This window comes from Rhipicephalus sanguineus, chromosome 5 (assembly GCF_013339695.2).
Source record: "Rhipicephalus sanguineus isolate Rsan-2018 chromosome 5, BIME_Rsan_1.4, whole genome shotgun sequence".
Classification (NCBI taxonomy): Eukaryota; Metazoa; Arthropoda; class Arachnida; order Ixodida; family Ixodidae; genus Rhipicephalus; species Rhipicephalus sanguineus.
Genome location: NC_051180.1, coordinates 58679310 through 58967667, shown reverse-complemented (window position 1 = coordinate 58967667; position 288358 = coordinate 58679310). Strand labels below are relative to the sequence as shown.

The following is a 288358-nucleotide window of genomic DNA, read 5'->3' as shown; positions in this document are numbered from 1 at the left end:
AGCATAGGAGAAAGCAAGGCCTCCGTGCGGAGCAAGCGCCTGCGCTAAATGCCGAAAGAGCTGCGCGCGTATATAGCGGAGTCGAGACATTCCAAAACAACTTGCATGTTGCTCAGTGGCACGTGTGACAAACAACCTTATGAAGATGGAAGAAAGAAAAAGCTACATTTATATAGCTGATTATGATACGTTATCTCTTTTTTTCGTAGGAGACCCTCTGACACAGCAAAAAAAGTAAATATATTGACATCTCGTGTCCTTCGGGATCGTTTACAGAATGACATCTCTCCAATTATCATAACTGTCTTGATGATGGTAGTAACTTCAGTCATACATACACAACACCGTGACCAATAGCCGAAGGTGAAGGAGGAATTTCGCTCGAGCCAAAATTCAGACGAGGAAACCTGTCTTCGTCAGGTGCAGCATCGTGTCTATGCAGCGAAGATGAAACGAAGATGAAGATTTGTATAAGAAAGAAAGAAAGAAAATTACGCAGATCCCGACAATGTGACGCACTAGACAAACGCAAAGCAGATTTTAATAATGAATGCGTCTACCAGCCATCGCGGTAAACATTGCACAGGTTGTGGTAGATCTGTTCAACATTAAAATGCGTTGAATCACAAAATACGACATTTACGCTTGATTTTTTTTTTAGAAACGCGCCGCAAAGCGAGCTGCATCGATATACGACGACGCTTCTTACAGAACTCCATAACCTCTTGATCCAGAACTTGACTATCAACAAGTTGCGCTTCGTGTGGTGTGTTGTTCGTGTCTCTGCTTCGTCTTCATTTTTTTCCGCGCTCTACGCTGGACCAAAATGTTTTAACCAACTAGCCAACAAGTTCACCGTATTAGCCCATAACATCGCTCAACATCATACGAGGAAATGTCGTCAGTCAAGCGCTGGTGTGTCTTTTCTGTTCGCTTTATATTTGTACAATACATGCGGTCCAATGCTCCCAGTGTTTCCAAGAACGTACTGCCGTCCCGAGCGGCTGCATATCTCCTCAGGTAAGGGCGAAAACGTGGCCCTCGGAGTCTGAAGAGTGAGCTCAGTTGAGCCCCGGGTCTCCCCTTCTTCCTTCCCTCGCAGCCTCGCCTCAGCATCCATCATACGAGAGCCGAGCGGGAGCGCCTGACACTTTTCATTAGGACAGCACGCTGCCGCCGCCACGCCGCGCTCATGCTGACATTAATATAGGCGCCAACAATGGGGATCGCGCCGCCGCGAAGGGATTTGGCGGGCGCGCGATCCCATCCCGTAGCAGACACCGCTGAGCCAGCAGCCAATATAAACGTCCGTCCGGGGATCGCGAGGCGTTGACACAACACCGTACGCGCCAGACACCTTGAGCTTCACTCTCCTCAACACCACACCGTCCTGGATTCCTGTATAGCTTCCTTCGAGACATCTCTTCAACGCAAGAAACAGCTTCTATTTTATCTCTCTCTCTCTTTCTCTCTCGCTCCCCACGCTTTCCGCTTTCGTTTATTTTTGATGATAAAGTCGGCTTCTTCTACGTGCACGCAAGCTTTACAGAAAAAACAAAACAAGGTACCGTAACAGCGACAGAAGTTTAGTCTTTCTTTAGCCTCGCTGAAACTGTGCAGCCTTCTTGATGGCTTGAACAGGCCTCGGCTGTTTAGAAACAACAAAACAACAACAGAGGGTGTCACAAGCAAGAAACGGGGTGTTGAAAAGCACGAAAACGGCTTCGTGATTGGCCGCACCGCACGGGTGCGCCCATCGCGGCGCAGCTGTTGCTAACGGTTTTGTATACATTCAGTCCCCAACCCTGCCAACATCGACGATATCGTCCGCAAGGCTGCACGCATTCAGTGCCGCAGCGTTTTCTGTTTACGTGACGCGTGCCCATGACTGAGAAGATAGAGCTTTCCTTCTTGTTCTTGACCTTTTATTCCTTCTTTTTATTTATTTCAAAGAAAGGGGAGATTCTTACCGTTTCCCTGTAGCTATAGCGGTCTCGGGAGAAGCTGTAAAGAAGACTCGGGGAGCCTTCAAACCGAAATTGAGTTTCAGGCCCGTGCTAGCGGCGTGCAAGGCGCCGAGTCCTTTGTGGCCTTTGAAGGTTTTGCGGATATATTGGCTGCGCAGGCGGCTGCGTCTCGGGGATTCGGTGTATACGGCCTCACACACGAAGCTCGGAAGATGCAACCGAACGGCGAGTAAAGTCGCCCGCTCGTTGGCTGCGCAGAAATTGACGTCATTGCCTGTCGTCGGGGACGTTATAGCCGGCGCTTCGAGAAAGGCGAACTACACCGCGCATTCTCTCATTCGGGTGCTTCAACCGTCTCCTTCCTTTATTATTTCGCCCTCCCCTTATTGCAACCGCGAAGAAGTTATCACTCAGAGTTATAAATGTCATCTGTCGTAAGCTTCCTTGGTTCGTTTGTTTGGCGTTTCTGGATTCGTTACCTGGGCGTTTGGGTGTCGAGCACGGTCGGTTTTCCTTGTCCGTGGAAGGCCAGATGTCATGGATGCGTCACAGACACGCGTTGAAAGTAAAGGCGAATGTGTTCGACCAGTAGCTCAGCAGAAAAACTGGACCCGCATTCACAAGAAAAGTACTTATAAACAAAACTATAATTTTTGCAAGACCACACGCCAACCAGGCAGCCTGTTCGCGATATTTCGCTGACCATGCCACGTGACTTCGGTTCGTCATCCAATGAGGAGAGCGCAATAGCGCCATTGCTGCAAATGGGCCGAGCAGTTAAATAGAAAGAGAAGAGAAAACCATCACAGTTTCGCCGCAAGGGCAAAGCAATGCAAGCGATAGCGACAAATTAGAATTTTATACTCCCCCATTCTTTTGCCCAGTGTGCAGGGTAGCAAACCGGCCCTTCTAGACTGGTTAACATCCCTGTCTTTCCTTTCTCTCCTGTTCCTTCCTTCCTTCCATGTACGAAGTAAAGCTAGCAGTTCCTTCCTTTAGGAAAAGCGGCCGCTGCAGCGAGCGAAGTGACATTCATGCTGCGTATGGCTTCAACACAAATTTTGCGATGAGAGTACAACATGCATCAAGGTATGAGGCATCTGCCGATCTTCTCTGAATACCCGCGCACGACCTCGGGCGACCCAGCCCGATCAGTCAAAGTACGCATTTCCTGCCTGACCCGCGCAGCCTCACCCCCGGCTCCTACCTCCGTGCGCCTTTCGCGCCACGGAGACTGCAGGATCGTGTCATCTCCAGCTGCTTCTGCGGCGTTCGTCGGCAGCGTTAGCGTGCTTTCAATCGCACATACATAGAACATACGACGCGCGGCGCTATATTATCGATTCGGATTTTATACGGGACATGACGGCGATGGTTGAAATGCGTCTGGAATGTCCATGTAATTGCTGTCGCAGGAAAACGTAAGCTGGGGCTCGTCACGTCATGACACGCTCCATCTACTACGGTACTTGGGGAGAAGGCAAGGGAGCTACGCCGCTTCGCTTGGGGCCGTTAGCAAAAGCACGGCCGCTCGTGGCAAAAGCAAAGGAGCAGAGTTGCAGGTTTTGGGCGTAGCGCTGCGTACGAAAATGGTAAGAAAGAAGATGACAGGAAAGCTATAGACATTTTCGTACGCGGCGCTACACCCGAAACCTGCAATGAAATACCAACTATAGCCTGCATTGACACCCTCGTTCAGGAGCAGAGTGTCGCTCTGGCAACGAAGCTTGCCTTGTAGAGATATGGTGATGGGACAGTTCAATTTCTTCTACCATGCCTAACAGTTAAAACGATTTGTAAAATTCCTTTGGTTACCCCCTCCCCCCCCCCCCCCCCCCCCCATACTGTCAGGGATCAGCCAAAAGTTGCTACGGCACCCGTTGAGGGGCCTTTTAAACTCAGCGTGTTCCCATGTAATTTCCGTCATTGTGATATTTCCCAACTCAAACTTTTCTTTCTTCCTTAATCTGTACTGTAGCTCCTTGTATAAACCTTTTTAACGTCGAGAAGGCTCCCCTCCTTTCTGAGCTGTTGCACGGGAGTACAAAAGCTGACGTCACAGCCTCGGCAGTGCATTTTTGGGGGGTCATGCACGTTAACCACAGCCAGAGAGGCTTATGGCGGCTCCCAGGGAGCTTTCGGTTGACAAGGTCTATACCTGCCAATACTTCTCGAGGTCTTTGGCAACTTCCTATATTTGTCATTTATGTACGCTCGAGCTTGTGCAGAATGGACACGTCATAATAAAATAGTTAATGAATAAGAACACACCACCATGTTATCAATAGACATCACCGCCGGTGATGTCTATTGATAACATCAACGTCACCGCCGGTATACACATGCTTACATGAGGTGCGAGGGTTCTGCCTTCATCTTGTTTTTTATACAAAATTTTTGTCACAACGCCATATACCATCCTCAAGCGACGCAAGGAAGACACGCGAAGCCAATATTACACAATTTAAATAAACTTGGTAACTTTTATAAAGGTGCCCATTTTCATAATTTCGTATGCAGGAGGGAGCACCTGTCAGCAACGGAAGAGGCGCGCGCGGGCTCTGATGCTTCAGTTGGGTTAGGTTATGTTACGTTAGGCTAGCTTAAATCTTTTGGGGACGTCGACGTTATTAAAATTCGTAGGGGCAATAGACGCTGAAATAGAGTGTAAGACATCACGTTTTACATTTACAGACACGCGTACAAAAAGGTCAGATGTTGCGAATCGGTTGCGACGGATGACACCGAGTGTCAGATGATCAAGCTATGAACATATGAAAGGCGACAATACTCTTGGAACTACATATACGACAAGCTCAAAGATCAACTCTCAGCTATGCATTGTCGTGCTCTGAGCAGCATTACTGGTTCGTTGAACAGCTGCGTCATTTTATTTAGAAATTTATATGAGATGTCCGTTTGGTGCCGACGTGGCAAAGCTGCGCAGAAGTGTTGATTGGTCAGAACTCCTCATGAACATAAAATAAGCAATTGACAAACATAATTTCGGTCACGAAATTTACGACAGTTAACACTGTTCACTTTACCTCCCGGTCTGATTTCGATAAAATCAACAGAAGCCATGCAAACAGAACAAAGAAATTTAGTCACAGAATATTTATAATTAGGCCATAGTTGCCGTACATTTTATTCGGTGCCGCATAAATGAAAAAAAAAATTCAGTCTTTTTTTCTCTTCATAGATCTTTTACAAGTGTATACATGAAGACTCTCTATCAACAGCCGTTGCACAGCGAGGCGCTTCGTCAAGGTCAATTCGTTGCACCGCGAAGCTCGAGGGCGCGGGTTCGATTGCTGCCTCCACGGCGGCTGCATTCCGAAGGTAACGAAACGCAAAAAACACCACGTGCACGTCAAAGGAGCCCAGCTGGTCAAAATTAACTCCAAGTCCCCATGGGACGGCGTACCTCAGAATGATATGACAGTGGTCTTGGGACTCTTGGCATGTAAAACCTTCAAATTTACATAATTTGAAGCGACTATAGAGTTAGTTGTACATGTTTTGACGTCGTGACTGAAGTTATAGACAATTATACGGGGCGCCACTACCTTGAGCTATTAAACGAATGTTTTTTTTTTTTTGTATATCGCGACATGAATGAATAACGTTATAAAACGTCGAATGCATCAACCCAACCACTTTCATGCACCGTGCCGCAGGCCCGTATCCAGGATTTTTTTCGGGGGGGGGGGGGGGCACTTGCTGAAAGCCTTCACTATTTGAGAAAAACGCCTATTTTCATTATTTATTTTCGGTAAAACACCATGTATCATAAAAATTTCGGGGGGGGGGGGGGGGGGGGCTGGCTACGGGCCTGGTCTATCGTAGCACGCTTCGTTTAATTGTTCGATATACAAAACGGCAAGGCTACATCCCAATATGGCGGCACCGAAACCCATCCGTAAAATAGTCTATGGATATGGCGTATTAAAGGAGTGCCTGCAGAAAAACAAGGTGGTGTTGCCACCCCCTCGGGGCTGTGTAAGGAAATATTTAGTTATTCTAGACGGGGGGGGGGGGGGGGGGGGTTCTCGCAAGGAGTGCAGTTGCACGTAGGTACAACACTTTGCTCCAAAGCTGTGCTGTGAAATCACTATTCGCGCGCACAGGAGCCATGCTTGGCACGCTGGTACAAGCGTACCTGCTTCGTGCGTTCGTAAGGCTCCGCTACACCTGGCATCTAGCAGAGCGGTATAACACGACCTCCATAGTTTCGCACGGGCCGAACCTCCGAGGCACAGATGTCGCGACGTGCCTTCGATAGTATACACTGTACCGTCACGCCGTAGTTGGCTTCCCAGCGACGCGGTGGAACATTTGACGTCACCCTGTACCACGTGATGACGTTCACGAGCAGCAGTGCTAGGACAGCAAGGAGAAAATATAGGCGCAACTCTGTGCTGTTGCCATTCACGATACGCCCATCTCCGGCAACCCGGTAATTTAAGAACAGTAAGATTATAGGGACGCGCCAATGGCTTCTAATGTCATGCACTGTATCAAAGGACGAATTGCCAATTTATGGAAGTTGGTCGAAAAACTGGAGCCTTGGCTTTTATAAGCAACTCGTTGATAATTGGTGACACGACTGAAGCACGCAAAAGACAAGAAACGGAAGAAGAAACGACAGACAGCGCCTGCATGCATGCTTTCAGCAACCTCGTGACCACATTCTGGTGTCGCACACACTTTATACCCATTCAAGTTAATTCAATTGAATTGAACGTTACTAAATGTAGAGTTGACTGCTGAATATTTCTGTTTAGTATGTTGATCAGTCAAACGACCTACGAACAAGCACACGTCGCCATACCCTCGTAACTAGCGTTGAAAGTTGGGCGAATCGGTACGGGATCATCTTCTAACTGCAGTGTAGCAGGACTAGGACACAGCAGGACAGAACAGGACAAACTAAGTTGTGAGTCTGTGCTGGTCTGTCTCTTCTTTCTTTGTGTCCTGTCCTACTGCGCAGTTGTTAGGAGATGAAACCCTCGTAAGCCATTAAACTCTTGAAAAGTACTATTGAACACAACATGAATATATGAAGTACATGAAGTACTACGTGAACAGTCGTGACAACGCTGGTCGTGAAGGTCACACACGCGAAGTCGGCACTCCAAACGCAGGCAAAGGTAAGCACACAACTTGCGTTCACGTTTATTTCCAGGGCAATCGGTATCCCGGACGCAGGTCGCGTAGGCTCCGCAGGCAACGAAATCCGCGCCGGGTGCTCACGCAGAAGGTGCCTCGAGGGCAAGTTCCCAACGAACACTCGGGCACAGCTGCGAGGAATTCATATATTGCCATTCATAAGTTGATAAATTGATCCATCGTTTAAGATGACTATTTAAAGGCTATAAATTCAGCAGGCAATAGTAACGAGGAGCATTAGCTGTACATCAGAAGCAAATTGTTATAACGTGAGAACCATAAGGTTTGATTGATTTCCGCTGTTTTTTTCTACCTCCGCGGCCATTATGATGTATACTATGGCCGGCGCGGAGCCGTAAATTCCCTTGCAGTACATTTTATATGGTCTGTATTTGAGGGTATACGTTCGTTCCTACCCGAACCTAAGTTATATAGAGGCAAAATTGCAGTAGATTTGAAAAGAAATGTCAGTTTGCATTCGCGAATCCCTGTATACGTCGCACCTTAAACTATGAGAGAGTGTCATGTAAAGTGATAGTGCGTAGTAAACAACAAAACGGAAAGTCGGGCTAGTTGGTCTTGATTCATAGAGTATGGAATTGCACAGCGCGGAATACAGGACGAAACACTTGGAGAAGCACACACGGCACAGCGATGACTCTCAACTGAGGCTCACTGCATACGACACTGTGCGCAAAGAAAATAATTATGAGCAAAAGAAAGGAAAAACAAGAAGAACCTCAATCTGTTTACCGTCTGTGCGTGACTTTCAGGAATTGAACTTCTTTATCAACTTAAAGGTGATAGAAGGGTGGCTGATGCACTGCTCTATATATCTGTTAATGTGGCACGTCTATAGGATAAGTCTTTTTGTTCATGTTCTGTGCCTATATATCTATCACTTCCGTCTTGTTAAACAGTGGCTCGCATTGATGCTGTGTGCAATGAGCAACCAAGTTTGATAATCGGTCATTCTTTTCGCATTTCCTCTGGTGCTCCCGTAATCTAACATTTGTGCACCTACCAGCGTGACTAACTTAACTACTGCCGCATGACGGAGGAATCTTGCACACTACTTCTGTAGCACAAGGAATGAATGTGCTTCTGTGTTTCAAATCGCATTCACCTTTCTTTTTGGCCTTCTGCCCTGCGCGCTGCCGCCCAGATACTTGGGAGCCGTAAAAACCACCTTCACATCATATCTGGATGCTACATTCTTAAGGTTATGCGCCGTATTGTGAACGTAGGGCAGCGGGGCGATGCGACTTTCATTAACTTTATCTCGGTCTTCGCGTTTACTGCATGGATTGTTTGATCCATCTCGCCACCTTCTCACAGGTTCTAGTTACCGCATAATCCGGGAAACCTACTTTTTGCAACCTCTGGATCTGAGCATGAACACTGCTCTGCACCGTGTTGGACACGGCCGCCCGTACCAAAGATGCAGCCAACACATCTTTAACCCTTTCAGCCCTGGATTTTTTATTTTGGTCGAAGACATCTTTTTTTTTGTGCGTGTTTTCCTAATAGTTATGGCCTCAGAAGACCACAAACGAAAAATTGAGCTTAATCACTTTGGAATGAGCTGATGTGTAAGTCAATAGAGGTTTTCAGGCCTGGAAGGCAGCGCTCGACGAAGAAGCACAGCCTCGTTCCTGGAAGATAACGACATAACTTGCTATCAAACTTTTAATTAATTAGTAAAGCAGTTACAATAATCGGATTGCACTTTTTCTTCAGTTACATATTTTGGTTATATGCTTCGATTACATAGTTCTAGCCGTAAAAGGCAGTGGCGTGCGACCAGCCGCTGCCGCTCAACCCCCGATCTTCTTGCCACACCCTGGTTCGTGACGTAGCTGCCCAGTGTTCTGAGACGATGATCCGCGTTAGACCAGATGACGGCGAAGGGCACAGTTTCGTTTTCAGAACTTGGGGCAGCGGATGAGCAGCACAAGAGGCTTTTGCGACCTGGGCGCGTACTGCCAGCACACATGCTCCGGGTAAAATGTTAGCCTTAGGTTTAAATGCTGAAGATTTGATTCCTGTGGCAGTTCTGTCGTAAAGTTAAGTACACTTCCGCTCTCTTTAAACACTAAAATCAAAGCTAAACTGGCAAAACGCAGTGGTTAAGAAGATAGAGAGATAATAATGTATTTAAATACTAGTCCGAAGTCTATAAAGCGGATAGCCAGCTATAGATATACATGAAAACGGTTCCCGATATTATTCTTGCATTCGCAAGCTTATATACAGACTCAGTTTATAGTGCGTTGCATGTGAAGCATCGTATGAAGCTACTTAGGAAGATAGGAGTGATATTATAGGAACTGCGTCATCACGTGTGAGTGCTAGAACAGTACCTTGCCCCGCCGGGGTTTTACGTTTGTAAATACTAAGCTCGATAATTGTTCATTGAATGGCCCTTTAGAAAAAAGAGCGCTGATATTTCGGAGCTAACCTACACTCAACGCTGTGGTTCTATGAGAAGAAACAGCGTGTTTAGAAGGAACAAGTGCGCGCCTGTATACCTGTTTCGCAGAGTCGACCCCTGAATCCAATCTTGCAGTAGCATACGTCTGTGAGGTCATCGCGGGTGACGCAGGTGCCACCGTTCAGGCAGGGGGCTTCCTCGCAAGACACCTCGCCTGCATCGCACGCATAAACGCGGTATATATATAACCATGTGTGCATGCGAAAGAATCGCGCACTTACATATTTGCGCATGATTGACGTTGAGCTTGTCGAGTTAGTTCTATAGCTAACGGCGTGCGAATATGCGAAAACTTAAAAAAAAGTCACAGTTTCGCCGCAAGGGCGCAGCAGTGAATGCGATAGCAAGAAAAGCGGCCCGTGATGGACGCGCTGCTACGCTGCAGAAATATCTGCTCCCAGCAGCAACTACCGCGCGAGCAGACAGCGGAAGGGCAAGGTTCTCCCTGCGCAAATATTAGAAGAAGCGAGCGAGCTGGCCGACGACTTTTAAATGCGCCCGTTGCGCTCCTCGCGCCATCTCGCTGGTAATGACGAAACGCTTATAAGCGCCTGCCGTCTTTGATTCCTGCCAGCGGTAAAGGGTGTGCATATAAAGCTCGCTGTTAGCTACCTGAAGGAACAGCGTTTTGTGGCGTTGTGGTTAGCGCCACGCGCTGCGAAGCGAGAGGGCGCTGGTTCAAATCCGCGCTTCGGAAGCACTTATCTGAATTATTTTTCTTTGGAACTTTTATATATATATATATATATATATATATATATATATATATATATATATATATATATATATACGGTGCATGACGGCGGCGGCACAAACCAGCCGAAACTGTCCATATAATTGCTATCGCAATAAAATCGCATAGTCCCAGTCCACATTACAGAAAATCACGCACGCGAGATAATCGAAGCCCAAAGATGTATTTGTTGCCCCAAGTTCCAACAAAGCAAACCGACTATGCTCCGTTCCATACATCATGGCGCAACGTTGTGCAAGTCCGCGCGTCTCACGCATGGATTTCGTCGTTGTAAATCTGGCCTCCGCGATCAGTTCCGGTAGCGGATGCGCGCTACCGGAACATATGTGATCGCGGAGACCCCGATACTAAAACAAAGAGACGCTAGGCGATCCACAACAACCTATACTCACAACCGTATAAATAACGGGGTTTGTTTATTTCTAAGCCGCAAAGTATCTTGATTTATTACTGAGTCTATAAAAACGAAAAAAAAAAAGATCACGTCAGGCGTGGTAAAATTGTTGAATGCATCTACTGCAAGAAGTCTCGATAGCTTCCATATATAGCGTTGCACCTGACGGAGTATACAGGAAAACCATTCTTGATGCTACAAATACCATAGTTACTGAAAAAGTTGAAAGAAGGCACGTGTCTTTTGAAACGTGTAGTTAGCACGTGTATTTAAGAAACGACCCGCATTTAATTCAACACAGGATTCATTCATGCAGCCCAAAATAATGAATAACGCGAAGCCGCCGCAAGGCCAATGGGAGCAAGGACACCTGAAAGACTCCGCAAGGCTGCACATGCACGCGTGCTTACAGTATTATACAGGTATTTCACAAACGACCCCCATAGTACACGCCCTTCGACACGCAATTCATTCATGCGTATGCAACCGACAACGTAAACGAAGCTGAACGCAGTGCGCGTACACATACACTAAACAAAGCGACGAAGTTTATATATAATGACTGAATTGCGATCCGCAATGCTTGCTACCGGGTTATGCGTCAATTTTCTTCGACACTTTACATTTCATAGATGAATAAAAGGTTTAATAGTCACAATCATGTTCCGTCGCTTGGACACACTGACATGTTAATATATAGGGTAGCGAAATATTGAGCGCTGTAATTACAAAGCAATTTAAATTCATGCAACTGACAGCACCTCTTGCAACTATAGCGCTATCTCTCGATAGCGCGACAAAGACAACTCTTTCCACCGATTTCGATATCTCATATGCGCCATATCTCCTCTATTACCCCACTACATGGAGCCCCGCTATTGCCGCTATCACTCTGCCCTCTATTTCGTCGACGATGCAGGCCAGAATCGTCGCCCTCGTCGCGTAGACTTTCTTCGATTGTTTGGCGTTAAAACTGTGTTTAAGTGCTGGCCACAGGTTGAAAGATGAGCCTTGGATTCGTTTATCTGTCACCACATCAACGAAAATGCTTTTGGTGCGGTGACAGCCGACTCAGCTGTGTACGCGCCGGGGTGTCTGAACGGAACGAAAACCGAAAACAAAAAACGAAAAAAAAAACGATATTTTTGACCGGAACGATAACGTAACCGAAACTTTATATACTATTTCGTTCCGGAGTGAAACCGAATTTTTTTCAATCGTTTTTCGGTTCACGAGAAAACTTTGCGATCCGGAACAACTGAGCTGGTGCAATGTGAGCATATCTCAGGGTACAGTATGAGCGCGTACCTCAGGCAGGAATTCCAAAGCAAAAATATGTAGAAATTGTGCGAAATACGAAAACAGTGGCAACCAGAGATGTTTATATTAACGCCTGTCACGCAGGCTAAAGTGGAGAGGGCATTGTCAGTGCTGAAGTTTGTTACAGCGAAAGCTGTTATGAGATCACAACAGCTGATTTTGGCGCCATAGTTGTCCGCCGCCGCCGGTGTCCGTGACCGCTATCGCGTGAAATAAAAAAAATTGAATGAGAAACAAATTTCTAGGGTCGGATGGGATTTTAACCCGCGCCCTCTACGTGGCAGCCGGGTCTTTCACCACAGTGCCACGCTGGTGCTTGTAACTCTTTGGCAAAAATACTCTATACAGGCGTCATGTCCGGCAAGGAACCGTGCTAACATATGTAATGTAGCGTGGCAGAAGAGTAAAATAACAACCAGTCATCACACAATGCTAATAGCGCAAAGTGTGTGGTTTAATGCTTCCCACCAGTGTTGCGGAGTTGCCACTCCAGAAGTGAAACGGCTCCGAAATCGTTCCACACTTTCGCGACCCCGGAATGGAATGGGGACAACGCTTGGAGAAATGGAATAGGAGTGGAATTAAGCGCCTTTTGCACGCAATGGAATGGGAATGTAATTACGTCTTTTTCCCAAAATAGAGCACGTTTTCGACTACGTGCTGTTTTTCAAACTTAAAACATTAGTAAGTCCTCGAATTAGTACTTGCTCGAATTTAACAATAAAGCAGTATTTTTAAAATGGCTTGTCTGGTTACAAGCACGGTACATTTATAAGCAGCGCGCCTACTACAAACCGAGGCGTAAGTTAGTGTACAAACAAATGCATTATCCCAGCAGGTACTGAAGGGAGAAACTGCGTTGGTTCCCATTGATACCCCCACACGAAAATGGCGAATACTCTATGCACAGTCTGGCCTTTATCTCACGAGCAGTTTAGTACCTGACACACGTAAATAACCTTTGTGACAAGGAAGACATTGCACACCTGCGCACAGGCGAACACACAAAGTTCTCCTCACCCCCATGCTTGCGAGGCGCGCTTGACAAGCGGGAGTGCTGACGAGCAGTGCGGCCCAGTGTTCTGTATTCGATGCAAAGGCACAAGGTGACCGAACGGTGCACTGTTCCAACTAATACCAGCAGACCTAGAGGGTTTTGTTCCCTATTTTCTCCATATTCACGACCGCTCCAGACGCGTGGTAAAACTGCTTAGTCTTCTTGAACACTACTTTTGTCAGCATAAAAATACGCTATGTCGTCATTTTAGCATTAACACATTTAAGCTTAAACAATATTAAAACATCACTATTCCTTCAAATATGCTGACCATGCAAATACTATAGGAGCGGAAGAACTGCCCCTATGGGAATTAGTACGGTGGTTGTACTGCACAGGATGTCACCAAGCTACTATCCCTCGACCTTGGTAACGTGTTTGCGTACTTTAGCAGTTCTTAATGCATCTGATGGCATCAGCTTTATGGGGCGTTCATTCTTAACTCGATAAAACTATCAAGGTGTCTTTCCTACCTTGAGGAATTACAGGAATGGAATTGAACTGCCCGGTCATTCCCGGAGTGGGAATGGGATAAGTTTTTTCATTCCGAGGAATTGAAAGGAATGGAATTGTGGCAAGTCTTAACTACCCGGAATGGAACTGGAATGGTATGGAGGCTCCCATTCCGCAACACTGCTTCCTACCCACTGCAAAGTGCTCAGCCATAAATCCTCATCGTCATCAACCACAGCACAAAGTGCACTGCCTTACAGATGTTTAGCGAGTACCACGTTTCTCCAAAAAAATGACAAAAATTGCATAGTGGGAACTTCGCTACTTGAGAAAAATTACGATGATTTATGGCGTAGTGGGTACCTTGCACGTATACTTGTATTCGTTGCCCCAAGAGAATGTACAACGGGCTCTATAAAGTCCGCTCTTCCAGTTTTCGCTGTGACTGTGCTGCGTGTTCCGCGCAGGCCTGGTGATCCTTTTATCAGAACAGCGGTCTCGGACATCAGAGAGTACACTCAGTGACGTGCTGTTTCTGAGATCGTGCTCACTCCCTTGACACAAAGCAGTGAGTCCACTAAAAAAAAAAAAAAATTCGTATTTGTCTTTTGAGAAAATAAATACTGTGACTGAAATTAATACTGCTTTGTGCAAGTTGGTAGGAATTCGTGGTAGAGTTGCTTCCGCTCCTCTGAAGAACGTGCTTTACCCTTGTCCCACTTTCCAAAGAGGAGGGCAAGTAACTACATCACAAATCCCATGTTCTTTTATGACTACCTTAACTTCAAATTTTTGCGTAAAAAAACCGTTACGAACCGTTACGGAACATTTTTTTTTCGTTCCGGGACAAAACGGAACGTAACTTTTTGCGGTGGAACGAAACTAAAACCGAAACGAAAAACATTTCGTTCCGATACCCTGGTACGCGCTCGTACTCATGGATTGAAGCGCGACAATTTGTAGGGATCAGTAATACACCGACTTTTGTTTCCACTGCCTTCAGTTCGTGTCACATCGGCGTGATTTCGACTCGAATGTTGACGCCGGAGCCAACCTTATTTTTTGCGGTCAGCTTTGTGGCGACATGACGCGGCGATCTTGAGCGACTGCGCATACCAGTCATTATGTCGAAAATTTTGACGTCACGTTTCAATCCGTGGGGACTGTACATTTTTCCGCGGGTCGTGAGAAGAATCAAGACAAGATGACCTCGCACCGTAGACGACGTTCTTTTGTGAGCGATCAGAGTACAGGGAAACCTCGGTGATACGAATCTCACGGGACCACCAAAAATATTCGTCTCATCCGAAATTCGTATCACCAGAGAGGATGGAAAATTAGCATGCAACAAAAGAAAGCTGGCGTACATTTTCATTTATTGTTTTTCAGGGCCGCAGGAACGTCAGGAAAAATCCTGAATGATTGTCAGTTAAGTTTTTAGATGTCGGCAATCATACCAGCACTCGTAAATATACGGCCCGTACGCGCGTATTTAATTAATGGACCAGGTGCGTTGTGACCCGCGACAGCAGTAGCCCCTTCCAAATTGTAGTATGCTTTTTGGCATGACACCGGAATACTGCAGCGAAAGTAACAAACGAAGCGCTTTGACGCGATGGATCAAGGCCACAAAACTACAGAACCACGGTCCTGTGTTATGATTTTGTTATCGCGTAGGTGTTGGGGATGTTTTTTCGGAAGATCTACGGCGGTGCCCGCACAAGTGCGATCTCAACGGTCGCGCATGTTGACGTTGTGAGGCCTGACCCCTTCGCCAAGACCGTCGTCGCCTTCTTTCGATCCTCGTCCACCTTTCATAGGATGCCTGATGCACGAGGCAGGCACGTGTAAACACAGTACAACGACAGCAGCCCACGTTGACGCGTTAGAAAAAAAAAGCATGCCGCTAATGTCCTCCCTAATCTAAACGCGAAGACACACGGAGGCACATAAGAGCCTCAAAGATTCGCGCACACAATCTCGGAGGCCGTGAAGCGTTTCTGAAGGTTTATTCCGACCGTAAGAAAAGTGTTTTTCTTACACCGTGATTCTGGCGATTTGGCGGCGGGGCGCGCATGCCCACGCTAGCGTTCCCGCGCTCGCACATGCTTGGCGCTAGAGTCACTGGACTTGGCGCGTCCTCCGCGACTCCGCGGACAGAACCTCTTCGTACCTTGGCGGTAGCGTGCGTTCGTATCAAACGTCGCTGGGTGAAAATCGGTTCGCAACAACCGTACACTATTACATTGCAGGCCAATGGGCCTTGGCCGGGACCAACGAAAAATTCGTATCACCCCGAAATTCGTATGAGCTGTGATCGTATCACCGAGGTTTCACTGTAATTGCTCTTGGCATCGCAGCAGTTCAGTTACACGAGCCGGGATGAAATTATAGAGCTACATCGTGATATCCACTGAAATGACCACAACCCATATTTCGTGTACTAGAATATTTTAGAACGCTCTAGCCGCACTACTTTGCTGCAGTTTACACGGTCTTCTCTTGTCATGTCAACTAGCGGCCACTGTGCGGCAACTGTGTTGTTATCGCTGTTGCATTGGTTGCTATTGTTTTGTATTTGGCGCGCTGTTTTCATGAAGGTGAGTGCGAGTTGGTGCACAGCTGTTACTTCTATAGGGTGTATTTTGGGTTTGATACAAGGACCATTCCACCGATCCCTATTAGCTTTCGTGCATGAATTCAACTTATTTATTTGCATGTGACCCGCCTCTAGTGATACGATGTATATATGTTATGCCAAAGGGCAGTCTTTCGAATAAAAAGAAAGTGGTGTTTCACGAACCAAAGCAGGATCTTGCGTACTAGAGATACGTACTACAAGCGTGAATAATTCCTTCCCGCTTCTGATGATGCCACACGCAATTGAAAACGCATGCGATTGATGAGAGCGGCTAAATCTAGAAAAGTCATCGGTTTATTTTTGAGAAATATGCAATTATGATACACTTTAACGTTTCTGATGATTGAAGTGCAGTCTGGGAAGTAAACGCTGTGTGAACCTTTGTTGCCCGGCCATTTTGCCTTATGCATTGAGCAGCTGCATCACGCTTGTCAAAACGTTAAAAAAAAAAGTTAGGTTTGATTTTTCTTAAAATTGATTGTTGTATAGATGAGTAATATAAGTGTCGTGTAAAACTAAAAAAAAAGTGTGCATTTGCCAAGAATGGTGAAACCGTAGCGGACAATAACCTTGATGTACAACCTTAAACCATGCATAGACAGTAGTACATTAAAGGGACACTAAAGAGCAAAACGATTTTTATCGCATTAGTAAAGTAGTCTTCCACGATACCAAAAACACCACGCTTGCTGCGAGAAGACGCTTAATAAGCGAGAAAACGCGCAAAAAGAAAATACAGGTGGCGACGCCACCTTGGAATTCCCGCACCATTTGCCGTGACGTCACATATTTTTGACGGCGCCTGCTTGGGCCTACGTAGTTTCTAATCGGTTAAATCGAAGTACATTGTCCTCTGAGGGGGCCGGAGACTTTACATAACGAGTTTGTGGAAATTTCGTCGAGCCAGTGCGCCAAAATACGTTAAATGCTCTTGGAAATCTTTTACGTCATGAATTACAAAGTTCGGCGCGAAATTTAAAAATGAAACTTTGAACTTGGTTTTCTCCTCTAATAATAAACCTATGGTGGTGAAATAAACTACACAAGAGTTCTCCGAGCACACTTTATCAATCTAAACCAATTCATTGTTTCTCTTTAGTGTCCCTTTAAGGTTGTGCTGTCTAAGGTATACGGGCCTCAAACACATGGTCCGCGGGCCGCATGCGGCTCGCGGGCCTTTTTATAGCGGCCTGGCCTGCACATCCCTGTATTCGTCCCATATATATTTTTTTGTGTGTGAACTTTCTGAATATGTACGTTCAGTAGCTACGTAGGCATGACTGGTTTCAAACACCCCATGCCCGGCTATCACGTGTTGAAACATGACCGTGAAATAAAAACTCTATATTTCAGAATAGAAATCCGGATTTTAGTGATTTTGGGGATAGGTATTGATATGTTGTTCCAATTCTGTTGCCAAATCCCCTTGACAAATGACCCATGCATAAGATATGGGAAAGGCCGCCTTAAAAATGGGAATGGTATCTGACATTTCTAAAAAATACCCCCCCCCCCACCCCAACCCCGCTCTTCTGCATTGTCCCGCGGCCTTTGAGGGACTGTGGGCTAAACAACAAAACGTTTTTTTCTTCGACCGCGTCCTCACCTTACGTGAGGCCTCCTTACAGCCAAGTACCGACGGAGGAAGCAAGCGTACTCTGAAACCTCCCTTCACCCGTCCTCGCGGGAGGAATGGTTGCCGCGCTCCTGCGTTCGAGATTATCGAATATAAGCTTTGCTCACAAGCGTTTATTCTGTAAAAAAAAAGTTGGCTCACCACATCACTTCCAAAGTGAAGTGTTAATAGAGAGACGCGTGTGCGCTTTCTCTTCCAACTGCGATTACTAAATGTGAAAAGCCACCGTAGTCGAGCGCAAAACGTGGTGCGTTCTAGCAACACTGAAACGCCCGCCTCTTTAATCGCTGTCAGTCTAAACAAGGAAGTATTTTAACCTCCTTGGTCTAAACGCGCTTTAGCGTGCACGCACGCTCGCGTCTCCCCGCAGAGGTGGGGTGGGAGGGTTGCCTCAGAAACAAGCATCACGTAGGCTAGCTGTGAGGTGAAGCGCTCGTTCAGGGCCAGGAGCGGACCTAAGGGCGCACGAAGGTAGACCCAAAGCAACCTTAAGCTGAGGAAGCGACAAGGAACCCTTCCCCGAGGGCTAGCTTTCAGAGTGACATAAGGCGGCCTCACCAAAATGAAGGCTTCTTTACTGAGCAAAGGAACGTTTCGTTGTTTGGCCCTAAATTTAGTGACTGCGGACCGCTAGCTGAGGTGAGTTTGAGACCTTTGGTCTAAGGTGTCCAGTAAAACAAGACGACCGTTCTGTATTCAAGCAGAGCCTTGTTTCGTCGCCCCACTTCGCACAGGCAGACCCCCCCCCCCCCCTCTCGGAAAAATCCTATATCCGCCCCTGCTCATCACGACCTCCGAGCGTATATCAAGCCGTAAAAATACACAAGAAGCGCAACAAACTTCTGTTAACGTGCTTGCGCATCACTTGCCGTTTGATCTCAACTGCCACACGGTTTTCGTCCTTGACGATGTGAGGCGAGGCGTCATGCGTATCTACGTACAATGCCGCTGCAGCGAGGTCAGCTTATATGCACGCGCGGCCGAGAGCTACGAGAGAGATACACGCTGGAAACTGCCTAGCGGACTCACGAGGCCACAGCGTTCCTCGTCGCACTCGCTGATAAGATACGTGCCCGTCCACTATAAGAGGGGGACAGAGCCGAGCAGAAATCAAAACGCGCAAGACGAACTCGCGCACCGCTGCAGGTGAAGTCCTAATGAAATTTTCAATAGAAAAACTAGCAGCTTATCAATTCATTAACTGTGATAGGCGCTGTTAGCATAGAAGATACATACATATATATATATATATATATATATATATATATATATATATATATATATATATATATATATATATATATATGAGATGCATGACACTGCCAATATGAAGAAGACTTGGTTTTTTCTTAGTGCACTTATAAGCTCGCGGCAATGCAAAATACATGGGTGTACTGAGAAGTGCGAAATTTCGACGTCTACAGGCTTTACAAAGACATGATAAAATGTCCCTTCATATCGATACGTTGGTAAATGCACTTTGAGGTCGTAATGAACTGTGCATGAACGCTATTCGCGACGGAAAGTCCATCGCCGCTGTATACGCACATGCTCGCTCTCCAAACATATCAATGAATCAGAGGCTGGGTCCGAGATAGTTTGTACACTGACATTATGAAACCGTTAAGCGCACAAAGACGGCAACAAGAAGACGACACAGAGAGCGCACTGTGTGTCGTCTTCTTGTTCCCGTCTTTGTGTGCTTTACGGTTTCATAAAACATATCAATCTTTTCTGCGCGTCGCATCTATGCTTTGTGCGTACGCTCAACAACACGCTTTTTTCTTCTTCTTCTTCTTTTCCCCCTTCTTCACGCCGCTCGTCACACCACCGAGACAAGAGTCCTTATCCACGCCTTCCTAAGTGAGCGCGACAGAGGTGTCAGTGACATTCCCTGTGTGTATGTAGATGCACATTCAACGAGGCAACGACCCTGAAAAAGGAAACGAAGCTAGGTTCACGTTTTACACAGTTCTCAAGAAACAAATTGGAGAAGGTTTCAAGCCAGAACCTTCCGATAAGCTTAGTCAAAGCGAGCTGCAAGCCCTGGAAGCAGCAACACGAAGACATGGCACACATCTCATGGAAATGCACAGAGATCAGAAAAATATGCAGAGACGACAACATATATAACCGGACCTTCTCGATGACTCTGATCTACACGATCAACTGTGGGCAATCCAGCGGGCCAGGGCAGTAGTGGAAAACATAGGCGTGTGCACGAGGGGGGCGCCAAGTCTCCCCCATACCTCTGCTCAGTAGTACGTGCCCGTAATTGTTCAATGTGTAGTTATGGCCATGCCGGCTTTTGACGATACCGGTGGCCGAGGAACCCTGATGTTGCATTCCGAGAGATGTTTACTGGCCATCTTCAGCCCCGGAAAGCCGGGGACCAAAGGCAGGCCGTTGTGGGAGGCACGTCACCACTTGACTTTCCTTTATGCATCCATTGTGACTATTTCTCTAGCACTCGACCAATCGGGAGGGGGGAGGGATGCGGTAACACCCCCCCCCCCCCCCCCATTCCCCCTAAACGAGAACACTGCGCCCGCCTGTGGTAGTGAACGCGCTATACTCACGGACGCAGAGGTCTGCCTGCAGCTGGAATCCGGGCATGCAGTCGCAGCGGAAGGATCCGTACAGATTGGTGCATACACTGAAGCGACCGCACGGCCTTCGAAGCAGGCACTCATCAACGTCATGCAGGCACGCCGGACCCGAGAAGGCGGCGGGACAGAGACACTCCGTGGAGCCTGCGCCATATAGTTAGTTGACGCGTCCGCACGCCGCAATTAAATGCTGCGGGTTCGCCATATGCCACCACCCCCCCCCCCCCCCCCCCCCCCCCCCAAAGAAAAAACAAAACAAAAAAAAACGGAGGGAACCCGGTGTTACTACACTTTCGTTAAAACTCCTTTCATAAACTGAAGTAGGATGGTCGACTTGGCGAGTTGGTACATGAAATGTATGGTATACTTGCAAAAGACGGGATCAAGAAAGACAAGATACATACAACGCTGTTTAGGAGCGTTGTATGTGTCTTCTCTTTCTTGGTCGCGTCTTCGCGCTGTTGTTGACGTGCCGCTTTGATAAGCTTCAGCAACCACCTATGATGAGCCAAATACAACCTTTATTGACATTCTTGTTTTTGTTTTTTATCGCGTGCCACTGCATATATAATCGCCCCTTCGCAACCTTTCCGTCGCCTGTAGAAGAGAGCACGTCCACAAAGTTATAGCACAGACGAAAAAAAAATAATTACAATGTGTGTTATTGTTTAGAATAACAGAGAGTTGAGCTAGTTGACCGGTAAGTATTCATTCTAAAAAGACAGGGCGTGCAAACACGGACACAAGAAAGAGGTCAAGAAGTGGTGTCCTGACTTCTTTCTTGTGTCCGTGTTTGCACGCCCTGTCTTTAGAATGTCTTAGTGTCGTATGTATACGAAGGTAGGGGAATTGTCCGAGCGGCTCGCTTTTTTTTTTTCTCTGTATTATACACAACTAATGAAACCGACAGACAATTAAGCCGAGGAAAGCATGGGACATATTGGAAGAAGTTAAAGTGGACGAAAAATCACCTTTTGCGTCGGTGAGATTCGAACCAGCAACCTTCGAATTGGAACCTTGGCTTAACTGTCTGTCGGTTTCATTAGTTAGTGTCATATGTGTGTATCGTGGACGTTGAACCGTGAAAGGTTAACCTCTCATGTAGCCTCTCGTTTGCAATAAGTCTCTCTCTCTCTCATGATCTATCTTGAATTATGCAGGCACCGGGCATAAATATGCATTGCGGAGGACCGTGCATGAGGCGAGTACATTCTACAAAGAAAGCCTCGCGGTTAAATGTATATGCCCTCAGCCCGCTATGTATGTAAGTAATTAATCATGCCATTCGGCGCACACAAAGCATGGTGCGCTACGAAGTTTAAAAGCAATTACACATTATCGCAGCTATATATATTACCGTTTTCCCCGTGAACGCAGGTGCCGCCGTTAGCGCAGCAGTCGGCTGGAGTTGGCCAGGTGTTCATGTAGGGAGCAATGAACTTCATCGCCTCCAGAGGAATCTCACCCTCGCGCACTGGAATGCCTGCATCGCGCAGTATTCGAGGCGCGCGCACATATATAAAACCGCCACACGGGCATGCGTGTACGCCGGAACAGATATTGAAATATTATGCCCGCTTAGTTACGAGCGCCTGTTATATAGGAACCATGGGCTAATGTAGAATTTTTCCGAGGGACGGGGGACCGGAAGGGGGGGGGGGGATACAACCGGAGATTTAACATGTACGATAATTAGAAAACACGAAGAAGCAACACAAATATACAGAGCACTGAAAAGTAGAAAACAAGTGTTTGAGTAACGTATGCACTAATACACAGTAATGTTGAGTAGTAACATATTCAAGAAAACAAACCAAACAGGCAAGAAAAAAAAAACACACTTTTGGTAGCGACAGCTCATTGAACAATACGATTTCACACCGCAAAATACGAAGAGTAAAATTACAGAACGAGCGCGCCATAATTTGGCTATCTAAAAGCATTATTTAACGTGTAATTACACATAACTAATGAAAAATGCAATGAAGATCAATATGCGATACATTAGATTATGCGCTGTTACAACAAGCCAGAAATTTTCTAGGTCATTTTTGGAAGTTATGGTGTTAGGAAGGTCGTTCAAAACGCGAATGGCCCGAAGGGCAGCACAGTTAAATTAATATGTCTTCCTGTATATATAGGCGCACATAAAATTGGATTAATTATATAACTGTCGGGACATATATATAATGAGCAGCTTTAAGCTGAAAAATTGACGGCGCTGTGTTACAAATGTATTTACGGAATAACGATAGCATTGGTGACATCCCGACGACCATGTGAAAACTGAAGTGAGAGGTCTAGTTTAATTTCTGTTATGCTTTTCTTATAGTCGTAGTAACGTGAAATATAACGTGCAGCCCCATTTTGAAGTGATTCCAGTTTTCCTGTTAAACATTTCTGATGGGGAGACCAGGTACACATGAAGCATATAATAAAACTGACGTCGAACGAACGTTATAGATAAGCAAGTTTACGAATATCGTTAGTAGAATTATGTAACTTATACATACAAAAGGTGCTTCAAAGAGTATGCATGGGGTTTGCACTGAGAAGGTACTGGAACCTCCAGAAGATATGCCGCTATTTTAAATTAGAGTCACTGTGACTCTATTTGAAATGACCGTAAAGCGCCTCATGTGGCGGTGGTTGTACGTTTTGCGCCTGACAAATGGAGTGACCTTTGATTGCGAGAAAGTTGGAAACTTTGTTTCCGTTCGGTCACGTCACAATGCCCACCCAGTCAGCGATCTCAAAAATATACCGCGCGGTTGCAGAGACGTGGATGCATCATCGCTGTGAAGATAAACGCCACGCACATGACAGTGTTCCATAACTGCACACTCGCGACACATTGCAAACACTTTCAATCCCACGTATTTTAATAATAATAATTGTTGGGGTTTTACGTCCCAAAACCACGATACGATTATGATAAACGCCGTAGTGGAAGGCTCCGGAAATTGTGACCATCTGGTGTTCTTTAACTGACACCTAAATCTAAGTACACGGGCCTCTATAGCATTTCGCCTCCATCGAAATGTGACCGCCGAAGCCGGGATTAGATACCGCGACCTTCGGGTCGGCAGTCGAGCACCATAACCACTATACCTCCGGGACGGGTGCCACGTATTTTCTCCTTGCCTGGGTGTCATTGTGTTGTGGCGCAAATCCAACCTGAGGGATCCCCGGCGGACTCTGCGCCCATGATTAGGGGTGCACCCCCCCCCCCCCCCCCGTCCACGCCAACCCACTGCCCACATCCCAATTAACAAACACGAACCTCGAACCATATTCCTGGCTACGCCAGAGCGCGTATACATACATAGACCACTGTAACGATGGAAACAAGATAACGGGAACAAATGCCGATTCACAACAAAAACGTACTCGATAATTACCGAGTGTTCTCTTGGGAATTCGCGTGCTTTGTTTGGTAGTCGCATTCAACGACGCTGTGCAAGGCAAGGCCAAGACTCCAACAAAGAAAAGGTGCACTGAAATATGACGAGAACACAAATGTTAAGACCTTTATTCGCAGCAATATGCAATTACAGAGCTGCGATGAATACCGTATTATTTTATTCTGCGCCACATCTTATGGCCGGGACACGGACCCAGTTTCCACACTTACAAAAATAAGTAGAAATGCTAGAATACAGATTTTCATGGTAAGACAAGGGTGTCGCTCTCCAGTGTTGTCAAGAGATAACGATAAACTTACGGCGCCCACGTGAACAGCTTAAATATTAGCATGAGAGAATTCAGCTGGGAGGCGAGATACGGACACCATGCAATTACCTATTTAATTTCTGATTTCACGTCCAGTCCTAACGCGCACACCTTATTTTAGGAACTTTTTTCCGGAAATAGTGTACGCTAAAACCGAGTAATTGTAGCAATACAGGAAATGACAAGGCGTACTCCATACACGACTTGCTCTAGCTAGCTATATATAATGTTCCATATTTTCCTCCTATTGAAATTAAATGGCGTCAGTTAAAGGGGCACTAAAGAGCAAAACGATTTTTCTCGTATTAGTAAACTACCCTTTCACGATACCAAAAACACCACGCTTGCTGTGAGAAGACGCTTAGTAAGCGAAAAATCGCGAAAAAGAAAATGTTGGTGGTGACGCCACCTTGAAGTTTTCGCACCATTCGCCGTGACGTCAGATATTTTGATGGCGCCTACTAGGGCCTACGTAGTTCTTAAACGGTAAAAATGAAGTACACTGTCCTCTCAGGGGACCATAGAGTTAACATACCAAGTTTGAGGAAATTCTGTTGAGCCAATGGCGCCAAAAACGATAAGTACACTTTGAAATCCGTGACGTTACGCGTGGAGATTATGGCACGAAATTTAAAATTGAAACTTTGAACTCCATTTTTTCCTTTATTAATACACCTATGATGGTGAAATTAACGACATTATAGTTCCGAAAGCACATTTTATCAATCTAAACAGATTCATTGTTTCTCTTTAGTGTCTCTTTAACGAGTTAACGGCCTTGTAGGAAGACAACTGTGAAATAAAAGAAAAAAAAAAGGAACGCGGACACACATCATACTAATTGTGCAACCCTGCAGAAATTACAGTTCGATTTCGAGCGAGTTGATTCGCGAATGTTTCGCCTGTAAGTAAAGGAATAAACGTATATAACGTTTGTAAACGCGCAGTAACTAATGCCCACATAGGCTGCCCTTTGCACACGCAAATCAGAAATACAGCTACAATGTCGCGGGATCAAATCCAGACAGCGGCGGGCGCATCTCAGTAACGGCGAAATGGAGGGAGGGGAATATATATATATATACATATATATATATATATACATATATATATATATATATATATATATATATATATATATATATATATATATATATATATATATATATATATATATACATATATATATACATATATATATATATATATATATATATATATATTGAAAATTTTCAGTAGGGTTCATGCTATTAATTCTGCAGCCTTTATTTTAAATGACAGTTTTTGGGGGCTACTAACATGCAATGACATGATACTTGTACTGGCGCTCTTTGGCCTCAGATGCCCTTGCTCCAATAAAGTATAATGTGTAATAATAAGGGGGGGGGGTCGACCCCCCCCCCCCCTTCGCTCTAATTTGGCTACTCCAGTGATGCAATACATACGTCTGTGATCGATCGTTGCGAGACTGAAACAACCAACGAAGCTGAGGAATTTAAGTACAGCTAAATATACACCGGTCATTGTGCCTGTACTGCCTGTTCCTCGGTTAAAATGAATTTTTTTTAACCTTGACTGGGCTTCGCAGACTCTTATTGATTGCGGCGATTGGTAGCCACCATAGCTAAGGTGAATTCGGTCCGTTGTTGAACTCGTTCAACATTATGGTCAGCTCCGATCGCAAAAAAAGAACGCCATAGGCTATAGCGCTGTGCGTCACGCTGACGCGTCCAACGGCGTTATTTCGTCATCCGCATTTCAGCAAAGGGGCGATCGGAGATCTGTTCGTTCCGCTTGTTCGTTCTCCTGGGGGAGAACAAGCGCGCTGATTGGCTGAAGCCGGACAACTCACGCCATTCTAAGGGGCGTGGCCATTTCTTTTTTTTTCTTGATGTTTTCTTTTTTTGGTGACGTCATGCCGCGTCATAACGAGCATGTCGTCTGCTAAAAGTGAACGGAGAGCGAGCCCGTTCGCTCGCGTTCTCTCGAGCGAACAATGGCGTCGCACGGCATGTATTTCGAGTGATGCGGCGGTTGCGGCTGCCGCAACAGCTGATTTTGAGAAAATTGCGCTTGCAACGGCGCTTCCTTGCTACGTTGGCGTTTCTCGAAGCAGATGCAGAATGGTAGGAGGTGCGAAATGCGTTTGAAGAGATGAGCGTGTGTGAATTCCGGCGTCGCTTTCGTTTCTCGAAACGTACTGTACCTTGGTTGTGCGACGATCTCGGCCCCGTCATCGGGTGCCAACGAACCAGTGGGATTTAAACAGAGCGGAAGGCGTTGTGCGCGCTGAGATTTTTGCGATCGGATGCTTCCAGCGCGCTGTCGGCTGCGAGAAATTCAGCGGCCTGTCGCAGTCGTCCGTCAGGAACACGCCATTACTGTCGTTCGCGGGCAAAAACGGTGGGTGGCCTTTTCCGGAGACCACAGACGCGAAGAGCGAACAAAGGCGGCGTTCGCGCGGCTCGGGCAGATTCCCGTTGTGGTCGGGTGCGTGGATGGTACGCTCATCGCAATCCCGAAGCCCCATGGCCTGAGCTCCGCGGACACGACGCATTACATGTCGGGGAAGGGACTCTACGCATTCAACACCACGATCGTGAGTATTATTCATGCATTGTATGCGTAGCGAATTGTTTCATTTATATCGCTTAAACTTTCCGCTTTACTGAGGCTGTTGCAACTGAGTATAAGTGGGAGCGGTATTTTTGATCTATCCAGAACGGGAATTGGTTCGTTTCAGGGCACTTCGCTTAGGATAAGCGATGAAATCATGTGACGCGGAGTACACTTTGGCTCAGCGGCCTGCACAGTGCATAATATTACTGTTGCTCGTTCGCCGTGTGTACCCGAAGCTTGATTCTCGATTTGTGTTTGTTGAGATTAGCGCTCCCAGAATGTGCCGTAGTATGTCCTTATTGTTCATTGTCGTGATGGACGTTACATGGATCAATATATGGATGGATGAATAAACTTTATTTCGGTCCCTCGGAACGCGCCCTAGCACGTACATTAAATACGCATGGTTTCATAACCCTTTTTTCAGTCGAAGTTTTTCGTGTTGTATATATTTTGTGATACATTGCCTTAAACATACAGCAGTAATTTGGTTAAAAGGCTTTGGTGGCTGAAAGATGGGTTGTTCCAAGCAGTAAACATGCAGACTACCCTTTGACACTGCATTGTCCTCGTGTTAGAACTTATGGTACAAGTCCTACCCTGTCGATGATTTGTCCATAGCTATGTTTCAACAGTCAGTAACAGTGAAGACAGATGTAGTTACATTAACATAATACCCAACATTGTACCCAAGGTCATTTATGGGTACAATTTTGACTGAATTGAATTCTGCAGACATGTGATGCCGACCTCTGGATGTCAGTCCATGTTTCCTGGGGTCATGTCATCACTAGTGGGTATGGCGGGGGAGCCCTCTCCGTCAGCACCTGGAAGCAAAACTTCGGCTTGCTTGGTAAGTGCTGTCAATGCTTGCCACATTCAAGACGTTATCACTACAGCTGTCATGCCGACCTCGTGCAGGAGACTCGAGCTATACATTAGAACCGTGGTTCCCGACACCAGTGCCCGGACGACCAGCTCGTGGCACCCCTGATAACCACTACAACAAGGCCCACACCGCCATGCGCAATGTTGTGGAGTGGTGCATCGCTGTAAGCTTGTGCACAGCTGCTCAAGCATCATTGCTGCTTGTGCAGCTCTGCACGACATTGCGTTGGCGGCACATGAGCCTGTTCTCGAAGGAAACGACGACACCGACGATGCTGACTGCTGCCAGCAGCAGCTGAGCTACCACCACCACCACAACGGGAGCCAGCAGCAGCGCAACCGTGTAGTGAACCTGTTTCGAGAACTACAGGGCCTGCATGCTTGAGCACCTGCGCAGAGTACGCCGCCGCCTGCAACGACCTCGGCAGCATTGCGTGGTGCGTGTTTGTCTTTGTTCATTGTGTTTGTCACTGTGTTTTTTTTACTACACTTCAAATGTTTGCTACACATATCAACGAAACAGCGTTCTCCTATCAATGAATAACCCCCTTGAATAGGTTGGCAAAAAATGTGAAGCTCACCCTGACTCACTCGTGAAATATATTTTGCTCTTGGGGCTCACTCAAACTCACTCACCAAAATTTTCCTCAAGCGAATTCACTCGGACTCAGGCTCACTAAAATGTTTTCACCCGGACTCGAACTCACCAATGTATTACTCACTTGGACTCACAGCTCGATCTGAATCTGAGTGAGTCGACTCATGAGTGATTTTGCCGACCTATGCCCCCTTGTCACACAACGCCATGCTGATGAAATGCTTCGACCAGGTTGTAAAATATGGCGCTTCACACTAAGCACAAGTGAGAGCTCAACTGTGAATGGCACATGGTACCATTCACAGCCAAAGTGGTAACCGGAAAAGGCTGTTTGAATCAGGACAGCAAGATGCGGTAGCTTTAGTGCAACAAGAATCGTGCTTGTAAATGAAGTGAACAACAAGGGTGGTGTCAGAATTGAAATTTTATTACAAGTATCACGAGCAATGCACATAAAAAGCAAAATAAATAAATATCCTTTAAATTTAATGCCAAGGAAAAGAATATAAAAGTAGCTTCCTTTTATAATATACAAATGGAGTTATTACAAAGTGCCTGCTGCTCCTCTGCAACAACACACGCGTCTCGCAGCACGAAAGTCATTGTATTACATGAAAACAAGGCACAGTCGAACCGGTATTAATTGAACTCGCTAAAAAATGCAAGTTGTTGGTTGCTGATATGTCTTCCTCTATTATTGATTTCTGTTTGTACCCAATCCTGTTATCTAAACACTTCTAAGCAACACAACACGTATTCGTCAACTATTTTTTGGTCTTGCAATATTTCAAAATTGTTGTGCAACCTAGACCTTTCACAAACGCTGTTCTTTTTTTCTAGGATGTGTAAAAATCGATAGAAAACGTACAGTGTGCCACAATATTCTACACGTATACACTATAAACATAAGGATACACTACAGTGCACTATGTGCATATACTACAAAATTGCTCAATGCATGACTTTGTATAATGAGATTTTAAAAAATGACATGGCAAAACATGATTTATAAATGAAACCACACTGTGCTATGCACATGTACTACAAAACTGCTGAATGCATCACCTCGCACGATGAGATTAAAAAGAAATGACATCGCAGGACACGATTTACCATTGATCTACACGTTACTTTGTACAATGAAACAGCACATCAGTGCTTCTGATATGCAGAAAAAGAAAATTAACTGAAAGAAAATTACAGGGCACCATTGAAGCAAACCAGCGTATCATAGCTCGTGATGTGAACAAAAATAAATCTACATATATGTACAACTAGTCTTTACAAATCACTGTGCAGGTGCCTTCCGCTGCAATGAGGGCCCGGGCGAGGGTACCAACGTCTTGCAATTTGTGGACCGCGTCACCGAGAAGTTGAACCTGACGCAGCTTTCCAATGATGCCTGGCCCTGCCGCCTGGTGTTTGCGGCTAGTAACTCCAGCGCCTCGGCCTGCCGGTTGCCCCCATCTCGCAGCTGCGGCATGAGCTGGAAACCAAGAAATGTGTTGCCATTATCATCTATAAATTTCCTGCTACCGACTCTTCGCTGGAAGCTTCTGTTCGTGAAGAGTTTTAGTGTGTGCAACAATTTCCTCTCTGTTGAAAATCCAGTGACCCAACGGCATCCATGAATGGTGCTTGGTTCACCGCACAACCAACGCACTTCGTTTGGACAGACCAAAGCGGTGCCGGAATTCATTTTCGCTCATCTCATCAAACGCATCTCACGCCTCTAACCACCTCTGCATGAGAAGCAACCAAACAGCCCTTTTCAGGGCTACACAATCGTTTGCCCGGCTTTACGCGATGACTGACACAATCTCCTTCCGAAACCCTAGCTGCTGCAGTATGCAAAACATACAGCAAGCAGGTGTAACACAGGTGCAAACATGTGCATTTGTGTATGATGGCTATGTGAAAAAGTTATATAACGAGCTTGCTTTTTGAACAGTATATTTAGCAATAGAACATTTTCAGTTTCACTTTTGAAGCAATTGACAAAATAGAGAAACATTTCAAGATGTTGAACATTTTTGCAATGCTACCTTTTTGCTACATCTGCAAGGCAGGACACCTGTTTATTCCATCTGACAGTTATGCATACAACTAGCTCCTGCAACCGTTTGCCAAATTTTTTTTGTGCAGCCTTTTGTCTTTATGCCCACAGATGTCATCTCTTCACAAACATATGCCTGCACGCATGAGCATCACCTGTGAGCATGTAACACCATCTACAGTTAATCAAAAACATCAGCGAAACTTACGAGCTGGGGCACGGGAAAGATCCTGGGCCACATCCTCTTCAGCCACACCAGTAGCAGCTGGAGCAGGGCTCACCTGTTATAGTAAGAAGTTTCTTGATTGACACACTGAGTGCAATAAGAAGTATGGAGTGGAAGTGGACAATAGCAATGTTTTTTTAGAATGTTTCAACAGCGGCATGCTATGACACATAGACTTCGGAGAGAGGGGTGGAGGGAGGCAAGCCTACTGGCTACGCACCTCACTCGACTCGAGGGTCTGAGAAATGGGTTGGAACACGTAGGGTGCTCTAATGAGCTTCGAAATATAGTTCGCGGCTGTTCTTTCGTCATCACCGCAAATGTGGCTGTTTCGCATTCTGTTCTGGGCGGCGCAACGTGTTAGCACCTCAGCTAACGCGGCGGCCGGGTGATCCACTCGATATTGTTTGAAAAAGTAAAACTAACAGCGCGTAATGGCTCGAAGCAAACGAGCCCACTTGTTCGCAGCATACAAGTAACAATGATATTCTAAGCCAGTGCTTACCGATTCAGACCACCCGAACTATGGGCCTCGCACACTCGTCCCTGTCAAGCACGACGCGGCCGCGGTAATCCGAAATCTGGCCGCCTCGGGTGCCGCTGTAAAGCACAAGCGGGACGTGTAAGATGACCGACCACAATACAATTGTGCTCGCACTCACCTCTGCTGCCCTCGGAGTTTGGCAAGACCCTGCTGCGAATAGTAGCGCTCATTCCTCCATCGGGCCTGCCACTGGGCCCTGGTGTTACGCGCAGGGACTTCTTCGTTCAAAAGCGCTACTAGCTCCTGCCACATGTCGTCCCGGTCCTCCCTCGTGAACGACGGCTCCAGCGGGCACGACAGCGTCGCGATCTGTGGGTGCTCTTTCACAAAAGCCAGCAGAAGCTCCTTTTGACGATCCGACACCCGAGAACCAACGCAGACGTTGCGATCGGACGACATTTTGGAACTACGTCAGCCGCTACTTTTCTCTTTTTTTTTTTTTCGCGTGCGCGACACCATCTAGCGACGACGTCAAAAAAAACTAACATTATTAAATATCATCACTCAAAGCTGTTGCTGTTTGAAAAAGTGTTTGAGCTTGAGAAGCAAAAAAAATAATTTTCTGTAAAGGAGTTATATTTATTAAAAGGCGAGAAACGCTTCACGGTCCCTGTGCCGACGTCACAGGATGCGCGTCTACTTCCGGAAAGCTGTCCGCTTCACGATTGGCTGTTCTCTTCCTCTCGGCGGTTCTAGGCGGGAGCGCTGCGCCTCCTCTCACTTCTGTGACGTAGGCACCGCAGAACGAACGCGGAACGAACAGATCTCCGATCGCTCCAAAATAGAGCGAGGATGACGCGAAGGAGGATATCTACCACGTGACCTTGCCACTCCTCCACAAGCGTTCCACAAGCGAGTACGGCGAGTATTTCGGCCGTCTCCACAACTCCGTATGTAGAGTCTAGAGGGCGCTACGTGTCCTTTCGCCGTCCCTTTCTCGAGCCGTGCCCGTACAACGTACTTGTGCACGTCGTTGTCTTCCGTGGCAAAATGAAGTTACACGACTGTAACCACAATTTCTACGGCATCAAAACAGCGATATTCGTCGAGATTACCGGTGAATCTGTACCGACAGTGATTGCCAGCCTCAAAGGTAAGCAAAATGCGCCGCCGCGTATCGCTTGTCTGTGACCCGCGAATACGCTGACCTAGTTGTTCATCAAAAAGCGCGCCTAGCATTGTAAACGAACGCAGCCTGACTAATTTTTGAACAGGCTACGTAAATATAGTCACCAAGACGTACCACCGTATAGTTCCAATCGGTGGATCACTCGGCAGAACTGACGCTGAGAAGTGATGTAACGTTAGACTCATTCATTCATTTCCTTGACACGTGCAACGCTCGTATTTAACTCGTGTAACAGCAAACATAGCTGTTTGTCTCAAACGTACTCACGAGGCCTCATTTATGAAGAAATTCGTCCTCACTGGCGGCACCCGGAGCAGTTTCGCTTACGCTTTGAAGTTTTCCTCTCAAGCTGCAACGTAGCATCCCGTTATGCCTGTCCACGCGAGCTGCCAAGAAAAGGAAGACGTGAGCCGGTAGCCTTTCTTTTTGTTTTAGCAACTATTCCACTGTGTGATAAGGTACAAATGTATGTATACGCAGATGACATTGCGTTTTTCGCATCTGATTATGACATCCATTTACTCCATTCAACGTTGCAATCATATTTAGCAACATTAGACTCCTGGTTTGAAGATATTCGAATGCAACTAAACGTTACCAAAAGTGCCATAATTGTTTTTCCTTTACATATGCCTGTTAATATTTCTCTTCACTATCGGCAAGAAAGAATTCCCCAAGTGGACTGTATTAAATATCTGGGAGTAATATATGATGAAAAACTGAGCTGGCGTAGCCACATTAAACATGTTAAAGCTAAGGCTACACGCGCTGTCGGAATGATAACTAAACTTGGTCGGCTCCGTTCTGGGCTACGCAGAGATACTCTGATCATGATTTACCGTATGTACGTTCGCCCGATTCTTGAATTTGGATGCGTGCTTTTTTCTGGTGGGCCAGCATACAAGATTATTCCTTTGGTTCTCTTAGAGCGCCAAGCTCTTCGGAGTTGTCTTGGTGTTCCTAAATTTACAGCTAATAGCGTGTTGTATCAAGAAGCTCGGGTACCCGCTCTTGCTTGCAGATTCCGTATTTTGACAGTTAAAACATATTTAAAATTATATGCAGCTACTCCAAGACGGTTGCAATTCGTATTTTTTGCTGAATCGAGTGCTTTTTTCAATGAGCACTGGTCCCGTCTTCATAAACCTCAGATTTTGTTTGTTCAAACATTGCTGGGACCCCTAAATGTTAATATCTCCGAAATCATCCCATTAGATAAATCCATATCCAATGTAAAAATAGAATTCGACGACATATTCCCAGCAAATGCGAAACTCTTGCCCTCTAAGTATTTAAATGGCGTATTCGAAGATCACCTCTTACAATTAGGAATTAATAATGTAATTGCAACAGATGCATCCATGAATGATAAGAGAGCAGGTGTGGGTATCTTCTCCCAATCATTATCCTGGTCATATTCATTACGCCTTCCAGATTATACTCCTATCTCTGAAGCGGAGTTAATGGCAGTTATTTTAGCCCTTCAAAAACTTCCCGCAAATCATTCGACAGCTGTTATAGTGACCGATTCATTATCTGTGTGTTCGTCCCTCACTACAACTTCGGAGTCAGTTATTCTAAACACATTCAGGTCATTAATCCCCATAAACATTCGCCTAGTGAGGCTCATATGGGTTCCAGGTCATCGTGGAATATTTGTAAACGAGATGGCTGACTCACTCGCCAGAGTATCCCTTGAAGGCACAGTTTTGTCAGTTATGCCTCCTACAGCTTATGTCACAGCGGCGAGGTTCAGAAAATTTTCTCTTATTGAAGATTCAGAAAAGATTAAAATACCGAATTCAGAATATTCACACTTGCAATTTGCGTGGGATAATAAATGGTGTCCCACGCGTAAATTGGAAGTATCCATCACTAAATTAAGATGTCGTATTCCACCGCTTAACTTCTACTTAAACAGGTCTGGTCTGGTCCCATCCCCTTTGTGTCCCAACTGTAACGAAACCGAAAATATTGACCATTATCTACTAAGATGCCACCGTTTTAAAAACCAAAGGAAAAAATGCTTTGAAATTTTATTTTAAAAATTAGGAATACCACTAAGTACTCTAAATATCATCTCCTTTGGGGCTGCTTCATTGGAATTCAGTAAAAGGAATGTCTGCGGGGCCCTCTGCGAATTCCTGATTGACACGATGAGATTACCTTGCTAATCCTTTGTTTATCAATTTATTGTTTCCCATCCCCTTTCCCCGAAAACAAAATCTTATTTATTTCGTTATTTCCTTTTCTCTTTCATCACGAGAATCGCCTTATTCTACTTGAAAAATGCCACCTTTCCCTTTCCCTGATTTTCTTTTTTAACTCAATGTTCTAATTGACTGTAACCGCCGGCTTCTTGGCCAATCCCTCGATGTGGGTGTGAGTCAAATGCAAGGAACAAGCAAGCAAGCAAACTACACCAAGTGTTCTACAGCAACAACTGCGGCCGACAAGGGTACAGCGAAAGTAAATGAAGTTAATTGCATCTTTAATTGAACGCTACACGCCGGCATTTATTCGATTCCTTAATGAGTTCCGTTTTTGTTGCCTTTCGTACTGCCTGATTTTCGACCTGTCATTCAAAACTGGGCCACTTTATTGCGGGGATTATCTAGTAAACTGATCGTAAGTCATGATTTTATTGCAGACAAAGTCGCGCCTTACCTCACCCGTCCAAAGCTCCCTGTGCTAAGGCTTGAAGATGGTACTACGTTATTCAATGCGAATGCCATATGCAGGTATTTGTTTCCGGCCAGACCCCGAGTTTCTCAATAGCGTTATGTGCGAAGGAAGGCGATAAATGTTTCCGGTGCCTACTTCCAGGTTTCTGTGGGAGAAGTCTGGGAAAAATTCAGTTCTGATTGAAGACGAAGAATGGTGCGAATGGGAAGCCGTGAAACTACAGGTAGTGCTTTTTTTTTTTTTTGCGTATAACACGAGATATTCGTAAACCACGAGCCTACTGTAATGTTCATTTCCATTTGTTTGCAGCCTGCCGTAGCAACAGCTCTCTTAGAGCATATACAACATGGAAAGGTCAACGGCGATGTACAGGCCGCACTGAAAGCACTCCTGAGGCACCTAGATTGTCTCATTTCGCAACATTCCACGTTAAGTAAGAATGCGCAAGTAAGTTTCTTTTCTCAATAATTTAGCTTGCTCAAGTTGGTCCTCATAATACATGAGGATTTTTCCGAATTGGGGGGGTAAGCTTATGGGAGGTCTGGTACCTAAAGCTGAGTATGGGGAGTCAACACTTTACTCAGCTTATGCGTTAAAAAATTCAGGGGGAGGGGGGGGGGGGGGGCTCAGAACATCCAGGCCCCGTGTTCACTGAGAAATATGACGATGCAGTACAACTTGTAGCAGTTTGATGTAAACACTTAGCTACTCAGGTACACATTTAAGTAATTTTTTTAAACTGTTGCATGGGTAAGTGGTGCAGCTTGTACATCTTCAGTATTTACAGTGTGCCTTGTGCTCTTGCAGTACATGCCCATGAAAAATTATTTCTTGTGATTCATGTGCAGGGTCTTGGCTTTGCTGACGTCATTGTTTGGTCTTCCATACTGCCACTTAGAACTGTCGACAGCTTATTTACAGGTAACCCAAGAGAGAACATACGACACATTATTTTCTTTAATTGTGTGCTCAGAGGTTCTTATATGTGTTGTTGTCATATTGGTGCAGGTCTAGTAGTTCCTTGCAAGGCTCTGTGTAAATGGTTCACTCATTTAGAAGACAACGCAAGTCTTCAAAAAGCACTGAAGTTGGTTCTTCCAAAGGAAGGCTGCAAGGAATTCAAGGTCAGTTGTTCATCTTTGGATTGATATTGCGGCATTGGCTTCTTGTTACCTCTTCATAATAAAATTTAGTCTTTTAACTTCAATGAAACAGTGCTTGACCAGCAGCTTCTGTCATCTTCATTGCAATACTCCTGATCGATACTTGTATGAGGTACACCACGTACATTCTTAAAACAAGGGTGCTGTTCCCATCATATCATCAGTAATTGTAATGACAATGTAGTGAAATACATGTGGGCTGCTATCAACTGTGTCTGCATGACACAGGTAGTTGATAGCACATAATCTTAATTATGCAAATAATGACACATCATCTTAATTATGCGACCAACCATTTTGTAGTAGTGTTCAAGAGGATTTATTGAAAGCTTTGTTAATTTGTGGTAAGGTCCTAGTTAATTCTCACCTTCTTTCATGTATTGGTTGATCGAAGGTTAAATTCCATCCAGCTTGAAAATCGAAGTTTTGTTCATGGCACCCCTAGTGCAGGCATAGCAAGCTAAAGTCCTATTTTGTGTCTGTAATTGTTCTTGTAGGTTTTACAGCTCCCTTTGCACTACTAGTACTTCTTACTCTTCTAACCATTCATTCCACTACTGTGCCAAATTTATAGAAAAACTATTATTCTCCTTCTTTCAGGAATCCCTTTCAGCATTTGCACCACAGTGTTCTCCAACTGCGGCACCAAAGGCAGCCGACACAGCCCCCCTGAGGCCAAGTGTCAGTTGCTCCCAAACATCAGTGGTCTGTAGCATTTTTACTGGAATAGTTTTACTTAAAGTGTATCCTTTGGTGCTTGAATTGCAATGTGTACTTCACTTTGTGACCTTTCAGGAAGAGAGGGAACACACATTAAGTGCGGAAGAAATCGACAGGGCCTTTCAAATATGGACAGATCCTCGGAACAAGGCCGCAGAACTAAAGAAGCGGACCGTACCTGTGTATGTGGCTGTTTCAAGTTTGCAGATTTTGCAGGCTGCACGACTGTGTCGCGCTTCAGTGCAGTTCTTATGCAACACCGTTAAGCAAACTGAAAAAGATATGATCGCTGTGACTGCAGATTGTTGTACATATTTACATAGCTTCCAGATATAATATGGACACCTGCTGCACTTTAAATGCGTAAGGAGTTATGCCACTGAACACAAGGTCGCAGGTTCGAGCCCCAGCATCAGTATTCTTGCTCTTATGGGCACCAAAATGCGGAAATCATGCACTATGGTTTGGGAGCACCTTAAAGAATTTCAGATGGTCAAAGTTAAGTGAATAAATTGAAAATCCAAAATCACTTGAGCTCAAAGAATCCTTTTGTTAGGTGTCTGCCATTGTTTCTTCGTGTGCTTGAAGCAATTGGGAGTTGGTCTTCCCATGCGTTTCTCGGCCTGTGTCGCTTTTGATTTGCTGCTACCATTGTGTTGTATGCCGTTAGCAAAGATGTATGCAGCATTTAAAAATGCACAGATATACTACTAAATGCTGTTATATGTTTCAGGCAAATGTTGCTTATACATCCAGAGCTGTATGTGTGAAAAAGGATCTCATTTTTTTTTTTTAATCACTGTTCTAGACTCCCCAAGAAGGGCGAGAAAAATGTCCTCATCACAAGTGCGTTGCCATATGTCAACAATGTACCACACCTGGGGAACATTGTTGGGTCTGTATTGAGTGCTGACGTGTTTGCGAGGTAAGAAATTTCCAACCAAATGTTCCTACCTTCTGCTCCGTACTCCAGAAGGTAATGCGACTGTTTTTTTCGTGCATTAGGTATTGTCGGATAAGAGACTGGAACACATTGTATGTGTGCGGCACTGACGAGTACGGCACGGCCACAGAGACCAAGGCGTTGGAGCTGGGAATCACCCCTCGTGAGATCTGCGACCGGTTTAACAAGATCCACAGTGACATCTACCAGTGGTTCAACATCTCCTTTGATCATTTTGGAAGGACGACAACCGAGCAGCAGACAAAGTAAGATCATTAAGCGACACCACCGCTACTGCATTCATTGACTTTTGGCTCGGAGTGTTGCCTCGCAATGGCACGTGTGGAAGGTCATGTCAGTGCCAAGACTTCAGTAGGCCTTGGTGCCCTTTGATGGTAATCGCAGCATCAGGTTTAGGCCAAAGCTAGCTGCAACAGAGACATACCAGACACCTGAGCGCATTTTTGCTTGAACTTTGTCCTCTCCGAAAATATCGGAAAGAGTGTATGTGATATTGTTTATGTGCTAGAGTCACTCTACAAACAGGCATTTGAAAGACAACCTTCTCCCCTCTTTTCATTGCTGAAGTAAGGCTTACTTTTATTGGTTTGTGAAGTAAGAGGTGTGACAAGAGTTGCAAATATTTTACTCAAAAAAGTGGGACTAAACTAGAGCTGTGCACGGGCCGTATTTCCGAGCCCGAGCCCGGCCCGGGCCCGCTGACTTTGTCGAAGGCCCGCCCGAGCCCGACGGCACAGGGCTGCGAGCCCGCCCGGCCCGGCCCGACGTACGAAAACACAATCCCGGGCTCGGCCCGGCCCGGCTCGGCTTTTTGAAGGTTCGCTGCGAAAACAAAACATCGTTTTCCGGTAATTTGGCGTTTTATTGAGCATGTCAAATATGATCAAGCGAATCACGACGAACAGTCTCTATTGCACAGATTACAAATTGTCGTGTGAAAACAGCAAGCAGTCCAACAATTCCGGCTTCAACGAAGTGCGGCGCTTTTGACCATGCATGCGTCAGCTTGCACGAAGGCGATCTACGTCGGGTCGCTCGTCGCAGTCGTGTGCATTTTCACTCATATGGGATTTGGCCTTAAATCTGACGCGAACAGTCGCATGGCGCCGTCACTAGCTCAGGTGGTGTTACTTCTCTGTTTGTCGGAGTGCAACAGAGGCAGTGCTTTACCTGCTCCCCTTTTGTTTAAAGTAGCGAATGTAAAGGAAAAGCGGTAGAGGGCCTTCGCGGAAAAGGCGCTGTATGCGTGCTGGAAAACAATTCCCGCTCATTCGATATATTTCGGGCTTCAGTCGGGCTTTGCGCCGGGCCCGAGCCCGGCCCGATAAAACTCCAAGTAGCCCGAGTCCGGCCCGAGCCCGAGGTGAATATACGTTGGCCCGCCCGAGCCCGGCCTGCGGGCCGGGTCGGGCTCGGGCTTTCGGGCTACCCGGAGCCCGTGCACACCTTTAGACTAAACCAAGAAAGTTCACTGCAGTTGAATGGATTTCAGGCAGTGCAATGTGCAGTTGCTCAATTCTGTTATGTGTTCTTACCACTGCTTACGTCACTGGCACTTGTGTTGTTTCAGAATTGCACAGCAAATCTTCCTAGAACTTCACCAGAATGGATATCTGCGTGAAGAAGTGGTGGAGCAGCTCTACTGCAGCCATTGTGACAGGTAAGCTTTGTCACATTCCTATGGAAAGATTCCAAAATGACGGTTGATATCTATTGCAAGTTATGCGTACTACAGTAGCAGTTGAGCTTAGAATGTGTGTTGTGGCACGTAGTCAGTGCTTATGTAAAACTTTGTCACTGACAATCTAGGTTTTGGCCGTCATAGAGCCTTAGTTTTGTAGTCGCATTCTGTTGTGGTGTCAGGTCATCACCAGATGCCTAGTCCTCGTGGACTGAAAAGTGACAATTTAGGGCTAAGTAATGCTCGTGCTTTTGTTTCCACCGTCTTCAGCTTGTGTCATATTGGGGTAATACCGACTCAAACGTTTATGTTGGATACAACCTTACCTTTAGCAGCCAGTTTGCCTAGCGACATGACGCGGTTATCTTGAGCAATTGCACACACTAATTGTAACACTGAAAGTTTTGATCTGTGAGCACTGTCCCCAGTGGCGGGCTTCAGATATTACAAGTGCCCATTTTTTAAACAAGGAATGGTTTTCGAATCTGTGAGCACTGTCCCCAGTGGCGGGCTTTAGATATTACAAGTGCCCATTTTTTAAACAAGGAATGGTTTTCGTTTAATGCTATTTTTGAATTCCCTTTGATTTTGCTGCACTGGAGCAAGGCTGAGCAGTATAAAGCTTTAATAAATTCATAACATTCATGAGTGCTATGACTTGCTGTCATGGCTTGCTGTTGCTCATTCTCCTAATTAATTTTAATAATTTATATAGTACTTTCAAACATTATTATGAGGAAACCACATCAGTCATGAAGATACCTTCATTATAATTGGTATTGATTACAACCTGATCTTACGATGAAAACTTTTAGATTTATTTTCTTGTACCTGATAACTATGTACATTCTTCGAGGTTTGATTGTGTGATGTATGCTTATAAACACCTTTGTCTCAAATATTACTTAATTTGTGTTCAAAATAAACCTCCAGTTTGATTGTCTGTTGACCATCTTGACCATCGGTCTACAGGTTTCTTGCAGACAGGTTTGTCGAAGGCACCTGCCCATTCTGCGGCTACGAGGATGCACGGGGAGACCAGTGCGACCTCTGCTCAAAGCTAATCAATCCAACAGAGCTCAAAGAAGCACGCTGCAAATTGTGCAAAGAGCATCCGGTGCTGAAGACATCGGGACACCTTTTCATTGACCTCCCTAAGGTACAAAGATTACACTCATTATGAGTCATTGCACTGGCTATTCTGCTGCGTGTTTTCTAATGTGGTGTCACACATGTGAATGAGGTTCTTCTTCTTGTTTCTACTTTTGCGCTGAGCTTTATTGTAGGCTTTCCATTCCATATGAACACCTGGTTCCATGCCTTAAAAGGTAGTAGTACTGTATGTATTCTTGCAGTATGTATCTTTTCAAATGTATCTTTGCAATCTTGGAGCATTTTGCACATTCACATTTTGTTCCTTAGGCTGCAGTCTCTTATCACTTGTTTTTCACCCTCTAGGGCAGGCACGTAGGCAAGGGGGGGGCCTGGGGGGCCCGGGCCCCCCCCTTCTAACCTTCGTCCAACCTTCTATATTTCCGGGCAACTTTTTCTTCTTTTTGCCATGGAAAGACTTTCTTTCGAACAATTAGGCCTCGGGCCCCCCCCCCCCCCCCCCCCCGAAAAAAAATTCTGGCTACGTGCCTGCTCTAGGGCATAATCTGTTCTTAGTGATCATAATCATTTGGGCTTTGGTTCCTTATATATGTTCTGCAGAACAGCTTAAGTGCAGCTGTGGGCGCTAGATATTCATAATTATCACTACAGTCAAACCCCTCAATAGCGAAATCGCCGGGGAAGCGATTTTTGTTCGTTGTCGCCAAAATAGAAAAATACACACATCTGTTACTTCGCACAACAAAAATTTTTCAAAGAAGTCGCTGATCTTATGCTGTCTTTTGATTTGAGAATCGTAGGCAGCGAGCTGCACGGGATGCCGAACCTCTCTGGAATATTCGCCTTTTTTCTGTTTTTCGTAGCTTCAGCGTTGATCCTAGACTTCTGAAGAGTCAAAAACTTACTCTTTTTTAATAGGAGGCGCGGCGGCATCTTTCCGAAAGGTCAAACAACACTGCACGTAAGCAAAGTGCGGGAGATCTCGGCGTGCACATGGAAAGACGCGCAGCAACAAACAGTTCGGCAGTCTTCAGAACGTCTATTGGCATGATGTCACTTCCATGGGTGTGGTCACTTGAAACATCATGTGCCGACGTAGTTGCCAGCAGGGGCGTTAGCAAAATACTGTTTTCAGTGAAAAAAAGAAGTCTTGTTGCTATATTATCATCATCCGACTGAATGTAAATGGCCATGGCCGCACCGATGCTTGTTGGCAGAAACATTTGTGCCCGACTTGTCCATTGAGCGGTGCTGCAATTTTCGAACTTCTGGGTTCTCAATTAGCTCATGGGTTGAAAAAAATGTTGCGTATTACTAACTGAAACTTTCGCTGTTGTGGGAGTGCTTTTTAAAATCTCTTCACTGTAGAGAGCAAATGCATTGAACTCTGTGGACGTTCGCCGGAGACGCCAGATTTCTTCGTCGCCGCAAGAATTTCGTTCTTGAGGGCTTTTGTTATTGAGGGGTCCAACTGTAGTTGAGTATCAGGGATTGCACTCTGACCGTTAGGCGTTATCTGTCATTTTGCTTTGATAAACACATAGCAACTCGAGTGATCTTAGCAGCAAAATGTAGAGCTTTTCATTCTATGAACAAGAGTGTTGCCTTTTTAATTCCTTCATAGATTGAACCTGTTTTTATGGAGTGGTTCAAGAAAAAGACTTCAGAGGACCAGTGGACGCAGACAGCCAAAGTGATAGCGAGTGCCTGGCTCAGGGATGGCCTAAAGCCTCGATGCATCACGAGAGATCTGAAGTGGGGCACACCTGTTCCGCTGCAGAATTACAAGGACAAGGTAAGTGTAGTGCAGTAAACGTTTGCTTACATTTCCTCCACCATGACAATAGGATAGAAGTCTCAAGCATACATGCTTTACAGAGAAGCGCTACATCTCGGCAAGGTTGTCTACGTGGCTGTAGGAAAAAGGGGACTCATAAAGATGATCCTAAACTTTAGCTAGAGGGGTGCATTATGTTCCCAGAAGTATAGGGGCCTCTGTTCTCTTACAAGCTGTTATGTAGCTGCAGAGAGAATTGCAGTTGGTTACAGAAAGTCAACTAGTCATCCATGTGGCATGTTTGTTGCACATGGCCTCAGAGAGTGGCACAGGAATTCTGCAGTATGCCAACCATCTCAGAGCTTCATGTTCTGCCACTCTTTTTCAATCAGTCTGTGCCATTAAGAGATTAAGAGAGCATCATATGCATGAAATTCTATGAACAAAGCTATTGTTTGCTTTTAATTAGGGGTGTGCGAATATTCGAAAGTTTCGAATATTCGTCGAATATTACATTCGAAATATTCGTATTCGATTCGAAAATCGTGTATTCGAAAAGTTTCGAATATTCGATAACTTCGAATATTCGAGAAATTCGAATATGCGATTCGATTATCATGCATGAAATAACTCGTCTTCCACATTTCTGCTGCGTTCGTATCGCTAAAAACGTTGCCGAGAGGAGCGATAAATATCCTAAGTACACGTAGGCACGATATCTGCCTGCGACGAGCGCCCCAATACGTATGATTTATTGATGGTGCATCTCCGACGTGCAGCGCTGTTGGCGATCATGTAACCGTACATTTTCAATATTATGCGGCCGTAACGTGCCGCACTACCACTCGTTCACTATGCGGGACCTCTTCTGAAGAAAGACAGTGACCCACGTGACTGGTGGCGGACTGTTCAGATACCCCAGTCTGGCAAAGCTTTGGCCCATGTAACTCCCTATACCAGCCACTTCTGTTCTAAGCGAGCGTGCCTTTTCAGTGGCGAGGGGGGGGGGGTTGTCTCTGTTACAAGGGAGCGCCTGCTGCCTGATCATGTGGAGGAACTCATATTTCTTCATGATAACATGTAGTCATCATTAGTTTCATTGTGCCGTGATATTTGCTTGTGTTGTGATGTGCGTTGTCCTAGCCTGGACATTGTGTTCTGGAGATAGCAGTGTATGTTGTGTTGCCAGTCAAGCTGTTAATGTTTTTTTTTTTCAAATAACTACATGTTAAATAAAATATTGTTACTGTGGAGGCATTCTTGCTTTGATATTCGATATTCGATTCGATATTCGAAGGTGGATATTCGTATTCGATTCGTATTCGAAAAATTTGATATTCGCACACCCCTACTTTTAATCCGTTATTTTGAAGGTATCGGAAAGGCATTTGTGTGAAACTTACAATCGTAGATTTTGGAAGAACAACACAGGCGTTTTGGCTCACAGTATCCCAGGTCTGTATGTATAAATGACTAGACTGCAGTGCTTGTACCAGCACCTTTTAGTGTTTTGAACTGCTCTGTTAATTGATATAGCTTGGGCCACAAAATGGCAATGAGAGTGAATGTTAGCAAATACTGAGCAGTAGTTACGTCTATTATGAATGGTTAGTCTTGTGTTACTAACGTTGTTCACAAGTGTTGCCCTTGTGTGCATTTTATTTTACAGGTGTTCTATGTGTGGTTTGATGCTCCTATTGGCTACCTCTCCATTACGGCCAACTACACTAGTGAATGGGAGCTCTGGTGGAAGCAGCCTGACCAAGTGAAGTTGTACCAGTTCATGGCTAAGGACAATGTACCATTTCATGCTATTGTGTTCCCCATGACACAGCTGGGCACACACCAAAGCTATACATCGGTTGACCATCTCATGGCCGTAGGTGAGTCTGTGGTTTCCTGATACCAGAAGCATACTTCAAATTCGATGATCACTCGCTTTAGCCACAATGTAAGATTGATGACGATTCTGTCATTTTCTTGCTTTTCTCCGCTGTCCTTGAGAACAGTTATTGCTACCATAATGACTTGTGGTGACCATTGAAAGGAATGATGAGAGTAGAAATGGGGGCAAGGCTGTTCTTTACTGGGTAGCACATTGTATCACTGCGCATTCTTCCATGTCTTCTAAGACTAGAAAATGAGGAAGTTCCTGATCAGGTATTTTCACTTGTAAACCTAAGGTTTCTGTTAACACTTGTAGGGCAGCTTTGTACTGAAGGTGTTATTGCAAAGGTGTTATCCACTTTTACAATAATGTTATTGTAAACTTAAAGTACAGTAAGTTCCACTGCCAAGTATTCTGACAGCAGTGGTTGCAAAGCTTCTGTGCTCCCCAACTTCTTCGTGTATATTTTTGTGACCATTGTTCTGTGAACAGCATGCTGGAACTCTCGCATAGGTGTACCACTGTTGTACCTCACTATGCCTCCTTTTTTTTTCTTTTGATGAAGCGAGATGTTTGATTTTTCTGTGCTTTCTTTTCTTGGCCAGAGTACCTAAATTATGAAGATGCCAAGTTCTCAAAGAGTAGAGGAGTTGGTGTATTTGGGAATGATGCCCAGGATACCGGTATCCCTGCTGATGTTTGGAGGTTCTATCTCATGTACCAGCGTCCTGAAAACCAGGTACTGCTTTACTCCTCTGCGACCCATTATAAGCTAATGGCCCTTCTAGTAGAAGTATAGCAGCTCAATAAACATTGACTTCTTGGCTCTGCCTTTTGAAGTAAAGGCAAACATTGGTGTAACAAACCACAGTGCAATGAATTATTTCATTTCCCCATCTGGGTTCCATTGAAAACCACTTTTTGTAGTTGTAGTTGTTGCTGTTTTCACTATTTAATGAAATGACTTTGTGCCATGGTTTCAGCGTGAACGAAATCCTCGCACAGTATGTAGCACACACTCATTCCTTTTACGACAAATGAAAGATCGGTAAACACTGAGTGCTGGAGAGTAACCCTTTCACTGGTGCACTTTTACATGGAAACGTTGCATGCTGGAACGAAATGCGACACCTTGAAGATGCTGTATGATCATGCTAAACAAGCTTGCAGCTCAGTGAGGGCTGGGCTTCACTGCTGTTACAACTGGGGTGTGTACTTGTGGGAAATCTTTTTGTGAGTTGTGTAGAGTATAATATTGAGTTGTGTGCACCCGCATGTGTTGTATTGACTGTCGTGCATGCATTTATTTGTACACAGATCACAGGTAAATGTGTTTGCCGATGAGTGCATTAAGCGTTGCAGCTTATCACAGTGAGAATTATACGGATGCTCAGAGTGCAAAAATGCCCTCTTTGCTATTGTAGTGCTCTAATGTTCAAAGGTGCACACAGTAATGTTTCTTGCCAATGGTCTACGAGGTCATTCTTCATTTGCAGTCTAGAACTTCATTCTGCATGCATTAAGAATTTGCTGTGCATGTTTACGTTCTAGGAGTAAAATTTGAGTGATTCACTCATTGATTTCTGTACTCGCATTGTTTCTTAACGCAGGACACGAGTTTCTGCTGGAGTGACTTGCAGCTGAAGAACAACTCTGAGCTGTTGAACAACCTTGGAAACTTCGTGAACAGGGCACTAACATTTCTGTTCAATAACTTTGGTGGCGTGGTACCTGAACTCAACATTCTCGAAGAAGACAAAGTGGTCATTGCTAAGCTGTCAGCACAACTGGGACACTACATCAATTTCATGGACAAAGTCAGGTATGGGCAAGACTCCTTTGACTGCTTGCCTTCAATGCTCTAGTCGGTAGAAAATGATTTTCCTGAAAGTCGGTCATTGAGCAATGGTCACTGGACCTGCGCATTTCTGCAGCTAATGTTGTTTGTTTTCTTCATTCTAGGCTTCGTGACTCGATTCGGTGCATATTGAGCATCAGCCGAATAGGCAACCAGTACATCCAGTTCCACAAACCTTGGGAACTTGTGAAAGGCACACCAGAGCAAAAGTAAGTTCCTGTTTGATATTTTGTATCAAACAGTATCATTACCCGAGTCTTTATTCTGACTTTGCCTGTAGTTGTGATAAGCCTACCCTGAACAGTCCCCTGCAGTATATTGCGCCTTTTGCTCTTTCTATGTTCTATTTTTTTCCTTGCTTACTGAGATGCCATGTCTCTTCAGGCATCTAGATTATAAGTTTTGAACCCAAGTTGTAAAAAGAAGTTGAATTTTAGCATTTTATGTGCCAATACCATAACCATAAGCACAATACGATTATGAGGTACGCCGTGATGGAAGGCTACATATTAATTATGCCCACGTGGGGTTATTTAATGTGCACTTATATCTAAGTACATGAGTGATTTGAAACAGGGAAGCAGAGAGGAGTGACTGGCAGCTGTGCAGTTGTGTTTTCGAACCCTTAAAAATGCAAAAAAAAATGTTATACCTCATAAGAAGCCTCATTTAAGATAGTGTATAGAGGACCCTTCGTGCAAAATTTTGTTAGAAATACGAGTGGGAGCGCCGGGGGAAAGCTAGCAAAGAAATACAGTAAAATCTCTAGGTCCGACCCTCGTTAAACAGGAAAATCTGATAATTTGGTCCAAGCATGTGCATTACTTAAGGCATCAAACTTGTAACTTTGGATATACCCAACCACACCCCGTTTAACTCAGATGATCCTCAGTGCGCGCCGAGTGTGAAGTGTCGCAAATGTGCATTGTCAAAAAGCGAAAGAAGTGCCAATGTCCAATCTAAACGTCTTGTCTGCATTCATTATCATCAGCTCGAATTATACGGTAAATACAGGAAAACTGCAATGCTTCATGTATCGCATCTTAACGAATGTGTGTGACACATGGCTTCACAACTGTGTGATTTCTATCTATGAGCACATGCAGCGACCTAAGTTTTGTCTGTAGCGGCTGTTGCAGACAGTAGTATTGTTTTGACTTGGTAGGCTGGGCATGTAAGCCGCATGCATGCTTTAAAAAAGGTGTGAATGCTATCTGTGATTGCAACGCTGACTACAGTTTTTTCCACAGTGGAGGTAACGCTCAGTAGTTTCGTTTTGACTTGGTGCAGTTGGCATGCACTGTCAAACATGGGCGAAGCTGTTGAGGATAAAGAGCAATTCTACAACAGCCCGCATGATGGCACCACAATGTATGGATAATCTGCTGGTGGCCAGGCCACTGGCTAACAAAATTATCATGTGTGTGTGCTGGGAGTGAAAAGTGTGACACGTCCTGTATGAAGATACGGGTCTTATGCGGTGTATTGTGAAGGAAGCAGCGAGATGACAAGAAATGCATCTTGCACACTGCTTTCATACAAAAGATTTGTGGATTCATTCAGTAAACGTGTTTAAATGTAATAGGCATTTGCGTAACATTTTCTTGGTACCCACGATAACTTGACATACAGTTTATTCAAACATTTTTCATTTTCATGGTCCTGTGACATCTGAATTAATGAGATTTTACTATAGTTTTTGATACAGAAACTTTAAGCAATGCTCTGATTACCGTTTGCCAAATGCGACGTATGACAAGAGCATAACCTGGAACGTGTGATTCCTTGGCATGGCCTCGGAGATAAGAAGATGGTACAGCTAGCCTTTAAATATCGAGATGTGTGGTGGTTCTTATGTGGCTGTTTTTGCTGGATGTTGGAGTAAAGTGATGCTGTTACTGCAGGCTGCGGTCGGCAAGCATCATGGCACTGTGTGCCAATGTGGCGTGCCTGCTGGCTGGGCTGCTGCAGCCGTTCATGCCTGAAACCAGCGAAGCCCTGAGACAGCAGCTGAATGTGCCCGTGTTAAAGCTGGAAGCTCACTTTGCACCACTCTTGAAGGCTGGCCATAAGATGAACAAGGTGGGTGTGTGCTACCTTTATGCCACCTCTGTCATCAGCAGAAGTTTGTGGAGCATTCAAGCGCGGAGAAGATCGATGTTAGTCACCAGTGTGGCAACTCATGTTCACATAAGTGCGAATGTTAAGTCGACGTGGACTGTTAATATACCATTCCAAAAACCTGGCAGCTTTTTTTTTTTTTTTTGTGCCGTAACAATGTTTGAGCAAGCCACATTTCAGGAGTCTGCGTACCCATAGCACAATCCAAATCGCCCGCCTCCTCATTGAGGAGTTGTGATGGTGTACACACCATTAGTGTCCTTTACACTATGGTTTTGTGTGTAAAACGCGCCATGAATGAAATTGCATGGGCACAGCATTTCCTCTTGCTGCAGCTGGAGTTAGTTCACAAGCCTGCAAAGCCAGGGCAGACTACACGAGTCATTTTATTTAAGAAAAAAATTAGTGCACTCATACAATGTAACACGGAGTGTAGTGTTGCAGTAAAGTTTTGAAGTATGCACCTTTTGACTGGGACCGTATGTTACCCACATAACATATTCTTGACAACTAAGACAAGCCTTGCAGTTCATTCTGCTAGTGTCTGCAGTGCTCCCTAGGTATTTCTCAGCCTCAACTTCTGCCCAAGAACACTGGCAAAATATACAGTAGACTCTCAGTAAACGGAAATCTTTTAAACAGAAGTGCTGCTTAAACGGAACAACTGCATCTAACACGATTGGTTTCATACTTGGATTCTGTCCCCTTGTTCATCTCTCAGTAAACGGAACTCCTGTTAAACGGAATACATTTTCCTGGTCCCTTCAGGTTCCGTTTACTGAGAGTCTGCTGTAGCTCATTGATGCAGTATTTGCTGTAGAGTATGTTCCATCTACACTTGCATTCCCTGCAAACTTGTGCCATGCACACTAATGTCCTGTGTTGTACCAAATGACTGAAAGTTCCTTCTCTTCTTCAGCCTCTGCCTCTTTTCAAGAAGATTGAGCAGGAGACAATCGATACCCTGAAGAAACGGTTTGAAGGCAAGACGCCAAGTCCAGCAAAGGTATAGTTGAACTTTGCGTAACAGTGGAAAATGTCGTTGCAAGCCCCCCCCCCCCCCCCCCCCCCCTCCTCCCTCCCTCCCTCCGAGTATGCTGTAGGGCATGCTCATTTTCCATGTATGCATTATAGTAGTAGTAAATATGCCACTATAGAACTCAAGAGAAATTTTGTATAAATACACCAGTCAATTACATTTGCCTTAATTTTGTGACCTTATGTTAGATGCAAACGTGTTTTTGCGGTTGGTCTCAGGAATTGCATCTTGTAGTGTGGAGGCAGATAGGTTAAACTGCAATGCGGTTTTCTTTCTTTCCTTTGCCTTTCTCTCTGCATGGAAACTTGTATTGAATTGTTATTGAGTTCATTTGGAAGCATCGCCAGTGCAAAAAAAAAAGGTGCATAAGAAAGGAAATTTGCTATAGCAATATTTAAAACTTTCTGGGGTGAATGTTTTGGTTTGGCAAAAAACAATGTGCATCTACCGTCTTCAGGTTGTGAATGGCCACAAGGACAGCACTGTCAATTCTGTGAATAGCCATGCCTCCGGTGACACTAGCTCGAATGCAGAAGAGCTCACACACCAAGTGCAAGTTCAGGTAAGCACTGCTGACCCAACTGCACTGAAGGTAACCCAAAAGAGTGTCTTTCCAAAAATTAACAAGCGTCTGGCTAATGCAACTACTACATTCTATCATTAAAAAGGGATTATTATTTTGTGAATACATGTAGCATAACATTGACGTTTAATGAAGCTAGCAACACACAAACCATTCTTACTTATTCAATCATCCATGTAGTATACTACTTTCAAACTCTTGTGAAATTGAGCTACCCAAAAAGTGCTTATTATTTTGTGAATATGTGTAGCATAACATTGACTTTCTATGAAGCTAGTAACACACAAACCATTCTTATTTATTAATTCAATCATCCATATAGCATACTACTTTCAAATTCTTGTGAAATTGAGCTGCCTATTCAGGTGGCACCAGCAATCGTGTCCAAAGTTGCTCTCGTGATAGCAGTGCTTGGAAAATCAATTTGCCCTCACGGTGCTAGTGGTCGAGCGCCAGCTGACAAAATTATGATAGAGCTAAAATAAACCTGCTGAACCTGAATACATGGCACAGAGCAGCTTCTTTAACTGCTTTATATTACCAAAACAAGGAATGCACGCTGCGATTATCGGGTAGAGCTGGTTCCACAGTGCACATGTTGCGGCCTAAGGAATGAATTGTTGGGCTAGTTGGCTCTGCATTACTGAAGCTGTAAATTAGCGCCACGAAAGACAGCCGACACAAGCAAGGGAGACAAGTGCTTGTCCTTGTCTCCTTGCCTTGTGTTAGTTGTCTTTTGTTGCACCAACTTACTGCTTCAGTATTGCAGCTTTATGTACAGAAGGGTCCACTGTTAAAGGGAACACTTGCGTGCAGGACATGTTTGGATATTGCTGTCTTGCAAAAACTTTGTGGCTTAGATTTCCATAAAACTACTGGTGGTTGACAGTTCAGCCTCTTTTTGACAGACTCGTGCAGTGTATGAACAATGTTTCCCTGTCCACTTTCTGTTAGAGGGCCAGCAAAATGAAAGGTGCTCATTGGAGTGTTCCCTTTAACAGAGGACTGTACTGTACACTCGTGAGCAAAAGTATACGGACCTTTGCAGTCTGCACCGTCTAGTGCTGAGCCGTCTGCTGTCTAGAGCATTTCTCTGACAAATTCTGTCAGCGTAATGCTCTCGACAGTTATTCCGTCAAAGCAATGCTCTTGACAGCAGACAGCTCGTGACTAAACGGCGTAGAACCAACTGTGTCGTACAGTAAGCCCATCGCAAATAAGGAAGCAGTAAAAAGAGACAAGTGCGCAGCTATCAAAGCTTTATTTTCCTTTCTTAAATCCGTGCATTTTACAGCGGCAGTGTTTCCTTTGCAACTGTAGGGCAACAAGGTCAGGGAACTCAAGGCCGCCAAGGCAGACAAGGCAGCCATCGACAAGGAAGTTGCACGCCTCTTGGACCTCAAGAAGCAACTTGCGGCAGTCTTGGGCGAGGAACTGCTGCCACCCTCAAACCAGAAACGCGGCGGCCAGAAAAAGAAGAAATGACCAAGCATTCGGCAGGGATACGAGCCACTTATTTATTTAATAAATAACAAAAGCACACAATCGACAAAGAGTGCAAGTTCTCAGTTATTGATGTGATTGTGGGGTGTGAGGGGACCTAATGTTTCAGTTTCACAAAGGCATTTGTGTGCAATAATGGTTCATCAAATGGAAGTTCTGCTCCCATTTACACAAGCCCCTGCCAGTGACAAGACAATTTTTACAGGTTGAAAAGTCCCAAGTTTCTAGAGTGCATGGGATTGTGTCCTTGATTACAGCCACCTTCCGAGATATCCTTGACAAGTTTACTTGGTGTGGAATAACTGGCTGTGTCACACTTTCTTACACCTCTATTTTTGTTCATGTTGCTGGCTGCGAGAACAGCAAGGAAGAACAAGGTCAAAACCACAATCCATTACAAACAAAGCTTGCAGTAAAATCTATCCTTCTGTGCCAAGCATGTTACGAGGCAACTTCTGGTAGCATATTTTTGGAGTGACAAACATGCCTTCTGAAGTAGGGAGCATGCCTAGAGTGCATCTACAGGCATTTTCCGGCACCTAGTGTGGCAAAATTTATTTATAGTCTGATAAATTTCAAAGCAGCAGTGTTCCCATGCAAGACTCTTGCATACTGGTTTACTCTGTTAAGTAGAGCAAGCTGGCATTCTTCCCCAGAGCATCCATTAAGCGGTAAAAAGGTAAGTGTACACCCAGTCAAATCCCTTTTCCAATTTATATTGTAACCCACCTTTATGTGGTGTTGTTCTCATCCAGTCGAACCAATTTGCATGACGGATTAAGAATGAATCGTAATAAAATTTAAGGGTTCTAAATGCCAAAACAAGAACATGATTATGAAATCCATATAAGACAGAAGTTCAGGGGAAGATGCAGGCTTGAAGTGATGAGAAAAATCCTTAAAAATGTTGCTGGAGCCAATGTTTCAACATTCCCTGTTCAGGGATTTTTTCATCAATATGATTGAGGCATGTGGAGGTGGGAGACACTGCTTAAAATTTGGCCACCTGGTAGTTTACGTGCACCTAAATAGGACTATACAGGTGTTTGTACAGACCCCCCCCCTCCATATCGAATGCAGTTGTGGTGGCCTTGCATCAAACCCACATCCTCGAACTTATCTGTTCAACACCCTAGTTGCCAAGCTGGCAAAAAATAAGCTTGTACTCTGGCGACCACCACAGATCAATTAATGCACCGCCAAGTTAAACGTGCGTCATTGCCTCGGCAAATTAATTACAATACTATTGCGAGGTGCCCACATTGAGGTACCTATAAGTGCTGTTACTCCCCCTCGCGCTTTCTTGTTGAAGCTTTTGTATGTTGTTGAGGGCAGCGGTGCAAAAACCTTGCCATTTAAAGAGGCCCTGCAACACTTTTTCAGCACGGTCAGAAAATGCTGCCGATCGGTAGTCGAGGCTCCCGAGAACACGTGTGCCAACCATTATAGCGCAGCATGCGGCCTGGGATTTACAATAAATTTTCAGCCAGCTAAAAAGTGCTTCCTCTTCTCTTGACAAAAATGATGCTTACGGCGTCACTGCCACTGGCTGATTTGAACATGGTGCGCTCGGTAGTTACTGCGGCCACCGCAAGAGGCCGTCACTTGCCCACGTGTGCGATCGCACTGAAAGTACATTGTGCGTCCGAAGAAAAAAGAAAAGGTTCTCAAGGTCTCGAGGTGCTCGTGACGTAGCTTCTTCCCCCGTGCCACCCCTCCATGCTTAGCTTCCAGCACTTTCGTCAGGATGAGAGAAGAGAGAATGCAATTACAGCCAGTGTGCGACAAATCTTTGTAACTCCGCTCGTACTGGACGGATTCCAAAAATTTTTGCGGTGGTCGATTCGTGAGGAAATAAGCTCTTTTAATGAAGCCATTCCATGGCTACTTGGAAAAGTGTTGCAGGGCCCCTTTAAGGCTGGGGATTGTGTTGGCAATGGAACTGTCTCGAGCTGCAGTAATAATAATTGTTGGGGTTTAATGCTCCAAAACCACGATATGATTGTGAGACACGCTGTAGTAGAGAGCCCCGGAAATTTCGACGACCTGGGGTTCTTTAACGTGCACCTAAATCTAAGTACACGGGCCTCAAGCATTCTCGCCTCTATCGAAAATGTGGCCACCGTGGCCTCAAGCTGCTGTCTTGTGCCTAACCATACTACTACAAAAGCAACTACCCCTGGTACCTTTCTCTGTAAGTGCGTAAGCCATTAATGAACATTCTTCTTTAGTGCAGAAGGAGAGACACAAAGTGACATCTTTCTGAATGAAGCATCTTTGCAAGTGGCTATAGTTCCCATCACTGCAGTTGTAACAAAGAAAAGTGAAAACTGTCACTGAAATAGTTTAAGCGAGGATGAAATGCTAAAGTGCAAGAGGAATAAGTGCACTAACAAATGAATATGAGCGCATAATTGTCACATGTGTTTTATTTTTCTATAAACTATTCACAACTTGTTCACTTTTAGCATAAAAGGAGTTTGGTGCACAGCTAGTGAACAGACACGATAAAGGCGCAGCTTGAAAAAGTAGAAAATGTTTGATAATGCAGGTCATTGGCTACGATGGCTTATTATGAGCCTCTCGCGGGGGCAATGCATTGCTCAGCTACCTTTAACATGCACATGTCAAGTTTATTGTAGATAAGCACTGAACATAGTAATATCATTGCAGCATGTCAAATTTACAATGCACTGAAGACCACATTGCAAGTGTCAGAAGACAGTTTTTCATCGTTGGGTAGAGCACAAACGAACAAGACACTGAGGAAGAAGACAGGACAAGCGCTGGTCCAGTTGTTAGACCAGCGCTTGTCCCGTCTTCTTCCTTCGTGTCTTGTTTGTTTGTGCGCTACCCAATGATGGATAGGTTCCAACTCCCCACCTTTCCGTCCCAAGACAGTTTTTGGTCTTTCAGAGCAAGCTGTACTGCCGGATGTCAAAACTGCATTGTAAAAGGGATGGCACACAATAGCGTCTGTAAGTTTTCGTATACAAAGCCCTAGCAAGACAATGCTACTTTGCATGCAAAGAGGCGGGTGGATTCGATATACAGTCGCTAATTGTGGCTTGCTTTCAGGTGCTCCGCTGAACACCATTTCTTAGGCTTGCGTGAATAGTAAATTTTAAGTTCGAAGCGAATTTGAAGCGAATAATGATTTGGTCGAATAATTTCGAATGGGATTCGAATAGTATATATCACACATTATAATAAGAAAATTAGCATATTTGTCATGACCCAACTAATCTGCACAATATTTTTAGTTCAAACCAGGCATATGCAAATGTCATTCCTTTTGATTCAAAGAGAAGTGGAAGCAACCTTGAACAGCAGCAGGATTTGAACTTTCTGTAGAATGCAAGTGATAACCTGTAAAATATGCTACATTTAAACACTTACTTAGAGCATATAAGCTGGTATAACGAGCTTTCAAACTAAAAAAAAATGATGAATCGACGTGAGGGTACAGCAGCCCTGCACTGCAGTGAAACCACCTTTACAGGGGGTTACATGCGGTTTATATATGCCTATTTGTTCATTTCGAATACTTCGAAGTTTAGAACAATTTAAATTCGTTTCGAAGCAAATTCGAATATTCGCACAAGCCTACCATTTCTAGAGAAATGTTGCTCTGAGGGGCCTTAGAATACTTTCTAAAGACTTCTTTTTGTGTCATGCGGCATGTATGCACATGGCAGTGCGAACTACTAAAGGAGCCTTTTCACACTCTTGTAGCAACGGCCCGTAGACAACTTTCAGCAGATCACGAGAAACTGACAAAAAGACGTATCGAGGCAAAGCTTTGCGGACGCCAAGCAGACTTGGTCTACAGATTCGTCAGACCACTAAGGAGTGTGGCAAGGGTTACTAAAATTTCTAACAGAATGTACCTAGGCCACTGGAGGCTTGAGAATGTAAAAACTGCATGTACAAATCATTCTAAGCCTGGAATGTTTCCCTAGATCTGCTCATGCCTTTTGTAAACTGGCACAACTTGTTCCTGACCAATAAATGAATTGAACTCCTAATAGCCTAAGTTTGTTTTTTTGCAGTGCTAGTAATGACCATTTGGCTCCAGGGCTTAGAAAATGTAGTATTCGCTGCGAGATCGGGCTACAGGTGGCAGCACCGTCGCTGCGCTAGTGTGGATAGGTGGTTGTCGGCGTGTATACAAACGTGCACAACAGCGCTTCGTTGTGAGCGATGTCACCCGATTTCCGGCAAACAAAATGCGTTGAATGCAGCTTTGTGGTAATATGTGCGCTCTTCATTCCTGAATTAATGCACGAAGCGCGCCGAACGTTAAAATTACTTGTGAGAGAAGCGCATTCTGCCAACGAACGGGTTGCTCGCCTTCGGCGATAGTCGGTGTTTTCGCAATGGGTGACGTTTTCTTGTTGTTTTATTTGTACATGTTTAGCTTGTGTTCCACCCACTACGCACTTCTGTATTGCGTGACTGAATTAAGTATTTACTTCTTGTTCATTTGGATGCCCTCAACAAAACTAAAGCCCGTATTCCTGCACCATGAGTTGAAATAGCACTTTGTGCACTGCGTGCTCAAATATTCATTCGCATTTCTTATTCAGTTCTCCATTAAATGTAGGACAGTTTATAGGTTTACTGAGGAAAGCTACGTGGCTGACAGCGCTTTAGCGCTACGGAGACGTTTAACACGCACACACTTGTTTTTATTCCAGTTACATTACACAAAGGTAACTGTACAGCACGGAAATTTCTTCGATTGATTACTTGCACGACAGTAATGGAACAAAGGTCCGATTATTTCACGGGACCAAAGTACGCTTTTTCACACGAATAATGTCCACTGCCTTCCGTCAATCTAAACAACGCAACACAAACTCTCAAGATAATGTAAAGAAAAAAGGATGTGGCTTCGCGTAAAATTACTACGACATAAATGTAAACTACGCCGTTTGGATTAATTTTGACCATCAGCGCTCTTTAACGCGCAGCTTAATCTAAGTACACGGGTGTTTTTGTATAAATTTCGCCACAAGTTAAATTGCGCAAGGCAACTCAATTTTGCAATTTCGTGTCATTTCATTTTCTGTTCTTTTTAGGGGACAATTTAAGTACCGAAGTGACAGACGTGAGTTAACAGAAGTATTTCTCTCTAGTGAAACCAGGATCGTACACAACTAAAGCTCGTCGCGTAACGTATAAACAACACCTAACCACAACGCTCAAGTACAAGCGAGCCTTTTTTTTACCACCGCGCCGCTAAAAGGCTATATTCACATGAGATTTAATACTTCTCATCTTTAAGGCAACGCCAAGTGCACTTTGCAATGCGCTTGAACCACCGAGCGGCACCTACACTGATATGACTCACGTGAACGGAGGGTACGACGACCACACACAGCACTCTCGACAAGTGCACTCTCTGATCTTATTACAGTACATATACAGCCGATCAAGGCCAGGTGCTTCTTTACATCGTATTAGGCATACGTACGAGCGGTTAAAGTTGCACTAATGCAACGGAACAAACCGCCTTTTGAGGATCTGCATGACGTACGCGCACATGCAAACACAACGAAGCTAGCAGACGACGCATGGAGCAATCCACACTAGGCGCGGTTCAGCCAGAAGCCGCTAGGCGGCGACTCCGCTCGATCTCGCAGCCAATACAGGGCATTTTTTTAGAAAGCGCAGATTTTTTATCAAAATGCTATGACAGGCCCCTGTCTTCTTTGCAAGTGAACTCTATGCCGAGGCGGAAAAACTTCACCGCACCTAACGTTACATTCAGATGAGTAATTAATAAAAGCTCATCAATTAACTTTTTAATTATTAACTTGAAGGCCATTTATATGGAAGAGTTGTAGGACGCAACAATTTATGGCATGCCCATTTTTTAAAAGTTGCAAAAAATGCATCTAATTTGCGATAAAAATTGAAATTCAAGACCCCACTCTAGGTGATACCGAAACTGAGTGCACCGGGCGCGCAGCAAATCTGTCAGCTGTGTTAAGTCAGACCAGAAGCTTGCGTAAAGAAGTTTGAAAAAAGTTTCTCATGCTTTTTTTTGCTTCCTGTATCACCGTCAGTACAGGCTCTTGCGCATAGTACTAGTACTTGTTCCAGAGAGTGGGAAAGACAGGTTATACGAATAGGCCTACTTCACCAGACTGATGCCAAAGGTTTGGAGAAGCACAAATAGCGAACCATTAAAGAAGTTCTACAAATTTTGACAATGCTTCGAAAAAATGTGGATTGCTTATTTTGGTATACGGCTAATGCTGATCAATATACCTCCTAACTCATTTCCTGGATGTGATCTTATGAATAAAAAAGAAAATGACCTCTTAGTAGCAAAATGCAGGTGTAGACCTGTAATTTCCATTAAAGCACACAAGTATGCATGTGTCTTGTTTGGAGGCACGATTTGTATTGACAAATTTTTTAGATTCAGTTGTCCACAAACGTACATAGCAAGACACCAAAGTTGCACTAAGAAAAGCACACAAGAGCCTTAAACTAAGAGATGGCTTCCTAATGTTTGTGAAGCCTCATATTTAATTGTTATTAAACAAACTATTAAAGTATAACAAAATCACAGTAACACGTCACAGCTTCATTAAGCAGTGGCTCTGGTAAGAAAGAAAGAAAGAAAGAAAGAAAGAAAGAAAGAAAGAAAGAAAGAAAGAAAGAAAGAGCGGTTGAAAACAAGCTCGCATATCTTTGAAAGTGCACCGGCATTTACAAAAGCATACGCATGTTGCAGTGCCAAGTCTTCCTGAGATTATGCAACTTACTATTAAATAAGAACAAGAAAAAGAAAAACTGAGCATTAACAATCACAACCCCTTGTTACCAATGCTTGCAACCAATAAGACAGCTGGTATGGGGAAACACTGGCCTGTCCTTCCCCTTTGACATGTCAGTGCATGCTTCAAACAGAGGCAAGTATCGCCAGTACCTTCCAGTTTAAAATTAACTGCTGCACTAACTCACGTTGGAAAAAAAGGATAAAACTAAAATGAAGTGACAAAATTTCTCATTGAGCACATGCCAGCTTGCAAATGTTACTTGAAGCAAACTGACAAAATTATGACTTGCAAGTGGTGTGTTTGTTTCCTTTGTAAATGAGAGCTACCATACTCTCCAGGGTTTGAGCTAAAGTTTGCCAAAACACAAGCCCGAAGTAACTGACACTGTAACTCAGTGGTGATTAAGTAGGTAGTAATAGCAAAATGTGCGTTGTACACTGAAGTAATCTCTGAATAAAAAACAACAAAAAAAGAAAGGCGATCACCCAACCACTTAACAGCCATCTCGCACCAACTCGAAGTTTGCACACTATTACATTATGAAGAGAGTTTTTGGGTCCTTGTAGATGCGGAAGACGCAATCGCATTTCATGCTGCTGGATCGCCCCCTTTGACGAAACACTCCACCGAGAATTCATCACACATTATGCGATGCACAGTCGTGCAAGGTACCACGTTGTGAAGCGAGGTAACAGTTGTGTGCATTCACCGTCTGGGCTACTGAAATTATTGTCTTAAGTCTTTCACAACTTGCATGGCGCTGCCCCAGATCGCAAGACGATAATGCATAGAGAGGTGAGATAAGCAGGCTTACAGAAAACTGCATTTTGTATTCTCAAAAACAAACAAAAAAAAATTTATGGAAAAGCTATTAGGAGATTTCTCACGGTCGTAAAGAAGTCCTCTAAGATGCTACTGGATCCACAGTGGCCTTCATCAGTGTCTGTATGATTATCGCTTTCGCATTTCTCTTGAACAGCTGCATGCTTAATCATCTCTGAAAGGTTCAAGAGTGCCACAAACACAGGTTGAGACACACATCATGGTCTACTAATCACACTGTATCCACCTAGCGCTCTTGGAATGACTTGCTTCAGCAGTTGCGCATGTCCCCGTCACATGGCAATGTCAAACAGGCGTTTAATGCTGTCTTACGCAGGAATTACTGGATAGTAACTTGACATTAATATCTACAAAAGCAGTCAATCTATTAACCAATGAACTGATGGAGGTAAATTCCCGCTAATTATACTAAACTTCAAATGTTCATATGATATATTGTCTTGTTCTTGTGATGTCCAGTCGTTAGTACTGGCCAATAAAAGCTAGCAATACTTTGACGTAATCTGCACTCGTTCATGCAGTCTTCAGAAGTTACAATGCTGAACTGCATACAGCCATCCCCACACACAGCTTACAAATAAAATTATTGATGTACACCACCAGTTGTCTTTGAAGCAATGCAAATATTGTGACCACCTAGATTAGTTTCATTGATTAATTCTTAAGCTGCTGTGAAAGAATACTGTTACATTAGCAGAAAACTAAATTTTACCAAAGAAGAATTAAGCAATCTAAGCAATCTGCAAGTATTAGCTCCGGAAAGCTATCCCATCATTTCCCATCCCATAATTTTTGTGGTTGTTGGCAGAATTACACTACCATGTTGCCTCTAAAATGTGCACAAGTAACTAAAGCCCGTATGTTTGTTTGGGGATGGCCTCTTTCAAGGACAGCATTCCAATTCAATGCTTACATGCAATCTTTAACAATTTAAGGGACACACGAGCTAAAAACCACCAGTAGACTGGATGTCTGAAATACCAGATAAGAGATTTCCAAAAAGAAAGGGAAAGGGTGAGGCTTTCAACGACAGGATAGGATACATCAGAAGACACTAATCATAGTTTGATTGGTTAAGGCTCATTAGCTCAAGTTTTTAGCGTTCTGACCAGAAATACACTTGCCAAAGACAAGTCCTGTTCATTCAAGCCGTGAATCCTTCCGCTCCGTTTGCTCGTAAAGCACTTGTGTGGGTCAGATCCCACAAAATAGCACAATACTCCTCTGCATGCTCGTCCATACTGTTTGGCACTATCCCTTAGCTATTAAATGCTGATGCCATAAACAGAAATAACTGACACACATATACAGAGGATGCAGCCTTTCAAGAGCATCTTTTTTTTTTAATTTAAAATTTGAATTGCATTTCTTGAACTTCGAATCGGTCTACTAACCACAAAAATATGGTAGTATTAAAGACAGAGAACATCCACAGTTCTTGATGAAAGAATCTTCGTGTTAAAGTTATTTGTTTACTTACAAGAATGATTATACAAAATAAAAGTACTCACGCTTACAAGGAACATAAAATTTCCTTAGAAAAAAAGAGACTAAAAAAAAGATGCGATGAATTTCATGATAGATTATCCATTCATATCATAAATTATAAGGAGAGTTTGATGAGCATTTCCTCTTTTTATAGGCAATCCCTTTTTTCCAGAAGAGTTTGAAAATACGAAGAGAGTTATCATCGCAACACTCCAACCTTTAGTGTTCCCTTCAGTGTCTAATTAATGTTCCTTTTAGTGTTCCCTTTAGTGTCTAATTAGTGTTCCCTTTAGTGTCTAATTAATGTTCCCTTTAGTGTCTATTTACTGTTAATTCTTGAGCATGCAAGCCATGCCAAGCTAATAAATATAAAGTACAATCCTTCAGTATGGCTTGCAAGGTTGCCGAGATGCCATAAATAGCAGCCATGTGACGGGGACGTCGTGAAAAAAAATATATCACATACCACCCTGTCAAGAAAAGGCTGTCACCAGCATTGTGCGAGTATCTTGAACACACACACAAAAAACAAGTAGATACTCCTTGATAAATAAGCACGCGTGCATCATTAAAAACACCACTGACAAAATGAGAAACTCGTACAAAAGTTAGCTGCATGCACAAATGCAGAATCTAGAGCAAACCATGTCTGGCTCGCATAGCAAGGACACACTTTGGCATGAAGGACTGACTTCCAGGTCTGTTCTTACTAGCAATCATCTGCAGTAGGTAGCACACGTCATGGATCTCATTTGTTTGTGAAGCTCGTTGGTGTAAAAATAGTGTTTGATTAATATAGTGTAACGCAAGTGTAAAAAATAAATAGATCACATAGACATCTTTCACACTAGATAATTAAACAAAAACAAGTAAAATCGAGGGAAAGGAGATTGTGATGCATGTTACATACAAGGCAAAAAAAATGCAGTGGAAGGGAATGTCATTACATAATGCAGTGCAAACAGAGTTCTCGAAAATCGAAAATTAAAACCGCACTCAGGTAGCCTAAGCCTGTTTATACCACTACCGACAACAGTATATATATGTGCGAATACAGTATGATGATTATGCACAAGTTCTGCTAGGAGAAGTTGCAAAAGGCAATTTACAGCAGGGCCTTTCACCTTGCATTCACGCAGCACCATTCGCGGTGTCTGTAATTAGAGGATGCCAACTAACGTGCGATGCTACGACCTTCATTGGCACATGAAGCTATCAAATCACAAATCGTACCAGCGAATTTGTTCAAAAGCGAGGGCAGTTGCATCGTAGTAATGAACACACATTTCTAAACAGAACGATTAAATCAAACTACTTCCACACAAATTTCTACATTAAGGATTTCAGTTAGTTGGCATGGTACTGCTTCAATCGATCCCATTTCGCACATGACAGAGTTAACTCCACTACTGATATTTCCAAGACCCAGACATATGAAGTCCGCAGAACCTGTGAATCATACACATACACGTACTTTGTAAGTAGACGCCATGACCACCACCTCCGAACTCCCAGCGACATAGATCAATAAATAAGTGACAATAGCTACCTCCACTTCGACGCTTTTCTTAAGTGGCACAGCGTTACGAGTGCGCGGTGTGGAATTTACATCAAAATGCAGCTTGCGCGAGATGCAAGGCGCTCAAAGCACGGATCCTAACCATCCATCTCTTCCATCCTGCAGTGAATAGCCGTCTCCACAACCTCCAGGCTGGCATAGTCGAGCTCTTTGATGAGGCACAGCACGGCCGAAAGTATGTTTGCATTCTGTGCGGACAAAATAAGGAATGTTTAATAAATGGCAGAAATAGTAGTCATGAAGAAATAAGCATCTCAACAAAAGCAATCCCATAGGTACACCATTTAATTCATGTCGTAACGCACCACACTATACTCCATTTTACGCATCAGGTGCAACATTGTGGAAGCTATGAAAGTTTGGTCAGCAAAAAGTTTAACTCCGCGCGTCCCGTGGTCAGCTTCTGTCGTTGTAAACGCTTGCGTGAGCTGAGGACGAGCCTGCGCGTGACGTGACGGGCCACAAATGAAATATATACTGAAAAACGAAAGCAACAGGAAGCTAATAGGTCCAGCTACATAATAACACAGGTATAACGGCGTTTGTTTATCTGTAAGGCATGGAACATCTTCAATTACTACTCACTGTAATAACGAAACAAGAAATCACAGCATATCCACGGGTGAATGATGAAGAGCTTGGGCGAAGCTCCTGAAGCAATCATGGTTACACCGTGAAATCTTCAGTGGTTTCGCCCAGCAGTAATCAAAGCGATAGCCCAGTACATCATCAAAGACGTGACAAACACTGTATATATTTATACAAGAAATTTTATTAATCGTAAGTGGTAGCTAGACGTGGCTTCCGTTCCCCCTTCATTATAACATCTTGATGGTCGGTGAAATGATGGATCGATGATGGGTCGTAGTGGGATGTTTGCAAAGACGAAGTAGTGGGCAGTTGGCAAAGGTGGCTTCCGTTCCCCCATCATTATAACGGCTTTATGGTCGGTGAAGTAATGGATCGCTGATGGATTGTAGTGGGATGCTTGCAAAGACGAAGTAGTGGGCAGTTTGCAAAGGATCGGTGATGGGTCGTAGTTGGATGTTTGCAAAGACGAAGGAGTGGGCAGTTTGCAAAGGTGGTTACGCCGGACAACGGAGACGTGACAAGGTTAGACTAAGAGGAGCTTCACCCCTAAAAGAAAAATCCGTTCTGGGTGGTAGGAATATTGAACTATTTCTTAATGCGAACAAATCTACTGCAAAAAGGCTCGCTAGCCTCCACAGTGTTGTACCTGATGTATGAAACGGAGTATAGAGGCACCAACCTGTTTGTGGCCACACGTTCAATAAGTTGCATCCCTATACAACATGCTGGCAAGCAGGAGCTATAAGCATACAATGTAATGTCACACAGCCCGCACAGGAGTTAATTGCCATTAGCCTGTGGCCTCTATTTTTCACCTAATGTTGATCCCTACAAGGCCATCTTCCTATCAGCCTCCATCCTATTAGAGTGTGAAGTTTATTTCTTTCTTTCTCATACAGAAAGAGGAGCAAGAGCTGAAGGCTGTGTAGCCTGACAGAGAATCTTACTTATATGTGCGTTCAGCATGGACGTCCATGATTTACAATACAAGAAAAAGCAACAGAGGTAAACACTATACAAACACTTCATGAATATAGTATACTTGTATAAATAATATTATTATGCACATTCAAATTGCAGAACCAAAAACATACAATGCGATGAACATCGCAATGTTTGTGCGATGACATTTATTCGTAAGTTATCCTAGAATGAAAGAGAAAGCTTTTGATACATTGTTTAAAATGAGGTGCATAAAAATCTTCATCATCAGGCTTGCAATATTGGTTTTGCATCACACTCTAGTTTCTATTATGCTCTGCACAAAACAAACGGGTGCTGCATCCGAATGTGAAATTGAAGGAAATGCATTAGGAAGTGCCACCTCAACCTGAAAATGTGTTAATGAGCAAAACGGTTTACTGAGAAAATCCATTCATGCCTGGCTCGATTATTTAAGCGACACGTGTATACTGTAGTACATTGTTACAAATCTACGCACTGCACTCAGAATTCCAAAAAAATTCAGAATTCCAAAACCGTCCCACAATGTTACAGAAACAATTGATAGCACTGACCCTGTTTTTGCCCCCCTTGGGCAGCAGGCGAGTCGGAGAGCCTTTCTCAGCCTTGTGTGACCTGTGCACCTCGGCATACATCGCAGCGCCACCTCGTACATTGCCATCGACCGGCGGTGGGGACATCAGTGCATCAGACTCCAAGGAGTGCGTGTGTAGGTATTCCACAGATGAAAACCTTTTCAGCCAGACATTTTATGGTTGTTGGCAGTAAGAGTGAGGCAAGAAAAGATATCCCATTTTCAAAACACGACAAAAACAACAGCGATGTCACACTTTAACAACGGGACCACATTCCTAACTTTTGGCAGTACTCTACGTTACATTTATGTGATGTAACATTCAGCTATGTGCTTTGTGGCAGTGATATGCATCAATAGAGCATCAGAATTTATCAAAACACGTCACTACAGCGAGGTATCGAAGTATATGCTCAAAGTATACTCGTACCCAAAATACTTGGTACCACATATGCTGTTGCAGCCAGTAGATATGCAGTGGACGTGACACCCATATAGAAAATTGATCGATGGCCATACCTAAAGACTGAGGCAATGCTAAGACAGCCTGGTCTTAAAGGTGTACAGTTACAAGCACTGAATAAGCAACACAGAACTAAAAGAAAAATGAATGTCAGCAGGGTGTTGGCTTGGGTCTGTTGGTTAGGTTACATACTACTAACAACACAAAAGTCCAGTGGTAAAGACATCAGTGCCTGCTGTACTGTATCAGTGGATCCGACTCCAAGAATGTCAGGAAGTCAGTTAAGGGGGGACACTGCTCTTAAAAGTTTTTTCTCATTTCTTGATCGATTTTGATGATACTTTGTGAGTTTATGTATATTTGTGTGCTGATTTCAAATATGCAATTATTTTTTCTAGTATAACCGGTAGTTTTTAAATTACAAAATATTTCATGTGCCTTTTGGGGAGGAATATTTTTTTTTTACAGAGATTGTTACAAAGTACAAAGTGAGTGCAATGCAACAAAATGGATGTTTTAAGCCCATTAGAACAAAAGTTATGGGATGTTGAACATTTGCAAAGGAAGTCCCAGCTTGAAATTCATGCACTCGTGAATGTTCAACATGTTGTAACTTTTGTTCTAATGGGCTTAGAACATCCATTTTTGTTGCATTGCACCCAGTTCTGTTTACAGGTTATTGTGATATGGTGATTTACTTTGTAACTCTCTCTGTTCAAAAAAAAAAATCTTCCTCCCCAAAAGGCACATGAAATATTTTGTATTTTAAAAACTATCGGTTATACAAGAAAAATAATTGCATATTTGAAATCTACACACAAATATACATAAACTCACCAAGTATCATCAAAATCGATCAAGAAATGAGAAAAAAATTTTAAGAGCAGTGTCCCCCCTTAAAAAACAGTCGGCGTTTGTGTTGTCTCTTTCTTTTCTCCTGTGCATGTGTTTCCATGCCCACCTTCTTACCAAATAGCTCAATTTTATGTCGGTCTGGGTACAAACATGCCCTTTTCACATCTGCCCATTTCTTTTGCCCCTTTTCTAGCATGCAAGAGGCTGCAACACATTTCGCAAAAATTTTGGCTATGCCTCTTGAGGTGTTCTTGATGCTGCTTCAGTTTCGGAGAAATAATTGCATGCACATATTTCGGGAAAAAGAGGGAAGGAGGGGGAGGAGGTGAAAGGCAGGAAAAGTCTTACCGTCGAGTGTCGCCCAGCTGAGCATTGGCCTGTCTAGCAGCTGCAGGGTCGTCGCCTTCAAAAAGTGCCACTGGATCGCAGGTGATTTCTGCACTCTTGCGGAGCCTGTACAAAAACGAACGTCCTGCGTACACCATCCTAATGTCGCAGAGAGTTTGCGCACGCTTTGTACACACATGGCTTGTTCAGCATTCGCTCAGCATTTACGTGGCCTTATTAGCACATATGGCATTCGAAGACGTTCGAATGACAATATTCAGACTTACCCAAGCTTTCTCTAACCTAGCGGTGCAATCTACATTCAGCGTCATACGTGGTATTTCTCACCTTAAATTTAAGCATGCATATGATACCTGAAGAAAGTTCTACGAAAAATTCTCAATAGTCATTGTACGGCATACGCGTTCTGCTGCCAAAATCTATGATACTAGAGTTAAAGAAGCAGGGCACAAGACAACGTTAATTAGTATTATAAAAAATGACTAACTAGTTTAGTCTAGCAATAACAGAGTCTATTTGAACTCCCTGAGTGTCGCAGTTGCTTCAAAATGTGCATTGTAGCTTTTACCAATATGAACTAACTGTAATCTTACTCTTTACCCATAGAGGCGTACCTATTATATGCCACATTTGCACCACCCACATGTACTAAAGCATTCAATATTAGTTCAAGCTTTCGTAGTGTAGTTTTCCAGCATTTTTTTTTACTGCGCCAAATCCGAAAACAGACTTTACTAATGTCAGCATAGTCTTTTTTGAAGTTGTGGAATCTGACTGAGTTGCGCTCAGTAATGGTGGCTGTAGGAAATGAGATTGGAAATGAATGCATGATCCTGCCCTGTGAACAAACTCACATAACAGAAGCTGAAAGCAGCTGCTTCTTATGCAGTTATAGCGCAGCTATGTGCTTTGTTCTGAGGATGCCCTCATTTTAATGTGTAAGCATTATATGGCTAGCTACCCAGAAAACCAGTCTGCATGTCCATCCAAGAGAACTCCTCATACGGTCAGCCCATACCGGTGGCAGTGAAGTTTGGAGCTAATACAGGTTTGGTGTTTTAATAGAAGCATGCAGGCACATGAAAACAATATGCTAAGAGTCACATCAGCAATATTGTACAACAAAATATTTAGTCAGTTAATGTTGGCGACAAAAGAACTGTGCGCGAACTCACACGGAAGTTGTGGCATAGTGTAAGCATTCACACTATTCAGTCCGCACAAGAACAAAATACTGCTTTAATAACTACCAACCACCCCACCCCCAACCCCACAAATGCACATTCACAGATATGCTATGCATTATGCCTACATTACATGCCACAACTTGCATGTGAGCTTGCATGCAATTTTTGCTTCTTTTTCTTAATCCTAAAAACCAGCACAACCACTGCGAGAGCTTAACTGTAGCTTGCATCTTCAACGGCCATGTGAAAATTCGCGACACACATGATGACCTCAACAATAATTAGAACTGCCTAAAAAGGTTGTTAAGGGTGCCTTTATAATTACCTACATCTAATGCCAACTAAATCCTTGTAGCTGAGCAGTGTGACTGACCTTCGGCCTGAGTGATCCATCAGTGTCTGGACCCGTGCGTGAAATGCATGCTGCTCGCAGGCGACATGCCCTGGCACGAGGCGTGGCCGTCCTGAGGCATGTTGGGGAGCACAGGAGAGCAGGCGGCTTCGGCAAGCCTGGGGGGATCTTTACATGGTGTGCTGCACATACAGAGCGTAATCACATGTACCAACAACCACGGATACAGCTAGGGGTGGGGTTGTTGGGTGGGTTCAACCTCTTTCCGCCCAATTTTCTTTCGACACATTGTACAGAGCTCAAACATGCTTATCTGGAATGCTCAAGTGCATGGTCTGGACTGTGTAGGCGACATCTACCAACTGCGCCTGGATTGACATAGCCCGCATATTTCATGCATCATTGTGGCAGCGCCATGTTAAATTTGGGCTACCTTAACACGGTTCCCAGTAGATGAACCAGTCTGGCTCGCATAGCAAGCCCACTGTTGGCATGAAGGACTGACTTCCAGGTCTGTTCTTACTAGCAATCACTCTGCAGTAGGTAGCACACGTCATGGATCTCATTGTTTGTGAAGCTCGTTGGTGTAAAAATAGTGTTTGATTAATATAGTGTAACGCAAGTGTAAAAATAAATAGATCACATAGACATCTTTCACACTAGATAATTAAACAAAAACAAGTAAAATCGAGGGAAAGGAGATTGTGAGCATGTTACATACCAAGGCAAAAAAAATGCAGTGGAAGGGAATGTCATTACATAATGCAGTGCAAACAGAGTTCTCGAAAATCGAAAATTAAAACCGCACTCAGGTAGCTAAGCCTGTTATACCACTACGACAACAGTATATATATGTGCGGAATACAGTATGATGATTATGCACAAGTTCTGCTAGGAGAAGTTGCAAAAGGCAATTTACAGCAGGGCCTTTCACCTTGCATTCACGCAGCACCATTCGCGGTGTCTGTAATTAGAGGATGCCAACTAACGTGCGATGCTACGACCTTCATTGGCACATGAAGCTATCAAATCACAAATCGTACAGCGAATTTGTTCAAAAGCGAGGGCAGTTGCATCGTAGTAATGAACAACATTTAACAGAACGAATTTAAATCAAACTACTTCACACAAATTTCTAATAAGGATTTCAGTTAGTTGGCATGAGTACTGCTTCACTCGATCCCATTTAGCACATGACAGAGTTAACTCCATACTGATATTTCCAAGACCCAGACATATGAAGTCCGCAGAACCTGTGAATCAACACATACACGTACTTTGTAAGTAGACGCCACTGACCACCACCTCCGAACTCCCAGCGACATAGATCAATAAATAAGGACAATAGCTACCCTCCACTTCGACGCTTTTCTTAATTGGCACAGCGTTACGAGTGCGCGGTGTGTAATTTACATCAAAATGCAGCTTGCGCGAGATGCAAGGCGCTCAAAGCACGGATCATAAACCATCCATCTCTTCAATCCTGCAGTGAATAGCCGTCTCCACAACCCTCAGGTGGCATAGTCGAGCTCTTTGATGAGGCACAGCACGGCCGAAAGTATGTTTGCATTCTGTGCGGACAAAATAAGGAATGTTTAATAAATGGCAGAAATAGTAGTCATGAAGAAATAAGCATCTCAACAAAAGCAATCCCATAGGTACACCATTTAATTCATGTCGTAACGCACCACACTATACTCCATTTTACCGCATCAGGTGCAACATTGTGGAAGCTATGAAAGTTTTGGTCAGCAAAAAGTTTAACTCCGCGCGTCCCGTGGTCAGCTTCTGTCGTTGTAAACGCTTGCGTGAGCTGAGGACGAGCCTGCGCGTGACGTGACGTGGCCACAATGAAATATATACTGAAAAACGAAGCAACAGGAAGCTAATAGGTCCAGCTACATAATAAACAGGTATAACGGCGTTTGTTTATCTGTAAGGCATGGAACATCTTCAATTACTACTCACTGTAATAACGAAACAAGAATCACAGCATATCCACGGGTGAATGATGAAGAGCTTGGGCGAAGCTCCTGAAGCAATCATGGTTACACCGTGAAATCTTCAGTGGTTTCGCCCAGCAGTAATCAAAGCGATAGCCCAGTACATCATCAAAGACGTGACAAACACTGTATATATTTATACAAGAAATTTTATTAATCGTAAGTGGTAGCTAGACGTGGCTTCCGTTCCCCCTTCATTATAACATCTTGATGGTCGGTGAAATGCTGGATCGATGATGGGTCGTAGTGGGATGTTTGCAAAGACGAAGTAGTGGGCAGTTGGCAAAGGTGGCTTCCGTTCCCCCATCATTATAACGGCTTTATGGTCGGTGAAGTAATGGATCGCTGATGGATTGTAGTGGGATGCTTGCAAAGACGAAGTAGTGGGCAGTTTGCAAAGGATCGGTGATGGGTCGTAGTTGGATGTTTGCAAAGACGAAGGAGTGGGCAGTTTGCAAAGGTGGTTACGCCGGACAACGGAGACGTGACAAGGTTAGACTAAGAGGAGCTTCACCCCCTAAAAGAAAAATCCGTTCTGGGTGGTAGGAATATTGAACTATTTCTTAATGCGAACAAATCTACTGCAAAAAGGCTCGCTAGCCTCCACAGTGTTGTACCTGATGTATGAAACGAGTATAGAGGCACCAACCTGTTTGTGGCCACACGTTCAATAAGTTGCATCCCTATACAACATGCTGGCAAGCAGGAGCTATAAGCATACAATGTAATGTCACACAGCCCGCACAGGAGTTAATTGCCATTAGCCTGTGGCCTCTATTTTTCACCTAATGTTGATCCCTACAAGGCCATCTTCCTATCAGCCTCCATCCTATTAGAGTGTGAAGTTTATTTCTTTCTTTCTCATACAGAAAGAGGAGCAAGAGCTGAAGGCTGTGTAGCCTGACAGAGAATCTTACTTATATGTGCGTTCAGCATGGACGTCCATGATTTACAATACAAGAAAAAGCAACAGAGGTAAACACTATACAAACACTTCATGAATATAGTATACTTGTATAAATAATATTATTATGCACATTCAAATTGCAGAACCAAAAACATACAATGCGATGAACATCGCAATGTTGTGCGATGACATTTATTCGTAAGTTATCCTAGAATGAAAGAGGAAAGCTTTTGATACATTGTTTAAAATGAGGTGCATAAAAATCTTCATCATCAGGCTTGCAATATTGGTTTTGCATCACACTCTAGTTTCTATTATGCTCTGCACAAAACAAACGGGTGCTGCATCCGAATGTGAAATTGAAGGAAATGCATTAGGAAGTGCCACCTCAACCTGAAAATGTGTTAATGAGCAAAACGGTTTACTGAGAAAATCCATTCATGCCTGGCTCGATTATTTAAGCGACACGTGTATACTGTAGTACATTGTTACAAATCTACGCACTGCACTCAGAATTCCAAAAAATTCAGAATTCCAAAACCGTCCCACAATGTTACAGAAACAATTGATAGCACTGACCCTGTTTTTGCCCCCCTTGGGCAGCAGGCGAGTCGGAGAGCCTTTCTCAGCCTTGTGTGACCTGTGCACCTCGGCATACATCGCAGCGCCACCTCGTACATTGCCATCGACCGGCGGTGGGGACATCAGTGCATCAGACTCCAAGGAGTGCGTGTGTAGGTATTCCACAGATGAAAACCTTTTCAGCCAGACATTTTATGGTTGTTGGCAGTAAGAGTGAGGCAAGAAAAGATATCCCATTTTCAAAACACGACAAAAACAACAGCGATGTCACACTTTAACAACGGGACCACATTCCTAACTTTTGGCAGTACTCTACGTTACATTTATGTGATGTAACATTCAGCTATGTGCTTTGTGGCAGTGATATGCATCAATAGAGCATCAGAATTTATCAAAACACGTCACTACAGCGAGGTATCGAAGTATATGCTCAAAGTATACTCGTACCCAAAATACTTGGTACCACATATGCTGTTGCAGCCAGTAGATATGCAGTGGACGTGACACCCATATAGAAATTGATCGATGGCCATACCTAAAGACTGAGGCAATGCTAAGACAGCCTGGTCTTAAAGGTGTACAGTTACAAGCACTGAATAAGCAACACAGAACTAAAAGAAAAATGAATGTCAGCAGGGTGTTGGCTTGGGTCTGTTGGTTAGGTTACATACTACTAACAACACAAAAGTCCAGTGGTAAAGACATCAGTGCCTGCTGTACTGTATCAGTGGATCCGACTCCAAGAATGTCAGGAAGTCAGTTAAGGGGGGACACTGCTCTTAAAAGTTTTTTCTCATTTCTTGATCGATTTTGATGATACTTTGTGAGTTTATGTATATTTGTGTGCTGATTTCAAATATGCAATTATTTTTTCTAGTATAACCGGTAGTTTTTAAATTACAAAATATTTCATGTGCCTTTTGGGGAGGAATATTTTTTTTTACAGAGATGTTACAAAGTACAAAGTGAGTGCAATGCAACAAAATGGATGTTTTAAGCCCATTAGAACAAAAGTTATGGGATGTTGAACATTTGCAAAGGAAGTCCCAGCTTGAAATTCATGCACTCGTGAATGTTCAACATGTTGTAACTTTTGTTCTAATGGGCTTAGAACATCCATTTTTGTTGCATTGCACCCAGTTCTGTTTACAGGTTATTGTGATATGGTGATTACTTTGTAACTCTCTCTGTTCAAAAAAAAAAATCTTCCTCCCCCAAAAGGCACATGAAATATTTTGTATTTTAAAAACTATCGGTTATACAAGAAAAATAATTGCATATTTGAAATCTACACACAAATATACATAAACTCACCAAGTATCATCAAAATCGATCAAGAAATGAGAAAAAAATTTTAAGAGCAGTGTCCCCCCTTAAAAACAGTCGGCGTTTGTGTTGTCTCTTTCTTTTCTCCTGTGCATGTGTTTCCATGCCCACCTTCTTACCAAATAGCTCAATTTTATGTCGGTCTGGGTACAAACATGCCCTTTTCACATCTGCCCATTTCTTTTGCCCCTTTTCTAGCATGCAAGAGGCTGCAACACATTTCGCAAAAATTTTGGCTATGCCTCTTGAGGTGTTCTTGATGCTGCTTCAGTTTCGGAGAAATAATTGCATGCACATATTTCGGGAAAAAGAGGGAAGGAGGGGGAGGAGGTGAAAGGCAGGAAAAGTCTTACCGTCGAGTGTCGCCCAGCTGAGCATTGGCCTGTCTAGCAGCTGCAGGGTCGTCGCCTTCAAAAAGTGCCACTGGATCGCAGGTGATTTCTGCACTCTTGCGGAGCCTGTACAAAAACGAACGTCCTGCGTACACCATCCTAATGTCGCAGAGAGTTTGCGCACGCTTTGTACACACATGGCTTGTTCAGCATTCGCTCAGCATTTACGTGGCCTTATTAGCACATATGGCATTCGAAGACGTTCGAATGACAATATTCAGACTTACCCAAGCTTTCTCTAACCTAGCGGTGCAATCTACATTCAGCGTCATACGTGGTATTTCTCACCTTAAATTTAAGCATGCATATGATACCTGAAGAAAGTTCTACGAAAAATTCTCAATAGTCATTGTACGGCATACGCGTTCTGCTGCCAAAATCTATGATACTAGAGTTAAAGAAGCAGGGCACAAGACAACGTTAATTAGTATTATAAAAAATGACTAACTAGTTTAGTCTAGCAATAACAGAGTCTATTTGAACTCCCTGAGTGTCGCAGTTGCTTCAAAATGTGCATTGTAGCTTTTACCAATATGAACTAACTGTAATCTTACTCTTTACCCATAGAGGCGTACCTATTATATGCCACATTTGCACCACCCACATGTACTAAAGCATTCAATATTAGTTCAAGCTTTCGTAGTGTAGTTTTCCAGCATTTTTTTTTACTGCGCCAAATCCGAAAACAGACTTTACTAATGTCAGCATAGTCTTTTTTGAAGTTGTGGAATCTGACTGAGTTGCGCTCAGTAATGGTGGCTGTAGGAAATGAGATTGGAAATGAATGCATGATCCTGCCCTGTGAACAAACTCACATAACAGAAGCTGAAAGCAGCTGCTTCTTATGCAGTTATAGCGCAGCTATGTGCTTTGTTCTGAGGATGCCCTCATTTTAATGTGTAAGCATTATATGGCTAGCTACCCAGAAAACCAGTCTGCATGTCCATCCAAGAGAACTCCTCATACGGTCAGCCATACCGGTGGCAGTGAAGTTTGGAGCTAATACAGGTTTGGTGTTTTAATAGAAGCATGCAGGCACATGAAAACAATATGCTAAGAGTCACATCAGCAATATTGTACAACAAAATATTTAGTCAGTTAATGTTGGCGACAAAAGAACTGTGCGCGAACTCACACGGAAGTTGTGGCATAGTGTAAGCATTCACACTATTCAGTCCGCACAAGAACAAAATACTGCTTTAATAACTACCAACCACCCCACCCCCAACCCCCACAAATGCACATTCACAGATATGCTATGCATTATGCCTACATTACATGCCACAACTTGCATGTGAGCTTGCATGCAATTTTTGCTTCTTTTTCTTAATCCTAAAAACCAGCACAACCACTGCGAGAGCTTAACTGTAGCTTGCATCTTCAACGGCCATGTGAAAATTCGCGACACACATGATGACCTCAACAATAATTAGAACTGCCTAAAAAGGTTGTTAAGGGTGCCTTTATAATTACCTACATCTAATGCCAACTAAATCCTTGTAGCTGAGCAGTGTGACTGACCTTCGGCCTGAGTGATCCATCAGTGTCTGGACCCGTGCGTGAAATGCATGCTGCTCGGCAGGCGACATGCCCTGGCACGAGGCGTGGCCGTCCTGAGGCATGTTGGGGAGCACAGGAGAGCAGGCGGCTTCGGCAAGCCTGGGGGGATCTTTACATGGTGTGCTGCACAATACAGAGCGTAATCACATGTACCAACAACCACGGATACAGCTAGGGGTGGGGTTGTTGGGTGGTTCAACCCCTCTTTCCGCCCAATTTTCTTTTCGACATCCATTGTACAGAGCTCAACATGCTTATCTGGAATGCTCAAGTGGCATGGTCTGGACTGTGTAGGCGACATCTACCAACTGCGCCTGGATTGACATAGCCCGCATATTATCATGCATCATTGGTGGCAGCGCCCATGTAAATTTGGGCTACCTTAAACCACGCGTTCCCAGTAGATGCCATTTATGCAGCCTGGAATGCGCCGTTCCAGCATTATAGAGAAGCGTGTTGAGCTCTGAGCATATATGTATTACATATGCACTTGTGTGGGACTAGAATACCCACCCGTCAAAATGAAACCCTGGCTACACTTCTGAATACGTACGAGTATACTTAGCATAGAGACACAACTAAACAATTAATGTATTTGGGATCATTGAAAGGTTCCACCTCCCCAGCCCCAATTTTTCCCGCCCAAATACGGTACACATACCCCAATTTCTCGCATATAACCCGCACCCTTACCTTTAGCTTTACAAAAAGAAAAAAAGAATGCATATAACCCCTGCATATACCCCTCCTCCCCACTTTTTAAGCACACTTTTACATCTTTTGGTGCGAGTTATATGTGAGAAAATACGGTATTATAGGCACACAAACACACACAGGTGTGCGGGGTGTACAGTGCCAACACTGCAGGCCGCTCCAAAGTAGGAGATAATGTATAAACCACACCTCTGTCTATGAAAAACAAAAGCCATTAAATGTCTGCAATGTGTAAGCATAGCATGATCTGCGCAACACTTTTTCCTATATAAACAAAAACTTACGTTAACTACAGTTGCACATTTCCTTACAGCATGTGCACTGCTGCGGGACTGTGTGCCACAATGAAACGGTGATTACACATCTTTAAATGCACAACTGACGCCCCCAGGCAGCCGATAAGATTACAAAGGGGGGGAGGGGGCAAAGAGATAATGAAATGCCTACCATCACATCTTTTGCACATTCAAAACGTACTTCATTCTAATCTGAAAAAGTATGAATGACGAATGCTAGCGTATATATACTGCAATAACATTTCTAAGCCATTTCTTTGCTTGTAAAACGACATGTGATGTCTGATACGACATTGCACTGAAGTGGTCTTCACAGCACTGCATTCCTTGTAATGTTCAAATTCAGGTAAGTGGTTCTGTTCCAATATGCTTCTATGTACTAGCAGATTAGGAACTACATCTAGTTATACCTGATTACTGGAGGGCTCTGGAAGGCAGTCGCCCTGTTTGGCACATTGACTTCTGTGGCCGGCGCTTCCACTTCAAGCTCCCTCGGCCGTGGAACATTGCTGTACTTGTGGTGTACTTCCTCGGAGCCATTCTGACGCGCCTGCGGTGGACTGAACCTGGCCGATGGCTGGCTGCCACTGGACTGTTGACGGTTGTTGTGATTACTGCTAGGTGCTGTCTGCGGCGCCTTCTCTTCGGTAGCAGTAGTGTCGAGGGTTGGAAGAATAAGCACGGCCCCTTGCACTTGGGCTCTCTCCACCTCGTGGCTCTGAACAGCTGGCAAACGAGCAGACAGACGAACGAGAAGTGAATCAACAAAATGTATAGGTAGGCGTAGCTGCTTTGTGCGAGAATACCCTACAAGAAGATGTGCAACTCATTATTCACGTCTTACTCAGTATGAAGGCTCAACATACGCTACTAGGAGTGACGCTTCTGACCTACTCGCATACTCAGCAAGCTATGTAGATTCACTGGTGTACTCTAACATAATAAATTGATATCAAAATCAGTCGCTCATAAATGTTAGTAGGAAGTGTGTCTTTGCAGTCGTTCGGCTGGTTTTTGACTGGCGGGACAAGTTTCTCAAATGTGAACAGTCAGCAGTTCAAACTACTAACACAACAATGATGAATATTCAGCAACCACATAAAGTAATTACCATTTCATACCAGCTGCAAAATATCAGCACTAAACCAGCCACAGGGCAACTAACTGCTCCTTAAAACTGGAGTCATAACTCATGAATGAGCTGCTGGAATCAGACTCAGATATGCATTCTCATGAACAATATGCAGCTGTGACCATTCCAGGAGCGAGGGAGAACTTATTCTGCTCATGGGCATTTAACAGTCTAATAGAGGGACGCGCAGACAACTTCCTTGGATTTCTTTATGTCGGAACCATATTCTAGTTGAACGCCTAGTATTAGTGCTTCAGTGAAGTAATTTGTAAACCTGCCACAGCTCTTGGGCTGAAGTAGCGTTTTATGCGGCGAGTAAAAGTGTTACCTATCAGTTATAGGTTATATGCCCACTGCTGAGCTTTTTCTATCTACGCACTCCAAACACTACAAGCACAATCGTGCTAATGGATTTTAATAAAAGTGTCATATTCCATGTATAATTTGAATATAAAAAATCTCAGGCAACTGTTGCGGATAATTTTACACTGCCCTAATAATGTGTGAGCAGATTAAAAAGTGCACAGCTGAAATGCTCTCCGTCCAAATTTTTATATTAGTTTACATGTTCCATTTGTGAGTATGACGATTCTTTTTTTCTAGGATGGAGGGAAGAGTGGAAAAATTTTGCACGATCCTGTCTCACTAATGCCACACTCAGAGGCCTAACAAAAGCACAATTGATGAACCATATATATGAGGATGAACTAAGTGGATATAATATTATACATTGCATACCAAACGGGAGTATTGTTTTTGAAATGTATCATGCGCCTCATATATAGATGAATGACCTTTATGACATAGGTCAGAGCAATGACAGATAAGAGAAGTGATGTGCGCTGGCCCTACATTCTTCCTATGAATCCCTTATGTATATGTCCAGTTCTACAAATAAAGTCTAACACGCGGTTTTCCGTTGATCAGCTCACTGACACAAGAACATTCATGAAAATTACGTATATGCAATATATATGTGCATCTGTTTCAGCTAGCATAAATATTCAGGTGAAAGGGCGAAATGACTCACTCTGATTGTCCAGTTTCTGCAAATTTGGCAGATGCCTCAACACCGTCATCCTGTAGTTGTCACTTTCCGCACATGGGTTGTCGGCCAGCCAAAGATTTTTAAGTTTAGGAAGATCTTTTAAGTAGAGAACCTCGTTCAAGTCTCCAATGTTATTCTTTCGTATATAAAGTTCCTGGAGATTCTTACAGTGCGCGAAGTCTGCCAGTGTGCTGATATTGTTGACGCTGGAATAAAAGAAATAAATAACAGGCGAAATGAGAGCACGGTAAGCCGACGACATTAAACTGGGACATACAAGCCCCACTTTCTGTTCCGTTTTCTTCAAGGAAACGCACCTTAATGAAAGGACTTCGACGTGAGACATCTTTCGCACGATGCTGACATCCTCCAGCTCGCTCCCCCTAAAAACCGACGGTTCAGAAGTTAGACGAACACACATCACGTACTTGACAGATCGAACTTACCAGCAGTTTAGTTTCCGAACGCTCTTCAGATCCTGAGCTCGCGTTCGCGACAGAACGCAATTTTCCGTGAGCACACTCATTGCCGTTTTTTCCCCGTGGTTCCTATAAGCACCGTTAAAAGGACACAGCTTCACGAAAGGTAAAACAAGCGCGCGAAAGCCGTAACGACAAATCTCTCACCTTCTAGATCATCAACAGGTCTCGGAGATCCGCGACTACTTTCACGCTGACGACCGAAGGCACACGATACGCCACCCAATGCACGGCACCACTACACGAGTAGGCGCCGAATAATGTCCGCTGGTCCAACGGCGAGGCGATTTTCGATTAAAGGCCTTGTGTATACCATGTTAGGCAATGAACACGGACACGGTGAACGACTGGCAGTCATCGCACGAAGGTATACCACACCGTCGAACAATTTCACGCGCTTATCGCGGTGACAATGTTCATTAGGAATTTAGTCCGCGTTGCTCGGGTGAAGATAAACACAGCGCGGTTCTCCTGCATTGCCTTGACAACACGGCCACATCGCGAAATGTCTACCGTGTCTACTACATCGGTGCGGCACACGTAAACACCGCTTCGCCATTTACGGCGTACACTTGTCAGAGAGCGCGGACTGCGCACACCCGCAAGTACCCAAACACTTCCGCGATGTCATAACGCACATGTGCGCGTGTAACTAGCAGCTGTAGTTTTACTGTCGCCATGAAGTCTCGTTTAGTTGCTTCTCTGTCAAACAATGAAAAACATAAGCAATGTCAACGAGCTATGATCTACAACCACTGTGCCAACGCGGAGGAGCACAACCAGTCATGAAGTGAGTGGTAGACTGTACCGTTACTGCCGTTACCACCGGCCTCACTCTAACATGACTGCTTTAGGTTTTGGTTCTGTTTCGCGTACCACCACGCTACTGTACCGCTTTATCACAGTAGCGGTGGCAGCAGAGTTAGTAGTAGTTATAAGTAGCCTACTGTACCGTGACCTTAGCACGCTCTCTCCGTTTCTCAAGTTTCGGACACCCAACTCGAGCGGCTTCATATCTGCATCAAATATCGCTATGCGCGTTCGGTGCGCGAAACGGCAATAACGTGAATTTAAAGAGACTGAAATCATGCATGCTTGCGTACTAGCTTGTAGTCTGCATATGCTCCAAGACAATTGGAAGTGTCCGGATATCGAATTACTGCTTCGCATCCGTTACCGAAAACATTTGTCAATCGATAACAGGGTCAACAGTCCTGGTGTTCGTTGCCAAATGAGGCGACGGCCCATTTTCTTTTCACCAGCTGTTGAAAACACGGTTTGATAGGGTCGCTATTTCAGGCAGAATGTTATTTAACTAACCTAATTTTGGTACCGCCAATCTAGGGCATAATAAAATTAACTGGTTCTTTTGAAAGTAGCTCAAGAACAGACGCAACACCAAAAAACTGCGGGTTCTCCCAAAAAAACGAACAAGTGTCCCTGCGCAGCGAAATAGTGCAGTTAGCTTTCCTGTCACTGAAGTTCTTACGTCTGCTAAACATTAGGCATGTTTCTTGATCATGTCCTAGAACATATATATGTGACGAACCACACGAGAACGGTGTGGTGCGGTAGTGGTGAGAGGAAGACGAAGTGTTTAATAAACATGGAGCAACGCAAAATCTTCAGAAGGCCGGAGTGGACATTTTCTCCCAGCAGCTCAATTGGTCTTTTGCTCTCAGACTACCTGACTTCACCCCAATATTTCTTGCCAAATTTATGGCAATCACACTGGCTGTTAGAAAACTAAATTCTCAAAAATCGAAAGTTATTATTATTACAGATGCCTTATCGGTTTGTATGCATTTAACGTCCGCAAAACAATCACAGCTCCTTGGAATCTTTTCGAGCCTTGTATCATGTAGCATATCAGAGGTTCGGTTAGTATGGGTCCCCGGGCATGTTGGAATCCCTCTAAATGAAGCAGCTGACGCACTCGCCACGGCATCTTTAGATGGTCCAGTGTTAAATGTCGTACCCCTGTTCTCTTTCATTACCGGAGAGAGATTCAAACGACTGTTATACTTAAAAAACACCGAAACAGCTCTCGTACAATCAGAGGAATACTGGCACTTACAGTTCCCATGGAACACCACCAAATGTCTTTCACGTCAATGCGAGGTGACTCACAAGCTTTCGCTGTAGAGTTCCCCGGTTAAATTATTACCTGCATAAATCTGGCTTTTCCTTAACAAATCTCTGTGCAGTTTACAATGAACCAGAAACAATAGATCACTTTTTTCTATCATGCCGCTGTTTCACCTCACTCCGTAGAATGTTTCTGGAAATGCCGACTGGTAGGCTTGCTTTACAATTTACTACTTCTAGCCTGTTGTCATTTGGAGCGAATCAGTTTGGGGCAAGCCACAGTGCTATTATAATTGCGCTACACAAGTTCATTCAAGCAACAGGAAGAATACGCTGCTAGTGATACCGACCACGGAAACCAATTTTTTTTCCCTTTATTATTATTATATATATTTTTTTTCAATCTTTATCCTATGGCTTTGTTAACTTCTTAACTCTCATTTTTATTTACATCGCGTTTCGTGCTCTATTTTTTTTTTTGAAGTTTCATAGGGTTTACATTTCCCTATGTAATTGTAAGTGTGGCCAATCCCCCTCGTGGGTATGAGCCAGTCTCCTTACGGCACAAACAAACAAACCTTCGTACAGCCATCATGTCTCCTGCGTTACATATATATAATTCCATTGTTTGCAAGTTGTCACAGGTGGTCTCGTGCCAAGCACCACGATGTTGATCTGCAAGACCTTGTTTGTTGCTCACCTCAAGTGCTTTCTTGTTTGAAACACTACCAGCTGTGCCACTAATGCTAATGACATCAGAACTAATAATCACTGCTGGGGGTTTTATGTCCCAAAACCATTATATGATTATGAGGGCCACCATAGGGGTGGGCTCCAGAAATTTTGGCCATCTGGTGTTCTTTAACGTGCACCTAAATCTAAGTACACGGGCCTCTAACATTTTGCCTCCATCAAAATGCAGCCAGGATTCAATCCCATGACCTGCAGGTCAACGGTAGACCACCGTGGCGGATGGCATCAGAACTGAAAACTGAGCTAGCAGGTATTTGTTCATTTAGTTTGTGCAGCACTCCATATATAGCCGGACAGTTATATGGAGCAAGCATGTTTAGTTGCAAGAAACGTTGAAAAGCAATTGGTATGTTTCCTGTCATTGTATGAAGTGTACTAGCTAGTACTTTGACACACAGAAGGCGCACACACACACACACACACACTGAATATGTTTCACCAAGGCCAGAAATCTACGCTTGCTATATTTACTCATTCCATCCTATAATTTATCAAATCCATGTTTGTAATAAGCAAAGGCACTTCTGCATGCATTAGTAACATTGCCTCAAGTAGAAAGCTTTCAAGCTTAATTAATACAATAATGCATTCTGAAGCTGCATACAAAAATGTATAGATGCTTCATTTCTGTATGTAATTTGCAACAATATTTTGTATGCATCTCGATAGAAAAATTACAAAAATGTGGAATAAAACAGAACACCTGCGTAAAAATGCACTCGCATAATTCTTTATTATGCCTGTATAGCACAATAAAATTACGTGTCACGAGGTAAAAACAGAAAATGAGCAGACCTGGTACATTTTAGAATTCACAAGGGGTCACACATTCGTTGTACTTGAAAGCAGTAAAAGAGTTGCATGCAATATATAAAACAAAAATATTGCAGCAGCCTCATTAGGTTCCTTTAAATTTCCACAGCTGAGAATCATCTATTTCGACTGATAACATTTACAGTCGTGGAAATATGGCATGTTAGAAATGGCACCATTCAATACACATTTTCCTAAGTGGCAGTCATACATAACAAAATCACTGCAAAACTAAAGTGATCAAAAGAAAGAATGATAGTTTTAAAGTCAATAACAACAAAAAGCACATGAGAATGCTTTTGTCAATAAATAAGCCCTAGAAAAAAAATATCACCAGTGGAAAGCGAATTCCCAACCTTTGCTTGAAGGTCTGGCAAACCTAAAGACAAACCTCATGTTCTCACTCTCCCCAAAAGAATCTTAATAAGTATAGAAATCAGTTTAGAGTCTAAATGTTTGAAACGCTGCAAGCAGGACTCCAACACATCCAACCACGCTAGCTATAAAGCCCACAGCATATTGTCGAGGAAGAAGAATAGGTGGAGAAGTCGACAGTTATTTCACATATAACATCGGAAAAAATAGACTTAGGGTCAGTATTGTTTGCTTTATTTAACACATCCAGCAAAGTCACGTGGCTCCAATCGCAGCACAAAGTGTCTTCACGATTTTTGTTTGCCGACATATTTTACCGCTCCTTGCACAATGGAAAAGTATACTCTTCAAAGTAACTACGAAAAAACTGAAATGTACGCTAGCAGAGGCTTTGCATTGGTGCAATAAAAAAAGTGGCAGCGCGAAGCAAGTGCTCTTACAAGCCAAGCCCTCGTGAGATCAGAATTTTACACAATGACTACAAGCTGCTTAGCCAAAATTCGTAGTGCTGACTCGCACGAGACAAGGACAAAGAGACTGCCTACTATCATGGCGTTCAGTCTTGTTCAGTGACTGTGGTATTTACACAAACTTGCGTTCTAGCACTGTACACACACACACAACAAGCTTTTATTTTGCAAGTGGAAAATGCACTAGGATCAAAGAACACTTTTGCTCTGTACAGGTAGTCCGTAAACAACAGGAGCAGCACCAACGAGATACTGCAGTCTGCAGCTCTTCCTGGCGAGCCGGACGGCGGTGGTGATATCCGAGATGTGGTTCTCTGAGCCCAGCTGGGGAATCCAGTGCCTGAGAAATGTCTCGGTGAATCTGTCTATGTCTTTGTCAGTGACGTCCCAGAGGTTGGCCACTATGGAGGGGCTGGAAGGAGAGTGGCAAGAGGTGCGTCATCCAGTTAAACTTAACCCTTTCCCTACTAAGTTTTCTGCCAAAACGACACAAAAATACTAATTTTTTAAATTGCATATTTGATTCGATGTGTCTTGAAACAACTAAAAAAAAATATTTAAAGGTCCTTTATTCGCAACATGCCACCAAAATACTTTTTTTTGAAAATATGCAAAGTGGCTTCACTGCACTGCACCAAGCAAAATGCCCTAACTTGTCCAGTCTTCGATGCAGAAGATATCTCTCAAATTTCAAAAATAATGCGCAGGGACAAGGGAGCCCTGCGTGAGAAAAAAAATCCACAGCATATCCACGGGGTGAATGATGATGAGTGGGGCGAAGCTCCGGAGGGAATCATAGGTAAACCGCGAATACTCCGAGTAATTCGCCTAGTATATGATCAAGTAAACACGTGAGAAACACCGTGTATATATTAAACATCAAACTTTTATTGTACTGTTGGTTTACGTGGTCCCTTCATTACAACGGTCCCCCTAGCATACGTCGCCGCACTAAATCGAACGATTGCCTTCCACCAATGACACGCGCCATGTGTGAATCTTCCGTGAATTCTGCCCAGTACATCGTCAACGACGTGAGATCGGGCGTGTTTATACTAAAGGGTCGATGAGAATCATGGCAATTTGCAGCTCACTTTAATTTTACATGTACACTGTGAATTTTTATTGTTTAATCACGTACAGGAGAAATCTCACACAGGCAGTACCTTGGAGGTAAAAATCCAGTGCCTATATATACGGGGTGGTCAGTGAACGGTTGTGCAGCGCGAGCAGTCTGTTTTTTCAATCAGGAAACTCGCTAGCAGACACTGCCTGCGTTGGCCTCGCGAGGCGAGAGAGAGGGGGGGGGACTAGAGCACGCATCTGCAACGCAGCAAGCGCCTCCGCGCCATCTAGTGAACACTCCAAGAACTAGAGGTGGTTACCTACTACTACTACTACATCATACTACAGAGGAGGGACAGACCCACAACCTAAGGAGCTTCGCCTCTAAAAGCATTGGACACGCCGTTGGGGGACTTTACATCTATCGCCTTCCACTGCTGATACGTTTACATGCGGTCATCGTCCGAATCCGACAAAAAAATATGCTGCTTTGTGCGGTCGCAGTCACACTCGCAGGAGAACTGGAATTCTTCATTCCACAAAACTTTGGCATACAGGCGCTTTTTCTTTTTTTGCTGAACAGAGCTGTTGCCGGCACGCGCACAGATGAGGGTGCCATTTTCTGATCTGTGGTATCAGAGTCCAGTCCTTTCTCGACCAAAATGCATATATATATATTTTTTACTGTGCCATTTGTCCAAGCCAAAGAGAACTCTGCAAAATGAATCAGGGTAGCTTAATTGCGGCCCCGCCAAACGCTTCTTTCAGCGTGGACGAGCTCAGCTAGTCTTCGGTAGGGAAAGGGTTAATCTTGCAGTTTCATGTGCTAAAACGATGACTCGATTATGAGGCATGCCGCAGTGGAGAACTCCAGATTAATTTTGACCGGCTGGTGTTCTCTCAAGGGACACTAAAGGAAAATACAAAGTCAACATGGATTGTTGAAATAGCGTTCCAGAAACCTCGTAGTGCTTGCTTAGTGCCAAGGAAATGCTTAGTCTGAAAGAAAGTTAGTGCTCTGCATACCGCTGGCGCACTTCGAATTGCCCACCTCTGAACAGGTTTGAGACTTAGCATTCACCATGTGCACCCTTTAGTGCCTGACATCCTGCACCGCCGTTTCTGGCAGCTGGTTTCTTCTTTGCTACAGCTGCCAGTGGTCAAGCAGCATACACTAATAGGCATCCGACAACATCACATGGATGCGGCATTTTGTCGAACTTGCAGTCAGAGCGAGCAAAGCGCACGCAGCAGTAGTACATGGTAATGGAACTACCATCGAGACGCGACCGCAACAGTGAAGCACATCCCGATGAAAACTGAACTTTTTGATCATCCAGTGTTCAAGGGTAATGTCAAGGAGTTATTTTTTTTTTCCCATGAATCAAACAGAAATGGACAAGCTGCATTTTATTCTGTCTTGTAATGCACTGCAATGATTTATTTTTATCATGGGTAGTTTGAGTACTAGTGATTAATTGTACTGAGGGCCTACTAAATTATCGAGCTAGTAGTACCAGAATGTGCCGGTTGTGGCACAAGTCCTGTCCTACATTTACCTTAATTTCTTGATTACTGAAGTGCTGCTGAGCATAATACTAGTGATGTTTTAGACATTTTAAAGCACTGACCTTTCACTGTGACATACGTTGTAATTTGCCTTTAGTGTCCCTTTAACATGCACCTAAATTTAAGTACACAGGCATTTATGCACTTTGCGCTCATCGAGATGCAGCCAATGTGGCCAGAAATTGATCCTGCGCATTTGAGCTAAGCAGCATGATGCCATAGTCTCAAAGCCACCACAGTGGGTGGCATTTAGGAATGACCTAAGTGTACTTTGAGACATGTATTTATAAGCAAAAGTTGCAAATGCCATTTTGTGTGGCCTTATACAGACCTGCCTCCGATCCAATACTGGAAGACCACTCCAAAGGGCTCAATTTTTTGTCCGAACACCTTGAGACGACCACTGCCACAACCCATCAGGATTGGGCAGGCATGACAGCGCATCTGCTCAATCACATCACTCATGAGGTACTCGCGCCCCGATCCGTGGCCGCAGTAGCTGCGATAGCACAGTCAATCAATGAATACCGTAGGTACAGCACAACAAAGGTAGGCAGCAAAAAGACAGGAAAGAGCGCCAACTTTCAACTGAATTTATTTTAGGTACTCCGGACGCTTTTATACAAGGTGCAAGATCCGTGCGCATGCACGACAAGAAGTGTGCGATTATGCAGAACATTGTTAAGTGAGGAATGAAAACTATCAGATAGGAGAAGTGAAGGTGTACTGAAGCATCGATCCGCGGCCCTCTTGATAATAAACTCTGCTATAATCTTTCTTCATTTTAGCTTTCTTCAAAAACCTTGTCTTGTAGTCGATGAAACGCTCCTCACAAAGACCACGATGAAAGTGAATTATAGGTGCCCCAGACATACATATACACACCATATTCCCGACATCATTGCTGCTGAAAAGACTTGCGTCTACCTGAAATACAAATCAGCTAGAAGTGGCACCCAGTGACAGCACGATTATTGTCATCTTTTGTGCCAATGGCTTGTAAGCGCTCTTCTAGTAGGCAATTATGTCTTTCAGTGAATGGCAACTGGGTGAAGAAAAAGCTTTGAATATGCATACCACACTTGCTGAAATAGATAACAAAAAAAAAAAAGTTTTTTTTTTACGTTGTCCAAATACTACCACTCTGAGAAAGCTCCCTGCATCATACTACTATTTTGAATTACACATGCGCCAGTATTACGAGTGTTTGGTATGCAGGAATCCACATTCCAGATTTATATTCCTCTGCTTTAATTTTATGTCATTGATAGTAGAGCAGCAAACTTTACACATTGTGTGGTTGGCAATTACATTTCTGACATTCTGAGCAGAGGAGAACTGTATATATATACTTAACGTTGTACAGTTCACTCAACAGATTAGGCAAGTAAGAGTACTGAGGAATAGTATCTAGATTTACAGAATGCTGCGGCAACTTACACTGATTCATGGCCACCGATTACATTAGCAGAGTTCAAAGCAGGCATGTGTGATGAGAGCATTTCACTTTTTTTTTTTCAGTTTATAAATTCAAAACAGTGCAAGAATAAAAAAGACGAAACGAACTCGCTTACACAATGAGATCCTTGCCAACGAGGGCTGCCTGAAATTCTTCCTTACTAGGGGGCTTGCCTGTCACTCCCTGCCACCCCAAGCTGGAAAAAGAAAAAAGTATTGGAAATAGGTTAATCACGAAGAACATAAAGGGAAATAAAGGCCTAGCTATGTCAGCGCAAGGCAGGAGTTCTCAAAATCTCTGGCCGAGTGGAACCCCAACAGCTTCTCCAGAGTGCCACAGAACCCTTAACTTTCCCCTTAACGTTGATGTGCATTTAGCATAACGGAAATGAAGAGTGGGGGTGAGAACATTCCTAGATGTATGTAACCTGGTACTGCATTGGCCTGTTATCTTTAATCTCAGAAGCCATTACTGTCAATGTGGAACTTGCAATAATACATAGACTTGTAATCACTGCAAAAACACAACCCTTTTTTGAGGAGAGAGTATGCTTCTAGAAATCTGAGAAGGCTTGCCAACTTTATGTTACTTCGAGCATCCAAGTGGAGAACATACCGGCACATAAGTGAGACAAAGAATTACTATCAATATCATTTTTTGGGGCAAATTCATGTCTGCTATACCATTATCTTCCTATTAACAATATGCCTAACATTTTTTGTTCCATAGTCTGTTACACGGTCCTTAACTACTCAAGTTTCTTTTCTTAACCTGAAGTTACTGCCCTATACCATACCACTTTCGAGGATCTATGGAACAGGTACTCGCCCTGTAAAGATGCCCTGGAACTGGGCCTGTGTCCTTGGTATGTCATTTGTGGGATTCAGAACGTAGTACGTCTTGGTGGTGTCTACATGCTGCGTGTAGACATTCTCAACCGCGTAGTGGTATTGCAGAAGCTGGGCACGCAGGTAGTTGAGCGATGGCACCCTGCTCACGGAGTTCTTCAGCAGGATTGGCGTGCTCTCCCAGGGCAGCGCTTGCACAGCCTGCATTGCGTACCAACAGTAGCCGAGTGGTAGTCAGGTTGTACATAAGAGCAAATGCGTGAATATATCAGTGAGTTTATACATCGATAATGAATAAAAGAGCGGGGACTGATCAAGGGTGACACTCTACACTGTAGCGCATTGGATGCGTTATCCAAAGGTTGTAGGTTTGGTCCCTACCTGTGGATTTTTCATCTACTAATTCCTTCCCATTTATGTCATAATTACTCTACACGCAAAACATACAAGTAATGTCCCCTTATACCTCTTTAGCTTCAGTGTGTGCTGGTTTCATTAGGTTGTGTCTATACAGTCGAACCCGGGTATATTGAATTCGCCAAAAAACGTTTATTAGTTCGATATATGGCATAATTCGATATAGGCCCGCTATAGTATTTTGACACAAAGGCACGTAACAATAAGAAAAGTACTTTATTAATATGGTGGCTTACTTGCGTGCCCTACTTTGGAACAAAATAGTCCTGGATTTTCTTCTGTGTCAACGACTTCGCTGCCTGTGACAGCACGCACGCCTCCACGTTGTCCAACGAGTCGGAGCAGCCTTCCACATTCACGCAATAGCGCCGGACCAACGCAAGTGCACTAATCACTTCGGAGGATGTAGGCAATGGGCCATCGTCAATTTCCTTATTGCTGTCGCTTTGGCTCGTGGTCGGCACGACGTGTGCAACGTAGCCCTCATCTTGTAGCTCACCCATGATGGCGACATCATCGTCCGCACTGATGAACTCGTCGAATGTCGATCCGTCGATAGCTCCCGGGAACTCAAGGTGCTCCTTGGAATTTTGTACGCGGCGGCGACGTCGGACTTCTTTTCACCGCGCTTGACCCGATTTATGATTTCGAGTTTCGCGGCGAACGGCAAATTCTGCCTCTTTGCACAAGCCATGACGACAGCGCGCCAATAAAGTTCACAGAGCACCAACAGGCAACACCACCAGCACGGACCACGCTGAATGAGGACTCGAGGAAAACAGGCAGCAGCAGGCACACAAGCATAAAGAAAGAAAAAATGGCGCTCACTTCTACCGCCTCCGCGCCTCGGAGAAAGCACGACGGCCTCTGATTGGCTGTAAGCGCTGCGAGCGGGCCAGGATCATTTCTTGCAGGGGGGTGTTCGCCCGTGCACAACCGGGTCTAAACCACTTTTTCTAGGGTGGCGCCGGCAGTTTTCCCTGCCACCGCGAGGGAAAGCCAACTTGCTGGGGCACTTTTGAGGCACATGGAGTTTGATATATCGGTTTTCGTTGCTATTTTCGTTCAATGTAACAGTAACTTTTGCTATATATTCTCAATGTAAATTTACCGTGTTTAGAAATTGTTCGATATACGGGATTATTTGATATAAACGGGTTCGATATAGTCGGGCTCGACTGTACATAGATAATGACAGATGAGTTCTGAGGAAGCCTGCAAAATGAATGTTCATGAAAGGGAAAAGTGACGAACACCCGTCTTTAGCACGAAGCTAAAAGAAAACTCTGATGGATTTCTAGAAACTAAGCTTCACAGTTGAACAAAAAGTCGCGCTGGTTCGGAATTTGAACCTGGGACCAATTCCTTTTCGATGTAGTTGCTCTATCTGATATAATTAGGAGGCTAATCTGGAACTACAGCTATAACGTACAGTCAATCGACAACTCCAAATGAACATGGGTGTTTTTTTAATCATGCCTCTATTTAAATGTGGCCATTGCAGTTGGGAATCAAATTCTGGCCCAAATCACAGCAGGTGCTTTTAATGAAGGCACTATCGTCTCCTGATGTGACTGCATTACCAAACGAGATTCGATGGGACTTTTCATTATATTTAATCCAACTGCAGTGATCAGTAAGATGACTGCAGAGGGTAACAAAGCTTGCCTTGTCCAAGACGAGGATAACTGGGTGCCGCGGAATGTCCGGGCTTGCTTTGGACTTGATGAGGTTGCAGAGAACATTGTGAGCAGCGTGTGAACTGCGGATCCCAAACAGCTGGCACACTGCGACAGACAGCTGGTAGTCCGACAGGTCTGCGGCCGAGTCGATCACGGCCTGCGTAGAATTTAAACTTGTGAACAATGACATGGTGACAGCGCAAACAGTAGTACCCAGTTACTTTGATTAATTGAAGCCATCCACTGTGTTGAAAATAAAAAAGTGGGGCGTGGGCTCGGGGAGAGGCGCGAGAGACAGTAAGGAAAGAGAAGAACGAAGTGGGATTCGGAGCGAGCCCTTGCACAGTAAAGACGTCTATGACCACGGGTCCTCGTTATTTACATTTTGGTGCCGAAACCCGGGAGTGGTCAGTCCGGGACTACCATGACTTCAGCCGAGCATCTTCAGAAGGTGCGTGGAACTGTCAGGGCCAGCGTCTCACGGGCCAGATTGCTTAATGCTCGGTGCTGTTACAAGTGCGGAATGCGCAATCATGTCGCACGGTTTTGCAGAGTCTCCCTGAACCTTACGTGCAACAAGTGCCAACGCCGACACCTAACGGTCCTTTACGAGCTGTCACGAGCCGTCACCACGACCGCTGCTCCTGCACCAACAGTACCGAGCGGCTCGTCCGGCTCTACCTCACCGACGGTAACTACGGCGTCAACTGGTGCTACAGAAGCCAAGTCGGTGCTGCTTCAGACGGGCCGTGTTTGGGCTGAAAGCGGACCGCGACAGCTCCTGGTGCGTGTGATGCTTGACAGCGTTCATTCATCCGCACCGACGTGGCCAAGAGATTGCAGTGTAAAGTCATTGGCACGGAAGAGCTCTCACTGGTAACGTTTGGAAATGCCAAGCCACGGAATCATTTACGTTGTCGACGCGTCTCTGTCACGCTGCGTGGACGATTTAACGGCAGCACCGTCACATTGAAGCACTGGAAGTCCCCGAAGTGTGCACCGTGACAAGTCCACCGCTGAACATTGAAGTGCTCGAGCTGTTGAGCGCCCGGAGGTATGATGCTCCGGACATGTTTGACCCGGAAACTTGGCGCCCAGAGGACGTCAGCATATTAATTGGCTCGGACGCTTATTGGAAGGTCGCCACTGGAAAGATTGATCGCCTCAACGAGCAACTCACTGCCGTGGAAACGTCGTTCGGGTGGACTGTGCAGGGCAGTAGCTCGCACTACGAAGCTACAGCAACTAGTGCCCTTTTCTTATCGGCTGGTGGTTCTCATCAAGAATGCAATGAATCGGCTATGTGGTGCCTCGACACTATTGGTAGTGAGAACCGGTGGTCAAGTACGGTAAAAGACAACCCTGACCTCGTTATTTACACACTGCATTTCAGCCTATATAATATGTTTTCTCTGCATTTAAATAAAACTGCTTAATCCACATGACATGGCTAGTCCAAACTGATCAAAGTAGCAGTGAAATTAATGCTGCTTCAGAGAACAAAGAACAAAATATTAATAATAACACTACTAATAATAATCAGGGGTGTGCGAATATTCGAAATTTCGAATATTTCTCGAATAGTGCTTGCTATTCGATTCGATTTGCACTGGAATTTTACTATTCGAACAATTCGAACTTCCCAAAGACAAATACAGTCTATGTCCGATTGGAAGTGGTCCCTATATTTTCAATATGCTTCACCTCATTACATTCTCGTATTGCAGCAAAGCTGCCTTTCAAGCTCCAATACGGTCGAACTTTGTCAAGACACAGTCAACGTTCGATTGAAAGTGATCCCTAGATGTTCAATATGCTTCACCTCATCACACCCAAATATTGTGGCAAAGCTGCCTTTCAAGCTCCGCTCGCAATTGTACTAATTCAAGAAAACGCTGGTTCCAACATAGAGATGAAAGATGTGGCAGAAATGGGGGCTCAATTAATGCTGTTCTGGACCTGAAATTTGGGCAGGAAGTCCGAAAAATCGGACGCCGAAGCATTTTAGCATCCAAAATTTCAGATGTTCTTATGTATCGACGTCTACGAGACAGATTTGGAACTCCGGACTTGAACGGAGCACACCCTTGTCCGCCACATCAGTTGGCCTTCCACAGCAGTTGAAAGAGGAGGAGAGGCTGAGGAAATGGCATCTCTGCCTTTCACGTGTAAAGTGTTGTCGGCAACACTTTGGTTGCATCAAATCATGTACATAAATATAATTCGGCCTCTACACTGCCTGATTCTTAAATAGACAACTATTAAACACCACCCCGCCAGCGCCTCATCAACCTAGCGAAAAGAAACACTTTCATGTTGCTATCTCATAAGAATATGCTTAGGAATCCTCTCCAACTTCTTTTTCTGCAATTTCGCTTCGAAGTATTCGGAAAATATTCTAGAAACATTCGAGAAATATTAGAAAAATATTCAATTCGCTTCGCACTCATACTTCAATATTCGAATTCGCCTTGCACTCAAAATTTTGCTATTCACACAGCTCTGATAATAATAATAATAATAATAATAATAATAATAATATAATAATAATAATAATAATAATAATAATAATAATAATAATAATAATAATACAAAATGTATCTGTGGGGTGGAGGGGGCAAGGGGGTGGCATTTGCATAGCCTAAATAATTTGATTTGCTGACGGCATCTCATTATGTGCATAAAAAACTGATCAGACACGTTTTACATATAGCTGTAATGAGCAGGCATAAGCAGTTTTGTGGTAGCATATAATCTCCAATGTGATGACTGTGACTCTACCATGATGCTATTATCATTTGCGGAAGCCATGCGCATGAGTTCATTGCATACTGCCATTTTCAGAGGCCATGAAATCCCTCGGTCTTTTCTTTGGTAAACACAAGAACAGAGTTCTCTGCACAGGATGCATACAATTTTGGTCACTACCAGTGTTGGCGGTAGCAGGTTACAAGTAACGACGTTATTGATAACGTGCTACCTTTTTCGGTAATGTGAGGTGTCACGTTAGTCGTTACTTCTTGGTTTTCAGTTGTCCCGGGAGTTTTACACAAAATTTCTTCATCTCATAGGCGGACTGCTGCCGGCCTGCCAGACGTTAAGAGTACCATCCAATGCATCCCTCGAGTGCCTATTTAGTGTAAATGCAGACGTATTCATTAAGAAGTGAGGCAATCTTTCCAATGACAGCTTTGAAATGCAGCTGTTGCTTAAACTCTACGACGAGTTGCAAAGTCAAGAAGGAAGCCGATAGATGGATACACAGAGAAGTTGAGCGAACAGGAGAAAGTGCCTCAGACAGGCTGGCCGACGTTTCGGTAGGGGACCTATCTTTGTCAAACGCGCCTTGTCATCCTTGGCGTGTTAGTTTTAAGGGGTTAGTGATGACGTCACGTCCAGCGGTAGCGCGTCTGTTGCTGTTGGTAACAGCTGCCTGGAAAGAGAAAAACTAGAAAGCAGAGGAGTGTAGCCCCTGCCACATTTCAAGAAAGTTTGCAACCACACTCAGGCCTCCCATCTCAGAGTTAAAGGGAGCTGCAAAGAAAGAAAAAAAAAAGAAAAAATGTGTGGGGGGAAGGGGGGGTACAACAAAGCGAGAGGGCGAGTCCAGCCATCACAAAGAGCTGCAGAAGATGGTGGGGAAGGCAACTACAGACGGGGAAAAACCGGGTGGCGTATGTTTAAAGGTCCACATGCCTGCTTTAAGGGGGGACGTGGCAATGGGAATGGTAAATTTGATCAAAATGTTCAATTTTTCAATTTATTTTTTTCTGCAATCCTCAGACCATGCTTTACGTCATGGTGAAATATTAGACCAAAATAAGCAGTAGAAGTTAAAAAAAAAAAAAGCATTTTACTAGTGTGCTGTCATCAAAAACGATGAGAAAATTGGGCTTTAGAAAATGAAAATCTGCTGTTTTCCCTTGACGCAATGCCACTATATTGGCGTCATCATAAAGAGGACAGATAGAGCTCAAAATAGCCACAAAGCTGCATTTCTCCAATGAAAAATAAAACCAGCTTCCTTCCGAGTTCCACTTTCTTAGCTTCTAGCTCCATTTTCTTGGAGCTCCATTCTCTCAGCTTTCATTTTTTGAACAGTTGCTATCAATCATCCCTGTGCCATTTCTCAACAAATAAAGATATAACCATTCCGTTTTCTGCACCTAGATCCTGAGACATTGGTGAGTGCCGTAAAGCTGTCCATATTTGTCTGCACGCCATACAGATTTTTATAATTGGCTTTTTGTAAAAGTTGTTAGTAAGACAATGAGTACAGGAAATTTCAAAATTTTTTTTGTGTGCTTATTTGAATACTAAAAAATAAACCAATAGCTTGACGGCAGAGAACAGGCCCTTGTGAATATGCTTATGCAAAAATCGTGACGAACTTATGTCTAATTCATTACTTAATTTTCGGATGACAGTGAGAGTCTATGAAGTGTTGTAACTCAAAAACTACAACAGATAGCCCAAAACTGATTTCAGTTATGATATCAGCACAACATATCACATCTGCATGCCAAATTTTATCACTTTATCTCCATAAATAACCAAGATAGTTTTCATTGCCATGTCCCCCCTAAAAGAGGCAACTTAGGGTGGTAACGTGTTCCTTTTTTGTTAGCGTAAAGAGTATTGTATTTAGTTACTTCTTTCCTGTAACGCCTACAACACTGGTCGCTACCAACAGCGCTCTGTTTTGTAGGTGTGAGCCTGTGCAATTATCACTTAGCTCAGTTAGTGTTCCCGCATGTTGGTCCTTTGTCTGCACACTGTCACAGCTGTTTAATCAGTTTCCTTCTGAATTTTTACATTAACTTGCAATGTGCTGTGGTCTGAAGCAGAGTGCCTTAACCACTTGTGAGAGTTTAGAGAGAGCGGAGCGCAAACAAAGGATGGCAAAATAGAGACTTATTGGCCACATCAGCTGGTGGCAGGAACACCAGCACACCCTAGCACTACCATATGCAAGCTCAGGCCTGCCTGCCATGACCGTGCTACAGCCACTACACATTAAAGGAGAGACAAAGGCAGCAAAAACGGCTGCGAGCTCACTTCGAGTAGTCGGCTGTTGGAGCATTCCAACTTGTGCTTCGTGGCCTTGGAGACCACCTGGACTACAGCATCTCTCAGGTCCTTGTATGCACTGGCATCGACAATCTTGCCATGGAATACTCCCTTCCAGCAGCCCATCCAGACGTTCTCGATGCTATTCAGTATGTCCTGTTCAGCATTACAAGAAACGCTCTGTTATGCAATGCACCAACAAAAATGAACCCGAAGACTGTGTTATAATCCTTGTTTGATCTAGTTGGTGGTGAGTGATGCTCAATGAAATTCACAAGCAAACTATAAGCAACGAACACAACGCAATGCAAACAGTCACACTCATGCAATAGCTTGAAAAACTTTTGCGAAGGTTTAGTTTTTGTAAGAGCTCACAGTAGCCTTAAATTTCCAATAAAAACGTACAGATTAGGTATTGCCACGTGCGTTTCTTTATCACTTTTGCTGTATTCGGTTTTCGGCCACAAAGACTGTCAGCAACGCTCAGCGCGAACCGCGCCTCATTGTTCGAGAAGCTTCGCGATCATTGTAGATCGTTTTGTGAAGATTGCGCGCAAGACACGCACACTCGAGCTTATTCTAGAATTTGCACGACAGCCAGCGATAACGCTGGAATATTCGATGGCACATGTTTAAATGCCGACGCGCTTCACCGCTTGTCAGTTGATCGACGGTTGACGCTCTGTTCGACGCTCTCAAGGTATTGCTGTAGTTTGACTTTCAGTTTCCCAGCCACAAGTTCGGCCAAATAAACAGTTTCATCTCGGACGTGCTGACTGCTGTCTTCGTCGATGTCACGACCACGTGACAGTATTTTAAGAATTGCACATTTCGTGAGGGCATTATTTTGACCACATATTTCATGTTGGGGGAACAAGATGTTGAAGTCCCTTTGGACTATGTAAAAAACCACTAATTTGCCATAAAAGTCTGTTACGTTGTACGAGTGAAGTGTGATAGCCATTGTGAAAATGGCTTTGAAGAGAGAACGAGACCATTGCGTTAACGTTAATACATGGAAATATAGCTTTTCTCCTGCGTCAAGTGCATTCTTCAAAGCTGAAAAAAAAAAAATGGGAGAGGGGGTCATGCCACAAGAGTATAAGAGGTTTACCTTCATTCTCTTGTCTAAGGCACGTCGCACAGACCACCATAAGGGTGGCTCTGTCATTTTCATGGTGGCTGTGCTTTCATCCAAGATTCCCTTGAATTCCTTGAAAAGTACCGTGTGGAACTGCACAGAGAAGAAAAGTTCACAAGTGCGGCTGCACTGACATTTGTCAGCAGTTCAAGTGTGCAATTACATGCAGCTTTGATTGCTCCATAAGTACAGTAGAACCCCACTGTTAAGATCCTCCCTGTTGTGTTTTCCTGGCTGTTACGTCGTTGATTAGCTGCATGAGAGGCACAAGTGACAGGTACTTTCGGTTGTCGCAAGCAAAAGCATAGCATTTGAGAACCGTATTGCAAAGATGGCGTCTATCACATAGTTGCTCGCGAAAGTAAGGCCTTCGAGATTAGAGTTTGCTTCCACCATCGCATTGGCGTGGACTCATCATCATCGTTATTTGTTGGAGGAGTTGGAGCTTGTTGGAGTTCGTGGTCGGACTCGTCGCACTGATTGCGTTGCGTGTGCTTAGTTCTTTCACGCCTACAACTGTTGGTGCCAAAAGAATCGCATACGTTAATTACATTTCTGGGGATGACACCGTTCTCAGCTCCGCATTTCTATTCGTCGGGTAGATCGTGGCCAAGTGCGCCAATGCATGCACCAGTGACAAAATTTAGGAGTTAGTGGAGCAGGGGTCATTTTCTTCGACGATCGCTTTCGGGGGTACTCTCACTTTTGTGACAAGTTCGACCGTCTACTACGAGCCATGGTGGTTAAACACAACGCCAACAGTGCTACATTATCGCTCGAAGGCGCCGACGATCTTGCGAAGGTATCGCCATAAGTGATTCCTTGCCAAGTGTCTGCCGTGGTGGCACTAGATTTCTTAAAAGGATATGACACTACAGGTGCTTGAAAAAAATTTCGTCATGCTCGGGCATGAGTTAATGCATTAGGCAACATTGCACAATTTTTTCAAGCATAAGCACTGAAATAAACTTCTGTACCACTAAATCTTTAGTTTTTCCTGTTTCTCGGCTCTTACGTTTATTTCTTATGGTCCCTTCAAAAACATATCAGAGGGGTTCTACTGTATAGGCTCACATCGAGGCTGACATACTGAGTTTCCCTTTTCAAATTTTCCACAGTCCTAGACATTAAACTGTTACCATCATCATCAGCCTGTACTACAGTTGAACCCATATATATATAGTGTCAAGACGTTTATTAGCGGGCACTCGGCGACGGCGACAGTCAAAGCGGGGCCGACTCTCTGCACGAGGAGCGTGCTCTCAGAGAAGAGGCGACCCACAGGAAGGCGCTCGAGAGGATGACCCATTACCGACTACGAATGCTTCGCTACAATTACCCCGGGTACAAAAAGGGAGCCGCCTGGCGACCTAGCAGCTTGTCACTATGAGCGGGTCATGATAGGGCTTCAGGCGCTCCACGTTCACAATGTCGCGCCCTCAACGGCGCATGTCCGAAGGTTCGATGGGTTCGATCAGGTAGTTGACCGGGGATGTGCGTTCCACGACACGGTAGGGGCCTTCGTATTTGGGCAGTAGTTTGGGAGAGGCCAGTTGCAGTGGTCGGGACCGAGAGCCACACGAGCGCTCCAGGAAGGAATGTGGACTCAGAAGTGGTGGTGCCACCGCGAATGCTCTTCTGCCGCTCTTGTTCATGCGTTGTAAAGGTCTTCGCAATCTCGCGACATTCTTCAGCAAGCTTGGCTGTGTCCGAAATAGGCACACATTCAGATTGATCTGGCTTGTAGGGAAGGATGGTGTCGATTGTGTGCGACTGGTGCCTGCCGTACAATAAGAAAAATGGTGAGAAACCGCCGAGTGCCCGTTTATTAGCGGGCACTCGGCGACGGCGACAGTCAAAGCGGGGCCGACTCTCTGCACGAGGGGCGTGCTCTCAGAGAAGAGGCGACTCACTAGAAGGCGCTCAAGAGGACGACCCATTACAGACTACGAACGCTTCGCTACAATAGAATTATTTTGTGCATCGAATAGAACTCTTTCGTGATCTCCTTTAGATTCAATATTGACTGTATTAGTATGTCCACTGCAGGAAGAAGGCCTTTTCCAATGACCTCCTATTTACCTGATCTTGAGCGAGTCGATTCCATTTTATGTCTGAGAACTTCCCCAAGTTTATCGCTCCATCTAACTTGCTGTTCTCCCAGGCTGAGTTTCCTGTCCCCTTGGTAACCATTTCGTTGCTCTAACTGACTAGTGGTCGATTGTCGTATGCATTATGTTGCCGACCCAGGTACATCTCTTAATGTTTGCCTTTCATTTTTTGTTCCAATGCATGCTTTGTAGTTCTTAAATTTTTTCAAGTTTGTTGGTTGTCCTGCAAGTTTCAGCGCCGTATGTCGGAACACTGGCTGGTTCATTCAGCGCCTGCATTTCGTGCAAGTTCGTCCTTGTCTCAACTTGCACTGCTTTTTATAGATCTTAGATATGTTTTGCGCCTGTGTTAATGCAGCACAAACATACCGAGATAATAATGTGTACCCTCTCATTACGTCAAATTGCGCTTGCAAGTAGTGTGTGTACCTGCTGATCGGATGAGCCACTGAGCTTGACCATGACTGGAGCCTTTCCCTTCCGACACTGGCAGACAAACAAATCGGGCGTCAGGGTGACACCACCAGGGCCCTTCGTGACAGACTCGGCCGCTGTCACCTGCACCACGGTCCAATCTGAAATAGGCAAAGGCAATCAACAGTGTGGTGTGATGATAGGTGGGACATTAACGGACAAGAAAGGAGCACAGTGGGTCAGGGAACAACCGCATATTAATGACATCTTAGTCAAAATCAAGAAGAAATGGGCATGGCCAGGGAATGTGGTGTAAGAAGCAAAGATAACCGCTGGTCATTAAGAGTAATCAGACTGAATATTAATAGAATGCAGGCGCACCAGGGGAAGGCAAAGTTAGGTGGGCTGATGTGTTAAGAAGTCCGTAGCAATAACATAGCCGCAGGAAGTACAGGACAGGGTTAAATGAAGGAACATGGTAGAAGCCTTTGCCCTGTGGTGGACATAGTCAGGTTGTTGATGATGATAATGAATTAACAGCCTGGCCTGATAAGCCCTACACCTGTGAAATGTAACAACATTAGTGAACAGCGTGCTTTGAAGTACTATGCGAGTGACGATTTGACAGAAATAATAATTTGTGGGGTTCTACGTCCCAAAACCACGATAGGATTATGAGAGGCACCGTAGTGGAGGGCTCCAAAACTTTTGACCACCTGGGGTTCTTTAACGTGGATGATTTGACAGTAGTGCACAAGGAAAGTACCCTCGAAATTCTCTTTAAGATGTAGACATTCCAGAGGTGTACTAGCATATCTTCAATGTTGTTTCGCAATCGCATTGAAGTTATACAGCAGCAATGCATACGAAGCTCCACCATTTCACAACATACCACAGCCCTAATGAATGGAATGGACTTCGAATAGCATAACATTTTTAGCTGGATTACTATGCCTCATTGTAACAACCGTCGAACTGTACAATGGTAGTAAAACTGCACCTGTAAATTTTTGCACACTGCATGCTCATTTAATGCGACATTTTACTGTGTCAGCATGTAGGTTTTAGTGTCTGTCAGAAAACTGTCACGAACTTTTTGCAAGAGTATGATTTTACAAGTGCCTGCATCATAAATGGTTGTTGCTCACCGGCCGGTAGAAGCTCATAAATATCGGCGAGCTGCGTGGTCTTGAGTGCAGACAGCAATCTGAAACTGAGAGCTTCTGCCTTGATGACATCCTCCTCGCTGAATGCAAAGTCTTGAACCGCATCGCACAATGCAGCGGCTCTCTGCTTTCTGGAAAAAGAATGTACGCACTGTTAGCAACTCAACTTTCCGACTGTACTTTATAGACCTCTGTAAGGATCACACTTCTTTTTTCACAATTTTGAAGAGCTGCAACTGCTACACTAGAATTTTCACATCAGCCATACGAATATTTGATATTCATACACAGTTGAAACTCAATCTAACGAGGTGATTGGGATGCTTCGTTAAGTCTGGAAGTTTGTAAAATCGACAAAGGGATTTTTCATCTCTTCGAAATTTAAAATTTTATCGTTGCGACAACCAAAAGGTACTAGGCCATTGTTTTCACCACAAGTCTACTCCTGCGCATGCAAAAAGTTAGCAAATGTGGCCTCGACATGGAGCTTCCCATGTGGATTGGACATGGGGGCACCATGTCCGAGCGATGCAGGCCAGAAAGACTTAGGCGAAGCAATGACGGACGAACGATATGTGGAGACGCAGAGAACAAATGAAGTGATTGTGTGAGCAGGCCAAGCCAGAGTGTTGCAAAGAGACTATTAGTGTCATGAAATCACAAAACCAAACACCACCGCCTGTAGCACCATCTGCTACGCAAGACCGCTAGCAACAGACAAGTCCAGGGCTCCATGCATGGGCGCGGCATGCAGTCTCATCAAACTGAATCTAGGGCCATGATTAGGGCGTTTAGCCATATTAAAGGGCCCCTCACCAGGTGACAGAACGAATTTCAGTTAGACACTGGAAGTTGTTGCGCGCCCAATAAAGAGCATTATGGCACAAGAATTTTTCTAATCGGTCCATTAGAAGCTGAGAAAACCAATGTTTTGAGGTGGCGCGAAACCATGATGTGAGGAGGCTAGCTTGAAACCCTTGCCGCTCGCCCCCCTGTAGCCTTCGCAAGCCAAATCCCTTCCTTGCCCTCCTCGGCACGCGAGCGGGAGGATCACATGACACATACGCTTGAACACGTCATGCGCACACAATGTTACGAGCGCATCACGTGCCTGAACCAGCCCGAGCCCCCGAGACGCGAGCGATGTTGTGGCAGCGCTTTGGTTTCATCTCTGCAAGTTTTGCCGCATGTGCCCTCGCCGATCACTTGGCTTTCAACCTAGCACGAAAGCTGCAACATTTGTATGGACGTGAGACTAGCGGCGTGCCACATGAACATCTAGTTAGACGCTGGAGGATAAATGAGCCCAACGAGTGCTGGAACGCGGCAGAAAATGTTTCGTTGTAAGGCGTGGCGTCTGCTTGATGCACAAAGCGCGAGAACACGAACGCGTGCGAAATTGAGGTAGATTGGTCTCTCATCTCACTGTGATTCACAGTAAAAATTTAAAAAGAAAATGAACACATTCTGTTAGTGTGTTTTATTATTGCTCTCAAGTTTTATTCATCTGTTCAAGCAACAAATTACACAAACTATGCGTCGTGTCAAATAATTATCGCAGTGTCACGTGCTACTGTCGGCGACGTTAAGAGCACAGTCGTCTACGTAGAGGAGCAACGTCACAGCACTAGCGTCTACATAGGGCCATCCCATCGTGTACGTCATCTCCTCATTCTCTGGGTGCACACCAATGAGAAGGGCAAGCAGCGTTCAGCTTGAAATTTGACCCATTTCCGCGGCGCGTAGTGTTGCAGATTTTGGCAGACGTGATCGTGAATGCCCAGTGTGTGTGCATTGCGCTCGTCAGCTCAAAATTGTCAAAGCTGGTGAGGGGCCCTTTAATGCAATAGTGTTAGAGTGCACGCTCGTAGAAAAACCAGTCTCTGCAAAGCTGGAAGGAAATCGCTGCTTTTTTAGTCGGGTATTTCTGGAAAAACTTCATTAAATCTGATTTTGCGGCCAAGCTAGTTCGTTAATTTGAGTTGATAACACTGAGCCCTGTGGGTGTATGCCTGGGAATTGAAATTTCTTCGTCGGATGGGGAACTTGCTAAAATTAGGTTTAGTTAGAGTTTTAACTGTAGTTGACTTGCACGCAAAAACCACGAGCAAATAAACCATATGACCACTATAACTACCAGAAGTTTCAACTTCACTAGTAGAAGTACTATCAACTGCCTTCGCCTTCTGAGGTAGCAGTGAAACTACATTAAACTGAAATCACTAACATGAAATTTTATATTGAGGTGAGAAATAGAAGGTGTTCTATGGACATTAAGTGATAAAAACTAAAACACTTAGTTTCGCTATACTGAAGTTAGTTATATCAAGATTTAACTTTCGAGATTTTTTCCTTCAGATTTTTGAAGTACGAAGTTGGAGTGCAGCTCTTACATGCGTAAGTAAATGCCCCATTTCTACATGCATGCATTTCTACATAAATAAAACTGGTGCTAGGACACCAATGTATGGACATGGTGGGATGTGGTAGCTTTATATTGGCATCATTTTCAAAGAGCTGAAATGCACGTGGTTGGCGCCATGCTGCCTGTAATGGTGGTTTAGACTCCCAAAATAGCGCAGACACCCCCTGTAATGTCGTTTTTGTCTCATGGTGCCCTCGCGTGCGGAGTGTTGGCGTAGTTAGAGTCTTTGCCACGATGCGCAGGATGGCGCTGTTCCAGCGGTGGCACTGGCATCGAGGCACCCTAGGTGGCACCGCCCTGTCGATGAGGATGGCGGGCGTACAGGGAACAGCAGCAAGGCTCTTTTGGGGCATGGCGTGGTCGGCGATGATCGGTCCCGGAAGGTTCCATGGGTGCAATACTGTGGCTTGTTCCCGCGGGCCTTCGTGGTGAGTCTGACATCGGTGACACCACATTTGTGGTACATTGTAAAGTGTTATGTTGTTTTGTGTGTGTTATGTTCTCTGTGTGTTGTATTGGCATTATGTTTGGATTATTTGTCTTATTACTACAGTAAAAGATCGTTAATTCGGATTTCATGGGACTGGAACAAATGTCCGAATTAACAGAATGCCAAATTATCAAAAGTATCAAGAAAACAAACAAAGTCCATTACATCAACACTTTTTCTTGATGAATACATAAACAATGTACTTATTTTATATACACCTTGTGCACCGCCTATAGAGGCGCCACTGATAGCCACCTAGCGGGCGCCGCCGACAGTACGTGCGGGAAGCCGAGCAGACGACAGCGCTTTGCACGGCTTTGCTGTGAGGAAATGAATGAAGTTCGCGGCTGCTATTTCCCCTTCGTGCGGGTGCCAGACAACTAATTCTGCACTGGCAGCTGCAGAAAAGGCGCGGGCCTCTACGAAAGTGGACTTGTGCACGATGTTTGTCACGAACGAGCGCTTAACTAAGCGCACGTCGCCGATTTGAAACGACGGCATGAAATCCTGGTGCCGACGGTTCGTGCGCAACAGAGCGCACGCATCCAAAAAACAAGTATAAAAAGGCGCCGAAAGCGCGCCTCTTACCCTCTCCGCAGAAGACGCCACCGACACAGCGAACGCACGCGAAAGATCGGGATATTCGAGAAAGCAAAGCCGAGCCAGCGGCGCCGTCTGATTCCGCAGACGAATCGGTGAGAGGATCTCGCCCTTTCTCTAACTTTCGCTGTGCAACGCACAGACGAATCGTATGCACCTTCCCGAACCCAGGCGCGAGCCGATACAGGCAATGCAAGCGCAGCAAGCGCGCGGGGGCAGAGTCAGTCAGTGAGGAGTTAGTCGGCGAAGAAGTTATGTCGTTCTAGTGATAGCATCGTTCGCTCGACCGCAGAAGACGTGTTGTTTGATGATCTAGTGCTGTGAGTTAAGTATCTAGAGGTGACAGTGACAAGTTTTGAAGAGGGTCGCCGAGAAGACATGTGATGACCGACTGCGGAGGAGAACGAACGTCCGCGTGGAGTGAATCGTCATGCCGGTGAATATCAAAGGTGCGTCGCGCAGACCAGAGTAACAAGATCCAGCTATGAGGTGCAGCTCGTGGTGAACATCCGCTTTGCTTTGTTTACAAAGGTGACGTCTCAATCACTTCTTGTTCTTTCTGAAGTCAACCATTGCTGCATTTCTGTTTCTGTAAATAATAAATATAGAACTTAGCTTGTAATAGCGCGGTACATGTACCGCGCTAGTACAAGCTAAGTTCATGGATGAACAACTCGCCCGAACTACAACACTTCTGAAATATAGAACGTTTGAGCGAAGTGCCCTGCACGGCGGTCGAGCCGAACCAACGCATGCTCAGGCTGATAACGTTGGTCGTCTACCAGTGTCAACATGATCGAGTGCATCCAGCGAGCACCGATATGGCAGAACGAAAGCATAACAACAAGAAGCGACGTGTTAATCCACACAATGACGAAGCGGCTCGTCTTTGCCAACGAACAGCGGCGATCCATTGCTTCCGTCGCTCTTGCTCAGGAGGCCTTGCGGTGAGTAAAACCGTGTTCCGGGCGCGTTTTTGTAGGTGTTTGAGCACTCCACTCCACAGCGATTGTTATTCGACATCCCTTGAAGTTTCGGCCACCACACATACGACGAACGTTGCTTATTTCACTACGGAAACGTGAACAACGTGGAAACACATGTACAACGACGTAGGAAGTCACGGCGGCCGTCTGCTTGCTTTCCCGAGGGCAATGATTGAGTTCGCCGCCTATGGCGCTTCCATCGGCGCGCACTAGGCGTATAGGAGTAGCATAAAGCCACAATTTTCGAGACCCCACACACTTTAGACTGATAAATTGTTATTCGAGAACTTTATTGTCATTAATGTTGCAATCAGAAGTTTATTGTTATAAGATAAAAATCAAGGTCAGAACTGTAAATGCTCGCACACCCACACAGTGTCACATCTCATAGTGTCGCAGCGCCAAATAGGAAAATTGCAAGACAGTAGCACTATATTTCAACCCAAGCGATTTTTATGGAAATACGGCTGTTACGCTAAACTGGCCGCCCTTCCTGGAGTTGCAATCCTAGATAAAGGAAAAAATGAAAAACGAGCAATTTTAAATGTTCGCTGCTGCAAACATATGAGTAAGGTATTTGCCAAAGCCCACTACTTGGTGCTATTGTTGTTGAGAAGCAAGGGCCTCGAAACAATTTTGTTACAGAATTCTGAAAATAGACTTAGTTGAAGCTGAGAATTAATTGTACAGAGCTTCCAGGTGTGCCAGTGCTAATGCGAGAAATATTTAATAAAGCCCTTACTTGAGCTTTTTGTAGAGGCAGTTGAGTCCAATGTGTTGCAAGGTGACCGAGGAAGTCTGGCTAATGTACCACAGAGAGGCACTCTTGTGGTCCTTGCTGTGCCTTTCCTGTGGACACATGTACAGTGCAAGCAAATTTCAGAAAAAAAAAAAAAAAGAGGAGCGGGAAAACACTGAACAACCCCTAAAAAGACCCCTGACAGCAAAAGTTTAGTCTAAGACTTTTTTACTGTAATTTGTAGCTTTGTGCCTGGTAATCTCGGAATTGAATCGAAAAATGCTCAGTGCATTGTATAATTAATACTAGCATCGTTAATGGAGAACAATTCTGAGTCAGTTCAAAAGGCCCGCCTAAATACCATAAAAACTAGCGCCCCACAGCGGGGAAGCACCTAAGATCACGTGCACTCAAGCTTTGGTGTCATTGAAAGCGCAGTTTTCAAATCAGGGCCCCACATGCAGTAAAGAATGAAATGATGCGAGTGCTTCGGTATTGTTAAAGGGAAGCTGAAGCAATTAAAAAAAAAAGGACTTTGGAGTGTGTGAGGACAGTTTGATCCCAGCTGAATTCGAAAAGCAATATGGGAGTTCTCAAAAGTTAACACAAATATCACTTTTTGGCAAAAAACAGCGGTTCTGGCTGCAGGGCTTTTTGAGATGCTGAGCAAACACGGTGACGTCATCCTCGGTATGCCGCAGTATCTGCAACAGCAGCACTGCTGAAGCGTGGCCTCCTCAATTAGCTCCGGCAATGGCACGAGTTAGTCACGCAGGCCATGGTTGAAGATACGAGAGATGCGTGTTCACGTGGTGCTCAGCTGTTTGTAGTTATTCCAGATATTGTAATCCGCCTGCAGAACTTTCAGCTTCGCTATACTTACTTGAGCCTTCGTAACACAAACAGCGCTCTCGCAGTTTGGATGAGTGAGCAGCGGGAAACTTCCGTCGAGTGCACCGCGGCTCCGCCAAGTGTACTGAAGATGACTTAATTCTTTGCCATGCCCACACTTTCGGCGCGCTCGCATTGGTGCAGCAAGACAAACTGCTCTTTCACGTATTCTAAAGCTCCTGCTGCAACAATCGCGGAAAAAAATAATGACATCGTCGACAATAACGTTGGTCCTTGCTAACCACGAAGTTTTATCGAATTCTAAAACCTCTTCAGCTTCCCTTTGAGTACAAAAAAAAAAAAAAGACATTCCTGGCCGAAGCAGTCAGAACTACATCGAGAGCTGCCCAAAACAGAGCGAAGGGGCAATGAACATTACTGGTGCCAGTGTTGTGCGTGCCCTGCAAATAGTATCTGTCCGACAGACATTACTCCGACCGGCATGCCTTACATGATTTACGGTTTCTACCAGCTTATATGTTACATGAAGACAGTACTGCTTGAATAGGTTTTGGGGTTGTGCTTTTTTGCTTATTTCAGTCCAATTTGTTGAGTATTTCTACTATTGTGCTCGTGACAGGAGCGTCTCAGGAACACTGAAGCACCATTACTTTGACATGGTAAAAGAAACATTGCCAGAGTTGGCCTTTAAACATTTAAATGGGTCTAATATTCCCTTTCCTACCTGTTTAGAGTATGTAGCCCTCACAATGTATTTTCATCATCGCTGGACACAGACGACATAAGCGCATCATTGTGGCCCTCTCCCTGTATATTTTTCACCACATATATTCTGCTCAATTCTTGGTTAGATTTAGCAAGAATTCCACGGACATGTACATGTTTAGCAATTTGCAATCACCAGTTTTCACGTTTGCCGTCACATCTGCGATTTCCCTCAATCACTTTTTCCCTACTGTCCTTGGTTCTCTGACAAACATGCATTTTCAAAGTTTGACTCATCTGGAAAAAAAAATGTGTCAGCCGCAGAGTGGTTATCGCATTGGCTTGCAATTGGGTCAAACAAGTTGCTGCAGCCTAGGCACGAAGTGAATGCAAAAGAGACTATAAAGCACCCAGCTGATCATGAATATACATAGGACAGAACTTTTCCTATAGTGCAATTCATAATATCTGGGGTTTTACGTGCCAAAACCACGATATGCTTATGAGACACGCCATAGTGGAGTGCTCTAGAAATTTCGACCATCTTGTGTTCTAATGCGCACCAACATTGCACAGTACGCATGCCTCTACCATTTCGCCTCCATCAAAATGCGACTGCTGCGGCCAGGATCGAACCCGCGACCTTCGGGTCAGCAGCCGAGCACCATGGCCACTGTTCCACCAAGGTGGACTAGAGTGCAACACCGAGTGTTGTTGGTTATGTGGATAAAGTTGTCAGCGCTTGCCTGAAGGTCCAGAAGATGCACCATTGTTCTGCTCATCTCGGCGTACAGCGGGAATGGCGGAAAATGAATGATCAGCTCGAAGGCTTTGTCGAGCAGCGATACCATGTCATCAAGTGCTGAAAAACAACCAGGGAACAAGAAGAGCATCGGTGCATGCTGAAGAGACATACAAGCAAACAAGTGCGAAATGTGTCAACGCAGTCAAATCCTGACATAAAGCTGCACTTCAGTATCATAAATTTTTCAGAAACACAACCAATAATTAGCACCTTTGACTAGAGGGGGACTGAATCTTTCTACTGAGAAGAGCTTTGCAGTGGCAGAGCCAAGGGGCTGGTGAAGGGTTTAACGATTATGAGGCAGACCACGGTGGGGGACTCCGGATTAATTTTGACCAGCTGGAGTTGTATAACACGCACCTAAATCTTAGAAACAAGCCCTCAAAATTCCCTTCCTTCTTTCATTCATAGCGAGGGCCTCGTTCCGGCAGATTTGAGGCCTTCAGGTAGTATGAGAAGACTTATTGGTCAGCTATCAAAGAAACGAGTGTTCCACACTAGCCGCCATGGCTATGAGTGGCGCTGACTAACACTCCCAGGTGTGCATGCACAAAAATACCCGATAAAGTGGATGAGAGGACGCCCGCCACTGTAGCTCAACACGTAAGAGCCTCGGGCACGTAATCCAAAGGTTGCAGGTTTGGTCCCTGCCGGTGGCAAGTGGCCTTTTTGGCCACTCTACTTTCTTCACATGTATATCACAATTAGTATTACAATACACTTAAAACAGTACAATTAACGTCCCCTACAGCTTCCTCGGCTTCATTATCTGCTGATTTCCATTATTGCATACCTTGAGGCTTGCAAGATGCTAGCTGCTCTTCGGTGAACATAGTGTCGTGCTGCATGTACGGGACATCCTCAATCAATCCTGGCTCTCTCTCTTGCAGCGAAAACCTTGCAATCGAGGCAACTGCCTCCTCTTCCTCATCAATCGTGTTGAGCAAGGCTGTGGAGGCACCCGGTGCACTGTTTGTTGGGGCCTGTTCGCTCGCACCTTCATTGCTGGCTCTTGTCCCTGCATCTTTGCTGCTGCTCGTGGACACCAGATCAGTCTTTGCAGTTTTACGCTGGGCCCGCACCTTGCATGAGTAATTGAAAAGGTTGAACCAAAGGACACGCAAATACGTATAGCTCACGTAGTCGAATCAGAAAATATTAAATTATTATCTACATTGAACACTCATTACATCCCCTTGAAAATCCCATGCAGAATTATAGCAACATACTTAAAGGGACCCTGAAACGGTTTTGACGATTTTGTATAAATGCATTGAGCCGGTAAAGCAAGTCCTAAGAATCATTTGAAGACTGATTTAAGCTCTCTGCATCAACTGTGTAATTTATAACAAGACTTTAAACATGTGAATCGCTACAGATTGCAGCGGCTCAGCCGAAGGAGTTTTCAACTTCTCGTGCCTTTTACACGTAGAATTGTTTCAATAGATGTAGCACCCAGCGATTGATCTGATTGTGTATGCCCAGTCCACATCACTAAAGCTTCTCTAACGTCATCTGCCTGTGTTACAGCGTGCTCAGTGTTGACGTGAGCTGAGCGACAGTGTTTATCTCGAGGTTTCTTTTCTTGAACACAATGAATTGCCCTAGCAGTTTTGTGTACCCCATATCAAGCAATTGGCGACTTGTAAAGCTGCGTCATCGTGAATGTTTGTGGCATCTGGCGAGCGGAATCGCTTCAGCTCATCGCTGCAGTGAGCATCGCGGCTGTAACTTCACCCCTCAAGGTACAACTACATTGCCCGAGTTTAAACTTATCGGTGACGATTCTCAAATGCTTTGTCTGTCCGCATGCTTTTGCAGGTTGCCGCCGTACAGAAGAATCAAATAATATCGACTGGTAGTGTGGCGGCACCTGTCGGAGCAGATATCAACCATTCTGTGAGCTTCATCTCTGTTACCAGATGCCGTGCTGCTGGGCGCACTGGGCCATGGCCTTCGAGATTGCGCGCAACCTGTCGGTACGCAATATCGGAGGCCATGACTGGGCGAAGCTCAAACCATCGAGCGCTCACGAGAGCGCTGCGGTCGCCAGCGATGCCAGCATTTCTCACTAGTTGAGGAGGCAAGGCAGTGTTGTGAAGGAGGGTATAGATATAATTGTCCGCAGTGGCATTGGAATGCAATGCGTCGCTTAACTTGTGGTGCGAATGATTTGATGATGCTCCAGCCTAAACACTGACAGAACTTCAAAAAACCGTTTCGGGGTCCCTTTAAGGGGAGACGTGGCAATAGGAATGATAAATTTGGTCAAAATGTTCAATTTTTCAATTAATTTTTTTTGCAATCCTCAAACCATCTTTTACATCGTGGTGAAAGTATTAGAACAAAATAAGCAGTAGAAGTTGAGAAAAGGATTTTATTAGTGTGCTCTGATAAAAAACTATGACAAAAACAGGCTTCAGAAAATGAAAATCTTGTAGCTTCCCCTTGGTACAGTGCCGCCACCTTGGCATCATTGTAAAGAGGAGAGATCCGAGTTCAAGATAGCCCTAAACCTGCATTTCTCCAAGGAAAAATAAAACCAGCTTCCTTCCGAGTTCCCTTTCCTTAGCTTTGAGCTCTATTTTGTTTGAGCTCAGTTTTCTCAGCTTTCATTTTTTGTGCAATCGTTGTCAGTCATCCCTGTGCCATTTCACAACAAATAAAGATGTAACCATTCCGTTTCTTGCACTTAGATCTTGAAGCATTGGTGAGTGCCGTAAAGCTGTCCATATTTATTTGCACATTATTCAGACAATGTGTACGAGAGATTTAAATTTTTTTTTGTGTGCTTATTCAAATATTAAAAGTAAACCAATAGCTTTACGGCACAGAATCAACCTTTGTGAATATTCTTGTTCAAAAATCTTGACGAACTTGTGTCTAATTCATTAGACAAGGCTGCAGCTTATGTGAAAAATTGTGACGTGATAAAACAGGAAATGACAGCAAATCGCGAAACAGCAGTGGACAGAAAAACAACGGAACTCCAAAAAAAGACATCTCAGCGTGCATTCTCTCTAAAAATGATTTCCATAGCAATGCAGCAGGAGGCCTACTAACACTCTTTCCACACCATGCGCGCAACGTCGGCGATACTGTGGGTGCATTTGTCCTTTTCCACCCACATAAGGAAAGATAATGTGTGCAAACACAGACACAAAAGAACAAGACTTGTTTGCACACCTTACCTTCCTTTTATGATGAATCCTTACCACCCAGCTCAACTCTGTTCTTGCACCCACAGTCATGGCAATGAATGGCCAAGAAGCCTCCCCTGCCATTTCCAACTATGTTGCTATGCTCGCACAAGCATTCACTGAAGCACTTGTCTGTTCGCCCCACATAACATGCACAATAAGATGGGGTTATTCTGTAAACAACTTGGCTAATGCAGTCTTCGAACTTCATGCCATGTTTTTACCGATGCCTTCTTCCTCTGATATGACAGCTAGACCTTGCTAGTTGCGATGGGAGACCAGCGCTGGATAGGTGGCGCGCCGAAAAAGGGCGCCTGGCGGGGAGTTGCAACATAACTCAGCCGCTCGCTCCCAGACGACTGGCCGTCTGGCCGTACCCCAGTGAGCGCACGCGCGTGCGCTGTTCCTGTGCTTCATTTTGGCGCGAACAGCTCGAGCAGGCATTGCGCCAGTAATACTGCTCTATGGTTTAGAGGCTCACAAGTCTCCATAGATAAGTACGTGCTGCGTCGATACTAGCTGCCCACTACAGCAGTAAAAAAAGTAAGAGGCAAGGGGTAGCTGCGTCAATGTTTTTCTGCCGTGATATGAACACCCGCGTACTGAGATGTGTGAGCACATTAAAGAAACCCAAGCGGTCAAAATTAATCCTGATTACCACACTACGGCGTGCCTCATAATCATACCTTGTTTGGCATGTAAAACGCCAGCAATTGTTAATGTTGATCAAACATTATTCTAAGCAGACACAGGGAAGCGAAAAAAACGAACACAGTACGTTAGGCGAATTAAACAGCGAGTAAAAATCCAAGACATTTGACCCTTTTGTAGCGAGGCAGAAATTCCGATGTCACTTCGTCGCGGCAGCCAATGCACAAAGAAGCTTTACCGCATCAGCTGATCCAGAAAGTTAAACTTCGAGTAGTCCGCTGCTTTGTTCGTCACAAGAACTGTTTGTAGCACAAGTGAAGTTCAACGGAGGCATTCACCACGTGCGTATTTCTCATAACAGTTCAGCGGCTTCGGCGAATGTGTCCCCGTACGCATCTCGTAGACAGACAGCTTTCCTTCTGCGTAACTGTCTGCAAATAATGTAGGCTACCTGCCTATCGTATCATTCACTACACGCGGTGGCATCAGAAGGAGCTTGGTGGTGGTCAGATGAAAAAATTGTGACATATGCCGCATGCTGCATAATATGTATGTTTTATTTACGACAAAACACCGATTAAATTCTGCTCGTTGGCCCCGGTTTCCACTGGTGGCCCTCACTATCGAATAAATCTAGCAGACACGCGCAGTTCGGTTTAGAAACCAGCCCGACACCACTAGGCACGAGAGCAAGAGCAGAACATACTGTGCTCGCCTGATTGCCGGGATGCAACGCCGCATCCGTTCCTATTCATATGTTTTAGAAGGACAAACACAGAAGGATATGTCCTCCCTCATTTCTACGTATTGTGGCACTTGGATGCGCAACAGTACCGCCAGCATCCTTTTGTTTTGTTTTGGCGATACGCGCCCGCATCGCCTCAATCAGTCGCCACTCTCGTCCGCGGGAGCAGCTGGAGTATGCGCGCTTTGACCACCAGGGCGGCACTACCCACACCGCGGAAACTCCAGCGCTGGTTACTTACAGCCTATGTGGTGCAGAAAATGCTACTTCAATTAGCAACAACTTGTAGGTTTGGGTGAGTCGGTCCATCGATTTGAATATTCTATTGCTGGCCTACTTTCTTAAGGCAATGTAAAAGGCAATGCCTGTACAGAATAATGGCCACAGAATAATGACCTGGAGTGGACGTTTTATGTATTAACGTTTAGAGTTTTCTGTCCCGCAATGTCTTTGCCGTACGGGTACGTTTTCTACCTTCCGTTTGAAATTTCGTGCTTTAAAGGGACACTAAACGCAAATATGAAGTCGACGTTGATTGTTGAACTAGTGTTCCAGAAACCTCATAGTGCTTGCTTCATGCCAAGGAAATGCTTATTTTAAAAGAAAATCACATTTTAGTAGTCCGCACAGTGTGAGCGCATTTCAAATCACCCGCCTGAACGGGCCTTCTGACATAGCAGTTGCTGCGCCCAACGTTGCCCACCTTTACTGCCCGGCCGCCGACGCTACGGTTTCTTGCGCAACAGCGGCCATCAACCTTGCAAAGACGCAGCCGCAGGCCACTCCAAAACTGTATAGTTCACTGTAACGGAGCTTAGCTTGGCCAGCAGCAGAAGTATGGCGAGAACACACAGCAGTACGCGATACCGAAACTGCCACCGAGACGCGACTGTGTGAGCAAAGCGCAGCTCGGTGAAAGTGGAACTTCTGAACCACTCGTGCCGTTCGCCACAGTAACGCCAAGAGGTTCCTTTTTCCATGAATCAAACAGAAACGAACAAACAGCATTTTATTGCGTCTTGCTATGTACAGAAGGTTCTTTTTTTATCGCAACTAGTTTGATTACTCATGGTTAATTGTACTCTGGACTCTTGACGTCATCGGGATAATTTCCAAGATGTCCCAATCGTGGTGCATATCGTGTCCTACATTTACCTTAATTTCTCAATTAGTGGAGCACTGCAGTTGATGATATTGACGTTTTAGTCGTTCTCATACACTGACCTTTCACTCTGAGAAATTGTTATTTGCCTTTAGTATCCCTTTAATGAGTGGGAGGTGCTTCCACCTACTAGGACTTACAGGAAGCGTTTAAAATGATTGTGCTACCTTCTTTCTTCCGGAGATAAACAAAACCTATTTCTAGCTTCAGTGTATCGTGCCGTCTGTGGCAACGACGATGGGTAGTGCCCTTTCATGGTTTTGGTTTCGCCGCATGATCGCAACGGAGGCACGCAAGACTCGATTTTTATCTTTATCAGCATTCCCTTGCAGAGGCAGTGGAAGCTGATTTCCATCTTTATTGGCGCTGCTCTTAGCTTGGTTATCACTGACGCTCACGGGTATTCTCACTCTCCCTGTTTAGCGAGTTTACTCTACTCAAGGCAGGCGCACACAGAGAAGATGCCATGTGTGCCCCAACACATCTGGTCGCTTCAAGAGAATGGACACTCATTTTATGTGTGCAGACTGTGATAAGGAGCATTTCGGAACCATTACAGGGTCCGGTATACGCAGTGACCGACATAGCGACAGAACGGACAGTGTCAGCTTTCCGCGATATGCTTCTAAACGAAAACTGACACATGGCGAATTCCATTGGCAGATTCGGAGCATTTCCGGTAGCAGTTTTCCTGCTCCATTCAGAGCAAGTCTGTTCCACTGGCGGATGGAGAGTGCTCCTTGTATGTTTCATTGGCAGATCTGGAGGAGCTCCGCCGCCAGATTCACTTCACGGAGCAGCTTTCTCTACTCCGCGAAAAGCGGCGGATTCAACCGGAAGTCGCAAGCTCCCCGCGCGTGCACAGAGCTGGGTGCGAAGTGGATGTGCGATAGAGCCCCCTACCATTTTCTCTGGCGAGGGCACTAGTGTTCCACTGGAGATTTCCTTTGGTTGCTCTCCGCCGGAGTGCAGTGCTCGGCGCAGAGTTCGTCGGCCATTGCGAATCCGCCAATGGAATTCACCAACAGTTCCAGTGAAACGAGAAACGGTTGCGTGGAGCCGATCGTCTCCTGGCTAGTTGCGTGCAGCGCGTCGCCTTATCGGCTCACGCCGTCACTGACTGGCTGCTTGCTGTACCGCACGCGCGCTTTTGTCCCCGTAGGAGTGTTCTTCGTACCCACTTCACTCCAGACCATGCACAGATGCGGCGAGGAGCTTGTTTGATTAACGCGGCAATGATGAACTTCCTGCAAGCGATGCGCACTCCGCGACGCTCTAGCGGCCCTGGCAGTGGATGGAAGTGCGTTTGGGTGGTCACCCAACAACAGCGCTACACTTGCTGTACCATACGCGTGCATTTAGTGTGACAGCGTCAATGCAAAGAGGTTTGTCTCTGCCCGCGACCAGCAATGCTCAACTCCGTAACAGCGAGCTGCTTTGTTTTTACAAAGCGGCGCGCTTGAACACGGCCCCGCACAATGAGGCAGCAGCGATCAGAGGCCCAGCACGTTCAGGTTGTCGCCTAATAAAAGCGTGCAGTAGGCTTAAAGTAGTGCTGCGCCGCACGCGTGCCCGAGCAGACACCTGAAGATACTTATTGTGATAAGGTTGTCGGCGATAAGTCATGCTGGCGTGTTCGTCGATGGCCGCCACCTCGCCTTCGTTCTTTCCCGATGCTTACCCGCAAAGGCGTCGCCGCAATCGCGCGGAAGTCGGAATCAGTGATCGACAGATCTATGCACTTCTCGAAAAGACTGAAAACCTTTGGCGGCACATCGTGGCGTCAGGAAGTTCAGCGCCGCAGTAAAATTTTATGGCACGAAAAGTTATCACGGTACGCAGGGTGCGTACTAACCGGTAGGCGTAGGCCGAAGCACTACGGCTTAAGCGGTCAGCAAATGCATTAGGCTCTATGAGACTCGGTCGGGGATTCGTCGCAACTATGCTTTAACCATTAGTACGCTTAAAGCAGGTACATATTAACGAGGTTTGACTGTACCACATTTTGCAGAACACAGTAAAGTTCACTAAGAATATTTCTGCTATACACGCGTATATATACATATATATGTATATATATACTATAAACAAAAACAAATGTGACCAACCTACCTGCTTCTTTGGCATACGTAATACCTCTGGCTTGTCGTCAATCTCATCACTCGCATCCCCAGCAGCTGCAGCAGCCCTTGTTCGGGCACCTGCTCTCCTGCCAGCCCTGGCAACGCTGGGTTTCTCTCTACGGACACAGTCCTCAACAGACTCATCAAAAACAACAAACGCGGCCTTGTCCTCCTTCCCCTTTTTTGCAGTACTCTTTGCCTCAGCCCGGCCCAAGCTCTTCAGGTACAAGTCCATGGGTGCGTCTCGACGCGCCTTCGGAGCTTTCGGGGCAGTGAGCGGCGCCGTACGCCTCTCGGAGCGCCTCGGAGGCGACGCAACGTCAACGTCAGCGGCGTTCGTCACAGCGGCGTGCTCGTTGGTGTTGACAATCCACAAAGGGCTGCCCTTGAGGTCTCCAGAAGAGTCCTTGCTCTTGCGAGACATGGTGACCAGCACCCTAACCTTCTGGTGCGCCAGGCTGGCAAAGGTTTTCCAGTGGCTCTTATTGCCACAGCCATTTAGCGAGACGAGCTTGAGACCCTCGTCCACTTTCTCGAGCGACGTCAGGTAGCTTTTCCTCTGCAGATGCGCCTCGGAGAGGTGCAGCAGAATCGTGGTCCGCAGGGTCAGCAGTTCGCCCCAGGCCCCCACCGCTCTATTCTGGCCACAGAGGAAGGTCTTCGAGAGGCGGCGCTTGAGGAAGGACGCTGCGGAGGTCGCCTCCTTCAACAGCTTCCGGTGTAGCGAGTCCACGAGGTCGAGCAGGGTCTGCAGACCACCGATGGCCGCGGTGACGTCTCCGACTGTGATGTACAGCAAGCACTTAAGGAGGTCGCGCTCGATCCACAACTGCCTGGTTGCGTAGAACTCACACAGCTGGCAGCTGCAGTTGGCGTCGTGAATCTTGTCCAGGCTTGGGACCGATGGCGGAGACTGGAGTGTGGTCTCCTGCTTGAGGAAGAGCACCACGGCCATAGAGTGGCTGCGCGCAGGGCACGAGTACTTGTCGTAAGTCTTTTCCTCGATGTCCGAACCATCAGTGACGTCCATCTTTGTCACGGTGACCCCTTCCTCGCCTTCGAGCTTGTTCGGGCAGCTGAAGTTCTTGAGGTGCAGCATGAATTCGACGCTGGAGAGCTTGCTTTTGACGTCGTACAGCTTCTCGCACAGCAGATCCAAGTTCGCAATGAGCAGGACAAGCCTGGCACATCTGTAACAAGGGGCATTCTAGTGATGCATTTTATCAAATTATATATAAGCACATTCATTTTTACAATGTGCTGCTTCCAAATGCCCCGTTTTTAAGGTGTCGATTTGGTTATGCTTAGTCACCAGCACAGAGAGCAGAAGCAGTGGTAGCAAGTCAATGGACAAGCGCTCAACTGGTGCACACTGCTTCTCAGAGCAGTGCTGATCTTCACTACAGCCTAAACATTTCTCTTATTGTAAAGCACTAGAGACCAATGAGCACGCAAATTCTGAACATCCGAATATTTTTAGTTGAATGCACAAGCCTTGGCAAACACATTTTGAGATTTGAGAAAGAAACTTAGAAAGCGATGGGACAGCTCTATTGTGAGCTGTATGTGAAACAATTGTTAATACTTAAGTATGTTTAGAGAAATCGTGCTTCATTTGCCATGAAGATAAAAAGCTACACCTTTTATTCCAGAAACACAAAGCAGGCCTATCTGAAGACATGCTTGGGGGCAGCCTTTAGTTAGAGTAGAATGCGACCCTTTCTGATGCTCCAATACAACGTGCTGTCATTATGACAAGCATTTCTGTACAACATAATACAGTCAACGTCCGATTTTTCGGACTCCCTAGGGACCGCGAAATCATCCGAAAAAAAAAAAATCAAACAAACAAAAAACAAATTCATGCTTTTTTATTTTGCTCAAGCGATCAAATCACCACAGCCACGTCCGAAATGGCTTTAATGCCTCCAAGTACACTTTCCTGGTTCTGGCGTGCGCCCAGGCTCTTGCAAAAACATTCGGTACCTGCCACGAACCCCGTTTAACTACGTGCCAACCGCCACTTGCAAATTTGCGTCTTGTGATGAGCGCCGCTGATACCAGCAAAGCGCGGAATAGATTACGGCTCTCTCACATGGAGCATTTGGAAACGATGACGCAGAACACAAGGATTGTGGCAGAAGAGCGGATGACTCGTCCGGCTTTCCCCATTATGTGTGCACACGTAAACGATGTGCGCACACATTGCCAAATCTCCGCCGATATGCAATTTACTGCCGTGTGAACCCAATCGTTTCTAGTTGAGTACAGCCAACTAAGCTGACGTCGTCGCTGTAATGTTGCTGTACCGTACACATGCATTTGTCATTAAAAGGTTCGTGATGCCCACTCTGTTCCTGACCGCACACGGGCGCGGCAATGGCGAGCTGGTTTCATTTGTGAAGGCAACGTGCCTGCGTAGTGCACTTAGCGGTCTCGCACATAGAGGCAGCATGAATGGCGGCGCGGCGCGGCACTTTGGGTTCTCGCCTATTAAATGCGTGCAGTACGCATGCAACTGCACTAGGCCACATGCACTACCAAGCAGGTGACTGAAGGTGATTATCGCAAGGGTTGTCAGTGATTGAGCCGTACTGGCACGTTAGCAACCAGCCGCCATCATGCCTCCGTGCATTGCCGCTGCTCATTGCCGCACGGTGCCATGATAACGGCCCCTTTGAATTTCTGGTCTGCTTCACCCCAGAACACTTTGGCACTACGGCAAAGCCGAGTTTCGGACTCTGCTACTGTCGCAACAGGTTGACTTGCGAAAGCGCTGGTTTGAGCCTACGAGATGGTACAAGCGGCAGAGGTGGGGGCTTCAATTAATGCCTTTCAGACCTGCAATTTGGGCAAAAAGTCAGAAAAATCGGACACCGAAGAGTTCCAGCGTTCGTAATTTCGGACGTTCTTATACGCTGACGTCTATGGGGCTGATGAGGGTGCCGAGAAAGCATCCGAATTTTCGAGCATGTCCGGAAAATCGGGCATCCGAAAAATCAGCAGTTGACTGTATAGCAAAGTGTGTTCACTTGAAGTTTTGAAACCAAAATCTATTCACAGGCCATTTTATGTAAAGCCATCTGGATCAAAGGCACTATGCAATTGCAGCCCTGCGTTGAGCACTGAACACTGAAATGTAGCTGCAAAGTTTTTAGATGTCTTTGCAGTTGGCATGTAGGCATCATTTGAAAGTGTGCAAGCAGTTTCGGAGCACAAGAACCATACTGTAGTTTACCACAATTGCCGCATCAAAAACAAAGCCTTCAGTTAGTGGTCTACTTAAGCATATGTAAGTTCCACAACTGCACAACCACAAATACGCCAACACAAGTACTATGTACAAGCACCGACTCATTGCCCATGCTCAAGAGAAATAGGAAAACCATGCAGGCATAGGAAGACAAAATAGCAGCAAGAACGCCGGCATTGTCTTTCTGTGCCTGCGTGCTTTTCCTATTTCTCTTAAGTGCTGGAAATACGTCATGGTTCACTATTCCAGCTAGTCCAGCTAACTGCTTTAGTACCAGGCAAAGTACTCTCAAGAAATAGAATGTCACACAAATTTTCAATTCGCTACACCTTCGAGGACTCTGCAATGCGAAGGAAACAGAAATCTGAAGTGCAGCAGTCAGTATTTGTACCTTGTTGCAGAGACCATCACTTGGGCTCTACGAAGGTATTCCTTGAGGAAAGCGTAGGCCTCCTTAGCTGCTCCAATGCTAGAGTAGAGCTGTCCTAAAAGAGCTGCAGAGTCCAGCAACATTCGTTCCAGTGTCCACAATGTAAGAAGATCACCTGCAGTGAACAGAGTCGCAGCTCTTCAACACACGCCACACAACCAGGTTTCTGTTGCACGGTTACAAAGTATCCTGGCGACCTATGTCACTTTGTGCTAAGTTAACATGCATTAAACGTTAATTTTGCTGATGTCAATTTCGCCTGCTGCAGGAACTTGTCTCAAACTTACCAGAAGCAAGTTCCATATTTTCTTTCATATAACCCGCACAAAATAGAAAATTCGGAGCTGAGGACTAAGTGCAGCTTGTAAGCGAATTTCAATGCACAAGATGGCTTCACGGCACTGCTTCACAGTAATGCAAGAAAGATTGCTTGACAGCAAGATGTGAAGATTTTAATTTTAATTTTTATTAGAGCTGTGCGAATAGCAAAATTTTGGGTGCGAAGCGAATTCGAATGATAAAGATTGAGTGCGAATCGAATCGAATAATTTTCAAATATTTCTCAAACATTTTTCGAATAATTCAAAGTGAAATTACAGAAAAAGTTGCAGAGAATCCCTAAGTATGTTCTTGTGAGATAGCAACATGAATGTGTTTCTTTTCGCTAGGTTGATGAAGCGCTGGTGGGGTCATATTTCATAATTGTCTTTCTTATCAAGAATGAGGCAATGTAGAGGCCGAATTCTATTTATGTACATGATATGGTGCAACCAAAGTGTTGCCGACAACACTTTACACGTGATAGGGAAAGATGCCATTTCCTCAGCCTCTCCTCCTCTTTCGACTTCTGTGGAAGCCCAACTGATGTGACAGACAAGGGTGTGCTCGCTTCAAGTCCGGAGTTCCAAATCTGCCTTGTAGACGTCGATACATCAGAACATCTGAAATTTTGGATGCTAAAAGGCTTCGGCGTCCGATTTTTCGGACTTCCTGCCCAAATTTCAGGTCCAAAACAGCATTAATTGAGACCCCAACTCTGCCACATCTTTCATCTCCATATTGGAACCAGCGTTTTCTTGAGTTAATACATTTGCGACCGTAGCAGAGCTTGAAAGGCAGCTTTGCCGCAATACCGAGGTGTAATGAGGTGAAGCATATTGAAAAAAAAATCTAGGGACCACTTTCAATCTGACGTTGACTGTGTCTTGACAAAGTTCGACCGTAACGAAGCTTGAAAGGCAGCTTTGCCGCAATACGGGGGTGTGATGAGGTGAAGCATATTGAAAATCTGAAGGGGTCACTTTTAATCGGACGTTGACTGTATTTGTTTTTGGGAAGTTCGAATAGTTCGAATAGTAAAATTCCAGTGCGAACCGAATCGAATAGCAAACACTATTCGAAAAATATTCGAAATTTCGAATATTCGCACACCCCTAATTTTTATTTCTCCATGGTTTGTGGTTGGCGGTGCGAGTTATATGCGACAAAATACGATGCCCTTGCATGTGTGCAGTCCTGGATGTATGAAGAAAACTTGCTTGCAAACAGAATTCTAAGTGCGGAGCACTTTAGGGGACCGGCTTGTCGTCCATCCATCTCATGTGGCGAGATCACGCTAATAGTAAAGTGCTCAATACAGGCCATAACAAGGCTAGCAAAGCTCAAACCCGGGTTAAAACGAAAGAATAAGGTAAAAAATTATATAAATAACAGTAATAGCGAAGAAGTAATTGCATTAATTAACTTAAAATCGCTAAAACGTTTCGGAAACATGGGGCTGACTCCTGTGCGGCACAAGAGAGGGCACCACCACCACCACCTTGGCGAGCGAGCGAATACCCCTTCCCCTGCATCTACATCTGATGGGGGAAACAACATGATGGAACTTGCTGCAGACAACGCGTATCTCAACTGCCGTAATAAGCAGGAAGCGCAGCAAAAAGTAGCGCACATGTTGCACACAGTTTGTGAACCTACTTGTGCCGGGGAAACCCTACATGCTTACCTCAAACATTGGTGTCATTGATTCTTTGGTAAACGGAGCAGTGGGAACTCTACGAACGAGGATCGCCGAGTGCCCATGCGACGCACTTCCAAGGTTTCGCAGTAGTGAAGCTGCCATAAGTTTTTTTTATAAAGCTCGATGACACATTTGCAATATCGTATTGCAGAATGAGCCAGAATTGGCATACTTCATCAGGAAAATTTGGCACAGCTGGCAGCTACATATAAGCAAACGGCCCCCAAGCAACTGCACGCAGAAATGTTCGAAAAGAGGAAAGCCAGGATGAAAACACTCACAGGGCTCTGCTACGATGTTTTCAGAGTAGTGGTGTGTAACACTCTGCGATATCCTCAAGGACTCCTGGGCAAGGATGATGGGAGTGTTGCACTCTAGCTGCCCCTTGGCATGGAATGGTGCACTTATTGTGGCAGGCAGGAGCGAGTACCTGCAGACCAGAAGCTTCACCTCGGCCATGAACAGCAGGGAGGACTTGTTGCTCTTCTGCAGCAGTGGATGCTTGAGAAGCTGATCCAGTAGCTGGAAACCTTCGTTGTACTGGGTGGGGAATAGGGGACATGTTTCTTGCAGTGGAAATGTGCGCATGCTGAAGTTACACATAAAAAACGATACGGTACGTCACTACCACTGCACAAAGAAATGAAGTAGTGATGTCCTGCTAGTGCTTTTGCGGGCATCACTCGCAAGATCGAAACTGTAAACGGCCCACACGTTGGCGGTCAGAAGCTTCATCTATCAGCAGGGCGTTAGCCAGAATTTTACCATATTCAGGGGGTTGCAACCCCCTACACCAGGGGTCTCAAACTTGTGGCCCGCGGACCTCTTGCTAGTGGCCCTGGCACACAAATGACTGTCTTCGTCTCATATTTTCTTTTATTTTCTTAATAAGTATATTCATTAGCTACACAGGCATGACTGGTCTAAACAACTTTTTTTCGTGAGGCACCCCCTGCGGTCACCGAGTCGATACATAACCGTGAAACAACTATATTTCGCAATCGGCATTCAGGCGTTAGGCATTTTGGAGATTGTCCATATGTTGTTGAATTATAGCGCCAGATCCCCTTCACAAATGACCCATATACGAGATATGGGAAAGGTCTTCCAAATGGCAACGTTAGCCGACATTTTGTACAAACAAAGTGCCATTGGAAAGGAGCGAAAAGCTAACTGGGTAAGCGGAAGAAAAAAACGAATTGACCCTAGCTAAAGATTACCTGGCTGAACGAGAGAGTCGGGGAAAAAAAAAAAAAGATTCAGCCAGTTCCACGCTGCGAAAACCATAAGATAGCGAAGCTGTAATGATTATGACTGCGATGACTATTGGTACAAAAAGGACATCATCGACATCAATTTGAGCATCCTCATTTCTTTTTACTTATTTATTTACTCCACCCTCTGGTCACGGGACCTGCGTTGACACCTAGTACTTCTATGATGACGAAGCTGATGGCACAGGGTAGACTAAGACACCTTCACTGTAAAAGATACCTTTTCTTGATTGTAGAGCAGGTGAGCCCTTGCCAACACAAAGCGAAGTCTGGGCAGGCCTTCGTCCAGCTGATTGGCCACAGCCTCAGTCTGATGGGCCACGTCAGCAGCTGCGTCCACCAGGCCCACCTTGATCAAGGCATTGACGAGGTAAGAGGCAGCCAGCACCGTCTCCTGGCTCATGCTGCGATCCATGGCCACGCTGTACCACACTGTCGCAGCCTTGATCTCCTCCAAGAACTGGTTCGTATGGCCAGAAAACACAACAGTTTGCAACTTCAGTTCCGCTGTACAGTGGAAACTTAACCCTGTGAGGGTTTACGGCGTACATGTACGGCATCACCTAACAGGCACCAAAGGGTTTACACCGTACATGTATGTCGTTGCCTGTATGTTTAAAACGCATGCTGTTTTCAATCATTTCTCTTGCTTGGCATGTGCTGCCACACTTTGGGAATACGCAGAATTTTTTTCATGCGCCGATGTCTCTCAGTTTATTTTTTCTTTCCAAAGCGATGCGCCAGTTTTCGCTTGCGCATCCAAGCGCGCTTGCTGTGGCTGGTTTCGGTTTCGTTTTTTGGGTGTTTATCACTTCTCGCGGCCGTAAAGCTGATGGCTGTCTGGTTTCTGATATCTGAAAGGGTGACCACTTGTTACCCTCGTTTATTGCTCCCCAGGGCACGATTACATCTGTTTCTGTGCAGTGCTAAATTACACAAATGATGCCACCGTGGTTGCGTTTTCTGTTGTGGGGACTCTGAAAAACTAACTCCATCTCGTTGGCGATTGGACGAAAGATTATTATAGCTTTTTCACTCATTGTGCTTTCCGGATGGGCGCACAACCATACAGTTTTCTTCTGAGCCCTTACTCACCCAGTTCGCTTACACTGTGGAAGTGTGCGCAGGTTGCTCTGCTGCTAGTGAGTCGAGCGGCAATTCTTCTGATGCAGACTATTCCCCAAGTGCCAAAACAGAATCAGATTCATTGAATGTCAATTCGTCAGATGAGGATTGACTTACGAGTTCAGACTCTGATGGAACAACATCTCTATCACACGCTGAAAAGTTTCTTGTGGTAGAGCAAGAACAGTTTTTACCGGAAAAGTACTCTAGTGTGCTTATCTTTGTATGTCTGTGAGCTACGTTTAATACAACGCATAATTTTTATTTATAAAAATCCGTATAAGTTGTTTTTTTAGGATATTGCTTGATGTTACTCACGAATAAACCATGTGTATGTAACAACAAAAATGATTTTTCTGTCACTTTACGGTCACGCAAAAAATTTAGACAATTTGTTTCTTAAATAGAATCGCCTGCAGAATTTAATTCAGCAATAAAAAAAATACACATTTTTGGAGTGCATTTCACAAAAAAATATTTGCCAAAGGTTTAAAAAGGCACTGAAGTTAAACAATAAATTACTGCATTTACACGATTGTAAGTTGATTAAAATGCAGGTTGATCCCCTGAAATCGCGCAAAAAGAAGAAGAAAAGTGTGAGCACATTTCATAAAGGAAATGTATTTATGATGTCGCTGAAGAAAAACTAATTCCGGTGTGCAAAGGTGTCTTCACGGATGTGCTTCAACATTATGCAGGAAAGCTAGCTTTGTGGCAGTACACGGTGATCATTTTTTATAAAGCTTTCCACGAGTCACTGCTGAGGGTGTGGGTTCTACAGAGAAAATACGGTATATGCTACAGGTAGAACTAGAATGTAGAAGTAATGTTGTAACCACGCCACAGCGTGCCCAATTTTTCGCTTGTTTCGGTTTTGGTTGTAAGTCTACCTTACGACTGAAACTAGTTTCGGTTTCGATTGTAAGTCGAGCCCACAATTTTGGATTTCAAACTTAAATAAAATGGCTCGACCTACAATCGTGCAAATACAGCAGTTTAGACTGATAAACTGTACTCTGAAAACTCCGGTGTTAATCTGAACACCATAGGTTTATTAATAGATGAGAAAATCAATGTCAAAACTTCCACTTATATTTCTCGCCGAAATCTCCGATAACATCATGGATTTCAAAGTGTTTTTCCTTATTTTGGCAACACTGGCTCAACAAAATTTCCTGAAACTTGGTTTGCAAAGTCTGGCTCCCTCAGAATAATATGTACTTAATGTTTACCAATTAGGAACAACATAGACCCTGGTAGATGCCATCAAAATTACGTCACAGTGACTGATGCGGAAACTTAAGGTGGTGTCACCAACATTTTCTTTTTGCGCGTTTTCTCGCTTACCAAGCGTCTTCTCGCAGCAAGTGTGGTGCTTTTGGTATCGTGACAGAGTAATTTACTAAAACAAGTAGGGATGGGCATTGATTCGCTTCGATACGAATTTATATTATTCGAAATTTCGGAGTATTCGAAATGAACAAATATATATATATGTTTGACCGTACATAACCCCCTGTAAAAATGGTTTCACTGCAGCGTCAGGTTGCCGTGCCGTGAAACTACCCATCCAGGGGAAATCTGCACTGCCGCGAAGCCACACTTCAAGGTTAAAGGGACACTAAAGACAAATAACAATTTATGTCAGAGTGAAAGCCCAATGTGTGACAACTTCTAAAACGGCAATATTATCAACAGCAGTGCCCTACTTACCGAGAAATTAAGCTAAATGTATCACATGATGAGCGCCGTGGGTGGGACATTTTCGAAGTGATCCCGATGACGTATGGAAGTCGGCCTACAATAAATCACTAGTAATCAAACTAGCAGCAGTAAAAAAAGAACCTTCCGAGCATCAAAAGACGTAATAAAATGCTGTTTGTTCGTTTCCACTTGATTCATGGAAAAGAAAACCTCCGTGGCGTTGCCATGGGGAACGGCGCGCGTGGTTCAAAGGTTCCGTTTTCGCCGAACTGTGCTTCGCCCGTCTCAGTGGTAGTTTCGGGATCGCGTACTGCCGTGCGTGTTTTGCGCGCTCGTGAAAGTCGCTCTGACAGAAAGTTCGACAAAATGCCGCATGCGTGTGATATTGCCGGATGCCCGAATGGTGCACAACGCCAGTGCTGCAGCAAGGAAACCGGTGTGTCTTTTCACTGGGTGCCGCGAAATGAACCCTTACGCTCGATGTGGCTTAGTGTCATGCCATTGCGCCAGTGTGCTGAACAGTCAAAACCTCTGCGTGTGTGCTCGCTGCGGGACTGCGGCAAGCTTCGATGGTTTCGATGGCCGTTGTTGCTACTGTGGGTCCCGCTACTTCCCGCTACTAGAGTCGGCGGCCGCGCAGTAAAAGCGGGCAACGTTGGGCACGGCAGCAGTGACGTATGAAAGTCGTATTTTCAGGCGGGAGATTTGAAGCGTGCTAACGCGATGCGGACCACTAAAAACGTGATTTTATTTCAAAATAAGCACTTCCTTGGCATAAAAGTAGCACTACGAGGTTTCTGGACCGCTATTTCAACAATCAACGTCGACTTAATATTTGCCTTTAGTGTCCCTTTAAGTGTACATATTTTTTTAAAGTTTAAAAGCGTATTATATGGGCTTATATGCGCTAAGGATAGTAATTTTTAAATTACAACGTACTGTACCACTTATAACTTGCACCCTACTGATATTCAAATCTTGATACTATTCAAGGTTTCCACTACTTCATTTCAAACAAAAAAAGTGACATTCACTCATTGTGCAAGGGTCATGACGAAACATTGTGCAAGGGTCATGACGAAAATGCTCATTTTTCTTAATAATATCCGGTAAATACTATTCGAACTATTCGATTCGAAATTATTCGACCAAATCACTATTCGCTTCAGATTCGCTTCGAACCTCAAGTTCACTATTCGCTCATCCCTAAAAACAAGAAGAATCTTTTTCGTGTCCTTTTAATCACAGAAGCATGGCCAGTCCAGGAGGCACGGATTCATCTAGCACACGTGGGCACATTCTGCACGTGCATCGCTACACAGGGAAACATGCGAGACACCATACGCAAAGCTCTCTGGATGACTGGTCTATAAATATGGCGTAGATTTTCCAATAACCACCTAACCTAACCTGATTGACAAAGCCGAGACGTATGTTAAAACCAAGCATAAAGAAACAGCATTCACATTTCTAGCACCCAATGATGTTAAGAGTGTCTCAATGTCCAAAGTCCAATCTCAAAGTCTATTATGATCACACCTAGACTGAACTAAATGTTCAGTAACTAAATTTTCAAAAAATCCAGCAGTGACTAAACTCTGTCCATTTTATTTCTTCGGCAAACTATGCAATTCAACACAGTGTTCGCTCATGATGAAGTTTATATGTAGCGATCTTTTTTCCCCGGCAAATCCAGATCCAGGCATATTCTCTAGTAAAAAGCAGGTACCCAACTTTCCTGCGAATCATCGCTAGAAAAAAAATTATGTTTCAAAAACAAACGAGCAAGCAAGAAGGATCTCACCCTGAATGATGAAGCGTACACTTCACAAACCACCTTGACATGCTCAAAGAACCAGCATTCCACCAGATCACGAAACATAAGGCTCCATTCAGAAGAAGGTCGTTCAAAAGCTGTGCACCACATTTCCAGAACCTAGAATGGGGAAGCACAAGAGGTAAAGTGCATGCCACTGTGACATATTACACCACACACATGCATAAAAACAAACCCTTTTCTAAGACGTTCATCCTTCTGTTGTGTAAAAGACAAATAATAAAATAAAATAGTGAGTTGTCCAACATTCAGCCATCAACAAAAGCCCAAGATGCCTCATCAAACACTGAAATCGAGTGTTGGCGGGGTCAACAGGTGTGTTGCAAAAAATCACATAATGACATCGTAAGATGTCATCACGACATCACATAACGCGACTTCACTTGATGAAGTCATCACATGACATCGCGTGGCCAAAAGTGGGCTGATCAAAAAGTCATAGTAAAAACATGCGAGGTGCAGAAAGCTTGCAATGCCTCCGATGCTGGAGGCAATGCAGAATCTGAGGCATTGCAAAACCACGTTCGGAGCAGAAAGCTTTTGGAGGGGGGCAGGGGAGGATCAATACATCGACTGACAAAAAAAATAAGATGGCTTTCGCCTTTGAGTCATCTTAGGTGAATGCATAAGGAACCCTGCGAGTTTTTATTTAAGTTTATATCGTACTTAAGTTTGAGATAGATTTTTATCTTATGCTAACTGGCACCATTTCACTACTTGTGCAGGCCAACATTTAAGTGCAGCATTGAAGCTAGAGCTGTGCACGGGCCGTATTTCCGAGACCGAGCCTGGCCCGGGCCCGCTGACATTGTCGAAGGCCCGCCCGAGCCCGACGGCAAAGGACTGCGAGCCCACCCGGCCCGGCTTTATGAAGGTTCGCTGCGAAAACAAAACATTGTTTTCCGCTAATTTGGCATTTTATTGAGCATATCGAATATGATCAAACGACACATGACGAACAGTCTCTATTACACAGATTACAAATTACAAGTAGACGGCCTCATACCAGCAACAATAGAGTTCGCTCGCCAAAGCCGTCACGTGTATGGGGTATGCCCATGCAAGCATCAGCTTGAACGAAGGTGATCTACGTCGGGTCGCTCGTCGCTGTCGCGTGCATTTTCACTCATATGGGATTTGGCCTTAAATCTAACGTGAACATTCGCGTGGCGCTGTCACTAGCTCAGGTGGTGTTACTTCTCTGTTTGTCGGAGTGCAACGGAGGCGGTGCTTTACCTGCTCCCCTTTTGTTTAAAGTAGTGAATGGAAAGGAAAAGCAGTAAAGGGCGGTCGCGGAAAAGGCGCTGTATGCGTGCTGGAAAATAATTCCCGCTCATCCTCTATATTTTGGGCTTGAGTCGGGCTTTGCGCCAGGCCCGAGCCCGGCCCGAGCACGAGGTGAAAATACGCCAGCCCGCCCAAGCCCGGCCCGCGTCGGGCTCTGGCTTTCGGGCTACCCGGAGCCCGTGCACACCTCTAATTGAAGCACCGTACTGGCAACAATCGTACCAAGTATCACCACAGAAACTCAAGCGAACTGAAATAAAAAGGACTAGAAAAATTCAATTTCAGCATCAAAAACAGCAACTACGTAGATGTAATGATCATCTGTACACATTGCTGGCATTTTTGTTCATGAGCATATTCATCAGCAGTACAACACACGAAAAAAAATACTGGATAAGAAAATAAAATAGTCGAGCTCTGTTATTGGAGCACTTTTCTTGTTTCCGATTTATTTGCTATGCTGGCCTCATGTACACTGATGCAAGCCATGGCTTGTCGTGCACCTTAGCAAGCACAGCGAAGCAAACTCAAGAGAAAGGAACGCGTAGACAGGACGGGCGCTGGACATCAACAGTTGATGTCCAGCACCCATCCTATCTTCGTCTTCCTTTCTCTTGTGTTTGTTCCGCTGCGCTTGCTAAGATGCACAACTTCCACACCCACCAACTAGCCCAAATTTCCGCGTTGAAAAGTCATGTCTATGCTGCCAATAGTGTGTTAATTACTCAAAAGAGGTCCCACTAACTATTTTGCAACTCCAGGACCTTCAGTAGCAATAATAAAAAAAAATATATAATGAAATGAAAATGAACAAGTCCGAGACATCACGCTGATGTATTGAAGCTAGGTTTCGAGCACGGGGGAAATGATAAGGAGAAAAAAGGACCTAGGGTCTTTATTTCTCTTTTTCAGTTATCAACCTATATCGAAAAAATTGACTAAAAGAAGTTTCAAAAGAACACTTCACAAGTCCGGAATGAAGGGACATTTCTTTAGTGCCTCTAATTCCCATTTCAAAGGCTCAGCTTTTTCTTTTATCCTTAATGCTACCTTTTCAATGATCTGGCCCAGATAACCTGAACTCGTGAAAGTATGGCTTAAGAAATTGTTACTTTTCACTTGATCGGAGCAGTTCATAACTGATACTAAGCTTAATCACTGATTACCTGGTCCAAATTTTTCTGGGCTGACAGTTCATACCCCACGTTGATGTGTCGATAACTGTGAGTGGCATCACATGAGTAATCCTTGTCTTCAGCCAATGCTTGGCTCAAAATGGGGTCATCGCACTTGATTTCCACAGGATCCACAGCTGCTTCTGCCAAGTCCTTCTGCAGTGAAATACGTGATAAGTTGATAACTCAAGGTTATGAGAACGTTACAGACTGGGCATAGTACAACTATTCAAAGATGTACAATGTAGAACATTTACTACATTACAGTTACGCAAGATAATGAAAGAAGGGGAATTGTTTGAGGGGCTCATTTTTTATTTGTTAGGCAACTAATGCAACCAACAGACAATTAAGCTAAGGAAAGCATAGGTGACATTTGTTGTAATTTTTAACTGTAGGGTAATGGATTACGACTTAAATTGGAAGGAATTGAAGTGGACGAAGAAGCCCCCTTCCCGTGGGTGGGATCTGAATCCACAACTCTTAGAAGATTTTAGGCTCTGATCCCACTGGCCGAAAGGGTGCTTTTTCGTCCCACTTTAATTCCTTTCAATTTAGGTTAAAACAACAAGTAACTAGTACAGTTAAAAACAACAAATAATGTGCCATATGCTTCCCTTGGCTTAATTGTCCGCGTCTAAAACAGTGAAGACACTTTCATAGCCTGGTGACACTGTTGGTTTTTAACATGCAAGACCAAGCTATTAAGAGAGTTCAACAGCAGCTGAAGCAGCCAGAGGTGCTGTCAACGGCGTGAAACAAAGAAGGGACAGGGCACCAACAGAATGCTTACAGCAGCAAACTCCCGCAGCGTGTCAATTTTGTTCATGTAGAGCCAGAACAGGCAGGCAGCATTCAGGAGCCTCGCTATGTCAGCAGTTGTCTTGTTATTGGTCTTCAGCAGATCCTCTACGCTGTTCAGGGCTTTCTGGAAACTTTCGTCGAAAGTGCTGCAGCAGCAAAGCAACGAAGATGTGTTGCTGAAGAAAACTTGGGAGAGGTGTGCACTTTGATGTTGCTTGTACCACATGCCTAGTCAGAATATGCACTGTTCAGTCCACTGAAGCAATGTACCAAGAGCTCTAGCAAGAGCTATTCGAGCTTTCTTGTATTCAAGCTTACAACAGTCCATCATGACAAATAATGTCAAACAAAACCCTAGTGTTAAAGAAAAATACAATTCATTTGAAACTTGTGAAGTAATTTTCTCTGCAGAGCATAAGGCTGTAAGAACAATTGCATTTAACATGGCAGAGAAGGCTGCTTGAAATATTTTGCCGGTGATTCACAACTTGAGTCATCATAAAAATGCAATGAATCTTTACTGCTTGCTATACACATACCTGCCTGTAATTAAATCTAGCACACCTCCAGGACTTAATATAATCTAATTTTTACAGACTGGGTCCTTTAACAAGTACCTCAATCTAACATCATCCAAATATCAGTCTGTGAGCACAGGCTGCAGAAATACTAGTTCTTTCCTTGCACCTCATGGTCCATAAACTGTAAAGCCAAATGAGCACAGTGATTTTGAGGGAAAGAAACCCAAGTTCCACATACCACTCGAGGCTGAAATCCATGTACGGAAAGCGAGACAGGAGCAGCGTGCTCTCAACAAGGACACAGCTATGTGCCAGCTTGCTGTTGACCTGCGGTGCAAGCTCTTTCAGCTCATGGAACAGGTCCACACACATGTCCGCAGAAAGCCTGAAAAAGCCATAGTAACCGTCATGAACTTACAATCTACGTGCCACTAACACATACGTAATGCTAATGTAGCTTACGTAATGTAGCTTACGTAATGCTAATTTAAGTATGCCATGTGTACGTACGCTAGGAGATAGAATTGCAAGAAAATGGTGGCATTTATGGCTCCTGCATCAGCATAAATTGTAGAGATGGCCATGTTTTTGCTATCGTTGATGACCACTAATTGTTGGAATGAGCTTTCACTTCCTCAAAGTTCACCCGAGATGCTTGTTACAAGCACACTGCGCATTCAGTTAGTATAAAGACTTTTCAGAGATTCTGGTGATCATAGTCTGAGATGCATTGACACAGAAACGACAGGATGGTTGGTAATGAAATATGTATCGTGGTTTGGACACACTGACAGAAATGGACAAGATGGCACCCTGTCTTAGTTCTCTTTAGTGAAAGCGGGTTTTACTTTTCTTTAGTCTTCCTGCCTCTGAGTTTTTTTTGTTTTTTGTTATCTCTGTTGAGTGCTGGGAATGCATTGAACGCCCTCTTTACGTTTGCATAACTATGCATAGCTCAAGTTCGTGAACCTTACAAGAAATTTAAGAGTTGTCACAGGTCTATGCCCATGGTTGAGGTGGTTAAGATTTGATACAAGACAGAAAACGTTTATTAAAAGTAAAGTTGTTCAGGTAACAAGTTTTGAAACAAATGCATTGCTTCAACAACTTAGGTGATCTAGGTTTAGTTGGTTTTGATGACCAGCATACTAAGTCGTATGAACTGTGTGCACTCATGCAAATCAAAGGCTTTGTTCTTCGTGCATTGCCCTCTCTAGTGGATCAAGCAGATCCACAGGGCAACACAGTCTGTGCACAAATCTGGTCGAGCAACTGATCTGAAAACCCGTTTCTCACACCTTCAATATTTGTCGTCAAAGCAAGCTAAACTTACCCTTCTTTCACAGAGACGTTCAGTTCGAAGATCAGAAATGCAAATCTGTCCTCTGCAGTCATTTTTTGAGGAGCCCCGTGTACTTCCAGCTGTTTTAAAAGGCTCCTGTAAAATCGCAAGAATTGGAAAAAATGATGCACCTGTTCACTGACAGCGTGGCTGGCATCAAATATCAATGGTGAAAGGAAGCTCACCTTGCAGTATCCTATGTGGCAGTATGTGTCAAAAGAAATGCGCAAGAAATCATATGCATTACATCTAATTACAAGATAAAACACAAAACTGCATTACCAACGCACATTTTAAGAGAATTTCTGATTATCTACATAGCTCATCAGACTTGTACTGCAGTTGTGGCTATCAACATGTTTAAATAGTTTGGGGAAAAGGGCAACTTTTATTATATCTGGTAGATCTGGCCTTATTTGATGTTACTGACCAGAATGTAATCAATGAACTAACGCTTTACACTAATGGCTTTGCGGCCCCAAGAGCTATTGTCGAGGGCATTCATTTGAATGGTCACTTCTCCAATCTGCCTGCAGTGAACAGTGGTAAAAATGTTTCAAATGAGTGGCCTGCACATGTGGCAACAAAAAACAACTTGTGAAATCAACAAAGTTCCTGGACAAAAAATTTGGCACATTCAGCTTGAGAGAAAACTCCGACAATTTACAATTGTATGTCACCGGTGTCACCAGCCTATTTTATGTCCACTGCGAGATGAAAGCCTCTCCCAGTGACCTCCACTTAGCACATCCTTTCATCAAGCGAGCTATGCTACACCAGCAAGTTTTACGATTTCATCACACCACCTAGACCTCTGCTGTTCTCACTAATACAGCAATGGTTAGCTGCCCTACAAACACATCCCCCCGATGTCGAATAGAATGTATGCCACACCCATTTACACTGCTTCCTTCCTGTCTCTTAATGCCGTGCCTAGAGTTTTTCGTTCCATTGCTCATTATGCTCATTATGCATTATGACTTCCTCTCAAGCTTCATTGTAAACCTCCAAGTTTCTGGCCCATTTGCTATAGTTAGTTATGACCTAAAAAAAAAAGTCAGCTCTGCCCACAGTCATTGCCGTCCCTCCCAAGGAAAATTTTCGGAATTGCTCCATCCAACACCATTACTCACTTTCGTGTCTTCAAGCACTTCTTGAGTGTTTCAGATAGTTGGCTTTCTCCATACAGGCACACGTTTGTGTTGCTAGTTTTAGGTTGGAAGCTTTAACGTCCTGGTAAATTTCATCAGGGATTCCGACATCGCTGCTCAGCCAAATGCAATGTTTTAGGTTGCAACAATGCACCTTTAATTATAAATGTGCGTAGTATTTATATTAGCCAAGAAAAAGTGCTCACAGTTCCAGTGGAAACCAGCTAGCATGACTGTCTTTCAGAGGCGAAGGCGCAATGCAGTTCCATGGGCGGAGCTTACATTTTTTTTAGGTTGTCACCAAGTATAGTACGGGTAGCACGCCTCTGGACTTTTGTAGCCACAAATCAACGCACCCTCGGAACTTGGGTAAGGAGTCCATTTCTTTTCTGATCTTGACCCAGCGAACTAAGGCCTGGGAACGGAGCTCGGGGCCCAAGTTCACAACCTTTCCCGTGATGAGCAGTGCCTCAGTGTATTGCTTCTCCTGCCTGTACTGCCACAGGATCAGCTCGCAGCGCTTCCAGAAGTCCTTCTGAAAATTTTTTTTTGAAAGGACAAGGAGAGTTACAACCACACTGTTTAATACCGGTGTTACGTGGGCAACTGATTGCGATCAGGGCCGATCCGGATTGGAATTCTTGATCGTGAGAACAAGTAGGTCGCTGCTACACGGTGCAACCTAATCTGGATAGAGTTTGGCACAAATGTCAGCCAAATCGAGATCACTGAGCCAAATTGCGATGCGTAGATCGCGATCGGGCACGATCAAGACTAAGTGTGACGATGTAGCAGTGCCTGATCTGGATTGAGCTTAATCCGGATCTGCCCTGATTGCAATCAAAAGTGCCTGTGCGACACCAGTATAATACTGGTGTCACATCCCCATAACAAGAATGAAGTATCACATTAAAATACGAGACATCACCTCTTTACGATTACCGTCCGAAACCTTAGAAAACTTATTTTGTGCTTAGCGCTGCTCTGTTCTGCCTAAAACGTTGTAGAAACCGTGTTTCACGGACTTGATTTGACGCAAATAGATCCCCGTTTTGAAGGGAAAAAAAACAACAACTCATGTTCTATTCGCCCATGAAAAAACTACCTGCTGTGAAGGCAGCTCTAGCATTATTGTGCCATTACCTGTTGGAAGGTGTGCAACGACGTTCTTTCAAGAGGGTTGCTGCATGCTGCTTGTTCTATTGGAGCATGTGGCAAACCTCCAGGAACAAGTCTTTCCTTTTTGTTGCACAAACAACATTTAAAATGACAGTTTTATAAATTCTGCGCTAGATAATTCACCAAGGTCACATGCCATACATGCCGCATGAGGTACACTGAACATAGAAGAGACTGTGCATTGCATTGATTATCAGACAGTAAGTGGAACTCTCTTGAGACTTGCTCGTATTGGCTCAGTGCGCTTGTGCTACAATGCAGAGCGATTGTAAACACAAGGTCTACGCACCGCACTTACTGTCTCTTTTCAATGCCCAAACACAGTGAGGGTCCCATTAAAAAAATACTGAAAGCATGAATGCAGGGGTACTGGTGAAGGCCACAGACATACTGCACAGTAACATCAAGGAATTCAAAAGGTTTCTTTGCACACCTGAAAATCCACAGTGAATTCCTCTGGGTGGTGAGATATGTGCAGCACAGTCAGCTCCACACTCATCTTTGTGTACAAGGCGGCATGTTTGTTGACCTTGTTTTGGAAGCAGTTGTATGCCACAGCGTAAAATGCCCTACCTGAGAACACAGAAGCACAAAAAAATTAAGTTCTGTGGTTTCACGTGCCAAAACCAACATATTGTTATGAAGCACGCCGTGGTGGTAGACTCCAGGTAAATTTTGACTACCTGGGGCTTTTTAGATGCGAAGTATCTTAAGGCGGAGCTCAATCCGGTGGTGGTGGTGTGCGGCGTGACCACCCTTACTGCACATGCGCATACCCTCTCCCCTCCCCCTTTCCACTCTACCTCTGAAACGCGGGCTAGACATGCCGAAATTCTCTCCTGCGCAACGCCGCTATGAGCTCGAGCGCATGCGCGTCCCCTCCCCTTCTCTCTCCTCTCCTACGCTGCCCCCCTCTCGGCCGCCTGTTGAGCGCGTTCCCCGCTCGCCCTGTGAGAATTAACGGCCAGGCTAGCTGGAAGATACGACACGCGTAGCGTGCCTCTTCGCGTTCCACGACGCGAGGTCGGTAGCATGCCCAACGAACGCCAACGGAACGCGATCGTGCAAGTGCTCCGGCTTCGCATCGCCTCATGGTCCCCTTTAGTGGGAGATGGTGTATTTAACATGCACCTAAATCTAGGTGCAAAAGCATTTCTCTATTTCACCCCCATCGACATGTGGGCGCCGTGGCTGGGAATTGAATTTTTCTGGCTGTGCTGTTTAGCGATACTGTTGCATGAGGCCAACACAAGCATAGGAGAAATTAACCAGATTGAAATGTAGCTGGGATGTCTTTTCATCCAAGTTCAATTCTGTTTTCCTTTATAGATCTTTATTGGATTAAGAAAAAAGGAAACGATCTTCCTTATGCTTTTCTTGTCTACATTGTCTGCAGACGTAATTTTTTTTCACTGACAAATATTGTTGCCCTTGGTTCCACTTCTTCGCAATGCATCTGCATTACTAAAATATGTGGTGCACAGATGACCCCTCAACCCATCGAGACTCTCTTGTGTACTTTTTGTTCATTATACTGAATTGATTCGGAAAAGTTTAGAAAATGTGGTGACATGCAAGCCTGTGATGAAAAACTGAACGAATGAGACAAAAGGAGTTACCGTAGAGACAAATCTAAACAAACACGCTTTCACTACATGTTCTTTAAACAAGTGACAAATATAACAATTCATACTGAGAAGGGCTATCTCGGTAGTTTCAGCAACAGATGCTTCGGCTATCTTGAGGAGTGATGATGGGTAGAATTTTTCTGGAACAGCAAGCGCCTTTGCACATTCGCCCTGGTCTGAAATAAAACAGTTTGTATAACTTCAGTTACAAATTATGAGTTGCGGACAAAGTTATGCAACTGCACTCCAAGTGCTGCACACTCAGCTGATGCAAGGTCATGGCACTAGGATGATGCACGGTATACTTTTAAGTCAGTATTCATATTACACTGTAACTTATACATATCAAAGACTAATGTAACATAGCTGCTTTCGCAATGGATCAACGTTTGGTACGCTCTAATACGTCGAGTTAGGTCACTATCAATGTGGTTCACAGAACATTCACATTTTTGTATAATTTCCGCTAAGAGAACTGTGAATAAATTACACTTGACGCTGTAATGCAAAACTCACGTTTACTACGTTCATGTATATCAAATTTTTTATGCCAACTGGCATGTACGTGCAAAAGTTTGCAGGAGATTGGATTTGAAAGAAAAGCCAATTTCTAAAAAAACCTGGAAATGTAGCCCCTAGTTCAATGCTTCAAGTTGTAGCAGCCTTTGCCAAATACTCAGTGATCCATCGAAGTATAGAAGTGCAACTCCTGAGCAGAAGACAAACTTGCATTAGCCACAAGACCAATATCTCACGAGCCTTTGTGGCCAACTCTACGTGCATATTTAGCCGCTGGCAGGCTGTGAAATAATGTGTTGAGCATACCCCACTTTCTTTGATTTAATAGTGCTGGGAAATGTAACGCCAGTGCTGTCAGTACATTATTGATATGCAATAAAGTGGAATACTGGCAGGGTGAAATACACTGAAATACTTTGCCTTTTGTCTCCTGGATGAAGTAGGTGTGCAGTACGAGCAAGGCCCTGAGCATTCGAAGGGCTGTCGAGATGTGTGATGGACCTGCCTTGATGTCGTGGAGGCAGCTTAGGTACTGCTTGACAAAAGGTCCGAGAGCCAGAATTGCACCAATGGCAGCCACAAACTCTTGCCGGCTAGAGGCACCTTGAATGAACTGGTCCATGGCATGCAGTCGCATCAGAACCGCCTGCATGCAGGAGGTGACGCACATGAACTCTTCGGCACCAGGCCGACATTCCCACCACAGGACATTCTTGGGAAGCCTGATGCTGGGTACTGGACTGTTCCCGTCGGTGACACACAGGCTCAGGACAGACACCTGATCCACGACACTTAGCAAGGAAGTGACGTGGTGGTAGAGAGAAACCTCGTGGGCGAACAAGGCTTCGTTCACGACGCTTCGCCATTCAGCGACGAGGCTGAAGTTCTTGCCCAGCTTCGAGCTCATCTTGTGCTGGTCGAGGAGCACGTCAACGACGGCTGGCACACTGGCTCGCAGATTCGTGGGCGTGCGCCTGAGAAGCGCGGAAATGGCGGGCAAGACGCAACGGCGTAGTCGCTCCAGCCACTGTTCGCTTTTCATTTTGATGGCGCACCAATTGGCGGCGATACTGTGCTTCTCAGCGACCGAAACGATTTCGTCCTTGAGGCAAAGGAAGTTCAGAGCATGCAGCAGCAGCTCAAAGGCAATGGCATGGTGGGCCTGCACTCCTTTCTGGCGCAATTCAAGTGCGGTGTTCCACAGCTGCACATATGCATTGGCAATCACGATCTCAGTCTTGGGGCTATGGCAGTCTGCAGTTTTGAGCAGGGACAGCATTAGTTGTGCTGCCGTCGATGCCTGCAAAAGTTGTTCCTGATGCCAGGAGAGGGGAAAAAGAAACCAAGGTTTGCGAATTGTTAACTGAAATGCACCTCCACTCATAATAGCACTTGGCTTTAAATGTCAGTATACCGGTTCATGAGTTGTCCTAGTGCTGAATGGCATTTTACCTGCAGTTAACAAGTGCTGCTAGATATTTCATTTCTGATCTCATTGAATAGTACAGTCCACACCATCAGATGGCACTACATGTTTTCATACGTAGCTTAAGGTTTTAATAACGAAATTGGCCTTCAGAAGCACGAAAATGATTGAAGAGATCTGACACAATAGAGTTGCGAGTTCTAAATCGTTATTCCCATCTAACCTAGACACACTTTTATAAGGCTGGCATTAAGTTAACTACCGCCAGTCAATACCAAGCTGTAGTTTATGAATCTGGAACAAATACTACGCGTTTCAGGGAAGAGTGGAAATATATCAGCAGTCTTATCAGGATTACTACTAGTTTACCATGCCTGGAGCGCTGACCAGAGTCACTTTTGTAACCAATGCTCTGAAGAAAGTAGAATTAAAGAAGGTAAGTTTCTACAGCAATTACCACCAAAATTTTTGTGGTTATTGCTGTAGAAACTTACCTCTAGTACGAACGTATTGCTCTGAAATATCCTTAGGAATTAGTTTTTACTGAAAACATGCGGTCTATCTCAACTTGCACAGTTTGCCTCATGCACATGCATGACATGGTGATTAGTCTCGTCGATTCCAAATGCTACAACCAAGACTAAATTGAGTCATACAGCAGTGGCCTTAATTGTAGTGTAAAGTGGTTTTGTTTCATTGCTCAGTGACTAACTAATAATAATTGTTGGGGTTTAACGTCCCAAAACCACATGATTACGAGGGACGGCGTAGTGGAGGGCTCCGGAAATTTCAACCACCTGGGTTCTTTAACGTGCACCTAAATCAATGTACACGGGCCTCAAGCATTGTTGCCTCAATCGAAAATGCAGCCGCGGCGGCCGGGATTCGATCCCACGACCTGCGGGTCAGCAGTTGAGCACCATAGCTACTAGACCACAGTGGCATGTCAGTGACTAGCTAGACTATCTCTGGTTGGTCCAATTAGCTTCGAGTCATTGGGGCACACAGTGTTTATTGTCAACAGCTTGCAGCCCCCAGTAAAGTGAACCTGGTAGTAAACCATGATAGTGAGAGTCACGCAGCTATCAGGACTGTCAAACTGCACGGTGGTCCGATTTCGGTGGTCTGAGCAAGTCGTCTGTAACCATGGCACTTAACTTTTAATGCATAATTATATGTCGCTCATAATATAAATCTGTCTGCTCAAGATATCTTTTGAACATTTTTTTATAGTTACTACAAACAATGTTTTGCTTTGCCTGCATTGAAAAGTTGAGGAATTCAGCTAAAGCTTTTTCAATCATTCAAATAATTTGTAATGTAGAAACTCCAACAGCATATGGCAAAAGTTACGGAGACAAGACATTTATAGAACAGTAGATAGAATTTTAGAAATTTTACGTGTTTTTACAAACTATTTCAGAATACCTTAATGATTCCAATATGGCAAATCGATTTTGTGATGCTCCGACAAGCTTCATGATAATCACATTTGGCATTTTGCAAAAAGAAAGTCTACTTGATGGGTAAATCTTTCCACATAGAAACAGCTACGTAGCACTCAACCCAGGCCCGTAGGCAGGAATTTTTTTCGGAGGAGGGGGGGGGGCACTTGCTGAAAACCTTGACTATTTCAGAAAAACGCCTATTTTCATGATTTATTTTCGGTAAAACACCATGTGTCATCAAAATTTCGGGGGGGGGGGGGGGGGGCAGCTACCAGCCTGTCTCAACCCTATTGAGCTACGTAGCGCTGTATAAAAATGAAATTTTGTCGTAAAGGGCTTCAATCCCCACAATTATGCTGCTATCACCAGTCTATCTGCAATGGATCTTGGAATTTTCCTTTGCCACATATTTTTTTTTAGTAATGCAAGCATGCTCTGTACCTCTTTTAGGAGTAAGGCAAACACGTGGTACAAAATGTTGAGATGGTCAGCAATGTCACACGCTCGCAAGACATTGCTAAGAGTATGCAGGCCCAGTTCTATGGACTTCAAAATTTCTTCTGGGATCCTGTGCAGGGTACCAGCATTGTGCAACTTCACGATGTGCGAGAACAAAACTTTGATGAAATCACCGCACTTCCGCGGGTCACTGGTTGTGGAGGCTATGTAGGTCTGAAAAAAACAAAACAGAGCGAAAGTTAACTAGTGCAAAGCGAGTAAAGCTTGGGACAAGCGGAAAAGCTGTAACGTTCTTTACCTTTACATCATTTGAAAGCTCTCTGAAGGTGCCAGCCTTCAGCTTCTTGATGATGAGTTGCTCAGCCATTTCACATTACAGACCTGCAGAGCCGGACCATATCAAAATTAATAACCAGGTGGATTTGACAACCGGCCTATGCATAGCAGGTTTACAGTGCCACTAATAATCTTAGAAGAACAGACTGTTGGGCGAGTTGGTAATGCAGTATGTGAAAACTGCGCGAAAAACGTAGACAAAGGGAGAAACGAGCAACATAAGCACATTGCACTTGTGTCGTCCGTTTCTCCCTTTGTCTACGTTTTTTGCGCAGTTTTCACATAATAATCTTAGCTGACCACATATGGGAGCAGCAGAGTTATCCAGCTAGGGTGTGGTTTGGCTAAGATTTTTATGCTAAAGCAGTGATTTTGGTTAGTTCACTGAGTGCACAGCATAAATCCTACAGATACAGTGACTTTACAGTATTCTTGAAACTTCATATATGGTAAAGAAACAGGTCTAAAATTGGGCACACCACCTTTAGCTTTGCACCCGTGCAGTACCTGCACTTGTGACTCAATAATGTTAGTACTTAATTTGTATGCTGCCATTGTAGAAATGGCAACACACTTCAAATGGTTTTTGATGTGCCTTGAGGAAGTCATTAGTAAAACACTTGAGCATTTGATATTGGCAAGTCGCATGTATCTCCAGTGGTTCAAGACCAATGTATAACTGCCGAAATGAAGTATACTTTCTAGTTGGGTTGTTATAGTAAGAGATGACTCTTCAGCCAAGGTTTGTTTAAAAATTGAACCCGGCATATCCGGTCGAATTCACCCTCTTGTTCAGTGGTGACTGTTCGAAGACAGTGCACATATACGCTAGGAAGAGTTCCCATGGACCTGTTAATAGGCGTATCTACCGGGGGACAAGGGGGGCACTTGTTATTGTGGGCACCTGTCATTCTAACGGCGTGAGATTTCACAGATTTGCGACGTTGCGTAACGATCAGGCGATTTTATGGCACACCGAAAATTTTTGACGAATGGCGAACAACTAACGGCCAACAATATACCGCATTTAAAATAGTTAATTGTCTTATTTTTTATGTAGTCGTGACTCACGCATAAGCATTACGTGATAGATCATTTTTGAGTCATTTGTTGCATCGCGCTACGAGCAGGCGCTGTGCGCATGGCCCAGAAAATTGACCTATCATAGACAGCTAATGACCAATGCGGAAGGAACCAGTATGGGGTAGTTTGTTGTTATAATTGCCCACATTTTTTCAAAGAAAACTTGTGCTTACATTGTTTTCATAGGTGTATATACTTGAACAGGCCGGAGAGCGCTCCAAGAAATGTTGCAAACAAAATTCGGTGAGTATAAAGAATATACTATGTCGCTAATAGCACATACTTAAAAAAAAGCACTTCTGGCTGATATACACGGCTGACGAAGTGGCGTACCAACTCGTAAACAAGTTGGTATGCCGCTGCCTGTTAAGGTTTCCTGGAGTGGTATGCACGTGCCATGATTCGAGAGGTTGGCTTTGATGTAAACCACACGTGCATCGTTGAAGTTGATGCACTGGTCGTGCTTCTCGCAACTTTCTGCGAGACAATTGTGCCCTTTCTGTAATATATCGTTTCTGTGCTGGCGAATTCCTTCTGGGAAGTTCTTTTCCAAATTAATAGCCACACACACGTGCACATATATATTTCCTCGGAGAAGACAATGTTTTATTCCAACCAGAAAGTACACAAGTACACAAAGCAGGAAAATGAGACAAAAGTAAGAACGTTAAAACTGGCCAAAGACGAACTACGACATTATAATATTCAGTGAAGATTACATTGCCAAAATGTTGCAATGACTTGCAAAGGTGTACCAATCTTGCGCGGGTCCAGGGGAGACGCCCAGATGTGTCCGTGTTTGCATGCCCAGTCTTTTAACATGAACACATACCAACTAGCGCAGCTCTCTGTTATCCTAACATAAATCCTAATAGGCAAAACACTTACAACGCCCTAAATCATAGTGTTGCCATACACAACTTCCAGCAAGTTTCGGCGAAAATGTGTTACGCACAGCAGCAGCACAGTATCGACATGGCAGAGGCATAGCCAAACTTTTTTCGGGAGGGGAGGGGGGATGGCTGACATGCCAACATAATATATCATTTATTTGACCCTTAAGGGCCCTTTGGGGGCATTGCATAAGAGGGGGCAGGGGGAGAACGAACAGTAAAAACACATCACTAGATACAAAAAAAAACAAAGAAAAAAATTGTAGTAAAAATATACTAGCAATAGTTTCGTGGCATCCGAAAACATACGCATACAAAATGTACTGAAGTATAAAATACAGTAACCTAGGTGGAGTGTTAATGTGTTTTTAAGTGTAAGTTGGCTGTTAGCTATTTGAATATGCACGAGTCACACTCTGAGACAATGGCTTCCAGTAAGTTATTTCTCGAGCATGACAGGAAGAAATGATTTGTTAAGTGCAGTGCTCCTACCAACCTAGATAAAAGTCGTTGGAGGCTTCCGGTATTGAATAGACGACGAGAATAAGAGGGTGGGAGGAAGCAGTAGAGAACCACGTAAGTTAGGAAAACAATAATACAGTTTATGAAACAAGCAGAGTCAAGAACGTTTCGTCTAAAGACTCCCTGATGAAAGTGATGCTTGATGAGTGATCATAGTTAGACGTAATAAACCGGGCAGCTTGATTTTGAATGGATTCCAGCAGATTAATTAGGTAGGTCTGGTGATGGCTCCAAATAGAGGACACGTATTCAAGCTTCGTACGAACGAAGGTTACATACACTATTTTACGGTCTGTAGGGCCGGGTTAGGAATAACGTTATTCTGATGTAACCAAGCTTCTTTGATGCATCAGCTACTAAGTGTGTGATATGATCTAACCACGTAAGAGTGTTAGAAATTGGTACACCAAGGTATCGGTATCTGTCAACATATGCTAAGTTCACTGAGCTTAAAAGGACCGACAACCGTTTTTTCTCGACCCAATTTTTTATGGCGCAATAGAAAGCTCACCCTTTTTAGTGTTTGTAGCTACAGTGGTTAATTCCAAAAGCGCGTGGTTATTTTATTGGCAGTATTTGTTGATCTGAAATGCCCTTGAACTGTACGTAGATGTCCTCCAGCAACGCTGTGAGATGATAGTGATGCCGATAGCCCTCCTCGCATTATGCTCAAGGTTTTGCTTTCACAGGAGTGGGTGAAGCTGTGGTTACCCACTTTCATATTGACATTTTCAACCACTTTGGAATATAAAAAGCAGGTAGAATAAGTTTTCCAAACGCACACTGTCATGCAAGATCTCCTTACTGCCTCGCGAGCTAGATGCTCGTGGCCTCCGCGATTAGTTCCAACAACGCGTCGTGGGAGGTAATCTCCGAGGCCGCGAAGCCTTCCAACACGTCGGCAGGTGCCGCTAGGCCCTCAGCTAACATCGTTCATGTTGCCGCTCATGAGCATCGGGTCATACGTCAAGCGAAGGCGGCACCACTGTTCTGCTTAGTGCAAACGAATGCATGTCTGCACATTGTACGTTAGAAAAGATTGTAATAAAAAGTGTGCTGTATTTAAACACTAATATAGAGACAATTAATAGCGTACACCAGTAAAAGGTCACGTGATAGGTACATGTGCACATTCACTTTTTTGCCACCAGAGGCGCCAAAAGTAATTTTGAGTGAAGAAATAAAAATATAAATCCGCGTTTAATGAGAAAAACAGTGTTCATTTTAGACAATACAATACAATAGACAATCCTTTTATTAGTGGGGTTATCTCAATTCGTGTTGAGCGGTTGTCGGTCCCTTTAAGTGGTAGGCGTATCCCGAGTTAGACTGCTTGCGAGATACGCGCATGACCGCATTTGGAAACAGTCTGCATCATCCAGAGTGAACACCAGTTTTCAACTAAGGATAGCTCATTTTGTAGAATTGCGTGATCGTATGTGGTGGTTATTTGGCGACACAGGACACAATTGTCCGCGAATAACCGAATGGATGAAATTCCTAATGGTAGATCGTTTACATACATTAGAAAGAATAAGGGGCCGAGCACTGAGGGGCACTGGATTTAACGAAAGCTGTAGTGGAATGAAGACCGGAAATGTCAGTGAACTGGGATCGATCTGCTAGGAAGCACCCGATCCATGACAGGGTTAAAGGGTCCAGCAGACCTTGTTTATTAGTCGTTGATGAGCGACGTGATCGAAGGATTTAGAGAAATGTACGTACATGACGTCAGTTTGAAACAGGGAGTCTAGAGTTTAACTGGAGGTCAGTAATGAATTCGAAAAGCTCAGTTTCACAGGAAAGATCAGATCGGAAGCAGTGTTAATTTTTGAAGAAAAAGCCATTATTATCGAGGTGGTGGGCGACATGCGAATAAATAATGTGCTCGAGGATATTGCAGGCAATGCATGTCAGTGAAATAGGGCAATAATTAAATGGGTTAGAATGGTCACCCGATTTGAATACTGGGGTTACCTTGGCTTTCTAGTTTTCAGGTATGGTACCTTCAGAAAAGAACTGAGAAAATATTGTCACGTGCTACAGAAGGACTTGAACTAGGAAATACTGCACCGGCAGAGAGACGCACACAAGACTGGGAAGATGGCTGCCAACACAACAACAAGAACAACTCAGAGCGAGAGCGCGCTCTGTCCCAGAACGTCCTCTTCCATTCTTGTGGATTGTTGGCTCGCGCTCGCCGTACCTGTCATGCTGGGCAGGTGGCAATATGACATGCAGAATGCGGCTAGTAATAGCTAGACGCGATTGTTGCAGTGACATTTTGTTAATTGTTTTCTTAAATTGGAGTAAACCTTTTACAATCATGAATTCACCCATATTTTGGAACATTTTTGTGTCTAAAAATATGTCATATACATACTGCACCTGTGATTTTCTGATGGAAATGGAGCGCTTTTTTTGTTCCCACCTGGCACAGAACTCTGTCATTTCATTGTTTTATTGCCCTGACACAAGGGCACTCTCATGTCCTTTACATGAGGGGGACATCTTCCGGAAAGGCGTTATGTGCAGTGACACACGACAAAGGAGTATCTCCCTCACAGCAATGTTCCTCTTTGGGAAAGCAGATCCCGAATGAACTTTTCGAATGTAAAGGTTGCTCTCGTGCACAGCGTGCACAACTCAACAATGCAGCCTTTGAACGAAGGCCCTGTGGGTGCCACCTTATCCCCTCTGTTATGTTGTAAATATGCGTGATCCCCCCCCAAAAATGCACTGCTGAGGCAGTTACGTCACCCTTTGTACGCCCGCATCAAGTAGCTAGTGCCGCCTGGTTGATTTCCGGCAGTCTCATTTGCTTTGTAAATAGTGTGGTGTATTGTAGTCTGCACAGTGGGCGCCGTCAACAAAAGCTGCAACTATAACAGCGTGGTTTTTAAAGATGTTTTCTCTCCTGATGATTTAACGAGCAGCGCCTCTTTTTCTCTCACTCTTTTTTGTGGCGCTCATCTGAGAAACCGCAGCTAATCGCGGAGGCCATGAACCACCTAAGGTACTTAGTGCAATGCCGTGTGTTATTGGCGCAACCTTTCTGTGAAGGGTCCTTCAAAGCAACAAAATGGGCTTACTGTGAAGTACTGTACTTTTTGCCCGTGTGCGAGGGGTTTTAGGCAAAAAAAGATGAAGTCTGTGTCGAAAACCAACGCGCTGCGAAAACGACTACCCGTTGTCCGGACAGGGGCAAGAGAACGAAACATCCCTGGACAGCTGTCAAATATGATCATCACCTTTTCGGGCTCTCCGTTGGCACAATATAGTCTTTTCAGTTCAAGACGTCCCCGCCGCAACGGTGTATTCACAATAGGGAGTTTTCTTATAGGGGCCCCAAAGAAATAGTGTCGAGGCCACTGCGCATACGTGAGACCCAAACAGCGTTTGGGTTTTGCGTTGGGCCGCTATTTCTCGAATTTAGCGGGAGCCCCAAAGCCTGCCCCAAAAGCTTTGCGTCAAACAAACATGACAGCACCCACTGAAGCGACGCATCTTGGCCAAGTAGAGTGACCTAGAATAGTGGGAGTGTCCAAAGCGCCGCAGACCCTATTAAAACTCTTAGCTCCTGCTTGACCCAAAGCGAGCACACGCAAAGGGCTTTGGGGCCCCTAACCCTTGGGGCCCCTATTCGAAAACTCCCCAATAGTTACTCATTCGCGGTAGCACGGCTCAGCGTGGGAGAGCGGAGCCCGTTAATCAGCGTGTCGCTGTGTCGCAAAATGGCAATCCATGGCACTACACCTCTGTTTGCGGGGTATTTCTGACGGTCATGCGCTGCGCAGGCAGTTACAGGGCCGCCACAGGCATAGCGAGGACAGCCAGCCCGAATCAGCAATGTTCGCACCAAAGTGTCCTTTCGACTGTGAAAAGGAATTCTACAGGACAACTTCAGGCGCAGGCGGCTGTTTTGGTCGGCGGTACATGACAGTACGAAATAATTTCGGAAAAGGAGGGGGGGGAGTGCTGTATACCGGTCAGCAACCCCCTGCTACTCCACTGTGACATGGATAACATGACTTACTTCTACTCCTTCCTGCAGTCGACGAGAAACTGTTGCTCAGAAAGGCGATCTGCACAGTGAGGACTTCATGACAGCAGGAGCGCGGATTTAATGAGAACTTGAGCGAGTCTTCAGCGAAGTGTTTCAAAAAACGGCGGTGACCACAGCGGCGACGCGACCAACGCGACAGCTGGATGGATGGATGCTATGAGCGGCACGGCGGCGCGCTATGAGCGTCCCCTTACTGCCCTTACTGCCCTTACCACCAGGCTCGACAAATAAAAAAACTCCCCCCTTTTTTTTATTGCCCTAATGCCTCTACTTTGATTAAATCTATCTTACTGAAGAAAAGAAAACGTAAATTCACAGTCCAGTTTTCTGCCATTTACGGCAGAATGTTCTTATTTTTTGGATGGCTTTTAGCGACTTACTGTGGCACTCAAAAACACGCAAGTGTTCTGTAAGGATAATTGTCTACTAAATTATAATTTAGAATAATGTCATAAAATATCACGCACACACGTTTGTCGCTGTTTTTTGCGTGAGATATTTAATGAAAGGCATCTCGAAAATCTGATAACTAGCGCCACGCTTGCGAACCCAAACAAACTTTGTTTTTGCGAAGCTTCTCTCTAATGGCGAGCGAAACTGTGTGTGTGTAAGTTCGTGCTTTCGAATGTGATCGCTGCTAGCATTTTGTATGAACAAGCGGCTTCCCTGTGATAAGAACTGTACAGATTGTCTTAAACATGACCGACAAAGATGGATACATCGAGAACGTTGGTTTTTTGTACCGCACTATGGGTAAGCTGCTTCATTAGAACGAAGCAAGTGAGCGCGTACATAGCGTTCACGAAACACTAACTTGTTGGATATATAATTCTGGTCTTTCGAATTGCTACACGACTTTGTCTTTCTCTTTTTTTGCCAAAAGTGGAAAGAGATCCTAGCAAGCGGAGGGTGAAACCTGTTGAAAATCACCTGCAACTGCTTGATTTCGCCGACTATGGTGACAGTTCTGATGACAGCGACTTCCAAATCGATGATCACGAGAAAGGTTGGTTGTGATTTAATATGTTTCCGTATCTGTGACGTTCAGTTGATCCTGTATAAAACGGTAAAGCTAATAAGTTAACCGCGCAGCTCAGAGCCTTGTGAAAGCGTGGTCGGCGATTTTGACGATCGAATGGATAACTCGACTAAATGCCAATTTAAACAGCCTCAGTCAATTTCACGACTAACCCTCCAACTCAATAATAGCAGTAATCTAAGCAAGTACGTTTTGCTTGTTCGATGTGTCTTTGTTTTGTTTCATATTTAGGCTATCGGGTTGCTTGAAAAGGCTTTGGTTCCGAATTAAATTCAACATAAAAACCGTTTACGATGCGAGTTACCTTGAGCAGTGGTTTCGGTGCTATGGCGAGCAAGTTCGCATGGTTTACGACCGATGCGAATGCTAGCGTCTCTTTGTTAATGTCTTGAAAAGTTCAGGCGCAACATAATACAGGTGCGCATAATTTAACCTACACATAATTATTAGTGAATTTATAATGATATGCGCAAACAGTTTTATACTTTGTAATTTTCTAACCCTCCGTAGATGCCTGATAGCAAATACCTTATGTAAATATGCCGATGTGGAAGTATCCTGGCCAAGTTCTGCTTATCAAAGTGAGGCTGGGTTTAATGCAGTTTTTTCTTATTCGAACTAGTTGTTTCGCTGCACTTGGAGCTACCAGTAATTAAAGTAGTTAAAAATCTATTATACAGAGCTTCACCATGAGCACTCAAAGCTCACTCAGTTCATTGTTACCTGTAGTAAATTGTTCAAGTGTGTCATATTATTTTCTGAAAACAGCGCATGCTCGCATATATTTGTTTTACAGACCTGGAATCTGACGATCAAGGTGATTCCTCGGAAAATGTGGATGATGACGACGACGAGTCGTCCGGAACAGCGTCGGAAGCAGAAGAAAAATTTTCTCCTCCTGAAGTGGCCAACGGCGTTGCAGAGCCGGATGAAACTAAGAAAGTCCCTAAGCTCATCGTCGGTGACCTCATTGAGAGGGCAAGGCAAAGGCAAAGTCAAGCACGACAGAGAGTAAGAGAAGATATGGTTACAAACTAGTTTAGCATTTTTCCATTCCTTATCTAGTGATCTGTGGGTGCAGTGTTGTTACCTTTCCTTCGAACTGCTCCTCTTCAGTTGCCGTTGCAAATTTTTTTTTTACATGTGGAGATTCGTAAAGTGCCTCCTAGAAGGCACTTTATTGAAAGAATTTTTAATATTATAGCTTTAACATTAGAGAAGTTAAACGAAATTATGAACGGCCCTGTTGCCGTGGCACCAGGAGTGGAAAATCACTGTCAGCAAATACACTCTCTCCCTTTACCTAGCCTTAGCGACATACCTTACCTGCATTATCCCACATTTAATTGTCTGCAATAAACCCCTCCTTCCTTCCTTTCCTTCTCTGTATGGAAAAAGCAGCGTGAACATAAAATCACAGGACGAAGAGGGAACACGCACGATGACATGGGCACGAGCGCGGTGTCGTCATGTGTGTCATGAATCGCCAGCTTGCGCGACAAACTTCATCACTATCTCTATATTTTGCTTCATGGTTATAGGGGTTACTTTGCAACAAACAGATCCACGTGTGCGAAACTGTCCCGTCTTTGGATCACACCGCGCACTAGAGGAGTGTAGTTACTCGCTACTAGTGCTACGCAGCAGCTCTAACAGTCCGTGCTAGACCCCTAACCCGTGGTTCGCGTTGAGTCGCGACCATGGCGGATTTCTGGCCAGTGGTAACAGAGACGAGTTCTTTGCCTGGCACAGTTTATTGTGCCAAAGCGCCACCAACGCAACAAAATATACAGGTAGGAACGAAGCGGCGGAGAAGTTCCGCACGACAGCGTTAAAACAACAACAAAATGGGAAGCACACGAGATGGAGAGTGATAAGGCTCATACTCACCTCTTGTGGCTTTGCAGTTGGACCCTGAGGCAGTAAGTCACCTCACAATAGACCGGGCGTTGCGCAGGGGGTGATGGCAGCTGGGTGGCTCCCGACTCAATCGAACTGTGGTCGTCACCGCTCCCCGAATCGAAAAACCCCGAGGTTCCCAAGAAAGCAGTGCGCGTTCCTTGGGGTCTGGAGAGAAATCTCTCCAGAAAAGGGCAAAGAGGGAAAAATGGGGCATCTCGACTTCGGCCAGGGAGCAGGGCGCGAAGGCTGCGGGAGCTGCACAGTGCCCTCTTTCACACAATCCCTCTCACCACTGCGCGCACAAACATAGCGCGAAGCCGAGGTGCCGCTGCGTTGAAAACAGTGGATTGCGTGTGCAACCCCACACGGTACATCTGCAGCGGCAGAATTGCACGCTCTGCATTGGACCGTGGTCAGTGAACTTCAAGAAGCGCCTGTGACGTGGGGCACACGTGCATGTGACTTTCACACTCTTTTGAAAGGAAAGGAGTGCACGGTCTTCTGTTTGATATTTCCACCGTTTTTGTGTACCACACAGCCTTTCCGTACTATGCAGATGCAATTGCCACCAAGACGTCTACATGCCGCTCATATTTGTTTGTGATGCAGAAAACCTGACAAGGTGCCCTTTAAAAGTTGCCTCTGTGATCTGACCTTCATTATGTCTGAGATTCACTATAAGCATATGTAAATTGGCAAGAAACATACTAGATTTACTTCTGTACATTCGAGAATTTGTTGTACTGTGTTTGTTGCACAAATGTCTCCATTTGAACTAGATTGAGCTGCTAATGGAAAAACTGTGAATAAGGACACAAGACAGAGCTGGATAACACAAGAACTTATGCCATTGCATTTAATTAATACATTGTTCTTGTAACACGAAGTTCACCTTTCAGTTTTATCAAGATAAGTGTCGCAAGTGTCGCTGCTTATTCACTTGTCTGGAAACTGAAGTGTGTTCCATTGTGGACAAAACACAGTGCACAGTACACATAGCATGCCAAGTTGAAGTGGCAATACATTGAAGCGTGAAGTGAAAGAGAAAGGGTGGTCATTCATGAAAATGCAGCATGAAATGGTGAAGCCTGCACAGGTTGTTTGGAAAGAAACCACCAGACTTGAACAATGTTGTCCTGGTTCACAGACTGATCTCAGTGTGACTGGCCATGTGTTGAAGCCATCTTGTCAGATGATCTAACCAGTGGGCTAGCTCTTGACTTCGCAAGGGCAAATGCTTATGCATAGCGAACCCTGGGAACACTGACCAGCACAATGAAATCACAGAAATATGGGCTTTTTTGTAATTTCTTGACACATTTAGTTTATGCAAATGTTTCCCTTATTAGTGTTGTGAAGCTAGGTTTTTTCTTATAAACGACAGGAAAGGGAGGATGGAAGCTTGCGGTGAAAAAATCTGCAAACAATGGGTGGGTGCTCGGGCCGACGTTTCGACAAGTGGACTTGTCTTTTTCAAGACTGGAACCAGCCTCCTTGAAGAACACAAGTCCACTTGTCGAAACGTCGGCTCGAGCACCCACCCACTGTTTATGGATTTTAAAATTCTTTTCTTATTGTTTATTTTGCAGATATCGGGCGAAGGTGAATCCTCCCTGAAGCTGAAAATCACAATCTGTGCTGTTTGCCTTGGTGATATAAGGTAAACATGTTTGTAATTCATGTAACTGTGAACAAGAAAGATAAAATTTAATCAAATAACTTTTCTAAAAGCGATAATATATCTGAACGTGTCGCTGTTGAGCACATGTGCAGGAGGACTGTCTTCTTTTCTGTTTAGATCCTTTACCTCTAGACACGTCTGCGAACGTGATTGTTTGTGATATATGGTCCACATATAGCGTACTAGTGTGTAGCATACTAGTTTCCTCATTCTCAAACTTAAGTTAACTTTTAAATAAGGTTAGATGATCCAAAAGATATGAATATGCAGTTAAGCATGAGCTTGACTTTTTCCATTTTTACAGCATAGAAGATGATGAAATTGTCGAGTGCGACTGCTGTGGTGTGTCTGTTCATGAAGGTGAGTGAGAGGAAAGGAGCAGTGCAGTGACTGCATTGTGTTCTCAAGCCAACCGAGATGTATCAAGTTTCAAGTTTTCAAGTTTATTCAACAATGATGTTAGTTGTACAAGTGCGTACAAGACTGGTAATACACAAGGAGCCCCAAAGTTAGAAACTGTCAGAGGGGCTCCCATACATGGTGTGTGAACGAGAGAAAAAAGAAACTCTGAAGAACAAACAATTGCAAGTTACAATACACAACATAAGAGCAATGTAACATGTACCAATTCTTATCGCTACAATCAGAAACAGTGGCTAGGATGAAGACAGGTTGATGATTTAATGATGTAAGGAAGGGAATTTCGCAGCTCTATTCCCGTAAATGTGGTAGTGAACTTATCATAGTTTGTGTGAACTTTAGGCAGAAGGTGGTTATCAAGCTCAGAAAACCTAGTAATGCTATTATTTACAAGGCCTTCTACAACAATGCCATGTATATGTACAATACCACGAAAAAGCCTATACAACCCAACTGATAACTTCAGCTGAAAGAGCTGATGAAGAGGATGTATATCAGTGATGGAAGTGCTGCTCCAATTGCTCCAAACTGCTCCAAAAGAGAAACGCTGCTCCATGCTGCTCCAAACTGTAATTTTTGTTTGTAACTGCTCCGAACCTGCTCCGTAATAGCACTGGGAAGCTGAAAACATTAACCGTGTGATCATGTGAATGAACATTAACCGTGTGATCGTCCTGCGAGCCTAAACAAAACCAAAAACAAGCTTATACTATCATCCGAGTATGCCGCATGTATACTAGCTGCATACTAGCATTGTCAATATATATCTCATTTAGCAATATATTTGTACCTGACAAGCAGACTATTTTGGTGAAATGTTCGCGAGATTAGTTCATTATCATGGTGATTAATAACTGCCATTGTTACAAATGTGACGTGGGACTTGCATTTATCGCTTTTATCAGCTTTGACCTCATTTATGCCACAAGAACAGGCATTTTAAGTGCATTGCTAGCTCATTGAGTTGCTTTTTTTTATTTTCAGTGCAGGCTATTTTGGTGAAGTATGAAAATGACAGATTGCTTTGATCTCGTACCATTTATAAACCGCTTCTTTGGTGATGGTCATATGTGATTGTGGTTACTTATATCATTTGGTGTTCAGCTTTATCGCTTTTATATAATTTCTGCCACAAGTACTGGCATTTTAAATATATAGGTCATCTTCCTTAGTGTTCAGTGAACATCCATCTATTTAATAATGTTTCTTGCAATTAGCACTGACTATTGTATGTGCAATATGTTTAATAATAAATAATAATGTTTATGAAATGCTTCAATGATGCTTTAAACTCCAGGAGTTGCACAGAATATTTTGTCATCAGCTCCAAAAACACCGATTGCTGCTCCAAAGCAGCATTTTTTTTGCTCCAGAATCTGCTCCAAAAAGCAAAATGTCGCTTCCATCATTGGTATATTTAAATTGTAATAAAGTGGGGTTGCATTGGGTAAGAAATGGCTGAAAGTCATGAGACGAAGTGCTTGATTTTGCAGGCGTTGAGGTGGGTGAAATATGTGTTACCCCACGCTGATGTGCACTAATATAGATGACTTTGAATATGTGCATAATAAAGGGAATGGATGTGGTAAGAAGTTTGATGAACTGCAAAGTAAGGCCCTGCACTTGGACAGAAAACATGGCCATCCATCTCTCGTGTGAAATGTGGCTGTGAGCATAAGTACCACAGTTGCAGCAAACTCTACACTCTTTCGCCTTGTCAAATTGTCGTTGAAAGCTGGTGATAAAGTTGAAAGAGAATCGGCGCATGTCCTTGCACCTCTTGCCTACGTTGTAAGCTGCGCTGTGCTGCTTACCATTTTGTTGGCTCATGTATTTAATGCTCACATTTGCATTTATTTTTGGAATAGCAGAGAGATACTACTAAGCACATTGAACGAAGGGTCATATAATATAAGCTGTTACCTGTATAAAAGTCATACGAGTGCTTTGTTTACTATTTATATGATGATTAGGGATGGGCGAATAGCAAAGTTAAAGTTTGATGTGAATACCGATTTTGTCGAGTAATTTCAAATAGAATAGTGTATATCACATATTATAAAGAAAAATGGGCATTTTTGTCTAAACCCAACTAGATTGCATAATATTTTTAAGAATTGGAACGAGGTGTTTGTGAATGTCACTTTTTTGGTTCGAAGTGTAAGCAAATTTGAGTAGTTGCGGAATTTTAGTAGCAATAGGGTGCAAGTTGTAAACCTTAAAATACGTTACATGTTAAAATTTGCCATACTTGGCACATGTAAGCCTGCATAAGAAGCTTTTAAACTTACATTTAACCTTCAAGTGTGGCTTCGCAGCAGTGCGGATTTTTTTCTCTGTAGGTGGTTTCACGGCATAGCAGCCCTAAGCTGCAGTGAAACCATCTTTTCAGGCGCGTCGCATGCGGTCAAATGTACATCTATTCGTTCATTTCGAGTAGTTCAAAATTTTGAGTAGTTCAAATTCCTGTTGAAGCGAATTCGAATACTGAAATATGTGTTTGATTATTCGAAGCGCTCAAAGATTCGCCCATCCGTAACGGTAATGTTTACTGAACAATATGCGTGTGTGCTTTTTTTTTATAGGCTGCTACGGTATTACGGACAGCGACTCAGTCATGAGCACGGGCTCCTCCAGTTCGACAGAGCCGTGGTTTTGTGATGCCTGCCGAGCTGGGCAGAAAGAGCCTGTGAGTTTAACACTGCTTCGGTTTTTATATTGGAGCGCTCGCATGCATGTTAAATTTTGCATCCAAGGGGTGTCTTTGTCTCTCAATTGAGTCCCTTAATAAGACAGTAGTTTGGACCAGTTGGTATTGGTTCATCATGAAATTAAACATTGCACGAACAACTAGTATAAAGGAAGAGCGGCACACACAACAAGCGATTAGTGTGCGTGTTGCTCTTCCTTTAGTCCAAGTTCTTTGTGTGCTGTTTAAATTCATGATGAAGCCCTAATTTTTTTAATGTTTTGCTGAGAGCTTGATGAGGGGGCTTTAGCAATTAATTCATGTGGCTAACATATGTTTAATTGAGATCCTAGCAGTGCACATTTAAATACATTTAGCTTGAAACTCGCCTTGCAATCTAACTACAGTAAAAGCTCGTTAATTTGGATTTCACGGGACCGAAAAAAGTGTCCAAATTAATTGAATGCCGAAATATCAAAAGTGTCAAGAAAACAATAAATAGGCGGGTATTGCCTTAATGCACTTTCATTTTTTTCATAAATACGTAAATTCAGTACTTATTTTGCATAAGAGCAGTGTAAAAGCCGCGATTTCTGTCATTCATGACTCCATTCACAATGTGACCGCAACTCAAGAACCCTGTGTCTTATGCTGAAACGTATTCTGAACCCATCGTGTTGGCGACCACGCCTTTCTGAAAGCTCGCGGCCCTTTCTGTTGTCCGCAAACGCTGTCTTCGCTCCTTTGCGTCGCACATTTGCAGCGCTTCATGCTCAGTGCACTCCTAGGATATTCCGAATTAACCGGGTGGCGGCCAAATATAACCAAATTCAGAAAACTTTGCTGCCCTTAGACAATACATATGCTTTCCGGGACCAAAGAACATGTCCGAATTATTCAATTTTCTTAATTAAGGAGGGTCAAATTAACAAGCTTTTACTGTATATTGTTTTTCACTGCATAGGAGTACTGACAGTTTACAGTGATTCTAACTCACCTGGCTTGCAGACGTTTACCTACGCTAATTGTTTAAGTGTCTTCATGGACTGCTTGGAACTCTTCTCGCTTGCTATTGTGAAGCCCTCCTATCTATTTTCCTGGCCATTATCTCAGCTTTTTTTGCCACCATAAATGTCCCTCTCATCTATTTTCCAGATTTGTGAACTCTGCCCAAACACTGGAGGCATATTCAAAGAAACGGACGTTGGCAAGTATGTTGAGATGCAAGTCTGTGTGATCTTTGAACGAATTAGCTCTAGTGTATTTGGCAGTTTCACATATACATTCCTGTCTTGCTAAGCATTGTGCTGTACACTGTGAAGCTACTACCACGAAAGGGAGGCTGAACTTACGGAATCTTCCTCCACCTTGCGGGTTTCTGCGAATGGCACTTTGTTAGCTAGCGCAACACCTCTATGTTTCTGATGCCTGTTGGAATGGTCTTAACCCCTTTGCTTCCACAGCTAGTGCAGCACTCACCACCTAGAAAGCGCTTGTTTTTGTACATTTTTGATAAGTGGCAGCATACTGCACGCAATTTTCTTTTAGTTTGGTCTTGCTTGAACCAGATGGAGATACACATTCACTGTTTTGAAAGCAACTGGCTGGGAAAAAAAAGTTCTACGAGCCCATACATGTTTTCATCATAGATGAGTTGCACAACCTTCTAAAGTAGCTTTCCTGCACAATTGTTTTGTGCAGTGTAGCGTTTCGCATGTTTAACCAATGTGGACGCGATGGTTTGGCCATGACTGGGCTGAAAGGGAGACACGACGCTTGCTCTTGTTCTCATATGTGGCATCTGCCCTCTAGTCCGGATGTGCCCACGTGAAACGCTACACCGCACGTAACAATTGTAACAAGGATGGAACGCACCGCCGTTGTGCATGAATTTTTGTTGTGCAGAGAAGCTGCCTTATAGTTTTTTCAACTCGTCTATTGTAAACATGGTGACGCGGAGTAGTCAAGGCCTCTCCAGCAAGTTTGCCAGATTGCTCTTGGCAATGGTGCTTAAAGCGACCATAATGAGGTCAACGATTTTAGTCTGGACGTCGTGGATTGTGAAGGCACCGATAATGACAGTGATGATAAAGTGATGCTGCTATCAAGGAACGAGTTGTCAGTCTGTGCTTGTGTCATGTTCGTTCTTCCTTATCCTCCGTTCTGGTCACGCTGCCCGCTTTGCAAATTATATTCAGTCAGCAAACCATCCAGCTTTGCCATTTCAGTTTACTTCATTTTTTATTGATCAATTGGTCGATCAGTCAGGTAAAATACTGCTGGTCATGTTTGGCCCTATTAGTAGTCATCTCTGCCTGCCTCTGTGGTTCCTGTGTAATGAGTGTGGGATGCCTAATCATTTCTCCCTTGGAAGTAAGAAATTTTTGAACCACTCAGTAGTAGCACTAAACTGCATCGAAAACCCATAAGTCTCCCAAGGTTCCCCAGAGAGAAAGATTTGCAGTTCAGAAAAATGCATCATGACCCAGGAATCACTCCTGACACCAACACCTTTGTAAGGTGGTTCCTATATTGCCTGAGCTAAAAAGAAGGCCAGCAGGTTGTGGAACTAGACCGAATTGAATGACATATCGAATTGCAGTGACAGTTGTGGGTCAGTCATAATTTATTATTTTCTCTTTATAAATCTTCCTTCACCTCAAGGATTGATAAAGGTGGTACCGATGTGTGTGTCAGTGCAACCTTATGTAATCAGTGACTTCATTTGTTCATTAATTAATAAATAATTAATTTGAAATCACAGGTTGCTGAAGTAGGTCTCAAACCATTTCTTTGTTGCTTCCATTGCAGCCTAACTGAAGTTTCGCGATCAAGAAACCTATAGATCAACACATTCCATCTTGTCATCTCTGTTTTTCATTGCACCTTAAGTTTACTATGGAATGCTAACCAAACCCCCTCCAGTGTTTTGCTTAATTACATTGGGCACCCTTCATTTGCAGGTGGGTGCACCTGGTTTGTGCATTGTACATCCCAGGGGTAGCCTTTGGCAATGTGGAGAAGCTCACTCCCGTAACACTGTTCGAGATGCCCTACTCACGATGGGGCGCCAAGGTCAGTTCAGAGCAGCAGCACTGCGTGGTTCTTATCCCGCTTTTTTTTTCCCCTCAAAGGCAATCTCTGCGTAGGTCGTTAGGTTGTTTGTGAAGCTCGTTTGTTTCTGTTGAACTGTACTGAGGTCTTCACGTAGAACACGTAGAATGTTTTTTGATAATTCAAACTGTGTGGCTGGTTCCGGCAAAATTGACATATTCAAGTAGAGCAAAATTGCCTGATTGTTATTTCTAACAAAATTTCAGACTCGTATCTAACTCCCCTCTCCCCCCCCCCCTTTCTAACAGACACGCACTCGCCTTTTAATGTCACAGTTCTTATTAGAACAAATTTCCAGTCTCTCTAGAAGTCGAATTAGCGAGGTTCCACTCTACTTCATGTTTCACTTTATGAATGCCTTGATGAAAAACGTGAACATGAACAAAAAGGACTGGATCATGAGATTTGAGGGGAACTTGTTGCTAGCTTCAGTCGTAACTCTTAGGCTGCTGTCTCTGTGCAGTCGTGTGTGCTGTGTGAAGATGAACGCCTCAGCCGCACTGGAGTGTGCATCACGTGTGATGCCGGCATGTGCAAAGCATCGTTCCACGTAACCTGGTGAGCCCTCCCAGATGACATTTCCTAGGACTGGTGCCTGTGTGGTGTTAGGCGATTAATGTATTGGAATTGCTTTTTATGATGTTATATTACAATGATGTCGAAAGAAAGGTAAAGGAAAGGCAGGAAGGTTGACTACACGCAAAATCTTCTTTGATGCCCTACGCTGAGAGCTGCGTGATGTAGAAAGATTGCTGCCGCAGTTACATTAATATACTGGATAATGCATTAAAAGCTTTCGCGAGCAAGTAGCGCACCATTAAAGGGACACGAAAGAGAAACAATGAATCGGTTTAGATCGATAAATTGTGCTCTGAGAACTCTAACGCCGTTAATCTCGCCATCATAGGTTTATTAATAGAGGGGAAAATGAAGTTCAAAGTTTCATTTTTAAATTTCGCGCCGAAATCTCCCCGTGTGGCGTCAGGGATTTCAAAGTGTATTTATCGTATTTCGGCGCCATTGGCTCAACAAAATTGCCCCAAACTTGGTATGTTAAGTCTATGGCCCCCTCAGAGGACAGTGTACTTCATTTTTACCGATTAAGAACTACGTAGTCTCTAGTAGGCGCCGTCAAAACATGTGGCCTCACGGTGAATGGTGCAGAAACTTCAAAGAGGCGTCGCCACCCACATTTTGTTTTTGCCCGTTTTCTCGCTTACTAAGCGTCTTATTGCAGCAAGCGTGGTGTTTTTGGTATCGTGAAAGAGTACTTTACTAATATGAGAAAAATCGTTTTGCTTTTTAGTGTCCCTTTAACAATTGGCAAGTTAAAGTAAACAGGTAACTAACCAACTAGCCCGGCAACGTGCCTTAGCAGGTAACTAGCAAACTACAGTGAGTGTTACATTTTTATGGCTCAAGCTATTGAAAAAATGTTCCTGGCTATGCCACTGCCTGTTCTCCTTTAATTCTTGGTCTTGCAATGCAGTGTGAATTGTTTAGTGTGTTTAAGTAAGGTTCACCAGGAGCCATTACTTGCAAGAGGCACGATCAGTATATTAATTTCTCACCAAATAGTTTTTGGAGATTTGATATTATGATTATGCAGCTTTTGCTTACTAGATAATTTTTAATTGTCTGAGCGCTTCTTTGGTTTCTCACCTTTTTGCAGTGCCCAGAGAGAAGGTTTGCTCTCCGAAGCTTCAATGGAGGAGGTACAGTCTTTTCTATTTTAATAAATTAACAGCACTGCATACTATTTCGGCTTACTTTTAGGCAACAGTCTGCCCGGTTCCCTGAATTCGCCCAGTTGCCTCACCCAGTATTTTTGGGGTAGTGTTTTCCCTTACAAGAATGCATACTGCTGGCTGCACCATACAAATCAGGTTGAGTAAATTATACTGACTAATGTGCCCCAAAGTGTTGGCTTTTGTGCAACATCAGATGCATGGCATATCCTTTGGCTGTTTGCTGAAACATGGGCGACCAGAATGAAGACCCTAAATCCATGTTAATCTTACGAAAGGCTGGAGTGATGCCAGATGTACAGGAATACTACACCCATTTGAGGAAGGACATTAAGTTTTCAAGGACAATGTTGTTGTTCTGGCGCTATGTACAGATATAAGATTTTATTAAATTGTCCATTATTTCCCATATTTCTTGTTCAAGATCACCCCCACCCCACCCCCACCCCCCAAAAAAGCAACAATTCTTGTCATTTGCAGTTTGTCATAATGTCACTAAACAGCAAGCATTACAAAAGTCCAGGCGGAGATCTGAAAGAAAACACTGATGATGATGAAGAAGATGGGACTGTGATGCTTTGTATGATGTGTGTAGCATCACTTCACATGTCAAATTGCGTTTATTGCAATAAATAATGCATCGTGGTGTACACCCAAACATGGACTCTGAGACGTGGTACCTTGTGGCTCTGTGTTGCAGATTGCAGATCCATTCTTCGCCTACTGCAAACTGCATGCCGACAAGATGATTGTCCGAAGCAAACGGAGGAACTGGCTTGCGCTGCAATCGCGCAACAGGAATCAAGCAGCTGCACCTCAAGATTCTAGAGAGAAGGTGCGTGTCTTACGGGGAATAGAATGTCGCGTGTTTCCTGCAAGGTTTCTGATTTGTTGAACCATGTGCTACCATTGTTGGCATATGCATTCACTGAAAGCGGTAGTGTCAGTTGTATGATATCAGAAACGATTCAAGAGTGCGCCAGGCAGCCTTATGTGGTGGTTGGTTGAAAGCCATGCTATGTCCATATAACCGAAAGCTGCCAGATTTGCTGTTGAAGTTGTTCACTTCTCTTGAAGTACATGGTGACTCACTCTCTCCACATGCCCCTTTGATAGTTGAATAGACACTTTTTCTTTGTGGCAGTGGGGTCATATAATGCATGTGTGCATGCCAGTGCTGTCTGCTACCACAAAACCACCAAATAATGTTTCAGTGGTGTGAACAGTTTTCTTTTTTCTTGCATCCAAAGCCATGCTCCGCTTGGTGAACATTTTAAACTGGTCACATTAAAATGCAACATAATTAATCATTTGTTGCGCTTTCGAGTGGTTGAGGGTTTGCCAGCTATGAAACGTAAAAATAAAAATGACGTGAACACTGTGTGTTCTAACTAGCATTGAAAGTTGGGCAAATTAGTATGAGATCATCCAACAAACTGTGCAGAAGGACGGGACACAAGGAATGAAAAGGACAGACGACCACAGACTCACAACTGATTTATTGAATACATAGCACAGTTTGATAGTGTCCAGCAAGTGTCGCTATCAAAAAGTAACAACGTAATAAAAACAAGGACAGTTAAAGATTTCAATCAAGGCTGTGTAGTCAACTGTAGCACATGGAGATAAAGGATTTCAATCAAGACTGCATAGTCAACTGTAGCACGTGGAGAGCAGATACTGTGTGCTCCTTTGGCATGCACTTGTTAAGTGCATAGCATTCACCTTAAAACGCAATATAATTTCATTTTAAGTGCATAGCACTTTAGGCGCCTGGCTTGTTGTCCATCCACTGTCTCTTGTCGCATGGTCACGCAGTGGTCAATACAGGCCTAAAACAAGGCTAACAATGCTCAAAACCAGTGCAAAATAAACTAACAAAATCTAAAATAAAATAAACTTCAGAAACAACCAAGAATTAATTGCAATAATTTACCTAAAATTGTGAAAAACACTCCTGAAACATCCGGCTGATATCTGTGCTGCGCAGGAGAAGGCACCGCCGCCTTGGCCGAGGTGCTTGCCAAGACAGTGGCAAGCGCACGATTGCCAAGTAAATTGCTAGGTTGACCATGCTACACACTTCCTGGAGTTTCACGGCAGTGGAGCTGCATTAAGTGCAGGATATAGAACTTCAACTACACCAAGGCCTACACAACAATGACATTAGCACTATAATAACCGCAGAGTTACCACTGGATAGGAGCCGTATCTGTGCTACATTAAGCACTGGATTTAGAGTTTTTTCATTTTGGTCACTCAGAAATAAAGGCCTCATGTTGCTGATTAATTCTGAACCTCCACCTGGGCAGGCACGTGTCGAACGCAAGCTGGCTTGGCACCGTGAGCGCTACCAACGTCATCGTGCCGAACGGCCCCCACCGTGGGTGCCAACGCAGAAGATGGCACGCCTGTTGACGAGCAGCCCATGGGCATGCCGACAGCTGTTGCGCAAGGCCCAGCTCATGGGCGTGTCACAGCCTGGTCACCTGGCAGCTGAAGGGGTGGCGGACGCCCGCCGCAAGTGGCACGTGCCACCCGCCTTCAGCCTTGAGTTTGTCAGCTACTACCTGGGTAAGTCAATGTACAGGACATACACCCGTGAACATGCACATGTTGATAAAGACGAAGAAGTGTGCAATAGACTCACGGAAACATTCTTTATTAAGATGATGTGTGATCATTGCGCATCTGAACCTTCTGCTTGTTTGCTTGATTGCGAGGTACGCACGCTTAGCAGTTTTTGTCCCGTGACCTCAAGTCATTTTTGCATTCGTTTTTGTTTCAATAAACTTCAGTTGTTAGACAGCGCTCGTACTGTGTCTTTCTCGTCTTGTGTGTCCATCGTGTTCGTGCCGATTTTCCGAGTATGTATTGTTTCCAACTCTCCCACCTCTCTGCCTTACAGTAGACTCTTGATATTTCAAACTTTCGGTTAATTCAAACAAATCTTAAATTTTTGGTTGGCCCGCTATGTTTTCAATGTATTTTAAAGCCGCTTAATTCAAACTGCCGCACCGCACAAATTTGGTTCATTCAAACTTTTTGCTTGTCCATGCCTGGAAATATCTGCTGCCTTTGTTGCTTCTAGCTGAACATTTGTGTTTTTATGTCACTAACACTTGCAAATAAAGCCGACTGCCTGCCTACAGAATGGCCAAACTGACCAAGCTGCGCACACTAACAATCGCGTGCTCACCGAGGAAGAAAAAAAAAGAAAAGAAAAACGTTCTGGCCTCAGTCTATCTCGTGCCAAACGCTTCTTAAAGGAGTACTAACACGAAATTTAAATATTTTCGGCTTGTTGCTCTAAATAAAAACGCCGGTGTTGAGAACCCTAGAAACAGTGTCTTAGTGCTTATGAATGCATTGAATATATTTTTTAATACCGCTGCCTTAGAAAAGCACTTTCGGTTTCGGTATCGATGGGGTGGCTTAGCAGGGCCCTGTCAAATTAGTTAGACGTCCGGGAAGACTGTAACTCGCAACATACTAGCAACAGCTCTGTCATTTGCTGTCAGTCGCACGTGGTTCACGTAAACAACGATGTGTGAATTGTTGTCCACCGACTTTGACAGTGATTTCTGCGATTTAGGCTGCATGCAGGACGCAGACTTTGCAATCCCACTAAATGGTGTTGACTCATCGTGATAATGTCCATTGCAGTGGGGCTGGCTTGCAGATGCTGAGTCACAAAATCTTTAAAATCCAAGTAAAATATTTTATACGTGTTGTCTGGCTCCGGTGTGTGGAGAGAGATGATTGTACATATCATGGAAACGAAAAATGTTCCTTTTGGGGTGCCTCAGAATTATGTCAGTACTCCTTTAAAGTCATTTTCGCTGCAGTACATTGGTGTCATGCGGGAAAGCGCGCTAAGACTAGGAAGGGGCAACCAACTGTTATGTGATGCAACACATTTCGTTCCTTAATTACGCACACATGCATGCGTTCTGTAATAACGAGTACCAGTATGATCACTGGTGTTTAAAAACTTTGCTGGCAATCATGCGGAGCTGCTTATGATGTTGCTACGGCACTGAGAAACAATGAACATCGCAACGCTAGTTGGTATGTTGCCCTGGGTCATGTTTATGAGAGCTTCCGTTAATTCAAACAAAATACGGAGGTCCCCTTGAGTTGAATTATCGAAAGTGTACTGTACTTGCAAAATATGGTAAGCATTCACATTCCTCAATTCCTACATCCCATGCACCAATACTAAATGGAACCACCTTTCTGCCACCATCTGTGCTACATCGACATTGCCATCTTCTAAAAAGAGTGCCACAGCTATATTATGCTATCCCACCCCTCTCTGTAATATCCTAGACCTTGAGAGTATTAATAATAAATCTATAACGGACCTAGAAATTACTGAGAAAAAAAAGGTTAGAAGTCCTAACATAAAGGACACCTCAGGCAGTGCATGGGTGCATATGAATTAAAAAAGAGAGCGCCTTGTGCAGAAAGGTTTGTAAGAACACATGCATAATAACAGGTAAATTTTGGTGTCAGCAGCTCGTGCGATGGTTCAAATGCTAACCCTTCGTTTTTGTTCGGCTGTAGGCTTTCTGGCTTCGTTATCTATGTGTGTGAGAGTACTATGGATACCTTTTGTGCCTTTTTTCCTCACTTTTGCGCCTGTCTATGCGAGGCCTATTACTCTGAGCATCTGTGCTCATGCAAAGCCTGTACTTCACCTTTGCCAGGTAGGGTTATTTATCGTTCGTGCAGATCGCGACATCCGTGTGTCGACTATGCGGCGCCACTTGGACGAGCTTTTGCAGCAGAACTCGGAGCTTCAAGACCAGGAACAGGGGCTCAGGCAACAGTATGACCAGGTTGGTGGCGTTTCTGTCTGTCTGTCTGTGTGCGTACATGTGTGTGTATTTATGTAAGGATTGTATAAGGAAATTATACGAATTTCTGAGAAAGCAACCTTCCTAGGCCTCATTGACACGGTTTTCAAATACCCTGTCCCATCACAGTAACGGCACTGGTCTTTGACCGGTGAAATCGTTTTTTAATCGTCTCTTTGAAAACGAGTTTTCAGCTATGCAAAACAGTGCTCTGAATCACCGTCACCAGCATGGTGATGGAGCCCTGCCCCTACAAAACTGACGAATCGGAAGTTGAAAGGCTGCTGCTGAAAACGGCCATTTTTCAAAGCAGGAGCTGGCAACTGCTGTGGCTAGCAGAAAGGCTGTGCAAGTGTCATGGTCATCTTCAAATTCAGTGTTTTGTTTGAATGGGCCCTGCAGCACTTTTTCTGCATGATCAGAAAACACTGCCCATCAGTAGTCTAGGCTTCTGATAACACGTGAGTCAAACCTTATAGCGCAGCACGCGGCCTGGAATTTGCAATGAATTCTCAAAGTCAGCTAGAAGTTGTGGAGATAGGTTTGCACTAGGCTTACCTACGAGCGCGACCGTGTAGGGACGCGACGTTCTCCACTGCCGCTGCGTGCGACGACGCTGCGGCCGGGTTCGTCGTTTTCTCCGACACGGCGCAGAAACCACGCACGAAACCACGCACAACAACAACGGGTTTATTAACCCAAGATGCAGCACAGTGCGACACTCACGGGCTTGCAGGCCGTATAGGGAACTCCGCAAGACCGAGCAAGTACGCTTGCCTACGGCGCGACGACTCACGCACGAGGGCCGAAGTCGAACGCACGAACGAGAAGCCACCTGCTCAGCAGCGGGTCAACCTCTCGTCAAGGCCTGAGAGCATCTCCCGCCACGAGCGAATCGTCGGGCGCATCTTAGCTTGTAGGAGAGGAGGATGTCACCAGCGGCCCAATGGGAAATGGCGCTGCGTTGTGACGTAGGCCCGCACAGCGCGCCGGCGTAGCATGCCCGGACATGCCAGCGCGGGACGGAGCCGACGCTTGGCTCGCCCAGACAAAGAGGCGCCCTGGCCGCCATCTTGGCGATTGCCGGTGCCTATGTGCGCCCGGGCTACGCGGCCGGCACGCGCGCGGCAGCTGGGGAATGAGGCGCCAGGCAGGGGGATGCTCTCGATCCCCACAAAGTCACTCCCTCTTCTCTCTAGATATGTTGCCATATACCGAAATTACTGCGCCATATACCCAAAGTCTACGGCCGTTGGCTGATTTGAGCATCGTGACCTGCATAGTTACCATAGACGCCATGTGCCCGTGCGTTCGTGCACTTGCGATCACACTGAAACTAAGCCGCGCATTAAAAAAAATGAAAAGTGCTCGAGGTCATGACACATGCTCATGAAGAAACGTATCTTCTTGCCCCCTGTCATGCCCCTTCGTGTAGCTTTCAGTGCACTTGCTGGTACGAGAGGAGAGAGAAAGCACTTAAAGCATGTGGCAAATCCCTGTAACTCCGCTCGTACTTGACGAATTTTAACAGTCGATTCGCGAGGCAATAAGCTCTTGTAATCAAGCCATTAGACGATTTCTTGGAAAAGTGTTGCAGGGCCACTTCAAGCATGCGTAATGCAGTGACATGTCGAATACGGATGTATTTGTTTTTGCGGTGGATCTAGTCAAACCGGTCAGCCGACAATACGAGAATGTGGCTGCTGTCGGTGTTGCCTGTTTGTGCTCTGTTGTGTGTGCCTTGCATTTTTTTTTTATGTGATGGTGACACGGTGGGGAGTTTGATGGCTGTGTGAAGGAAGTCTTAGTTGACAAAAGAATTGTCCTGGTAAGAGATTCAAACCCAGGACCAACACCACTTCACTTGAATGATGGAGTTGTGCTGTCTCCTTTGTTTCATGGTGTATTTGGTGTTCCTAAAATCACATTTCTTTGAAAGAGGGAGAAAGAATAACACTAAAGCCAAAAAAGTTGAGTTGTATTGGTAAATTACGCTTCCACAATGCCAAGAAACCTGCCCTGATTACCTTCATACCTCCTTTTGTTTATCAACTTCTTAAAGCTAAGTAAACGGACACCTTGTTTTGTACGTATAGTTTTGTAAAAGCTAGCCTAGCGTTTCTTTTTAAAATTTTTTTTGAGATAACACTGCATGCGTGAACAATCACGATGCCCGTGATTGCAATAAATATTTCCCAAAAAGAAATGCTAAAGCAGCTTAGACTGGGGTAGGTTTTGTGTATGTTGGCCATATTTTACTGTATTAAAGGAGCACTGACACAATATTTCGAAGGCAAGATAATGAGTGAAATAGATGTATGTGGAGCCATACACAACGTCTACGAAATATCAAGGGCCAACATAGCCTAGAACATACTTAAAATCAATTTTAAAGTGCATGCCGCGCATGCGAGCGCCTCGCGATGCCGACATCAACGCGGTGGATATGTAAACAAACCTACGTCACGAGTTCGTGTTGGCTGGTTGCTGGTTGTGCCCTTGTGCTTATGTGCTTGTGCTACCTGCCATTTCTTCCTTCGTGCCTGCGCCTTTGGGTGTGCTGATTGTGCTCTCTGCCGCTGTTCGCTCGTCTTGCCATTTGGCAGATGTTATAGATCGCTCATGCTAGCGGCAAACCTGCCGCAACGGCGTGGTGCTGCAGAACGTCGGCTGTCGCCGCACGCACGAGAGCTGTCCAACGTGCACAGCAAGCTTCGCCGGCGAGGCGTTCGCGCCTACGAAAAACATGGCTGCACTGCCAAAAGCAGTTGTCGTCCACTTCGAATCTATCAAGTGGCCGCCGTGCGCTCTGTAGCGTGTAAGCTCCAAACTGATGCTTCCATTTGCTTTAGATTCATGTCCTTAAGCTTCGACAGCAATGTATCCGTCCCGATTCGGTGCCGTTTTTGAGAGCCATAGTGAAATAATCGATGCTGTAGGCTTAGCGAGTCGAGATGGGCGCTTTCGAATGCTTGGAGGACATAGATTATGCGTTCGTTAGTTGTTTATAATCCTCCATAGCTGGTGCCATTTGACTTGGTGCCAGCTTGGGGACACTTTATTTGGTTTTACGCGATGCTTTTTTTGATGTCGGACTAAAACGCTCTATTGACTGCTCGAACCATGCCTGACAACGACACGGACGACGTCCGCACTTCTAGAGTGAAAAACGCGGATCAAAAAGCAAGCAGCTCGAAGCGTCCCGCGTCAGACGAACTGGCGTAGCAGACGAACTGTCGGCGCCTGCCGCACCCGCTCTCGCGCGCCGCCTACGTCACAATTTTTCGTGGTCACGTGAGCTGCGTTTACCCGGCCTCCGGAAGTAGTGCTGCCTAGCTCGGTGCTCTTTGAAACCGAAACTGCAACTGGGCACTCTAAAAACGTCTCTAAATAAATAACCGCCGCGCACTTGCGCAAACGAGGTTTGCAGTCGTGATAAGTGGATCATAAGCTATCTATTGCAACAAAAAAAACAAGGTGCAAAATTTTTGTGTCAGTGCTCCTTTGAGACCACCCCAAGATTGGGTAGAGAAATGCCAGGTTAACGGACACCAGAGAAGTGGAACAAATATTGCATTGATGTCTTAAAATAGGTCTCTAACCAACATATTTTCTATGCAGATTCATAAAAATGCTATATATTGCATGTAGTATCCCAAACAAGAGTCAGAGGAATACTAGCTGGTTTAAATTAGAGCTTCATTTGCCTGCCTCGCTGTGATTTGGCATGTCGTCTTCTGTCTAGCTGTGTAGCAGCTGTTTCTCAGTAAGAGAAATAAAATTGAAAGCAATCAAGCAATCATTATGGCGTGTTCTGTTCTTAAATTTTTGCCAGCTTGTAATGATGTCATCTCGTTACAATGACTCCCTTGATGCTGCAGGCGATTGTCCAACTGGAGGAGTTGAAGAAGGAGCACACTCATATGCACGAGCGAGGTGTACAGTACTGGAAGATGCTGTGCGACATAACCAATAAGGTGCGTGCAAACGTCTGCCACTTATTTAGTGTTGAGTACAGGCAGAAACATCACAAGGCTTGTAGCGCTGGTGAACCTGTAAACTCTCTTGACGCCTGCATGTTCTTTTTTATTCAAGCTCAGAGTTCGCAAAAAGAGAGAGAAGTTTTATACAGTAAACCCTCGTTACAACGAAGTCGCTTTATTCGAATTATCGCTTTTATCGAAGTGTCACGTAGTCCCGACCCAAATGCGTGTATTTTAGACCGGATTACTCGAAGCATGTCGATAGCTTGCTCTGCTTAATGCGAAGTAACAAGTTGCGGATGCGTATTCACGGCGGCGCTAAGAGCGGGCGAGCGACCGCCCAGGCCGCCGAAGTGCCTGCGCGCTTTTTTCGTCCACGACCCGCGCCAAGCGGCCTTTTCTGCGCTGAGCGAGCAATGTTCGCGCTAGCGTTGCCGGGCTAAAGCGCGCCAGTGCAGACGGCCGCGGCGCCGGTCTCCGCGGCGCGGATCTTACCCTCCTCCTCCGCGCCCTACTCCGGTACGGAGGCCATCTATGCGGAGGCGACCACTCGCTCTTTGTAAACATGCTGGCTGCTCCCTGCTATGCCACTGGCTACGCCGGTGGTGTCACGTGACCAGTACAGAGCCAATGCCTTGGCGTGCTCCCTAGGTTTTTTCCATCCGTGTTTGGAACGCACTCGTGCACGTGTGTTGTGCGAGGTCTGTGTGAACCCGTGGCGTTGTGTGTGTGCATCGTGTGTGCTTTTAGTGACCGTCAAGTGAAAATGACACCGCCGGTGCCCGCACGGAAGTGTCTGACATTGGAGCAGAAAGTTCAGCTGATACGTGAGGTGGAAAAAGGAGGCCGGCAGAAGTCTGAAATCGCAAGACAATTCGGAATACCGCCGTCAACATTATCAACTGTTCTGAAGAGTAAGGATGCCATACTGGACGGCTTCGAGAAGAGTTGCTCAGCCAAACGAAAGCGCAACCGTGATTCTATGTATCCTGAAGTGGAAAGAGCGCTTCTCGAATGGCTGAAAAACGCTAGAAGTGCAAACCTTCCTGTAAATGGGCCTGCATTGACCGCAAAAGCCGAAGCCCTAGCCGCCCAAATGGGCAAGCAAGATTTTAAGTGCAGCAACGGCTGGCTTGAACGTTTCAAGAGACGGCACGGCGTGTCTTCAAAATCGATCGTTGGTGAGAGTGCAGCCGTGGACCGCGACGTCGTGGACGGATGGCGCAAGCATCGGCTGAGCGCCCTACTTCAGCAGTATGAAGACAGAGACATTTACAACTTGGACGAGGCGGCATTCTTTTACAAAATATTGCCAAAGCGCACGTACACTACACCGGGCGGAACCTCATCAGGATGCAAACAAAGCAAAGAACGCGTTACAGTGCTGTTCGGTGCTAACGCGATGGGGGAGGACAAGCTTCCTTTGCTGATACTAGGGAAGGCGGCAAAGCCCCGGTGCTTCCGCAACGCAACGATACCCAAAGATTGCATATACAGAAGCAACAGACGAGCTTGGATGACCGCAGCCGTTTTCGAAGAGTATGTGCGCCTGCTCGATCGAAAGTTTAGGGCAAAGCAAAGGCGTGTGCTTTTTGTTATCGACAATTGCCCTAGCCATGGCAAAATTGAAAATCTGCAAGCGATCACTTTGGAATTTCTACCAGCGAATACGACCGCGATATTGCAACCCATGGACCAAGGCATTATTGAGACAACACGAAAGTTATACCGGAAGAGTCTTTTACAACGGATGCTCGTTGCGTACGATGCCAACAAGGGATACAGCATCGACTTACTTGGAGCAGTGCATTTACTATGCCATTCATGGAAAGAACTGGCACCTGCAAAGATTGCAAACTGCTTTGCACATGCCGGATTTTCCCGGTCGCATGCAGAAGACACCAATGACGACTGCGAGGACTGCGACAATCTCTACGAAGCTGTGAACAGCATCGTTGGCGGAGATCTGGAAGGCAACTTTGAATCATTTGCGATGGCTGATGCAGATGTACCCGTTGTTGCCCCAGCTACAGATGCCGAAATAGTCGACTTGCTTGGAGGCCCTGATGAGGAAGAAGAGCCGCTAGACGAACAGCCTCGCGAAATACCAACTGTGGCACAAACGCAGGAGATCCTCCGTCTGTTGCGAAATAGAGTGGAGTGCGCGGGCGGCGACCACGACCTCATAATTTGCCTGAACAAACTGGAGCGGGCACTCCTCGCGCCCAGCCGAAGCACCCGACAAAGCCAGCTGACTGACTTTTTTGTGCGTGAATAAAGGTTTGTTTCAATGAATACCACTTCTGCGAAGTTGTCATGGCTAATTTAGCTGTACTTGCTGAGCTTTTATGGGGCAGTCGCGTATATCGAATTACCGCTTATATCGAATTTTTTTGCCGTCCCGTTGACTTCGTTATAACGAGGGTTTACTGTATTTGCAGGGGTGAGACAGCTGCGCATATTGCGCATTTTTGATACAATTCCGTTTTCCTGCGCCAAGCTGCTCCCAAAAGCATAAACATTGCAAAAATTGTGCCAAACTGCGCTGAAATGGCCTCACAAGCAAGAATTTTCAAGCCCACGTCAGTTTCAGCATGGGAAAACGTTAACTTTAGAAGCAGCGCCAGGGATACGTTCGCAGAACACGTTAACGCGCCCAAGCGTGTCCTTCTACGCGCCTTTGTAATGGAGGCTTCCGTAGTGCTGTGGTAATCGCCTCTGAGCGGTTGTAAACATGTGTGACCCCCCAAGAATGCACTGCCGCTCCACTAGCTTGCTGCTTCTTGGTAGGCTGAGTGTTCTGGCTCTACTGTAAACTGTTGCGTAGCGAAAACTATCAAGTGGCACACGTAGCGCGTAGCGGGTATTGTGCATAGCTTGTTCCTCTGCTAGCTATGGTTTTGGTGTCGACGCTGCTGCGTGTGTTCTCCCTCAATGAGCAAAGGTGAGTATTTTTCGTGTGGATAGAGCGAGTATTTCCTGCTGCATGCGTTAACCTCGTTAAAACATACCTGCCGTGAACGCGGCATAACTACGCATTAATCGGTAGTAGGCACTAACCACCAAGTTCAAATTTGCATCTCCTGGCTTGCGCCGACGCCACCAAGGAGGAAATAAATGCAGTGCTGCTGTAAATAGTGCCTCAAGTGCGCACGACAAAGCCCTTTTTTGTTTGTTCGTTCGCCGCAGCGTTGATTCGGGCTCTCTCGTACGACCGTCCTATAGCACATGGTGGCGACATCAAGGAGCATTTCGAAACTATTACGCTTACAACGGCGCTATGTTTGCAGCACCATACGCGCGCACGTTTGACAACTTAGCGTTTGAGCGGTAATGTTTCTCGGCACTCGCGACACATTCTTGAAGGTGGTCCCACACAAGGTGGCAGTGAGCGGTGGTGCAGCGCGCTTTCGTTATCACCTATTAAAAGCGTGCGGTACACTTGACGCTATGCCACCCGCGCGGCTGAGCAAATAGCTGAAGGCGCTTTATTGTGATGGGGTGCTTATAGGCGTACGCAAGGTTCGTTCCCCTTCAGGGAGGGTGAAGGTTCATCGCAGCGCCCCCAATCCCGATTAAGTCAAGTATGGGTGGTATGGGGCAGACTTTGCGCTCCCCCCCCCCCTTCCACGAAGGGGAACACTGACCTACAGGTAGCTCTGGGAAAGCTTGAAAACCTAATTAGCAGACCAACAAAAAGTGAAAGCAGTAATCTGCTAAATGGTATTGCTTATCTAAAGCAAAGGCCTACTGCTATGTGACTACAATTCTTGTGCAATCAGTTTTTTTTTTGTTATTTGAGAAGTGTGATGTTTCTTCTTTTCTTATTTTCAAATGTAAAGTGAACCTCGTTGGAAAAGCTTTTTTTTATCTATTTCATATGTTGTTACCCGGGTTATATAAATTGCGTGGTTTGTAAAAAGGTAGTGTAGTTCATACCTGGCGATAATCTGTTAAAAAAAGCTTTCTCCAAAGGCTGTTTGAATGTTATGTGTATTCTAAGCCGTTTAAAATATGTGCTTGTTCCTCTAAGTTGCTACAAATTTGTTTTTTCAAGCTCCAAAAATGACATAATAAATGCCGCTAACTGCTCCCAAACAAGGTTCTCCTGCTCCTAAAGTGAAATTTTGCTGCTCTCAAAACTGCTCCCAAACCGATTTCAGCCATCTCACCCCTGTATTTGCGGTTTTTAGGGTAGTATATATGAATATCTGAAATTTTGACTGCAAACAGAATGCTTATTTATCAAATGACATATTTGATTTGTGATTTTTATGCTTAATTTCTTTGACCTTTAGGCTATCACATTTTTGTGCCAGGGTGGCTGCTGTTTGAGAAAACTTGGTGTTTTCAGGGAACTTTGTATTTCTCTGAAAAAATTGGGGAAAGGTTTGGTTACTCTTTTTTGTTTCTTTCTGATGTTCAGGGAAATGACTTCCTAGTATTTATAATGTTGCCTGATGGAATGTGAACCCCCTCTCCTTCTGGAAAGAAAAGTCTTGTGCACTTAGGAAACTGGCAACAGCTAAGGTTAATTTTCGACGTCGTGTCTAAAGTGCTTAGAATGTGACACTCGATTGAATGTGCCATATTGCCTTCCCCTCAAACATAGTCGTTTTTGAATTGACAGGCATTTTTACATAAATTATTAGCGAATGTCTGAAAAAATTTCAACTTGGTTGAAACCTGCACGTGATTTGTTTGTCCTCAACATGCTTTGTTCATAAAATGGGGTGCATGTTGTACTCTGTTAATCCTCGAATTTATGTTATACTCTTATAGTAGCTCATCGGTTTTCTTGAATGCGACATGACACCTCTGTCGATCCGCTTGCAGAAACTTCCCATGCCAGAAGTACTTGAAGCCAGGAAGCCAGCAGCCAAGCCAGCCAGCCGAACTAGCCGTAGGTCTGATTCCGGGTCATCATTCCTTTTCGAGTAAGCTATTCTCCCCTTTTGTGTTTTTCTACTTATGTTGCTATGCTGGATCTGATATGGTTCTTTATAATGCACGCAAACATCCTGGTTTTGCAGCATTACAGTGCAGTACCTTGCCTTGAGCAAGTTTTTTTTTCAGCGCGAAACAGACGAGGTCGAAAGACCGAGAAACAATAAGAAACAGACGATCGCTGTCCGTGTCTTACTGTTTCTCATTCTTTTGTCCTCGTCTATTTCATGCTGAAAAAACTTGCTCATGATCATAAACTAACTAGCTCGCACAAGAGTCCTGCCAGTACCTTGTCCAAAGTTCTTTTTGATTGCTTGCATTTATCGTACAATCTCTGTGCATTCATTAAGGTAGGTCACTGTGCACATACTTCATAATGTTCAGTGATGGATAGCTTTTATACGAGCAGACCTTTTTTTTTTTTCCAGCTGTCTGTTATATCTACCGTTTATCGAGAGACAATCAATGTCTATCTGTTTCACAAAGGCCCTAGGAAGGCAATCTTCAAATCCTTTGTGTCCTTGGCAGGTGTGGTGTCTGCAAGAAATCTCAGGACCAGCATCAGCTTGCCAAGTGCGACAAGTGCCAGCTACACTACCACCTCTACTGTCTTGACCCACCACTCACCAGGATGCCGAAGAAAACCAAGTCAATGGGATGGTGCGTTTCAACAGCAATCTCACTTGCTGTAAAGAGCCTTTGACTTGAAAGGGGTACTATACGACAACCCTAGAGAGATTAAAATTTTTTTTTTCAGAAACGCTTAGTTTTATCATTCTTCTGGAAAGTGACTAATTTATGGTCATCGTTACCTTCATCTTCACATTTGCTGTACACTTCAGTATGTGACCTCTCACAATGATCCCCAGTTATCTTTGTGTCAGCTTTATTTTATGCCTGGTAATTTCCTAATCTCATAACATTGGCTAGTTCTCTACTGTCCTATTCTGTGTTTCTATTTCATCAGTACCTGTGCTATAACTTTAACTGACAAGTGGTTATCTGTTCTATACAACTTTTTTTTAGGGCAGTACACTTCTCATTGCCATTTGCCATGGCCACAGAAAATTAGGTGGGTAGATGAGATTAAGAAGTTTGTAGGTATAACGTGGCAACAGAAAGCACAGGACCGGGTTGATTGGCGGAACATGGGAGAGGCCTTTGCCCTGCAGTGGGCATAGACAGTCTGCTGCTGATGATGATGACTTCTCATTCTTAGAAATATTGGCCGTTTTTCTATGCACGAGTTTACTGATACCATTTTCTTTCGTGTTTTACTCTATTAGCTTTCTCCTTAGGGTGGAATGTTGTATGTTAAGATTAGTCAATTTTTTTTTCTTTTCCCAGCATTTAGCTGATCACTTTCCACAAGAGCTGTGCAAACAGCAAAATTTTGGGTGCGAAGCAAATTTGAATAATAAAGTTTGAGTGCGAATCGAATGGAATATTTTTCAAATATTTCTCAAATATTTTTCTATTGCTTCAAAACGAAGTAGCAGAAAAAAAAAAGTTGCAGACCAAAACCAGGCACATTCTTATTTATGAGATAGGAACATGAAAGTGTTTCTTATCGGAAAGCACGTTTCGCAAAACGAGTCGATCCAGTATGTAACCGAAACCACATTCCCGACATTAGCAACAGCTGACTGCCAGTAGCAGGTCATGTTACAATCGAATAAGTACAGTAGTCTCCAGCAGGTGGTATGCTAAACAGAGTGTGGGAAGAAGTTTCCAGACATGTATACACTCTCACCAGAACTCTGTGCATCTTTGTGCAGGCAGTGTAGCGAATGCAACAAGAACTCTGATGAGGACAAGGAGAGGCATTGCGACCCCAATGCGCCACGGCGTCTGCGAGATCAACCTCGCGGCACACTCCGTTACGAGGACTTCCCCTTCATTGAGAGCCCCAGAAAGGTACTTTCCTTGTATACTGTATGCAACTATAAATTTATTTGTACAAAATGCTGTTGCTGTGCATTTACTTTCTTTCTAGTTCATGTTTCCTTTTTTCTTGCTACATTGATATTATTTTCCACAAAGTGTCTTTTTCATCTATTGTATTGTATGTCATACGGTTGAATTGATGTTACTCGCTGATTTCTTGTACTTTGTGTAGAAAGCTCTTTGGTATTAGAATTACTGTTAGGTAGTCTATAAATTTCACGGAGTGACTTGTGAATGTATTGTTTAGTTCTTTTTTTATTGTACTTTTAGCTTTTTAAAAAATACTGAAAACTTGTATGTTTCTTGGAACTGTTGTATCTTTGTGAAACGGCTGTAGAGGCCTCTGTCAGATATTGTTATGCATTTAGCTTCTGTAGCTTTCTTGGTGTAAGTCAAGAAAGAATAAAGCATTTGAATCTGAAAAAAAGAAGGTGTGAGTGCACATGTGAAGGCTGCATTCTGATCTGGTCACGCTTGAGGTCATGACGCAAATGTTCACAGCAGCAGTTGTGTCTTACATGAGTGTAGCCAGGCTTTCGCCTTCTTGTGTTACAAGAGTGTAACACCTGCAGAATATTTCAAAACATCATTATGCCATTAGTTTACATATTGTTCAAATAAGTTAACAGTAACAATAGACTGCTTTAGACTGCCACGCATCCATAACACTGTTTTGATTCATTGGACGCTGAAAGGCCGACTATTACTGACAATGTGGCTTACTCTGTAGCATAGCGCAACAGTCGGATGACCATTCCTTGAATAGTGCTTGCTCCTGCGCGTTGTAAATTTCTCGGGTACCATTTCGAACAATTTGTTTTTGGCTATCAGTGTTTCTAACGCGCCAATCATTGCGGCCTTGTGCTGCAATCGGTAAGACTCCTTGTGAGGTCGTATGGTAGTGTAAGTGCCCTTGATTTAAATCCAGTTGTTGTGATTAATTTTTCTACCTCTATAAAAGTGTTTGCAAAAAAATTTGGTAGATCCCACATGTTGTGCGAATCGGTTCCGTGCGAAGCAGCGAGTACTTTTACGCTGTATTTTATGGCTTTGAGCCAAACGTTACGAGGTGGATCGACGTGTTTTTGTAAGTGTAGTACATGGGTAGTTGTGTGCACATTGTGGGCTTACCAGGAACATCGACAACACTGGCGTTTAAAGGGTAGGTAACTTGTGGTGCAACGTGACGTCAGCCCTCACGTTGGAGTACATACGTCAGTATTATCGAAACTAAGTGCACTTTATGGTGCAGTCATGTGAATATACGTAGCTTTCGTTAATGTATTCCTCCAGGGTCGAGTAATGCTTCAATATAGCTTGCTGAATCATAAGAATACAAATGTAATGTTTATTAGACTGCTATAAAAGTGGAGCCAACACTGGAACCACAGACGTTAATCTGATATGACACCTGTATCGTAGGAGTATATATGTAGTGTTTATTGCTTTCTTGTAAAATGAGATAGCCAGCACCACAAGCACAATTGACGATGCACCGACATTACGCCTGCATAGGCTGTTTTTCCAAGCTAGTTTATAGACCTGGCGTGGCTCTGTGGTAGAATGCCCGATTGCCACGCAGAATGCTTGGGTTCGATTCCTGCTGGGATCCTAATTTTTATTCTTTCCATTCGTCGGGTCAACGCTGCCGGTGTCGGTTATTCTTAACGCTCTCGCATTTAAATTACCGCTTTCTGTTCTCGCCGTTCCAGTGTATACATAAACTATCACCTGTGGCGCATACCCGTGCACCACGGCCCATGGTAAACGGGTATGGGCCACATGTGTCTGGAGGAAAGGGTTTGACGACGTACACAACAGGATTTTCCTGTTATTCATGTCATGACCTGACAGTCATATTCGTCAAATCCTTTTACCCTTCCACGCCAATATTGGTCTACACCAAATTAAGGAGGCGATCATGAGATCACCCAGACATAGGTAGATGGATGGATGGATGGATGGATGGATGGATGGATCGATCGACCGACAGACAGACAGACAGACAGACAGACAGACAGACAGACAGACAGACAGACAGAAAGAAAGAAAGAAAGAAAGAAAGAAAGAAAGAAAGAAAGAAACGCTCAAAGTGCCAAAGGTTCGCTAAGGAATGCTTTGCATTTAAGAGCTTTTTCAGATGATTGAGGGCCCAGGCTAAAGCCTCTACCTCGTCATCTATTTGACCGGTGCAAATAGGGTCACTTCTCTCTTTCTCTTGTAACAATGTGTCATAGCTTTGCTTAGATGAAACATACCTCGTGGATATCTGCAGAACTTGAGAAAGTAAACTGTGAAATATAAGTGCATGCATTTGGGCAATACGAGTGCTGGGTGTACAAGCCCTCCCAAATACTCTCCGAATTGCGAGTTGTCCAGTTCACTGCTAAAATGCGCATTCTTGCATTGCAGTTGCAGCCCAGTCGTCTGAGCCGCCGCGTGCGACAGTCACGAACCTGCATTGTGCCGGACACCCCGAAAATCACCACTCCCACCTCAGTCACCCCCGTTGCCACCGCCGCTGCTACCACCACCCCCACGGTTACTGCCCCTAGTACTTCCACCACCACACCGATGGCAACACCTGTTACACTGACCCCGGCAACTGCCAGTGGCGACTCCTTGGCAAACCCAACAGAGCCTGCAGACACAGCTTCCCAGAGCCCGGCTGTCAAGCGGCAGCGAAGCTCGACAGGTCTAGGGAAGCGCCCTCGCCGTCGCCTGGCTCCCGAAATGCAGGCCTATCGCAAAGCAAAGCGAGCAAAGCGCAAGTCCGCGCCTGCGGTAGTGGCACCAGTACCACCTGCACCTGTGACAGCACCTGCTCCGGTTCCGAAAAGCGAGCCCTCCACACCGGTAGGTTTCTTTTTTAAAAGAACCAAATGTTGCACATGTTGGCATTTCATATTTGCAAGAACAGCTTGAGTAAAAAAGACGAAGAGAGGACTGGGTGAATGCAGCGCTTCGTTCGTCTAGTCCTTGGTTAATCGTATTTGTTTGCACGGGTTTTGCAAAGTAAGTATTCAGTAACTGCTGAGTATGTTAGTCAAGCAGATGCAGCAATAGTGCAATCAGCTCGGATTTGCTCACAAAGCATGGTAGGAGCCAGCCACCACCGCTACTGCGTCAAATGCATCAAAGTTGTCAAGGGCTGGGTGGCTGCCGTTATTACGATGTCATGGCCAGTGCCCTTCTCCTTCTGGCTATGTTAGCTTGTTTAACTCAAAAAGCAGCTCTCCCTTCATGTGTGATGAACAGACGCGCAGCTTTTCCTACCAACCAACATGGCCGCTGTCTTTTTGAAAGCCGGAATCCACTGCAATCTTGGCTTACCTAACCGTTGCACCCACCATAGATCACGTTCATGTTAGGACACAGCCACGCTGTCTAGAGCACGCACGAGCATATGCATACCATAACTCTAAGCTAGGGTAGACATGTACTCACCTGCACCCTTCTCCCGTCCTGCCACATGGTTGCAATCCTACCTAGAGGAAATAGGCCAGGGTGCTGCATCCATAACACAGCAGGAATGGGGCCACCTACGACCTATGGACTGCAAGCAGCTGCTTTTACATTTGAGATTTATACAATATCTCAATTCTTTATGCTAGCTGCTCTTATGTTGTGCAGGGGTACAGTAGAACCCCGCTGATACGTTTTTGAAGGGACCGTAGGAAATAAACGTAAGATACGGGAAACGTAAGAGACGAAAAACGGGAAAAACGGCAAAATATTTAGTGGTACAGAATTTTATTTCAATTCTTACAAGCAGCACGAAAATTGGCGCGCTCAGCCGCGATCTAGTCGATGGATAGAAACGCGGAGCTAAGGACGGCCTCATCCACAGAAATGTAATCTACGTATGTGATTTTTTTAACACCAACAGCTGTAGGCATGAAAGAACAGCACACGCAATCACGACCAGCGCGGCGAGTCCGACCGCGAACCGCACGCACGACCATGCGAGCTCCAACCAGCTCGAACTCCTCCCGTTCTCCGACAAATAACGATGATGATGAGTCTACGCCAACGCGATGGCAGAAGTGAATGCCAATCTCGAAGGCCTTGCTTTCGCAAGCAATTACGTCATACACGCCATGTTTGTGCAATGCTAATCTCAAAGGCTATGCTTTTGTCAATAGTAAATGCCAATCTCGAAGGCCTTGCTTTCGTGAACAGTTACGTCATAGACGCCATCTTTGCAATTTGAATCTCGAAGGCCAGGCTTTTGTTTGCATCAATTGAAAGATTCTGTTGCTTGCGCCTCTCATGCGGCTAATATTACGGTCAAACGAGGCCAAGCTGCGTGAAAATGCACCATGGCCGCTCTCTTTGGTAGTCACTCGGTCGGCTCCGAGCGCACTTCGCGACGTATCATACGGGAACGATCCGACAGTTACGACGTAACAGTGGGGTTCCCAATACATTGTATCCTATGGGAGCTATGCCGGGACCGGCGGAAAACGACGTAACAGCCGGGAAAACGCAGCAGTGAGGAACGTAACAGCGGGGTTCTACTGTATAGACTGTTGGAGAATTTTTCGTTTGAGCAATTTTGTTAGCCCTGCATGGTCTGATAATTTGTTCTTTAACGTTTACAGCTTCATTTCCTGGCTTGCATGCAAGGAACTCTCAACTGTCGCCAGGATTATTCTCCTTGAGGAGGTGGGGGAGGGGCTGCAATGATGAGAGAAGTTCTTTAGGGAGGCAAGGACACACATGCAGGGATTAGCTTTAGGTTCAGGTTTTGGGCCCATCAGTGGGGCAATAGGGTCAAGTTGAAATTTCAGGGGGAGGCAGCTGCCCCCCCCCCCCTTTCCCTAAAGGCTGTCACTGTTCATATATGAATTATGCACAGGGCATGGAGGTGTTATTTCCTGTTTGCTGGACATATTTTGCTTCTGTGTTGCTGTGCAGTACATCGAGGCAGTCCCTGGTGTGTCCGGGATTCGCATGCCGGTGAAGAGAACTCCACTGGACAAAGACCTGAAGGTGGAATGCAAACGGTGCGGCAATCCGGGAGACTGCACGAATCTTGTTGTGTAAGTGATTTCATTCCTATCCCTCATGTAATCGTGACCAACAGTTGGTACGAGCCGTTTGCTTGCCTCAAGCAGCCTGTTGCCACGTCATTTGGTGGCATTTTTAACACTCCAAGGTTGTAGAGCCTGCGAGTTGTCTTTTTGCAGCCCAGTTGACGCTGAAGGCTGAGTTGTGCCAGGTGATGTTTGTTAAACAAGCAGATAGGCTTCTAAATACAAATTTAAATGAGTATCCTGGCTAGTCTGAACATTTTTGGAAAAACCAAAATTAGTTAATTCCTGTGAACCTTACAAAGAATTGATTCGTTAGAGCATCGAATATTTTTGTAAAAGTGTCCTTGTTCTGTCTGCACTATGTCTATGGCAGTGTGCGCATCTACTATTACTGATCACCATGCAAGGTGGGCCGATATGTTCAATGAAATTTTGTAGTAATAAACACGTAACAAATTGCTTCATGCAACAATCTTGGAATGGCAGTGTAATCACCGGTTGCAACCAACTTATATTTGCCAAAATCTCTCTCTCTAAAAGAAGTAATTAGGACAGCTAAACTGACAAACGAGGAAACTTCAAACATCTTCTGTTTTGTGTGTTATTTGGTGCAGCTGTGATGAGTGCAAGAAAGGGTACCACTTCCTCTGCCTGTACCCACCCGTGCGGAAGAGCCCGAAGCAGCGGGGTTACACCTGGAACTGTGAAGAGTGCAACTCTTCAGTAAGTTTGGAGTCGGTTTTGGCAAGTTCCACTGGAATCCTCTTTCACTGCCATTGTGAACTGCTCCTCACTACTACAATAGGTGCTGTTTCGGGACACCTGCACTTTATTAAAGAATGTGCATTGTTTCCTGACAAGATAACTCTTGCTGAAACCCAGAATGTGGGGGGACCTTTATTAAATCTTCAAGAAAAGTTCATTTGGCCTGCGCATCCTTGTATAGCAGAATTGTGCAGAGAGAAGGGACCTAATAGAAACTGGCTTTTCATCGACGCAAAAATTTTGTCGCAGTTCAGGGGTAGGACTTGGAACCGCTGCCAGATTAAAGGGGTACGACACGATAATTTTCAGTTGGCATCTTTTTGTGTCAAATGAAAGGCCAAGCCCTCATGAACCTAGGAAATGTACTGGTAAGCGTTAGTGCACCATGAAAAATCAATTAAATGCTTTAAAAAGCTAGTTTCGGTTCCTACTGTACCCTGATGTCACAACATGTTATGCGCTTCTCATCACGTGCTCGCGCAAGATATCGTGATTGACGTCACCACGGCCACTCCGCTTTGTGATTCCGTTGGGGACGCACAAGCGGCCATTTTGTAGGTCATGGTACCTGACGTCATGACAACTAGCCATACTGGTGCGTATAGTCAACAGAATTGACACTGTAGCCTGACGTGTTAGTAGGTGCGCCATGTGAAAATTGACTTTAATGTCAAATAAGATATCTTATCAGCATTTCCTGAGCTTCACACATGCAGATTTCTTCTACTGTATGCAGGAGATTTCTATGGCAGAGTAAAGTCAGCTTCGAAAATTGGTGTTGGTATCCCTTTAAAGCAGTAGATCTGAAAAAATGATCTAACTAGATTGTAGAGGTGGCACAAGGCTGACTAATCTGTCACTTAAAGCGACTCGTGTGAGTAGAAACAAAAGTTCTTCAAAAATTGATGTGGTATTGGCTTTTCGGTGTAGCCATGCAGGTTTTGTTTTAATTCTGCTACAGGTAGATAGCAAACCGTTTGATTATGCTGTTCTTGCTTCGTCGTGAGACTTGTATGACTGTTTTATTTTCTGCAGTGACGCTGGTCTGTTGGCGTAATAAACTTAGCCGAGCTAATCCTTACAAAGGATTTCTTGGCTGTGATTCACTGGGTTTATCTTCCCTTGCATGATTTGCATAATCCTTTGTCTTCTGTGGATCTGCACGGTAAATTCCATTCCCCATTTCGATTTCTTCAGTGCTACGGTCATTTCATTGAGTTAGTAAAAAGAAATAAAAGTTTCTGCTGGCACACATACGTATTAACGAAATATTGGCCCTGGTGCATCATTGCAGTGGTGCTAACTTTCTAATACTTTTTGTGGCTGAGTTACTTCATGCAACAAAAGGACATTGTAGCACATTTTGGTTAGAACACTGTTTTGCTGCACGTTACCGAAAGTTCTGATGTGCATGTCCTTGCAAGTACTACTTTAATAAAATGGTAATGCTGAAACACGCACTTGCTTCTAAGAAACTCACTTGCATGTTGCATGTGGGCAGTGTAGGCATGCACCCTAACTTTTTAACATGTCGCACCTTCTTTCAAGCTGGTTGTTTTGCATGTTAGCTGGACTAACCCACAATGCTGGTTCACTATATACTATGCTACCGCAGTAATATATACCGCGAAACTTCCTGTCTGAAATCAATGTCTCACTGTGTGAGAAACTACCTGGAAATGAATGTAGTGGTTGAGTGTATGATACTAACACATTGTTGACACCTAGTATAAGATATGTGCTGTTGATGCACACAGCTTCAAGTTAAAGCAGCAAGAGCAACATTGCACAGTATTTCTGCATTCTTTGACAAAATGATCTGGAGCACTGCTCGTACAGTTCGATCTCTCATTTTTAAAATTTTCCCATTTCTTCAAATGCACCCTGTGCGTGTGTGTTGCGTTCGCGCCTTTGCACACTTTCTTTTTTTTTTTTTTCACTAACAGGAATGTGTGAGCTTGGAACTGATGCCTTTTTTTGTTTACTCTCTTGCCGGCGCACCTTTTTCCTTGCAGTAGGAGCAGCGACGCATGCACCTTTAAGCGCTGCAAGAACACAGTAAGCGTCAACGCTACTTTAATTGTACGTGAACGTCAATCATTCTTCTTCATCATAATCATCATCGTCAGTTCAAACGATTAAGTCCACGGCAGGACAAGATGCCTTTCTCGATGCCCTCCAATCACCTTGCCCGCTGCCGTCCTCTCCCAACCCTGCACCTGCAAATTTCCACATCTCGCCTCTCGCGCGATGCACCCGAATGTGTTTCCTTAACCCTCGACATCCGTCACGTCAGTGCTACTGTAACAGTTCGCTGGGGTCCGATCTTATAACAGTTCAGAAAGCAAATCGTTCATTTGGTTAGCATCACGCCTTCGTCTGCAAAATCTAAATTCTGACCAATCGTGCAAGGGCAAGATCACACTGTTATAAGATCGCAACCCTCGTTTCCTATTACATCAATCATCTTACTCTGGGCTTGTCTGATAAGTTCATCAGGTAGCTTGGCCCTGAAGCCATCTTTCATTTTCAAGTATACATTCAAAATGCAGAAATTCTATTATTACATGATTGCTGAACCAGTTGAAATGAAAGTTTTTTTGCATTTGATGGGAAAGTTTTAAAGGGACAGGAAGGAAGATAGTAAAAGTATACAGTTGTGGTCTCTCAAAGTGTAACATTTTATTGAGAGATTGTGATTATGAATAGAATTAAATGAAGGCCGAACTTTCATTTTTGAATAATATACCCAAACTGCCTCAACTGTTATGCCGGATTTCACTCAGGTAAATTTTTATTGCAGTTTGTCACTTTGTGCAAGCTGCGGAATGGACCCCGTTTCAATTGAGAAATTCGGTTTTAATCAGGCTGAATAGCAGTTGACAGCATTGTGCCCCACGACTAGGTCAGAAGTGTCAGTTGCTAACTTCAGCTCCCCAATTACTGGCTGAATTTATTCTAGCGAGAATTGATATGGAGTTTGATCAATACTTCAGCAAAGGAAAACAAATTTTTTTGTTGTTGCTCTAGTACTGCCGGAATGATAAAATGTATCCTGTCTCAAGAAAGATTGGCTGTACAATTTTCCGCCAGTTTAGTACCTACTTGCAGATGATCTGTGCACCACAGTTCAGGCAACTGTGACTGAAGGAGCAAGCAGATTTTAAAGATAATGCTAGAAAAGATATTTACAGGGCTGGGGAGAGATATTTCTGCCCTTACTAGCTTTTGAACTCTGAACTTGAAAGATAACAATTTCCTGACAGAGTAGGCACACAGCACAGAATTGGTATGGAGTTTGATTAGATATCTCAGCAGAGAGATATATTTTTTCTTTGTTGTTGCTGTAAACCTGGTTCATGTTTGTGAAGGCCTGCAGCAATATGTAAATAATACTAATAAGTGTGCGAAAGAGTAAATGAGCCTTGTGTAAGAAGTTCACCTTCTAATTGACACAAAGGCTGAAAATGTGTTTAATGTAAGCGAGCCCAACCTACTTACGACAGGCTTGAAAAATAGGAGAGCTATTTGCTCATCAAGAGGACAAGTTTTATGTGGTTGTGTCTCCTCTGAATGAATAAAAATGCGATCTTTGCAACGAGTACTTTGTTCTGCGATGTGTCGCGAGCAAGAATAAACTTTATAGCTTTTATTTTTTTTCCTAGAGGAAATCTGTACCATTGCCATATGGCCTTGCTCCCTTTGTTTATGATAAAATATGTTCCCCACGGGGTGAATGGGCCCGGTGTGGTTTATGTTTCGTGAGTGAATCACGCGCCTATTGTATTCTCGCAGGATGAAGAGGATTCGAGGAAAAGAAGAATGCTGGCCAGTCACTTCGGATATTAGAGTCATTCCTACTTCCATCTCGGCATTTTTTGCTTGTCACACCCAACATCGCCAACTTTCTCTGTCATTCCCGCGTTACCATCCGTGTCGTTTTTCTGTATCTTTGTCACAAGATGTGTCTGATAAGCGTGAATAAAACAGTGTGCGAAGTGCGAGGAGGAAGAAGAAACAACATTGTGACGTCTAGCGCGTAAACCGAGCCCGTCAGTAAGAACACACGTAATCGCTCACGTCATAGACGGGCTCGGTTTCGCCAGAAATAGCATGCGCTAGCTTTTTGGGTTGCAGGAGAACGGCCGATCATAGCTGTGAGCCACGTGGTAGCGAACCCCGCCCCCTCCAGCTCAATGGCGGTGGCGCGACTTGTTATGTAAAGGTAAGTATGCACGCAAACGCGCACCATAAAAAATAAAAATTGTTCCTTGTCTGCTGTGTAACCGGGTTAAGCCTCGCAGGCCGCGCACGAGACGCAAAAACGTTGAGCCGAGCTCTGCACGCAACAAAAAGGAGAAAGGGGAAAAAAAATGACGCGGGCCACCACGCTAACCACGCCGGCAACAAATCGGCTCTCCACGTGCGAAATGCCGCTCAAAACTGCCTTTAATCGTGTCGCGCCTTTCCTTCGCACACATTCATTTCTCTCTGACGATACGGTGAGCGGCCTTGGGGCAGTTCCCGCAGGAAAAAACGAACAAAACGCTCGAATAAAGCTGTACGGCTGCTTCTGGAACGTTCCTGCCGTTTCGAGAGGCGCCACGAACGCTACCGTGTACCATGAAAAAGCTAGTGAGTCAATCCGCCTCGACAACGACGAGTGCAGCGCCGCCACCAACTAAGTTATTCGAGACGCTCTAAGGGTCACGTGACTAATTTTTTTTGCGCGTCCCTAGTGGGTTCGCTAGGCATAACAAGTATGGAAGCACATTTTCCCCACCATGCGGCCGGAGACACGGCAAGTTGCGATTGGTCGAGCAAGCGCCGTCTAGAAGATTCTAAGTGACGTCACATCCCGGCCGCATATAACCGACTGGTCGCCTTTTTTGTGTAGTGAGAATTGCTCGTGCTGACGAGATAGCGAGTTTGTCCATCGAGCTCAGTTGTAAATATATTTATTCTTGAGTGCCGATTTCGGACACAGGTGGGTAACCGTCGTTGTTCCCGTGACGGAGAACGAGATAGTGCTCGTTTTGTCCTTTGCACGGTAAAGTTGATCTTGGAAACGCCCTTAACAATTTCGTTTCCCGTGTGTCGCCCATCATTACAGGCATGGCGAAGGTGCCCGCTATTGGTATTGATCTTGGAACGACCTACTCCTGCGTTGGAGTCTTCCAGCACGGGAAGGTCGAAATTATCGCCAACGACCAAGGAAATCGTACCACGCCGAGCTATGTCGCGTTCACGGACACGGAGCGACTCATTGGAGACGCCGCGAAGAACCAAGTGGCCATGAATCCCAACAACACAGTGTTCGGTGAGTGGCTTCTTCCTCGATTGAACTGTCAAAAATCGTCCCCACTTTGACAGTTTTAGCTGGTGCTGGTTTTTTCGGCGCTAGTCCTAAACGAGATTAGCCCGCCCGGCCGGCGAAATGAGCAGATAGGCTTAGCGCGGCGCTTCCCGCCGCGTTGCCGGCAGCTTTTATTGTGCACACCTCATGGCAAGCCTGTATGCCTTATTCTTCATACAGAGCCGTTCACCGTGTGCTACATAATACGGAGGAATAATTAGCAGCGTGGTTCATTCATAACCATCCTGCCAGTCGGCCTCCAAACAAGCTGTGTTTCTTTTTAATTCATTTTTTTTCTTCATTAATGTTAGCGTTGCAGCGCGTTCTTTCGCAGTTCAACTCATTCTAGCGCCTTTTTTTCTAATCGTTCTGTGTTCCCGCCCTTATGTTGCGCATGCGAGGACTCAAACAAGAAACGTTTTATGTTTTCAGACGCGAAGCGGTTGATTGGGCGACGCTTTGACGACCCTGCCGTCCAGAGCGACATGAAGCACTGGCCTTTCGAGGTGATCAGCGATGGCGGCAAACCGAAGATCCAGGTTGAGTACAAGGGCGAGACAAAGACGTTCTTTCCCGAGGAGATCTCGTCCATGGTGCTCATCAAGATGAAGGAAATCGCTGAGGCGTATCTGGGCAAGACCGTCACCAACGCCGTGGTTACCGTACCCGCCTACTTCAACGACTCGCAGCGCCAGGCTACGAAGGACGCCGGAACCATCGCCGGCTTGAACGTCCTCCGAATCATCAACGAGCCCACCGCGGCTGCCATCGCTTACGGCCTCGACAAGAAGGGCACAGGCGAGCGCAACGTCCTCATTTTCGACTTGGGCGGTGGCACATTCGATGTGTCCATTCTTACCATCGAGGACGGCATCTTCGAGGTCAAGTCCACGGCCGGAGACACCCACCTTGGTGGCGAGGACTTCGACAACCGCATGGTGAACCACTTCGTCCAGGAGTTCAAGCGCAAGCACAAGAAGGACCTCACTGTGAACAAGCGCGCCCTGCGGCGTCTGAGGACCTCCTGCGAGAGGGCCAAAAGGACGCTGTCTTCCAGCACACAGGCCAGGTACGTTGCCGGCGTTTTTTTTTCTTCGCTAGTGCTCTTGCTGTGCTCGGAAAGTAGCAGGGCTTCGCGTTCAGTTTCTCATAGGACAGTATTACGTTAATGCGCTTTGCGAGTTCTGTTGACGCCCCTTGAAAGCATTAGGCGATGACTGACGATAACGAATAGTTGGCGTCGTGCCAGCGCGAGCCGAAAGCCAGAAAGAACTCCAATACTACAGCAACAGTTGCAGTGCACATCCTACGCGAACAATTGGTTGAAATAGTTTGCCTTCACTAATGCCAGCCCATTCGCCTAATTACTCTTGTCGTAGTGATTCTGCACGTGCACATTTCTAGATTAGGTTTACGCCCTAGTGAAAAACTGTTGATGAGCATGTAGCGTTTTCATTCCTGGCACTTGTCTGTTTTGTATTTGCCCGTGCAAGCATCTTCTAAAGATGCTGCCTTCGGACCCTCGTTAGTCCTGTATAATTAGCCTTCACTTAGTTTCATGCCCAATGCTTGTGCAGTTGCTGTACTATGCAGCTAGTCATAGCACCTTCGTGCTCATCTAAAATTATGTTGCTCTTTTTACAGCATTGAGATCGACTCCCTGTTCGAGGGAGTGGACTTCTACTCCACCATCACTCGTGCCCGTTTCGAGGAGCTGAACGCTGACCTCTTCCGAAGCACCCTCGAGCCCGTGGAGAAGGCTTTGCGCGATGCCAAGCTCGACAAGTCCCAGGTTCACGACATTGTCCTTGTCGGTGGCTCGACCCGTATCCCCAAGATCCAGAAGCTCCTGCAGGACTTCTTCAATGGCAAAGAGCTGAACAAGTCCATCAACCCTGATGAGGCCGTGGCGTACGGTGCTGCAGTCCAGGCTGCCATCCTCATTGGTGACAAGTCCGAGCAGGTCCAGGATCTGCTCCTGTTGGACGTCACGCCTCTGTCGCTTGGCATTGAAACGGCTGGTGGTGTCATGACTGTCCTCATCAAGCGCAACACAACCATTCCCACTCGCCAGACGCAGACCTTCACAACCTACTCGGACAACCAGCCCGGTGTGCTCATCCAGGTGTTTGAGGGTGAACGGGCCATGACCAAAGACAACAACCTGCTGGGCAAGTTCGAACTCACCGGCATTCCTCCTGCACCGCGCGGCGTGCCGCAGATCGAGGTCACCTTTGACATCGACGCCAACGGCATTCTCAACGTGTCTGCCGTGGACAAGAGCACTGGCAAGGAGAACAAGATCACCATCACGAACGACAAGGGTCGCCTGTCGAAGGAAGAGATCGAGAGGATGGTAAAAGATGCTGAGAAGTACAAGGATGAGGATGACAAGCAGAAGACGAGGATTGCCGCCAAGAACGCCCTGGAAAGCTACTCCTTCAACGTCAAGTCCACAGTCGAGGATGAGAAGCTCAAGGACAAGATTTCGGACGAAGATCGACAGAAGATCCTTGACAAAGTGCAGGAGACCATCAAATGGCTGGACTCCAACCAGGTAGGCTCGAATTTCGGTGTGGTAGATATCTGGATGCTTGTGTAGTTGCTTGCACTTCCACTCACCATCTTTCTTTAATCATTACAGTTGGCCGAAAAGGAAGAATACGAGCATCGGCAGAAGGAGTTGGAGCAGATCTGCAACCCAGTCATCACAAAGTTGTACCAGGCTGGTGGCATGCCTGCTGGTGGATTCCCGGGTGCAGGGGGAGCTGCTGGTGCTGGTGCAGCACCGGGTGGAGGTGCCGGAAGTGGGCCAACGATTGAGGAGGTCGACTAAGCTAAAAAAAAAAAGTGTTCATTGAATTGTACATGTCTCAAAGAGTTTCATTTACTTTTCAGTGTTTATTTGACCAATAAAATAAAGCTTTTTGTGTTAACCTGCCTGTTTGGCATTCCACACGGTATAAATATAATGCATTAAGTGCATGTGTACATATTTATGTTTTAATAAAAAGAATGTAGAACGAAAGTTCAGTTCCTTTGTTGTGTCAACAGTTTCGTGGCAGCAAGCAGCTCCCTTGACCAAATGCCTGACTGCCGTTGTAGCATATGCAAGACATAGATGTTGGCATTTGAAAGCCAGCTTGCTAAGTGGTGTCAGCATTTTGGAGACACGAGGAGGGCCGGGGTTACCGGTGTAGCACGGTGCACTGCTAGTTACCGTGGCATGCAAATGTTGAGCGATGCGGGATTTCTGTACCCGAAGTGATTTTTTTTTTCCCGGAAACCTGCTCTCGGGCATGGTAGGCTGCCTGCAATGCTATGCTACGGAAGGATTCCATTTTAAAGGATCGTCTGGGCATGCCTGCCTGAACTAAGTGCCCCTAACACGTGCTTGCTTGAAATTTCCGCGACGGAAATCGGATTTTCGCTTTTCCCGCGGTCTCCTCTTGTGGCGACAAGTTGCAAGCCGAACCATGTTACCACCGGGAATAAAAATTGCGTCTCTAAGCTACGTTTGCCACTGAAATTGGTGCCACATTCAATCTAGTAATGTTGCGTTCAATGAATGGCACTCCATGTTGCAAGCTGATATCGCTTCGGCACGAACTCTCGTTCCAGTTTGATACAGATGCGTAGTGCCTCGTAATATTGTATTTTTACGTAAGCAGTTTACTAGTAGTGCGCTGGTTACATGCGACTACGACATTGAGAACATTATCTATCAGGCGCAAGCAAATTACGCAGCACGACCACCGTGAACAGTCGGGATTCAAAACTGTCGTAGCTGTCGTAGTCAGAAGAGTATCGGAGTATCCACAAAGTGTTCTACGCTTCGTACAAGCAGGGTAACGCTTCAATTTTGTCTGTCTAATCAGTCTTAATATTATTCGAGTCGTGTTCGAAGATCGCCGCAAGCACCCTACAGCGTAAAGCTTGCTGCACAGAACTATATGACTAACAAGATCATATCAGTAATAGATAGAGGAAAAAAAAAAGAACATGCCGTGCCTACCAGAATTACATAACATTTTTTACCACTTCTACGAAAATGGTATTGAGTAATGTTATTGAGTAAGTTCTGTGTGATTTGCTCCAGAAATTTGTTTGGCACGGCTTTCGGTACAGCTGGTACCGCAGCAGCAGAGATGTCATCGGCATCATTGCTAATACGTCGTGCATGACGTCACTGCGCTTTTGCTGTTTGTTTTCTCTTTTCTAGGGGTCTTGCGTCCTGCATGGTGTTGTAGTGCACGTGGGCCCCATATTTTGTCAAAAATGGCGCAGTATAACTTTAAAAAGATTGAGGTAGTCCCAACTGCCAAGGTAAGTGAACAGTTAATCTTCTTATTAGTCTGGCTGCGTTGTATCAGGCGTTCTCAGCTCAAGTGTCTAGCCTGAGTTTGTGCCGTGGCGCAAGGCCTTCCTGTCTAGCTGCTTTCATCATGGCTTATTTTGTGTTTCGATCTCTTTCCATCAGGATTTTATAGACATAACTCTGTCAAAGACACAAAGAAAGACCCCAACTGTCGTTCACCGGCACTACAAGATATCCCGGATCCGACAGTTCTACATGCGAAAAGTGAAGTTCACTCAGCAGAACTTCCATGACCGCCTGAGCAAGTTGCTCTCGGACTTCCCCAAGCTCGAGGTTAGCTTCACGTAACATGTTGCTCGCGACTGTCATATGCTGTGTCCGTGTTGAGCAACTCGTTGCTTATATGATTTTTTTTCTCGTCTGTTTTTCCCCTAGGATATTCATCCATTTTATGCTGACCTGATGAATGTCTTGTATGACAAGGATCACTACAAGCTTTCGTTAGGCCAACTAAACACAGCCCTTCACCTGGTTGACAAGTATGCCCTTTTGTTGTTTTCTTACTCTTGTATGTGTTCTCACTTGTTGCTTAGACATAACAACAGACTTATTCGCGCAGCTACTGGTTAAGGGTTAAAATAGTGTACGAGAGTAAGAACAAATCAACGCATGGTTGTATGAGGCACTGAAGTGCTAACCTAGTGTTGTGCGCCAAGTATGTTTTGTAGACCGTACACATTACCATGTTTACTCGCTCACTAAAAATTTTATTATTTCACCCACTTCACCCTCCTCATACAGAGTAACATATCAGCAGTCATATGCGCGATGACAAAAAAATATTTCTGCTTTCGCTTTCTCTCTCTTTGTATGCAGCCATATTTGATCTAGGCTCAGTTCCTGTTGTAAACCAATGACAGTGAGCTGTTGTCCATTACCCTACGGTGTTTGCATACAGTTGGCACCAAAACAAAAAGCTCAACTTCATTCAAGTGCCTGTGCAGCCCTCAGTTTCATTCCAGTTCTTCATGATCTAACAAGAGACATTATCAGATGTCATTCTTTGCACTTGTGGTTGTTGACATCACTTTACCCTGTACCCTTTTTCTTTCAGTGTTGCGAGGGACTATGTCCGGTTGCTCAAGTATGGTGACTCCCTCTACAGATGCAAGCAGTTGAAGAGGGCAGCTCTTGGAAGGTGACTGCGCAATAGTATGAGCAAAATGGCAGAGTTGAGTATGTACACAAGAATTAGGGTGCATACGGTGTTCTTAAAGGGACACTAAAGGCAAATAACAATTTATGTCAGAGTGAAAGCTCATCGTATGACGTCTAAAACAGCAATATTATCGACAGCAGTGCCCTACTTACCGGGAAAATAAGCTAAATGTTATCACGATGACCACCATGAGTGGGACATTTTCGAAGTGATCCCGAATGACGTATGAGAGTCTGCCTACAATAAATCACTAGTAATCAAACTAGCAGCAATAAAAAAAGAACCTTCCGTGCATCAAAAGACTTAACAAAATTCTCTTTGTTCGTTTCCGTTTGATTCATGGAAAAAAGAACCTCTGTGGCGTTGCCATGGGGAACGGCGTGCCTGGTTCAAAGGTTCCGTTTTCACCGAATTGCCCTTTGCCCGGCGCCCTGCTTCGCTCACGCAGTCGCGTCTCAGTGGTAGTTTCGGGATCGCGTACTGCTGCGTGTGTTTTGCGCGCTCGTGAAAGTCGTTCTGACAAAGTCAGAGCTTTGATGGCCGTTGTTGCTGCTATGGGTCCCGCTACTTTCGCTCTGCTGCTACTAGTGTCGGCAACCGCGCAGTAAAGGTGGTCAACGTTGGGCACGGCAGCAGTGACGTATGAAAGTCTGATTTCAGGCGGGTGATTTGAAGTGCGCTAACGCGATGTGGACCACTAAAACGTGATTTTATTTCAAAATAAGCACTTCCTTGGCATAAAAGTAGCACTATGAGGTTTCTGGACCGCTATTTCAACAACCAACGTTGACTTAATATTTGCCTTTAGTGTCCCTTTAAGTGACATTGATGGTAAGTGAGCAAAAACTTCGGTTCAGAAATCATGGTGTTCCCTGCACGTGAATGTTGAATGAATCCATCATGAATGCTGGGAATGGGGGCTACACTTATGTATCAGTAGTTACTTGCAGCACTATGGAACCTACAGGCTTCTTAAACCAATTGGAAAACTGAGTGCATCCTCATCTTCGTCCAGCCATAGCTTGTCTGCTCACTTGGGGAGCGAGCCCACATGTGTTAAGGGAGGTAATAAAGAAAGAGCCATAAATCTAAACAAGAAAAAGCTGTAGTGATAAACTTGCTCCTTACAACAGTGAAAAAAAAAAAAGTTGTACAACATTTTTTGAGTCCAGCAACCAAACAAAGCTGTGAAAGCGACAATTAAAATGACAGAATCTTTCGCACCGTTGTGCTGTTTTTGCACTGGTAAATCGTGAATATGTGCGACTTGCTCAGCTTTCGCAACTTAATTTGAGAAAATTGCTTTTAACAACAAAAATGCACAGGTCATTCCTTTGCTCTTGAAATGCACCAAAAGCAGTGGGTTGACGACAAGTCTCGAAATTTATGCCAGGCGAAATTACAAAGCTGTTTGCAACACGCCACAGTAGTCTAGTGGTTATGGTGCTCGACTGTTGACCCGAAGGTCACGGCGTGGAGTCCCAGCTGCGGCGGTGACATTTTCAAGCGGAGGCTAAAGTGCTAGAGGCCTGTGTACTCAAATTTAGGCCCAAGTTACAGAACCCCAGGTGGTCTAAATTTCCGAAGCCCTCCACTACGGTGTCCCTCATAATCATATCGTGGTTTTGGGCCGTAAAACCCTAATAATTATTACTATTAGAAGTTGTGTGCAAGGGGTATGGCTCTCACAAGATGTGGCGGCAACATGCTTCGTTTTCCTCCAGGATGGCGACCATCATGAAGAGACAGAGTCAGAGCTTGCAGTACCTGGAGCAGGTGAGGCAGCACCTCTCTCGTCTGCCGTCCATTGACCCCAACACCAGGACATTGTTGATATGTGGGTTCCCCAACGTTGGCAAATCCAGCTTCATCAACAAGGTGAGGATTAATTGAGCACTATCGTTAAACATGTAGTACGCCACCCAGTGTTGCAGGTTCAGTCAATAACTACCTTTATTATCATTATTATTATTATTATTATTATTATTATTATTATTATTACATACACGAAATATTGTTGGATTACTTATCCACCACAGCTAGCGGCCTGTACATTTATAAAATATTTTTTTATTAGCGTGTATGTAACATAAAACACTTTTAAAAAACACAAATTTACACTAGTAATGTAACTTTCAGTAATAATTCACACATTTAATGAAAAGTTTCTTCTGGTGAAGCGCTACTAGTTTTGACGTTATTTGGAATTGATTTTGGCTTGAGTGCTCCCTTTTTAGTTCAAGCAATCCTTTCGTGCACATTTTTACATAGAGGCAGGTGAATGTGATTTTTAGGATCCCGTGTTGGTGATGTAAATATGCTTATTGGATAATTTTTGTTCTTAGCTGTCAGATGATCAATGACATTACTGACTTTGTACTGTCCTCATGGATTGAAACACAACATCAAAACTTTCAGTTTAACGATTAGTATGCATGCCTGAGATCATTGCCTTATGTCACTCGAAACTGGCCGCAAAGAATAAGGTTGGCTTTGATGTAAATGTTCGAGTTGAAATCCCACCTCTATGACACAAACTGAACGCAGTGGAAGCAAAAATGTGCTTTACGTAACCCTAAATTATCGCATCTCGATCTGTCAGGGCTGTACATGTGTGCATTGTTAGCCAATACACGCGCTCTTCCAGACTAGGTATTTCTATATCGAGAGGGCCTGCATTACACCCCTGTGTGCTTCATTTTACATGCACGTAAGGAACTCCGGGTAATCATAAGTAATTCATAGTCCTCCTCTGCAGAGTGCCTAGTGAAGTGGGGTTTTTCACATACAGTAAAATGTCATTTATTTGACACTCGTTAGTTCGGAAAATCAAATAATTTGGACGTGCTCCCTGGTCTCGGCTAGCATATGCATTGTTTAATAGCATCAAACTCGTTAATTCGGTCATTATGTTTGGCAGCAACCCAATTAACTTGGACGATCCTCGGTGCACGCCGAGCGCGAAGCACCGCAAATGTGTGATGCAAATGAACGGACACATTGTTGCGGACAGCCGAAACTAGTGCGGGATTTCAGAAAGCCGTGGTCACCGTCCACAATCACGTTTTGGTACGTACGTAATAAGGTTTGGGTTCATAGCACGTTTCACATTATGACACGAGGGTTCACGTCGTGAGCGAAGTCACAAATGACGAAAATTGCGGCTTTTGCACTGCTCTTGCGCAAAATAATAACTTTATACGTATTCCTCGAAAAATTAAAAGTCCATTGATGTATTGATGTAATAGACATTTATTTATTGTTTTCTTCATACTTCCTATAATTTGGCATTTGGTCAGTTCTGACAGTTTTCCTGGTCCCTTGAAATCCGAATGAACGAGCTTTTACTGTATAACCCAAGAATTAAAATTTTTTTTTTATTGCTGAGGCTGACTGTCTCTTTCCCTCTTTTTGGAAATAAAGTTTTGTCCTGATAAACTTGTCTTCTCCTCCTCTTGGACAGATCACACGTGCTGATGTGGAGGTGCAACCTTATGCATTCACGACAAAGTCGCTGTACGTGGGACACACGGATTACAAGTACATCCGCTGGCAGGTGATCGACACGCCAGGAATCCTGGATCATCCACTGGAAGACCGCAACACCATTGAGATGCAGGCCATCACAGCCCTCGCACATATACGAGCATGTGTTCTGTACCTCATGGACCTCTCGGAACAGTGCGGACACACCATTGAAGAGCAGGTAGGTTACTGGGAACTGATGTCGGCAAGATTCTTTCTTTGGGGTCTAGTAAAGTTCCCGCGCAGCGGCCAACTGTCTTTATTTTAGGGCGCAGCTCTTCGGCGTCCGTTCCTGCTTTGAGTGGCATCGCCGTCGGTGGCATAACCGATAGAGATGAAAAAGTAACCGAGAGACATGAAAAAATAAAACGTGAAAAAAAAAAACCCCAGGATCGAGTGGGATTTGAGCCCAGGCCCTCTGTGTGGCAGTCGAGCATTCTACCACAGAGCCACGCTGGTGCTTGAAACTCGTTTGCAAAAAGGCCCTATACAGGTGTCATGTCAGGCAAGGAGTCGCGTTAACCTATGTAGTATAGCGTGGCAGAAGAGTAAAATAACAACCAGTCATTACAATGCTAATTGCGCAACGAGTGCGTGATTTAGTGCTTCCCACCCATTGCAAAGTGCACAGCCATAATTGTTCATCGTCATCAGCCACATGCAGCATCACAAAGTGCACATAATACCTTATGGATGTTTAGCGGGTACCTCGCTTATCTGCAGAAAGACGGATAATGGTGTACTACTTCACAAAAATTATGATTTATGGCATAGTCAGTACCTTGCGGAAAGCTAAAAACTAGAGCTGTGTGAATAGCAAAATTTTGGATGCGAAGTGAATTCGAATAATAAAGATTGAGTGCGAATCGAATCGAATAATTTCGAATAATTTTCGAATATTTCTCAAACATTTTTCGAATAATTCGAAGTGAAATTACAGAAAAAGTTGCAGAGAATCCCTAAGTATGTTCTTGTGAGATCGCAACATGAAAGTGTTTCTTTTCGCTAGGTTGATGAAGCGCTGGTGGGGTCATATTTCATAGTTGTCTTTCTTATCAAGAATGAGGCAATGTAGAGGCCGAATTGTATTTATGTACATGATTTGGTGCAACCAAAGTGTTGCCGACAACACTTTACACGTGATAGGCAGAGATGCCATTTCCTCAGCCTCTCCTTCTCTTTCAACTTCTGTGGAAGGCCAACTGATGTGGCAGACAAGGGTGTGCTCCCTTCAAGTCCGGAGTTCCAAATCTGCCTCGTAGACGTCGATATATAAGAACATCTGAAATTTTGGATGCTAAAAAGCTTTGGCGTCCGATTTTTCAGACTTCCTGCCCAAATGTCAGGTCCAAAACAGCATTAAGGGGGGACGCGGCTTTCGTATCGCGAAAAATGGCAAAAAAATCGATTTTCTGAAAATCAAGTTTCTGGAACCCTTTTTCTATCTGATTCCAAAATATCTGCACTGAAAACCACCCAAAATTGCTTCGAAAAGTTTGTTTTGCCCTCCGAGGTGGCGAAAATTATTGTGGAAATCGCAAAAGAAAGAGCGATTTTCAAAAAATTGTAGCTCCGCGATGGCGTGACCGCGAACCAACTTGGGCTTGTTCGAAAGGGCATTTCTCCGTGTTTAAATTCCCCGCTTCAGCGGGCTCCTCCATTCAGAAAGAAGCGCACAAAAAGCAAACACTGGAGAGTCGTTCCGAGGCCTCTGATTGGCCGCGTCCGCCATGTTGCCCCAGCTCGCCTCGCCATTGGTCCGATGCTCGCTCTGGGAGATCGTCGTCTGCCGATTGCACGTCGCGAGTTCACGGCTGTCGAGAATCGCGCTACTTCGTGACACGTTTGCAATTGTTCTGTGTTGCGGCTCGACGGTCACTTGGAATATAATTACGCTTTAGTTTGGAGCTGCAAGAGGAAGTTCGATCTGATTACGATGGTGCGCCGCGCTCCTAGCGAACATCGCAAACGCGTCTCGGACCGACTCTAGCGTTGACTTCAGCGTCGGATTCGCGGTTAGATGTTTTGATTTCTGCTTATCAGCACTTCTGACATCGTGACGAAGGCCATCGCGGGACGACTCTTTGTACTCACGACCACGCATTACGCACTTCGAAGCAACGGGCACCACGGCCTGCGCACCTACTGCTCGGAGTCGTCACTAGGCCTAACGCCGCTCACGGCGCCGTTTAGCGAGATGAACCTCGAACCTTGCGGGCAAGAACAACGCGCTAGCGTAATCGCGGCTATGTGCTTCTTCGCAAGCGAAGAGGCACATTGCTCGCCGGCATTTCGGAACCGCGGATGGGCATTTTACGCATCGGCAGTGAACTCCACAGCCAAGCTCGTCAGACCCCACGGCTACGAACTGCTTGGAGCAGCGGTAGCAATTTCGCGCATTGGCACCCGAAAATGCGAGACCAAGTATACTGTGCGCAGATTTTTCGTCACCGTGGCTTCGCATTCGCGAATCGTCGCCAAACGCCGCGGCCGAGCACTTCGCGGTCAGAGTGCTGTCAATAAGCACTAGTGATGTAATTTATACGTGCTTGGAGCCGTGCTTGGTATCGCCGCTGGTGTTTATGAATGTTCTGAAACAATGAAAGCCTCGTAGACTAGCGTTGCCACGATCGGCCGAATGATAATACGTTTCATACGCGAGGGTGGCAAAAGAACGTGTATGAAGCAGGGGGACGAATTTTTATCTGCCCGACTCGCGTCATTGAATAAACTGCTCAAAAATCCTTGTGCCACTAACGTCTTGGCCATAACTGTTTGTTATTTGGAACGAAGGCATCGGCTATCATGGTGTGAGTCATTTTCTGTCACAACAAACCTCTCTTTATAAAAAATATTCAATGATTAATTGTAATCAATAAGCAAGACTTAATTATGCTAATGACAGCATACATACAAGAAATATGTGTAATTATTTCAGTATATGGCCTTATTACATTGCAATATCCTCTTTTCTGTCATGTCTATCACACGACTCCTTCATACAGAGAACTTGGTTTGAAATCCATACTGGTTTTTTGTAGATAAAAAAAAGGAGGTTATGAAAAAAGAACAAAGGCACACTGGAGAAAGGCCACATGTCCAAGAAGTGATACACCATAAAAAAAAACCAAAGACCACAATCTTTAGGTGTTTTAGAAAAGGCCAAACTTTAAATGCAGTTTTCTCAATACTGTTTTTTTGGCATGTTGCTCAGCTCGTGAAGCAGATATCTTGGCAACTACAATACAGATTTTGATTCCCTTTTTTTTATTTTAATCCTTGAAGTCTTGTTGACAGGATGACATTATTCTTTACCTTGCTTAGGGCATAGTTTTTTTTTTTTATGTGATAATTAGTGCATGAGAAGTTCTGATGCAACACATGAAGCTGATGGGGATGTTATTTGTAAAAAAACTAAAAGGAATAGACAATTTTTAATAATGTCATCCTGTGTAGTGTTCTTTTGAGTAAAGATCAAAACCACTTGGACCTTCCTGGCATGTTTTGTTACAATGCTAGGCTTTTCACCAGCAGAGTATGTCATCAGATTATGTAACATGGTGTAATTTGAAAACTACTCGATATATCGCAATAAACTTCATGTATAGCTATTCGAGACACTCTTCAGTGTGCCTGCCAAATTTCATTACTCTAGGTCAACAAACAAAAAAGTTTTTTTTGATCGCCACCTCCCCCCTTAATTGAGCCCCCAACTCTGCCACATCTTTCATCTCCATATTGGAACCAGCGTTTTCTTGAGTTAATACATTTGCGACCGTAGCGGAGCTTGAAAGGCAGCTTTGCCGCAATACGGGGGTGTGATGAGGTGAAGCATATTGAAAATCTAGGGACCACTTCCAATCGGACGTTGACTGTCTCTTGCCTAAGTTCAACCGTAACGGAGATTGAAAGGCAGCTTTGCCGCAATACGGGGGTGTGATGAGGTGAAGCATATTGAAAATCTAGGGACCGCTTCCAACCGGAATTTGTCTCTTGGCTAAGTTCGACCGTAACGGAGCTTGAAAGGCAGCTTTGCCGCAATACGAGAGTGTAATGAGGTGAAGCATATTGAAACTCTGAAGGGGTCACTTTCAACCAGACGTTGACTGCATTTGTCTTTGGAAAATTTGAATAGTTCGAATAGTAAAATTTCAGTGCTAATCGAATCGAATAGCAAACACTATTCGAAAAATATTCGAAATTTCGAATATTCGCACACCCCTACTAAAAACTTCACACAGCTGGCCTTGCCCCAACATGAAGCTATGCTCAGAATTCGCATTAGGCAGTATCGTAATAGTTGGTGAATTTTTTTCTTTAACATAAATGTCCAAATGACTGGCCTGGCCAAAATAATTTCAATGGTATAGTCATTCTCGTTTTTAAAGGAGTACTGACACAAAAATTTTCATTTTTTTTTTTCTTCTTTTTTTTCAAGCGAAGCTTGTATTGGCTGATCTGTGTAGCTGGTGGTATTCCTAAAAACCCTCCTCAACCACAGGTGGTGCGTGCACACCAAATGAATAATAAATAAAACAAAATAAATGTTCTTTTGGGGCTGGGGATTCAACCCCAGTCCCCATGGTCCAAAAGCGAGTGCCTTGAACCAGCGAGTGCCTTAGCCGTGCGCCTGTTCTTGCTCACTGCGAACTGAACTGAAGCGTATGGATGCATTCTGCCAATGGTGCAAAAAAAGCAATTGGGAAGCAGTACACTTGCTGTGGGCGCTTCATTGCAATATTTCTTGTTGGCGGACTAAAAGCAATCAGCTGTACAATGCGTAAGGTTGATATCGGGTATTGCACATTTCAGGAAAATTCCGACTGAGAAAATTGGAATTCCTAAGCCACGTTTCCATGATCAGTGTGATGGTCCTTTCGTTGGGCCGATCTACTGGCTGACAAATGCTGGAAAGAACATGAAAGACTCCACGCCAATTGTGCTCGAAAACGGCATTTTAGGGACAGCCGTTACCTATAAGGAGAGAAATAAAAGCAGTACGCCAGGCACGGCCACGCCAAACTTCGATTGCCCCCATTTCCCCACGATTGGGGAACGGCTCCCGAATTTCTTTTGCATAAAGTGAAAGACCAAGAGCGTAGAAAATGTACTGGTAGTGCGAGTGCATCTTGAGAAATCAATTACATATTCTTAAAGGACCCCTGACACCGAATTTGGAAACTCGAGATGCTTGTGTTGTTTGATAGTCCTGCATGCGGGGGCACTTCTGACCGATTATGAGTGACGAGCGTTGCCTTTAAGAAATTTTAATTTGGTTTTAAAGTAAGCCTGAGTGCTCATCTGAATTTTGAACTCCTATCAACATAACCACTAGTATGACGTAGACGTAGGCTCCTTGTGACGTTGCAGAGGTAAAGCAAGTGTTGTCGACGTCACAGACAGAAATATGCGCGGTGCATGCACTGTGGTATATTGCGAAGCGTGTTTGCTCTCCCACCTTCTCCTTCTTCGGTACGTGTCGGCAGGCAGCGTGAGCTCTCCGTGTGTGTGTTCTCCAACTGGCAGTTCAACAAGCGCGTGGCTGACGTCACCCAATACTGAGCGCACATCATCACGCGTGCCCCGAGGCGCGACCGCCGCGGCGCGGCGCTAGTTTCTTATCCTCTTTCGGCGCGCGTTTTGAACCTACACTAAAAATGACCACAATTAACGCTGCTAGGATTATTTAGACATCACGTTGGAGGATTTACGGTGTCATTCCGTGATTACAAGACATAGACATACTTATTACAACATAAATGTCACAAACAAGAAATCGGCTGTCAGGGGCCCTTTAAAAGATAGTTTTGGTTCCTACTGTACACCGACATTACGGCACTGTATGAGCTTCTCGTTACGTGCTCATGCAAGATATTGGGACTTTTCCATGGCCGCTCTGCTGTGTGGCTCCGTTGGTGACGCACAAGTGGCCATTTCATAAGTTTTAGTGTCTGATGTCATCACGACTAGCCATAGGCACGTGAAGTCACCACAATTGACACTGTAGCCTGATGTCACGCTACTGTCGATGTCGGTGGGTGCGCCATGCGAAAATTGACTCTCTAACATCAATGAAAATAAAATATCTTATCAGCATTTACTGAACTTCGCACTTGCTTAGATCCGTCTCTGTATACAGGAGATTTGTACACCGGAGTAAACTCTGCTTCGAAAATTTGTTTCAGTACACCTTTAAACCCATAGTATGACGGAACATTTTGCTACAGATTTTGCTCTGCATTGTACATCACTAAAACAATACCTGCTTGAAACCCATAGAACCATTACACTTTTACCATGCACGCAACTCTTTAGACGTGATGCAGTGCAGATAGCACCGCACATGCAACGTTGACTTCATGAAGTTGTGAGCTTTATGCCTGCACAATGGTTCATGATCTTACCTTGGTAGGCATATGCAGTATGTAGTAGCTAGCCGACCACCCGGGAGTGCGAACTTATGCTAGCACTTGTCACACAAGCAAATGCACATGGTCTCATGCCTGATCTTTGGCGTAGTCATCTACAAGTGCTAACATGTTAAGGTTATTTCCTTGACTCGGCATCCCCTTTTGTCTACCCCTAAGCAATGCCACCTGTGTTGCGGTTGAACAAAGTTGTGGATTGGGGCAAAGTCATTTAAACTTTGCAGCGGTTTTATGGCACTTTTAAGAGACAGAGAATCATTCTTTTATAGAAAGTTGGGACGAGCAGGAACCTGAATAGTGGCAACATTGTGTACGGGCTCCATATTTTCAACATCACTTGTCTAGATCAATGAAAAATCGGTGAGGCGCCATACAAAATTTCAAATTTTACTCATGGCTATATATTGGTTTTTGTAAAGCTTTTAGATGTATGATAACTGAGCAGGTTTGAAAAGTTTATTGGTAAATACATATCTCCTTAAGAGGAGCTTCATGTTTTCATTGAAATTGGAAGTTCCCAATGTGCATTAGCAGGAACTGCAGGTGTCATTGAATAGTAAGCTTTATGAGCATGTTGGAACGGATTGGGAGTGGTTAATGTGTCACTTCTTCTTGCCAGAATAAATGGTAGTGAGCCATTAGATAATAGCAGCTGACTTTAATTCACTCAGATTGTCTTTGTGATGGTGAAAATATGCATTAACGCTAAGCAGGTGTGCGTCCAACATCACGTTTGCTTGTCTAGACTGCTACTCTAATAAGTTACAACCACGCTAATAAGTGTGCCACCTTTCTTGCAGTGCCTCTTGCTTTGTATATTCCACTTTGTCAGTTAAATGCCAGGTTACATTTTCATAAAATCTGCTTTCACGTTTGTTTACAGATGAAACTTTTGTTCAACATCAAGCCACTGTTCGCAAACAAGGTAAGTACAATTTCTGAAGTTTGTTTGATTGTGACTCTTTCATATGGAACATCATTCCTCATTTTGCTTGCTTTCAGCCGTTCCTTGTAGTTGTCAACAAGGTGGACATTGTCAGGCCGGCTGATCTTGCCCCTGAGTCCAAGGTATGTGTAACCTTCATGCATGCCTTTTTGATTCCACTGAAACCCTCCTTGTGATTAAAGTGTAGCGAATTAAGATCATTAAAGACCCTAAATTAATAAATTAACAGAGCTGCATTAAAATATTAAGCTTCGGCAATAGTGTACTTGTTAATCGTTGTGAAAAAGCTTTAGGAAGGTTGAAAGGGATGAAAATCTCTTCAAGGGACTTTAAAGTCAAATATTAAGTTGTTGTGGATTGTTGAACGAGTGTTCCAGAAACCTCGTGCTGGTTTCGTGCCAAGGAAATGGCTAGTTTGAAAGGAAATCACGTTTTAGTGGTCCACACATAGTGCAATTGAAGCTATGCTGCTTCCAAGAACGGCCTTTGTTGATTTGCCAACAGCTGGCGCAGTTAGAGTAAGGGGCTTTCACAGAGCACGGCCTGGCGAAAATAGAACTTGCTTGTTTCTCAAGAGTAACGTCAAGAACTTAGGTATTTTTTACGCGAGTGAGACTGAAACGCATGATTTGTGTTTTATTCAGACTTGTAATGCACTGAAATGTTTTTTGTCACGAGTAGTTTCAGTACGTCTGATTAATTGTACTAAGGCCCTAATATGTCATTTGCTTGTGTTCCAGAATATTCCAATGGTGGCGCAAATTGTGTTCTACATTTAGCTTAATTTCTCGATTACTAAAGCACTGCTATGCATAATATTGATTAGGCTTGTGCGAATAGTGTGAAGGCCAAACCTCATATATGCGGAAATGCACACGACTGCGATGAGCGACACGATGTAGATCGTCTTCGCGCAAGCAGTCGCTTGGATTGGCAAACCCCATTCACACGACGGCTTCGGCGAACAATCTCCACTGTTGCTGGTATGAGGGCGTTTACTCGTACCAAAAGTGGCCCGTTGTCAGCGGTATGCAATGTTAAATACGATGTTTTGTTGCATAATGGTACATAAAATGTTTATCGTCTTGCAGCATTTTTTTTTTCGATCCCATCACTGCTGCTGTGTGCCACCAAGCCGCGTCACGGACGGCGCGGGACTTGTAGTTCCCGTCCCTGAGGTCCGCGTTCACATTCAACAATGTCAATGTTGCGCTCGTCGCCGTTGGCCATGTTGATTAACGTTGTTGATGCGCATCGACGAGAAAGTGGCGGCAATCAGCAATACGTCACTGATGCATCTTGTTCCGGTGTTTTGCTATTGGCTGCCTGAGCACAGCACTTCCGGGCGATGGACGGATTCCAAATCTGAAAAACCGAGCGATCGCGCGAAATCGACCACGCGACACGTCGCGCGAACGGCTCGTTTTGTCGATCATAGCATCCCTCGTCGCTGTCGCGTGCATTTCGCGCATATGGGGTTTCGCCTTTACTGTAAAAACCGGACTATAGGTCGGACTCGAATACAGGTCGACCCCCCCCCCCCCCCCCATTTCGAACTACTGAAAATCGAAAAAAAAAGAAGTACATGGAACGGCCAAAGTATCAGAAGGCGTTTTCACCGTGAAAGAAACGCAATTTCAAATGGTGCACAGTGAAAATGTCATTTATTTACACGTAAGTTCCACATGGCAGAAAGCCAAAAGATGGGCTCAAGCATTATCCTCGTAAAACGTCACAACCGTCTTGACAGCATTAATTTGGATGCGCTTTGAAGTCCCCGGTAGCAATCACAATGCGAGTGCGGCTCCCAGTTAAACTGCGCAACCTTCATCTCCAGCTCTAGATACACTGCAAGGAGAGGAATAAGCGCAGCGCTGATCAACAGTGGCAGCATTTTTGTGAATATGAAATGCCAACTCACTTAACATTTTCCTTGTGATCCACCCATTTTAGCACAATGGTATAAAGGAAATTTGCATGAATCTCTCAGAACAAGAGCTTCCCATTCCCATTTGACAAATGGTTCATCCTGGTCTGGGATTCAAACCCGGGACCAACACTTTTCCGAGGCTGTTGCTTGACCATCTCAGCTCACCTGGAGGCTAACATATTGCAGCATGGTGCTCGACTGCCGACCCAAAGGTTGTGGAATTGAATCCCTGCCACGGCGGCCGCATTGAAGGCGAAAGGCCAGAGGCTCGTGTACTTAGATTTAAGTCCACATTAAAGAACACGAAATGGTCAAAATTTCCGGAACTCTCCACTGTGGTGACCCTAATAATCATATCGGGGTTTTGGGATGTAAAACCCCAACAATTATTATTACAGGTTGCAATGTGAGGGCAAAGGGATTGTCAACTCGAAGCGCAGGGATACTGAGTGTGGCAAATCAGTTCTGCAAATGCATGCAGATGTCCAGGAAGGTTAATGAAAGGGAAGAACTGGCATGTTGGCATAATTAATTACAATGAACGAAACATAACTGCGTCCTTCCAAGTGATGGTATTTAACAGGGGGGGGGTCCCTCTGCAGGCCCTTTTCTCGAAGTTGGCCGAGGAGTCCATTCCTGTGCTGGAGATGAGCACTGTGACCGAAGAAGGGGTGGCTGAGGTACGCAATGAGGCCTGCGACCGCCTGCTGGCCCACAGACTGGAGGTGAAGATGCAGGGCAGGAAGATTGAGGGCATCCTGAACTGCCTGCACGTTGCCATGCCCACGCCCCGAGACAGCAAGGTAAGGGTTGTCGTCAGACGGTTCTTTTTGCCTGAGGGGAAACTCGTCTACCTTCAGTCCCACCTTTCTGTCATGAAAAAGAAATGAATTCCTTTTTATGTCTTCATTTGTGTCTTCATTGCTAACTACAGTTACCTCCTACTAATAATGTCCTCTGTGCCTCTCTTGTCCCCTTGGCTTTATTGTCTGTTGGTTTAATGAGGTTGTGTCTAACGAAGAAACAAGCCCTTAAAGGATTCCTTACACCAAAATCAAGACCTCGCAATGTTTATGTTGTTTAATTGTCCTGTATATGTGGGCACTTCTGACCGATTATTAGTGGTGAACGTTGCTTTTAAAATGTTTTAATTTGGTTTTAAAGTAAAGATGAGTGCTCATCTGAGTTGGCACCACCTTGTGACATCGCCACTGGTACAGTCGAACCCGGGTATATCGAACTCGCCAAAAAACGTTTATTAGTTCGATATATGGCATAATTCGATATAGGCCCGCTATAGTATTTTGACACAAAGGCACATAACAATAAGAAAAGTACTTTATTAATATGGTGGCTTACTTGCGTGCCCTACTTTGGAACAAAATAGTCCTGGATTTTCTTCTGTGTTAACCACTTCGCTGCCTGTGACAGCACGCACGCCTCCACGTTGTCCAACGAGTCGGAGCAGCCTTCCACATTCACGCAATAGCGCCGGACCAACGCAAGTGCACTAATCACGTCGGAGGATGTAGGCAGTGGACCATCGTCAATTTCCTTATTGCTGTCGCTTTGGCTCGTGGTCGGCACGACGTCTGCAACGTAGCTCTCATCTTGTAGCTCACCCATGATGGCGACATCATCGTCCGCACTGATGAACTCGTCGAATGTCGATCCGTCGATAGCTCCCGGGAACTCAAGGTGCTCCTTGGAATTTTGTGCGCGGCGGTTGGAACGGGTGCGCGTTACAATCGAGGGCGCGGTAGAATCGAGTAAATACGGTAGTATTTCATCCACAGTTTAGATCTGTGCAACGAGTATGAGCTGAATATTAAAAACTTATTTAGCTTGTTGGAGTGATATCTCATGATCTAGAACAGCTAGAGCTGTAATTACTTTTTTAACATAAAGCCCAAGCTGTGTATCACAAAGTGCTGAGAGCAGAACTCTCATTTTCTGCTCATAGATTTTTTAAATTTGATTTTGTTTCTTTACGGTAGTCATGGTACAAACATTGAGTTTCGATCATCTGCAGAACGACTAGTTATAATTCGACCTGAAAACTGTTTGCAGCGTTGCACTTATTGCATATTGTAGTATTGTAGCTATCTGATAATATGCATTTTCTGCTGAATGGTCTTTTTTTTTTCTGTTGTCTCCGGAAAAAAATAGAGAGGCAGCTTTGTGTACCTCGTAAACCAGTTTACCTACAAGAAAAATTATTGTATACCGTATTTACTCAATTCTACCGCGCCCTCGATTGTAACGCGCACCCGTTTTCTGCGACCAAAAAAAAAATAATAAAAGTAATACATCGATTGTAACGTGCATCCATTTTTCGTGAGAGAGAAGCACAAAAAAAGTCCGTAGGAGTCAAACTTCGCACATTCAGAAGAACAAGTATTTGCGTTTTAAAGAACTAAAGTTTCAAAAAAGTAAAACGCAAAGTCAAAAAGCGGGCCTTGCCGCTAAAACTCTCATCACTACGGCGGCGATACGAGTCGCGTAACGGATCAGTCCTCGTTGCTGTCGGACAACTCCTTGTCGCTGTCAACACTCTTCGATTTCGGGAAACCGGCCTTGCTTTGGTCCACTGAAACCTTTTCGTGAAGCTTTGCTGTAAAAAATCTTCTGCTTCTGTTTGCGCCAGTCTCGCACGCACGTTTCGGGAACTACGAACGACCGCGATGTGGCCCGATTTCCGTCTGTTTCTCTGCACATGTAATAACTATTCTTTTCAATGCGGCATCGTGGTACACTCGTCGAGTATTTGGAGTCGGCACTTCCATGCCATCGATGTGAACGCAGAACGGGATGACAATCTCCTCAGCACACGTACGAACTGAAAAAATGGCAGAAATGGCCAAGGCGCGTAGGAGGCGGCCATTTTGAAATGTCGATGGCAATACGATAACCGAGTTTTTATTTTTCAGTATTCAATTCTAATCCGCATGTGATTTTTGGACACGTTTTCCCGGAAAAAAGGTGCGCATTAGGTTCGAGTAAATACGGTATTTGAAATCAGCATGAAGGACCAAACAAGTCTATTTAGTTTCATCAGGTTTGGACATAAAATACGGCAAATATCTCCACAAGCCATGCCTCCCCCCCCCCCCCTAATTCATTCTTCTTCCTTTGTTCTACAAAATGCGTGCTTTCTCTCCAGGAGCGACCACCCTTCATACCTGAAGCTGCACTTCAGAAGAAGATGGAGGCAGATGGGGCCAAAAAGAAACTGGTATGACTGCTTCTTCGCATGCAAACCAGAAAGAGGGTCTATGGGAATGTGAACTCTTGATGTGATTGTGAGTGACTTTACAGTGGAAGCCTACACCAGGAGCCAACATTTCAACACATACTTGTCCTTTCGATGAGATTACTGACCTGCAGCAACTTTCTGGACTTTATGTAAGGTCCAAGCCTTGTAAGCCTGGAAAATATACTGGCCAGTGCCAAAGTCGCCCAAGACACATACCTAGAATGTACGCTCTCACAAATCGGTTGTGATACCTACGTGATTAACATGTCTCAACGTCGATATACACCAGCTTGCTTAGTTCCCACGATGGCTGCAGCTGCCACATTTGAGCACAGCCGGAAGAAGTGTATTATTTTTTTAAATGGTTTGCGTGATCACACCAATCTTATTTCTATACTGAATTGGCAAATTCTGCTCTTCTGTCATGGTGTGATCATAATGTTTATGGTTCCAGGTCTATCATTTCAGAGCCAACTTTAGTGGTATAAAATTAAGGCGTTTTTGTTTCGCAAGTTTATACTAGTTATAAAAGTAATGCTTTACTTGTGAGTAGTACACTGTAGGGTTTCTGCAACCTTATAAGTATGTGCCACTATTCCTTTGATGAAGACAAGCGCTTACTTGGTGTCGTCAGAGATGTAATGATTTCATCTTGTCAAACAGTTAGGTACCTTTTGTGTTAGCCTAGTGGTTTGGCTCTGTGCTTCGAATTCGAGGCTGCATGTATTATACTATACTGGCCACTGCGTTTTCACTTTAATGGGGCTGGAATGCAAGAAATGTCTTGTACTGTGCATTGTGTGCAGATTAAAAAGAAAACCAAGGTGATCAGAGTTCAGTTTTCTGCTCACCTTATGCACCTTGTGGGCATGAGGCAAAATTCTGAATGGCCTCGTCATCAGATTGTGGTTTTCTTATGTAAAATCCTAGAATTTAATTTCTTTGTAGGGATGTCGGCTCTAAATTGTGCCTTTCCATCACCCTCTAAGTGTTCTCTTCACTTGTGAATTATAGACGTTACCTTTGTGAATTTGTTGACTTTAATTTGAGCTTTATGTCGATTGCTCTTCTTTCCCCGTTTCCTTAGGAACGGGACATTGAGGCTGAACTTGGCGATGACTACATATTGGATCTGAAGAGTGAGTAACAGCAGGACGTTTCATTGTGCATTGTGCTTCTTCTAAGCCCTTGTGAGTGGGATTTGTTCATGCTTGATGTCTTTTGTTCTGTCTCCAGAGAAATATGACCTGCCTGAAGATGAGAAGTACGACGTCATTCCTGAGATTTGGGAAGGACACAACATCGCCGACTACATCGATCCCGAAATTTTTGAGGTACGCGAACACTTGGAATTGTATGTGGCATGCGTCTCTTACTGCAGTAATATTTTTAGTGTAATATTATGAATGGTTGGTTGGCAACTTGTCAAAGGTGTTGGCATCATGTTTTATTTTAAATTTTAAAGGGACTCTACCGTACTTCACCGCTTTTCTGTTTTGTACCGCAATAGAAAGCGTAGCGTCTGTAGTGTCTAACCTTGCAGCGCTTTCTCTGGAAAGTGAGCAGAAATTTTTAAAACAGAGTTTTTCGATCTGCGTTCGGTCTTCTTCCATTCGCGTGAAACATGCCTACAACACTGGTTGGTGGACGTGATGAGGATTGTAGTGCTGGTAAAAATTAAAACCGAAAGCACAAGTGATTTCTGTAGGATTACTTTATTTTTGCCAAACACTAATTTAATGAATGTAACAGTCGTTTTCAGCGCGCTAGCGGTTAAATGAAGCCTTATTATACAATTACATAACACTTGTTTTGCTGTAATCGCAGTCTATGCGTTTATTTAGCACTGCTGCTGCAATCCAAACCAAGTTGATTCATCAAAAATAGATGATAAATGGACGCCTTCACGGCGCAGCACATGTGACGCATCCTAACCACAATACAGCGGCACGGTACGGCCAGTGCGGACGGCCGCATGTCATAGCGCATGAGTTGAAGCAGACGAAATCGAAGACGGTGCCGCAAGCAGCGCCATCGGGTGGCGTCTTTTAGGATGCATGAGAAAAAAAAAAAGCAAAAATTTACTCTCTGACGCAACCGAAAGCTGTCGTGCGTAAAATACAATTTCAAGTTATACATGTTTGTTTTTAAGCAAAATGAGTCTACCTGCGAGGATTTCTTGTCCTACACTCAGTAGATTTAACCACATCGCCGTTGAGTGACGATATCGGTCATTCTTTCACGATTTTCAACATCAAATTAAAAATATGATTCCTTTCTTATGGGGCAAAAGCATGCTCGTTGCCGCCGATGTGACGAACGATCTTCTAATTTTCACCATAATCAGAAAAAATTTTCCGAGCGGTAGACAGTCCCTTTAAAGTTACTCAGCTGCTGATGCAGCTCTGTATACACATTGATGCAGCTCTATATACAGTAGAACCTCGTTGATACGTTCCCGCTTGATACGATTTCCCGGCTCCTACGCTCGAAATCGCGAAAATTAAAAATAACTCAATACAGCTGTGTGTAATATGTTCTGGTTAATACGTTCCCGGAAAATACGATTATTCGGCAGCAACGTTCAGCACCGCGGAAAACTGGGGTCGTATGATACGTTTTCTACTCGGAAACTCTCATTCAGGTGTGCAAAAAAAGGCCCTCTCAGCGACGGCAGCTTCTCCGCAGTGCCTTTCCCCCCTCCGTGCTTTCTCTGATTTGCTCAATTGTCCCCTCCGCGTCTCTTCCGAATTGCTCGATCGCCGCTCTCTGTCAACCACGCGGCGACGCGGGCCGTCACAATCTTCGAACGGCTTGCCGCGGAAACGCACATGCCGCTGCCGCATCGCCACCGCTGCACAACACGCCGCGACCCGTAACCATAGCAACGCCGCCATTGTGCCTAGTCAATATGGCCGATAATTTCCCGCACACTTTTCTCCCGGAGCGCAATCGTTTTTGGGTTGCTCCGCCCGGCGCAATTCCAGTCGGCGTTCGTATTTCTCTGGCTGGGCAGTTCTGCCTACCAGCGGGTCGTCAGAAGCTGACAGAAAAGATTTGTTCTGGAAGATATCTAGGAGGTTTCTGGTTATCAGACGCCAAAAACGAGACGATGTGCGCTCGCCGCCATCTTTGTGAGGACTCGACAGATCGCAGTGCGGGCGCTTGAGGACTTCACCTTCGGTTGCCATTACGCCGGGCGTTATCTTTTAAAGCCCGTTTCGCCGTGCGAGATGGTGCGATAACGAGTGGCGGCGAACATACCAGCGCATGTCTCAAGTTAAGACAGAACGCAAACTGATCAGGGCGAGTGTGCGACGTAGTATGCGATAGCCGCGAACAGCTGTCGCTTTCGGGGACGCTTATCACTCTCGCGAGATATCGCATATCGTGTTGTACCGCGATTGTTACATGCACTGCGAAGAGTTGAGCTTGTTAAACCTTTAGAGGGGCGGCAGTTTTCTTCACGGACGGGGCGAGTCACGCGTGATCTTTCGAACGTACGTGATCGTATCCCAAATGCGTATGTTCGAGAATATCACTTCTGCTCTTCGGCAAACCTAGCCCCATATTTCCAAGCGACAATGCAGAAAGAACCGACGCTCATGCGACGCAAAGTTTCGTCTGCTGACATGGCGGTAGCGTTTCTTTACGTTTACGCTGGTTGTCTCAGAGTTCGATTTTGCAATATTCGGGTTGTCTCGGGATTTCAATAAACGTGACCACGACGTTATTTTCGGTCAGGGCCAGAACTAGCTGGCTGACCTCTGGCCAGCGTGATGCCAGGACTTCGAAAATCGAAGAGTCCCTCCATGTTTTTTGAGAAATAAATGTTTTTTGCCCTTGCACCTCAATATGGGCTTGTCAGCCTCAATTTTTACTGGATTCGGATCGTACGTTTTCCCGGATCATACGTTTATTTTCCGCGTTTTTTTCGGAAACGTATCAACGAGGTTCTGCTTACACGCGCCCTTTCTTCTAGGCCTTATTTTTATTAGGCTTTTTGGGTCATTGAAGTTTTAGAACCTTGCTCTTATTTAACTATGATATTTGAAGATGTTATTTTCAGTAAGGTTAACATGTTTGCAAAATAGAATAGGTACACATATTTATGAATGGGATAATTGAGAACCAGCCGTATGTTGCACGAAGCCAGAGGGAAATCCATACTCATTTCTCAGAAAGAAAAGCTTCTAGTTGAAGAAAAATTCATCCTGGTCCTGTGATCGAACCCGGGGCCAGCGCCTTTCTGAGGCGGTCGCTCCACCAATTGAGCTACCGTAAAAACCGGAATATAGGTCGACCCCCCAATTTCGAACCATGGGAAAAAAAAAAAAAAGTATATGGAACGGCCAAAGTATCAAAAGGCGTCTTTACCGTGAAACAAAGGCAATTTCAAATGGTGCACAGCGAAAACGCAGTTATTTACCTGTGTGTTTACTGACAAGTTCTACATGACTACTTATATTCATCAAGACAAATAATTTAACACAATTATGTCACCACTAAAATAAAATGCAGCCGATTTTTTTAAATGGCGCCGGAATACAGAGTATACCTCTGGGCGAATACAGCTGCCAGGCGAGAGATGCCCACTCAACTCAGGCCGCAGCACCTTCCCAAAGAACAGCTGCAGCCTTTCCTCCTGTAAGGATGCACTCTCGCAAGCAGCGGCACCATGCTGTGGCAGCCTTTTGCATCAAATGAACCTCTCCTATGGCACGATGTCACAATTCTTTGACAAGAAAAGCCATTGAAGAACTCTGCTTATACCATGCAAGAGTTTCGCACAACCTGTGTTAGTGTTATTGCAGCCTCCCAAATGACATACTAGATATCATTCAGACATGTACTGGTGCTCTACAAAGGCGTATAATGGAGGTGTGTGCAACGAATGCTGTTAGGTAGGCTACATCAGTGCATACGAACCCACATTGACCTGAATGTAAAAATGCATCTGGGCTGAGCAAATGTTATTTCCGGTGTCAGCATAGCCATAGGCTTCTTGTGCTTTGTTAAAATATATGATAGTACTTGGCACATGCTTCAATGGCATTGTGACTGTGTCCAACATTTCTATCTCCGTCTTATAGGTTTTATAGAAATCTCATCTTTTGGGGGTTTTGTTATACAAAACAAAGGAGGGCACTTGAATAACATTAGCTGCTGAATGGTTTGAGCTTTCTGTACTTTCTGGGGGGTGGTTTGCTTCGTGTTGCCCCTATAGAATTTCCGTCTCACTGAAGGCTTGTATGGCATTTTTTCACGGCTCATGTGCGGTTCTATATACAGAAACTGAAGCAACTGGAAGCAGAGGAAGAGTTGCGTGAGCAGGCGGGCTTCTATGACTTCCCTGAGAGTGAGGAAGACGAGGAAATGAAGGAAATCAGGAGCCTTGCTCGACAGTAAGCACACCATGCTTTTCTCTTTCATCGTTGCTTCTTGCTGCATCGTGGTAACCTGTATAAGTGTCTGGTTTGGATGTTTGTAAAGAGATCTTGCCATTTTTTTTTCTCCACGAGTTGTTACACATATAGAATCTTCAACACTTTATTTCCGGATGCTGTTGGTTGTTTTGGCCATGACAAAATTTGGTGTTAGGCTGCTTTTTGTACCTCTGCATTGCAGCTTTTCAAGTTACAGTTCTATGATGGCTGGAACTTGGATACCCGGTTTTGCAGAATCCGCCAAACTAAATCTTCTACAGATGAACCCACTTATAACGATTCCAGATATAATGATCTATCTGTTATAACGACCATATTTCAGTGCACTTGCAATTTTTCTATGCTACCCATTGAAATTGCATCCACATATAGAGAACATTTTTCAAAGCCTCCTACTTTTACAACGAACACTTCAGACACGGCCGCAGTAAAAATACGGCGCATGCGAAGTGAAAAAAAAAGTTAAAACAGGCCTTCTAAAGCATGAGAGAGGCCTGCGCTCGCGCATGCCCCACTCCAGTTTACTCGCGACATCGTGCTCTTGACAAAAATACCCTAGATCAGCGAGCACCGCACGCTGATTTCGGACACTGCGAGCAAGGTCTCTCACTTTCCAGGCATTCCTTCAGTGGCAGAATGGCTGTGAGGAATAAAAAAAAAAGAAACATGGGAGGCAGCATGAAGCCTTGCGGTTAGTTTTCGCATGGCAACCTTTTCTGGTGCCGTTCTCTGCAGCTACGACCGCCTACGAACATATGCCTTGGAACACAAGAAGCCATAAAATGCAATAAGCGATGACCGCGTTAATTTTTCAGCACATAAAATTTTACTGCGTTGACGCCACAATGTGCCGCAAAATGTCTTTCATGTTTTCGGTAACGGCAGAGACCATTCGATCAATGATTACGATTTCCGCGCAATTTCGGCGACGCCTTCACGGATAAGCATCGGAAGAGAGCGAAGGCGATGTGGCCGCCGGCGATGAACATGCCATTATGGCTTATCGCCAACAGCCTTATCACAGTCATCTGCGGCTATCTGCTCGGCTGCACGTGTGGCGTAAACTGTTCGGATTGGCGTCGGTGCATGCAGTACAAGCGCACAATACTGCCGGCCGCAAGTTTGCTGCCACCGCGCTGTACGAGATAAAGTGCATGTTGCTTCGTGGAAACGAAAGTAGCTCGCTGATGTTGAGCGGCATGGGCACCGAGAAACCTCGGTTCACTTACAGAGAGGGTTCAGCGTGCCAAGCTGTCGGCGCGGCGCCCCAGTTACCCGCACAGACTGAGGAACGCGCGCGCGCGTTCCCGCTGCCAACAAACAGGCTAAGTCGGCCGCGCGTGCCCCCAGTTTTACCAGAGCTTCTCTCCAGAGCCGCAGCGCAGCGCTGTCGTCGCGCCGTAAACTTGAGCGTGGGTTCCTTATACTGCGTGTTTTATTAGGCAACAACCCAAGCGCACCGCGCCTCATTGTGCAGAACCGTCAGAGTATCACGGAGACTCTGAGTGCATGTTGCTCGCGAAATGCTTGCCTTCGCCACGTTGAATGAACAGGCTACTCACCACAACCGTGCACGGTCCGAAGTGAAGCAGGCACAACGAATCCGGCAGTGATGGCGTGAGCGGAGTAGGCGACGCACTGCACGTGACTAGCCAGAGATGATTGGCTCCATGTGGTGGTACTGCGGTTCAGTAAAACAGTGTCATTTCACTGAAAGGTGGTTTAATTCACTCGTGCACGCAGCGGGCGTCGCTTCGCAGTGTGAAAAGGCTTAACTTGTCACTGGAGGGATTGTTAGCACTTTTCAACAAAATTTTGCAGAAAAATAAAGCAGCTAGGTTGCTACGTACAGGTTTTTGAGGGCGAGTCCATCTACAACGAACTACTGGTATAATGACCAATTTTCGCGCCACTTTCAAGTTCGTTATATACGGGTTTGACTGTATTTCTGAATGGAAGATGATGCCGTTAGCCAAGTTGGCTTCCAGTGCGTTAGCCTGCGAATGTGTGGAACAAATGCGGGGGGTGCACATTATAAGGCGTGTTGTTTTGATAACTTCAGTGCATTCTGTGTATGCCATATGCTGCTTCGTGGAGGTGTTTTGAACGTGGTCAGCGGAAAACAGAGAGCTCTTTATGATCCTTTATTTTTATGAAACTTTGCCATGTTTTATCGGAGGCAAAGCTATAGTTAAACATAAAGGCGAAGTCCGAAATTCCGAAGAAAGACTAGGAGGGAGTGTTAGTACGGTTCGTGGCAGTTCTCTCGATTGAACATCCTTAGGTGTAGTTCAACTTTTGCTTGAATGCTTACTATGGCGCATCCCTGATGTGGTTTTCTGATAATGATTGTATGTATTTATTATCGTCAGTTCATGCAGTGATTTAAATGAGTGCGTGCAAGGGATTGACCAATAATGCGGCCCCAGCAATACGCTTTAATTGCCACATGTGAGGAACATCACTGCAGCATTGTCTACTTGCAGTAAGAGTAATACTTATAACGCTGTGATGATGTATGCATGGTTGCACGTCTCGTATCTGCTCCACTATGATGTTTTATCGATTGTGTAGAGCAAAAATGCTGTTCACAGAAATCTTTCCGTGTGCTAAAGCATAATCTCTTTATGTTCTGTTGCATGTGCAGCGTGTCAATCATTATAGTTTTGTGACAGTATGTCACCTACCACCGGAATTCTCGTTTTCTCTCTTTCCCAGGATTCGGAAGAAGAAGGCCATTCTGGCAATCAATTCCAAGATAGACAACACCACGAAACCGAAGGTTTCAAGGCCTATAATGAAGAAGGTAGACTGTCATCCTTTTTTTCTTCCTCTTGTCGTCTCTTGATGGTAGTGTGTCTACATCGCGCTTCTTTTCTCTTTCCAGAGGGAACGCAGCGTGAGCAGGCTGCGCACAGAAATGTCTGATCTTGGTGTAGAGCTTGACAAGGGCAGGGTAAGTATTTTATTTTCTTTTATTTACTGGATTGTTGCATCGCCATAGTCTCATTATAGCGTGGGCAGTGGAGAAGGCCTGCATAAACAAAGTTCATGCGCTTCTAGAGCATAGCTTGGCAAATATATCACTACTACAACAATACAGGATGCAAAACACAATATCAAGTGGCAATTCAAGATCACTGTTCACATAGAATGGACTGTGATATAGTTAAACCTCTCTATAAGAGATGCTGATGTGAGAGAGAAATGGGTGTAAGAGACACCATTGTGCCTGCATCAAAATAGAGGTTGATCAGAAAATGAGAACATGGTGCCCCGCTTATAAGCAGTTCTTGTTCCTCATATGAGGAACAAGAACTGCTTCCTGATTCATGCCTCATATATACAGGGGTGGAAGTGCTGCGCCATTTGCGCCACGCTGCGCCAATGCGCTTTTGCTGCGCCATCCTGCTCCAAAACGCATTATTGCGCCTAAAGTGCTCCCAAGCGGTCTTTGGTGCACGGCCTCCGCGATGGGCTCCGGTGCGCTGCCGGAACCGATCACCGAGGCTATGTTTGGTGCCTTCAGGTGCCGCTGTCATCCGTGTCATGGCACGCCCAAGCGAGTTTATATCATTATATCATCATCACATCACTTGGCGCGCTCTCGCGACCTTGTCGAAGGCGCGAAAAACCTAGCGAACAAGAAAGTGAGTTGTGCAGCCATATTTCGATTGTGACGTCGGCGGCAGCGGAGTCTTTTGGCGCGCTGCGCGCACGAGGCGGTTGTTGTCATCGTGGCCTGGGATTGCGAACATGAATAAAAGTAAGTGCGTTGACGCTTCATAAGGTCGAAAAGCTTCTATTTACTGCGAATATTTAATTTGATGTGAAGCCATGAAGATAGTGCGAGCAGCTGCCGCAAACGTAAACGCGCGACCATTATTAGAAACTTTGCATTAAGGAAACCACTGTATAGCTCAATGTGTAATATGGATTTTGTTTCTTAAGTCTGCATTTAAACGAAAAATTTGTTTTATCCGTTTGTGGTCAATGAAGCTACTACCAACTGCGAAATCACTCACAGGGCTTCGGTTTGTGTAAGTCGATTGGACCATTTCTGAAACTCATTTTTTTTTAGCGAGAGCATGCCTCTCTATGTGCAGAATTTGTTGCATTGCACACCAGCCCTTAGACGTTATAAATGCAGCATGTAAACGCGCTCGTGCAGCGACGAGCTTAGTCTCGCTAGTGCGATCGGTTGCGTCATTCGATTTTGGCTCGTCAGAACCTGCGCTCGGCTCGTGGTCGAGTACGCTGTAGCTCGTACCATCCGCAGCACAACGTGACATGCCGCTCGCCACCGTGGCTGTGTGTGGCTTGGTACATGAGGTGGCGAGTGAAGAAATATACAAAAAAGAACAAGATAGACACTTGGAACGTTTATTACTGAAAAGACGAATGTGAGGTAGTACGAAAACAGAACCACGGGATACAAATTGTGCACTTGCGATATCTAGTATCATCGCACCTCAAGTGCCATATTTGCGTGCATATACCCGACACCAATAATTGACAAATCTTGGAACTTGAAGGGAAAAGGTGGAAGCGCGTGGCGCAATTTTTGGCACGATTTAAGCGCGTTTTTTGACGAACGCCTTCGCGAAATCGCGCTGTTGCGTCCCGAATGGCTTGATATCTGCGCGACTGACGCGTGGACGGAGGGTCGCGCGCATCATTTTTGATGAACGCTATCTCAAAAATCACGCCGCCGCGTCTTCCTACTCGAAGTAGAAAAGAAAACGCCTGGCGCGGCGCATCGCCCGCTCGTCCGAGAAGTGGAGAGGGTGCAGACGCGTGTTTGTTTGGTTTCTTCCAATGCCTCCAGACGGCGCTGACCTCCTTGCATTTCGAAGGAACTTTTTGAAGCCGGCGTAGGGTTTTGACGAAAATGCAACCCGGCAAACGCGGCGCAAAAACGCCGCTGCTGAAAAACGTTCATTACCATGAACGTTTTTCATTTGTCAGTCTAGTCAAGTGTAGCTATTCAAAACATCGCTTATCTCGTTTTCCTGAGTCATTGCTTTATCACAGCTGTGATGTTTTAATGATAACACGTACGCGCGTGTGTGTATATGTATCATTTGTTTAAGTGCTGTTGATTCATCAATATTGAATGTTTTCTAAAATCGTTGGAATTTCTTGCGTTTACCAGAAATAAAAATTAAACAAGGATGATGTTTGACCCTACAATTCTGCTCCAAGACTAACTTGCATTGCTCCAAAACACATATTTTTGTGCTCCAAAGCTGCTCCAAAACAGCATTATTCCTGCTCCCTGAGCTGCTCCAAAACGCTCAAGCCCGCTTCCACCCTGTATATATAAAGGGGTTCAAGCGTATTCGAAACTGTGGTAAGAAGTGCAGGCGAGAGAGGTGTGCCCACGGCTCTCGTGCTCAACTGCAGGATGTGCTAGCTTCACATCTTCGTTTGCCTTATGCGTAACAAACTTGAAGACACAGAAAATGTAATTAGTAATGACGCAGGGGGCAGGTAATTTTTCATTAGGATGTTTTTCGATGCAATGCAGAATTTCATGTCTGTCTGCAGTTATGTAGTTAATTAGGTAATTAATTTTCATTAATTAGCTAAGCATTGACATTAAATATTTACCAGTATGTGCGAGGACACCACTAACAAAACCTCATTAGTCGAGTCTTAGCTGGGACACATTGCATGCATTGCGTAAAAATCTTAATTTAAAGCAATCGTCTTCTTTGTGAAGACCTTTTCATTTATTGTGGAACTGTGTTGAATTAGTCTTGATGGAGGATGATTGCTTTTAGAAGCTGTTTAAAAGATTTGAGAAAATATATGTTGACAAAATAAGTAGAACTCGCTCAGACTCTTTTTCAAATAATCTTTTGCTTGCGCTTACTTGGACTCGCACTTGCAGACCGAGTTTGAATCTGAGGGAGCACTAGTAAAAAAAAAAAGTTGTTTCCTCTAAACATTTATTTACTTGTATTTTTGTTGCGCTCATCTCATTTCCTCCAAATACAAAAGATTATTGTGGGAAAGCATTTCTTGTGATGAAATCTTAAGGGCACTGAAATGAGGGCAACCCAGAGCTATGTTTCTTTATGGCAAATTCCATTGGGAGAAGAGAAGCACTCAAAAGCATGCTGAAAGTGCTCTCTTCAGAGACGGCGTGTTTCAGTGGTCGAACAGGAGTGGAAGTGACCGCTTCTGCGGCGTTGAGAGCAGCCAGGAGCAGTTTGTAGGGCTCTCGTCTGAAAAGCAGAGTAGGCGCAGTGCAAAGAGAGCCACGGGACTTCTAAACGTCACATTCTCTGTATTTGTTTTAATTTGGTTCAGTCAGTGAGCGGCGGCAATGGTAGAAACCATGTGTAATTTGACGCCACTGTTGTTGGTCATATTGGTGTCGTTTGTACGGGTAGCGACGATGACAGCTACGAAGTGTACGCAGCTATGCTTGCTGGATGTGTCGTTGCACAAATGTACTACATAAGTGCTACCATTCAGATAATGGCGCACATGCGACTGACAGATTTCGCACGTATTTTGCTGCTGTCGCACAGAGAATGCCGGGGCTTCGAATGTTTTAATCCCCACTCGTCACACTCTCACCTGCTCTCCGGATGTGGGCCGCATTCCAGTGGCAGATCGAGTGGCCCTGCTCGCAGTGCTCTGCCCTCCACTACTCACTGCACGGCGCCCCTTCTCCTGTTCTCTCAATGGAATTCGCCTTTAGTGCGCTGAGCTGCTTTAGTGCTCAGTTCTCTCTGATTTAGTCCAAGGTTCTCATAAGACGTATTTCTAATGTCACGCTTATCTTATTTGTCATGTTTGTTTTCAAGAGAACTCCTTTCTGTAGGGGATAGAAAGCAGGTCTTCGTGTCTTAAACTTATTCCTTCCTGTTTCAGACACACTTCAAGAGAGCTGCATCCGAAGTGAGGACTCCGCGACCTTTGAAGAGGAAGCGGGAGGACAGTGAAGGCCGTGTGCGCAGCAGCTCAAGGACACCAAGGGACCAGTCGGGTATCCGTGATGCCAAGGTAAGCTGCATGCGTTGTGCCTGCAAATATCAGCACTGGTGCCATTATATTGATGTGACTACAAGTCACTAACACATAAATCAGGCTCATCGCAGGCTACGAAAAAGAATTGAGTGTAATTCCCAATTCAAGCTAAGATTTCTCTAACAAAAAAAAAGTTTGGTTATCAGACAATGTGGTTAAAGGTATTGTCAGCACATTGCTGACAAGCATGGCTAGTCCTGTGGTTAGGGAAGCTTCTATTACTACTCTTAGGATTTACCACTTTGACGATCTCAGGGAGGTGCTGGAAAAAAAAGAAAAATCATCGTTGGCTAATCTTGGTATCAAAAGTGGTATACAGTAGACTCTCAGTAAATGGCAATGTTTTAAACAGAATTGTTGCTTAAATGGAACAACTGCTTCTAATATGATTGATTTCGTATTTGAATTCTGCACCCGTCGTCATCTCTCAGTAAACATAACTCCTGTTAACAGAACATATTTTCTTGGTCCCTGCAGGTTCCATTTAACAGGTGTCTACTGTGTGTGGTAATGCAGGTGTAATCCGAAATATAGTGAATATAGTCCATTGTAAGCAGTTGAAGTATTCGTTGGTCATCATTATAGATTAGCTGTGCAGCTGATTTGCAGTGCCTTGAAGCTCTCCCAGTAATCTAGCTTGTCCTAACAGGTTGTTCAAGGTATAGTTAGGTGAGAGTAACGAAAGGAGTAGGTGCTTTTGTTTGTATGTGGCTTGTGATAGTGATACTCCTGGGGGCAGGCTCAAACTTGAAGTAGTACTTACACTTCAGTTCTTACCTGACATTTGCAATTTTTGTAGCTTTGCTGTTGTTTTTTAAATAGTAATTCCATGCCTTCTTGTTTTGGGGCATGCAAGAATAAGTGCTGGTGTGTGATTCTGGGATGATTTTTATAAGGCTACTCAGGTGCGCTTGTGTAGTAGTTTGCTTTGTGGGTGCCTGCATGTCATCATTGCCATGGTGTTTTGCTTGCAGATGAGGACGAAGGTGAAGAAGCTGAACAAGAAGGCTCAGCGGACAATGAACAGGCAGGCCAGGAAAGGAGAGGGCGACCGCACCATTCCGAGTCTCAGGCCCAAGCACCTCTTGGCTGGCCGAAGAGGCGTGGGCAAAGCAGATCGCCGGTGAAGCTGCCTTGCAGGGCTCAGCTGCTATGTTTTTGCCCACTGTGTGTTATTTACACTGTATTTTGTGCGAGAAATATGAAATGAGAACTGCTGCCATCAGTTGCTTGTCTGTCTTCAATTAGAAACAAAGGTCTGTAGTGTTTTTAAGAGTGCAAAATATTAGCGCAAAAAGAAACAGAGTACAGAACGTGCAATGAATTTCTGAATACAGTAGTGTGTAAGCACATGTCGCGGCTGGGCTTTTTCTTGCAACTTGCAAATGCAACTTGTGGAAAACAAATTAATATTCGTTTCCATTAGGCTTGTGCGAATAGTAAATTTTAGGTTCGAAGCGAATAGTGACTTTGGTCGAATAATTTCGAATCAAATTCGAATAGTATATATCACATACCTGCACAACATTTTTTTAAAATTGTAACAAGGCATGTGCAAATGTCATTTTTGGTTCAAAGGAAGTGCAAGCAACTTCTAATAGTTGCAGGATTTGCCTTTCGGTAGAATGCAAATGATAATATGTTACGTTTTAAAATTTACTATACTTGGAGCATATGAGCCGGTATAACAAGTTTTGAAACTTAAAAAATGACGAATCGATGTGAGGGAATATGTTCATTTAAAGGGGTGGTGCCATCAAATTTCGACGCTATAACAAGCTTGTTGTGGGTTGCCTCTGTATGCAAGGACACTCCACACGAAGGGTCGGACACAGCAAACGTTTAGAATATATTTTAATTCACTTCCAAAGTGTACCTAAATGCCCATTCTCCCGATCGAAGCCCATCGCTAGCGCGCAAACTCTGACGTAGATGTATAGGAAAGGCAACGAAAGTTGTAGTGACGTCACACCAGGTCTGCTGTAGTGACGTGAGTGACCTCCGGACCTCTGCCACCTCCGCAACTTACGTACCGGCTGTAGTGAACTAGAATATATTCTAGTTCACTATAGTACCGGCAAAGCATTGGTTGCTACATCACTCGCCGAGTTTCGATCGCTTCCTGGCGAAGTGCGTCACAGCCTTGTGTGGTCACGTGACCAAGCCTCCTACACTTCTACGTCACTGCCCAACCTCGGCGCCCAGAAACCGAAACCGAAAGTTGTCCGCATCAAAAGGCGATATTAAATTATTTAGCGAGAATACATGAATTTTGGTGCGTGCATCATGCTTCCTGGAGCTATAGGAAACGCTTACAGCAAAGAACGCGCAAGCCACAAACATGGTGGCACCACCCCTTTAACCTCAAAGTGAGGCTTCGCGGCAGTGCGGATTTTTCCTGAAGAGGTGTATTCACTGTACAGCACCCCTCTACAGCGGTGAAACGACCTTTACAGGAGGTTACAAACGGACAGTGCCGGATTTTTCCTGGAAAGGTGTATTCACGATATAGCACCTCTCCAATGCAGTGAAACCACCTTTACAGGGGGGTTATAAGCGCACTAATATACACCTATTCGTTCATTTCGAATACTTCTAAATTTTCAATAATTTAAATTCGACTCGAAGCGAATTCGTATACTGTATTATTCGTTCAAATATTCGAAGTGCTCGAATATTTGGACAAGCCTAGTTTTCATGTAAGGTGACGTATGAAATCGTGAGCAAAAGTGCTTATGGTTGATGGTATGATCTGAGCGTGTTGTCGTCTCCACTCGTGATGTCCTCTCAACTCAAAGCTGATGCCATGCGGGGGTGCATGCTTATCTGCAAGACGTCAACTTTAACTCTGTTCTGTTTGAAATTCTAGTCACCTTGAAATTGTGAGATGCAAGCTCTGTAGACCTAGGCAGCGTAGAATTACCTGCATAGAAGGCAATATGCTAAAAGAAATTGCGCAGTTTTGCTGGAATTGCTAAGCAATTAATGCGATAGCAATGCATTAGAGTACTATACAAGCAGCTTTAGGGACAGTGTGCTACCGTTTGGGCTCCTGAACTGTGGGATCCTGTTGACAAGCCTCCAGCATTGACAGGGTTCGCACAGACCCTTGAAATCCTTGAATGTCCTTGAATTTGATAACATTAATTCAAGGGCCCTTGAAACTCCTTAGATATAAGTGAGCTCCTTGTAATCCTTGAAAATTTACTGGACTTTGCTTCAATATAGCAAATGAACGACGTATTTCCGTAAGTCGCACTGATTTCAAAAACACGTTTACTGAGGAATGTTCGCGAAAACATGTAGTCTTGACCATAGAGTTTCCTACAGTACTTACTAGATGGAACTCTGTCGCTAGTGTCTATGGGAGCTGCAACGCATGACGCTTCAGCCAGTATGGGAATGATGGGTAGTACACAAATTTGTCTAAACTTCGTTCTTTTGGCTCCGTTTGGCTGCGTGTCGCCTGCATCTGCTTTGTCGAAAAACAAAGTTCAGCAAAAGTCAGCAGTTCCACTTCGCCACTTCAACTTCTTTAGGCTCAGCGATTCAAATCTGGTCACGAAGTTCACAACGATCCATTCTTTTATCCGAAAGAAAACAAAACACAGCAATAAACAAAGCCACAAGTATTTTTGAAGCCGCAAGCACGAAGACTAGGCAAACTTGTGTACTACCCATCATTCCCATGGTCATAGAGTTTCCTAAAATTAACTAGAGGGGACTCTGGCGCTGCGATCGTTGAGCTACCATGGGAATGATGGGTAGTACACAATTTTGCCTAGTCTTCGTACTTGCGGCTTCAAACGTACTTGTGGCTTTGTTTATTGCTGTGTTTTGGCGTTCATTTCGGATAAACGAATAGACGTTGTGAACTTCGTGACCAGGTTTGATTTGGTGAGCCTAAAAAAGTTAAAGTGTTGAAGTGGAACTGCTGACTTTTGCTGAACTTTGTTTTGCGACAAAGCGGATGCAGCCGACACGGAGCCAAACGGAGCCGAAAGAAGGAAGTTTAGACAAATCAGTGTACTACCCATCATTCCCATGCTGGCTGAAGTGCCATGCGTTGCAGCTCCCATAGACACTAGCGCGAGAGTTCCCTCTAGTAAGTATTGTAGGAAACTCTATGCCCATGGTATCTGAACGATCGCAGCGCCAGAGTCCCCTCTAGTTAATTTTAGGAAACTCTATGGTCTTGACTAAAGCCCCTCCATCGCGTCTGCTGCCGCTAGCCGGCGGAAAACGCATGGAGGGCCTTTAGTCTTGACAGGAGAGCAATAGCAACAAGTTTGTTGCTCCCGGGCGCGCCGTCACGGAGTAAAAACGTCGCAGAAGTCCGGTACTTTTTCGTACTTCTGCGTGCATGACTGGCACAACAGCTGTAGGAACACCGTGCGGAAGCAACTAGCTTTAAAATTCTGCCGGTTACCACAGAAGTCGGACGAACATGAACGACAACTCTACCTCAGCTGTGCAGCGCGTAAGCGACGCCTCGAATTCCGTTTATAAGTGTCCTCACTCTCTTGCGCTTTTTTTTTTTGCCTTTTATTATTTATATTAAATGTATACACAAACTTACAGGGTCACAAAGAAATAGGAAGATAGCAGGCTGGCAACGGCCACATAGAGGGCCAATGTGCCTGTCTGCGTCCATTTGCTCTCACGCGTGATTTCTTGCCAGCCTGAACGGCGAGAAGCGGTAGCCGGTGCGGAATCAGACACGCATTTGCAGCGTCCTCTTCGTTGGGAACAAAGAGTTCGATATGGCTCAGCACATGTAGAGCATTGAAAAAACAAAAGCTCACCTCCACTCGTATGTCGTAGTCCACGGTTTTCAATTGCGCTATGCATTTCCCAACAATGTCGGAAGATTCCATCGCGCACATCAATTCTTTCAGACCACACACCAGGGGCGTAGCCAAGGGGGGGTTGGGGGGGTTGAAATTTTTCAGTTTTGCTTGCGTATATATACACACGCACATACAAACGCACGCACGAACATACATAAAGTATGGTTGAACCCCCCCCCCCGAAAAAAATTTCTGGCTACGCCCCTGCCACACACTGATCACTCGCATGCATCTTTGTACCAAGTGACGAACAACTCCTTTTGGAACACGTTATTGCAATTTCAATTCTACGGAAACCGCAGAACAACACACGGTCGTCGCTTCTTTTCCTCACGTTCACGTGCGGGCTGGTGGCCATGGCTGGCGATGCGCTTTCCGAGCAGACGACAACCAGTGACGAACTGATGGGCGCTTGCAGTCTCACTGTGTGTGTGTGTGTGTGTGTGCGCGCGCGCGCGTGCGCGTTGTGATTGTTGTGAGCGTGTTTGTGTGTGTGTGTGTGGGGGGGGGGGGGGGGGCTCTACTGTTCCCCGCGTGATGTTCAAGGGACGGAACAGAACTTGCTTTTCCGGCGCAAGGAGCTGTGTTTCCTCTGATTTTTTTTCTCTTTTTTTTTAGTAGGGCGCGCAGTTCGGTTTCCAGCGAACAGAAGGACTCGGGGGTATTTCTTTCTCGAATGGCTTGAGGCGAAGAGGGGACGAAGTTTTGTTGAATGCTTACGTTAACAAGAGTCGCTGCATGCTGGTTTTTCGGCTGCAGCTTTCAACGGCTGTAGTTTGAGAGGTTTTTCAGACAGGAAGCAAAACATAAATAAACATAAGTTAGCATAGCGTATTTATATACGCAGACAAAAAAAAAAAGCACTACGGTTGTCGTTCTTGGAGAACAGCGGCCGCCGCAACCGTCGCCGCCGCCTTGAAACATGCAGACGGGCCCGTAGGCGACAATCCTAACAGTGCGCCGCTGGCCCAATAGAGGGCGAGAGCAGTAGCGCCACCGCGCGTCATTTCTCGGCGAAAGTTCGCGTTTGTGCTGTGTGCAATGCCTGCAACATTACTTTGACAGGATGCCAGGCGGAGAGTGCAAGTTTCAGTCTGCGTGGTTGGAGCACAGCGAATATCGTCACTGGGTGAGGCCGGAGACGAGCGACCCTTATCGAGCGAAGTGCACAGTATGTCAAAAGTCGGTTGACATTGCAACAATGGGGGAGTCGGCGTTGAAGAGCCATCAGAAAAGTGCCAAGCACCGATCCAAAGTTGCGGCAGGCGAAGGCTGCTCTTCCGTCAGGAGTTTTTTGCGAGCGGAAAACGTCACAGAAACAACTTCTCAGCGGGAAAGCACGGAAACATCCTCTCGAGCTGCGACCCTTGACGAAGACTGCAGAAGGCATGGCTCCGTGACTGAAGCCGAAATTTTGTGGATGATGAAAGTTGTGTCTTCACACTACTCATACAGCTCTAGCGGATCAGTTTTTGAGTTGTTTCGAAAGATGTTTCCTCATAGCGATATCGCGAGAAGCTTCACTTGTTCGGAAAAAAAAAAAATTGCGCGTACGTCGCGTGCCATGGTCTGCGCCCATTTTCCGCTTCTCAAGTCTTGGACACGATGGAGAAATCTGAACATTTTGTTGTCCTTTTTGATCAAACGTTAAACGAATACCTACAAAAGAAACAGCTTGATGTTCACGTGAGACTGTGGAACAATTCTGAGGTGACGACAAGGTATGTGACATCGGCATTCATGGGCCATGGCACAGCGGACGACCTCATGAAGAATTTGACGGAAGCGATGGCGTCCTTTCCGATGAGCAAAATTGTTCAGCTTTCCATGGATGACCCCAATGTCAACTGGAACCGTTTCCACCAGGGGCGTAGCCAAGGGAGGGGTTGGGGGGATTCAAACCCCCCCGAAATTTTTCAGTTTTGCTTGCGTATATAGGCACGCACACATACAAACGCACGCACGAACATACATAAAGTGTGGTTGAACCCCCCCCCCCCCCCCCCGGAAAAAAATTTCTGGCTACGCCCCTGGTTTCCACAAGTTCCAGCAGCACATGAAAAATGACTTTCAAGTTCAGTGTTTGGATATTGGATCGTGTGGCCTTCACACAGTGCATAATGCCTACAAAGCTGGAATGCATGCTACGGGCTGGCCAGTTGACACATATATGTCCAGCTTATTCTCACTCTTTCATGAGATGCACCGGCCAGGCGAGAAGATTTTATTCGAGAGACAGGGAGCAGTGTGTTTCCACTTCCTTTTGTATCTCACCGTTGGATCGAGAACGTGCCCGTACTGGAAAGAGCCCTGGCCACATGGGAGCACCTGAAGCAATACACTGAAGCAATGAGTGGCCGCAGGCTGCCCGTGACAAAATGCAGAGCATATGAAAACGTCAGTGCTTTTCTAAATGACCAGCTTGCACTTGCAAAACTGAACTTTTCCCTGAATGTTGCCATGGTTGTGCAGCCTTTCCTGACTGTTTTTCAGAGTGATTCTCCCAAGACGTTTTTGCTGGCAAAAGAACTTGAAAGTGTTCTGAGGAGCCTTCTGTCAAGGTTCGTAAAGTGCTCTGTAATGACAGAAGCCACCAGCATCACGAAGCTGCTGCGAATTGATGTTGAAGATGCTGCCGTTTACACAGAACTTGAAAAGGTGGATGTTGGACGTGCAGCTGAGAAGATTTTTAAATGCTGCAAAGCGAGCGCCAAGTGTATTCTTTAGTTGACGTACGAGTGCCGGAAGTTCCCCGTGAACATGGTCCTGAAAGTCATGGAGAGAAGTCCCCTGAGGTACCCTGTCGTTCGTGGGTTGTCATGTTTCGACCCCACAGAGATGTCCAAGACAGACACGTGCCTGGGAAGCTAAAAATTGTGCTTAACTGCCTAATCGACAACAAGCTTCTCTCTGAGCACAAACGCGACATTGTATGCACACAGTACATTCAGTTTTGTCTAGAAAAACGGCATGAACTATAAAACTATGAAAAAGATCATGAACGTCTTGACAGCTTTTTCGTGCGGCTGCTAGCTGAAGCACCATGCTTCATTCTCGCAGTTATGGGCTGTGGTGAAACTACTTCTCCTCCTGAGCCATGGACAGGCCTCAGTGGAAAGAGGCTTCAGCATCAACAAGCAGGTTGCGGTCGAGAATTTGGCAGAGTTGTCGTATATTTCTCAATGAGTTATTTGCGAGGCTGTGAAAAGCCACGGTGGCCTGCTGAACGTTCCGATTTCAAAAGAGTTGAAGGCGTCAGTGCGCCAAGCCCGGCATAGGTACGCTGCATACCTAGACGAACAAAAGAAACAAGCACTGTCACGGCAGGCAGCTTCAAAGAGAAAAGAGCTCGAGCAAGAGCTTGATAAGATGCACGGAAGGAAGTCAGAGCTTCAAAAAACTCTCAAGTGCCTGCTGGAATCTGCGGACCGTTTTTCGGAAGAAGCTGAAGCGACAGACGACCTTACCTACCATAGGCGGAGAGTTTTCATTTTGCCGGAGGGGGCGGGGGCCCGACTTGCTCTTCCACATTTCTCTCTCTCTCTCTCTCTCTATAAATATATATATATATATATATATATATATATATATATATATATATATATATATATATATATATATATATATATATATATATATATATATATATATATATAGAGAGAGAGAGAGAGAGAGAGAGAGAGCGGAGTCCAACTTCCAAATTAAAGAATTTAATGTAACTTTAGTCTCTTAGGTGCCCGCGATATCATAATGAAGATATGTACGTAAGTGGAAGACCCTAGATTTATTTTTCAGTTTACACAAAGACATCGATCGACCTTGTAACTTTTGGCTCGAAGCGAAAAAGGTCGCGTAGGCGACCTTTTTCGTTGACTCGTTGACTGCGTCGCGTAAAATCGATTCACGCAATGCGTGGGGTAAGGCTTTACTTTGTTAAAACATGCGCCACACAGGAGAGAGTAGGCTAACGGTATCACGGGAAGCTTTAATTATATGTCAGTGAGTTCAATTCAAGATGGCTGAAAATAATTCTGAGATGGTAGCAAATACCATTTGCTGCCACTACACCTTGTGCGAAGCTGATTATGAATCTGGACGAGTTATGAAGTTGCTCATTGGTTACCGAACTTTTAGTAAAACCCTTTACTGATAAATCAAAACTGCGTACAATCTTTTCTCGGCACTTTTATAAGCAGGCATGTCGAAGGGTACCAATATGTAGGCAACCAAAAAATTACCCGTTTTTTTTTATTGGTGAGTAAGTTTGTGCGAAAGCGTTCACTGACTGAGTGTGTCGGGATTGCTTGTATTCTCAGTACCATTTTTGTCTTCTCAAAACCATTCACTACGAGGTTCAAGACAATTAGAGCGCAGCTCTTAGGCGTCGGTTCCTGCGTTGAGCGCCATCGCCGTTGGCGTCGGCGGCGTAACCGATAGCGCGAACGAGGACGAAAGAGAGCGAACGCGGCGTCTGTCGATATCTCGAGATACTGGCCTCTAACCTCGCTTTCTTCCTCTGTCGCTCGTGCGCATGCAGGGATGGCACGTGCACTGCGGCTTGCTTCGCTTGTCTGGTATTTCACTGGCATTTCACTGAAGCTCTTTGGGCAGCACTGTGACAGCATGCGATGCGCACATTCATGTCCCTACTGCATGCTGCTTACGCGCATGGCGCAGAGACAACATGGACGAAGTAGACATGCAGCTTGCGTGCTCACGCGTCATTAAATTTTTTTTTTTTTCACTTCCGGCACCACAAAGAGGAGGTGGATGAAGTGCACATGCTTGCACGCTTGTGTGGCCTTGGCTGAGCTTCAAGGTCAGATTCATGAATGAGCCTTCTTCTTTCTGGGTTTGTACCTGGAGTAGTACACTCAAACCTCGGTATAACGAATTCCTGGTTATAATGAATCAAATGAAAGATAGTCTTGTCATAGGTACAGTGCTATAAATGCACGTTTATAACGAATTTCATGTCAGATGTTACTGTTATAATGAGGCTATAGTGTAGAGCTATCGCTCTAAAGCAAGAGGTGCACAATAGCTTCACAGCACATAGCAATGCAGGTGAACAAGTTGAAAGTAACAAAAGCTGGAGCTGCTGGTGCTGGCAACTGCTTTCGATAGCTTAGAACTTGCTGATAAGGGTAAAAAAAGCTGATAATGATAATCGGGGTTGCGCTCTCGCATGAAAACTGTTGGCAGCACCAGGAAGCTCGCGTGCATGTTAGTTATAGGCGATGCGCAAAGCGCCGACGACGCCATCTGCCGCAACGGCTTGGAAGCGCTGACGGGTCCCGGCGAGCAGCGTTCCCGCGAGCGTCTACGCGAGTGCACGGATGGATGTGTTTTCGTCGTGATTTAACGACTCTGTCGCGCCTCAGTGATGTCGAAAAATAACTGCTGCATTGTCGGCTGCTCAAACACACACAAAAAATCGCATGAACGCACTTCTACAGGTTTCCGGTGCTATTTCATGAGCGAGAGCGACGGCGGCGGTGGATTGCGGCTGTACGACGTAGAAGCTAAGCAATCGCGCTTTGTTTACGGCAGTGTTAGAACGATTACCGTGTTTTTATTTCTCCATTTATGTCGCTACGTATTCAACGAACGCTACTACGTTTACACTTGGTCGCCTCGCCTGCATTGTAGACGCTACAATGCACATGAGGTTGTTATTAGTGATAAGACGCGATGCCTAGGCTCTCTTGAAAAACGAATGGCGCGAAGCGCAATGCCAGAGAATGTGGGGAAGGTCACGGCTCCTTTACAAAAGCGCCGTGGAATCACACGTGTGCTGGACGAAATCGGCTGCATTCTACCTATTGATGGCACTGGAATGCGATCATCGGTGCAGAATGCTCGCTGTGCGCTTCTGCACCGATGATGACAAGTGTATCGTTTATTTTTTCACAAGTTTATTGTGCTAGTTTCAAAGTTTTGCCAACGCTGACCCTTCGCGTGGCCGCACCTGGGAAATCTATACGCCGGTGCGACAGCGCTCCCTCAAAATCTACTATATAAACACATGGCACGTAAACGAAGCTACTGTGTCGAGAAAAAACGTTGGTTCACGCGTCAACGCATGCAGGCATTCAGGGGCGTAGCCAGGTGGGGGGGGGGGGGGGGGGGGTTGGGAGGCTTCAAATCCCCCCCGAAAATTTTCAATTTTGCTTGCATTAATATACATGCACACATACAAACGCACGCACGAACATACATAATGTATGGTTGAACCCCCCCCCCCCCCCCCGAAAAAATTTCTGGCTACGCCCCTGCAGGCATTATTGATCGCCACGTTATAACGAAGGCGGTGTACTTACGATGAGCTCCACTTCGTAGGGAAGCTTGTTGACGCTTGTCTGTGGCAAACACTTGGCGCGTATGGTGACGTACGTTGTCGTCCCACACAGCTTTGATGTGGGACACATGTCCACTATTATAAAGTGCGGCTCCTTTGCGCACACTATCGCCGCAAAAGTAATTATCTGGGACGCGCACAAGCGGCAAATCGCACGCGCGCAAATGAAGCGTCTGCATGCTACGCGACCCAGCAGCGGTTCCAACGGCCGCCGCTACGCGGCTTTCAGTGGCGCCCCTATAGGCGCTGCGCATCGCTAAGGCCTAAATAGTGGGAGAAGAAACTCCAATTTTACCTAAGAAAATGCAGTAAATAAGACAGTAATATAAAAGTATGCAATCACAATTCACTACTACTATACTCGGCAACAACTTATCTTGACAGTAGAGCGAAGGCTATGGAGGCGGGGCTTCCGCACATTCTTGTTGCTCCTCAAGTAATATGGCAGCTTGCGGCTGATTTTGGTTTTGCTCGCTCGCATCGTTAACGCGTTTAGAAAATTATATACTCGAAAAATGCGAATGGCAGAAACGTTTCGATTGTTCATTGTACATTTTAGTGTCATATTACAAGTATATTTTCCTTGGAGAATAAACTGCGCGTTCGCGGTCGCACACTGACCCACTACGTCATAGACGCCATGTTTACTTATGGAAACGGGCGTGCTGAAAAGGAAGGTATTCTTGCAAGGTGAACAATAGCTGTATTTTACCTATAATTTCCCGCACCTGTTTGAATCTCACAATAAATAAAGCAGCATTTATTTCAGCAAAGCAAATGAGAAAATTATCAGTAACCTTAAGTACTATTTTTTGGTGCAGTAGCAGGCATGCGTTTCGGTTCTGTAGATTCCACAGTGCTGTCAAGAAAAGTTGTCGCCGAGTGTACATTTGGGAACTTACAGTGGACAATGAGCTCAGGGTTCTTCAGTCATGCGTGTTGCGAACTCCCCATAGGCTCCATCTATCAGAATCCGAACACTGCATTTGTCGAAATCTCAGAGGTGTGCTGATCGTGACATCACCTGTTGGTCGCGAAAAAACTAAAGAGCACCTTTTTTATGTAGTGTTGCAGAACTGCAAACTGTTCAAGCTTGCAGAACTGCAAGTTTGATGAAGTGAGCAGTGTGTTTATGTTTGTGGTTTACTTTTTCCAGATGACGTTGGGGCTAGAGCCGTGCGCGGGCCGCATTTTCAAGCCCGAGCCCGATGCTAAAGGGCTGCGAGCCCGCCCGGCCCGGCCCCGGCCCTGCGGAGAAATTAAGATATCGTTTTCCGATAAAGTGGCATTTTATTCAACATATCAGCATAGGCGTGCACAGGGTTCCCCTTCAGGGGGCCGAAGGTGCATCGCGGCGCCCCCCTCCCTGTTAAGTCAATGTATGGGGCAGACTTTGCGCCCCCCTTTTCAAAGGTGACTAGGGGGGGGGGGGAGGGGCGCCCCCCTGCCTCCCCTCTGCGCACGCCTATGCATATCAGAGTGAAACATAAACGCAGGACACGTGACATGTCACTATATACACAGATTATAAGTTGTCGTGTAAAAATAACGAGCTTTCCAATTATTTGGGCTTCAGTGAAGTGTGCGCTCCTGGATGACATATCCCGCCGGACTGAAAGTTCCGTTCGCTGCTCGCACTGGTAGCCGGAATCGCCAATAGTATATTTTTTGCAAGCATAGCAAGCATGGTATATTTAGACTGCTTGTTCTTCCAGGAGTTTAGTTTTAGTACCTCATTAGCAGGACAGGAGGATGATTCCATGGATAGATAATCACAAAGCTCACCTTGTGTGACTTCACCTCCTCCCCTTGCGTTTAAAGTGTCTAAAGGAAAGGAGAACCGAGAAAAGGGGTGGGGTGGTCACGGAGAAGTCGCTACTCGCTGGAAAGCAATTCTGGCACAACGTCTATATTTCGGGCTTGATTCGCCGGGATTTGCGCCTGACCCGGCCGGGGCCCGAGATTAGAAAACGTCGGCCTACCCGAGCCCGGCCCGCTGGCCGGACAGGATTTGGGCTTTTGGCCTACCTGGAGCCCATGCACATGCATCTCTAGTTGGGGCCACAGAACTCTCTAATGTAACTATCCCAACTTTCGTTGAGGCAATTTGCGCATTGTCACTGAAGACAGCAGTGACGGGATGTGTTTTGTCATTGCTCCCAGGTGACATGGTTTTGCTAAGTTGTGCAGATTTGTCCAAGAACAATCTTCGGAACCGAGTTTCGCAACTGATACGATAGAAAAACTCTGCAGCAAGCTTCAGCTGCCTGTATTACGACAAGCTCCATATTTACACGAGCTGCACGATCAGTGTTGGTCCTGCGATCTCCTTTCTTATAACACCATGAATAACCCCTGCTGCATTGTGGGCTGTAAGTTTGCCTCGGGATTACCACCATGTCAAGCTGCGACATGGGGTGTGTTCCAATACTCACCGTAGACGTCTAAATAGACAGCTAAGTGGACAGCGGCCATCTTAAGTCCCATTCCAATTCTCACGTAGCCGGCAAAATAGACAGCTTCGAGAAAGACAAAAACGATGCAGGCTACTTTGCTGTCCAAACAAGATGGCGGCTCAGCGCAATGCTCGCGTAGCTCGGATCTCGCCGGTATGGTCGTCTGTACACCAGTAGGCGCTTTTCCAGGCGCTCAATGTAAGCTACGTTAATTTTTTCAGAGGTTTGAACACGAAAGAGGCTAAAGAAAGAACATTTACGTTTGTTTTTCTTAGCTTTCTTCTCGACGCTAGGTGGCATCACGTCGCGTAGACGTCTTCTAGACGCGTTCCATTTGTCGGACAACATGACGTCGATGCTGTCTTCTAAGCTGTCAGCGTAGACTGTCTACGATGCTGTCCAGAATTGGAACACAGCCATAGTGTGCCTGTGCAACGCAACCATTGAGCGGAGTGGCCGCAGCGCATTGGTACAGTGAGGATCGGGCCCTCTACACCCAGTCGACGCCACGATCCGCATCTTTATGAAGTCTGAAGACTACTGCCACATTTCCCGTATTTGCGCTCGCAGTTGAGTTCCTAAAGTATTGATTTAGCTGCAAACTTAGCAGGTTATCCAAAGTAGCTGTGTATTAAAGGAGGCACACAAAATGAATCGTTGTGACTTACACAATGTTTATTCAGGCACCATGTCTGAAATAAACAGATAAACTCATTTGTCAGGCAATTTTCAGCCGGGGGTTGGTGAGGCTAGTCCACAATTCCCCCCCCCCCCCTTTCTATCGTAAATAGGGGTGAAGTTGCCAGAAACAACTCGGAAGACATGGCACTGCACTTGATACACGTCTTGATGTGACCGGACGTGGAACGCACGTGCGTACCATGACAGCTATATACGTATGGTATGCTTCATTACACGACGTACTTCACCGCAATACATCGTGCATGCTTATCCCCATAACACGTCTGTAATGCAGCAAAGGTAACTTTGCAGAACCAGCTGCGTGTCTTGTGTATTCGGCCCCACCGAACGCAACGTGTCTTGAGTACAGTGAAACCTCGGTAATAAGATCACAGCTCATACGGATTTCGTGGTGATACGAATTTTTCGTTGGTCCCGGCAAAGGCCCATTGGCCTGCAGTGTAATGGAGTACGGTTGTTGCGAACCGTACCCAGCGACGTTTGATACGAACGTACGCTACCGCCCAGGTACGAAGAGGTGCTGTCCGCTTGCGCGGAAGACGCGCCAAGCACGTGCGAGCGCGGGAACGCAAGCGTGGGCATGCGCGCCGCACCGCCACATCATCTGAATCACGGTCTAAGAAAAACACTTTTCTTATGGTCAGAATAAACCTTCAGAGACGCGACACGGCCTCCGAGATTGTGTGCGCGAATTTTTCGGACTCTTATGTGCCTCCGTGTGCCTTCGTGTTTAGATTACAGAGGGCATTAGCGCCATGCTTATTTTTTTCTAACGCGTCGACGCGGGCTACTGTCGTTGTACTGTGTTTACACGTGCCTGCCTCGTGAATCAGAGTGATCAGACATCCTATGAAAGGTGGACGAGGGCCGAAAGAAGGCAAGTACGGTCTTGGCGAAGGAGTCAGACCTCACAACGTCAACGCGCGCGACCACTGAGGTCGCACTTGTGCTGCCACGGCCGTAAATCTCGCAAAAAATGTTGCAGTGGCTTAGCTCGGCTATGCCAGGATAACGTAGCGTTAGCAAAGGTTCAGCTGATTATTTTTAGCTTTCCTGATTGCCTAGGATTACCTTGATTATCATCCTTACTGCTGCTCCAATGACAAACACACGGTATACGTATTGTGTGGCACATGTATATTTATATTGGCAGGCAACTACTTCGGGATCCGATGAGTTAAGCTTCTCCGCTCTTCTGCGCCGTTAAGCAGCATTTGCGCTCATAACGCACTGGCAAACGCCAGTCAGAGGCGCTATCAAATGGCTCCAGCGCAGTGTCAGACGGCGACTGCACAGCGAAGGCGAATAGCTGAGCGCGCGCCGGCGCCAGTACGTCTACCATGGCTACGACGTCACTCCTCTGGAAAGCGCAGACCGGCGGCGGCGGAGTGCGCGGGAGGTGCCGGCTCCGCTGCGCCAGCTGTGTGACATAACTGGTCCTCGCGCATGCGCAGCACGGCTCTTGAGGAGGCACGTGAAACTGGCTCGGCTAGGCCAGTGTAGCTAACGCTACAAAAACATCCGCAACACCTCCGCGATAACAAAATCATAATACAGGACCGTGTTTCTGTAATTTTGTGGCCTTAATCCATCGCGTCAAAGCACTTCTTTTTGTTACTTTCGCTGCAGTGCTCCGGTGGCATGCAAAAAAGCATACTAAAATTTGGAAGGGGCTACTATTGTCGCAGGTCACAACGCACCTGGTTCATTAATTAAATACGCGCGTACGGGCCGTATATTTGAGAAACTTTATTAGATAGTGCAACGGAAGTTCATATTACACATTCGTCACCCAATTTCTGGATCACTTCGAATTCTACAAGTTCACGCCCGTGTTTGCTATCATGTCTTATTATTTCTGCTTTGTTAAAAAGACGCTGGCATGCGCATTTAATTAGCACAGTGTAGTGCCAGAAAGTCATCCTTACCCTTGTTGGACATTGCTAAATTGTGTTCTCTGATTTTTTTTGTTAATGCAACGACCAGACGACCAGTCCGTTGCATCAGTGGCTGGTTGGTTCAGCTTGAAGGAGTAACGCGGGCATTTTCTTCACCTGAACGTCGCATCTTCACTCTTGTGCTATATTCTGGCAGAAAGCTAGGACAATGTCGTCTCACTAGTTCAGCCTATAGGCGTGATCACAAGGGGGGCAGGGGGGGGGCGCCCCCCTTAATAATCTAAGGGGGGCTCCAACTTCGTCCCACACCTTGACGCAGTCGGACATGTACCGTCATTGTTTCGAGTGCAGGGTTATGGATATGCGAGTTTTTGACGATAATGGTGGCCGATGACTCCTGATGTTGCATTTCAATAACTGTTTACCCTGCCACCTTCACCCCGCGGAAAGCCGGGGACCAAAGGTAGGCCGTTGCGAGAAGCGCGTCATTCCTTCATTTTCATTTCTGAATCCATTGCGAAGCTTGTTTTCTCTCGGACACGAACTATGCGGGGTAAGTTCGTGCGCACCACCATTGGAAGGAGGCTGCGGTTGAACCCTATGGTACTGGTAACTTACGCTGCTGCAGCAGCAAAGAGGTCATGCCATTTCTGCATGATATCTAGGGGGCTTAACTAGACATCAAACTAATTCAGCGTTAAACTAGAGTGAACCTGTTTACAAGAGGCAACTTGATTTCCGCTCTCTCGGAGTGTTATAGACCCAGACAGCGCACGCGCGATGACATTTTGTACTTTCTTAAGCTCTCGTTACGGCGTATTACGCGTACAGCTGCGCACGTCGGTCGGGGTAAGCCGCGACGATGGGCGACTCTCCGTGGCCGTCAAGCGCACACTCCAGTCGATAATAGCGCACCTGGGTCTAGCTCTAGGTGCCCCCTTCCATCCTTGTCGAAGCAGCCGGGCGCGCTTCCTCAAAGCAAATGAGCAGCGGCCGATAAGGTCCGGGATGCTTAAGAGCGAGCGGCTCGTGTCGCCACACGGAACTCGCTGAGTGATAACGCCGGCGCACCCCACCCCTCCTTATCTCCGCAGCAACGGCCGTGGCGACGTTTTATAAGACGCAACGGACGCCGGTTGGGGCTCTCCCCGCAGGAAAAACAAGTGCAAAGTGCGCGTCCTTCTTTTCTCTCCGCACGTCTCTAAAAGAGCTTCTACGGTGCATCGACGGATGACTTAAGTAAAGGCTGCCTATGGGAGTACGATATTCTGGGACGCTGCTTTCTAGCTCCCCGTTGGTCTGTGACGTGTGAACCGAAATGATCATCATCATGAACCGACACGCGTTCTCTTCGTCCTCTACTTCATCGTCGTCCTCTTCTGCTTCGCTCCCAGAACACGTGCGCCGATTTCTTCGGCGCGGGATGCAAAAACCCTGATGGGCGATACAACGAGTACGGAGAGGGAGAAAGAAAGATTGAAAGAAAAAGAAACAAAAGTTCTTGGCGAGGCAGGATTCGAACCCGCGTTCCCACGATTCGAAGGCGAGCATCCTAACCACTCGGCTATCCAGGCAGGCTAGCAGAAGATAGCATAGCCTTGTATAGTATAGTATAGTATAGTATAGTATAGTATAGTATAGTATAGTATACAGCAAGGGGTGAGAAGGGAGGAGTGTAAAGCGTAGCATAGAAAGAATGAGAACAAAAGAAAGAGAAATAAAGAAATAGAGATGAAAAAGAAGAAATAGAAAGAGCAAGAAAAAGAAGGAAATAGGAATAAAGAAATGGAAAACTAAAGAGAAAAAAAGAAGGTCCACCGATCGCGGCTAGCTGATGATCAGCCGCCGTGGTGGTCTAATGGTTATGGTGCTCGACTGTCGGGGGATCTGATCCCGGCCGCGGTGGCTGCACTTTTGATGGAGGCGGAAATGCTAGGGGTCCGTGTGCTTACGTGCACGTTAAAGCACTCCAGGTGGTCGAACTTTCCGGAGCCCTCCACTACGGCGTCCGTCATAATCATATCGTGGTTTTGGGACATTAAACCCCGGATTGGCTGAACATGGCCAACATCAGGGGCGTAGCCAAGGGGGGGGGGTTCAGCCCCCCCCCCCCGGAATTTTCAATTTTGCTTGGGTATATATACACGCACACATACAAACGCACGCACGAACATACATAATGTATGGTTGACCCCTCCCCCCCCCCCCCCCCCCGAAAAAAATTTCTGGCTACGCCCCTGGCCAACATGATGGTCACATTGACTCAAATTTCCTGAAACTTGGCCCCCTCAGAGGACAGTGTACCTTATTTTTACTGATTAGTAACTACGTAGGACTTAGTCTATAGACACCTTCGAAGTCTATGACGTCGCGGCGTTTGGTGCGGGAATTTCAAGGTTGCGTTGCCGCCCGCATTTCTTTTTGCGCGTTTTCTCGCTTATCAAGCGTCTTCTCGCGGCGAGCGTGGTGATTTTGGTATTGTGAAAGAATCATTTGCAAGTACGAGAAATATCGTTTTTCTCTTTAGTGTCTCCTTAAGCCACCTACTCGTTGCGCAGTTCACGTGGTGCGAGGCCTTGTGTTATTCTACGCTTCTGTCGCGCAATTTTGCTACCCCTGGCACTACCTGAAACCTGTGTATGGTCTTTTTTCCAGAATCAGTTTCAAGCACTGGCGTGGCTTTGTGTTCGAACACCTGACCGACCTGACTACCTCACAGAAGGCTTTGGTTCGATTCCGGCTCGAAACTATGATATCTATTCTTTGCGTACTCGGCGATTTTTCGCTCAGAACCAACGACGCAGACACCGGAATTTCTGCGACGTGGGCTCTTTAACGCTATCGCGTCAATATTTTGGCGCGCTCTAAGCAGATCTTTCAGGGAAATTTGAAATGGGTGTGCCCAGATAAGATCGAAGACGAGGTCCCGGTCACTATTCCTGATTTTGATGAAATTTGCTGTAGGTCTAGGCATTACACCCAGAACAACGGTTTTGAAGTTAGTTTTGCTAAAAAAAATTGTTCGCTTGAAAAAAAATTACAAATTTTGGCCGCAAAAAACACTCTTCGGCCAATTTCGCGATTTCTGAATTTTGAGCGCGCCTAGGGAAAAAATGGTGCTTTTCTCGGTCACAATATACATTCACCTGAACGAACAAGTTAAATACAATCTTATGAGTCTATTATTTTCCTTGCTTGTTGAAGCACTTTTGAAGCAAAAGATCACAAACTTGGCAAATCGCACAAAATACCTGTATTTGAGGAATTTATTGCTGCAAACAAGTTAAAGTGAGGATAATCAAAATCAGTGCATATTAACTTTGATACTTTCGCTCTATTTTAAAATAATCTTTGTGGTTTTATCGCGCGCCATTTTCCTTGATAATTGGGCTAAAACGTAAGTGATTTACCAAAAACGCCGAACTTTGAAAACGATTTTCTCAAAAAGGCCATTTTTAATTTTTTTAAAAATCCCTCTGATTGAAGTGAAGGATGTCGTCTACCATTGTGCATAAAGAAACGTTGCATTATTTTGGTTACTGCCAAGTTGCAATGCGTCAAATATGACCAAGTCAGCCTAGCGGCCGCGTCGTTCGTTAATCTTCAAGATGTCGGAAATCTCATAAACCGTCTTACGTCTGTGGTATGCCACCTGACATCTTTGGTACCTTTTACATCTCGCTTTCTCTTTTTTAAATGCGGAGCATTTCTTAGTCGCACCTGCGGCGTCGGCCGCCGTCCACAACCCCACTGCGCATGCTCGGCTCGTCTCGTGCCGGCAGCAAGCTTCTCCTCTCCTTCCCTCGCATGCTCGGCTCGTCTCGTGCCGGCAACAGGCCTCTCCTCTCCCTCCCTCCCTCCCTCCTCTCGATCGAACGCGGGTGGTTTGTATATAAGCGGCGGAGCGCGCGTTCGGAATTCAATCAAGGGCGTCTTTACTAGGCTTTCGCTTGACTTGACGCTCTGCTTGACTCGAGTAGATGCGATGGAAGCAACAGTACCTTCAATCAGCGTCCCACCACTCAATGAAGGCAACGTTACCCACCCTCACCGTCGTCGGCGTCAACAACAGCAAGCATCGCAGAAGACAAGGCTGCGAAGCGACGAGCATACGACGCTGAACGCAAGCGTTTGAAGCGAGCTGCGGACCCGGAACTTCGTGCACGAGAAGCTGCTGCGACACGGCAACGACGGGCTGCGGATTCTTCACTCGGGGAACGAGAAGCAGCTGCGAAACGGCAACGACGCGCTGTGGATCCTGAACGCCGTGGTCGAGAAGCAGCAACCGTTCGTGAACGTCGAGCAGCGGATCCATCACTCAGGCAGCGCGACGCTTCTGCGAAACCCAATTACGCAATATTCACGCGATACCCCCACCACTCTGCGACGCATTTACTCGAATTCCCCCCGTGGGAAGATGCGGGCGACATTTTTTTTCTTTTTTTGCTTGCTACGAAAGCTATACCGTGAACGTAAAGCCTATCCGGCGAGTAGCTTACGTTCCGCAAAAGTTTACGTTCCGTAAAGGTTTGCGCATGCGCAGACTCCATCCGGTATCCGGTAACACGGTAACGCAAAGAAGTATACGTACAAGCTAAAACTCCCTATTAACGCGATAGCGTGAAAGAGCTCGTTTCGCAGAAATTCCGGTGTCGGGGTCGGTGACGGCGTCCTTGGTTGTGAGCGAAAAAAAAAAAAAAAGAAATCAGCGTTGTCCGTGAGCGAAAATTCGAGATAGATGCAAATAAAGAAATAATAAAAAATCTTCGGTTCGAGTGGGACTGGAGATTCTAAACTGCAACCCCTCGCTCCGTGGCGCGATGCGTTTAGCCGCTCGGCTACCACGCATACTTTTTTTTCTCTTACACCCTCTAGCATACTAACGGTGATTTGTTTATACACACCATGTAGCGTTGGTAGTACGCGCATTTCGGAGGTTCTTGAGCGGCCTGACTGTTACCCACGAGATGGCGCAAGGGGCCCAAAGGGCCCAAACGGCATCGCCCCGCCGTGTGGCCATGTTTCGTCTTGCCGCATGCATGAATATTGGACCCGGAGGGCGTCCGGACTTAAGCTTTCCTATGGGCATGGTTTAGGTGTCCACCGAGAAGCGAAGCCAGGCTTGAGCGATTGGGAAGGCGATACAAACACGGTCCGATTACGCCATGAAAGCGAATCTCAAGCCTACTCGAAGTTTTTCTCGCTTTGTCTGGGAACGTATACGCTCGAAATAAATGTTAGAGCCAGTAGTTCGCATTGCAACCTTTACAGTATCCAGCTAGATTATTTTTTATTTAAAGAGTCCTTACAGGCCTCGTTAGAGGCATTGGATAAGGGGGGCATCAAAAAAAAAATAAATGATCACACATAATGAATACATATCATACAGGATGAGATGATGCAGGGGCGTAGCCAGAAATTTTTTTCGGGGGGGGTTCAACCATACTTTATGTATGTTCGTGCGTGCGTTTGTATGTGTGCGTGTATATATACGCAAGCAAAACTGAAAAATCTCGGGGGGGGTTTGAACCCCCCAACCCCCCCCTTGGCTACGCCCCTGAGATGATGGTCATCGGGGCCGGAAATAGGGCGGTATATAATGCAATCATCTGCGAACAATCGCACATGGGAAGCTAGGTTATTAGGGAGGTCATTTATATATATTAAAAATAATAGCGGCCCGAGAACGCTACTTTGCGGTACACCAGAGGTAACATAGCATATGGGAGACGGAAGATTGTTAACTATTGTAAACTGCTGGCGATTTGAAAGAAAGTTCCGAAGCCATGTTAGCGACTGTGAATCCAATTTTACGGCAGTTAACTTTGAAATAAGGCGGCAGTGGGCTATACGGTCGAATGCCTTCGAAAAATCAAGAAAGATGCTATCAATCTGTATGTTACGGTCCATGTCAAAATGCAAGTCAGTTGTGAATTCTAAAAGCTGTGTCTCACATGAAAAACCTCTCCTGAACCCGTGCTGATTGGTGAAAAAAAAGTTATTTGATTCTAGATGATTTTATATGTGCGATGCAATGATGTGCTCAAGATCCATTGCGCACTAATAAGCAGAAATTCGAATTTGGGGAACCAACATTCCCTATATAGGTGTGCGCACTGGGAGGGGGGGCGTCCCCCCCCCTCCTCTGCAGTGAAACTTGCCCCCACCCCCTAATGAAGAACCCTTCGCCCGCCTATGATTTCGTAAAGTTTTGCAGTTTGTTGTACATATACTTCATTTCTGCAAACTCGCCTTGTCGGCTGGAGCGCCATGTGCTTTTCCTTTTCTGTGCTTTTGCGCAAACTTTCTCTCTGTTCGAGATTGCATTGTTGCGTGACCTTGACACAAGTGAGCCCACCTTCGGGGGATACCTTCGATAAGAGGAACGCCTGCTCTCTCGACCGCCGAAAAAAAAAATGAATTTGTCGTATCTGAAGTGCTCACTTCTTAGTAAGCAAATAAACACGGACAAGGATGCGGATTGTTGTTTTTACACTATCCGCCCCAGAACAACAACTTGTTTTCGCGAAAGTTGACCAAATAACTCTTCCATTGAATTGGACAGTGGTAGCTCCCACTCTCTTGAGTGACGAAACTGTCATCGCGTTATTTGTAACTTTTGGGCTACTGTATGTTATACGGCCGTCACCTGACCACAGATATGTTGAGGTTTCATCTTGTAGGTTGAAACCTCTGTGGACGTGGTATCTTCAATCGCTCTCACAGAAGCTGAGATTACATATCTATAGCATACGTGAGTACATGCCTGGTGGGGGATAAGATTTTTTGTTCGTTTTTTTTTGTGCTTATATATGACACGTTTCTTCCATTAAAATTTCAGTTGTTAGACAGCGCTTGTGTCGTGCACTTCCTTGTGTTTTCGTGTTCCTTGTTTGCGCTGAACATGGCGAGTGGTATCTTCGCTTTCTTGCGTAGATAAAGCATAGCGAACTAAACTGTCGCGCAAATCCAATGTTAAACAAGAGTTATGCGGCGTCCTTTGTGTATTCTCAGTATATAGTCGCTCAGTCCATGCTCAACCGCCAGTGCTCGAGCGTAATCCGTAGTCGTTTTCTGTGCTTAAGGTTTCGGGGCCTTGTGCCAAATGAATAGTTAAGGCGAAAGCCTTATGTGCCTCATCAGACAAACGTGGCGGGTGGTACAAAAAACTCATGTGACCTCTCAAACTTCGGCGATGATAATGATGACGGCTTTCGCCTTCGAGTCGTCTTAGGCCAGTGCATGAGGGACTGTCCTTGAGTTTTTATTGCGATAGCAATTATATGGACAGTCTCGGCTGAATTTTGCCGTCGCCCGTCGCCATGCACCGTATATGTATAAATAAATAAATAAATAAATAAATAAATAAATAAATATATATATATATATATATATATATATATATATATATATATATATATATATATATATATATATATATATATATATATATATATTGCAATGAAGGTAGTGGACATGCGACTTGACCTAGGGAGAAGACAAGGACGACGACGAGCGATCGCTACCTGTGCTGCTAGCTAGTCCTTGTCGGAGTAAAACCGGTGTCCAGTTGTCGCGACTCCTACGTTTAACACACCCTCGTTTGAATTGGTGGAGGTGCTGGGTAGTGGCTGAGACGGGTAAACTCTGCCAGTAGCTTGATAGGCGGCACGGGGCGGCGGAGCACACGCTCGAGCAGCAACGGCAGCGTAGGTGAGTGGAGCCGCAACAGGCAACGGAGTCGAACTAGAGGGCAATGCTTCGGCAACTTGCGTCTCGATGACTTGACGAAGAGAAGGCGTCAAGGACGCCATCGGCTCCGATCTGGTCGTGATGATAGAGAGTTGCCGTGCGACTTCCTCACGAATGAACTGCTTTATCTGCGGAAGCAAAGCCGTGTGGTCGGCGCCGTCACGGCGCATGCCCAGAGATGAAAGGTCTGAGATATCTTGAGCAGCGCCACGTGTGGAAGCGCGCTGCCTGCGCAGCTCATCGTAACTCTGGCAGAGCTGTATGACATCGGCAACCGTTCGAGGACTTTTCGCGGCAAGTACCTGGAATGCATCGTCATCAATGCCTTTCAGGATGTGCTTGACCTTGCCTGCTTCGTCCAGGGATGAGTCGACGAGCTTGCAAAGCGAGAGCACATCCTCAATGTAGCTCGTGAACGTTTCACCCTGTCTTTGGACTCTGCCACGCAAGCGCTGTTCAGCTCGAAGCCGACGTACAGCAGGGCGTCCAAAGACCTCCGTGAAGGTTGTCGCGAAATCCGACCAGGTGGTGCAATCGGTTTGGTGATTCTTGTACCAGAGTTTTGCAACGTCGGTCAAGTAGAAGTTCAGGTTAGTCAGCTTGTCGCTGGCATCCCACTTATTGCAAGCGGCCACCAGCTCATACTCGGCAAGCCAGTCTTCCACATCGTGCTCATCTGTACCACTGAATATGGGAGGATCACGCTGCCGGAGGGCGCCATGGCAGAAAACAGGCGTTGGTGCGGCATCGGGAGCGCCCTGGGACGGTCCCGCATCAGCCATCGTGACGGATCGCGGTAGTCTCCGGCTACGCAGCTCCAGCAGTTCCAGGATGAAGACCAGGCGTACCCCGCACCTCCACCTGTTCTGTTTACGCCATCAGCCAGTGCCACGCGCCGTCGGAACGTCTTGCTTCCATTCGCCGTTGTCGCATTCGACAAGGGTTATTCTGAGATGTACGTGTGTAATCCTTCGGCTAGCGCTTCATTAGTACTCCGTGGGGAATGTCTCGGAGACTACGAAGTTTTCGACTGCGTTCTCCCCGCTGCTATGCTCGACCCTGCGGTCTCAGTCTCGATTTGTGCTGTCACACCACCTACTGCGACCACTGACCATGAAGAAGTTTTCTCGAACGCCATTGATCCTGAGCTCACGCCCAACCAACGCGGAGAAATCATTCACCTTTTACAGCGTTTTCGCGCTTCATTCGATTGCGACCAGCCATCCTTAGGCCGAACATCAACAGTCGTTCACACTATTGACACCGGCCATCAAGCCCCACTACGACAGCGTCCCTACCGCGTGTCGTCTGCTGAACGCCGTGTCATCAACCAACAAGTGGACGACATGATGCAACGTGGCATCATCGAGCCATCCAACAGTCCCTGGGCTTCGCCGGTGGTCCTCGTTAAGAAAAAAGACGGGTCCATCAGGTTCAGCGTCGACTACCGCAGACTCAACAAAATTACGCGCAAAGACGTGTACCCTCTACCCCGTATTGATGACGCATTGGACTGCCTACAGGGAGCAGAGTTCTTTTCTTCACTGGATTTGCGTTCCGGCTATTGGCAGGTGCCGATGGCAGAGGCCGACCGCCCGAAGACGGCCTTTGTTACACCCGACGGGCTCTACGAATTCACCGTTATGCCCTTCGGCCTCTGCAACGCGCCGGCCACTTTTGAAAGAATGATGGACGCTACTCTTCGCGGTCTGAAATGGAACACCTGTCTTTGCTACTTAGACGACATTGTGGTATTTTCAACCGACTTCGCGTCCCATCTTACTCGCCTCGAGCAAGTCCTAACGTGCCTCGCCACGGCGGGTCTTCAACTTAATTTGAAGAAATGCCACTTCGCTGCCCGCAAGCTTACCATCCTCGGTCACGTGGTTTCAAAAGACGGTGTCCTTCCGGACCCTGCGAAACTTAGTGCCGTTGCCGCGTTCCCGAAACCGACCACCGTTAAAGAGCTTCGAAGCTTCATTGGTTTGTGCTCTTATTTCCGACGCTTCATCCGTGACTTTGCTTCAATCATGGCCCCTTTGACCAACCTTCTCGCCGGCAGTTCTGATCTGTCAGCCTGATCACCGGCGTGCGACGATGCATTTCAACAACTTCGGCGCCTTCTCACTGCCCCGCCAATACTACGACATTTCGATCCGTCAGCACCAACAGAGCTTCACACGGACGCTAGTGGCGTCGGGCTTGGTGCCGTACTTGCCCAACGCAAAGGTGGCTTTGAAGAGTACGTCGTTGCTTACGCCAGCCGCACGCTCACGAAAGCTGAGAAAAACTACTCAGTCACAGAAAAAGAGTGTCTCGCCATTATATGGGCAATTGGAAAATTTCGCCCATACCTGTACGGACGTCCCTTTGACATAGTGACCGATCACCATGCCCTATGCTGGCTATCTTCGCTAAAAGATCCGAATGGTCGGCTCGCTCGCTGGGCATTGCGCCTGCAAGAATTCGACATCCGTGTTATTTACCGTTCTGGTCGGAAGCATTCTGATGCGGATGTCCTATCCCGCTCACCTTTGCTTGCGGAGCCCGTCTGCTCATCTATTTCCGTGGGCGGTGCCTTTGCCATCAACATTTCCGACATGCCTTCCGAGCAACGTAAAGACACCTGGATCACCTCGCTTCTCGACTTCCTCTCGAAAAAGACGCCTTCTCCTGTCTCTCGGACGCTTCGGCGCCAAGCCCAACACTTCGCCGTTCGAGATAACCTGCTCTACCGCCGCAGCTACAACTCGATTGGCCGAAAGTGGCTGCTTGTTATTCCTCGGCAACTCCGCTCCGACATCTGCGCCACGGTTCACGATGATCCACAATGCGGTCACGCTGGTGTCTTAAAGACATACACACGCCTGCACCTACTGGCGCGGTATGTACCGTTTCGTTCGCCAGTACATCCGGTCGTGCCCTACGTGCCAACGACGCAAGACGCCACCTCAACATATCGCCGGCACGTGGGCATTGACTTATACGGCCCCCTTCCTTACACTCCGAGCGGCAACCGCTGGGTTATAGTAGCCATCGATCACTTGACGCGGTATACTGAAACATCAGCGCTAATTTCTGCTACCGCAAAAGACGTCGCTGGCTTCATACTCCGGAACATTGTCTTAAGGCATGGAGCGCCTCGAGAATTACTCAGCGACCGCGGCCGTGTTTTTCTGTCCGATGCTATTACAGCCTTGCTGAAGGAGTGTCGCATCATACACCGCACTACCACGGCGTATCATCCCCGAACTAATGGGATGACGGAGCGTTTCAATCGCACCCTTGGCGATATGTTGTCCATGTACGCTTCATCGGACCACACCAATTGGGACAGCATACTACCTTTCGTCACGTATGCATACAACACGGCAACACAAAGCACCACCGGATTCTCACCTTTCTTTCTTCTTTATGGACGTGAACCTTCTTCCACAATGGATACAATTCTTCCGTACCGGCCTGACTCCTCCGAGTTCACAACCGTTTCAAGAGCAGCCGCATATGCCGAAGAATGTCGCCAACTTGCTCGTTCATTCACATCGCACGACCAAAGTCGTCAGAAACATCGCCACGATGAATCGACTACTGCGACATACTTTGATCCCGGCACACTGGTATGGTTGTGGGTTCCGCCTACTCCTGCGGGACTCTCCCACAAGCTATCGTCGAAGTACTGCGGCCCTTATCGGGTACTGCAACAAACGTCTGCAGTCAATTACCTCGTGGAGCCGCTCGACGTGTCTTCAGACAAGCGTCGCCGCAGACAAGAAATTGTGCACATTTCGAGGCTCAAGAAGTACTACGATCCCCTTGTGTGCGCTAGCCCTTAGGTCGCCAGGATGGCTCCCTTATTGCCCGGGAGTGATTGTAATGAAGGTAGTGGACATGCGGCTTAGGTAGTGGACATGCGACTTGACCTAGGGAGAAGACAAGGACGACGACGAGCGATCGCTACCTGTGCTGCTAGCTAGTCCTTGTCGGAGTAAAACCGGTGTCCAGTTGTCGCGACTCCTACGTTTAACACACCCTCGTTTGAATATATATATATATATATATATGAAAGACCCAAAGAAAAATAATTCAGAAAATTGTTTTTTTAATCAATTAATCAGTTCACGGAAGTGCAGTTGCATACCATCGAAGTAAAGGACGTCCGTCACCACTTTACGACCTTGATAACGGCCTCTTTCGTGAGTTATAGGAGGCGCCACAATCGTCAACAAAAACAACGCACTTTTTCTCCTTTGCGCATTGTGATGACACAAGGGCCTCATATATAGAAGGACGAATGCTGACTCAGTGCGAGGCTTCGGATATGTTGTATGTGCTACTGGGTCGCCGGTTATGTCGGGAAGAGCAAATACTCGAAGCAACAAGGCCGACCGGCGAACGGCCGTCGCTCTGATGGCCTCATAGGGGTGATCGACGATTGTCAGAACAGAGACCCTCTGGCGCCAGAAGTACTAACGCTCGGATAGGCATACTATAGTCCTGTCGCGTGACTTTCTAGTTGCTTGAATATAACGTCTACTGCGCTAATAAAAATTCCATGTTTTATTACTACCTGTAAATTTTCTCACCCAGCGTGGATTCCAAAGTGTTTTTGTGTGCCTCATAGAGAGTTACTCGAGGCTTGACTCTTCTTGCTGCAGAAATCGCTGAAGAAGATGCGTCTATATCACTTAATAATGCCTGTGTATTAATAACTACCGCTGTACGGGACTGTGAAACTTACAGTTCGTGTGCCTGAGGGACGGTCGTATCTTCGCCGACAGTTTCCGCAAAGGAAAGGAACTCCACAAAAGTGGTTATGTGTCCGATACGACGATGATCTAACAAAATCCAGTCTGCACGCGCAAAAACTACCCGAACATCGGCTACATCAACTAAATTAGTAGTGCCTTGTACTCCTACCCGGATCATGTGAGCGTTACAAGCGCTCGCAGTCGTCAGTAGGAAGGAAAGCGCACTCGGAAAAATGCCGATATAGCTTCATATTCAAAAAGCACGCCCCCCAAAAAATAAAAAAATAAGAACATAAGCAGAAAAGAATTGGAAACATGTTACAACCTCTGTAAGATTCGAATGCGAAATCCTGCCGTACACATGGCAATATATCTAGTAATTCTAGTTATACAATCGGGGACCAGACTTCCTGCAAGACACAGCGAGCCGCAGGGGGAGAGACGCGCTTTAAATTACCTTGACGTTCCCAGTCGCTTGCAATGATGTTCCGTGTCGGCCCACCTTTGACCGAAGGGCGATGCCGATTGGCAACGTCACGTGACAACGTGATGACGCGGCGCATTTTGGCGGTACGTGACGTCATCGCTCGCTCGGAGAAGGTCACGTGGGCTTTATGGACAGGGCTCGCGAAAGTCTCTCACTGTCTCGCGGAGAGGTGCGCCAACATAGCCACTTGAAGCTTTCGCCTCAGAAATTCTGCAAAACCATTCCACGATCACTGTAGACACATCTCACTACTGTAGTGCAGCTTCTGATATACGTCGCCATAACGCAACGGACGTATAAGAGTCGCGTACTGTAGCCAGGTTCCAATCTTGCGCTTCACCTTAGGGTGCCTTGATGCGCGGGCGCACTCATCGAGGCACACTACTTCCCCTTAGAGTTACTGTATATGCTAGCTTTAGGTAGCATAGTTGCGCGTCTGTCTTCCAGACGCCGCTAGCAACCATGCATTGTGGAGAAGCTGACGCTCGAGCCAATTTTTGTATTTTAGGACGCCGCCTTTGCAGCGAACTGAATTAACACCAGTCATCTATAATCAATGCTTATTGCCGGTCTTTGATTGCCGGCACGATAGGCATGTCGCCTGCACAAACGGAGTGCTACTTCACCGCATAGCTGTGGTTGCTAGCCGGACCTATGCTCAACTCTGCTACCTAAATGTAGCCTATACAGGAACTCCTATACAGGAACCCTTGAAGACGCTGCGCGGGGGCGTAGCCAGAAATTTTTTTCGGTGGGGGGGGGGGGGGGGTTCAACCATACTTTATGTATGTTTGTGCGTGTGTTTGTTTGTGTGCGTGTATATAAAGGCAAGCAAAATCGAAAAATTTCGGGGGGGGGGGGTTGAACCCCCCCCCCCCCCCTGGCTACGCCCCTGACGCTGCGCCATGTAGTGGCGCTTTCGCGAACTTCGCGCACTGATGCTCCCTTTGCATGGCCTCTGAGATATCGCTAAGGAGCCCGTATTGCAAGAAATCCGGTGTCGGCGTCGACAGCATTGTCGAAGAGCGAAAAATCTCGATGTAATCAAAGAATAAAAATCACAGCTTGAGGCAGAACCGAACTCAGGCATTCTGCCCTGCTGTAAATTAAGTACTCCGCCACAGAGTCACGACAGTGCTTCAAACTGCTCAGGAAAAAGACCCCGTAAAAGCGTCATGCCGCGGCAACGCCAACTGTCTTTGCAGTGTTGGCTATCCGCTTTTATAATAATGCAATAGACATTGACTACGCTAGCTACAGTCAAGCGCTGCTGGATTACGCCGACGACCGCTACTGATGATATCGCACCGTAGCGTGCACTTAGTTGCGATTAAACTGACATCGCTTTAACGTGTGCCGACGTTACGTTGGACCAACGGGCTACCATTTACACGCCAGTGTAGTCGAGCTGCCTACCAAGCCCACAATATGCTCACAGCTACTAAATTTACCCAGAGACGTCGATCCACCTCGTAACGCTTGACTCACAGCGAAAAAATCCAGCATAGGCTGCTACTCGACGACTGTTTCGGATGAGGTCGATTTCCACAATGCGTGGGATCTGCCGGAATTTTTTCCCATTGGAGATGCGCTGGTAAGGTTCCAGATATGCAACAGCAAGATTTCAGATCAAGGTTCTAGATGCATGGATGAACAGACATAATGTAGCTGAAGTAGGCTAAGAATGATATTTGCATTCTTCCGCCAGTCCTTTTAAGTTTTTGCAGAGCGTAACCGGCATCTTCCGTCCTCGATTTGTCGCGCAGCGTATAGTGGCGCGGTGGCCGCGCATTGCACCGCGTTTTGGGAAGGATGAGAAGAGGAAAAAAAGACGATGAATATCAACACCTTAAATTTTCATGGAGACCTAAGTGGAGTGAATCTAGAAAGTTTGAAGTTATTATTTCCAAATTTCGATGCCATGTCCCCCCCCCCCCTCCCTTAAACTTATATTTACACAGAGCTGGTCTGGCGATATCACCCCTTTGTCCATTTTGCGAAGAAACAGAATCGAGTGAGCATTATTTTATATCATGTCGCAACTATTCAATAATCAGGAAAAGACTTCTGGTTATTCCATTTTCGACGATTGGTTTAAGTTTAACCGCCGAAAATGTTCTAAATTTCGGTGCCTCTGTTTTGAGACATTGTCATGGAGAAAATTTTGATGCTGTTCGTAATTTCATTCTAGCCATTAAACGTATTCCAACATAATGTCTACTTTAAAAAATACTGGAAAATTACTCGCGACATAATTATAAAATCTGATTAAACGTAACACATAGAGTCGAATTTGGTCGGGTCAGGTAAACTCAGCTGTCTGGTCGGCTCAAAGTTTCAAACTTCTGTTATTATAATAGCACCTATTTCCTTTTTTTGTAATTAATGTACTTATCATCCATAGGCTATAATACCATTTGTAATTTGATTGCTCTTTATCTTCGTAATTCTTTTTCTACTTTAGTGATAGGGAGGTAAACATTAATGTAAATATCATCCATAGGCTACAATAATTTGTCAATCCCCCAGAGTGGGTATGTACCAAAATTGGTAGGCCACCAACAAACAAATGGACAGTCCCCCACAGTGGGTGTGAGCCACGGATATAGGTAAGCAAGAACAAGAATCCGTCGTCGATGCAACGGGCGGTTGTCGAGTGCGCATCAGAACTTATAACGACCGCGAATCTGCACTTAAGTGTGCACAGTATTTTAAAGAAGCACCTATGACGCATCAGACGCGTGTCCAAGACGTGTACGGAGCGGTCAAGCTTCTGTTTTACGCACTGTTCAGAGTGGGCCTGGGCTCCATACCGCCTGCGACGTTCCTGACCGTCATTGTCCAGGCGTGCGTGTATCTGCGGCTCTTCAGTCTGCCCTGGTCAAAGCCGGAGGAGGCCTGCGTCAGTGTCGCTGGCGTGCTGTTCAAGGGAGAATGGCCGCGAATCTTCTACGGCGCGATCGAGCACGGGGACAGCATGCACCTCTGCTACAACATGGTGAGCTTCATGTGGAAGGGCATCAACCTCGAAGAAAAGATGGGCACTGTGCCGTTCTTCTGCGTTATCTGCCTGCTGACAGTGCTCACCGGCGCTTTCATGGTCGGCCTCAACTACTTGCTAGGCACCTATGTCGACGCCATATTTTACGAGCGTTGCATCATCGGTTTCTCTGGTGTCATTTTCGCGATCAAGTTGCTCGACAACGTCAAGTATCCCGCCCAAACCCGTAATATATTCGGCGTTAGTGTAAGCCTTCCATCGGGATATGCAGTCTGGCTCGAGCTCCTTTTTGTCCAGCTCATGGCGGGCAATAACTGCTCCTTCATCGGCCACTTAGCCGGGGTCCTGGCGGGATTTGTTTACCTCGGCGTGGTTAGGCCGATCTTCGACCTCATGTGGCTGGTCCTGGTAGAGACACCCAGGAGAGCGGTGTACTACATACTTGGACGACATTGACTGCTTCAACTTCGATGAACGAAAATTAAAAAAAAAAAAAAAAGCAAAATGGTTGTGAAACGTTATTCTCAATATCAAGCCGCGCGAACCTTCGAGTATAATACGTGTACGACTGCTAAGTTTTGCATACAATATACGCATTAAAGGCGACATTTTCTCTGCCGTGCTGCATACCTAAGCTGAAGACCACATGGGGAACGGTAACGGATAACAAACGCCTTTCCACGCACGTACATTGCACATAATACCAAATTGATCTCTCTCTCTCTTTATATATATATATATATATATATATATATATATATATATATATATATATATATATATATATATATATATATATATACACACACACACGATATGTGTCTGGCCGCAATAGCACTGGGGGGAGTGTTATGTGCTCAGCGCACACACTGTGCACTGAGTCTTCTGTAAGAAGCTGTCGATCGGTGCTTCCAGAGAAACTCTGCGCACAAGGCATTCCTATACATGCGCTGCTAAAGTTCCTGAGGCCTACGGCCTTTCATAGTAGACTTCAGAATGCCTCCTGCTGCAGAGTGTGTGCGGTGTACTCTGTTTAATAATGGTTGTGTGACTTGCATGAAAAAAATAGAGAAAACACGGGCACTTCCGTAGGTAGGAACGCGACACGTCGCATTTATATTTCGTACGTATTTCGCACAGGGTTTGCATGAAGGGGAACCGTTTCACCACAGCCCCTCCCCCCCCCTCCCCTACTTCGTGAATTCGTAGAGTCCGATAGAAAACAAAGTTCACAATGGATGCAAGAAGGAAAATGGGGCGATGTCGTGCTCATCGCAACGGCCTACCCTTGGTCCCCGGCTTCCCGGAAGTAAAGGTTCTAGGAATGCTGCATCAGGGGCCGCCGCAATTTGAACAATGACGAGACAGGTCTGACAGAGTCAAGGTACAACAGGGCAGACTTGGCGCTACACTTAGACGACCAGGTGGAGGCAAGTCTTGAGACCGATGCGTGCATTGAGCGAGCGAGATGCGTTTTGTTTGAGCTACGTATAAGTCGCGGACCTAAGTGAAAGCCATCTGACATCCGAGGAAGTTCGATTATCTCCGGCTCCTGCATTAGCGTGGGATCCGCTGACTTTCTGCAGGCCATTGACATGTATTAATTGATTAGTTTAATACTCCTTGGACAGAACTCGTCATGGGTGCGACTGGCTTCCAGGTAAAAACGGACCATCAAACGGCAAAGCCAATTTCAGAGATATCTGCAGTCGATGGTAAGTTGATGAAGGTATTGGAAGGGCGGGATCGTGGTGAGGAGGTTTTTGCGTCTGTTCCTGTGATACGCATCTATTGTTCGTAGTCTACGATTCCAGCCGCGTTAAGGCGCACGAGTCGAGTGTCACGGCGGCACGCTTAGAGGGCATGGGCAGCTCGGTCACGTGCCCCAATGCCGTCCGTCAATCTTACACGCACGGAGGTTCCTCGGCCTTCCGTCGACCTCGCGCTGCGCATATTCGTATCACGTGATTACGTAATCACGCACGCGCTCCGCAAAAACAACGTGCGAAGGCTTGGCTGTCTTACACGCGTGCGTGCCCGGTCTGTGGGCGAGGGCCGTGTTTGTGTGTTATAAACGTGCTCGAATATTGCATGCAATCTGGAAGCGATGCAGCGATACGATAATGGGGACGGGCGTGGCGTGTTTTGCGACGTTGCGTGAATCTCCCAGAGGAAGAACACGAAGCACAAGGGAAGCAAACAAACGAAGGGACCTGCTCGCACTGATTACGCGATTGGGCTAGCGGGTGAAATGGAGAGTGAGCGTAAGGAGGGAGAGGGGGTGTTTCCTGGCCTCGGTGGCTGGTCTTTGGACCCTGGCCTCCTGCGAAACCCACCGGGAGCGTCTCATCTCGGTGCGACGCGCCGGCCGAGAGACAAGATCGAGACAGCGGTTGTGGCAGTGGTGGAAAGGGGGTGGGGGAGGTCCTCTTCTCAAAGGCTATGAAAGGCGCTTCGTTCCCGGCTGGCTGCCAAGCCGTGCCCCTGTTTGTGTGGCTCGTTTGTGTACCGGGGGCTCGCTAAGGACGCGGGAGACAACCTCGTTTTTCTGCTGCGCGATCGCTTCCGCGTGCGTGCGAGCTGTTGAGCACGTGCCGCTGGCCGCGCTCCCGAGGAAGGGACGTAGATGTAAGCTACGCAGGAAAGGGGAAGAAGCCAGGGTTTCCGTATTATTGTCGTGGGGTAGGAGTGACTGTCGGGTGCATGTGTCGGTGAACGAATCTTGTGGTATGCGAGTATCAAATTCCAGGCTCTCCTGGAGAGCGAAGGATGCAGATGTGGCACCTGTCAACGTAAAAATCTTGTCCCGTATACGCGGACCCGCATCCACGCAACAAAAAAAAGAAAAGGAAAATAAATGTCTTAGGCAAATGTCAGGGCCACGTACCAAACGTTTTCTGACTTGCCAGGCCTGGGGGCATTAAACCGCTCTGGTTTGAAACGCTCTGACCGGCAGAGGTGCATCGCTCTTTTCTTCGAGTGTGTTGACCCGGCACTGCACATACTCATTTTTATCATTGGCTTCCCCTTCTGTTCTCCTGTATCACAGCTTTGCCTCGCGCGTGCAGTAAGTGCGTACCGCCGGGAATGACAGGCACAGAATAATAACCACAACGCTGCTTTTCTTTTTTTCTCCTGTATGCACGAAACTCTAGCACTTGACGCAACAGCCTTCGCGAACCACTCGCCGAGGATCCAAATTTGTATCTGAACGAGTGTGTTTGCCTAAAGATAACCGGTTGCTTGTTTTCATTCGCCGCGCATTCGGCGCGCCGTTCACTTCGGTGCTGTGAACAACGTTTCAGCGCTCGCTTCTGGCACCCAGATCGACGAGAGGGCTCACTGTGTCAACTGCCGCTCGCAAATGCGCTGTCACACAACGCGCACGTAAGGGGAGGCTTCTCTAGTCCTCGACTTCTTGCCCTAAGGACGTTGTTTTGGCCCACGCTTACACCGCATGGACTCGATAACGCCGAGGGTCACATGTCTGTGGGTCCTCCACGCGAAGGGGGAGGGCCCTCGTCTGGGGTGTACGTGGGAGCGTCATCTCCTCCCTCCGTAGCTCGAGATTGACTCCGACGTGACTTAGTGATCTGGAGAGCTGCCGTCGGATAACGTTCAAAGACGCATTCCAGGCTATCCCACCCAGCCGTTGGCGACGACACGAGCCGACTCGCACGTGGGCCAGGCTTCATCCCGTTTCCGTAAAGCTGACGCTTCCTTGCCATACAGTGCTGATACTTGTGTTCTACCTCCACTGAGGGGAACACAGAATTTATTTCGGGGCCTTTTTATTTCGATAGCACGTGCATTTGGACCCTCGAGGTGTCTTATTTTAACGCGATAGCGTTAAAGAGCTCGTTTCGAAGAAATGCCGGCGTCGACGTTGGTGTGGGCGTAGTTGGTTGTGAGCAAAAAATCGATAAAAATACAGCGCTCAGGCATATTTAATCATCATCATCAGCGAAAGCATAAAAAAAAGTGAGCAGCTGCGTAGGTTCGCGTGTTGCCTTACGGACGCGTAGTGGGCCCTTCGCTGATAACCAAAAGGAAGAATTATGGCGTAGTGGGCACTGCTCAACTGTACTTGCAAATAAGCCTTCTGGGAGAGTTTGAAAAAGCCAATTATTGCGCACAGACGTTCGGGGTTTTCTTGCGGCACGGTTGAGGCATCCACCAAGAACCGAAGCCAAGTTTGCATTTGAGAAGGCGGTGCGTTCTGCTCGCTCGATAGCGTTCGGAATGCTATCGCGTTCTGCTCTTGAAGGCGAAGCTCAAGCGGCCTTCATGTTAAAATTATTTTTTTGGGGAGGGGGGGGGGGGGGGAGCACGAAACTGTTTTATGCCGGGCTCCACCAAAAATTGAATGACGCCGTTTCCGTCACGGAAGAGACGTCGGCAAACAGGAAGCTTGCTTTCATCCCCCGAGATGGCGCCCTTTTACCATTCTCTGAGCTTTCTGCTGTGACGGTCTGCGCCAACAATGCAGACAAGGCTGAGGTTCGTAAGCTCACTCTTCATGGGCTAACAATGTTATCAAAATAGGATGCCTGCACTCCGCAGAAGCTTTAACTGGCGACGCGACACGTGGGGTTGGAGTGTGTCTTTTTTATTTCTCCGAAGAGAACTTATTTTTGTACGTGATTGGGACATCGAAAACACTGAAGACTCATGCGGTCAAGAGACGCGGGTTTCGGAACCGTCCCAGACCCGAGCGCGCGCGCGCGCGCACGCGCGCGCACACACACACACACACACACACACACACACACACACACACACACACACACACACACACACACACACACACACACACACACACACACACACACACACACACACACACACACACACACACACACACACACACACACACACACACACACACACACATACACACACAAACGCGAGCACGCGCGCCCTTATTTCCCTGAATTATGACCAATTTAGCGTTGCTAACTTACCACCACTGATGTATAAGAGGTTATCTTCCGGCACCAGACATTGTCGTGTCTTTTTTTTTTCTTTTTTTTTCCGTCCTGTGCTGAGCTCAGGAATGACAAGCGAACTGTTTGGTCTTGTGAACCATATGCGACTCACGGGGTAAAATATTTTGTCATTTTTTATGCTGCTTTGAAGCTGCTTCAGCGTTGTCAACAAAGCTGCTGGTTCCAGCAGGCTCTGAAGCACTGGAAAGGTCTCGAGCTTTCTTTATTTGCCTGGTGCCCCCGAGACTGGACGATGGCCATAGGCTGTTTGCATAAATATCGAGTTTCCTAGCTCGGCCGCCCGTGTATGGAGTGCAGTCGGTCCTTTCACTCGATGAAGGCAAACTTCACGTATCTTTCCTTATCGGGCGCGTGCATCGGAATCGATATGTGAAGCAGTACTTGTTTTGCATATCGCTTCCGTGTTTCCTTACTTTCGCTTTTTTTGCGATTATCTTTTTCGAGAGGGGTGTTTGGAGAAAACGAAGATTCTAGAACCTGCTTCGACGTGTGATGTATTTTCTGTGTTTTTATTGCGTTTATATGTCTTCTGGCTTATTCCAAATCCAGCATTTCTTTCCTTTTCCGCTTCGATGCAAATTACGGCGGGTTATAGAATATACCAGTTTAATGCAGAATTACGTTGGGCGAACTTGTGCATAGCTTAACGATAGATTCGTGGCGCTAACTTTCGGCAAAAAAAAAAAACAAGGAAAGAACAAGAAGAAGAAGAAGACGGCATAGGGCGCCCGTCTTCAAACCTGTTGGTTCTAGTAAAAACAATATCCCATGAACATTGCACGGCATGCTGTAGAAGCAGTGAGTCTAACATAGGGTGCTGCTTGGTTGACTGAAAGAGGGAATAGGAAAGGGATCACTGTATAGGAGAAATATGCTTTACGAAAGTATTATGTTGGGTGAGTTAGTGCAAAGCTTAATGAAAGATTTGCGGCGCGAACTGAGAGCTAAGAAAAAGAAGAAGACAGGATACTCTACTACAGCATATCTATTCTACAGTGAGGGCTTTTCTAGGCCCTCTTTCAATAAACCCTAGAATAACCTCTTCGCTTCTACGGTATGCCCTGCAAGGTTCATCGGATATTGTTTGAAGACTGGCGTCTTACCCTGTCTTGTTCTTTTTTCCTTAGTTTTCAGTCTGCGCCACAAATCTTTCGTTAAGAATATTCCCATTACTCTTGTACCTGAAACGTCGAAACCTTTACAAAGTCTGTACTTATCAGCAGAGTACCATGCTTAGCGGGTTGGTGCCCAGCTAAACAAGGTATTGTTGCGTAATGTAACATTAAGGAGCTAAGGAGCAGCCAGCGCGTTATTTGAGCGCCAACGTCTCTACATGTCACGTATCTCGCTACGTGCACCACGCGTAGCAAGCTTACAAAGGGACGCGAACATTATTGCACTTTATGAACTCGACTGACCTCAAAGGCCGATTGTGGGTCCCAACTTTTTCTTTTTTGTTTTTAATGTTTTGATCAGTTAGCTACTTTTTCCGTGCCTGGAATAGCGAACCGGATGCACGTCAGATTGACCCCCATTCATTACCTTCCTGTCGTCCTCTTGCTGGAAGCGTTCAGTGATATCGAAATCGGAGACCGTTACTCCGTGAAGATTCTTTACGTAAATTTCTGTTCTTTTCTTATCAGTAACACTGTTGGAGCAGCGAAACTTTAGAACCAAATCGCGCATGAATGATAGAAAAACAAAACTGAGAAAAGCTACATTGGAATGTGTAACTGAATATTTCATATTTGAATACAGCGAAATGCCAAGTTTGCACGGCATTCTGGAGCCAATGTTCCGCAATGGAGAGAAGTTTTATTGTCAAGGCACTGCCTCCAACCTGGGGTATCACTTGTTCGACCACCGATTTTCCTTTCTTACTGACATCGTTAACCTCTGTGTGTTATCTGAAGAACTGCGTTGGCGCACAGAAGCATCGCAGCAATGTCCTGGTCTTTCTTGGGCAAATCGTGGGGAACCAGCGCTACAGCTATTGGAGTCACTGTGGATTGTGCTTTGGCTTTGGCTGTGATACTTCGATCTCTTCTGGACATCATAATCACGCTTTTGAGCAAGTTAAAGACTCCGACAGCCCGAACTGCCCTAGTACTGCTGGAGGTCCTTAATCCGGTGTTTTCAGCGCTTCAGTAATCACCACGGCTCGCCCACGGCCCTCTCAAGGGCCGCGATTCCCCAATCGAATGTCAGAGCGCTGAAGTCGTTTAGGTCAGAGAAGCTCCGGCCTTTGTGACCGATTGTACCCCTTTGTACGTGCAGTGCTCTCCTTCTCTCTCTTTTTCTCTTTCTATTCCCCATTTCCTTGTCCCCAGTGCAGGGTAGCAAACCGACGCTCGCCTGGTTAACCTCCCTGCCTTTCCTCTTGCTTTCTCTCTATCTCTTTTTGCGTTGGCACATTTCAGTCTAGAATTTTCCTTTATTTATGGCTATGTGTACGTCACAGCGTAACTCGACGTTGCTTTGGGAGCCTATACGTGTTAAACTATAATACGTATAGGCTCCCAAAGCAAAATCGAGCGGCGCCACTGCTCTTATCGCAACTGGGGGCATCCACGGCCACAACACTGCCAACCCCGCTTCCGCGCACGCGCAGAGCTCTCGGATTGCATCTGTCGTGCGTCGCAATGTAACTATTGCTGACTAGCAGTGTTCTGGGCCGAATGAGGAGCGCATGCGCGCACGTGTCCTTGCCGCCGCCGCTGGCAAATCCGGCGACAAACCGCCTTCGCGGGCAGCGTCTGCCCCCAGTAACGCATAGCTCAGCCGCGCGAGCGTCGCGCCCGAACTTGAGCTTGAGTTCCCTGTACTTCGCTTTAGTGTTATTGGCACGCGCGTTTCTCGTACTCGTTTTAAATTGGCAGATTTACTCTGCGGTAAAATTAAAGGCAGAACGCTTCTACCGATAGTAGCGACTATATATACATCCTTGTTCCCGAATCTCATCATACAGCGCCTACTGACTGCGGTGTCGTTTTGACCGCTGACAGAACAGCAGCATTGGAAGTGTGTTGAAGATGAAGATGGTAAAGATGAGCAGCATTGGAAGTGTGTTGAAAGCAGATACATTTTCATTTACTCCAGTCGTACGTACAGGTTGGTGTATATGGTACTTCGTGCAAGACCGAGGACTTGGATGTCGCAATAAGTGCTCTGCACCGTGCAACTACAATGTCGGCAAAGGACAGATACAAGATACGACTGCTGGCTGTACCACTGCTTGCTGCCATCAGTATCGACGTCTTAATCATGTTCTGCAAATGACCTTGAGTCACGTTCTGGCAGAGGTTGGGGCTTCTCCAGATTGCTCTATCGTGTGGCCTAATGCAGTGCTATATTGAACAGGGCTCTCCATGTAATCACGAGCTCCCCGCGCAACTTACGCCGCCTTAAGTACCGATAAGCGCACTACACTTTGCAGTGCAGAAGTTAACGCTCAAGATGTCGAAACATTCTCGTGCGTGTCTTTATCTGCTCTTTCGCGTGAACACGATGACAGCGCAGATCTTTCCGCGTTAAAGGGCTCCTCACCAGCCCCTGAAAATACAACAAAAAAATGAGCGCGTTATTCTCTCCTGGCGTTTCTCGTCTTTCCTGCGTACTTCGTGACACAGGAACCGGGTTTCTCGTGACGTTATTACGGTACGCACTCTCGATTGGTTCATATACGCGAAATATCAGTTGTGAATTGTCTCCCGCACTGTTTCGCCATGCAGCCGCCCACCCGTTATTCCTTGTCTCGCATGACTATCGCGCGCGAACAACTGATTTCACTTCATTTTGTGCATTTTCGACTGCGCATTCGGAGATAATAGCGTATAGTCGACAAGCGCGAAATCCTGATAGGCTCCACGCTTAGCGCTGACATTGTACACGTCCTTTTGAGAAATAAGTGGCGAGAGGGAGATATCGTCTGTAGGAAGGGTAGCGAAGGCGAGAAAGAAACAAGTCCCTCGTCTTTGAACTCGGGGTGGTGAGGGGCCCTTTAGGGCCTTCATTTTGTCCATTTATTTTTCTATAAGGAGGTTACAAAGCTTGAGGTAGGAAGGCCGCGGACGGAGTGAATACCAAGAGATGAGAACGGCCGTCGAGAACGGCAGAAAGTTAAGTGAGGGGATGAAATTACGAAGTTTGTGGGCACAAAATGCAATCAGCTTGATCAAGGCAGGGTAAATTGTACGTCATCGGGATAGGCCTTAGTCCCGCAGTGAATATAAGAAAGGGCTGCTGCTGCTGCTGCTGCTGCTGCTGCTGCTGCTGATGATGATGATGATGATGATGTTATGACGACGATGATGATATGACATGTTGCAAGGCTACCCAAATGCAATCATGTCATCCTGCCAGGCATACAAGAGAAATAAAGCGAACAAAGAAAAGACAGAGGGATCAACTTGATGGGAGTCTGTTTTGCTACCCTGCATTCTGGGTAAAAGCAAGGGAAAGAAATAAAAAAAAAATGAAGTGAGGGATTTCTAAGAAGTGGGTCTGTTTTCAACACAAGTTTACAACTGCTTAAAAAAACTATTATTGCACTCTTTCATTGATGCATACGTTTTTTTTGTATATTCATTGCTATTATTTATTTATTTATTCTTTTTATTGGCATCAGCATTCAATACTCAGAATATTAAAAAAAGCTTTTTTTTTCGTAGGACGACTTCTTGGCCAATGCACCGGAGTGGGTATAAGCCATGCAGTAGAGGATACTACTACTACTACTACTACTACTGCACAAATGGCAGCGCCTTTGCGGTGTCTGCACCGGCTTCAGGTACAACTGGCTATTGCGGGCATGAGGAACTTAAGCAGGAGCGCCGATGCAAGCGTTAAACTGAACTACTTTGTGATGACGTTACGACGTGAATAGCTAGGCAGTTGCAACGATATTAATGAGAACTAACAGACAATAACGCCAAGAAAAGTACAGGGGGTGTTATCTGTAGTATTTAGAATATAAATGTGAAGAAAGTAAAGTGGACGAAAAGATAACTTGCCGGCGGCAAGTTATCTTTTCGTCCACTTTACTTTCTTCACATTTCTTCACGATGCTTGGTAAAGCCCAGTTCAAAACGGCCGTTTTTTTTTTTTATTCGGCAGGTTGCTCTTAGGCATAACATAGTTACAAAACTGCACAAAAGGTGCGTCACAAGTAAACAAAAAAATCACCGCCCTTACACCGTGTGGAGATGGTCGACCAGCGAAGCTGAAAGAGGTGGATTCGGTGTTTATCACTGGGCTTATCACGCGGGTCTACTAAGGTGTTTTTGAACTATGTTACATATGTGTGTGCCGCATTAAGCGCTCCTTTGTGCCTCGTGAGCTCGAACCGCCGGATCCTTGGCACGAAGTTGTCGCTTGCGAGCTGCTTCACGGCAGTACTCCGCTTGGCGGCCCATGAATGAATAGCGTATGATCATAGGCGTGCGCACAGGGGGGCAGGGGGGGGGGCGCCTCCGCTGATAACCTAAGAGGGGGGGGGCGCGAAATCTGCCCCGTACAGAGTGGGGGAGGGGGCGCTGCGATGAATCTTTGTCCCTCCTGATGGGGAACCCTGCGCACGCCTATGCGTATGATCCTTCAAATTTTTCCATTTAGGCCGCATGCGTCCTTTTGCCGCGCGTTGTCTTGTCTGGCTTGCCGCATGGGTTTGTCGTTTCTTGCATCAACTTGAAGAGCCACTTGAGCAGCATGCGCCTTTTTTGCCGCATTCTTCGTTTCGCGGCAATTTAGGGTACCAATGGTGACTTGTGGGGTTTGCTCCCTTTCTCTGGAACATGCGTTTCTGACCACGGACAACTTCTTTTTTAGTGGAACAGTGGTGAGTAGTGGAGTAGTGGAGCAGTGTGGGGATGGTCCAATTTCTGTGGGACATACCTGCATGTGCTAAGCGTTTTCTGCCTATACGGACAGCCGTCTCGCCTCGGCGTGTACAGTAGTGGGGTCCTCGAATAGGGGAGGCACCCGTATGCACCATTGGCCATGTATGAATCATCAATAAAGTTGTTGTTCTTCTTCTTCGCTGTGACAGGTTGAAGTGAAACAAAACCAGACTAAACCCAAAGCTACGTTTTCTTGTGTGTTGTGACTGCTACTATTGTTCAATTTCTACGATATACAATTCTAAACCACCAGCCGTATGTCAACCAGTCCGCACTCAAAGCTTGTTATCCGTGACGCAGTAGAACGGTACGCATTCCTGTGATCTTGTACTTCCAGCTCACTCCCATATAAAAGTATAACAAGGATCCCGCATCGATTTAATCTTATATCTGTTGACATAGCGGCTGAAGCGAATAAACTTCATTTATTGCTTTCGCAACGTTGTGCAGGAATCGAATACTAAGGTGAGGGCGTGCTGACGAGGTTCCTTTGCGGAACTAACTGCCTACGCACCATATTTGCTTTCGCTTTGTTTATTTGCTGTTATACTCCCTGATGTTCTGTCTGACAGAAAGGGCGGCTGGTGTGTAATTTTGGACTGTAACCAACAACACGGAAACGCGTGCTTCACATTTCCACACAAGGCATGGCGCTGGAAACCTGGACGCACCCCCGCCATATTGCATTACAAAGCTGTGTACTCGTACTCCTGTTCTTACGTGCAATAAGGAGTTGACACTTCATGAAGTGCAAAATGTCAGACAACTTGTTCAAAGGTCCATGCAAGTAAACTGTACCGCCGCACACTATGAATCAGAAGATAGACCACCAGAGTTCGATAAGTCCAATAAGTCGATGCACTGAAATAAAATATGAAGAAAAAAAAACAGCGAACAGAAATATCGCCACAATATGCGGCATACGCGCCCATATATAGTTCACATGCAAGAACAAATCTTGACGAAGATATCGGGGGTCGTAGGAACTGTTGAGGCGTTTATTGGACGGTAGTCGGCGACGATCTGCAATGGCGACAGTCAAGGCAAAAAGACGGACTCAGAGCGCGAGCGCGAAGAGCCAAAGAGGACCACCCACTAGAAGGCTATAGAAAGCGCAACCCATTACTCATTAAAGGCTTCGCTACAATTTCCCCGGGTACGAAAAGGGAGCCGCCCGGCGACCTAACAGCTCGTCACTATGACTGGGTCATAGTAGGCCTTGAGGCGCTCCACGTTGACGATGTCGCGCCCTCGACGGCGCATGTCCGAAGGTGGTTCGATGGGTTCGATCACGTAGTTGACCGGGGATGTGCGCTCGACGACCCGGTAGGGGCCATAGTATTTCGGCAGTAGTTTTGTAGAGAGGCCAGTTGCAGTGGTAGGTACCGAGAGCCATACGAGCGCTCCAGGGAGGAACGTGGACTCAGAAGTGGTGGTTCCACCACGAATGGTCTTCTGCCGCTCTTGTTCCTGCGTTGTAAACGTCTTCGCAAGCTCGCGACACTCTTCCGCAAGCCTGGCTGTGTCAGATATCGGCGCACACTCAGTTGAATCCGGCTTGTATGGGAGTATCGTGTCGATGGTGTGCGACGGGTGCCTTCCGTACAATAGGAAGAAGGGTGAAAAACCAGTAGTGCTCTGAGGGGCGGTATTATAGGCGTAGGTGACAAAGGGCAGAATGGCATCCCAATTTGTGTGATCGGCGGCGACGTACATTGAGAGCATGTCGCCGAGCGTGCGGTTAAAGCGTTCGGTGAGCCCATTCGTCTGCGGGTGGTAAGCAGTAGTTTTGCGGTGAACAACGTTGCACTCTTTGAGAATGGCTTCCACGACTTCCGACAAGAAGACACGGCCTCGATCGCTGAGAAGCTCTTGGGGTGGTCCGTGACGCAGTATGAATCGGTGTAGTAGGAAGGATGCAACATCGCGCGCTGTAGCCGCTGGGAGGGCGGCGGTTTCGGCGTATCGCGTTAGATGGTCAATAGCGACGATGGCCCAGCGGTTACCAGCCGAAGTCAGCGGAAGTGGTCCGTACAAATCGATGCCTACGCGCCCAAACGGACGGTTAGGGCAAGGTAATGGTTGTAGACCTGCTGGTGACACGTGCGTTGCAGGTTTTCGGCGTTGGCAATCGAGGCAGGAGCGAACGAACTTCTGCACGTAGCGGTACATCCCTCGCCAGAAGTACCGTTGTCGAATGCGGTGGTAAGTTTTGGATACCCCAGAGTGCGCGCATTGCGGGTCAGAGTGGAAGGCCTCGCATATTTCAGAACGCAGACTGCGGGGTATCACTAGTAGCCACTGGCGGCCGTCGGCGTCGTAATTGCGTCGATGCAGTAGGGCGTCGCGAATGGCGAAATGGTGGGCTTGACGACGCAACGCGCGAGTGGATGGTGTTGCGGACGGATCAGTGAGCAAGTCGATCAGCGAGGTGATCCATTTATCCTTGCGCTGTTCGGTAGCGATGGTGTGAACGTCGATTGAAGCAACAGCTATGTGCGATACTGAGCAGGGGGCATTGTCGTCAGGCAGGGGAGAGCGCGAGAGGGCGTCGGCGTCAGCATGCTGGCGTCCGTTGCGGTACAGCACGCGGATGTCGTAGTCTTGCAGGCGAAGTGCCCAGCGGGCGAGACGGCCTGAGGGATCCTTCAGGGACGACAGCCAGCACAGTGCATGATGGTCGGTGACGACATCAAAGGGGCGACCATACAAATAAGGTCGAAACTTTGTAAGGGCCCAGATGATCGCCAGGCACTCTTTTTCTGTGACCGTGTAATTGCTCTCGGCTCTGGTAAGTGTACGGCTTGCGTATGCCACGACATACTCGGGGAACCCTGGTTTGCGCTGCGCAAGGACAGCGCCGAGGCCTACACCGCTGGCATCCGTGTGTACCTCCGTTGGGGCCGTAGGATCGTAGTGGCGTAGTATGGGAGGAGACGTCAACAGACGACGGAGCTTTGCGAACGCGTCGTCACACTCGGACGACCACGAACTTAGGGGTCCGTTACCTCCAAGGAGCTTCGTCAGCGGCGATATGATAGTCGCGAAGTTTCGGATAAAGCGCCGAAAGTAGGAGCATAATCCTACGAAACTGCGCAGTTCCTTGACGGATGTAGGTTTGGGGAACTCTGTCACGGCCCGAAGCTTGGCTGGATCAGGGAGAATTCCGTCCTTGGACACGACGTATCCTAGTATCGTCAGCTGCCGTGCTGCAAATCGGCACTTCTTTAGATTCAGTTGTAGCCCGGCCTCGCTCAACGCGTCAAAACATGCCGCAGGCGTAGAAGATGCGTCGAGAAGTCCGGGGCGAAAACGACGACATCGTCGAGGTAGCACAGACACGTGTGCCACTTCAAGTTGCGCAGAACGGTATCCATCATGCGCTCAAAGGTCGCGGGCGCATTGCACAGCCCAAACGGCATGACGTTAAATTCGTACAAGCCGTCGGGTGTGACAAACGCTGTCTTCGGTCGAGCGTCATCAGCCATGGGGACTTGCCAGTACCCTGAGCGCAAATCGAGCGATGAAAAAAATTCTGCTCCTTGCAGGCTGTCGATGGCGTCGTCTATTCGAGGTAGGGGATAAACGTCCTTACGGGTGATCTTATTGAGTCGTCGGTAGTCCACACAGAACCGCACAGAGCCGTCCTTCTTCGCAACGAGAACGACAGGAGAAGCCCACGGGCTGTTGGAGGGTCGAATAACATCGCGGCGAAGCATGTCTTCGACTTGCTCGTTAATTACACGACGCTCTGCTGGCGATACGCGATATGGACGTTGCCGCAGTGGTGGTTGGGTGCCAGTGTCGATGTGATGCGTGACAGCAGACGTGCGGCCGAGAGAAGTTTTCGCGACATCGAACGAAGAACGAAATTCTTCCAACAGGCATAGAAGCTGGGAACGCTGGACCGATGTAAGGTTGTCAGCAATCGAAGAACCAAATACATCAGCGATTGACGAATCAGTGGTGGAAACAGCATTGAGCGGACGGGAGCTGGCGCAGTGCGTGTCACCCGATGCGTCCATAACTTGTGCGTCTTCGAGGGCTTCCGCTCTGCCGAGACATTCCCCTCGCACCAACGTAACAATGTACGGGGATGGGTTCGTAACAAAAATATCGGTGTCGCCCTGAGTGACTTGCACGGTCGCAAATGGCACCAGCAAGCCTTTCCTAGTGAAAACGCGGCCAGATGGAGAAAGGAGTGCAACGGTGTCAGCGAGACCGGTGCAATACACTGACACAGCCGTTGACGAGTTTGCAGGAAGTGTGGTGTCGTCTTTGACGAGTACCTTGGTCGCAGCCGGTAGGCTGTCCGCCGGCGTCAAATCTGGGAATGGTGAGAGCTCTATTTCGGCTGGTGCGCACCGAATTACGGCGTCGTGGCGTGCGAGAAAATCCCATCCCAGGATGACGTCGTGAGAGCATGAACAAATTATGATGAATTCGACGGCGTACAGAGCGTCCTGAATCATGACACGGGCTGTGCACACCGCTGTCGGGTGAATACTTTGGGCGCTGGCTGTACGGAGGGAGAGCCCGGAAAGTTGAGTCGTTACTTTTCGTAGTAGTCGGCTAAATTTAGCGTCCATAACGGATACGGCAGCTCCAGTGTCTACAAGGGCCGTTGTGCGCACACCATCTACAAACACGTCTACTACGTTCGATGGGCTTCGCTGAGGGCTTTGGCAGTTCGATAGCGTCGCAGCCCTTGCCTCTTGGACTGCGACGACTAGTTTTCCTGGTCTCGTGCGACCGGACGAGGCCGCATCGGCGACAGTGATCGGCGTCGTGGGGACGGTGAACGGCGGGTAGACGAAGCTGGGCGTGACGTCGGTGACATAGGCGGCGGCGGCGGGTCGTAATACAGGCGGCTGGACTGGTTGGTGACGGTTGATCCGACTCGAGGCGGCTGCATGCGGCTGCAATAGCGGGCGACGTGACCGGCGCAACCGCACGCAAAGCAGATTGGGCGGTTGTCGGCAGTGCGCCATCGGCTTGCCGGGCTAGGTCCCATCCACGTCGCAGGACGCGAGGGACGGGGCGGCGGCTGATATGACTGCATGGTGGTCTGCAATCGGGGCGTATGGATGACGTCGGCGTACGCAGCCGGCACACTCGCTTCGAAGGCCTGAGGCCTGGCGACGGCTCCGGCGTAAGTTAGCGGGGGCACCACAGGGAGCGCTGGGGGCGGCCTGGCTACAACTTGCGCGTAACTGAGCGGCGCAGGCGCCGGAGGGGGCTGGTGGTATTCCGGCATGACCTCCGCGATTTCTTGCTCGATTGCCCGGCGTAGGGGAGGCAGCAGCGTGGTCGACGGCTGTTCAACATGCTGCGGGTGAGCGAAGGCCAGTAGAGAAAACTGGCGGGCAATTTCCTCGCGCACGAAGGACTTGATCTCAGCGAGTAAGACGGAGTGGTCCGACGTGGCCGACAAGCCAGCGAGATCGGCGTCGCGTGATGGAGGTCGACGCGTCATCAGCCGCTGCCGGCGCAGCTCCTCGTAGCTTTGGCAGAGCGTGATCACCTCGGCCACAGTACGAGGGTTCTTGGCGAGCAGCATAGTGAAGGCATCGTCGTCGATGCCTTTCAGAACGTGGCGGATCTTATCAGACTCGGGCATGGCCGCGTCAGCCTTCTTGCACAAGTCCAGGACGTCTTCTATGTAGCTCGTAAAAGACTCACCGGTCTGCTGAGCTCGTTCACGTAACCGTTGTTCGGCTTGCAGTTTACGAACTGCAGGGCGGCCAAACACATCGATGATGGCGGTCTTGAAAGCAGACCACGTGGGGAACTCGGTGGTGTGGTTGTTGTACCACAGGCCCGCCACACCCGCGAGGTAGAAAACCAGGTTGCTGAGTTTGCCTGCCTCGTCCCATTTGTTTGGTACGCTCACACGCTCGTACATCGCAAGCCAGTCCTCAACATCGGTCCCATCCGCGCCGGTGAAGATAGGAGGGTCGCGTATGCGGGGGACACCGGGGCATGCGGTCGTTGTGGAAGGAGACGTTTGCTGAGCAGCGTCTTGAGGCATGGTAGTTGGTAGGGTACGGGATCTCAGCTCCAGGGGCATCGAATAGGAGCACAGCACTCTCCACCAATTTGTTGAGGCGTTTATTGGACGGTAGTCGGCGACGATCTGCAATGGCGACAGTCAAGGCAAAAAGACGGACTCAGAGCGCGAGCGCGAAGAGCCAAAGAGGACCACCCACTAGAAGGCTATAGAAAGCGCAACCCATTACTCATTAAAGGCTTCGCTACAGAACAATGTTTGATTTCGTATCATTACATATTTCGAAAGTCTGCCGCATTGTGTCGTACATATACGGGCTGTATTATCTAGGTTTCGCTCAAGCATATATACTTAGCGGGAACATCATGCTCCTTGAAGGCTTGATCTAACGCATTCCTAGACACACACCCGAAAGCTTTATAGTACATTTCGGTTACAAAGCTTTGATCAAGTGGTGGCGCATAACGTTAGCGCTGACGCATATTACAGTGAAAGTTTTTTAAAAAAAGAAGAAGAACACGTGGGTTTTGTGGGTGGGCCGAACTGTGTGACGATGTTCCACTCAGAAGTTCTCGCTCACGCATAAACTTCTGTCGCATGCAACTACGAGGAACTTTGCAGTCGCGAGACATACGTTCGTAAAAGTTCCGTCACAGATTAATTTGCAAAGCGATGAAGCAAAAACGCGAACAGTCGACGCACTATTTTACTTGGTTAATGCGTATGTTTCCCAGCGTATACTTTTTCGCTCGCAGTGACCTTGTGTTTCAGCTAAACAACGCCAACATTGCGTTCGCGTGCTGAATTGTTTAGAAAAAAAAAAGAGTTCCGTTAGTATCGTCAGCATCTCCACGACGTAAGATAAAGAAATAGACACAAAAAAGAGATAGAAAAAAAAGAGAGCAAGACAGAAAGAAAAAGAAAGAGAGAGAAACTGGAAATAGAGAGAGAGAGAGAGAGAAAGAAATGGAAGACAGAGAAATAAATAGACAGAGAGGGAGAAATAAACAGAGACAAAAACAGATAGAAAAAAGAAAGAGAATAAGAGAAAGAAAGAGAGGGAGAAAAGAAGAAAAAAATCACAGCATATCCACGGAGTGAATGATGATGAGTGGGCGAAGCTGCGGAGGTTCATCGGTAAACCGTGAATCTTCCGTGAATTCTGCCCAGTACATCATCACCGACGTGAGATCGGGCGCGTTTATACTAAAGCTTCGATGAGTTATGACGCTTGCAGCTCACTTTAATTTTACATGTACGCTGTGAATTCTCATTGTTTAGAAAACCATTGCTTTAGAAAACATCTAGCGTTCTTTCGTTTTGCTTTTAGAAAACATCTGGCGTCTTTCGTTGGTTTATTTCATCAATCAACGGCGTTTTGAACAAAATTTTTATTGTTTAATCACACACAGCAGAAATCTCACCAGGCACTACCTTGGAGGTAAACAATGGCTGCTAATGGGAATGAGAGACAGAAGAAGTCGGCTTTTAGCTAACACTTGCAAGGCTCGTGGGTCTTCGATTTCTGATCGTGCAGGCGCTTCGGGTGCATTAGCGACGTGGTTGCCGTTTGCTCGAACGTTCTCGAACCTGTGCTGCTTCTTCAAGGGCGTCTTGGTGCATCCTCCAGTGGGGGTGCGGCCGGATCGGGCGGTGCTTGCTTAGGCATCTCAGACTAATGTCTCTTTCGTCTCCCGGCCAGGCACATTCTGCCTGGTCGGCCTCTCTTGCTAACAATGATCTGCCAATTGATCTATTCTTGCGCAGTGGTCTGAACAACGTTCCTGTGGCCCTGGTTCCTACCAATGGGGAATCAATTCGCATGAAAAACCCGAAAAGCATTCAGGAAGAGCTCCGGAAGATTACTGATCATTTCCAATTGATCACCGAGGTGCGTCAATTGGACGTGGAGGCATTCTGTGCTGTTCGCCGGACCAGGCCTGTGTCACAGATCTACTAAAGTGTTCAACTTTCGCATGTCATCCGGTGAGCTGTTTCGTACCAACCCATTTGGCATGTGTGAAGGGACTAGTTCGTGGGGTTGACTCGAACCTTACTCCGCTAGAGATTCTAGAAATGTTCACTGTAGCAGGAGCAGTCTCTGTATTCCGTTGCTCGCGTACCATTGAGAACAAAAAGATACCCACGGAGTCAGTGATTGTGACTTTTGCCGGTACGAATCGACCAACAGAAATTAAGGCGTGGCCTCTGATCTATCGCGTTGAAGCGCTAACCCCTCGCCCACTTCAGTGTACAAAATGCTGGAGGTACGGACACACCTTAAAGGGATGTAGGTCCGACGTGAGGTGCCGTAAATGCGGAAAACAACACAATACTACTGAATGTTCAACACAAGAAGTGAGTTGTTGCTTGTGTAGTGGATCCCATCCAGCTGATGACGGTAGTTGTCCGTTGAGGACGCAAGAGTTACAACTTCTGGAGATCATTGAACAGAAGCGATGCTCGCGGCGTGAGGCCCGAGCTGTACTTTCAGAGCGCACACGTGGTTATGCCACCGCTGCCAATCGAGCAAATCAAATGTTAGACTCTTCGCTGACTGATATAATAGCATCAACGGTGGAAAAGACGATGACGAAGATGATGGAAACTCTGTTTGTGAGCTTAACAGAATCATTGGCGCAACTAGTGAATACACAAATGACACAAATATTTCAGGGCGGTAATCGACAGCCTAACACCCTCCACTATCTACGACAGTTGAGGCGATTACTGAGGTTTCATCGGAACCAGGTCCTTCAAAGGCAAAGCCAGGCAAGTCAAACACAGGCCGAAAGATAATTGTTCCCATTGAACAGGAGTTAGATTGGAGCTCCGATTCCGGTTCCCATGACTCACAGATGGAGCAAATGGAGTTTGATTCAAAAACAATGAAAAGACGTGCTTCCCCTGAAGCACAAGGTTGCTCAGTGAATCCCAAGTCTAAGACTAAGAAGTACCAGAAAGAAAACTCGTCAAAAAAGGACTTTTTAAAAGATAGCATCTTGGAGAAAGCAGTGAGTGCTGCTGGTATCTCAACAAAATAGGTCGTTTAAAAGTATTACAGTGGAACTGCCGTTCCATTTTTTCAGCAGCTACCGATTTATTCTATCTTTGTGAACATCACTCCCCTGATATAATTGTTTTACAAGAAACTTGGCTTTCAGAGGAAAAGTGTTTTAAAATAAAAAATTACCGATCATTTCGCTTAGACCGCCCCACTCGGGGTGGCGGTTTGGCAATATTTATTTCTGCTAAGATCGCTCATAGAGCGAAAGTTACATATCAGTCTATGACTTCAGAAAGTGAAATTTTAGCTTTAGACATAACTCTCCCGGGATACCTTCCATTTTCATTAATTAATGCATATTTTCCAGCGGGTGTACAGAATTCTGCCGTGCTAGATGCCGTAATTTCATATTGCCGAAAAGATATAGTATTAGTGGGGGATTTCAACTCTCATCATATTTCATGGGGTTTCAGAACTGACTTGAACGGGAAGCGTCTATGGGATTGGGCTGCTAAGAATACTTTGCGTGTATTAACACCAAAACACCTACTTTTATGTGTAATCAGTCTTATTCTGCGATCGATCTGACTTTTTCTAGTTTTACTATGTCCATCTCAACGTGGTCTGCTATAAATTCAGGCACAAGTAGCGATCATATGCCTGTACTGTTTGAGGTTGTATGCCCGGTAACTTCTGTAACAAGGCCATCGGTTACGCATGTAAATTTCAGAACATTTGAAAAATTATTACGCGCAGCTTTATCTAACCGAACAGATGATAGGGAACTCGATGCCATCAGATTAAGCGACATCTTAAAAGACTCGTTAAATCATTCTAAATTTACCATTCAGGTCACGAAAAGTGGATCCACTAACCCTTGGTGGAATGCGGAATGCTCGCGTGATTATAGGTTGAGAAAAGCTGCATGGAAAAAATTACTTTTCAACCAGTGCCCTCGTAACTGGAGTGATTATAAATATGCGGCCGCTGTTTTAAGAGAACAGTAGCCAATGCGAAGGACAGATATGAGAGTGAACGGTTAGAGTTTCTTTCAAAGATTGCCAATAGAAAAACATTATTTCGCTTCCTAAGAACCAAGAAAGTGCTTCCTGAACTGAAAACCATGGAATCTGTTGTATCAACGCCAAGTGAACTGAAGAATTTTCTCGAAGATATAGCTAAGGGATTAGAAAATCGCTTTACGACTGTTTTATTATACCCCTCCCAGTCTCCTGATCGGGGAGAGGATTTTGAAGAGGTCACAGTTGCCGAACTAGCAAATGTAATAAGAACGCTGCCTAATTCCGCGCCAGGTCCAGATGGCATGACCACGTCGGTTATAAAAAAATTACATAAATTCACCCCATTGGACTACTCGAAATTGTTAATTACTCAATCAGAAATTCATGGATTCCACCGGATTGGAGAGTTGCGAAAGTAATTCCATTATTGAAAAAGCAAGGCGCTGGATTTACCTTAGATAATATCAGGCCTATATCTCTCACATCGAATCTAGTAAAACTCATCGAAAGAATCTTACACATTCGGATAGACAATTGGTTGAATGACAACATGATATTGAGCCCATGCCAAATTGGATTCAGGCGTGGCTGCTCCATTTGGTGTGCGCACGTCGACCTAGAAAGTAGAATACAACTTGCTCGATATGAGAAACAATATTGCGCTTTAGTAACATTAGATATAACAAAAGCTTACGACAGTGTGGAGCATGTGAAACTTATACATTCACTCCAGAACTTAGGTCTGCCACAATACTTTGTAGCGTGGATCTATGCATTCTTAAGTGATCGAGAATTTTATTGCTCGCAATCCGGTGTGGCTTCTTCAAAATATAAACAAACGAGAGGTCTCCCACAAGGGTCTGTATTGTCACCGTTATTGTTTAATATTCTGCTATGTACCATTCCCATACAACAGGATGTACAGGTGTACGTGTATGCCGATGACATCGCATTTTTTGCTACATCAGCAGACATTCACACACTATACCAAATTCTGCAGGCATATATGAACAGGACTGGAAACATGGCTGGAGGCCATTAACTTATCACTCAATATCAATAAAAGTGCCATTGTAGTGTTCACACAAAGTGCTCCAGTGCAAATTTCTTTACTTTACCAACAAGACATCATACCCCAGGTAGAGGCAGTTAGGTATTTAGGGGTAACCTACACCGAAAAACTTAACTGGAGTCCCATATAGAAAACATGGCTGTTAAGGGAGCACGCGCAGCAGTATGCTACGCAGGCTCAGCAACAAGCGCGCAGGTTTACGCAGAGATGTGCTTCTTATGATTTATTGTATGTACATTTCGACCGATATTAGAATTCGGCTGCGTTTTGTTTTCTGGTGCTCCAGCCTACAAAGTTCGACCACTGGTTCTTTTAGAACGTGAATCATTACGATTATGCCTTGGGCTTCCTAAATTTGTCGCAAACAATATTTTATACGAAGAATCACGACTGCCCTCTCTTATCAAAAGGTTTCATATTCTAACAGTACGAACATTCTTAAAATTTATGCGTCTCCACAGAGGAGGTCACAGTATGTTTTCATTAATCAGCCGGCCTCATTCTTTAACCGCCAATGGTCTAGATTACGCTGCCCCCAAGTCATTTTTACACAAAGACTTTTGGACCCATTAAAAGTTCACCTCTATGAAGTACTTATACTCAGCACTGTAGAAACGATTAGGATTGAATTTGACGACATATATCCACAGAATGCTAAACAGTTGCCATATCGATATCTAAACGGCATTTTGGAAGATCATTTGGCCAATCTGGAAACAAACATTGTGATAGCGACTGATGCTTCCGTTTGCGAAGAAAAGGCAGGGGTGGGAATCGCATCATTCTCTCTAGATTGGTCTTTCTCAATTCGGTTACCTGACTATACACCTATTTTCCAGGCTGAATTGCTGGCTATAGTCTTAGCATTGCGTAAATTGCCTCAGTGCCTGTCGGAAGCGGTTATTCTAACTGACTGCCTCTCTGTCTGTTCTTCCTTAAGAGCACCAAATTTGTCAAGTACCTTAGAGACATTCTATTCGCTAATTCCAAGACACTTACGGCTTATCCGATTAGTGTGGGTACCTGGCCACAAAGGTTTGATACTCAATGAATATGCGGATTCACTTGCAGTATCATCCCTCGATGGACCTGTTATGTCTATTTTGCCGACGTCGGCATATGTCACTGCAGCGAGATTTGAAAAGCTTACAAGGTCCAATTACTTCGACAAATCTCCGGTGTTTTCATCAGACTTCCCGCAACTGAAGTTTCCTTGGAAGAGCAGATGGTGTTCCTCTAGAAAGGAAGAAATCTCAGTTACAAGGTTACGATGTCGAGTCCCCCCACTGAACTTTTACCTTCACAGGTCTGGTCTGGCTCAGTCACCTTTATGCCTTCACTGCATGGAGAGTGAATCTCTGGATCACTTCTTTTTGACGTGCCGCAGGTTTAAAATCCAAAGGAAAAGACTACTAGAAGATCCCCTTCGAAAGATGGGATTAAATTTGTCACTTCCGGTGGTTCTTTCATTTGGTGCTACCGTACTTGGTTTTAGCCACAGGAGTGTTTTCGACGCTGTATGCAATTTCCTACGAGAGACTAAAAGATTTGAATGTTAGGTGTAACATAGCTCAGTTTATTTTTAGAGCGTTTCTTTCTCTAATCACAGTTGTATATATAGGTACTTTTGGCCCTTTTTCTTTCGTTTCGTTTTCCCCTTTAAGCTTATGAAGTTGTACTGGTGATGTGTAACGCATAAAATGTTAATCTTTAAAACCGTTTCTTTCAAGAAGCGAATCCAATCTTTGAGAAAGGCACCGTCCGATTCATGGCCTATCCCCCTAAGTGGGTTGCGCCAAGTGTCTGAGGAACAACAACAACAACAACACTTACACTTCTACTTCTACTAACGTTTCCTACTGGAACATGCCAATGGCTGCTAATGGGGAACGAGAGACAGAAGCATTCGACTTTTAGTTAACGCGCACGCTGCGAATTTTTTATTGTTCAACAACGCACAGGAAAAATCTCCCACCGGCACCACCTTGGAGGTCAAGATCTGGTACTAGCGTTACGACTGGTTACGCACTACTACGAGGGACGGACGGGTGCCGCCTTAAGGAGCTTCGCCCGTAAAAATAAAGAGAAATAAGGCAGGCCGCTAGCTCCGCACTTCCTTCAGCCTTGACCCCACTAGTGAGAAACTTCCTTAATTTTTAGGGGCGAAGCTCCTTATAGCGGCACCCGTTCGTCCCTCGTAGCGTAGTATGTAACCAGTCTTACGCTTTGACCTGCAAGGTGGTGCCGGTGGGAGATTTTTCCTGTGCGTTGTTGAACAATAAAAAATTCGCAGCGTTAGCTAAAAGCCGACTTCTTCTGTCTCTCATTCCCATTAGCAGCCATTCTTTACCTCCAAGGTAGTGCCTGGTGAGATTTCTCCTGTGCGTGATTAAACAATAAAAATTTTGTTCAAAACGCCGTTGATTGATGAAATAAACCAACAAAAGACGCCAGATGTTTTGTAAAAGCAAAACGAAAGAGCGCCAGATGTTTCTAAAGCAAAACGAAAAGACGCCAGCTGCTTAACGAAAGACGCCAGATGTTTTCTAAGCAATGGTTTTCTAAACAATGAAAATTCACAGCGTACATGTAAAATTAAAGTGCGCTGCAAGTCATCATAACTCATCGAACCTTTAGTATAAACGCGCCCGATCTCACGTCGGTGATGATGTACTGGGCAGAATTCACGGAAGATTCACGGTTTACCGATGAACCTCCGCAGCTTCGCCCACTCATCATCATTCACTCCGTGGATATGCTGTGATTTTTTTCTTTTTGATGAGGAAGCTGTCCAAGTAAAAGCTGAGGCTCGAGCGGTTTTAGATGTCCTAGCACTGTGATCACTTCACGGGGTTGTGACGAACGAGGCACTTGCAGTAGCAGGTAATATATCTGCGACGTACGGGACGCAGGTGAACAGGCGCAGATCAGGTGTATGAATCTTGCGACACTGACATCTTCAGAATGAGCGACATTTGTTTACGCTTCAACCATAAAGGTTCTCTGTACTCATAACGCGAGCTTTTGTGCGACCGGAAAACAACCTTTCCCGTTTGCGTTTAGGAACAACTTTTCACTAAACATCGAGAACTTACGCACAAGAATCCTTTCCTTCTAGACTCCTTGTTTAGCCAGCGCGTTTGGCCGACTCTCTCTCCTCTCAACCACACATGAGATGTTTATCGTTCCAAAGTTGAAACGTTTAAACACGAAGACACTACACCGTTCCCCTGTTAGTCAGCTGATAAATAATAGATATAACATGTGGGGTTTCACGTGCCAAAACGACGATATGATTACGAGGCACGCCGCATTGGAGGCAGGGTTGCCAATGGTGGCTACTTTTCGCCAAATTGGCGAATTTGAGAGGCCCGTGGCGACCTAAAATTATGAATGGCGACATGGCGAATTTTTGGCGATTTTCAGCTTAGGTCTCCGCTGAGTTATGCATCCTAAGCTCAGTGCCTTCCCAACGAATGAGCGGCACTATTTTCTGTATTTTTCTGGGTTTTGAGGTGCACATTACGCGCCGTTCTGTATGTCCGTCCTGTAACTCGTGTGTATCTCCTCAATTCATCTAGATGCTTCTAACTCAATTAATCTAGATTCATCTAAATGCTTCAGAGCTTCGCTAAAGTTTCGCTTCTGAAGGGGCTAGATGACGGGTTGGTCGTGTGTTCCGGCCATTTGTTCCGCCAAAGCTCCAACTATTCTGAATAGCTTGGCGACCTATTCACCGCTGCAGTATCCCCTAATCGAGCTCGTACAGCGAAGATGGGCGGATACGCGGGTGTTCGTGCAATAAAAAATTATTTATTCAGGCATTTTCTACTGTTCTCGGTGAGCGTGTGCAAAGAAAACAATTGCTATATAACATTTTACAATGTCTACCTGTTCAATTATAACGCACTGGATTGACGCGGGTAGATATAAGTGATTATATATGAAAGGGACAGTGGCGTCCGGTATCATATTAGTTCACACTAAAAGGTATAAGACTCACTAATGAACGATACCTGTAATAATTCTGTCTTACTACTTTCAATAAACCTGTTAATCCTTTTAGGGGTGAAGCTCCTTATAGCGGCACCCGTTCGTCCCTCGTAGCGTAGTATGTAACCAGTCTTACGCTTTGACCTGCAAGGTGGTGCCGGTGGGAGATTTTTCCTGTGCGTTGTTGAACAATAAAAAATTCGCAGCGTTAGCTAAAAGCCGACTTCTTCTATCTCTCATTCCCATTAGCAGCCATTCTTTACCTCCAAGGTAGTGCCTGGTGAGATTTCTCCTGTGCGTGATTAAACAATAAAAATTTTGTTCAAAACGCCGTTGATTGATGAAATAAACCAACAAAAGACGCCAGATGTTTTGTAAAAGCAAAACGAAAGAACGCCAGATGTTTCTAAAGCAAAACGAAAAGACGCCAGCTGCTTAACGAAAGACGCCAGATGTTTTCTAAGCAATGGTTTTCTAAACAATGAAAATTCACAGCGTACATGTAAAATTAAAGTGCGCTGTAAGTCGTCATAACTCATCGAACCTTTAGTATAAACGCGCCCGATCTCACGTCGGTGATGATGTACTGGGCAGAATTCACGGAAGATTCACGGTTTACCGATGAACCTCCGCAGCTTCGCCCACTCATCATCATTCACTCCGTGGATATGCTGTGATTTTTTTTTTCATATGAGGGGATGTAAAGCTGTCTACAAACAACGCCTTCGCGGCTTTCGCCCAAGGTTTACCACACTTTTGCCTTTGAAACGAGCGTACAGGGATGGAAGGATATCATGAGCGTTTTATCCTTTCATACTCGCGCCTCCGCGCACATCTTGCGGCTAGTCGGAGAACCAGGTACACCCAGCACTCCCATGGTGAAGGGGCGATGCGCCTGGCATTGAGAAATGTCAATATACTTTAAGGGCTTTGAATGACACTGTATTCTACGGGGCTATACATCAGTGGAAATTCCTATTACTAGGATATGCCGCACACATCTAGAATGGCGACTTTTTTGGCGAAATTTCTAAAAAAATGGCGACTTTTGGCGACTTTCTGCTCGTTGTTTGGCGACATTTACTCGAAAGTCAGTGGCAACCCTGATTGGAGGGATCCGGAAATTCTACCATCTGGTGTTCTTTAACGTGCTCTCACATCGCACAGTGCACGGACCTCTAGCGTTTCGCCTTTATCGGAATGCGACCGCCGCTGCCGGGATCAAACCCGCGACATTCGGTTCAGCAGCTGTTCGTCAGCTTAATGGAGGCGGATAGAGAAGATAGCTTCTGCATCGGCAACTGCAGTGCTCGTGGAAAGGGCACGGGGAAAGCCTTAGATGCCTCATCAAACGCGAAAATTAACCGTCGGCGTCCCGCATCGGCGGCGTCGACACGAGTGGCGCAAGAAATCATGATCACGTGATGACATCGCCATATGACGTCACATGATGACGTCATCACATGGCATCGTCGCTTGCTCAAAGGTGGCACACGGCGGCAGTGCAAAACCAGGTAAGGTGCAGAAAGCTTGCATTGCCTCCTATCCTAGAGGCAGTGGGAGGAGTATATAGCTTCGGTAGGAACTGCGTACGCCGGACGTGGTCGTCCGCGGCTGCGCGCGCCGTATCTTGACAGGGATCAGCAGACGGCTCACACCGTTGTACGTGTTGCGTCCTCATTGCAAAGTTTACGTCGAAGCCATAAGCAGCACAAAGATCGCTTCGCTAGCTGCAGCGGTCACGTTTCCTTACGCCAGCGTTTCGTTGAGTTACGCCTGGTCACATGTTAAAGGAGTGAGCTGCTAGCCTTGCAGACCACAAGACCACATCAACTGCCGCAGATGCAATAAGATTCATTTCTGGAGAGCAACCTCGCACATGGACGATATTCTGCGATGTCAAACCAGCTTTGCAAACCATTAATTGCGTCATGAGACAAGTTCCATATTATATTTTAGCCATAGAAATTGCGGAGCTTCTTCACGTTGCTTCAGCAAATGGCCACCTCGTCACCTTCCAGTGGATTCCGGCGCGCTGTGGCATAATGGGAAACGAAGAGGCAGACACCGAAGCTAGAGCCTTGACCAGTGGCCCTGAAGTGCACATTGAGTTTTCACGGCCAGACACGAACGCCCTGCCTCGGTACGTATAATGCGTAACCTCACACTTGAGTACTGGACCAAACCGGAGCGACGACACCGGCGATTGCACAAATGGGACCCGGAAATGAGGTTCTGCATGCCTCGTAAATTAAAACGACACAACGCAAGTGTGACTCACCGAATTCGTCTTGGTGTGGCCTTCACAAGACGTTATGCACATATCATTGGCTGCAGTGACACCGGTCCCAACTGTGATCACTGTCAAGTGCCAGAAACACTTGAGCACATATTTTGTACCTGCCCAGCATACGCACGTGAATGACAGAAATTGATTTCCTCTACTGAAGGATTGAATAATAGGCCACTAACTGATGAGGTTGTATTGGGCAGTTGGCCTGACGCCAACAGTACAACTGTGGTCATAAGAGCGGTCGTAGCTTTCCTACAAGCCACTGGACTGGATGCGCGGCTATAGCACTGCGCCACCTTGACGGGACTGTATTCATACTCACCTCCCTAACTTACCATAGTCATCCTTCACTCTTTTTTCTCCCCTTTCCCCTCCCGCGGTGTAGAGTAGAAGGCTAGAGCATGCTATCGCTAAGGTCGCGACCTCTCTGCCTTTCCGTAAATAAACCTCTCTCTCTCTCTCTCTCTCTCTCTCGTGTAACATTCAATTTTATTGCTATTGCATTCCACTGCATTCATTGCTTCGCCCTTGTGGTGAAAGTGTGGCTTTTTTTTTTTTCTTCGGTGACCAATGTGTACAATTTCGCAGTTTCTGTGCCTCAGAAAATGGCCTCGTCGAGTCGAGCCTGCTTGTATGGAGGGAGAGGCGTTGGAAATTGTAGCGAGTACAGTAACTTAACAGGTGCTGATTTAAGACGGAACTAATGAAATTAGACCGCAGACCATTCAGTATGAAAAAACTTCTGGACCCGTGGCCAACCAAAGCTTTACAGACGTACGCTTTAATAGTGTTAAACGCTTTTTAGAAGACAGTGGAATTGCTAGCATTTATTAAGAAATTTATGTTCATATTACATTACGTCACTTATTATATGTATGTCCTACTTATTATATGTGTCATTATATGATACATATTATATGTGTGCGCTGAAGTCTATTATGTGTCGACTGTTATGTACATGTGTCGACTCATCCCCGTAATGACCAGACGTGTTGATAGCTATGTTGCCCGAATGTGCCGATTCAATTCAATGCTGACCAGTGGCATTATCAGAGAGATTATTAATTGCCTTTCGGACATTTCCTTTTACGTTACGATTATGTTGTTTGATATGTGTGTGTCAGTGTGTTTTTCCATATGCGTGCTCGTGTGCTTATTTTGAATGTATTGCTATTTGTATCCTTTTTCTATGTTGTATGCTCGACCTCCTCTCAAGGGCTAAGGAGTAGCCGGCGCCTTGTTTATGTGCCAACGTCTCTTTTTACATTATGTCATAAAAAAAAGACAGGTGCTGAATAGTTTGCTCGCATTGGTTGTACGGAATTCGCACGCCGAGAAATAGGCTTTCCCAATACGGTACATGAGTAAGCGTTCGTGAATGCCACTCCCAAACGGCCATAATCGGCAAAGCAACTTTGCTTCGCAGCAGCAGCAAAGACTAACTGGCGCTTCTAGCCGTAGCGGAGGTCAAGGTCACGCAATCCCGGAACCATCGGTCCAGAAAAGACCGAATCGAAAGAATGCCGAACTGGACAGCCGCGTCGCTGCGCCGAGCTTTGTTGAAGCTCCGTAGGGTCGAGTCGCGCGCGGCTTGCAGCGCTCAATCGGGGTACGCACCGCTGGCCGATAAGCCAAGCGCACGTCACATCGAATGCCGGGAAAGCCGGTCGCACGAGCCGTCACAGGCGAGGTGCACGTGAAAGGTTGCGCCACGCACGGCGGGCTACGTTAGCAGACCCACTTTTCTGGAGCAGGGTACGCGTCGCGTGCCGCCGCACTTTGACGCGAGCGATGAGGACGGGGGAAGGGAAGCCGAACTGGGGTGAAGCAAAGAGCAGTCGAGCTCACTTCATTTCGTCGGAATTGACGCCGAGCCGTGCTTCCGACTAGAGCTTCAGAAATAGCACCTTTTCCTCACCTCAACCTCACCTGTCGGAAATGGGTTGTGCGCGCGTTAGAGGCGTCTCTTGGCTGTCAGCGACGCGTAAATCGGGCAATCTGTGGTCGCCTGGAGTGGGATTTAGCTTTGGCATGAGTATTTATTCAGCGCTAATCTATCTATCTATCTATCTATCTATCTATCTATCTATCTATCTATCTATCTATCTATCTATCTATCTATCTATCTATCTATCTATCTATCTATCTATCTATCTATCTATCTATCTATCTATCTATCTATCTATCTATCTATCTATCTATCTATCTATCTATCTATCTATCTATCTATCTATCTATCTATCTATCTATCTATCTATCTATCTGTCTGTCTGTCTGTCTGTCTGTCTGTCTGTCTGTCTGTGGAATGTTCTGTGGGTCTGTTGCATGTGTAGTTTAGAAATCGAAGGGACCCATTTAGAAAAATTATTCAAGTTCTTTAGTGTGCATATGCACTAACTTGATTTGATAATTAGAGATTTCAGAACATCACAAAGATGATATAATATGGAGTACTCGAACAATGAAAAATTGCGTAGTGTGATTGTAATGATATGCCAAAACAGATTCGGAAACTTTTTTTCTCCTGTATTTTATAGCGGGCTACAATTCCACGATGGCTGATTGTCCAGAAGAAAGTAAGCAGTCGCGAGCGAATGCCAAGGTAACGAACACAACACGTAAACAAGCCTTTCTTTTTACTGCCGTCATCCCTATCAGCAACCTCTTGTTGGTTCTAGCAAACAGCGCCACTGGATAGTTCCTTAACGATAGGCAGCTTATGATAACGTTTCGTTTTATCGGAACTGCGCTCCTTTTTTATATATATCGCTGTTTACACTGCTACAACATTTAGCCACGTGGTTTTCATCCGTATCTCATTATTTCACTCATAAAAAAATTTGACTACTTCACTTCCTAGGTTTAAGCGCGTTTATCAGAAGTCACCCGCACCCTTTAATTTATGCTAACATTTTCTTCCCTCTCTAACGCTGCTAAGCGAGACGAAAGGTAATTTGCCTTATCAACATTCGTCTGCCGCACACTTTCTTTCCTCTGAGCAATAAAACGTCGTGAAGCGTCCGTTATCGCGGCTGCTGAGACAAGCGCTTCTTGTTTGCCGGCAATCGCGGCTACCTTGCCCTGCCCTAAAGATGACATTAGCCGAACACGTGACAGGGTTCAACGTTTTATGGCGCTCATCCGTCGGAGCTCTCCATTCAAGGGTTCTCTTACGCGTGCCAATTCAACGGACATGGTTTTTATTTAAGGCAACAAGTATGCAAATGCACATTTCGCGTCTAGTTATTGGCGTAATGAAGAAGGCTTTACGATATTCGCCGCTTACGAAATGACGGGAGAAGCTTCGAGCAGGAAAGTTTTGTTTATTCGGCTATATGCACTCTGGCCAGTGTTCGAATCGGTTGATCAGGCTCTGATGCAATTAATACTTGGATTTTATGGGCCAGAACCTCAACGTGAATGTAAGGCACGCCGTAGTGGTGGACTCCGGGCTAAAATATACCACCTGTGGTTTTTTAAGTACACTTTATTCTAAGTGCTCGGGTACTTAGATTAATATCGAAACGCATCCGCCGCAGCCGGTGATCGAACCCACGTCCCCTAGCTTAGGAGCGCAACACCTTAATCGCTAGGCATACCGTGAGTCCAGGAACAATAGATATCCGCATTTCCTGATATAAAAAATTCGGCAGATCCCACGCGTTGTGGGAATCAGTTTCATGCGAAGCAGTCGGCGAGTACTTCTATGCTGTATTTTATGGCTTTGAGCCGAGCGTTACGAGGTGGATCGACATGTCTTTGTAAGTGTAATAGTTGTGTGCACATCGTGGGCGTACCAAGCACGTCGACAACACTGGCGTTTAAAGGCTAACTTGTGGACTGACGTAACCTCAGCACTCACGTTAGAGCACTACGTCAGTATTATCGAAACGAAGTGAATTTTGCGGTACGATGATGTGAATATCATACGTAAATTTCGTTGCGTATTCCTCCGGGGTCGAGCAACGTTTGAATATAGCTTGCCGAACCATAGGAATACAAATTAAATGCTTGTTAGACTACTATAAAAGCAGAACCAACACTGGAACCACAGACGTTAACCTGACATGACGCCTGTATCGTGGGAGTACTGCATATGTAGAGTTTATTGCTTTGTTGTAAAATTAGATAGCCAGCAGCAGAACCACAATGGACGTTGCACCGACATTACTCCTGCATAGACATGTGCGCCGGACCCAAAATCACCGGCGGCGGCGCGTGAAAGGCGCGGGGTTCATCTGACCGGCGGCGGCGCGGCGCGGCGCGGGGGGGGGGGGGGGGGGGGGGGGAGGAGGCGAAGCAGTACATGCCGTAATGTTACATGAACGAGGGCTAGCAGCTAACTCTTTTTGCTCCGATCTCACTTAACTCTACAAAGCGCTGCAGTGTATGGCAATACGGCCGCTCCCGGGAGAGAAGCGGTTTTCGGTCAGTTTGTCCTATCAGTGGTCCGAGCGCGAAGCAGTGAGATCACAGCACTCACAACGCTCACAGCACGTAGAAGGTATACGAGCCGTTCGCTGGGTGGTGTCTGCCGAAATAGCGCGCGTGCCAGGGCTCTCGACCGTGCCCTTATAGAGTTGCTGCTCCAGTTACGCAGTCCCTCACCCCAGACATCCCTTCCTGCTCCTTCGCCCAGCAAATGACGGGCGGCGCGTTTCCTTCTGCTTGAGGAGCAATCGACGGCAGGCCTCACATGTGGGTTGATGTTATTCCGTGTGACGGAGATGGCCACCTTGTTTCACCTCTGCTTTGGCCATGTCCCTTGCCAACGCTCGCGAGCTTTTACTCGCGGATAGAACATACAATGCGCGGAGCGATGTTATCGATTTAGAGTTTATACGGAGCCCGACGGCGACGGTGAAAACCTGTCCTGAATGTGCATACAATTGCTAACGCAATAAAAATATACAAAAAACCGTCGAAGCTGGCTCGCCTTTTTCCTGGAAAGCTGCATCGTCTCCGCTCTAAAGAGTGCGTCCGTTGGAAGAATCATATAATCCGGCGTCTTTTCCATTAGTTTCGTTCTCGCCTTCAATACCCTTCTTACAGGGGACATCTCCTCGCCACTTATTTCTTCACGTAGCAAGCGTACAGTGTCAGCACTAAGCGTTGAACCTATCATGATTTCGCGCTTGTCGGCTGCAGTCTGTCATCTCTGCATGCGCGGTTGCAAACGCACAAAATGGAGCGAAAATATTTAATCGCGCTCGATAGTCGTGCGCGAGAAGCGAGAGCGGGTGGGCGGCTACATAGCAAAGCAGTATGGGAGACAATTCACAACTGTTATTTCTCGTATATGGAGCAGTCGAGAGTATGAACCCTGATGATGTCACGTGAATCGCTGTTCTGGCATCACGAAGTGCACCAAAAGACAAGGAACGCCAAGAGAGAATAACACGCTCGTTGCTTTTGTTTTTTGTTGTATTTTCCGAGGCTGTTCGGGGCCCTTTATAAAAACAGGGCGTGCAAACGCGGATACAGGAGAGACACGAGAAACGCCACTAACTGATAAATCACACAGCGGCGGAACCGTACGTAGACACAAATATTTATCTGCGCATTCCCACGTAAGAGGCCATACCTATCAATCAAGTGCGAGTAGTGGTCTACGTGAGAGATAGCTGTTCACTTTCTCGACTTTTCTCTTACGTCCGTGTTTCCACGTCATGTCTCCTTAACATGAATACCTACCAACTAGCTCAGCTATATTCTAAGTTTGCCATTCTCTTTACTTCTGTATTTATTTATTGATTTACTTGAGTAAGAATGAAAGAAAAAGAAAAAAAGTGTACTAACGCACCGATATATATATATATATATATATATATATATATATATATATATATATATATATATATATATATATATATTTCATCGCATTTTTCTGGACAAGGTGTTAGACGTTCTTAAATTGCGCGAAATGACCAGGACACAAGCAAGAAAACACAGCGAACAACACGAACGCAGTTCATGTTGTTCTGCGTTCATGTTGTTCTCTTTTCTTGCTTGTGTCCTGGTCATTTCATGCAGTTTAATAACATCTAACAGCAATGAACCAACTAGCCCGCGAGAACGTATTACTATGGACAAAAGACTCACGACTTTTCTCTTTTTTTTTTTGCACAGAGGTTTTCAAATGCACTATGCGAGAGTGGCTAAACTTGGTCACTATGGTATATGGTCTCGCATGTATTGCTCAGCGGTTTATCGGCGCGAGAAATAGCTCGCACCCAACTTTCAAGAGGCTGCGGATTGGGTGACGGCGCAAAAAAGTGCCGCTTTTCTGGGTTATGCTATTGTACCCGCTGGTACAGCCGGGCACGTAACAAGTTGACATCGCAAAGCTTGAAAACTGCTTGACTTCCTCTGGAAAGGAATGCTTGGTTGTCTGAATTCACCGAAGTCGTCGAGAGTAACCTCGCGCATGCGCAGCAAACGCACCCAGGAAAAACATTCCATGACAGCCCCGCACGCGGCCAAGCACTACGGGAAAGGACACTATGCCCGCGCGTGCGACAGCGCTATTCACGACTGTGGCGCCCTCTCACTGCCTGGGTAAAAGCGGCGGCCGCCTTCGGCGGAGGAGTTACGGAACTGTAAAAGTATCTATAAACGTTGGTCACGATCGCTAACAAGTGTCCTTCCAGAGCACACTTTTATTGCGATAGCAATTATATGGACAGTCTCGGCAGGTTTTGCCGTCGTCGTCGCCGGCGTCATGCACCGTATATGTATAAGTAGGCTTATATGTATAAAAGTCCCAAAGAAAAATAATCCATAAAAATGCCCCCGAAGCGCGGAATTGAACCAGCGACCTCTCGCTCCGCAGCGCGTGGCGCTGCGGAGCGAGAGGTCGCTGGAGCGAGAAGCCACTACGCCACAAAACGCAGATCATTCCGGTAGCTAACGGCGAGCGTTATATACACCCCCTTTACCGCAGTACTCAGAGACGGCAGGCGCTTATCAACGTTTCTTCATTACCAGCGAGATGGCGCGAGGATCGCAACGAACGCATTTAAAAGTCGAAGGCCAGCTCGCTCGCTTCGTCTAATATTTGCGCAGGGAGAACCTTGCCCTTCCGCTGTCTGCTCGCGCGGTAGTTGCTGCCGGGGGGTAGATGTTTCTGCAGCGTAGCAGCGCGTCCATCACGGGACGCTTTTCTTGCTATCGTATTCATTGCTTCGCCCTTGGGGCGAAACTGTGGCTTTTTAAGTGGCACGTTAGGTGCGAAGTACAAGACTCGGGGTTTGATCATTGTCGTAAGTAAAGCCTGGAATTCAATAGGAGTGCCGCGCATACACGCAAATCGGGATTAAGTGCGAGAGAGGGAGAGCCGTGTTTAGTACGATTGCCACGTACCAGTCAGGGTTACGTGCAAATGAAGGTGAGCTGATAATGGTGGGCTTAAGCGGACGTATACTTGTGGTCCGGAATATGAACGAGCACATCGCATTAGAGAAAGAGTGCAAACGCTCGTTGTTTCTGTAATCAACGTGATGGTATAGGTTTTCACCAAACTTCACACACACAGAAAAGAAAAATGCAGGCTTCATTTCATAGCACTCTATTCTCTCTTGATTTCCTGCAAAGCTCGTAGGTGCTCTCAATGACTGTACAGCCTTCAGCTGCACAATCACGGTTCGATTCTTTGATGAGCATAGTGAAACAAGCAGGCGCGCAGTCCAAGTGACCTATCCTCTTCTCAGATTCCATTTTCGCCTCATTCCATCGCTGTACTCCGCAGCCATAAAAAGGTTTCTCGAGCATGACGACAGATACTGTGAAGCAGTAATTGCAGGATTCTCGTTTGAGCTAGTTGGTACTGGTTCATAACTGAGGATACTTTTGGCGCAAATCGAACGAGGACACATAACACAACCCATCCTGTTCTTTTGTGTTTCGATTTGCGCCAAAAGTATCCTC

At 45.5% G+C, this 288358-nt stretch overlaps 10 protein-coding genes across 17 annotated transcripts; 6 read left to right on the top strand and 4 right to left on the bottom strand.

Moving 5' to 3' along the window:
- Window positions 1-7120: 7120 nt before the first annotated feature.
- Window positions 7121-32688, bottom strand: LOC119393684 (fibropellin-1). 2 transcript variants are annotated; one of them, XM_037660803.2, is made up of 6 exons: window positions 32557-32688; window positions 23899-23994; window positions 21855-21980; window positions 20468-20641; window positions 9671-9787; window positions 7121-7270 (listed from the first exon to the last, which is right to left on the bottom strand). In XM_037660803.2, exons 1-6 carry the CDS (start codon window positions 32564-32566, stop codon window positions 7146-7148), a joined length of 648 nt encoding a protein of 215 aa, XP_037516731.1. In that variant the 5' UTR covers window positions 32567-32688; the 3' UTR covers window positions 7121-7145. The 2 variants fall into 2 exon arrangements, with proteins under 2 accessions (XP_037516731.1, XP_049272274.1); XM_049416317.1 differs by lacking the exon at window positions 23899-23994.
- Window positions 26275-29746, top strand: LOC125758726 (putative nuclease HARBI1). The gene is made up of 4 exons (XM_049416316.1): window positions 26275-26828; window positions 27584-27701; window positions 27770-28173; window positions 29634-29746. The coding sequence occupies exons 1-3, from the start codon at window positions 26538-26540 to the stop codon at window positions 28033-28035; spliced, it is 675 nt and encodes a 224-aa protein (XP_049272273.1). The 5' UTR covers window positions 26275-26537; the 3' UTR covers window positions 28036-28173; window positions 29634-29746.
- LOC125758727 (uncharacterized) lies at window positions 30721-31567 on the bottom strand. The gene is made up of 2 exons (XM_049416318.1): window positions 31279-31567; window positions 30721-31216 (listed from the first exon to the last, which is right to left on the bottom strand). The coding sequence occupies exons 1-2, from the start codon at window positions 31557-31559 to the stop codon at window positions 31126-31128; spliced, it is 372 nt and encodes a 123-aa protein (XP_049272275.1). The 5' UTR covers window positions 31560-31567; the 3' UTR covers window positions 30721-31125.
- Window positions 32064-51434, top strand: LOC119393683 (methionine--tRNA ligase, cytoplasmic). Its single transcript, XM_037660802.2, has 21 exons — window positions 32064-32253; window positions 34940-35030; window positions 35116-35197; window positions 35284-35421; window positions 35823-35895; window positions 35983-36098; window positions 36738-36842; window positions 36933-37039; window positions 37666-37782; window positions 37863-38066; window positions 39392-39481; window positions 40475-40661; window positions 42240-42410; window positions 44062-44275; window positions 44886-45019; window positions 45891-46102; window positions 46243-46347; window positions 48043-48220; window positions 49179-49265; window positions 49756-49860; window positions 51202-51434. Exons 1-21 carry the CDS (start codon window positions 32151-32153, stop codon window positions 51364-51366), a joined length of 2784 nt encoding a protein of 927 aa, XP_037516730.1. The 5' UTR covers window positions 32064-32150; the 3' UTR covers window positions 51367-51434.
- Window positions 51435-58962: 7528 nt separating this feature from the next.
- On the bottom strand, window positions 58963-78529 carry LOC119394681 (uncharacterized). Of its 5 annotated transcripts, none has more exons than XM_049416314.1 (10): window positions 78011-78529; window positions 77831-77958; window positions 77702-77767; window positions 77367-77590; window positions 75615-75930; window positions 74156-74317; window positions 72596-72700; window positions 64200-64377; window positions 62174-62279; window positions 58963-59178 (listed from the first exon to the last, which is right to left on the bottom strand). In XM_049416314.1, the coding sequence occupies exons 2-10, from the start codon at window positions 77908-77910 to the stop codon at window positions 59039-59041; spliced, it is 1377 nt and encodes a 458-aa protein (XP_049272271.1). In that variant the 5' UTR covers window positions 77911-77958; window positions 78011-78529; the 3' UTR covers window positions 58963-59038. The 5 variants fall into 5 exon arrangements, with proteins under 5 accessions (XP_049272271.1, XP_049272270.1, XP_049272269.1 ...); XM_049416313.1 differs by lacking the exon at window positions 72596-72700 and adding an exon at window positions 65886-65990 and having other exon boundaries at window positions 77831-77932; XM_049416312.1 differs by lacking the exon at window positions 64200-64377 and adding an exon at window positions 70914-71091 and having other exon boundaries at window positions 77831-77932; window positions 78011-78528.
- A 3992-nt stretch (window positions 78530-82521) lies between these two features.
- On the bottom strand, window positions 82522-146351 carry LOC119393682 (separin-like). The gene is made up of 28 exons (XM_049416310.1): window positions 146240-146351; window positions 139668-139750; window positions 139352-139582; window positions 136452-137351; window positions 135583-135688; window positions 134323-134462; window positions 133067-133245; window positions 131551-131655; window positions 130456-130602; window positions 129686-129842; window positions 128884-129048; window positions 126398-126529; window positions 121985-122224; window positions 120772-121030; window positions 118432-118585; window positions 114777-115977; window positions 107700-107988; window positions 106848-106963; window positions 104548-104654; window positions 99287-99435; window positions 98154-98299; window positions 95587-95706; window positions 94461-94628; window positions 89389-89559; window positions 87284-87504; window positions 86571-86651; window positions 85328-85495; window positions 82522-82774 (listed from the first exon to the last, which is right to left on the bottom strand). Exons 2-28 carry the CDS (start codon window positions 139734-139736, stop codon window positions 82552-82554), a joined length of 6144 nt encoding a protein of 2047 aa, XP_049272267.1. The 5' UTR covers window positions 139737-139750; window positions 146240-146351; the 3' UTR covers window positions 82522-82551.
- A 489-nt stretch (window positions 146352-146840) lies between these two features.
- LOC119393680 (PHD finger protein 14) lies at window positions 146841-184397 on the top strand. 3 transcript variants are annotated; one of them, XR_005183966.2, is made up of 22 exons: window positions 146859-147022; window positions 147153-147275; window positions 148105-148319; window positions 150800-150870; window positions 151196-151251; window positions 153897-154000; window positions 155156-155211; window positions 156964-157075; window positions 157578-157672; window positions 158787-158829; window positions 159563-159697; window positions 161175-161436; window positions 163600-163706; window positions 167606-167701; window positions 172544-172644; window positions 173183-173314; window positions 174433-174571; window positions 177014-177457; window positions 179522-179646; window positions 180255-180363; window positions 182421-182487; window positions 184201-184397. XR_005183966.2 is itself a non-coding variant. In XM_037660798.2 (22 exons), exons 1-21 carry the CDS (start codon window positions 146968-146970, stop codon window positions 182421-182423), a joined length of 2583 nt encoding a protein of 860 aa, XP_037516726.1. In that variant the 5' UTR covers window positions 146859-146967; the 3' UTR covers window positions 182424-182463; window positions 184201-184397. The 3 variants fall into 3 exon arrangements, 2 of the variants coding, with proteins under 2 accessions (XP_037516725.1, XP_037516726.1); XM_037660798.2 differs by having other exon boundaries at window positions 182421-182463; XM_037660797.2 differs by lacking the exon at window positions 182421-182487 and having other exon boundaries at window positions 146841-147022.
- Window positions 184398-185239: 842 nt separating this feature from the next.
- Window positions 185240-188679, top strand: LOC119393681 (heat shock 70 kDa protein cognate 4). Its single transcript, XM_037660800.2, has 5 exons — window positions 185240-185392; window positions 185519-185725; window positions 186194-186830; window positions 187406-188318; window positions 188406-188679. The coding sequence occupies exons 2-5, from the start codon at window positions 185521-185523 to the stop codon at window positions 188595-188597; spliced, it is 1947 nt and encodes a 648-aa protein (XP_037516728.1). The 5' UTR covers window positions 185240-185392; window positions 185519-185520; the 3' UTR covers window positions 188598-188679.
- Window positions 188680-189930: 1251 nt separating this feature from the next.
- LOC119393679 (GTP-binding protein 4) lies at window positions 189931-221097 on the top strand. Its single transcript, XM_037660796.2, has 17 exons — window positions 189931-190087; window positions 190242-190412; window positions 190515-190618; window positions 191194-191277; window positions 193023-193176; window positions 194762-195004; window positions 202135-202176; window positions 202254-202319; window positions 204730-204930; window positions 207291-207362; window positions 208471-208522; window positions 208620-208717; window positions 212676-212788; window positions 215549-215636; window positions 215718-215786; window positions 219719-219850; window positions 220849-221097. The coding sequence occupies exons 1-17, from the start codon at window positions 190040-190042 to the stop codon at window positions 220999-221001; spliced, it is 1890 nt and encodes a 629-aa protein (XP_037516724.1). The 5' UTR covers window positions 189931-190039; the 3' UTR covers window positions 221002-221097.
- Window positions 221098-251853: 30756 nt separating this feature from the next.
- LOC119392852 (rhomboid-related protein 4) lies at window positions 251854-252585 on the top strand. The gene has a single exon (XM_037659794.2). The coding sequence runs from the start codon at window positions 251854-251856 to the stop codon at window positions 252583-252585; it is 732 nt and encodes a 243-aa protein (XP_037515722.1).
- The last annotated feature ends 35773 nt before the right edge of the window (window positions 252586-288358 follow it).

Coding starts and splice junctions, on each gene's coding strand:
- LOC119393680 (XM_037660797.2), top strand. CDS start 146,968: ATGACCGACAAAGATGGATACATCGAGAACGTTGGTTTTTTGTACCGC. Junction 151,252..153,896: donor TGGTGTGTCTGTTCATGAAG/GTGAGTGAGAGG, acceptor TTTTTTTTATAG/GCTGCTACGGTATTACGGAC. Junction 163,707..167,605: donor TCAGGCAACAGTATGACCAG/GTTGGTGGCGTT, acceptor TTGATGCTGCAG/GCGATTGTCCAACTGGAGGA.
- LOC119393679 (XM_037660796.2), top strand. CDS start 190,040: ATGGCGCAGTATAACTTTAAAAAGATTGAGGTAGTCCCAACTGCCAAG. Junction 191,278..193,022: donor AAGAGGGCAGCTCTTGGAAG/GTGACTGCGCAA, acceptor GTTTTCCTCCAG/GATGGCGACCATCATGAAGA. Junction 202,177..202,253: donor AGCCACTGTTCGCAAACAAG/GTAAGTACAATT, acceptor GCTTGCTTTCAG/CCGTTCCTTGTAGTTGTCAA.
- LOC119392852 (XM_037659794.2), top strand. CDS start 251,854: ATGACGCATCAGACGCGTGTCCAAGACGTGTACGGAGCGGTCAAGCTT.
- LOC119394681 (XM_049416314.1), bottom strand. CDS start 77,910: ATGAGTGTGCTCACGGAAAATTGCGTTCTGTCGCGAACGCGAGCTCAG. Junction 77,768..77,830: donor GTTCGGAAACTAAACTGCTG/GTAAGTTCGATC, acceptor GTCGGTTTTTAG/GGGGAGCGAGCTGGAGGATG. Junction 64,378..72,595: donor CAGCTGGGCGACACTCGACG/GTAAGACTTTTC, acceptor CTGGCTGAAAAG/GTTTTCATCTGTGGAATACC.
- LOC125758726 (XM_049416316.1), top strand. CDS start 26,538: ATGCTTCCAGCGCGCTGTCGGCTGCGAGAAATTCAGCGGCCTGTCGCA. Junction 26,829..27,583: donor ACGCATTCAACACCACGATC/GTGAGTATTATT, acceptor TGAATTCTGCAG/ACATGTGATGCCGACCTCTG. Junction 27,702..27,769: donor GCAAAACTTCGGCTTGCTTG/GTAAGTGCTGTC, acceptor GACCTCGTGCAG/GAGACTCGAGCTATACATTA.
- LOC119393681 (XM_037660800.2), top strand. CDS start 185,521: ATGGCGAAGGTGCCCGCTATTGGTATTGATCTTGGAACGACCTACTCC. Junction 185,726..186,193: donor TCCCAACAACACAGTGTTCG/GTGAGTGGCTTC, acceptor TTATGTTTTCAG/ACGCGAAGCGGTTGATTGGG. Junction 186,831..187,405: donor TCTTCCAGCACACAGGCCAG/GTACGTTGCCGG, acceptor CTCTTTTTACAG/CATTGAGATCGACTCCCTGT.
- LOC119393683 (XM_037660802.2), top strand. CDS start 32,151: ATGAAGTTACACGACTGTAACCACAATTTCTACGGCATCAAAACAGCG. Junction 44,276..44,885: donor TGACCATCTCATGGCCGTAG/GTGAGTCTGTGG, acceptor TTTCTTGGCCAG/AGTACCTAAATTATGAAGAT. Junction 46,348..48,042: donor AAAGGCACACCAGAGCAAAA/GTAAGTTCCTGT, acceptor CTGTTACTGCAG/GCTGCGGTCGGCAAGCATCA.
- LOC125758727 (XM_049416318.1), bottom strand. CDS start 31,559: ATGTCGTCCGATCGCAACGTCTGCGTTGGTTCTCGGGTGTCGGATCGT. Junction 31,217..31,278: donor AAACTCCGAGGGCAGCAGAG/GTGAGTGCGAGC, acceptor TGTGCTTTACAG/CGGCACCCGAGGCGGCCAGA.
- LOC119393682 (XM_049416310.1), bottom strand. CDS start 139,736: ATGGCTGAGCAACTCATCATCAAGAAGCTGAAGGCTGGCACCTTCAGA. Junction 106,964..107,699: donor AGCATCTTGCAAGCCTCAAG/GTATGCAATAAT, acceptor GTTGTTTTTCAG/CACTTGATGACATGGTATCG. Junction 89,560..94,460: donor CCAACAGCCGACTACTCGAA/GTGAGCTCGCAG, acceptor AATTCTACGCAG/GCCGTGATCGACTCGGCCGC.
- LOC119393684 (XM_037660803.2), bottom strand. Junction 20,642..21,854: donor CTGCGTTCACGGGGAAAACG/GTAATATATATA, acceptor TATATGGCGCAG/GCTCCACGGAGTGTCTCTGT. Junction 7,271..9,670: donor GGGTCGACTCTGCGAAACAG/GTATACAGGCGC, acceptor AATTCCTCGCAG/CTGTGCCCGAGTGTTCGTTG.